This window comes from Spermophilus citellus (genome assembly GCF_964194105.1).
Source record: "Spermophilus citellus genome assembly, chromosome: 8".
Classification (NCBI taxonomy): Eukaryota; Metazoa; Chordata; class Mammalia; order Rodentia; family Sciuridae; genus Spermophilus; species Spermophilus citellus.
The window spans coordinates 118,160,809-118,449,166 of NC_138189.1; the positions used below are offsets into that span (position 1 = coordinate 118,160,809).

At 38.0% G+C, this 288,358-nt stretch overlaps 5 protein-coding genes across 8 annotated transcripts in view; all 5 read right to left on the reverse strand.

Moving 5' to 3' along the window:
• Nucleotides 1-10,982: 10,982 nt before the first annotated feature.
• LOC308654069 (broad substrate specificity ATP-binding cassette transporter ABCG2-like) lies at nucleotides 10,983-72,107 on the reverse strand. Of its 4 annotated transcripts, XM_081302990.1 has the most exons (18): nucleotides 71,929-72,107; nucleotides 58,762-58,891; nucleotides 54,874-54,995; nucleotides 47,562-47,782; nucleotides 41,792-41,851; nucleotides 40,755-40,869; nucleotides 40,047-40,196; nucleotides 37,475-37,611; nucleotides 31,891-32,042; nucleotides 30,519-30,614; nucleotides 29,554-29,801; nucleotides 26,901-26,983; nucleotides 18,731-18,820; nucleotides 17,999-18,123; nucleotides 16,350-16,495; nucleotides 14,135-14,224; nucleotides 12,974-13,059; nucleotides 10,983-11,185 (listed from the first exon to the last, which is right to left on the reverse strand). In XM_081302990.1, exons 4-18 carry the CDS (start codon nucleotides 47,762-47,764, stop codon nucleotides 11,002-11,004), a joined length of 1,965 nt encoding a protein of 654 aa, XP_081159116.1. In that variant the 5' UTR covers nucleotides 47,765-47,782; nucleotides 54,874-54,995; nucleotides 58,762-58,891; nucleotides 71,929-72,107; the 3' UTR covers nucleotides 10,983-11,001. The 4 variants fall into 4 exon arrangements, with proteins under 4 accessions (XP_081159116.1, XP_081159115.1, XP_081159117.1 ...); XM_081302989.1 differs by lacking the exon at nucleotides 58,762-58,891; XM_081302991.1 differs by lacking the exon at nucleotides 54,874-54,995.
• Nucleotides 66,574-137,688, reverse strand: LOC308654718 (broad substrate specificity ATP-binding cassette transporter ABCG2-like; the record flags this gene model as incomplete). Its single annotated transcript, XM_081304379.1, has 15 exons — nucleotides 66,574-66,634; nucleotides 71,929-72,102; nucleotides 92,411-92,496; nucleotides 93,504-93,593; nucleotides 95,770-95,924; nucleotides 97,906-98,030; nucleotides 103,391-103,473; nucleotides 106,976-107,220; nucleotides 107,813-107,917; nucleotides 109,219-109,370; nucleotides 112,180-112,328; nucleotides 114,384-114,536; nucleotides 115,102-115,216; nucleotides 129,019-129,078; nucleotides 137,486-137,688. 15 exons carry the CDS (start codon nucleotides 137,686-137,688, stop codon nucleotides 66,574-66,576), a joined length of 1,956 nt encoding a protein of 651 aa, XP_081160505.1.
• An 18,501-nt stretch (nucleotides 137,689-156,189) lies between these two features.
• On the reverse strand, nucleotides 156,190-164,249 carry LOC308654719 (broad substrate specificity ATP-binding cassette transporter ABCG2-like; the record flags this gene model as incomplete). The annotated part of the gene is made up of 6 exons (XM_081304380.1): nucleotides 164,205-164,249; nucleotides 162,864-162,988; nucleotides 160,991-161,145; nucleotides 158,755-158,844; nucleotides 157,732-157,817; nucleotides 156,190-156,337 (listed from the first exon to the last, which is right to left on the reverse strand). Exons 1-6 carry the CDS (start codon nucleotides 164,222-164,224, stop codon nucleotides 156,190-156,192), a joined length of 624 nt encoding a protein of 207 aa, XP_081160506.1. The 5' UTR covers nucleotides 164,225-164,249.
• A 13,359-nt stretch (nucleotides 164,250-177,608) lies between these two features.
• Nucleotides 177,609-202,016, reverse strand: LOC308654720 (broad substrate specificity ATP-binding cassette transporter ABCG2-like; the record flags this gene model as incomplete). Its single annotated transcript, XM_081304381.1, has 9 exons — nucleotides 177,609-177,724; nucleotides 178,270-178,473; nucleotides 179,078-179,182; nucleotides 180,611-180,762; nucleotides 188,655-188,791; nucleotides 191,218-191,370; nucleotides 191,925-192,039; nucleotides 193,321-193,380; nucleotides 201,880-202,016. 9 exons carry the CDS (start codon nucleotides 202,014-202,016, stop codon nucleotides 177,609-177,611), a joined length of 1,179 nt encoding a protein of 392 aa, XP_081160507.1.
• Nucleotides 202,017-288,294: 86,278 nt separating this feature from the next.
• Nucleotides 288,295-288,358, reverse strand: part of LOC308654949 (protein FAM98A-like) — a 1,817-nt gene continuing 1,753 nt past the window's right edge. The window contains 1 exon segment of the mRNA XM_081304690.1: nucleotides 288,295-288,358. This exon segment is cut by the window's right edge and continues 978 nt beyond it. The gene's annotated coding sequence lies outside the window, so the exon portion shown is untranslated.

Consider the following 288,358-nt stretch of genomic DNA (forward strand, 5'->3'; position numbering starts at 1 on the left):
CCACATTGTATCTATTTTGTAGAAATCCAGATTTTAAGTTAAAGTTCTTTCTTAAGCACACATCACATGGACTGATAGGCAGGGCAAGTGATTAAAAGGGTTAGTAGAGTTGAGCATTATAGCTCACGCCTGTAAACCCAGCAACTCAGGAGGCTGAGGCAAGTTCAAGACCAGCCTTGGCAACTTAGTGAGATCCTATCTCAAAATAAAATTTAGAAGGACTGGGAATGTAGCTCAGTGATAGAGTGCCCCTGAGGTCAATCCTCAGTACCACAAAAAATGTGCTATTTTTTTTAATAGAAAGGATTAGTGTAAGAACTAAACGTTTTTTTTTTTTTTTTTTTTTTTTTTTTAAAGATGAAAAGGACTTGGAACTGTTGCTGAAAGGGTAAAGTTTCTAAGCTGCAAAGCCTGAATTAAAATGTAAAAGACTAGGTATTGTTAAGTTCCTCTGCTACACCCAGAACCTGAAATTCCTGAGATCGTTAAGACAATGCCCTACTGGCCATTTAGCCTAGGGCCCTGTGCAGTTTGTCACAGGGCCTGAACCAATCAGTTTGAATGTGTACCCCCCCCAGGAGTGACCAATCACCCCCGCCCAGCCTGTTCCCGCCAATGAATGTGCTAATCATGTCTCAGAGTTGTTGTTCAATTTTCCCGCGCCTCATGATGATTTGTTCTGATGTATGCAAAGCCCCCCACCCTTCGCAAAAAGTGTACTTAAGCTCTGCTTGACCTCTGCTCGGGGCTCTGGGCTGCTCTCACTTCTTGAGTGAGCCTAGAGCCTCAGCGCGCTGGATTAGGATCCTCTTCAATAAACTCCCTCCTGCTCATTGCATGAAGCTGGTCTCTTGTGGTCTCTTCCTCCAACGTTTCGCGGGACCCTTACATTGCTAGCTAACCCTTACATTGCTAGCTAACACATAACTTCTAGAATGGAAGCAGTTACTATTTTTGCTACTATTATTGCTAAAACTATATGTATTGCTATACATAATTGTTTTATACCTATTTTATTCACTCATATATGAATAACATAATTTCTATCTATGTATCTCAACTAATACCAATTAGAAATGATTTGATACTGACTTGATATAAATGCTTCAGAAAGGCCAAAGAAGTTTTTGAAAGATGCAAGGAAAAAATAATTGTCACAAGGAATGCAAATAGAAAGGTGAATGCTAACAGGTAATGCATCATTTACTGAGATTTCAGAGGGTCATTTCTATGGTATAATAGTGGGAAGTGCTGACATTGAATATGGCCGAGCCATGCCAACAAAAGCTTTTAAGCAAGTAACAATTAGGCATATTATTATGTGCTTGGAAGTATAACAAGACTTAGCAAAAGGTCATCGTTTATTACTGAAAGAAGATACACTGGTGAAAGTTTATTTTTATACCAAGGCCACTGGAAGGTACTGGTTGTGATGATTAAAATTGATTCAGATGAAGGGAAAACAAATTGAACAAGTGCTAGAAGTTACAGTAGAGTCAAGGACAGGCATAGCAGGTAAAAGGTGCTGCTACCTTGACTGTAGAACACTGCCTTATGATTTCCTCTACCTTATACAGTGCTATGGTTTGGATGTGAAGTATCCCCCAAAGCTCATATGTGTGTCAATGCAAGAAGGTTTAGAAGAGAAATGATTGAGTTCTGAGAGCCTTAACCCAATCAGTGATTAATCCCCCCCCATGGGATTACTTTAGCAATAACTGAATACAGGTAGGTGTGGCTAGAGGAGGTGAGTCATTGGGTGCATGCCTTTGGGGGTATATATTTTGTATCTGGCGAGTAGAGTCTCTCTTTTTTTCTTTGTCTGCTTCCTGATCATCAAATAAGCTGTTTTCCTCCACCATGCTTTTCTGCCATGATTTTCTGCCTCACCTTGAATCCCAAGAAATGGAGCCTGCTGTCTATGGATTGAGACCTCTAAAACTGTGAGCCCCCAAATAAACTTTTCATCCTCTAAAATTGTTCTTGTCAGGTTTTTAGTCACAGCAATTAAAAAGCTGACTAAAATATGCAGAGAACTTTGTGGTATATAATTTAATTTTTTCTCTCTGAATTTTTCAAAGAAAATTTTAAATTGCTGGAAGTTTGCTCTATCAATCACAAAATTATCAGGATGTTTCTTCTTGCTGTAACTCAATACAGGTGCAGAAAAACATAAGTCTATTTTTATTAGCAATTGAAGAATATATCAGTGGCAAAAGTTATTTTCTTCCACCCATCTCACATGACTTGCCAAACCCAAATATGAATTAATGAGGTTACCTAATGATTGGTGTGGTTAATTGAGAGCTTAGTATAAATGCCTCTTCATTTTATAGTCAGAAAAAATTTTGACTTCCAAATTAGAAAATACTTATTAACTTTTTAACAGAAAGGAATTTTTAGATTCTTTTCTGGGAATATCAAGACCTACAGGACTGAAGAAATAAAGGGCTGGAATTAACATACTTTTTGAATAGAGTATGGACTTTGTTATTCTTCAACCTACCACAATGAAAACATCTAGACAATTCCAGAAATACACTATTTCTGAAATAGTGTAGCTTGTATATGCAAGGTTCTATTATTTATTCCATCACATAGTAAATGAAAAGAAACAAAAGATAAATCTCACAGGCTGCAAGAGAAAACAACAACAACAGAATTTGTGATGTCGTGGATCACCTTTATAGGCTGAAATTGCCAAGAGGGAACCACACTGCTTGTTGCTGGGAATTCAACCAATCATATGCATGGCAATAAGAACAATAACAACAAACAAACAAATAAAACAACATGGCTACATGCTGGAAAGGTTGTTTATCTCTTCTGTTCCTGCAGTAGAAGGGTAACAAAACCATTATCATAACTTTTCCCAAGAGTCACAAATCAGTTTTATCATGGCCATTGTGTTCATACTTGTAGAATCTTGCACTGTAAAAGGAACTAGACTTCCCAAGGGCTTCCATCCTAAAAGTTTCCTCTGTCTTCAGTGTTCCTTCTACTTTTGTGGTATTTATAGGGCTCCACACACTGTACAATTCTTTTAAATGGAAAGTTCACCAATAAGTTTCTAAGACTTTTTAAAATACAAGTCATTTTACTAGGCAACATGGAGGACATAAAGAAAAATAAGCCATACACTCAAACCCATATGATTTGGTTGGGAAGTAGAATATATATTTTGTAATGCATAAAGATAATGGGCTCATCAGATTTTCATTGTTGGGATCAAAATACCTGACCAGAAAAGCTATTTTGGCTCATAGTTTCAGAGAATTCAGTCTATGGTTTGTCAGCTCCAAGGCAGAAATATCATGGCAGAAGGTTATGGCAGAGGAAAGCTGCTCACTTCATGGGTAGAAGAAGAGAGAAAGAGAAAGAAATGGATTGGTGAGAAGACAGACCTTATAGGAAAAGCCTCTAGTGACCCACTTCCTTGAACTAGGTCCCACCTCCTAGTAGTCCCTTTAGCTATCAAAGGATGAATCCGTCAAATGGATTAATTCACAGAGATCAGAACAATCATGATCCAATCATTACTTATCACATGAATTTTCATCCCAGATCCAAATCATAACATTCTGCCCTTAGCCCCCAAAGTTCATGTCTATCTCACAATGCAAAATACATTCAGTCTTTCTCCAGAAGTCTTCATAGTTCTAGCATGACTCAAAAATTCAAGTCAAAAGTCTCCTCTGAGACACAAGCAAACTATTAGCTATGAACCTCCGTTAAAATAAAAAAACAAGTTACATGCTTCCTGTTTATAATGGCACAGAGTAAACATTCCCATTTCAAAGGAGAGAAATAGGTGTATAGGAAGAAGGAATGGGACCAAAGGAAGACGGAAGCCTAGAAGGGCACACAAGGCTTATGGATCCACATCTAGCATACAGGACTCACAGTAGTAAGATGCGGGCCCCAAAGGGCTTGGGCAAGCCTGTGCCTATCATTTCTGTAGTAGCCCACATGGCATCTCTCATGGACTGGCAGGCATTCCACATTCCTCGAATTTCTTAATTCCTGGGGTTTCCATTATAAATTTGGTTTAACTCACATGGTTTCATGTGTCACCCTTTCAAGGGCCACCTGAAGGGATTCCAACCTCAAAACACAATGCTTGACCTGCCAGATTTTCCTTTAGAATTCTGGAAGCCCACATCACCCCTAACTATAGCATTTACCATTCCTGCATACATAGAACCATGTGGAAAACACCAAGATCTGTCACCAGCTCAAGTACTAGCCACTTCCCTTTGTACCATAACTGCAGTAGTCTCTGGGTTCCTGGACAGTTGAGCATAGTGAAACAAATCACTATGAAACAAAACATTACTTAGTTATGCCTGTTGGAGCAGGGTACCTTATGGCCTCTTCTTAAAGCAAAGTCTTCCAAAGACATTTTCACTTTTATATCTTTTATTCTGTGATGGGTGTCCAATTATAGAGTGGACTGAGCAATCTTGGGATGCTTCAAATCATCTTTCATATCATCACTATGCAAAGTACTTAGTTTTTTTTTAGTGAAAGTAATCTCCTCAAGCAACCCCAGATTTCTTGGCTTCAATTTTACATGCATGTCTTTTCTGTTCAAACTATAAGTTTTTCACATCTTTCATCTCTACTTTTGCTCCTGATTCTCACAGTAAACCTGGTTAAAGCTGACAGTTATACCCATGCCACCCCCAGAATTCTGTGTGTTTTTTTTCCCACCAGATTAATTAGCTATCAACTTTAAATTCAGCCTCACAGAAAGTCTCAGACATGGACAAAATATAGATCAAGTCTCTTCCAGAATGTAACATGAATGTTCTCTACTCCTATTCCCAATGGAGTTCTCATTTCCATCTGAAACCTCATGAGAATGATCATTATCGTCTGCATTCATATGGGCATTCTGGTCTTTTGAACTCCTACCACAATTGTCCATTAAACTCTGCTTACAACATTTTTAAGACTTTTCTAGAAATCATCACCAGGATTTCTGAATTCCTCCCACAAACCAGTTCCAAAGGCTCCTGGAGGGCATGATCAGATATAGTTAGTAATGACTCTATTTCTTAGTACCAATTTTCTTTTATTCCACTTTCAATCACTGTGACAAAAATATCTGACAAGAACAACCTATAGGAGGAAAAAATTTATTTTTGGCTCATGGTTTAAGAGAGATTAAGTTCATGGTGTGCTGGCTCCAAAGCAGAAACCTCATGGTGGAAAGGCATAGAGAGGGAAGCTGCACATCTCTTGGCGGCAAGGAGGCAGAAGATGCAAGAGAGAGAGAGGTGCTGAGGAGAAGATAGACCCTTCTGAAGTATTTCTCCAGTGGCCTACTCAAACTAAGCCCACCTCCCAGTAGTCCCCTTATCTATCAATGGATTAATCCATCATTAATGCACTGAGGAGGTCAGAGCCCTCATTATCCAGTCTTCACATAACACATGACCTTTTGGGGATATTCCAGACTCAAAACTATAATAGATAGGACAGAATATCATTAATTAATTAATTCACTAGATAACCCCTAACTAGCACAGAACAGGGTTGCTTTTCCTTCCCTTTCCAGAGCTGTATGATTCATAGGTACTGAATAAATGCCTGTAGTCTGAAACAAAATACATATTTTATTTCCACAGAATGACTCGAATCTCAGGAAAGCAATGCTGGAACAAAGAGCCTCATTAACAGGCTCAATTGGAACTGACAAGGAAAGGAAGTGGCCTCTGTGTGTCAAGTCATCTCCTGGACCTTTCTGGCCCTTTACTTACTAACCACTTCCAGAAACTTCAAAAACATTGTAGAGAAATGAAATAATTGCCTTGATGGTCATCACCCTTACAATCTGGAGAAGAAGTGAAAGACATACTAAGACACTCTGTAAATAGATATTTACTTAAATATCATTTGCCTGCCTCTCATTACCCTCTTTTGACCTCACTGGAATAATCAGGAAAAGTTCAATAATAATTGCAAAAGATTTCCATTCACTTCTAGTAATAGCTACTACTTGATTTAATGTGATATTGTCTTATGCAAATGTTGTTATACATAACGACTGGAGAAATCCACCTTGTAATTAAAGCAGAGTTGTATTTGAGCTCAAAAATATGGGTATTATAAAAATATATCCTTTTAGTTTGTGGAAAATACATGTGGACATAATTCTTTTGATGATATTCGGTTGTTGCCAATATGATATCCAGATTAAACATAGGATCCCACTTATCTAGTTGTATTTTTCTTTTCTTTATTTAAAATAGCACTTATCATCTAAGTTGCTGTATGGTTTATTGATGAGTCAAGATTTAATAGCCAGAAGACATGGCGATGAATCATGTACCTCTCATCCTTTTTGGCTTTCAATGTCAGAATACTCATTGCTTTTACTGAGAAGGTCCCAGAATTGTGGTAAATTTAGACAGACATAGACAGACATTACCATACTAGAATAGTATGGTAAGCCAAACCATACTATTCTAGAATCCTAACTCCCTTTACCAAATATCCTTATCCCACTAGCCTTCACTTTTCACCTCTGCCTTGGTATCTGTTTGGACCTTTTATATCCTCATTAGCCAGTAGTAGACAAGGATTTCCTTGCCTATTTTCAGAGCAGGCTGTACAGGAAACTGCCCAGAATTGGGAGGAATGTGTATCTTCATTACCAAGGAGTGGGATAGCTGGGTCAAATGGGGGTTCCATTCCCAGTTTTCCAAGAAATCTCCATACTGCTTTCCATATTGGCTTCACCAATTCACAATCCCACCAGCAAGGTATAAGTGTGCCCTTTCCCCCACATCCTCACCAACACTTATTGCTGTTTGTATGCATAATAGCTGCCATTCTGACTGGAGTGAGATAAAATCTTAGAGTAGTTTTGATTTGCATTTCTCTATTTGCTAGAGAACATTTTTTCATATATTTGTTGATTAATTGTATATCATCTTCTGAGAAGTGTCCGTTCAGGTCCTTGGCCCATTTATTGATAGGATGATGATGATGATGATGATGATGATGATGATGATGATGATGATTTTGGTGTTTAGCTTTTTGAGTTCTTTATATATCCTAGAGATTAGTGCTCTATCTGATGTGTAAGGGGTAAAAATTTGCTCCCAAGGTGTAGGCTCTCTATTCACCTCATTGATTGTTTCTTTTGCTGAGAAGAAGCTTTTTAGTGTGAATCCATCCCATTTATTTATTCCTGACTTTAATTCTTGTGCTATAGGAGTCTTATTAAAGAAGTCGGGACCTAATCTGACATGATGAAGATTTGGGCCTACTTTTTCTTCTATTAGGAGCAGCGTCTCTGGTTTAATTCCTAGGTCCTTGATCCACTTTGAGTTGAGTTTTGTGCATGGTGAGAGATAGGGGTTTAATTTCATTTTGTTGCATATGGATTTCCAGTTTTCCCAGCACCATTTGTTGAAGAGGCTATCTTTTCTCCAATGTATATTTTTGGCACCTTTGTCTAATATAGGATAGCTATAGTTATGTGGGTTAGTCTCTGTCCTACATTCTGCACCATTGGTCTACAAGTCTATTTTAGTGCCAATACCAGGCCATTTTTGTTACTATTGCTCTGTAATATAGTTTAAGGTCTGGTATAGTGATGCCACCTGCTTCACTCTTTTGCTAAGAATTGCTTTAGCTATTCTGGGTCTTTTATTTTTCTAGATGAACTTCATGACTGCTTTCCATATTATATGAGTAATGTCATTGGAATTTTTATTGGAATTGCATTAAATATGTATAGTGCTTTTGATAGTATGGTCATTTTGACAATGTTAATTCTGCCTATCTAAGAACAAAGGAGATCTTTTCATCTTCTAAGATCTTCTTTAATTTCTTTCTTTAGTGTTCTGTAGTTTTCATTGTAGAGGACTTTCACCTCTTTCCTTAGGTTTAGTCCCAAGTATTTTTTTTGGTGGGGGGAGAGTAGTTTTTCTCATTTCCCTTTCAGAGGATTTGTCACTGATACACAGAAATGCCTTTGATTTATGGGTGTTGATTTTGATTACTGCTACTTTGCTGAATTCATTTACTAGTTCTAGAAATTTTCTCATGGAATTTTTTGGTCTTCTAGGTATAGAATCATATCATTGGCAAATAGTGCTAATTTGAGTTCCTCTTTTCCTATCTGTATCATTTTTATTTCTTTCACCTACTTAATTGCTCTGGCCGGTGTTTCAAGAACTATGTTAAATAAAAGTGGTGGAAAAGGGCATCTCTGTCTTGTTCCAGTTTTTAGAGGGAATGCTTTCAATTTTGTTTTTTACCTTATGAAAAATAAATCACATTTAAAAAATATTCCTTAATTTAAAAATGAAGTAGATGATTAATTTTTGTTATGATTTTTCTTTCCACAATAAAAATTACATAAAATGTTGACTATAATAAAAAGAGGATAAACATAACAGGATATACTTGAATTCTTATTAATTTAAAAAGTATAAAAAATTTTTGGTTGTTCTGGTGGCTATATTTTGTGAATAAGTATAGAAATGTGTTTCTCTTTGTGGACTGAGGAACTGTGAACATAGGGAACTATGAGGGAGGTATGATTACTAATGAAAAGGCTGATACCAAAACCAGGAATAGTTAATTTAGATTTATGTTCATATAATAACCAGAAAAAAACAGATACAATACTATCATTTGTATCATAAGAAACAAAATGTTCCTTAAAGTTCTATTATGGTTTGAATGTGAGGTGTCCCCAAAAAACTTATGTGTGAGACAATGCAAGAAGGTTCAGAGGAGAAATGATTAGGTTCTGAGAGTCTTAACCCAATCAATGAATTAATCCCCTGATATCAATTAACAGTGGTAACTGAAGTGGTAACTGAAGTGGTAGGGGGTGGCTGGTGGAGTTGGGGATGGGGCATGGCTTTGGGTATATATTTGTATCTGGCAAGTTGAGACTTTCCTCTCTGCTTCCTGATCATGGTGTGATCTCTGCCACACTCTCCCGCCATGATTTTCTGGTGAACCTCAAGCCCAGAGGAATGGAACCAGCCTTCTATGGACTAAGACCTCTGAAACCATGGCCCCTGAATAAACCTTTTCTCCTCTACAATTATGCTGGTCAGGTCCTTTAGTCATGGCAGTGAAAAAGCTGACTATGTTAAGTTCAAAGATAAAAATATAAAGCTATGTCTCCAGACTGATGTAGCAGGGTACCCACAGACTGGCTATGTGGTATTCCAAGGCAACCACAGTCGCATGGGGCTGTTCTCCAATGATCCACCAGCTCTCTTAATTCCTGCAAGTATTTGCTTTTACAAAGGGAGCTAGATGCAATGTGCACCCCTGAATCTGATCCAAGAACAATAAAAGAACATTAGCTGGAAAGTGGTGAGTTCTGAAGAGAGTGTCCCAATGTTAATTAATGTTCCAAAGTTAATTTCTTGGCTTGGAACAATGTAGCTTGGTATATAAAACATTAACTCTATGGGAATCCGGGCAAAGTGCACATGGGAACTTCTACTATATCCATGCAATTTTTCTATAAATCTAAAATTATTTAAGGGTTAAAAGTTTATTAAGAAGTGGGAGGGAGACTTAAGTATGTAACTGCACACTAGGACTCCCACCTGAACTCCAGTGATGTTCTGATAGCACCAGCAGAAATGAATACACACTGTAATCTCAAAAAGAAGCCTAGGAAGAGGTAGCAACTGGGAGAGGGGCATGTGGGGCTCCCACGTGCTGGTTGTGTTCTACTTCTTGACCTGGTCTGGGGGTGGCACATGTGTGTTCATTGTATGGTAATTGACTGAACTCTATTTTTTGTTTAATTATCCTTCAGTATAAGAGAGGTTTTAACATACTTCCATTTTACTGGTAAACATTCCCCTGTTACTGATGAAGATTCGAGTGAAGAGAGTATATGGAAACAGATGGGGTCTAGAGGTAGGTGGGGGATCCTGTGCAGGGACAGATGTGACAGTTAATAAAGCATAAGTTAACACTTTCAGAGCTGAGAAGGACCTTGGAAATGGCCAAACCCAGCCCTGGTGAGTTCTTCCTGGGGACAACTCTGTTGGTACTGCTGCAGTGGACAGGCAGGGCCAGACATCTGGGTCTTAGCAAAGATCTTCAGGATGTAACCAGATTATATACCACTGAGACATCCAGGGAAGTGAAGTGACTTCAGAGCAGAATGTCCCAGTAATGCCATAAAAGCTCTATTCCTGGACCCCTGGCCACTTGCGGACTCCTGAGCTCAGTAAGTACCATCAAACTTAATTCACTCATCAAAGATATGATTTTCTATCAGTATGGATTTTTTTTTACCTTAGAAATAGCACTGAACTTTCAACATATTTTATATTTCATGCTTCTAAGACTACATTCATTAATGGTATTTATGACACAATAGCAGATCATAGACTTATAGACTATTAAAACTACTAACCTACCTATTCATTTTGAATATGAGGAAACTAGTACCAGAGGTATTAGTAGCTTGCCACCTGTTTCAATTCTTTTTTTTCCTTTTTTTGTACTGGGGATTGAACCCAGGGGCACTTAACCACTGAACTACATCCCCAGCCCTTTTTATTTATTTATTTATTTTTTATTTTGAGACAGGTTCTCATTAAGTTGTTTAGGGCCTCTCTAAGTTGCTGAGGCTGGCTTTGAACTTGTGATCCTACTGCCTCAGCCTCCTAGACCACTGGGATTACAGACATGTGCCACAGCACTTGGCTTCAGTTCTCCTTTTTTTACGTAAATTAAATGGACTGGATTCCTTTTCTGTGGTTATTAACTCACCAGATAAACTAGTATATAATGCATCATGTCAGTAGTTTGGGGCTTGAGTTCATTTATGTATGATTTTTTTTGATATTTTATATTAAAAATAATTGTTACTAAATGACATTGTGAAGGCAACTGAACACAAGACCACACACACACATAAACACACACACACATACACAAACACAGACAAAACAAACAAAAAATACTTTATTGGATGATTAAGTCAAGATGCTTCTTTTAATGTGAGAGTAATATATAGCAAATAAAGGGAGATTTAAGAATGTTTTTTTTAAGAAATATCAATTTTAGGTAGGTAATTGTGAGGAAGCAAATTAGCATAACAGCCAAACCCAGAAGATTCTTCCACAAGCCCCAAGAGAGATCGATGCCCTGGAGTGTCAAGAATTCTTCTCCTGTACATCTGAAATTTAACAAACACACACACAAAAATAACTATATTCCTACCAAACATCAAATTATATTGACTATATTCACTATGACTTCTTAGAGAAACCTATAGGTTAATCAAATTATGAGGAGTTACCCCTTCACATATAATAGCTAACAGTTGTTGTGTGCTTACAATTTGGCTGATACTATGCTGAGCAACTTGTACCTAAGAGCTTAGTTAAATCCTACATAATCCAGCAGTATATACTTATTAAACACATTTAAAAGAGAGGTGGAATTAGGCTTAACTAACTTGGCCAATTTTACAGATTCACAATGGGAACCAAATTTCTAGCCTTCTCAAACACATTCATTTCCAAATCCATAATGCTACTCTCTTCAAAGGAAATATTGATCATGTAACTTTTTACTTACTCCCAATGGAGAACCCTCAGCTTTACCTGATGATAACTGTGCACCTTACCAAGCTAAGTAAAGATCCTTGAACTTCTGCTCACCCACAAGACAGCCATGCAAAAAATACAGGTTAAGAATTCAAAAACTAGGACCAGAGGGGAGCTCTACAAGAGCCATGTCTGGCAGCTCTGGCACCAAGACTGTAATGAACATCACAGATACTCAACAATGGGACATCACCAGCAAGGCCAGGAATCAGACTCCAATCCTAAGTACCAGTTAGAGCACAGCAGGATGGAGTCGTCCTGGCACAGGTTAGAAAAGCAGCTGACACTAAAACACCAGGTTCAGCTGCAGTTGTTGCCTGTTGCCATTCTTAGGCATCTTCTGGAATTTAGCAGTTTAAAAAACATCCCTGGCTTCTCTTTGCTGTAAGGGAAGATCCTCCTTCCTCTTGTGAACATGAACCTTAATGGTCATGAAGTCTGTGGTGGCTTCTCCCTGTCTGTCCCACTTTTCCCATCTACTCATCAGCAGTGTGGCACTGACTTTGTGTTACAAAGATGCCACAACCAGATCCCACAAAAGAGAGTGGACAGGGTAAAGAAAACCCCTTTCCACAGAAGTTTCCCTGTCAGTCTTCAAATATAAATTGATATGCAAATTTTCTCTTATTCATTTCTGGAACAAAATGAAATAATTAACATCCTAGAAAAGGAAAATATTTCTAAAATTTTAAACCAAGATCCTCTAATTTTGTTATAACCTGCATTTCTGTTTTGATGACATTTATGCAAAAATGGGACTTCCTTCTTAATTGTCGAAATGTGTTCTTTCTTTAAGAGAGTTCACATCCTTTGATAGGGGGTATTCCAGCTTACATGCATACAACTCACAGTCACACAAGTGTACACAAGTGTACAGCCTGTGATTTCATGATGTCTCCTAAGTGCAGGAGCTGAGGAAAGGATTAGCCTCTTGGGGCCAATGTTCACTCCATTTATGCTCCCATCCCCCACTTAGCTCTTCCTGCTGTGCACATGCTGGGGTCTCAGGCTCCATATAAACCATTCAGCTCAGAGAATATAAACCCTTGTTAAACAAGGAACAGCCCATTTCAAAATCAAATGTTCTGAAGAAATGAGAATTCACCCCTCAATCAAAACATCAAAACAATCCTTCAAAAGTTCCAAAATGAACATTTCTTCACATTAAATTGTAGAATACATGTACAACATGTGCACATGTACTAGTGCACCATGATTCACTTTATGGGTGAGAAAACAGGGTCAGAAAGGTTTGTTGACCCTGAAAGTTCTCATACCAGCTTTAAGCCCAGGGGACTTTCTTCTTCTGGTGGCAGTGTTAAGAAGTCTAATTATGACATTGAAGGGAAACTTACATCACATAGCTGGCACAGCCAGGGCTTTCTGTTGTACTAAGTCCTGGACAGAAGTTTCGTCCCAAAAATTCATTATGCAGCAAAGCCTATTGCACAAGGAGAACAAGGAAAGGTAAACAGTTCCAAATTTCAAAATGTTTCCAAAAGCAAGGTGCAGAGATGCACACCTGGAATCTCAGATAGTGGAAAGGCTGATGCAGGAGGATGACAAGTTCAAGGCCAAACTGGGCAAATCAACTCAGTTAAACCCTGTTTCACAATAAAAAATAAAAAAAAAATATTGGGAAACTCAGTGGTAAAGTGCTTGCCTAGCATATGTGAGGTGTGAGTTCAATCCCTACTACTGAAAAGAAAACAAAACAAAAACCCAGTGACCAAAGAATTGTCACATTTATGTCCTCAAGTTCAGTCTTTATTATTGCTTCTAAAAAAAAAAAAAAAACCGCCAAGTTTCAGTATCAAAATTTTGTCACATCAAGGCAACTAAAGAATTTTCCGAGGCAATTGATAAGCTTAACATTGAGATAAAGGGAGACCTCTGGTTCTATTATGTCGTACTTCATTCTTTCTTTTCTTCCAATTTTATAATCCCGTAAACATTCTAATTGGAATAATACAGTGGTGCTCAATGAACATTGTGTAGATATGGTAATGATCTATTCTTGCTTGTTTTTTATCAAGACCACTTATAATTCTGGGAGTTAGAAACTTGGTTACACTGTGTAACACCACAGATAACTTCCTTTGAATCTGACTAACTTGCTAAAACCAGTATGGCTCTGAGTATTCTATGGTCTTTATTTCTTTTCTAATTTCCCTTACAATGCAAGCTATGTCTTCTAGTCTCCCATCCTTCATTTATTTCCTTATTGAACTAAAACATAATGTTTTTTTGTGAATGAGACAATCTTTCTCCTTCAACCTTTCTCTCCAGCTTCATCTTCTGCCAACAATAGTGTAACTGAGGAAATCCCAGAAAACTCCCTGATCTTGTGTTAGCCAAGGCTAACAGGAAATACTCATGTATTGCTCCTGAAAGACAGTTCTGGGATGGGAGAGATTCACAGCTCATGGCTGAGGAAATGAAATGATTAGGCTTTATTTTGGTTGTTCCCAGCTTTCCCAAGATATTCCCCACAATAACAGATGAAGACAACTTACCATATAACCATAATAAGGAATACTGAAGTACTGAAGCCAGGAGAGCCACAGTTTTGTGGTTCCAAAATTCAGTGATATACCCAAGAAAACCTACAAAAAGCAAACCCCAAGAGTCAGAACTGGTTCAGCATTTTCAGGAGGAATGCTTGACAAGACCCTTTCCTAGAACCCTACAACCTTCTAAACATTCTGCAAGGATCAATTCGTTGTTGAAATTTCTTCCACTTACTTCTAAACACTAATCTTAATCCTTTATGTGTACCTCTGCATAGCTACAACAGCTTTTGATATTAAAGGAAGAACAATATAACTACAATCTATATTATGTATTTCACTTATTTGGAGGATCCTTAATTATCAAGAAGATATTCTCAACTTTCTCTATAACTGCATACAATTGAAGATTAGGAAGTTTAGTCAACCCCTTAGTATCAATCAGGGATTGGTTACAGGACCACTCCACCCCCACTCACAGCCTCAAAAATATACAGATGCTCATGTCACATATTCTTAAAACACTATGGCATTCATGTGTAATGTGAATATTCTTCATGATTTAAATATCACACCCTGTATATATTTAATCATTTTAATATTTTAATATTTTTGATGCCTAATACTACATGAAACTTGGAAAATATATTATAACAAAAAAGGAAAAATGTACATATATAATAGAGACATAATTTTTGTTTTGAAAAGTCTCTATTTCAAGTTGGTTGAATCTCTCAATGAAGATTAGTGGACTAGAAGGGCCAACTATACTGACTAATTGAATTATATCTCCACTCTCTGTTCTCATACTGAACCTAGAAATCTAGGAAAATGTACCAGAACAACCCTGAGCATCACACATCCCTCTCTACTTCCATATATTGAAATTTATTATTTACAGGGGTTTGTACTCTTTATGATTTTAGGAGTAAAATGAAGTTTTGAATTCAGGTTTAAAGTAACTCAAAGCCTAGAACAGATAAAGAGCATATTGTGATGATCACTTTATGACACAGAAAATTAATGACACAGGAAATGTCATTAATACAATTAAATTTATTAGAAAACAGTATCTCAATGGAGATGACAAGAAGGACGGTGGGAGACACACAAAAGACAAGTACAAGGTTTATATAACACTTGTACTAATGGGTGTGAGGTGCACTGGGATATGCAGAACAAGGACAAGGTTGTGGTGTATCTGCATATACTTAGACTTGACCTAACCAAGTGCTTAGCATATAACACAACATCACTCAATGAAATGTGCTTTTTTGAATGGTTTTAAAGTTCCATATAGAGACCTTTGCCTAATAATCTATAAAACATCAAATAAATCAAACAAACCATCTTTATTTATTGAAAAACATTTTATTTATTGGATGACAGCATAGGAACTATAAACAGCATTTACTGTTTTCTCAATGATATACATTGGTAGTTGCCAATTTCAGAAATGGAAGAATTATACTTTGCCAAGAGCTTATGCTAACTACCTATCATTGACTGACATCTCTCCTACTGTAGCAGAAAAAAAATGTGTGTATTAATAGTTTAAGATCTCCAGTTTAATTGATATCATAGTGGGGAAATGTGGTAACTAGTTCCATTCATCTGTTGATTCATCATTGTGAGTATAGATTTTAGGGGCATATAAGATTAGAACTAAGTAACCATTAAAAGCAAAAGTATATTGATATAAAGAGTTCCTCAGAAAGCCAAAAAGTAAGTGATCTTGTACTCTAGGTTTGGGAATTTTCCACGATTTTCAAAATCCTCCTTTTGAAAATATAAGTGGCACTCAAGTTAGCCTCCCCATGTTGCACACTATTAAATTTCTCAAGGATCTTCACTTTGAACTTGGAGAGAAGTGAATCCAACCAAACCACCTCTGCTGGTTGAACAGCTGTCAGTTCTCTAACACTAGCATAAAAGGAAGGCAGAGAACTGTTTTTATGAGGGAATCAGCCAATCACAACTCTGGTTTCCAATTTATCAAGGGTTCATAATATATCACCAAAAAGTATTTTTAAAAGCTCATTAGTGAGGATATGATTAAAAGTTATAGTAACTTCACTAAAAGAGTAAGAGGAAATCTGGCATCCTAAGAGCATCTAAGCCTCATGTACAAAATCCTCAAAGCAGGTTTTACAGTAAAGTTGAAGGAGCAAGAAGGAACAGGAGAAAAATTCCTTCTCAGAGAAGCACAGTTCATACTTACCAGCATAAACATAAAATAGACAATCACAAGAAGTATCTTTCTATCTGCCTTCTCGCCTGCTCCTAGGATTAGTGCCATGGAACTGGTGGTATAAGCCACCAGCAAAACAATAAACATCATCCTGAAGAAAGCTCCTAGTTTCCATCCTTAGAAGGAAAAGAAAGGGTCAGTCCAGTGGCCTAGGTCACCTAGTATTTGAACTTATTTATTAGTCAAATAACACTATAATATTCTGCTAAACTAATATCAGAATGAAGTTACCCACTATCCAACTATCATGAGTCACAATTTTATTATTTCCCTCTGTGAAATCATGTAAAATTATCGTACAGTTTTCTTCATTACATTTATTGCAAATAACTTTTCCATGTAACAACTATGTGTAATTGGGGATGATTTCTGAGTTGCTGAGATGGGGAGATATAGACAACAAAAATGGCCAAAATTCTACTATCTGAGAAAATTTCTCAAAGCATATTCATGTCCCCTGGTGCATTATTTGCTGCAACTGCATTAATGAAGAAACTGGGACTGGGTTCCACAATGTCACAGTAGTTTTAATACCTAGGGGAAGGGAGATATCTCAGCAACCTAAGACCCTCTAGACAAACCACCTATGACATGGTCATTGAGAATGGGGCTAAGTTGTGTTTCTTAATATGATCTGGATCATACAGTCTGAAGATTTTTGAACAGCTGCAAGAACAAAAATCAGGAGTCTGGGGATCTAGATTCCATGACTAATTGTTTATGACACCTCTTATTTGTAAAAGGAAAGGTTTAATTAGTCTCTATTAGTGGTTCTTACTTTGAAGTATGTTTCAAAAATAGATATTTCTGGTGTGTTTATGTGTGTGTGTGTGTGAGAGAGATATGGGAATACTCATGCAATGAAACTAGGGGGGAACCTGAACATGATGCACACACACATGTGTCTATACTCACCAAGAAAGTATTTTAATTAAATCAATAACCCCAAAAGCCACTATTCTCTCAACAAAGAAGGGAAGAGGGAGAGAATAATGTGTGTATGTAGATTATTTATCCCTCTCAATATATCTCTTTAGATATTACTATCTGTATTTTATCTCTATATAGAGATATATGGAGAGATATCAAGAGAAGATATGTAGATGGACAGGCAATAAATATCCCAGTTCCTCCAGCATAGTCTCATATAGTCTTATAATTCCTTCCATATTTGTGTATGACACACAGCATTTCTCAATACCATGTAGTTTTATAAACAGTATTAACATTTGGTTGGGTCAGTTTCAGGGGCACATACCTGAAAACACAGCTACTCCAGAGACTAAGGCAAGAGGCTTGCAAGTTCAAAGCTAGCTTGGACAACTAAGCAAAACTAATAGGTCTCAAATTAAAATAAACCAAAATGATAGCTTGTGATGTAGTGGAGTGTCAGATTACTTGGCCAGCACATTTATATCCTGGGTTCAAGCCCCAGGAAAATATATACACACATGTTTGACAGGAAAAGTCTGAAAAACAATGCCCACATTTAGCAGCTATATTCAACAGGGTACTTCCCTAGCTTTTGGCTTGTTTTGTAGTTTGGAGAAAGAGAAATTAGAAATTAGCATCACCTCATATCCAAGATTAAGGCACACTGTTTTTGCCTTGTTACTTACCTAACATCAAGGATAGTATAAAAGTAAATATAAAACTTGGACAAATCCTCCTGGGTATTAAATCAGATAACAGTTTTCCAAAGAAGTAAGATTTTTCACTGTAGTATCCACTGATATACTCATGTCTACAGAAAACAAAAGAAAAAACAAAACAAAACAAAAAACAAACACCACATATCCCAGATTAGTCCAAGAAGGCACAGCCCAGATGAGATGCTGCTGTGCAGACTCCTTCTGCCACCAGGTCTGACACTGCAGCTGCCCACAGGCTCTAGGCTGATCCCTGGTTAATGCCCTTCTCCACCTCAGGTGCAGCCTCCCTGGGACATCAGCCCCCAAGGCTCTTGCTGGGACCCTCTCATGACAGCACCCCTCCTGCCGCCGCCCACTCTAGTGCACATCACCCCTCCAGGGACACAGTGTGCTTCTCCTCACTCTCCTCAGAGACTCTGCTGCTCCTCTGAGGCTGGCTCTGCCTGAACAGCAGCACTTGAGGGGCTAATCTCAGTGTAACAGGGGCTTTTCTTCTCCCCATTTCTGAATGTGAAGAAGGTGACACTGTTATTCTCCAAGGCCCCAATGCAGCAGCAGATCCCTAAACTCTTTGTCAATTGAATAAATTTAAAAAAAAATTCTTGTATTTCCCAGGGTCACATCCTTGGACATATTTGTGAGATGACCAGTGTGACCAAAAGCTGTTAATGTACCCTCTAGAAACAGAGACATACTCACTTAAAGAGTTTCTTCTCGAGCTCAAACATCTCCCCAGCAGTCACACTGCTGAAACACTGGAAGACAATCAGTATATAGAGTCCCCAGGCTCTGCCAGGACAGAACAGGAACAAAAGTACCACAGTCAAGTCAATGCTGGTAGGTCTGATTTCCACCCACAGAACTGATTCCACAATGACATAACATTAATTATATCTTTCTTTAAAAAGTGTAGAACTGTTCTGGTTGAAACTGAAAGGGTACAACTCCATGAGGTCTCTCCTCTGGTACTCCTATAATTCCACATTTGTTGAAATTCATGGTCTTAGTTTACTCTGAACTAAAATTTTAGTGTTCACTAAAATTGATTTGAAACAACAACCCCCAATATGAAGGCATTTGGATATAAGTAACATGAGAAGTAATAAAATTAAAAGAGGTCATGAGAATAGAGAGCCCAAGATTACTGTACTGATAAGAGGAAGAAACATCCCAGCATGCTCTGTCAGGAGAAGGTACAGAGTGAAGACTGCCATCTGCAAGGAATGAAGCATTCTCACAGGAGCCTCATCCTGTTGGAATGACACTCTGAGCTCAGATTTCCAGATTATAGAACTGAGATACATTAAACTTCTGTTGTTTAAGCCACTGATTCTACAATATTTTTTTATGGCAGCCTAAGCTAATTTATAGATTATAACAGTACTATCACTTTCAATTTAACTACCCCAAATGTCAAATATCAATTGTAATGTATGATAGAAAGATAAATAGAGCTCACAATTGTTTAAATATTCAATAATCCATGTGTTTATGCAGGGATGTTCAACGTAATTAGTGGATTAATGCATTTGATAGATTATTAATTTGAAAGGAATATGGTTGGTAACTGTAGGCAAGTGAGTCATGGCTAGAGGAAGTAGGCTACTCAGATCTTATATTTGGGCATTATATTTTATATCTGGCTCTATCTATCTATCTATCTATCTATCTATCTATCTATCCATCCATCCATCCATCTATCTCTTTCTGCTACCTAGCTGCCATGAAATTTGCAGCTTTCCTCTGTCTTGCCATTCTGCTGTGATATTCTGCCTCATCCTTGGACCCAAAGCAATGAACTCAGTCAACCAAGGACTGAACCTCTAAAACTGTGAGCCAAAATAAATTTTTCCTTCTCTAAGTAATTCTTGTAGAGTATTATAGCCATAGCAATGAAGATTTCTAACTGTTTGTCTTGACTCATGGTTTCAGAGTTTGAGTCTGTCGTCAGTTGAGTCCATAGCTCTGGACACAAGGTGAGGCAACATCGTGGCAGAAGGAGTGTTGCTCACATCATGGCAGCCAAGAAGCAAAGAAAAAAGGAAAGGGGTAGAGGGAAGATGTACCCTTCTAGGGCATTCTCCCAGTGACCCAGCTCCTCCAGCAATTCCCCACCTGCCTACAGTTATCACCCAGTTAGCCCATTCAAACTAAAATGTGCTGGTTAGGCTACCACTCTCACAATGGCAATCATTTCACCACCAAATATTCCTACATTAACACAGGAACTTTGTGGGACACCTAATATTCCAACTATAAGACTCCTATCCCCCAAAAGCTCACGTCCACCTCATAATTTATAATGCACTTAGTTCATCTGCAAGAGTCCCCATAGTTTTAACAGTTATAGCAGTGCCTAAAATTCAAAGTCCAACATCTCATTTGAGACTCAAGGCAAACTCTTAGCTGCAAGCACCTGTAAAGATCAAAAGAAAATTACAGATATCCAATATGACATTGTAGGGAGTATATATCTCCATTCCAAAATGGAGGATTAGGAGCATAGAAAGAAAGCATAGAACCAGAAAAGACCCAAACCCAGCCAGGCAAGAAGCTCCCCAAACTCCACTTTTTGCATCCAAGACACATGATGGTGGGATGTGATCTCCAAAAGGCTAGAAGAGCAACCCTGACTGTTAGGTCTTGCAAGTTGTAGTGCACATGGCCTCTCTGTTAGCCTGGTTTCTCTGTAGTAAGGAGCTTTTATGAGCAGGCAGTCCACACTACTGGCATCTTTTCATTTCTGGGGTCTCCATTCCATTCATCTTTACAGCTTCATTCATTACCCTCTCAGGGCAGCCTTTAGGGATTCCAATCATCCTACACATCACCTGGTCTCACAGAACTTCCTCTGGAATCTCAGTTGAAAGCCTCTATGATCCATTGACTAATTTATCTTGCATTCTGGCAGAACCAGCAATACATGGATGACATCAAGGTCTGCTGCTAGCTTGTGCAGTAGTTGGTCCCCCTGGGATCATGGCTGTAGTAGCCTCTGAGTGCCTGGGCAGCTGATAAGTGTGAAAAAACTTCCTAGGCCCAACTATGTGAGCAATGTGCACCCACAATCTTTCCTCAGTGTGATTTTTCTTTCTACATCCTTGAGCCTGCAATGATGTAATCTTATGAATTCCTGAGATGCCTTCAAACTATCTTCCCTGCTGTCTCTGTCTAAAGTACTTAGTATCTCTTTAGTGGCTATAATATCTTCAACAATCACAGTTTTCTTGGCCTGACTACCACACACCCAACATTACCCATTTAACTTGCCAAACTGCAAGTTAAAAAAAAAAAAAAAACTTCCTTCTTTGTTTTTTACTCCTGATTCTTACAGTAAACCTGGCCAAAATCTGAGAGTAAGCCATGTCACTTCCTGAATGAATGCTGTACTGCCATAAAATTTCCTCCACTAGATTAATTCATCCTTCACCTTTAAATGCAGCCTCACAGAAAATCTGAGGACATGGGCAAAATATAGACAACTTGTTTGTCAGAATGTAACATAAATAGTCTCTACTCCAATTCCCAAGAGATTCCTCATTTCCCTCTGAAACCTCATGAGCACAGTCCTTAATGTCCATGCCCTGTTTGCATTTTGGTCTTCTAAATTTCTGCCATAGTAGCCCATTTAGCTCTGCTTACAATATTTTAAGCCTTCTCCAGCTTGCATCTCCAAACTTTTCTAAACTCCTACTACAAATAATTTCCAAAGGTTTCTCAACTACATGAGCAGATTAGCCACAGCAAAATCCCTATTCCTGGTACTGATTTTTATGTTATTCAGCTTAGCATTGGTGAGAACAAACTATCTGACAACTTAGAGGAGGAAAAGTTTATTTTGACTCATAGTTTCAGAGGTTTAGTCCACAGTTGGCAAGTCCATTGCTCTAGGCCCAATGGATTTTGAGGCAAAAGATCATGGTGTAATGGTGTGGTGTACAAGTGCTGCTTTCTTCATCATGGCCAGAAGCAGAGAGAGAAAAGGAAAAGATATTCAGGTATAATAAACTCTAAACTTGTCCAGGTCTCATCCTTCATTGACCTTCCCCATCTAGCCCCACCTGCCTACAGTTACTACCTATTTAGCCATTAAAACTAGGATGAACTGATTAGATTACAGTTTTCATAAGTCAATCATTTCATCTCCAAACATCCCTGCATTAACATAGAAGCTTTGGGGAGTATCACATATCTATACCATAACACTAACACAGTTTTAAAGTGCAGTAATGAAAGAAAGACATGTGTAAAGAAAATACAGACAATGGAGGGAATCCTTAGTCAGCTCATTACTAGAGACGTCAACCACACAACTATCCAAAAGCCTTTAATTATGCTTGACTAGGACAGCCACCTTCCTGTGAGATTTCAAAATACATAAAAATGAAAGTGGTCCTGATTAATAAGAGATTAATAAGCCAGAAATATAAAGATCTCCAACTCAACAACAGTAGCAACAACCAAGCCAATTTTAAAATGAACAAAGGACTGTACATTTTACCAAAGACCCAGTGGAACTCTAATATTTAGCAAAAGACAAAGTAAGAAGTTCTGATGGGGATGTGAAGAAACTAGAACCTTTGTGTGCTACAAAGAATGTAAAATGGTGCAGCTACAGTGCTTCCACTGCCTGGAAGTTCCTCAGAATATTACCAGAATTACCATATAATCCGGCCATTCCACTTCTGGGTGTCTACTCCACACAGAAAGCAGGACTCAAAGAGATATTTTCACACTTATAGCTGCATTACTTACAAGAGCTCAAACCTGGAGGTTCCCAGATTTTCATCAGTAAATGAAGAGTAAAGCCAAATATAATAAATGCATAACTATTTTATAGACTGAAAAGCCAAATTCCAATACTTACTACATTTTGAATGAACACTGAGGACATAATGTTAAGGAAAATAAGTCAGTCACCAAAAGAGAAATACTATGAGTTCATGTATATGAGATTCCTAGAGTGTCCAAATTCAGAAACACAAAATAGATAGGTGGTAGGCAGGACTTAGGAGAAGTAAGTATGGGAAATTACTGTTTTATGGGTATTTCATTCAGGAAGATGAAAAAATGGTCTGGAGTTGGATGGTGGTGGTACTTCCACAAGGTGAATGTACTCGATTCCACTAATGGTACTGAATAGAAGAGACAGATGAACCCACATACAGTTATCTCATGCTAGACAAAGGCACCAAAAACATTCATTGGAGAAAAGATACCCTATCCAAAAAATGGTGGCAGGTAAATTGGATATCCATATGTAACAAAATAAAATTAAGTCCCTGTCTCTCACCTTGCACAAAACTCAACTGAAAATGGATTAAAAACTTAGGCTGTTGAGAGAAAACTTTTTAGTTTGAGTAAGTCCCATTTGTTGATTCTGGTTGTTAACTCTTGCGCTATGGGTGTCCTATTGAGGAATTTGGAGCCTGACCCCACAGTATGTAGATCATAGCCGACTTTCTCTTCTATCAGACACCGTGTCTCTGATTTAATATCGAGCTCCTTAATCCATTTTGAGTTAACTTTTGTGCATGGCGAGAGAAAGGGATTCAGTTTCATTTTGATGCAAATGGATTTCCAGTTTTCCCAGCACCATTTGTTGAAGATGCTATCCTTCCTCCATTGCATGCTTTTAGCCCCTTTATCAAATATAAGATAGTTGTAGTTTTGTGGATTGGTTACTGTGTCTTCTATTCTGTACCATTGGTCCACTCGCCTGTTTTGGTACCAGTACCATGCTGTTTTTGTGACTATTGCTCTGTAGTATAGTTTGAAGTCTGGTATCGCTATACCGCCTGATTCACACTTCCTGCTTAGCATTGTTTTTGCTATTCTGGGTCTTTTATTATTCCATATGAATTTCCTGATTGTTTTATCTATTTCTACAAGAAATGCTGTTGGGATTCTGATTGGGATAGCATTGAACTTATAGAGAACTTTTGGTAATATCGCCATTTTGATGATGTTAGTTCTGCCTATCCATGAACAGGGTATATTTTTCCATCTTCTGAGGTCTTCTTCTATGTCTCTTTTTAGGGTTCTGTAGTTTTCATTGTATAGGTCTTTCACCTCTTTTGTTAGGTTGACTCCAGGAGCCTACATCCTGGGAACAAATCTTTACCCCACACACTTCAGATAGAGCCCTAATATCCAGAGTATACAAAGAACTCAAAAAATTAGATAATAAGATAACAAATAACCCAATCAACAAATGGGCCAAGGACCTGAACAGACACTTCTCAGAGGAGGACATACAATCAATCAACAAGTACATGAAAAAATGCTCAACATCGCTAGCAGTCAGAGAAATGCAAATCAAAACCACCCTAAGATACCATCTCACTCCAGTAAGATTGGCAGCCATTAAGAAGTCCAACAATAACAAGTGCTGGCGAGGATGCAGGGAAATGGGTACACTTGTTCATTGTTGGTGGGACTGCAAAATGGTGCAGCCAATTTGGAAAGCAGTGTGGAGATTTCTTGGAAAGCTGGGAATGGAACCACCATTTGACCCAGCTATTCCCCTTCTCGGTCTATTCCCTAAAGACCTAACAAGAGCATGCTACAGGGACACTGCTAATTCGATGTTCATAGCAGCACAATTCACGATAGCAAGATTGTGGAACCAACCTAGAAGCCCTTCAATAGATGAATGGATTAAAAAAATGTGGCATCTATACACAATGGAGTATTACTCTGCATTAAGAAATGACAAAATCATAGAATTTGGAGGGAAATGGATGGCATTAGAGCAGATTATGCTAAGTGAAGCTAGCCAATCCTTAAAAAACAAATGCCAAATGTCTTCTTTGATATAAGGGGAGTAACCAAGGACAGGGTAGAGACGAAGAGCTGGAGAAGAAGATTAACATTAAACAGAGATGATAGGTGGGAGGGAAAGGGAGAGTTAAGGGAAATTGCATGGAATTTGAAGGTGAGCCTCAGGGTTATACACAATTACATATAAGAGGAAAGGAGGAGTAGGTTAAAAATTATATAAGTGGAAGAAACGATTTATAGTAGAGGGGGTGGAGAGAGAGAAGGGGAGGGGAGGGGAGGGGAGGGGGGATAGTGGAGAATGGGATAGACAGCAGAATACATCAGTCACTAGAAAGGCAATTTATAAATCAATGGAAATGTAACTGATGTGACACAGCAATCTGTATACGGGGTAAAAATGGGAGTTCATAACCCACTTGAATCAATCTGTGAAATATGGTATATTAAGAACTATGTAATGTTTTGAACAACCAACAATAAAATATTATAAAAAAAAACTTAGGCTGTAGAACAGAGACCTTGTGCTTATAGTAGAAAAAGTAGGTCTAAATATTCACCATGTCAGTTTAGGATTTGGCTTCCTTAATGAGACTCCTAAAGTGCAAGAAGTAAAATCAAGAATCCATATATGAGATGAATTCAAAATAAAAAGGTTTTTCTCAGCAAAGGAAATAATCAAGAATGTGAAGAGAAAGCCTACAGAATGGAAGAAAATCTTTATCACATGCACCTCATATAGAGCATTAATCTCCAGGATATATATATAGAACTCAAAAACCTTGACACAAAAAAAAAAAGAAAAAAGAAATAACCCAATCAATAAATGGGCTAAGAAACTGAACAGACACTTCACAGAAGAGTTTTTCATTCAATTGGGCTGGGGTTGGGGTTCAGCGTAGAGCACTCGCCTAGCATGTGGGAGGCACTGGATTTCATTCTTAGCACCATATAAAAATAAATAAATAAAATAAAGTTATTTTGTCCAAATACAACTAAAAAATAAAAAATACAATCAATCAACAAATATATAAATAAATGTTCAACATCAATTAGAGAAATGCAAATCAAAACTACTCTAAGATTTCATCTCACTCCAGTAGTATGGCAATTATCAAGAATACAAGCAACAATAAATCTTGGCAAGGAGGTGAGGAAAAAGATACACTCATACATTTCTGGTGGGACTAAAAATTGGTGCAACCAATCTGGAAAGCAGTTTGGAGATTCCATAGAAAACTTGGAATAGAACCACCATTTGACTCAGCTATTCCACTCCTCAGTTTATACCCAAAGAACTTAAAATCAGCACATTATAGTGATATAGCCATTACAATGTTTATAGCAGCTCAACTTATGATAGCTAAACTATGGACACCTAATCTAGGTGTCCTTCAACAGATAAATGGATAAGGAGAATGTGGTGTATATATACACAATGGAATATTATTACTCAGCCTTAAAGAAGAATGAAATTATGGCATTTTCTGGTAAATGGATGGAGCTGGAGAATATCATGTTAAGTGAAATAAGCCAATCCCCCCCAAACCAAAAAGACCTAATGTTTTCTCTGATATGTAGACACTAATTCACAATAAAGGACGGGGCTGTTAGGGAAGAATAGAGTTACTTTGGATTAGGCAGAGGGGATTAAAGAGAGGGGAGAGGATATGGACTTAGGAAAGATAGTAGAATGAATCTGATATTATTACCCTATGTGCATAAATGACTACATAAAGGGTGTGATTCTACATCATGTGCAACCAGAAAAATGAGAAGTTATATTCCATTTATGTATGATGTGTCAAAGTGCATTATACTGTCATGTATAACTAATTAGAACAAATAAAAAATTTTAAAAAGAATGGTTAAAAGGCTAAATCAGAGTTTACTAGTACATTTGTATATACATGCATCTGATAAAAAGAAAGATTAGTCTTCCATTTGGTTTTTAATGTACCAACTAATTCTATCCAGAATTAAAGTAACATTTATTCTATACTTATCATAAATTCAAATTTTTAAAGGATATTTACAAGTTTGAAAAAAGTAATAGCATTTTCTCAAGTAAAGATACAAATTTACTTACCTAACCTGGATGTCAGTACAATCATTTTTGAACAAAAGGAAAATGCCACCTACAGCCAGTGCCAGAATGACTGTGTAATACAGCTTATCAAAAAGAAAAAGAAAAAGAGAAAAGAAAAAAATTTGATTAGAGGTAAAATTGTTGCATGCACATCATTGATTTTTTGTTGGGGGGGAGGGCAATTTGGGATTGAACTCAGGGCACTCAACCACTGACCCACATCCCCAGACATTTTTTGTGTTTTATTTAGAGACAGAGTCTCACCAAGTTGCTTAGTGCCTCCCTTTTGCTGAGGCTGGCTTTGAACTCTTGATTCTCCTGCCTCAGCCTCCTGAGCTGCTGGGATTACAGATGTGAGCCACTGCACCCTGCCACATCACTGATTATTACAAGATATTTGGCTGTATAATCAAATCTCTCCATTGAGATTGTCAACACTTTAAATGGCTTGGCCAGAGTCCCTAAGAGAATACAAAACACTGTATATTATTAGTGTGCTTTCTAAATGAAATTGAAAATTAAGGCATATGTTTTTTTGGGAGCTGATAGGACAACAGAGCAGACGACTCTGCAAGTTAACATTCCTTTCAGTGTCAACTGGACACTGCCACAAAGGGTATCAGAGTGCTAAAGACACTTGGGGAACAAATTTTCAGAGTTGAACTGAGCTCCCAAGTTTTGTGCCAGTGAACATGTAGTTTCATACTTTAAAAGCGTGAAAGATTTTTCAACTGGCCCTTTACTAAAAATTATACTTCTGTACTACATTATACCTATTACAAACCTGAACAAGAGTTGTTCCTTTAATCTCAGGGAGCTACAAGGTTCTACCCTTCTTCTAGAGACTACTGCTTTTCAGACAATTGCTGGAATTCCCTTTGGCGAACTGAATTCACTGATGAGACTAAGAGTTTGAACATGCAATCTCAAGACATGATCCTGGTTTATTGAAAGTTGCTCTGTTCTAATTATGCCCTGTGCACAACTACCATCTACATGTCTTATACAAAGCACTATAAACCACTTTGATGGGCAAGTAGGAAAAATTAAATGCATGAATCACCTCAAAGAATCAACTCATTGCAGCTCACTGTTCCATCATGGGAAATCCAGGTTGATGGATCTAAAGCACTAGATGTGTCGCCAAATGACATAACTTATTTTCCAAGAATAAAACTTTACCTTGGCTGACAGGACACCTAATTGCCTGTGTTCCAACAGAAATGCCAATGTCACAGGGATCAAAATATTTGGAGCAATGACAGTGTGATTCAAATGGGGATATAGGATCTCAGATATACTCAGAAAGTGATGACTTGTATATGAAAATTACAGTGTACATGTGAAGTACTTAGCAGTATTTCATTAGAGCCAATAATATTCTTTCAATACTCAGGAGAAACTTAATGACTAATAATAAAATAACTGGAAAACTACAAGTAAGATTGATTCCCTTATAAATAGCAGCCCAATGGACTGGGACAACTAGGGTTTCATGTGTTACAGGGGTTAAGTATAACAACAACAAAAAAACCCATAAGGAGTAATAATTAACAACCACTGCAGAACCAGTGGAAAGGGCAAAAGAATACTATCTCATCTCAGTTGAGAAAGATAATGGGACAATGAAGCGTTATTAATTCTAGTTACTACCTGTGTATAAATAGCACACTCTTTGAAATATCTATTTACAAATATCTATTTTCAAAGATTAGAATCTCTCAATGAGGAGGGTCAATTATAAGGAAGAACATTTGCCTACAGGTTCTTCTGTCAGAAAGTGTACATCCCAGACCTCCCTCAGGTGTACTAAGTGCCACCAGGTGTCCCTCATTGCCTGATTTCAACTTCAAACCAACCTTCTTCCACCAACTGCCTGCCCTCTCCCTCCCCTTCTCTATTGCTTCTCTGCTTAAATTTTCTGCATATTCCTGCTGCCATCTGAGATGCTGTATATTTTATTTGTCCAATTACCACCTCTATACCCTGATAAGAAAGTAAGTTCCATGAGGGCAGAGATTGTTATTTTTACTCACTTTGTTCACAACCATTTAGAGTCCCCAAAATGCAGCAAATGATCTGCGTGCAAGTTGTGGAATAAATCAATATATGAAGGACGCCAACTAATAGAACACCCCAAATGTGACTGACATTGCTTTCAGTTTAATTAAAAAATTCTTTTTCTAGCTGAGCATGGTGGCTCATGCCTAGAATCTCAGTGACTCTGGAGGCTGAAGCAGGAAGATTTCAAGTTCAAAGTCAGCCTCAGCAATTTAGTAAGGCCCTAAGCAACTTAGAGACCTTGTTTCAAAATAAAAAATAAAAAGGGTTGGGGATGTGGCTCAGTGGTTAAGCCTCCCTGGGTTCAATTCTTGATTGAACCCCCAAAATATTTTTCTACTAGATTATATATTACATCTTTTCTAAACAACAAAACTTCTGATAGTGTCCTAGAAACCACTAAAAATGTTTCCATAGTAAAAACTTAATTTTTACCTGTCCTATTGACTATCTCTATATCCTCAATGGCGTAGGGACAACAAATAGATGGAAGGGTGGGTAGAAGATACACATAATCCTGAGACAGACTACATCAGAACAAAACTGCTCTCACATCAGTATTTCACAGCACAGTCATGAGTCTGTAGGTTACCTGACGACGAGTGACCGAAGGGAAACCCAGCAAGTTTTTGAATGAACGCCAGAAAATCCACCTGAGTTGATGAAAGAAGGAGGTGACACAGGTGATCTCCCTGAAGGCCAAACTCCTGCTATTCCGACCCCGTGACAGATGCTCTAATTCAGCTTCTGTGTCTCTGTAGAAGGCCGAATTGGCATAAAACTCAGCTAATGCTTCTATTACTGGTTTCTCTCTCTGGAAAAGCTGTTCAGTCTCCTCGGCTTTGGAATAAAAGTGGATAAAGAAGGGAAGTATTATTAACAGATTTAACAACTGATTTAAAGTGTTTTTCTGCTTCCTGTTTCTTGGTTAACACCTTAATTCTAAAGGTTGAATATTGAAAAAGTACTAGCATTGTTAAACACATTGATAAACTTGTTAATTGCCCTGACTTCTGTCATTATCTTGTGGCAAACAGAAAATTCACTAACCTTTTCCTAACTGATTGGAACCTAATTCTTAAAATTACTTTTTACCATACAGAGTTCTATTTCTCAATATAAACATCTGTTCCTCGATTATCACTACATTAAAATAAGATTCTCATTTTTGAATATTATAAAAATGAGCATGTTTGTTTTTAATGGAAACTCCCTTTAAAACTGACAGTAACATATAAATATTCATTAATAAATAAAATTTAAAAACATGCACAGCACTCATGGTCAACAAAGTCTATCTGTTGATCGGTGTGACACCACCACATTAACATGAATTCACAAAGCCCTGTTTTAATGAGCCACCACATTTTTAATTTCTTTTAGTTGTTGATGAACTTTTATTTTATTTATTTTTATGTGGTGCTGAGGATCAAACCCAGTGCCTTACACATGCTAGGTAAGTGCTCTACCACTGTGCTACTACCCCAGCCAACCATATTGTTAAACATTAACCAAACCAATCAGGCAAATATCTGTGAATCGAACAGTTACACATACCTTCATTTTCTTCCTCTCTGTTTATAGGAGGGACGTTTCCATTGATGATGTCTAGGAAGAAGTCTGCAGGGTTTTGGTATTCCTCACCAGAGTAACCTGAGAACAAAAGCCACCTAAGAACACAACCCAATGGTCTTAGAAAATAAAGAGGACTCACTTCCAGAGAGTGAGGGAGGTGAGGCTAAGTCGAATCTAACAACTTCTCTCTCATTTTCTGGCTTTCTTTTCCCTAATTTATCCTTTCAGAACATCTTACATTAGTCTTCAACTATCATAAATCGTGAAACCCAAGGAGCTGTCAAAATGCTCAGATGCTCATCAGAACTTTATAAATCTAAAACTAAGTCCAAGAAAAAAAGCATTAAATACCCATGTCCAGTATGCTCTGAGTTTTTAAAAAAATTCCATAATGGAAGCATGTCAGCAACAATTGTTTCTCCACCATCTAAATACAAAGATCCACCTGCCATCATTCCAAATATTCAACCTATAGCAATAGGGATTGGTTGAATATTTGCTAAAACATGACCAGCAGAGCACACCTGAATTCACCTCAGCTTCTTATGCCACAATCATCTGATTTTAGCCTGATGTTTAAGTTCATCTACTCTGGATTCCCCAGACCCATATATGGTTGATCATTTTTAAATGACAGAGATTAAATAAAAATTAAGAAAAATAACTAGTGACTATTTAAACTGTATATGGGATCATGGAGAAACATCTATAATCACAACCAATGTCTCTAAAATGAAGCAGATTGAGTGAGCCATTTTCTAAAATCACATAATTCAACCTGAAATACAGAGAATGAGGTAGCCCCCAAATTTTGGCACATCAAAATCAGATATAAGATGGGTCATTCTATTGACTAATGGGTCACTCAAATCCATTCAGGGCCTAAATCTGCAACCTAATCTTACTAGAAAATAAAGTAGCATCTCCATGAGCCCTCATGAAGGCACAGCAAGATCACTGGTCAGGAGGAAAGCTAAAAAACCACAATCTCTTACAATGGTCAAGAAGATAATAATGTTGGGCCTTACCATAAATGTGAAACTGTCTGTTTGTCCAACCAGTTAATCATTGAATGTTCAGGGAAAGAACATCATAACTGTGAAGCAGAACAATGTCCTAGTAGAAACACTCACACACATGCATGCACACTCAAATACAAACAAGAAAAAGACCTAAAAAACAATCAGGTGCTGCAAAATGAAGAAAAGTTACCATGAAACTAACTGAAGATGTTTTACAGTGGGGGATCCCAAGGTGTGTCTGCACAGATATCAAGCAACACTCCTGTGGACCCCTGTACTCTACCAAGGAGTCTATGAATGAAGGATCTAGTGCGTGAAAAGGTCAACCACACCTGCTGATTGAAAGTACTCCAGAGCCCGCTGTGCAGGACCATGATACATTAGTTTTCCTGAAGCCAATAAGGTGAGGCTGTCAAACAGCTTGAAGATGGAATACCGAGGCTGTTGAATGGTGAAGATGATTGTTCGATCACGATTAGACATCCTATGCAGAAAGAAGAAAAATAATAAGCCGTTAAAATCTGATTCTTGTTAAAATACTTTATTTCTCTCATTAGAGCATTTGCCTATAGCTCAAATTAATTTTTTGAACAAACTTTTCATCTCATATTACCTGCATGATAGTAGGGGGACCTAAATTCCATGCTCTTATTAAGCTAGGGCTTCTAAAGGACCCAGCATCAGCATTCTAAAATCCAGTAAAATGTTCACTGACAATGCAGATTAGTGAAATGTCTTACCAGATATTGAACTGGAATTTCTAGGAGTCAGTACTGTGAGCCCATAGTTTTTAAAATTCTTCAAGTAATCTGTAACTACACTCATGTTTAAGAACTAATAATGAACTAAATATTCAAACAAAGGTCCTACACCCTATTCTTTGACCACTCTAATCTTCTATCTTTTTAGGATTGTTTTTCATTCTGCTCTGACAATACAATTAATAATCCTGGCAGCTTATAATTTTGTAATAAATACTTTAAAGGTAACCTAATTTCAATTTTTGTACTACTTTTTAAAGGCAGTTGCAATATTATTATTTCTTTCTTTTACAGATATGCATTAAAGGTCAAGTAACTGGCCAAGGAGTTGGTCACAGTTACTGAGGGGAAAGGCTAGTTCTATTCTATGGTTAAAAAAAAGTGCTAAGCTACCTTTGCATAGGAGTTATTACTAATGGTCACAGAAAACAAAAGTGAAAACCACTGCTCAAAGCTGTTATTAAAATATTTTATGAGAAGAATCACTTTAATTTATACATTTGATCACCACCCAGTGTACACTAGCAGAGTGTGTTCTGCTTCAAAGAGAATCAGGACATAAGACCAATAATCTGAATACAATGTGAAATAAATTTAACTAAGGTTTCTTGGGATCAAAACAGGAGACTTATAACCCAGTCTAAAGATGATTTAAGTAGAATATTTAAAGGCCCAACAGGAGTGGTGAGCTAAGAAGAGAAAATCACTCATGGTAGGAGAACAAGGTGAACAAAGTGTGAAATTAAAAGATTTCATTGGGAAAGTAGAGTAAGAAGCTCAGTGTTCAGGACTAAGTTTTTTTGTGTGTGTGTGAGTCAATGTGAATGTGAACTGGTGTTGGACGAGGAAGATAAAGTGAGTACAGAGAGAGCAGAACTAGCCCATGCTAAACCCTCACTCAGGAACTGGAACTTTGCTCATAGGTAATCGAGAGCTGGTAAAGGACTCAGGGCATGAAGTGGGATTACCCAGAGCCCTGATATCCAATGTGTGGTCTGAGGACCAGCAGCATCACTATGAAGACCTCCTCTTAGAATCTCCTGGGAAGAAACCAGGGCTCTACCTCAGTCCTAGAGAAACAGAATCTACATATTTAACCAGATTCGGGGCATGAGTACAGAGTGGTGCTTGAGAAGGACTGGATAGAGCTCTCTGTATAAACAAGGATGCCTGTGCTCTACACAGTGTAAAACAAAACAGTTAAAAGGTTGGGGAGTGACTCTGTAGTGAAGTGCTTGCCCAGTGCTTCCATGAATAGCAATCAGGAAGTGGCATGAATATTGCTAGCAGTTTGTAGCTAGGTTTACTGCTAGAATCAGGAGCAGAAAGTAGTGAAGGAGGAGGATTTTTAAAACTTACAAGTTGGCTAGAGAAGTGCATGTAAAATTGTGGCCAAAAAGGTATGGTACCATCATGAAAGAGAAGTTAAGTACTGGGCACTAAGACAACAGAAAGACACCTTGACTGCATCTCAGGAATCAGCAATGCCATACCAACTGCAGCTCAAGCATATAGAAGTGAAAACTCATTTAAATGACCTTGGGGGTGCACTTTACTTATACATGGCAGGAGGGCAAGGAAGTTATTTCACCATGCTTGGCGGCACAGGTACTTAGAAGCCACTTCAGGGGACCCAGCTATTACCTGAGCTGGTTGCAATCTTTGGCATCACCCATGCAGTGTTGTTTCTGTGTAAAGGCAAGATTCTAGAGTTAAGGGATTGGAAACTTCCACCAAGATTTCAAAGGAAGGCCTGGGAGGCTAGGCAAAGTGTGGCAGAGTCAGTATCCCTGTGGGAAGTCCCTGAAAGGGTGAGGTATGAAGCTGTGAGAAGGAAGTCAAAGTTACAGTGGAGACCCAGGAGATTAAGGGATGCCAGGAATGTGGAATGTCTGCCAAGGAAAGCTGCTAACTGTAGACAGAGCCAGAGGAAAAGAAAGGCCACATAGGCCACAACCAACAAGTCCATAGGGGTGGGGCTCTGCCCAAGACCTTTGGAGTTAACAATTCACCATCATCTGCCCAGATGTTGAATATGAACCTACAGGAAATGTTTGCCCACCTAGGTTAAGGTCTTATTTGGGTTCTGTTCCTTCTTTCTATGCCTCTATTCCTCCTGTTTAGAATGGGGATATTTAATCTGTGCCATCATATATTGGATGTATGTAACTTGCTTTTGATATTGTCACAGGGGCTCACAATCAAAAATTGGCCTTGAGTCTCACTGAAAACTTTGGACTCGGACTTTGGAGTAATTCTGGAACTATTAAGCCTATAGGGACTCTGGAGATGGATTGAATGCATTTTGCATTGTGACATAAACATGAGCAGTTATGGCTTCAATATAAGGTGTCTCAAAAGCTTCAATTTAACACAGAAATATTTAGAAGTGAAATAATTTGATTAGGAGAGCTATAATTTAACCAATCCATCCTAGTTTGGATGGGCTAACTGGGGTGTAAATGTAGGCAGGTGGGGGTGTGGCTGGAGGAGGTAGGTCATTAGTGGTGTGATCAGGAAGGATTTGTCTTCCCTGCAGCCCCTTCCATTTTCTTTCTGCTTCAAGCCACCATGAAAGAAGAAGCTTCTCCTTCCATGTCCTTCATCCTGGTGCTCTGCTTCATCTCCTATCCAAAGCAATGGCATCAATTGAATATTGACTGAACCTCTGAAATGGTGAGCCCCTAAACCTTTTTCTGCTCTAAGTTGATTTTGTTGGGTATTTAGGTCACACTTATGTAAACCTGACTAGCACAGAACTCATGTGGTTTTGAATATATATACTTAAACAGAAACAGCATTACTTACAGATCTATGTTTATATATAATTTTTGTTGGAAATATAAACATATGAGCTAGGGTGTAGCTCACTAGTAAAGCTGGTGCTTAGCATGTGCAAAACCATTGGTTTGGATTCCCAACACACACACACACACACACACACACACACACACACACACACACATCACACATATGTATTTCCTTGTTCTGTCTACTAAGGATATAGAAATAATGCCACTCTAGTAGCAGGGACCACACTAAGAAACCAGATATTAGCTTCTAACCAAAGTACCTGTAGGAAGACACAAATTGGTCTTTATATACAACCAGAGATATGAAAAATTGTGCTGTATACGTTTAATAAGAATTGTAATGCATTCTGTTGTCATTTATGTTTTTAAAAAAATCAATAAAAAATAAAATAAAATAAATAATTATACCAGATGGAACCAGGACTTCTGGAATAAACAGCTCTTGCAGGAAAAATGCATGATAAAACTTGAATATTATAGTGATCAATAAGTAAAAATTCCTAGAAGAAGATAAAGGGAACATTAAAAAAACAAATACAAAAACCCGAAAGCAGGGCTGGGGATGTGGCTCAAGCGGTAGCGCGCTCGCCTGTCATGCGTGCGGCCCAGGTTCGATCCCCAGCACCACATACAAAAAAAAAAAAAAACCCACAAAGATGTTGTGTCGACCGATAACTAAAAAATAAATATTAAAAATTCTCTCTCTCTCTCTCTCTCTCTCTCTCTCTCTCTCTCTCTCTCTCTCCCTCTCTCACTCTCTCTTAAAAAAAAAAAAAAACAAAAGCCACATTGAAGTGGATTCTACTGGCCAAATCTGAAATAATTTGATTATTAAAACAGTGAAGAACAGATTAACCCATTGTGTTAAACAGAAAATGAATAAGGAAGGAGAGAAATTTCTTCCTTCCACAGAATGTCAACTATTGCATGTTGGGTAACTGTCACAAGAGCAGGCATTATTGGTGTATGCTAAAACTGGTGGGAAGAGATTTGGTGATGAACATAACATATACATAATAGCCAAATATCTTCCCTAACAAAACAGTAATCAATTACAATGGAGATGAATAGTAATTTCCCAGCATAGAAGCCCAGCAGACCCCAAGATGATAGAGATTCATACCACCTGAGGTGTATGCATAACCCTGGCTGTATTGTTCCAAGAATAGCGGAATTTCATGGTTGAAATCAGCTCATGGAAGACAGGGATAGTCCCAGCCAAGGGTCACTCCATAGAATGGACTAAGAATTACAAGGACATGAATTACAAGGGAATGACTAGGAACTCTTTTAGATTAGGAAAACCAGAAAAAGCCTATTTCTGTAAAGGATCTTGAGGCACAAAGGAAACTGAGATGGCTCTTCTCACCACCTCACCATGAGCATCCTGGCCCAGGCCCTATCCTGCCTCCACAGCTCCTTCCCAATGTCCTTCACTCACTCTTGTCCAATACACAACCTTCCCCACAGTCTCTGCTCTGTTCTGACACTCTCCAGATGCTCTCATGTTCCCTAATTACAGTAAAAGCCATTTGTCTTACAATGCCCTTCAAAGACAAAGTAACCTGCCACAAACCCAACTCTCATATTATATGCTAACTGATGGGTTAAATTGTGGCCTCCTCAAAATTTATATGTGAAAGTCCTAACCCCCTGTATCCCAGAAGGTGGATACATTTAGAGATAGTGTCTTTAAAGAGTTATTTAATATTAAAGAATGTAATTGACTGGTGGCTTCTCAACTGACTGTGTACAGTTAAGAGAGATTAGGACAGAGACACACAGGGAAAAGGGGCGAAGATGGCCATCTTCAAGCCAAAGAGAGAGGCCTTGGAAGAAACAATCCTTTGGACCCCTTGATCTCAAATTCCAGACACCAGAGCTAGAAGAAAAGTGATTTTTGTTGCTCAGTCCACAGCCTGTGGCATTGTTATGACAGTATAGAAACCAACCTGCACTCCCCTCAGTCACTGGGTGCTGTCTCTGAGGCTTTTCTGATGTTCCATACACATCAGAAATACTCTACCTCAGGGCCACGGGGTACTCCTTCCAACCAGAATTCTCTTCTGCAGGACCTTCAGCTCCCATCCCCTCTCCTCCAGCTCCCATGTCCATGCTTGTGGTCTTCCCTGACCCTCATGCTGTTTAAAAGTGCTCCCCACACCCACCACAGCCTTCTTTCCCAAGCTCTTGATTAAGCTTTCTTGTTACTACTTTTTTTTTATTGACTGTTTTTCTCTAGCAAAGAAAACCCTGCAATTTACTTCAGAATCCCCTGCAATAAGAACACCTGTACATAGAAGTGATTGAAAATAGAAAAAAAATGTTCCCATAACACTTACCTTTTCAGAAGTGAAAAAACAGTATTTGCAGTGCTTGGGTCTAGACCATTTGTTGGCTCATCCAGGAACAAAATGGCAGGATCAGTGATCAGCTCCACAGCTATACTAGTCCTTTTTTTCAATTCTCTAGATTTAACCTAAAACACAGATTATTATCATTATCAACAGAAAACTACCAAAGTCACTCTCTTTTGTTGAACTGACCTGTGCCAGCCTTGCTTGGAAAACTTTATGTCATTATCCTCATGATTTTGAACATCAAGGAAATAGGCCCCTGAGAAAGAGGAGGTTCTCTTTTACCAGATAGGTAAACTGAGGCTTAGGACAGAGCTGCTAAGAAGCTAGACTTGATAGAAAGTCCAGACTCTTAATATTTTTGTCCTTATCAAGTCAAATATATAGTTTTAAGACAGTGCAGATTAGATTAGAACACTAATGCAGATGGCCCTGACATAGTGAAATTGCAGTATAAAACAGAGATAAAGACAGAAGAGGAAAAGGGGAAGCATCACTAGTAATTGATTAGTCTTCTGTCAACACTCTTAGCCCACTACATCCACCCAAATTCTCTAGTACACTTACAAGAAGAGGGTGAACTTGGAGCTAGAGAAATTCACTTTCTACTGTACCATATTTGTTTCATTTTAATCACCACAAGGCTTTCCCTAACTCATCATAGAATTCCTAATTCATTCTTTAGGATAAATCCATTTACTGGAATATTCCATCCAGCAACTGGTTCAATGTTTTCAACCAGTCAGGGTCATTGTTCATGGCTAGAGGACTAGAAAGGCTTGGGGGTGGCAGGAATTGGGAAACAATTGTGAAACTGAGAGTCTTCAAAAAGATAATATTCAGATGTTACTTGTGGCCCTTGATTGGATTCTATCAAAAACTGAACTTTAACATGTGGAGGTAACTTGGGAAATATGAATGAAGATGCTCTTGGTATTGCAGCTGCCATGGAGATATTGTTTGATTTGTTAGTTGATAATGGTATTGGGGAAGGTACACAAGTGTCCTTGCTTTTTTTCTAGATACCTAATAAATACTCAAGGATAAAATGTCACATAACTTTCTATTAAAACACTTCAGTAAGAAACAGCAGTTGTAATTATGAGATAATATGTTAACAACTGAGACACCTGTATGAATTTTTTTAGTAATCATACTACTATATGAATTGTTCAACAATTACATCATAGTAATCAGACTATCTTCTTAGCATTTTTGTAATGCTTAAAACATCATAAAAAGTAAAAAATCAAAATTATTTTAATCAAATTTATGAATTTTAATAATTCCAATAGTATCTGTATATTTTTCCTGGAAATTGAATTGAGAAACTTAAGGCAGTGAGTGCTTAATGATAAAGAATAGAATGAGGGCTGGGGCTGTAGCTTAGTGGCAGATTGCTTGCCTGGCATGTGGGAGGTGCTGGGTTCAATCCTCAGCACCACACAAAAATAAAATAAAGGCCTGCTGTCCATCTACAAGTACAAAAAAAAAAAACCCTTAAAAAATAGAATAGAGTGAAAGAAGCTACCAAAGTGGAAAGACAATAGTTCAATAAATAAAGCCAAAATAATGACAACTCAATAAGTCACAAAGCAAAAATATGTGGAAAATGGTGGTATCATAGGATTTTTCAAACAAAAATATATTTCACATAAAAACTATAAGTAAGTACAACAGGAAGCAGCTGCCAACAGAACACTCTTCTGCAGTTATCATTGCCTCCTGGAGGGGAGATCACAACAGATTAAACCAGAGCCACTACATTCTAAACAGCTCATTATCACCCAAAGGTCTGCTCAGCAAAACTTCTGTATGGAGTGTTCACCTGTCAAGTTCACTCTCTTCTCATCTTTCTCTGATCCTGCACAGTCCATAAACAGAAGAGTTACTTTGTTCAATCTTTGTCACTCTTGCCCACCACTCTACTTCTCAATCCTAAAAAAGTCTGACATGTAAGATTCTGGAAATACATTAGTAAGAGAAAGGGAAGAAGGCAGAGAAGAATAGAGGTGAGGACAGAGAAAACTGCTAAAGAGATACTATAGAAAAATAACTTGAACACTACAAAAATTAAAAGTAAATCTTACTGTTTATGGATAAATTTTGAAAGACAAATTACACCAAAGTGAAAGAGAGCAAGAATCCTTGGATTCTCATCATTAATCAATTCCAGAATTATACTTCAAAAAAAAAAAACCACACTAGATGAAAGTTCACTGGAGGAAAAGAGGGAAAAGAAAAGCTAAAAGGGGAAGAAGAAAAGTTAATGCAAAGACATCAAATGAGCCATAACTTGACAGTGTGGGTACATACAATGACAACTGTATGGAAAAATCTGTTCACACTTCATTCTTGGGATTTGACCGTCATTATGATTGTTTTCCCACTTAGTTTCCCCCTTCACAGTATGCAACTAGTTGCTTTTCTCATTGTTAAAGAAAGCGGCCACTTTTGACCATGCATATTATAGGACATTTATGATTAAGGGTCATATTATCTACACAGGGATCCTTTTTCTGGCTATGATTGATCAGGTTTTTTTCCCCCACATTACCTTGCAATTTGCCATGTCATCCAGATTTAACTCTTCCATAATATCATTAACCCTCTCATTTTTTTCATGATTTGTCATATTTGGTAGTCGAAGAGCTGCTGAGAACTGTAAGTTTTCTCTTACTGTCAGGGTGTGCACCACAACATCATCCTTAAGACAAATAGTATTTGAATGAGACAAAGAGTTTTTTCTAAGACCATCACTCTGATGTATGTAATTTAATCCTCAGAAGAAACATATGCAATGTAACATTCTAGGTGATGGGGAACTTTTAACTCTGTGAACTATAGTCATCCCCCATACAGACAGCTACAGAGCCCAAGGGAGTCATTTCATTCACAAATGCACAGCCACAGGAAGCACATGTAATTATGATGACTCACACTGTTTTGCATGATGGTTTACCAAAGGCATCTTCTAGAGGAATCAGAAATTTGAAGGAAAGGCAAAAAGTATAACAGCAGACACTTTTGAAAGTGATACAACAGCAAGAATATCACTATCCTAAAAGGGTCATACTGTGGATCCTCTCTACCTTTTCATTAATTCCACTATCAATCTTATGGAATTTTATGAAGACCTACAGTATTGAAAGATGGTTCCATGAGCATGTCAGGTATTCATCTGGGAGCACACAAAATGACAATCCAAGGTTCTTTCCCACATAGAAAAGGAAGAAACATAAAAATCAAACTCACTGATACTTACTTGTACCACATAACCTGAATTATATCTGAAATTGGCAGGCTGATGTACTCCATTTATCAAAACTTCTCCAGATAATCCACATGGATCTTTCCTTGCAGCTAAGATATCTAACAACCTATACAAAGACAGATATTTTCTGAGTTATTTTTTTTCTCTCCACTCAGGCCATATCACTTAGTTATCCTGAAACCAAATTTTGTGCATTAGAAAATGTACTAGTCAAGAAGTACATGGTATAACTAAAATTTTATCTATACCCATATAGGTACACAATTCTCACTTTCCTTTTCATTATATACAAAAAGCTCAAAAATAAAAATGCAAGAAAAATTTAGCTTGTCCAGCACAGACCCCTCAAGTGATTCTCCCAGCTGTCTGACCTTAGAAGATCCAACTAGGCGATGTGCTCTTTTTTCTAAGATTTATCTTCAACGAAAGATTGATAGTGGAATTAAATGGAAAGGTAGAGAGGAATGGCAGTATGCCCTTTTTAGGACAGTGATATCATTCTAGCTGTTGTATCAGTTCTTCTCCCCACTTTTAACATTATTCCCTACTTTTTCATCCACATTGCTTTATAATATGTCCAATAACTTTATGTCAATCACCTTTTATGCTGTGTGAGTGAAGGTGGCCTAATAGGACTTTCTGGTCCTTAGGATAAGCCAGTCTGACTGCATGTTATCTCCAGCACATAGGACCAGATTGGAAATGTACAGCAAAGGCTTAACCAACACCTGCTCTGTAAAGTGATTTTTTTTTTTTTTTTTTGGTACCAGAGATTCAGCTCAGAGACACTCAACCACTGAACCACATCCCCAGCCCTATTTTGTATTTTGTGTAGAGACAGGGTCTCACTGAGTTTCTTAGTGCATTGTTTTTGCTAAGGCTGGCTTTGAATTCGTGATCCTCCTGTCTCAGCCTCCTGAGCCGCTGGGATTATAGGTGTGCAGCAACATGCCCAGTTATAAGGTGATTTTTTAAAAAACATACCAAAATTGCACAGAAAAAGCTTACTTATATTTTGTTATACTCACAAAGATTTGTCTCCACCTGGGGATCCCATGATGGCATTGAGGCCAGGTTTCATGATCCCACTGGAAACACACACACACAAAAAAAATGACTCATTGTTTCATTTTAACACAAAAAAATGACTCATTGTTTCATTTCATTCTCTATTACTTTGCAGTCTGCACTGAATACAGTCAAGAAAGTCTGATGAAATAGCAAACAGTAAACAAGTACCAAATCAAAGAGAAAAAAATAGAATTGATGACTAATAGAAGTTCAGTATACAAAAGACGTCAGTCCTAGTCAATACCCACAAGAAAGATGGCTAAGTTCCTCTAAATTCCTTCCATTTATTTTCTAAATCACTTATCCCTTTTGGAAAATGACACATCCAAAAAATTCCTTGAAATTGTCCTGGGAATATAGATCAGTTGCAGAGACAGCAGTTAGCATGCAGGAGGCCATGGGCTCCATCCCCAGCAACAACATCAAAAGTTCCATGAAATAAGTAACAGATTCTCTCCAGTAAAGTCAGCGCCTCCCAGCACAGTGTAGAAGTACATGAGAGCTTCTGAGAATTGTTCAATGATTAGTACCTTCCACTGACCTCACTTGCTACCTAGCCAGCCCTAAACAATCCATCAACCACTGACTTGGAGGCTATGAGAAGTAGTGATGTCACCGCTAATATCTCATCAGACCAAAACCCAACATATCTTAAGTAGAAATGAAAAGCTAGAATGGAGCACTTCAGAGGATAAGGAAGCATCACAGGTGCTTAACACTAACAAAAAGTCTCAACAATTAGAAAAGGAAACACACTCTCACCATAGATCAGCTCCTTCTTTGTTAAGTGTCCAAGAGCTCATTTTAGAATTAGAAACATCACTTATTAGGCGATGTCATTTAAGAACATCCAGGCATAAGTAAATTTCCTACAGAGCCATGAGGGTAGTGAATCTTCAGATGGGGTAGGAAAAGGAAAAAAAAATTATAGCAGAGCCACTGTGGGTACACAGGCATGATGAAACAGAGGCCTCATTTATCTCATTCAGAATGCTGGTGTCTACATCTAGTCTCCCTTTAAAAATTGTACAGAGGTCAAGATGTATTCTACATAGAAAACAGTATTTATTCCACATGCAAGATCAAAGCTGACAGCTACTTCATTCTTAGATGATGACTCCCACAGAGGTTATAAATTTCCCAGCACAACTTCCACACAGTGCTCACATCCAAGAGGGTCTTAGCATTCACTTGCTTGTGGCACCTGATCTGTCACCATTATACTAGGACTTGCTGGAAACTAACGTGAAGTGCACGTTTCACTTTGCTCACTAACTGAGGAACCTCTCACTGAAACATCAGAGACAATGAGAATTCCATAACCCTGGAACAAACTGTAACAGGAATATCACTTATTCTTTAGTAGCCTTTCACCTCCCAATGGGAAGACATAGCAATGATTGGGAAACGTCAAGGTGGGTTCATCTGTAACAGTGCATCTTTTTTTTTTTTTTATTAATAGCTACCTAGTCTCTGATTCTAAAATGACCAAACAAGTTTGATATTTACTAAGGTTTCACTGTCAGAAGAGTTTTCCAGATTTTTAAAAATATTATTATAATTTTTAGTGATGAATACAATATCTTTATTTATTTATTTTTATGTGGAGCTAAGGATCAAACCCAGTGCTTCACACATGCAAGGCAAGCAAGCGTTCTACCGCTGAGCCACAACCCCAGCCCGAGTTTTCCAGATTTTTGTAATACCTAGTCAAATAAAGACCAAGTAATCCTGAATTATTCCTGAACTATACTGAACTTTGATGGGTTAAGACAAATAAATTTGCTTGCTTTGACACTAAACTCTAGCCTTAACAGAAAACAATGATGTACAATCACAAATGCAAGGATTCCAAAGTAGAACAGTGGCTAATTCTACCTCTGTGACACAACACAACATTAAGTGTATATGATGTACAGATGAAACACTCTTCCATGACATGGGATAGAGCTGAGAACAAAACAAACAAACAAACAAACAACAACAACAAAAGCAGAAAAACAAAAAGAAAAAGATTCTATCCCTCTCAGAGTCGATATTCTAGCCAAGGAAACAGCAACACTACAGCAGGTCACCTGTGTCTTCATAAACAGTGGTTTGAGACACAACCACACTTGTTGGGTTATATAGTATCTATAGTTGTTTCCATGCTACAAAAGCAGAATTTATTTTCAACCCAGTTGAATGCCCCAAAAAGTACAAAATAATTTATGATTTGGCCCTTCACAGAAAGTGTTTTGCTGGTCTCTGTTCTAGTGTAAGTTCCACGATTCCCTGGTCTCCCCACCCTACCCTCTGCCTCCAAACCTTCCCTGTACTGGAGATTGAGCCCAGGACCTTGCACATGCTAGGCATGTGCTCTACTACTGATCTATGTCCCCAACCCCTTCCATACTTCTTTCACACCTTAAAAGCCATTCTAGCTGGGTGCAGTGGCCCATGCCTCCCAAGTACTTGGGAAGACGAGGTAGGAGGATAGCATGTTTGAGGCCACCTGGGAAACTTAGCAATACACTGTCTCTAAATAAAAAGGGTTGAGTACATAGCTTGATAGTAAAGTGATTGCATAGCATGCACAAGGCCCTGGCTTTGATCCACAGGAAAAAAAGAGAAGTAAATAAAGGAAGAAGGGAAGGAAGGAGAAAGGAAGGAAGAGAGGGAGGGAAGAAGAGAGGGAGAGAGAGGAGAGAGGGAGGGAGGGAAGAAAGATAGTCATGGCTCACTGTTGTTTATTGCTTTATGGTGTTTGTATATATTGATTCTCCTTATTATACTGTGAAGAGATTGTGAACAAGAACTGTGTCATACTGTCACTATTTTATCCTTCATCCATCTCCCATAATAAGTAACATACTGAATTATAAATGTGTGAAATAAAACTCACCTTACGGATTCCTATCACATCTATTACATTTTAATGAACAGTGGTTAATTCTTTGGTTTTGTTTTGTTTGTGGAAAAGTGGTGTCAAGGATATTCTTGGAGCATGTCCCACCTCCCTATACACATGCTCAGTCAACATATCCATTTTCTCAAACTCCATGATCTTGGAACTTTCAATTTAGGGTTACAAGTTAACATTGAACCTTTTAATCCTTCTATCACACCACAATAACAAAGTAAAAATGCTCTAGTTTTGTGCAACCATTAGACTATAAAATTTCTGAGAACAGAATCTCATTCAATTGGAATTGGTGCATTAATGCAAACTCATAGTTTTTAATCTATACAGAGAATTATAGAAAAGTATAGATGGAAAACTCCCAAGGTGCTGTGGGAGCAGTCACTCCACCCACCACTCCTTTTACCCCTCTTGGCCAAATCCATGTGCATGTGCGCACACAGAGGCATTTGTTTAAACAATGTTATAAATGTATGTGTATACATGAGTGTGTGTGTGTGTGTGTACATGCATACATATATTCTCTAGGTCTATCCATTTAGAAGACCCTAGGAGCAATGACACACTAATAGCAGTGAGCATTCTAAACACCCAGATGTTGGTTTGTAAATACCATCCTCCACAGGAATGAACAGCAGCTGGCCCCAGGTCTGGCAAGGTAATTATATGGTGAATCTGGAACTTCTGTGGGGTCTCATTCATGCTAGGCAAGCTCTCTAATTTTGAACTACATCCACAGCCACTTTTAAATTTTCTTTTGAGTCATGCTATCTCTACGCTGCCAGGTTGTCCACAAACATGTGATCCCCCTGCCTCAGCCCACCAAGTAGGTGAAATTACAAGTCCTGCCATCATGCACATTAGTATCTGGAACTTCTAGCAGTGTTAAGGAAGTCCTCAAAGAATTAGGGGATAAGTCAAAATAAAAAAGGACAAAGGGAACTCACTTGGAAAGATTTTCCACTGACCAAACCAGGAATAATAATAGGTGTATCAAGATAAATAACCATAACCATGCATTGGTACTGAATGCTGTTGAATGAAATAGGAATTCATGAGTCAGTACAATGAATGAAAGAAAGGACCATGAATGAAACTATTTCCCTACAAGAATGCAAAACTATGAGATGATAAAATAAAAAATTACTACCACCGTGTTGCTGATCCACACAGCATCCACAAATGGGAACTGAAGCTGGTAAGTTGCAGCTCAATGAGGAGCAGGATTCTTAAACATTGTCAGAGCATCTGCCGCATAATATTAATAATGTCCATTATGGTGAAGTTTGCAGACAGCAACACAGCCAGGTGATCGATATTAACATCACCAGGAGGGGTTGGGACAAAAATACCAGATTGTATGAGCCTGCAGAGACATGATGTGGTAGCCAGTCAGCTATGTGAGGAGCAAGGTGATGGGCAGCCCTGAGGACCACTCCTTCCTTCATTCTGAGGCTATATTTCCCCTCAGCTGCTGCCAGAAAACAACTGGAGATTATACATAAAAGAGTCCTTTCTGCAAACTAAGAAGGAGTTAGGGGTGAAGGAGCATCACATGAACAGCCTGCTCTCAAATGATTGCCAAAAAAACTAATGGCAATGAGTAAGGAAAGAGACACAGGGAGGGGAGCAAATGCAGTGCAGTGGGACAGTAGGAAACACAGATGATGATCTCCTCCTTTACCAAGAAGTACACCATTCAGGCACACTCAATGTGAACCTTGATTAGAGGAGACGGTGCATGGAGGTGCTAGCTAGAACATATAAGCAAACAGTGTGCACTTTACAGCTATTCAAACCTTCCCGTATTCAATTCCTGTTACTTCCTGCCTCTTTCACCACAAAATCTGAAGTACCCACATTTTCTTGATTATGTTTCACAAAATGCTCTCAACTGTTCATTAGTCAAATCTATTGATTCATGCAGCTAAAAATGACAGTTTTGCATCCACTATTATTCTCCTACTCAGAATGTAACCAACATAAGAAAGAGACAAGAAGACATGACGTCAGGTGTAGAGCATGGAGAGAGTTCCAATCTGCACGGTGCTCCAGGCCTCAGCTCAGTCATCATTCAGATCCTGAACATTTTGCTCTCACCCACATGTAAACATAGATCATCCTCAACATTTCCTTGCCTCTAAGGAAGATGGCTGCTACTAACACAGAAGATCACAGTCACATACAAAATATCAAGGAAATAGGACAAACATCTGATTCCATATAGGTTTATAGCCACACCAGATTAAAGGCCTCTTGTAAACCCCTGCCCCTGTCTTGGAGACTCCCCACCCAAAAGTTTCTCACTTGCTCTAGAAATAACAATTTTATTTTTAAACAAATAAACATAAAAGACTTGTAGGTTGTGTTGTCTGAACAAATCAAAATTCATTTCCAGTCACTGTGGAAGGAAATTATAGCTTCTGTTCTCTAGAAATGAGAAAAACATTAATAACCGCAATATCTAGCATATGCAATTTAATTGAGATACCTGACAGTGAGAAAGTTTTATAGACATGCTCCATTCTCTCCACACTTTAGTTCCCACTTCAAAATTAAATGACACATTAATTGTTTGGTTTCTCAAACACAGGAAGCAATAATTTTTACAAAGAATTTGTCAGTTCCTTTCAAAGTTAAACATACTTAACAAGTGATCCAATCATTTCAGTCATAGTTTATCCAAAAGGAAAGAAAGCATGTGTCTACATGTCTCTACAAAGACTTTTATACAAATGTTCACAGCAGCTTATTGGTTATAGGCAAAGCCTATGAGGTTCATGGTAGGTCAATAAAGTGATTTTTTAAAAAGTTCATGCACATACCTGATATTCGATAGTATTTCTTTCTCAACTGTTCTTTGTCGGAGCAGAGAGCCTCTCTTCTCTTGTCCTCTATAGCAGATGTTATGAAAACTCAACACAGCTCCTTGGGTAATTGTTTCCCCGTCAGCAGAGATCATCTCAGGGAGGCCATTGGTGTGTCTTTGTAGCATTGGGATAACAACCTGGTCATTATTAGAAGACATCTTCAGAGATTTTGCCTTCTGTAGAGAAAAAATCGATAATAAGTTGATTGTCTACATAAATGAGATTGTAATGCCTAGATAACAATACAATTAAAGCAAGACTGTTTTAAACTGTGCTGCAGTGAGTAGATTCCTTACCAAAGAACAGCCCACATCACTGTGATAAGAACAACCTTAGAGCCTAAAATGGCAGGAAGACACTATGAACACCTGAATTCCAATCAGATGTCAAATAAGTTCCTAATAAGAGTTCAGAGTAGGAAAAGTACTCAAAACACAAAGTAGGAAAAAGAGGTAAAGGTTAGACTTGTCTGTCCTGAAAGGCATATGACAACACAACTTTCTTTCAGGGACAGCCTATGTAATCCTCATGTACCCCTGCATTTTTTCTTTAAAGTTTGTAACATTTTTATTACCAAACAGGACAGAACCAAGCTGTCAGTGACAGGAGGAATTTCTCTGAACATATGGTTCCACACTTTACATCTCTGAGTGTTATGGACCTTCAATCAACCAGGCAGATGTGATGGTGTGGATACAGATATCAAGTGTGTCTCAAAGGCCACGTACTTGAAAGTGTGACGGCCTGTGGTGCTAGTGGAGGTGGGGCCTGGCTGAAGGAGGAAGGTCACTAGAGGTGTATTATAGAGAGGTGTATCTTGTTCCTGGCTCCTTCTCTACTCTTTCATTCTGACTTACATGAAGTGATCAGTTTTCTTTCTCAAAGTCCTTCTGATATGATTTTTCTGTCCCACGGCAATGCTAAAAGTAATGGAGCTAGCTGACCATGGAATGAAACCTCTGAAACCATGAGCCAAAATAATCTTTCCTCCTCTAGGTTGAATTTCTCAGGTATTTTGTCACAGAGATGGAAATCTTAATAACACTGTAGGTATACTCCAAAATTATTTACGTTTACCTAATCATTTCCTTACGAGAAAACATTTAAATTCTAGAAAGATTTAAAATTAATTATGCAAATGACAAAGTCAAACCAAAACTTAAGCAGCTCCAAACTTTAAAGCAAAACCTGAATATTAAGTGTATCAATGAATTTTTAAATGCTTCATTAAACAACTTAAAAAGGGCCCCTGAGAGATTTAATTAGAGACATTATGCTGAATTAAGTTCATAGAACTAAGTTCTATTTTTAAGAGCCAAATTCATCCAATTGTGGAATAGGTGATCCAAACAAATCATCCTTGGGAACAAAACAAAAGTAGACAAAAACATGAGAAGTGGCAACGTAACAATAGTCCACTTCATGCTTTGAATACAAACCTCGCTGCTCTGCCACTGGTGGCTGATTTTAAAACTGATCTTTTTTTCCTTCTTCTTGTCCCTCTCACTCTCCCTAAGTTAGAAGAATCAAGATTAACCTGATTTCTGTCCTAGGCCAAGTTATGTGTCCTTTGGCTCACTAAGCACAGGAATATAAGAATCTAGACTTCTGGGTTAGCACCAGTAGATGTAAGAAATGGCTCTCTCAAGGCAAAGAATAAAGTGTACTCCTACTAGGACACATCTGGAGTTTAGCCTTTGCATTTGTTTCCACATTTTTTATTGGTGCATTATAGTTGTACACAATGGTGGGATTTGTTGTTACATATCCGTATATGCAAACAATATAAAAATAAAGTATAATTTGGCCACAATTACTCCCCAACACCTCCTCACTCCCTCACTGCCTCCCCTGCCTTCCCTTTCTTCGACTGACCTCCCTTTGATTTCATGAGATCCACCTCCTATCTTTTCCCTTTTCCTCTCTAGCTTCCTCATATGAGTTTAACTTATTTTGCTTATTATAATGGTTTTTAGTTTCATCCATGTTCTCGCAAAGGACATAATTTCATTTTTCCCTATGGTGAAATAAAACTCCATTGTATGTATATATATCACATTACACTTAGGCTGGTTCCACTTTGACTATTGTAATTACACTGTTATAAACATGGATATGAAAGTATCACAATTTTATGATGACTTTAATTCTTCAAGATAAATTTTGAGGACTCGAATTATTGGGTCATATGGTGGTTCCATGCCTAGTCTTTTGAGGAGACTTTATAATGATTTCCATAGTGGATATACTAATTTACCATACACCAACAGTATAAAAAAGTGTTCTTTTTTCTCTGCATCTTATCATTCATTATTATTTGTATTCATAGTGATTACCACTCTGTTGGTGTGAGATGAAATCTCAGTGTAGTTTTGATTGGAATTTCCCTAATTCCTAATGATGTTAAACATATTTTCACATATTTTTTAGCCATTCATATTTCTTCTTTTGAGTAGTGTCTGTTTAATTCACTTGCCCATTTATTAACTGGGTTATTTGTTTATTTGGTGTAAGGGTTTGAATTATTTGTATATTAATCCTCTGTCTGAAGAGTAGCTAACAAAGATTTTCTACTATTCTGTGGGTTCCCTCTTCACATTCCTAATTGTTTTCTTTGCTGTACAGAAACTTTTTAATTTGATAGCATCCCAATAAAGAACTCTTTACCTTCTTTTCTGAGCTTTAGGTGGGCTATTGAGAAAGTCATTGTAAGTCACTAAAAGCTGGAGTGTTGACTCCAGGATAGCACAGTTTTCTTTAGGAGTACCACAGTCTAATTCCTAGACCTTTGATCTATTTTGAGTTGATTTTTGTGCAGGGTGAGAAATAAGGTTCTAGTTTCATTCTTTTACATAAGGATAACTCGTTTTTCCAGCACCATTTGTTTAAAAGGCCGTCTTTTCTCCAATGTACATTTTTGGCACTTTTGTGGAGGATCAGATAACTATAGATATGGGGATTTGTCTCTGTGTATCCTGTTCTGTTCCATTGGTCTATGTATCTGTTTTTTTTTTTTTTAAGAGAGAGAGAGAGAGAGAGTTTTTTAATATTTATTTTTTAGTTATTGGTGGACATTACATCTTTGTTTGTATGTGGTGCTGAGGATCGAACCCAGGCTGCACGCATGCCAGGCGAGTGTGCTACCGCTTGAGCCACATCCCCAGCCCATGTATCTGTTTTTATACCAGGACCATGCAGTTTTTCTTACTATAGCTCTGTAGTATAATTTGAAGTCAGGTATTTTGATGCCACTAGTATTGCTTTTTGGCTTAAAATTGGTTTGGCTATTCCTGGGTCTTTTACTTTTTCAAATGAATTTTAGGACTGTTTTTCCTACTTGTGTGAAGAAAGTCATTGGTATTTGATGGAAATAGCATGAAATGTATATATTGCTTTTGGAAGGAAGGCCATTTTAACAATGTTAATTCTGCTTATCCGTGAACTTGGAAAGTCTTTATATCTTCTGAGGTTTTCTTTAATGTTCTGCATTTTTTATTGTGGAGGACTTGGTAACCTTTTTGATTAGATTTATTCCTACATGTTTTTTGTTTATTTGTTTTGAAGTTATTGTATTTGGAATGTTTTCCTGATTTCTTTCTCAGCAGATTTATTGTTGGAATAGAGGAAAACTATTGATTTATAAATTTGTTTTGTAACCTGCTACTTTGTCTAATTTTTATATTAACTCTAGCAGTCTTTTGGTGGAGCTTTTGGATCTTCTAGATATAGGATCATATCACCTGCAAACAGTGATATTTTGACTTCTTCTTTTCCCATTTTTATCCCTTTTTTTCCCTCTCTTGCCTAATTGCTCTATCTAGAATTTCTAGTACTATATTAAATAGGAGTGGTTAGAGTGAAGATCCTTGTCTTGTTCCAGATTTTAATAGAAATGCTTTAAGTTTTTCCCCATTTACAGTGAGGTGGGGTTTGGATTTTTTATATATAATTCTTATGATATTGAGATAGGTTCCTTCTATCCCTAGTTTCTTCAGTGTTTTTATCATGAATGGATGCCAAACTAATTTGTTTAAAGGCCTTCTCTGTACGTATTGAGATGATAAAGTGAATTCTGTCCTTAATTCTATTTATGTGATGAATTACTTTTGTTGATTAAACCATCCTTGCATTTCAAGTTGCAATAAAACTAACTTGGTCATGGTGTACAGTCTTCTTAATATGTTGTTGAACATAACTTGCTAATATTTTATTAAGTATTTTTGCATCTAAGTCATTAGAGATATGGTCTGTAGTTTTCTCTCCTTGATGTGTCCTTATCTGGTTTTGGTATGAGTGTGAGTCTGGCTTCATATAACAAATTTTGGAATTGTTCCATCCATTCTATGTGTCATGAAATAATTTCAGGAGTATTGGCATTAGTTCTTCTTTAAAGGTTTGCTGGAATTCAGCTGTGGATCCATCTGGTCCCGGGATTTTTTGGTTGTTGTTTTTCTTATTGGAAAGGTTTCTTAATTGGTGCTTCTATTTCATTACAAGTTATTGGTCTGTTAGGTTTTCTATGTCCTCTTGATTCAGTTTTGGCAGATTGTATTTGTTTAGAAATGTATCCATTTCTTCTAGGTTTTTCAATTTATTGGAGTATAAGTTTTCAAAATAGTTCTCATGATTCACTGGAATTCTGTGATGTCTATAATGATATCCTCTTTTTCATCTATAGTTTTATTAATTTGGATTTTCTCTCTTTTCCTTTTTGTTAGTTTGGTAAGGGCTTATAAATCTTGTTTATCTATTCAAAGAACCAACTCTTTGTTTCATTGATTCTTTGTATTGTTTTGTGTTCTCAGTTCTGATCTTAATTATTTCCTTTCTTCTACTGGTTTTATAATTGATATATTCTTTTTCAAGGGTTTTGAGATGCATCATTAGGTTATTTATTTGGGATGTTTCTGATTTTATTATGCAGGCACTCATATGTATAAACTTTCCTCCTAAAACTGCCTTCATAGTGTCCCAGAGGTTCTGGTATGTTGTATCACTATTGTCATTTGAGTCTAAGGATTTTGAAATTCTCCCTTGATTTCTACTATTACCTATTCATCATTCAGGAGAGTATTGTCCAAAATCCATGTATTTACAGGTTTTTTGTCATGTTGATTTACAATTTAATTCCATTATGATCTGATAAGTGTGAGGAATTATATCATTTTTATTTTTTTTGTATTTGCTAAGAGTTGCTTTGTGGCCTAAAATACAGTCTATTTTGAAGAAAGTTTCATGAGCCACTGAGAGAAAGTGTGTTAAGCTGTTGTTGGATGAGATATTCTACAGATGGTCTGTTAGATTCATTTGATTTATTTTTCAAGTTCATAGAGTCTTTACTGAGTTTATGTCTGGATGACCTATCTAATGGTGGGAGAGGTGTGTTGAAATCACCCAGTATTATTGTTCTAGGGTCTATCTGAGACTTCAATTTGAATAGTATTCCATTTATGTAATTGGGAGTGATTTTTTATGGGTTTGCCTCTACATATGGCCTGAAATTTTTCTCCTAAGGCTTTTAAAACTCTCTTCTTCTGTATGTTAGGAATTTTAATTATCATTTGTCATGGAGAGGTCCTTTTTTATCTTGTCTATTAGGTATTCTGAATGCCTCCTATAGGTGGATATTCATCTGTTCTTCAGGTTTGGAAAATTCTTCTTTATTATTTCCTCAAAGAGGTTATCCATTCCATTAGCTTGCATCTCACAACCCTCATCAATTGCCATAATTATTAAATTTGGTCTCTTAACATTGTCTTCCTGTTCTTAAAATGCTGATCATAGTTACTTATTTTATTTTCTATAATGCTATCTGAATATTCAAGGCTCACCACTTTGTCTTCCAGCTCTGTGATTATGTCTTTAGCATGGTCTACACTATTAGTGAGACTACTACACATTTTATTTGATTATTGTGTCTTTCATTTCTAATATTTCTGTTTGGTTCTTTTTCAATATTTCTATCTCCTTATTGAATTTCTCATTCATATTCTATACTGACTTCCTTAATTAATTCAGTTGTTTTTCTGTATTTCTCTTGGAATTCACTGATCATTTCAATAATGATTTTCCTGAATTCCTTATCTGATGTATTAGCCACTCCACTATCATTGGGATCAGTTGTGTGTAAATTATGGATTTTAGGAGGTGTTGTGTTAGCTTATTTTTTTTCAAATTTCTTGTATTCCTATGTTGGGTTTTATGCATTTGTTGGAAGGGATTTCTCTTCCACTCTTATCTGTGGGCCTTTTAGCTTTTACTTGTCCTAGAGTGTTCTAGATTGAATCCCCCCTCATAGGTATGATATATACAGTGTTTGTGTTAAATCAATATAATTTCTGGAAAGTGTAGGGGCTAGGTCCTGTGGATCTCTGTTAGGAGTTTGGATCTCAGGAACCTCCCATGTATTCTACTCATAGGCCATGAGACCCAATCCTCCACACTTTATGCTTCCCAGGAACACAGCCCTCCCAGGCTTAGTCCCTGAGTGTATTCACACCCCCTATTTAGATTCCCAGTTCCAGTTCAACTGCTCATATGAGATACCACACTCGAAGGAGAAGGGAGTTGACTCCCCTTCGCTTTTCTGACTTGAATCCCTCTGGATACAATCTTCTCTGTGCCTGTTTCACTCCTATTCTGCTAGGTACACTATAGGTCACACAGTAGGTGCTCGCTGGAATAGTGTGGCAGTGTTTGCTATGATCTCCTGCAGCAGCAGCTGCAGCGTGGTCACCTGAAGATGGCTCTGCCTCTGCTCTCTGCAGCCAGTTGAGAAACAGAGCACTTTTCAAGTACCAGTGCACAATGCAGGCTCTGTATCCACTGAGTTCAGGCTGTTTTCCTGATCTCAGGTTCTTCCATACTAATGTTTCCATTGTGTTTCTGTCTGTGTTCTCCCTCCTCTGTGCTGAACCAGCCCCATTACCACTGCTGCCACTGCTGCAGCAACCAGCTTGGCTCCAATGTACTCATTCTTCTTTGTTTAATGTACCCAAAATTTCTAAGCCTTAATGACAGTCTCACTGTCAAATGTTAAGTTTTAGTGAAATACACCTCCACTTCTCCCTGCTAAGAAGCAGTACTCCTGCTGCTTGGATCCTCAGCTGTGGAGCAACGAGGAATGCAACCTTTCTCTAGTCCACCATCTTAAATCTCCCTGCATTTTTTCTTTTAAAGACCACTGTTCCCCTGAGCATTTAGAATCACTGTCTCTGGGTCAGGATTCCAATATATATTCTCTTTTGCTAGCAAAGCAATAAAGCACCTTTTTCCTTCTTCTCAAAACCTTGTCCTCATTAATGGATCAGCATCAGCTTCTGGTATCTGCAATGTGAATAGTTTTCATGAAAGCAACCAAAGCATCCAGGACTTGAGGAACCAAAATACCTGAAAGGAGAGAATAGCACTAGATCAAACCCACTACCCTGTACTCTTTCCTTTCTGGGTCTTTGTACATGAAAATTGCACACACAGGGGGAAATATTCAGGAAAACCATGAAGAAAAAAGCTGCCATAGGGGTGTTCCCAGACCCCTTAATATTTCTAAGTAAATATCTCAGAAATCTCTCAGAAAAACAAAATTTGGACTTGCAGGTCAGAAAATAGCAGAAGCCCTAAACACAAATTTCTGAGATCCCAGAATATGGGAAAATATTAAAAATATGGGAATATGTGTAGACAAAAAATAGGCTAGCATTTGATAGATCAAGGTAAGCTGCTCAGACTTCGTAGAATGTTGAATCCCTGTTTATTCTCTTATTTTGTATTTCTCATTACTGAATCACTTAAAAGCAATTTTGTAACACCTTAAAAGATACATACATTTGCTCTATCTTAAAACAAATTAATTCCTGAGTTTCAAAACAACCCAAAACTATGATGTTAAATATATGCTTCAAAAATTTAAAAAAAACCACTAAAATAGAAAAGAGTAGGAAATGGTGTCATTTCAATCAGTTCTCAAGACTATGGGATCAACAGATATATCAGGAAAAATGCGATTGAAAAAAGCAAAGTTCTTAAGCTAATTACCAGTCAAACATAGGAACAAATATTAATATTTTACTTTCTTCTAATAAGATGTTCAAAGAGATTTTCCTAATTACAGAAGGCAAAGCCATGTGAAAACTAGTCACTGGAATACCCTATAACAACTTTTACTTTATTGGCATAGTAAAAATCATAGTAAAAGATAGAGGTTAAAGATGATAATGAAACATGCTACCCAAGAAGTTCCACAATGAAGAAAAGCACAGAAGCAACTAAGACCCCCCTCCACATGTGTTGACACGAGGAAGACCAAGGACCTGCCTGCCCCATAGATAGGATTTAAAAACATGCATTTCTCTCTCTTAGGGAGATAGCCTGGGAATTCCATTCTTACCTGCTGCCTCCCTTGTATGACAGCATAAGAATAAAAGCCTTCTTCCTACAACTGTGTTCCTACCTGATTGAACTTTTAGGAAACACAGCAACCTGAAGTGCTACATACTTCAGCTTGAAAATAACATATTTGTAAAATTAGCAAGTATGGCAATTGTCTAAAAGAAAATAATTTTGTTTTATTAGACCTGTTCTGTTAACTATATTCATTTACCTCAATCAAAACAAATGAAGTGAGTCTCAAAAATTAAACCTGATCACTGAATCTTTTCATTTTTCAAAAACCAAAACATATCCTTTTCATTCCTGAAACAAGTTTCACATTCTTTTGTACAAAATTTCCAATAGCACTGGGAGGCCAATGTAATAAAGACAAGAATAGTTTCAGTAACTATAACCCTTTCAGGAATACCCCAAGGCTCTCCTATAAAAGTTGCAGAGATCCCTAAGCATATGTGCCAGTATTTGCATTATAACTTCAGTAATTTAGCACTAAAATGTTCTTCAAGCCCAGGTCATAGAACAGAAATTTTTGCTCTTACCTCTCTCCTACATTGTCAGTAAATAAAAGAATATATTTATAAAAGTATCTTTCTTAGACTTCCCTGCAAAAATAAAATTTCTAAACATTATATTTACACTTGAAAATTGAATTTTCCAACAGATGATAGCTAACATAAAAGCAGTAATATTGTAATGTCCACTATTATTCAATCCTCTATATCTCTGCATACCTTATTCTCAATAATTCCTAGTAAAAGAAAAATTAAATTACAAGTCACATCTATTATAATCATAGCAAGAAGTCATTGGAAATCACGTTAAGTAAACTTACAGAATTAATCTAGGGATGCTCAATTCTGATAGTGTTCCTTAACTTAGCCTTGGAAGATAATCCCCCAAGAAACATATGTCCTACAGATAAGTGTTGGGCACAAAGAAAGACTTCATTTAGTGACCAAAGAATGGAGAAGAGGAAGCCTTGTTCACAAATCAGCTTCACAACTCTGGGGAGTTGAGTGGCTATAGATAAAGAATAAGAACAACAAGGGAAAGAGGTTGATAAAATTAAAAAAAGAGGAATAGTCATGTCTTTTCTGGGAATAAGCAGAAATCTTCTGCAACCTCTGGTGCTACCTCTTGTCACTCCTTTCATAGTCTGGAGTTTCTGTATTTGGTGGGTGGTAGGCACTCTCATCCCTGGAGTAGGGAAAAAGAAAGACTAGGCAAGCCTATGCCATGGTAACTCCATATTTTATTGTTGGGCAAGTCATTTCTTAAATGATAAACATATTTACATGCAGAGCTGAGTAGAACCTGTTGCAAAGGCCAAAGTAATAAAGAGGAGAGACACAGGAAGACAAAGATGCAAACATTTCATCTCACCCTAGGCACCCATCAGAGAGGTACAGGTCCAAGGGAAGAGTCAGTGTTTTCAGCAAAATGGCCTTAAGGTTCCTGAAGAGTAACCCAGGAAACCAGTCTCATTATAACCCAAATATCAGAGGAGTTATCTACAGCAAAGCTAGTGAAGACTAATAGATAATTATTGCCCACCTCCAAAATTAGTGATTTTTAAGTCAACTTAGAAGCAAGTGAAACTAAAAGATTCATTTTTTTGGGGGGGGGGCGGGTAGAGGGTGGATAACAGTGGAAGTACTAAAGTACATGCAAAATTTAGAAAGAGAATAACCACAAACGAAGAACATTTAGCTTTATTAGAGAATATTTAGAGTTGTAGATAATATTTATTGTTTAAAGATACAGACAAATTCTACATAATACTAAATAATACTACCTAAGAACTCAATATATTAAATGTTCAAGATCACAGAAAATATCACTCTTCTGTTTCAATGCAGGATATACATCTAGCTAGGAATATCCTTACATCTTAATTAATATGTTTATTACAAACATGACAATACTAAACATGATTTTAAATAGTATAATTCCCCCTCTTTAGTGAGCTTTTCAGACTCTCAAAAAAGTAGTCATGTGAGTCTCAATGTCAGGATATAGACAATTGCCATCACACCCCAAAAAGACCATCTCCTTGCCTTTGCTCAGTGGAGTAACTGTAGATAACAAATATGGACTGTATATTTCAAAATAATACAAGAAAGGATTTTAAATATTTTCTACAAAAGGAAATGATAAATATTTGAGGAAATATACATGCTTAATATAATTCAATATTAAGACCATATATGGTATCCATTAATGTGTATAATGTTTATTTTTATGTATCAGCTAAAGTACATTTATTTTAAATTTTTAAAACTTAAAAATTAAATGTCTACTAAAAAAAGAAGAAAAGGTTAAAAAAAAACCTCTCCCTACCACTGACCTCTTTCCTGTCCTTTAATTTTTCAACTTAATCAAAATCTTCTCATTAAAAAATAGATGTAAATGATCATAAAACTCCAAGACTATTATTTTTCAATTTCTATTCCCACAACATTTGCAAGAATTTTTCCTAAATTAATTTTAATCTATGGTAGAAAACCGAAACTTCAGAAAATATTTAGCCAGATTATACTTTAGAGAACTAAGACCAAGCACAAATTACATGCATGTTGCACCCTAAAAATATTTAATGTTATCTACAACTTGGCCAACAGATTTCCAGGGGATGCTCAGATGGTTCCTTTCCTAAAAATGCCCATAAAATGCTTCCTAGCTCATGAGACAATATATGGGATTTGTTTTAGTAAGCTTTGTTTTGCCGTGACCAAAACACCTGACAAGAAAGATTATTTTGGCTTACGGATTCAGATTCAGTCTGTGGTCAGCTAATAACATATCTCTGGGCCAAGATGAAGCAGAACATCATGGTGGAAGATTGTGACAGAGGAAAGCAGCTCAGTACATGGTAGCCAGGAAGTAGACAGACAGCTCTGTTCACGAGGGGACAAAATATAAACCATAAAGGAATACACCCAGTGATATACTTCTTCCAGTCACACCTTACCTGTCTACAGTTACCTTCCAGTTAATTCATAAAAGTGGATCAATCCATTGTTTAGATTAGAGCTTTTGTGATCTGATCATTTCACCTCTGACTATTCTTATATTGTCTCATACATAAACTTGTGGGGGACACCTCATATCTAAAGTATAATGGGGTTGAGATTCTTTTCCTTAAATTTACGAACCACAGAAGCTTTCAAGAAGATGACCTAGCTTACACTCTCCAAACCTGTTTCTCACCTCTAAAATCACTTCAGTATATACTAGGCTGATGTCACATGGAAGGCACTGAAGGTGCAGGTGGTAACAAAACAAAATATCCCAGAAATCACTGAGGCTACGTAACACTGTTAGTCACAGTCCATAAATATCGAAAAGGAAACTTGCAGGAAAATTGGTCCTTTTCAAAGCTAGCTCTAAAGGAACATATAGGAACTTTTTGTTTCACATTTCCATATATAGATCCTCTGGGGTGATGAGTGCTCTTCAAAGAGGAGAGACAGCAAAGTGAGGTAAAAGCAGGAAATATGCATGTTTAATTAGCCTGGGCTGGACAGACCTGGACAGGGGGACAATTTCCACTTTCAGCTCCCTTGGAATCCAATAGATAGGGGGAGCAGCTTCTCAGCCTTTACTCTCAGTCTGAAGAAATACAGCATGGAGAAAAGTTATCAGGAACTTTTCCTTGATATCGGTCTTTTTAAAGGTTACATGTGAAAAATGTAAAGTACCAGTGCAATGGAGAGGAAAGGAAGAAAAAAAGCAAGAGGACAGGTCATCAGGAAAGGGCTCTCCAATGAGGATGTTGAGCAGACATCGGAGGTGGTCACCTGGTGGAGCAATGCAAGTCCAAGTGCCAGTGTAAGGACCAGCAAAGAGGCCTTTGATTCATTCCCCATTTCAACATTGATTTAAGGTAAAGATGTGAATACAGGGTATGAGCAAGATGGGATATTTTTTAAAGGTTTTCTTTCAGTTGTACTATTACCATTGTGATTTAGTTTACAAAGTACCTCTAAATATGTGTTAAATTGTTGGAATAATATTAAGTATCATACACCATACTCAAAGTACTCTATAAAATGTACCTAAAGTCCAAAGATATTTTGGAATATGGGATGTTTTGGAATATAGGTTGAACTTTCTACCCAGATGGTGACCAAACTTGATTTGTATAAGAAGGACTAGTGCATGGGCAATCTCTAGTGCAGATCTGACAGTGATACAGAGCAAGGGCTCTAAGACACAGCTGAGTTGAGACAGCCTAGATTACCAGTTCTCCAAATCATGCTGGAAAGATTTCAGATATGTCACTCAGAGTACCAGGCAGGAGTTTATTAGAAGGGAAAGCAAAGGGAAAAGGGGTTACTTTCAAGGAGAGAGTGGGTCCACTCCGAGAGGAGAAGGATGGCAAACATCTCCTTTCTCCAGTTTTATTGGTGGTCCCAAAGAAGTTTCCAGAGAGTCCTGCCCAGGTCTACCATGACTCTGACTGATGGCAGGACTACACTAGACTTCCAAGTCCCTACTGTGCATGGAAGAGACCCAAGGTAACTCAGGCTCCTTCACCTGTGCTGACCATTCTAACTGGAATTTATTCTTACAGATTTTATGTATAGGGGCTTTGATGACGATGATGATGATGATGATGATGATGATGATGATGATGATGATGATGATTTCCCTGAATTCTCGAATCTGGTCTGTTTAAAGGTCATAAAATTCCCCTACAGGGTAACTTGTGTTCTCCTTATCAGCAGAAAGGAAACTTTGGGGCTTGAATATCTCAATACAGTTGTTCGCTGAGGAATATAACATAGCCTACTGAATTAGGTCAGGTAGAACTGTGGTAAATTGTTTTTAAAGAAAGCATGTAGGGGGTAGTGTACTGGGCCTACTTTGTAGAACTGTCCCCTTAACTTCATGTTCCTACCACTCATGTCTGTCTGTTACCTGTCAACAGGACTGGCTTTTACAGAAAAGTTGGTTTTCTGTGGATAAAGATAACAGAACTAATTAGATTGTATTTATTAGTTCAAATTATACAGAATTAATTGCTTTGCTCTTATTAATATTTTGTAGTTTTTTTCTGGCCTAAATGCTAATCTTCCCCCAAAATCTGTTGCTTAAAATATATGTGAGAATGGGTGGTAATTGTACTTTGTTCAAAATTCAAGCCACTTGAATTTTTCTCCTAGCCAGAACCAGAAATCAATGCAGGCACGTATGACCCTGGGAGACAACTACTCAGAGAGAGCCTCTGCTTCCTCAGTGAGGCACGTGGAGCACATCTCCCTGGAGGAAGGCAGATCTCTAGCTTCCTGAAATTAATACACAATGACTGTTGTGTAGCTCCAGATAAATAAAACAAACTTTCTCATCTACAAATATGGCATTTCTATACATACTTGTAAAATTTGGACCAGCTTTTGATTCATTTCATCCATCCATTCATTTATTTTTTGCAGTTTCTACTCTGCCTCAGCTTTGAATGATATTGGGAACTCTCAACTTCCTCATCTATACATGTGGCACTAATATGCCTTTCTGTAAACTTAGTGCAAGCTTGGGAATGCTTGTAGAGTATGTTTTTACACAGTAAAAATTATAAGGTCTCAAAGATCTTATTTTTAGTTTTTATCAATGAATGGGATGGTTGAGGTAAAGAGAGATGTTTTCTTCTTCCTTCTCAGTATTCTATTGTCCCCTCTGACTTTCCTATCTATTCTCTTCTCTACCTTAAGTTACCAGCAAGGTGTACCAGAGAGTGGGATCTTTGGGTGCATGAATTTTATCTCAATAAAGCATCATTGAAAAAGAATACATGCAGCCAAAACATCTAGATTATTAATTTTTGCTTCCCATCTTGAGGTGAGCTGATATGGATTTTTCCCCCTAAAGGACAAACTTCAGTTTCCTCAAGGCCTATGCCACCTATAGATATAGAAAGGGTGCTACATTCCTTTGGACTCTTTAATTTTCACCAAAATATTTTAATCACTTTACCTTAGAGAGAAATACAGTATAAATCAGCCCACTTGACACAGACTGCGGCTATGAACTGACGAACTCCTATCAAAAATGGAAGACAAAATGTCTGAGTTGCCAGATATGCAAGATACTCTGACCTTATCATTACACATTGCAAACTTGCATTGCAATGCCACACCAAACATAGGATAGATGTTCAATTAGTATGTGTCAATTAAAAATATGCATTAAAAATCTTGATGAAAACATTTACAAAATATTTAAAAGCATAAAGTCCATCTAGCCCTCTATAAAATCTAGGTTTATCCCAAATAAGACCCAGCCATCAAATAGAAGGACATGGGGTCACAGAGTCTTAGCATTCATGTGCATTCATAAGATGAATGCATAAGATTCACAAGGAAAACTACAACTACAACAGTCCTCCTTAGGAAGTGCACATAGAACACGTGCTATTGCAAGCATTGTGGATCACACTGAGGGTGCTCTCTATTGCCAATTCTCAGTCTCCTCTGCATCCTTGTGTGATATTTACAAAAGATATTTCCCTCAAAAGTAAATGCCAGGGGAAGCTGCTCTAACGAGTCAGCATGCTCCCCCCTTTATTGTAACTGAATAGTGTAACTGATCATTCCCTTTTATTATGACCTCCAGGATGAAACTTAAGTGCAAAAGGGCCTTGTCTCTGCCCATGTCCATTCCAATGTGCTCCCTCATGACATCTTTCCACTCTAGGTTGTATTTTATTTTGACATCATATTTCAGCTCACTTCAAATGTTTCATGGGTGCTTCATGAGATATAAATGCTAAAATAGATTTTGCATGTGTGTATATTATAATAAATCTTATGTAAAAGAATGTGTTTCCTAAAGGAACTCCTGCATAAAGTCCAGGGTCCTGACTTTGGATGCTCAATGAACATTTATAGTAAAATCTGTATGATTTTCTGAAAAAAGAAGTGAGCATTTACATTTCTGCAATCATATAAGAAAAGAAAATTGGGCAATGTTATAGATATAAATATTTTTAATTAATAACAAATGCAAATTAATTTGGGGTATATAATATCTTTCTGTATTATTTGAACATTCTCAGTATTGTTTTTAATCCATATTGGAACAAGCGGTTAATTTTTAAAGTTATTATTAAAGTTCACCCATTGACATTAAAATTACGAAAGGGAGCTACAGACCTTTTTAGCAAACCAACCAAGCTTGTGGACAAATATTACATCCTAGAAACAAGAAATAGAATATGTTTGTCTGTCGTGAGCCAGCCATGGGCTGTGTGTGTGAGCTATGTTCATTTAAGCATATGGGAGGACTAGCCTGGTGTTGCATGCTCTTTGGGCCATGCAACACATGGCCGTGCACTTTCGTCTTATTCTGCCTGTGTTCCCACACAGCACCTGAGATGAGTGTGACTTGCCAAGATGTCAATCAATCTACTGACCACAAGACATCATAGAGCTAGATTCAACTCCCTAAAACCTGAACCCTTTGGAATGAACACTCCATGGAACCTCCCTTTGTGTGCACCCCCCGCCCCCCGATAAAAATAAAGAATCCAGGTGTAAGCTTTCTTTTTCCCACAGACCCCTAAGATTTTGAAAAGGTATTTCTGTGTGCTTGCATGCTTTCTTTGCTGTTTTCTCGGTTATTGATGATGTAGTCAGATTTTGTGAACCCAGCATAGGTTGCCAGCCTGGCTAGCTGGTGATATTTGTCAATGCTTTTTAAATAGTAATATTAACAAGCTTATCCTGCACTTGCAGTAATTCCATATTTAGTAAGTTTTCACCCATCCCATATCAACTCTATGTTTATGTTCACATATTTGGAGACAGCACCAGGTTTACCTTAACAAGCCTGCCCATAACCACTATAAAACCTGGAATAAGATGCACCACCACTTCCTTTTCTGAAGAAGCTACTCTGAATTATCAGTTGGTGTTTCATACTCTTTTTCAAATGAAACTACCATGGCTGAAAAATGTAACGAGGACCTAGACTCTTCCCTTAGGCCCACAAATGTGCAACAGGCAACTAAAAGCAGGATTTTTAAAACAACAACAACAACAACTTGGAATCTCTGTCTATATTTGTAACCTGTGTATTTTGCTCTGGGACAGTCACCATGGGTTTAGGGAACAAGAGATCTGATCAATAAACCTCTTATGAGTGGAAACTAGCCCCTAGGCAAGGACAACTTTCTTATCTTAGACAAGGCCAGTCGACCAATCCTGAGATAATAATCAACCAGACCTCAGTTTAACTAAGATTACTAGATGATGCATATTTCTGGTTACCTTCTTCTATATAATCTAGAAACCCATGTCAGCAGACCCAAAGATATGGTTAAACACGTCTAGTGATACTAATTAGAGTTCCTTTCCTGCTTTGCACCATTATTCCTTCCCTTTGGTTTATGGGCCAAGTACCCAGACCTGATTTGTTAGGACCCACATAGTCAATTATCTGGACTAGGACTCCAATAACAAAAATTTAGTCATCTCACTTGAGGAGTGTGCTATTTTCTAATAAAATGTGCTCACAGTACCACACAACTTTCCTGCCACACAAATTTCCTCACTCACTTTATTCAAAGCTCAGTGACCAAGGGCTCCAGTCTTGGGTGCATGTGCTCTGAGACACAGTATTCATAGTTCTTGATATAAAGGTTGAGAGGAGCCAGGTGAATCGTCCAAATACTCCACAAAGCAGCAGTTTTCACTCAATAATGACCTCAAAGTTCTGGGCTGTGGAACACATAAGCACTTAACCCAAGTTTTCCTGGATTCTTTCCAGGTTGCCTCCTTCCCAAGGAAGGGTCCTTGAGGCAATTAGGGACCCTCATCAAAACATCACACTCCTTAAGATAAAGGGAGTAAAATCTCTGAAAAGAAAAGTTAAACAGTCAATCTTATCCACACACAAACACACACACATACGGAAATAAAAAGGCAAACACATTTCTAGGACCTTAACTTTAACCTGTCATCCATTAAGAATATGGTATGCGATATGTGTTCTTTGCTACTCTCTCACACTTTCAAACAATCATGATCTCAAAAATCTAGAGGCAGGGATGAGAATATAGATCAATATTAGAGTGCTTACCTAGCACACAGGAGGCTCTGGGTTCAATCCCCAGTATTACAACTACAACTACAACAAGCACCATATCTCCATGGATAAACTACATAATGAATGAAACTGTAATAATGTCTACTTTTGCTTTGAGTGCAAACCAGGTGGCTTATTTTAAAACTGACATTGTTTGTTTTTTTTTTCCCTTTTATTTTCTGTTTCTTTTTCTTCCCCTTCTCTCCGTTCTTAACAGCAGGAGGAAAATGACTAACATTATCTTCCCATCCCAGGTTATCATGTCCTTCACTGCTCCAAAAAATACAACTGCCCACATGAATAAGAAAACTCTAAACCTGGGAACTGGAGCAATGACTCCATCAAGGACCCCTTATAGGTACTAATTAATTATATCTACAGATAATATTTAGATCCCAGTTCTGAATCACAGACAGGGAGAATCACAGTAGTCTCCTATTTCCCCTTTGCTCGAAAATCAATGAAACATTTTACTAGCCAGGCACAGTGGCACATACCTATAATCTCAGTGGCTTGGGAGCCTGAGGCAGGAGGATTGCGAGTTCAAAGCCAGCCCCAGCAACTTAGCAAGGTCCTAAGCAATTCAGTGAGACACTGTTTCTAAATAAAATACAAAAAGGGGCAGGGAGTGATGGGGATATTGCTCAGTGGTTAAGTGCCTTGGGTTCACTCTCCAATACCAAAAAATTTTTAAATTAAAGAAAAAAAGAAAAGAAAAACCCTTTTTACTTTTTCCTCATAACTTTGTCCTCAATATTAGATTGGCAATGGAGAAAAAAAAACCCAAGATTTTGGTATCAAATTGGTCCCCAAAGTGGGCCCAAGAGTAGCCCCCACTCCAGCCTCCCTGGACAGGTCTGGCACTACAAGAAATCCCCTTTCCATGTTGAAGATATAGGGTGGCTGATGAACTTGTTGACAGCCAACCACTTGAGACTTTGGAGATGGGGTGAGTTTGCCCAAGTCAGACCATTTTGAGAGAGGTGCTATTGTGCAAAAATTAGAAATGACTTAGGTATATTTCTGCTGAGGCTCCTTTTGCTTAAGAAAACTCCTGCTTTTTCCTCCCTGAGTATGTATGACTCACTCCATTATTTAGTATACTTTGAGAAAAAGAAAACTAAATATAATAAAGTCAATAACTTGGCCAAGTTTCAAGTGTGCATGCTGAGACACTCGATTCCACACATCTAGTTCCCCTTCATGGGAACATATGGTTTCTCTTCATAGGAACATATGGTTCTTCCTTGTGGAAATATTTGTGGCACCACTGGTTTAGGAATCATGATTAAGTAGAATTACAGAACCTAGAGATTTTCCCCGACCCGGTCTCTGTATTCCCATATGTCAGTCAGTCTTGGTTTTGGGAATTCCCTCTAGTTTTGTGTGTGTGTGTGTCTGTGTGTGTGTGTGTGTGTGTGTGTGTGTGTGTGTGTGTGCGTGCGTGTGTTTTGCTTTGTTTTCATCTGTTGTTGGCCCTTCAACACATGAGCTATGCTGCATCAATCCCTGCCAGTAGATCTTGGGTGAATGGGTCCTGCATAGCTGTAAGCCTATAATTAAGAAAAAAAGATGGTGATTCACTGTAACACATTTTGGCCATTGGATGATATTCTGAATTATACAATCTCACAATTCAGGTTGGCATGTCAGAGAACAGATAAATGGAAGATTTTTTTTTATGGGTTGGCATTTATGCAGTTACATGATAAGAAGTTTGAACAGACAGAAACTAAGTAAATGTTGCCCAAAAAAGTCACCACTTCTGGTGTGTTAGGCTAGCAAAACACCTGAAGAAAAAGAAAAAGTTGAGAATTATTTAAACACTTTTTATCTTAATTTTAATCCTGTGCTGCCTGGTCTGGCACTGGTTCCAATTTTTGTGCCCTTCTTTGCACACAGGGAAGGCCCGCACTTTGAAAAGGACTCGACAACAGTAAGTCCCCTGATCTTGACACTGCTAGATTATAACCCAAGGACAAAAATGACCTTCCTTTTAAAATTGGACAAGACATCCCATTTGGCTATGCTGAGGCAAAGCAATTCTTGCAATGATGCACCCTTTGGCATAAGTGCACAGGGAGATCAGCAGTATGTGCATCTTTAATAACAGGAGAATAAAATGGAAGTTAGAGATCAAAAATTTCAGTGTTTTTCATTAGGCTTTGCAATTCCTGGTTAAGAAAAGTGATCAGGCAATCTTGGAAATGAGCCTGGGCACTGAGAAGGCTGGCACTAACCAGAGGGCAAAAGACAATGGCTGTGAGATGAGCCAGAGGGCCCCATAGAAGCCCTGATACAGTCAATAGTAAGGACTCAACTGAAGTATATATACTTCTTTATGGCCATGATAGGAGAGACAACTCAGACTCAACAGCATCCACTGCTCCAACCCTTTGAATAAAAGCTGGGAGAACAGAATTTGAGGCATAGATTTTTACACATGCTAGACTGTCCAATTCCTCTCCTGGAAGGTGATTTGTTGTGGAGATTAAATGCTCAAAAACATCACCCAAAAAGCAGTGACTCCATTTGCAAGTGCCACTGAATAACACACTCCAGTTCCAGCTTTTACTTGCCAACCAAACCAGGAAAAGAAACCGAGCTCACTTTGCTGAAGGTTTGTTTAAAAAAAATGAGTAAGGCCATATGGGCTAGCAGGACCCCAGGAAGGCAGATAAACACTATCCCAATCAAGATGGAGGGAGTAACCTGCCACAGTAAGAAACAATATTCATAATCTGCTTGAATCAAATGTATGAAATATGATATGTCAAGAGCTTTGTAATGTTTTGAACAACTAATAATAAAAAAAAGAAACAATATTCGTCCTAAGAGGATCCAGCCTCTTCTAAAACGAATTTTTTAAACAAAGAATCAGCTTTGCCAGATCCCCTATAATACTACAATCCTGGTTGTTAACAAACCTCACACTTCCAAGTATATAAGACTTGGAAGCTGTAAGTAATAATGCCCAGGACATTCACCCCACAGTGCCAAATTCCTACACCCTGCAGACAGAAATTCCAGGTGACTATGATTGGTTCAGTGCTGGACTTATAAGGAGGATTCTTCTCCATTCCACAGGAAAGCAAGTCCCAATTACCATTTGCTTTTGAGAGGTAGGACCCCAAAACCAAAGTAACCACACAGTGTTGCTGGACTATCCTACCTCCGAGATTTAAAAACTCTCACACTTTGTATAAGGAGAGTCCAGCAGAAGACCTGTGAGAGTTATGGCTAGATCAAGAAATCCTTTCACAAGTGGGTGACCTGTTTATAGCCAACCCTGACTGTGAACACTGCCTTTCTAACGCTATGGTTCTTTTACTAGACCACCTTGCCTTGTGTGAATATAAGAAGTCCACTGAAAAGAGTCATATTTTGGGGTGGGTACTGGGGATTTAACTCAGGGGTATTTGATCACTGAGCCACATTCCCAGCACTATTTTATGTAGAGACAGGGTCTCATTGAGTTGTTTAGTGCCTCGCTTTTTCTGAGGTTGGCGTTAAACTTGCAATCTTTCTGCCTCAGCCTCCTGATTCTCACCAAGTCCTGGTGACTAGCCTATCAAGAGCTGGATGGATTGGAACTTTTTCACTGACAGGATCAACTTCGTGGATAATAGCTAACAGATAACTGGATACAGGATGGTCACAAAACAATAGGTATAGGAATCCAAGACTGCCTCTGGAAATATCAACCCATATAGCCTAACTGCTCTGATAAGAGCTCTTGGATTGTACAAAGGGAAAAAGGTAAACATTTATGCTAACTCAAAATATTTTCAGGATAGTACATGCACATGAAGTTCTTTGGAAAGAAAGAGGGCTTGTCCCCTTTGAAAACAAGTACCTTAAAATATTGACATGGATATAGGTTGTGGCCAAACCAGGGGAGTTGACAATCATACACTGTCCTAGTCATAAGAAGACAGATACCTATGTGGCCAGGGAAAATTAGGCTGCTGATAGGGTAGCCAAAAAGACCATACCAAAAAAGAAAAAAATGTTTACAAGACCTTAATACTACAGCTTGAATTAGACCAATACAAACCTCATTATACTGACAAAGATGAGAAATGGGCCATAGAGTGGAGTTCTGACTTCTGGGATAACAGTACAAAGTGAAAACAGAATTCCCATGGGCTCATTCTCTTGCCTGAAGCACTGGTCTTGCTTTTGGTAAAACACCTACAAGAACTCTATGGGAGGGATGCCGTCAAACATGCAAAGGCCATGCTTCCAACAGACTATTCACAGATGACTCAAAACTATGTCCTATACACACAAAACAATGTGAAAGGTAGCCAACTGTAAAAGACACAGAATGTTGTAGAAATGCAGGCTTTTGATGATTGGCAGAGAGATATAACCCAAATGTCCCATGCCGTGGGAAACTTGAGCTATTTGCTGATACTGGTAGACATCTTCTCAGGGTGGGTTGAGGCTTATCCTACTAGAAAAAGAAAAGCTAAGGAAATTACAAAAGCCATCTTAAATGAGCCAACCCCAAGACATGGATTCCTCTGACTATCTTCCATTACAAAGTAACACAATAAGTGAGCAAAACATAGGATATCCAATAGAAGCTGCTTGTATCCTGGAGACCCCAATCTACAGGAAAAATGGAAAAGATGAATCAGACCTTAAAGAAATGGTGACTAAATTACATCAAGGATTCATTAGCAGTGGGATAAGGTATTACCAATTATTCCTTTCGACTAGAGTGGTCCCCTTAAGCAGACTTAAAATGAGCCCCTATCAAATACTGTATGGGAGACCCTTCCTAGAACCCCAAAGGGAGAAGGGCAAACATGGGTATTGAAGAAAAAAACTAGATTAGAACACTATGTATAACATATCAGACAAATATTAACTGTCCTTTGTGAGTATGCTTCCTTTAGGTCCCCACCAAGGGTGGAAACAGGGCTGCGTCCCTTCTTGTGAAAGCCCAGAAGGAAAAATGACAATAATAGGCAAAAGATTTCCATTGTAAGGATCCCCTTTATCATCTATTTTCAGCAGGAAATAGCTAGGAGATGTTGTCACCCATTTTCCATAGAAATGGAGGAAAAAAATTGACAATAGGGACATATAACAGGATTCCATTTTATGCTTTGAGAACAAACTTTGCTGCCCAACCTCAGGTGGGTTGTTTTAAAACAGACATGTATTTCTTTCCTTACTTCTTCTTCTCCATACCCCTTTCCTAAAAGTATAGAAAAGAAGACTAAGACTGTTCCAATACCCTAATAAACTATCGTGTCCTTCTCTGACTAAAGAAATATCACTTCTCATGTGAAAAAACAGTAAAAATGAGAAGTAAAAACATGAATAAACTGTAAAAATGGGAACTGGAGCAATAACTGTCTTGAGGACTGTACTGATCACTCATTTTAATATTTGTTAATATTTGGATCCCAGCCCTTGTTCTTCTTTTTTTTTAATATGCTTTCCTTTTCCATCACAACTTATGTCCAAGTTTGACTTATGTTCTTATATTTTCCTGTACTTTTAGCCCATCTTTCACTAGCAGATTCTAATACCTCTCATTATTATATATTTTTCTCTCTGTGTGTGTGTGTATGTGTGTGTGTGTGTGTGTGTGTGTGTGAAATAAGAGACTCAGAGTGTGTAAACACTGGTCGAGTGGTCATAAGTATATGTGACATAGTCTCTTCCAGTCCTGAGAATGTCCATCCTCAGAGGAGTCCTCTTTGGCAGGTAATAGCCTGCATACCCTCACTTGTGGATGTCGTAGAAGTTAAGTCATGGACTTTTTAGGGGTGATTTTTTCCTTACTGTAAAGTTCTACTAAAAAAAAAGTTTTTTAAGTTTTCTTTTTTAAATTTATATATGACAGAAGAATGCATTCCAATTTTATTACACATATAGAGCACAATTTTTCATATCTCTGGTTGTATACGTAGTATATTCACACCAATTCGTGTCTGCATACCTGTACTTTGGATAATAATGATCATCACATCCCACCATCATTAATAACCCCATGCCCCATCCCTTCCCCTCCCACCCCTCTGCCCTATCCTTGTTCCTCTTTTAAAAGCCTGGTTTTACCCCTGGCAGGGAGAATCCCAGCCTCTGGGACAGCAGTCCGGGTTTCTCCATTGCTAGCAGATCAATACAACTTTTACCTTTTTCTCAAAACTCTTTCCTCATTATTGGATTGGCAACAGAGACAAGAACTGAGCTTTCAGTATTAAAACTGTTGGGACATCCCACAAATTCCTGGCTAAAGGCAAATTCCTGGGATCTTTAAAGTGATACTCCAGAGATTCATGCTTTCTTCCACCCGCACCTATCTTGTTTTAGCAGAGACAGCAGCTCACTCTTACCAGGGGCAAGGATGTTTATACATGAGTGAGTCCAATAAAGAGGACTGCAAAAGCTCCCGCCCCAAGGCCACAGTGTGTGCAAATGAAAACACCTTTTGAAAATGTGCCCAAAATAAGGGAGAATTTTTAGACTCTATAAAGCCCACCCCTGCAACCCTGACACATGAATAAAAACTTTACCCTTTTTGTTGTTGCTGCTGATCCAAGAGCCAGCCTAGCACTGTTGGTCAGAGCTGTCTCTCCCTTTTGGCTCTAGCAGAGGCCTCAATACAGTTTCCCTAGGTTTGGGCGCTGGAAGCATTCACTTTCTGTTTCAGGTCTCATGCCTACCCGGGGGAGAGAGCTGAGAGTTTCCCCTTCCCTCCTGTGCTCTGGGGACAGTTTGCTGACCCAGGACACAGCTGCAGCTGCGGCAGAGCCTTCCTGGAAGCAGGACGAACACACACACACACACACACACACACGTCCCATCCACCCCCAGCACTCACCGCAGGCGGCTCCTACACAGGGAGACTGCGCTTAGGACTGGGGACTGTGAGCTGGGTCCAGCGGACCAGGCTTCCCTGAGCGGGGCTGGAATCTGCGAATTTGCAGAATTTGCATGGTCAGGGCGCTGGTAGCGTCTCCCGACGATGGGTCTGCTCCCCAAGCTTTTACCCAGTCTGGGCGGGCGGAAGGAAGAAGACAAATGCAGCCAAGGACGATCACAATACACACCAGGAACTGAGAACCCAGTCACAGAGAGCATGCAGGGAAAAATCAAAAACACTGTTTTTTTTTTTTTTTTTTTTTTTTACAGATAAGAAAAGTTTACAGGAGGTGGACCTATTGATCTGTGATTCACACAGAAGCAGCCGTGTGTGTGTGTGTGTGTGTGTGTGTGTGTGTGTGTGTTGTGAACTGAATGAAGAAGAGACATAACTCTGTCACATTTCCATGGCATTTTACAGTGTGCAAACGTCTTAACATACATTTCTATTATCGGGCTTCGCAAAAGCTGTCGTTATTATTATGCTCATTTTCTAGAAAACAGAATTCAATCTTAGGAGAGTTAATAGCTGTCCAGTATCCCAAGACACCACGAACCACAATCATGAACTCCAGAGGCAGATACTCAGGTTAGGGTAAACAGACTCTGAGCCAAATCATCTGATTCCAAATCCAGGGGTCATTGAGGGGCAGTTGAATTGCCATCCCCTCAAACTAAGGATGTAACTGACTCCTAGAGTGTACAAAACTGTCACTCAAAGCCATCTGGGAGACCCAGACATGGTACAAGAGAGCACTGAGCTCCTGTTTGCTGGTAAAAGGTCTGTTACAACAATCATTCTTCAAAGCTGGAAGAATGCTGGAGAACCTGCCTCACACCAAGGAAGTCTGTTGCTTCCCTTTCACTGAAGCAACAAAAGCCAGATTCTGAGAATTTCAAAACCAAAAGTCAGTATATTGGTTCTTAAGCACAATAGGAAAATAAGAAAGATCCATTTTTAAATCAGTGCCCAAAGCACTTTGATTTACATATTTACCTGTAACTATACCATATTTACAAGTCCAAATTTTTAAATAATTTAAAATTTTAAAAATTCCCCTTAAAAACAACAAACCAACAGGCTAAAACCCCAGAATGGTGTATAGTAATAAATCCACCCAAAGTATATTCTAATTTCATGTTAATTGAAAGTAATCAACTGAATTGTTTAGTTGGCTTTGGAGCCTCAACCTTACACTTTCATGTCAACTTTGTTTACTTAAATGGCTCCAGATCCACAGAAGGACTCTGCATTCTATCTGTGTCCACCCCTTGGTGGGAGCTGGGCAGGCAGCATTCTCCCTGGGAATACTGTGAGTTTCTCTTTTGGAAGGAGAGGTCACATCTTTTTCAGCTTCATGTCTAGTACTTGTTCCATAAATGTGAATGGGTTAGAATTTTAAATCTTAAACTCAGGTCAAATATAGTTTGAGATGTGGCAGGTCATGTAACACTTGGTACTTTGGTTCAAGGACAACTGGCTAGGAAGCCATTCCTACTTCTCTGATGCAGTATACGTGCAGTGAGTATTGTGGATGTTAATTGTTGTCTTAAGATGAACTGCTAAACACAACAAGTGTACATGACTACTGCCAACTCATTTGTTTTAGAAATTTTAATTATTCATATATTTTAAGGGGGAAAGAAGGCTAAATGATAGAGAATTTATTACATTGTATAATTTAATTGTATAATTTAATATAGGGTTTAGTATGTATTTTATGATTCCTGAATATTATTATGGATTCAGGTAAGTATTAAATTGCTGGGTTTTTACAGTATAGTCCCCCCCAAAAAAATATAAGATACATTTCTTCCACTTGAAGCTTTTAAATTTTTTTTTTGATTAGTCATACATTACAGTAGAATGCATTTTGGCACATCATGCATAAATGGAGTATAACATCTCATTCTTCTGGTTTTACATTATGTAGAGTTACACAGGACCTGAAATCATATATGCACAAAGGGTTTTAATGTCGTATTCATTGATATATCCTCCCTAGCCCCATACCCCCTCCCCTCCCTTCACTTTCTTCTGCCTAATCAAAGTATCTCTATTAGTCCCTAACCTCCACCTTCTTACTGTGAATTAGCATCTGCATGTCAGAAAACATTTGGCCTTTGGTTTTTGGGAATTGTATTATTTCACTTAGCATGATATTCTCCAACTCCATCCATTTACCTGCAAATGCCATAATTTTGTCCTTCTTTAAGGCTGGGTAATATTCCATTGTGTATAGATACCAAATTTTCTTTACTCATTCATCTGCTAAAGGACATCTAGGTTGGTTCCTCAGTTTAGCTGTTGTGAATTGAGCTGTATATAAACATTGACCACATCACTATACTATGCTGATTTTAAGTCCTTCAGGTATAAACTGAGGAGTGGGATAGCTGGGTCAAATGATGGTTCCATTCAAGTTTTCTGAGCAATCTCCTTACCACTTTCCATAAGGTTTGTACCAATTTGCAGTCCCACCAAAAATGTATGAATGTATCTTTTTCCCCCACATCTTTGCCAACGTTTATTGTTGCTTTTATTCTTGATAATTGCCATTCTGACTGGATTGAGATAAAATCTTAGTTTGGGTTTGCATTCCTCTATTTTCTTGATATGTTAAACATTTTTTCATATATTTGCTGATTGATTTTATATCTTCTTCTGTGAAGTGTTTGTTCATTTCCTTAGCCCATTTATTGATTAAATTATTTCGTGGGGTTCATTTATTTATTTTGTGTGTGTGGTGTTAAGTTTTTTTGAGTTTTTTATGTATTCTGTATATTAATGCTCTATGTGAGATGCAGGCGGTAAATAATTTTTCCCATTCTGCGATCTTTCTCTTCATGTGATGAATTGTTTCCTTTGCTCAAAAGAAGGTTTTAAGTTTGAATCTGTCTCATTTATTGATTCTTTTTTTTAATTGGTTGTTCACAACATTACAAAGCTCTTGACATATAATATTTCATACATTAGATTGAAGTGGGTTATGAACTCCCAATTTTACCCCAAATGCAGATTGCAGAATCACGTCGGTTACACATCCACAATTTTACATAATGCCCTATTAGTAATTATTGTATTCTGCTACCTTTCCTATCCCCTACTATCCCCCCGCCCCTTCCCTCACATCTTCTCTCTCTACCCCATCTACTGTAATTCATTTCTCTCCTTGTTTATTTTCCCATTCCCCTCACAACCTCTTATGTAATTTTGTATAGCAATGAGGGTCTCCCTTCATTTCCATGCAATTTCCCTTTCCTCTCCCTTTCCCTCCCATCTCATGTCTCTGTTTAAAGTTAATCTTTTCTTCCTGCTCTTCCTCCCTGCTCTGTTCTTAGTTGCTCTCATTATATCAAAGAAGACATTTGGTATTTGTTTTTTAGGGCTTGGCTAGCTTCACTAAGCATAATTTGCTCTAGTGCCATCCATTTCCCTGCAAATTCCGTGATTTTGTATTTCTTGCGTTTTAGGAGTCTTGTTAACGAAGTCAGTTCCTAAGCCAACACAGTGGAGATTTGGGCCTATTTTTTCATGTATTAGTTGCAGGGTCTCTGTTCTAGTGCGTAAGTCTTTGATCCACTGTGAGTTGAGTTTCATGTAGGGTGAGATGGATTTAATTTCATTTTGCTACATATGGATTTCTAGTTTCTCCAACATCATTTGTTGAATTCCGCAAAGTAGCAAGATACAAACTCAATACCCATAAAGCAAATGTGTTCCTATACATCAGTGATGATTCCACTGAAAGAGAAATTAGGAAAACTACCCCATTCACAAAAGCCTCAAAAAATAAAAGTACTTGGGAATCAATCTAACAAAAGAGGTGAATGATCTTTACAATGAAAACTACAGAACACTAAAAAAAAAAAGAATTGAAGAAGACCTTAGAAGATGGAAAGATCTCCCATGCTCTTGGATAGGCAGAATTAATACAGTAAAAGTGGTCATACTACCAAAAGTATTATACAGATTTAATGCAGTTTCTATTAAAACCCCAGTGACATTCTTCACAGAACTAGAAAAAGCAATCATGAAATTCATTTGGATAAATACAAGGCTCAGAATAGCCAAGGCAATCCTTAGCACAAAGAGTGAAGCAGGAGGCATCACAACACCAGACGGTAAACTTACTACAGAGCCAGAATTAAAAAAAAAAAAAAAAGCATGATATTGACACCCAAACAGAACAATGGTACAGAATAGAAGAAACAGAGACAAACTCACATAAATACAGTTATCTCATTCTAGACAAAGGTGCCATGAATATTCATTGGAGAAAATACAGCCCTTGAAGCTTTTTAATCAGTTAATTATGGGAATGATAGCACATAGAATCTATGATCATTCGATTCCAGCATAAGACGGTACATGTTAAAGTGCTGATGTTTCTAATAAATGTGCTGTAGCAGACCAGTTAGGAAAGAAGAAGCACTGCTATTAGATATTTGTTAAATGTCCACTTTGTACTATATGAATTTTAGTTATTACTATTTACACACCAAAAAATACTGTGGTGAAGTTAAGTATTCCATCTTACAGAGAAGAAAACTGAGGATCATATTGTTTAAGCCACGTAGGCAATAAGGAACTTCAGTTGATGGACACTAGTCGATTCCATATCTTAGCCACTGTGAATAGTGCTGCAGTATCCACAGGCGTGCAGAGATCTCTTTAGTGTTCTGATTTTCATTTTCTTTGTATATATTCCTAGTAGTGAGAATGCTAGCCCATTTAGGAGTTCTATTTTTGTTTTTTAAGAGAAACGCCATGTAATTATTCATAATTTTCTGTCTGGTTTAAAGTTCATCCTTCTCAAATGCATGTTTATGATTTTTAAGTTTATATTAATACATGTGTTTATTTGCAGGGATTTTTTTGTGCCCTTTGGAATCCATACCTTCAATAATTTTGATATGAAGGAAGAACTTTCTGAGGCCTCCTATCACAAAGGAGTTCTTGTCCCTTATGTTTCCCTCTATCCTTCTGGTATTATACCCCCTTAAATTATGTGTAATATTTTAAATGGAATGTTAATCAACCAACAAGCCTAAGACTTTTATTAGATGCACATAATTTTACTAGGCAACATGAAGAGCATAAAGAATTACAAACCATGCACTGAAAACACATATAATCTGGTTGAGAAGAATACATAGAGACCTTTTGGGGGTGGGTGGGTATTGGCGATTGTGCTGAGGGGCATTTGACCACTGAGCCATATCCCCAGCCTCTTTTGTATTTTAAGTAGAGACAGGGTCTCACTGAGTTGCTTAATGCCTCGCTTTTGCTGAGGCTGGCTTTGAACTCCTGATCCTCCTGCCTCAGCCTCCCGAGTGGCTGGGATTACAGGTGTGCACCACCATGCCCTGCAGGAATGTGTATTTTGCAATACATAAAGATACAGTCTCTCATTCGTTAATTAATTCATTCAGTAGGTAAAACCTGATTATCTCTGAATAATTTGCCTCTAAGTGTTTTTCCTCCCTTTTCCAGTATCTATGTTTTACAGGTACTCAATAAAGGCCTATTATCTGAAGCAATAACATACATATTATCTTTCCCTGGCCCCTTCCTCTCCACCCTCCCAACTCTCTCTCTGCTCTCCAGCTGCCATGAGCTGAGTGGCTTTCCTCTGCCAGGCACTTGCATGACATTTCTGCAATAGTCAGCTGGCCATGAACTAGGACATCTGAAACCATGAAGCACAATAAATCTTTTCGCCTGTATGTTGTTCTTGTCAGGTATTATTTTGGTCACAGTGATGAAAAACTAACCAACACAGCATTTGCAAAGCATTTATATCTAGTCACTATCAAACCACTGTTATTAGTTAATAAAATATAGTGGGCGTGAAAGAACATTAGGCATAAAAAAGAACTACATGGGACATGTTTTGAATGACACAGCAACAGCACTCATAATAATTCTAATGATAATGGCTTATGCTTTAGAAGCTACTATGTGTTAGATTAAACTTATTTAATCTTTACACTAACCCTCTAATCCACTCTGCCCCTGCCTCTCAAGTCACAAACATGTATGCTTCAGAAAGAGTTTTCATGTAAAATAAAAATCCTACAGAATACATATGGCATGGAACCAATGGACCCTGTTACTGTTAGAACTGCGTCCCACATCTATGACAGCTATGTGACATCACACGGTTCATATAAATCAAGGTAACTCCTGGACCCCCACATTCCTAGAGTATTAATCATAAGCAAAGTTACAAAGGAATTGCAGTATTTAAGGAAGTAGGAGGCAACAAATCTGGAAATAATTTTTCAAAACATTTCTGTACTAAGTAATGTTAAAGGGCAGACTTTATGCAATACAATTTCTAAAGCATTTAATTGTTTGAGTGTAAGGAATAATAATAAAAAGGAGACAGAGTCAAGGAAGATGTAGAGGCAGGGAAGGTGGCAGAGTGGCTCTTTGTCCAAGTGGCCACATTTATTTATACCAGTAGGTTACATTTGGTCATTAGTACCATAACCACATTATTGTTTAGAGTATCAGTAAGGTTGCTTATTCTGCAGTTACATTTCACAGTTACAATATGTAATGTTAGGAGCTTTCTCAAGAAAGTCCATTGCCTGAAGTTACTTGTTAGGTGGGCAGATCCAGGAGCACTGGAGCTTGGTGAATCATTGTAGTTATCAAGAAAGCAAGTTCCTTTATTCCCGGGAGTTATGTGCCTAAGATTAAGGTGGAAACTGATAAGATTCTAGCATGGAGGGCATTACCATAGCAACCAGGCATCCTATGCCTTTGCACAGAAACTAAGCATGCCACAGCCATGAAGTCATCAGGGACTCCAATCCCAAACATAGAACCCCTACATTTGAGTTGTCAGAAGTAATTTTTAACACTGATAGTTGTTTCATCAGAGAGAGAATCTACAGAGCTCTTGTGTTACCATTTCAGAAATGGTTGCTGTTTCACATTTTAAAGTACTTATACTCTTTTATTTTTATTTTTCAAAATAGTGGATAATAACACAGTACAGTGTTTTATAGCTGCTTCATTTACTTAATACATTATGAACAAAATTCTATTTTATTAAATATTCTGTCACAAAATACTTTCTATCTTATCTTAGAACTCCATTGCATAGATAAACAATAACTTACTTAAACAATCTTCTATGGACTGTTTAATGTAGCCATTTGTCAAGGATACACTATTAATAAGCAACATTCTAGTGAATATCTGTGCAGACAGTATTTATACATCAAAAGTTTCCTTTAGAAAAATTTCTAAAATTGGCAAGGTGTGGTGGCACATGCTTGTAATCCTGGAGGTGGAAGCAGGAGGATCACAAGTTCAAGGCCAGCCTCAGCAACTTAACGAGGCCCTGTCTTAGAGAGACTCTGTCTCAAAATTAAAAACGAATAGGACTGGAGATGTGACTCAGTGATAAAGCATCTCTAGGTTCAATCCCTAGTATCAAAACCAAACTAGCAAAAGTTCTAAATCGAGAATGTATTGTTTCGAGGTGGGAAATAGCTCAATGGCAGAGTGCTTGCTCAATATGTCTGAGGCTCTGGGTGTCCTTCCAGCACAGCAAAAGGGGAAACAAATGTGACAGTTCAGGTCATCATAATGTGCCACAGTCTGACTGGGCACAAAATCACAAGCCACTCAAGCAGGAACAAACTTTATTTTTGAAACTGCGGCGCCAACGCCCCATACGCCCCCGGGAAGATTGCTGATCCACACACGCGGCGTTCTCCCGGAACCCCAGAGGAAGTTCCTCCCCCGGAATTCCCTCCTACCGCACTTCCCCAACCAATGGGAACTCTCCAGGAGTCCTGTAGCAGGCTGAGGTGAACAGCAGGAGTCCAATATCCATATGAATGCAAATCTTAACATAATCATATCATCTCAATGGCTAGCTGGCGTCACCTTTCAACCAAAAATGCCATGCATCATATTACTTGGCTGTGGCTCTTAGCAATAATGTTTAAGGAAAAACTCAGCTTTTCCATTTTGAAAGCTAACTAGGCTGAAATGATAATCACACCGTGGCTTTGGCCCTCTTGACTGAGGTTTCCTGCAGTGAGAGAGATGTGTGGTCTGCATGGAGCACTCCACTGGCAGAATGGTGTCCAAGTTCAACAATAGGCCTGGGAGACTGCTAGATGGGGAGGCCAAGGTCAGTGTTCATGCGCTGGAAAATACCTGATGGGTGAACAACATTTTATTGAATAAAATATACATTGGTTATACAGTGTTCTAGTTGAAGTATTGAAGAAGAGAAAAATAAATTGTACTTTGTTCATACCATTGTTTATATTCACCATCATTTTCAACATTTTCTCTTTGAAACACGTTCACTCTTTGATTCTATAAAACATCAGGGTAGACATATTTTAAAATCCTTCCCCTGAGATGCTTATCTGCCTCTATAACTGCAGATCAAATGAGAATCTGGAGGTGTCACTCAGTACCCCACACACTGGCCCTGCCTATAGTGAAGGGTACAATTAAGTGAACAATTATTCCAGTCACCCAGAATTACTATTATTTGCTCTAACAGATTATTTGGCCCCTGAATGTCCTAAAAATATTACTATGTGCCAGAGTATGCATAACCCTACCAACAACACCTTGGTTTCTTTTCCCTTATTAGGATGAAAGACTGAGTCATGACAGTGAAATCCACAGGGAACAGATGGAACAGCTGGTGAAGGAAGAGCTGGAGCGCTGGGAATCTCATGATGCAGCTTCCTAGACAAGTCACCGTCTAGGCACACGTGTGGGACTCAATGTCAGCCTCGCCCCAGAGTATCCTGCCCTTCCTCCTCCCAGTCCACAGAGGGCACACAAGGTGGAGGTGGAAACAATACATTCTTCTATCACAATGCACTAATATCCATGCATTGTGGTAGAAGAGAATGGAAAATTTAGCAGTTTAAGAGCTGACAGGCTGTGGTTTTGCAAGCTGACACATAGCAGCTCCACTTACTGACATTTAAACATAGAGGTTTGTGGCAGCTAAAAAGTACCTGTAACCACAGTAGGAAAAGCAGGAAACAAAATACTGGGGACAAAACAACCCCCCTTTAGGCTTAGTGTTGTAAAAATCCCTATATTGTCTGAGCTGAGTCTCTAGGCTACTGACAAGCAGAGTGTTTGTATCCATATCAGTAATATAGAATACACCCTCCAACAGAATTGCACCAACTCCCTTGCCTTGATATACACCAAACTTGCTTATGTATAAAAGTAAAAGCCTGCTGTACTTGGGGCTCAGACTTTGGGAATTATCCCTCAGGGCTATGGCTACTAATAAAGTGTTGCTTCCAGGTCTTGGTGTCCTGTCCTTCATTTTTCCATACAATATAATGGTGTGTTGGTGTTTGTGTTCCTGAGGGACAAGAAGGCAGCTGTCCCAATCACCACAACAATTATACTATTTATACACCCTGATTAACATATGATGCTCCTCTTTATGGCTCATTGTTATCTTCTGAACATTATTTATTTTATATAAACTTTATATAAATTTTACTGGTGGATCAAAGTTTTTTTTTTCTTTTTCTCATATGGAAATCTAGATATGAATATTGAGTTCAGGGAAAAAACAACAAACAAAACAAAAAACCTTGAAAAGTTGTACTGAGTGGTATGCCCAATTGCCATTTTTCCTGCATCTTCTCAGTTGATGATGAAGTCGCCTTTTAAAGCTAGATGAGACCTGTCAGAGGGCTTCTGAGTTTCACTTCCAACCACAAAAACTGTATTGCCATTTTCCAATGTGTGCAGGGAACTAGAGCCTGCCTTTCCCTTCAGGAGTAACTCATGAGCACAATATGTTTTATGTTTTAAGAAAGGACTGTTTTTATTTCAACTACTTTCTTTGAGTGAATGTTTCTCAAAAATCAAGTAGAGAAGAGCCCCAAACCACAAAATGTGTATGTAGTCATTATTCCATAATTTGTATATTGTTCAGATTAGTGTTAGGTATTATATTTACTTGTTAGTCTTGCAGGACTAACTGTATATCTTAATTTTATATTATATTAATACTTGTTTGAAGTGAGCTCAAAAAGCAAACAAAGATGAAGTATAAAATGGTGCTTCTAACCGTAGATGAGAAAATCAGAAGGATTCTTACGTTGTCATTAAGTTTTCCTTTTTCAGTAGTTTGCTTAGAAGTAAAACTTCTGCATTTTCTCTTTCCCATGTAACTCAATTTATTCGCATCTGTTACAACTTATCTAGTAGGACCCATTGACTACTTTTTTTCAATATGCACTCAAAAATTTTATTTCAGCAAATACATTTATGTTAACCAAGATTTTAAGAAAGTTTGAAATTAATAAAGTATTATAAAACTAAAAAAAAGTTTTGGTTTGTAACATTTGAAGAATATAGTTCTCAAAAATTCTCATCAGGTACTTCAAAACTACACTTTATAATTCAAATGAACTTCAATTTAATGAAAAGGAGACTTTTGCGTTGGAATTTTGTGCTGGAAGTTCACCCATCTTCAGGAAATATTATCCAAATTTGAGTTAGTAGCAGTTGTTATCATTAGTGGAGAGACTCCCTAAATTTCTGAGGGAAATATATTTCTCAATACAAATAAGAATGTTATTTTTTTTTAAAAAAACTGTTCACTAAAGTGACAGAGTGGGAGCTAATGGGACAAGCAAGAGAACACACAGAGTTGTTGAATAACCAATAGAAGAAAGCTTCCCTCTTCAAATGCTGTGCTTAAACATTGACAAGTTGTTCATTTAATTGGTAACATATGTCAACCAGGATCTCTACTGAAAAGGGGAGCACAGGGGTCTTTCCAGCTTAGCTTATATTAGAAGTGAAATATACTAAGTTTCTTTAACATCTCTCCCCATGGCTTCATCTCTATCTTTAATTTCGTATAAAGGCATTTCATAAAGTTCTTGATTCCTTGGCACTGACGTTTGCATTCCAGTGGTATAGAGTGAACATATTTAGTATGTGTACCACATCGGTAAAAATGTAAACAAACTTCAATTTAAAGTGTAGCCTTTTCGTGGCATCTCTATGTATTGACCATGTGCCATATGATGATTATGGCCACTAGAAAGTCTTCATGATACTTACTATACTGTTTTTTTTTTTTTATTTCACTTGCAAAATTTTGCCAGATTCTTTCTCTTTACCTTTAAGTTCAATACACTTTTCCTCTTTAGTCATGGAGAATCCAGTCTTCATCTTTTCCCTATCATCTTCTCGTCTATATGACTGTATAAATTAAGATGCTACATTTATGAATCTCCATCAACAACCAAGAATTTCACAGTTATGTAGAACTGAGCACTTTACTTCTTAATAAAGATGATAGAGTAGTAGATGTAAGAATTTCTGTTTTCCAAGTAGAAACTGTTGAGTCATTTGTCTTTTTTTCAGGAGACTTTTACTAAAGGTTTAGAGTGTGAAAAAGACACCTTCTCTTTCTATGTCCACAAACAACACAATTGACACATTTCCATGTTTGTTAGAAACATACAAACATCCTGAGTAGCCATTTAACCTTTATACACAGGGCTGCCATGCATACAGTCTTATTTTTTAGGTCCTGCAGAAGTACAGCCCCAGACAAAGATTCCAGGCAGGGCAGGTGGCTAATTTGGGAGGTGGAGACAATGGGAACAGTAGAGTGGGATGGACAGGAGCATTTAAGTGTCAGTAAAGGACATGTATCAAGCTGGCTGAAGTATAGGCTGCTGGAGCCATAGATTTTGGTGAGACTGGGAAACAGTGCAGAACATACCATCAGACTTCACCCACCTAAGGAACAGGACTTTGTGTGGAAAGCTACTCTGGGTGAATGATAATAATTCCCTATCCCTTCTAGTAGATAGGACAACTCTTGCTGGTTTCTGATCAAGGAAAGAGCTGCAGGCACAGGTTGCTGGGACTTAGTAGACACACACTGAAGTGCTGTGGCACAGAGGGTTAGGGCAAGGTGCCTTCAATGTCCACTAGGGGTAATCACACAAATTTTAACTATAGATATTCCATTCCCATATAATACAAGGAACATTTTGGGGAGGCTACCAGTGCCTCGCCAGGAGTCCTTCTTCCAGACCAGGAGATTGTAAGCCACTGGACAAAATAAGTCAGAAATAATCAGTGAAGAACAAAAGACACAGAGTCAGAAATATAGTTTTAAAGCAGGGTCCCTGATAGATTCAGTCCACACAGGATCTGGGGATGGGCAATTAAAATATGGCTTCCGTGGTTTATTTAAGAGGGTACATCAAAGGCAGGATAAGGTTTCAGGGGTGAAGTATTGCAGTCCACAGGTTGGTTGGCATCTTGGCAGGTCACACCCATCTCTGAGAGGCTGTGTGGTTGCAGCAGGTCACCCCATCTCTGGTGTTGTGTAGGACCAGGCAGAGCTTGAATAGGGCTCACAATGTATCTGGGCAGCCTTGGCCAGAGGAAATTTCCAATGGAAGATCCCAGCACCAGATTCTCCTATTCACTGGGCTGCAATGCCAGTATAATCCACACATAGCCCACAGACGGCTCTCAACAGAACATGATACCATATGGAGATGTTCCAAATGACCTTCTTTAGGGATCACCCATAACACAAAGAGAAGCTGAAAGTAGAGAGATAATAGTACGCTACTATTCTCTGGTCTTCTGGTTGAGATTCCAATCTTCACTCTCCACTCTAGTCATGTGACCACAACCAGACACCTAGTGCATGAGCCTACTTTTCTGAAGACTTTCTTTTCTCATTTGTATATTGAGAAAATGAATATTTACCTTATCTACCTCAGAAGATTCTGTGGACAAAACAAGAAGATGTATGTACAAAAACATATTAAAGTTGAAATTTCTTACAAATAAAAAAAGATGGTATGGTACCTAGCACAGGGACTTGCTTAACAAATAAGTCTGGTGAATGAACACAAGGAATGTGTTTCTGATTTCAAATTTGAAAGGCCAATAAAAGGTACTGATATTGTCAAATTAAAACTAAATAGTTACTTAAAAGTCTTACTTATATATATTATATATAACAAACACATGTATATTTTTTACTTCATATTATAAAGCTGCCATGAGATCTTAATTTTGCTAATTACTACAGAGTATATTAATATGATAGTATTTTATATTATTAGAACATGTGATGTCTATATATAAAATTAGTTAGAAATTTATAATTCATATTAAATGACAAAAACATATTTTCCCCAAATCGTCAAAAGTGATTGTTCACAGATTTTAAAGGGTTAAAAAATTCTAAGAAGAAACAAATGTTCCTTCCACACATATTAAAGTACAGTTGAACTCCCAAAATAAAGAAGTTTTAAAAAAAGTCAGAAAAGATATTTATGTTATATAAAAAGCAGAGACAGCAAAACAGAGTGATAGAGTAGCCCAATCTCAATGAACAGCAAAGTTCAGTGATATAATGAAACAAAACTTTTTGCAGAGCTGAACAGTAAGTTTGGGCTTTAAGTTAATGTTTTTACAAGAGTCAAGTAACCAACATTTTTGAAAGTTTATAAAGTAAAAATGCTACAATAAGCTATTAATTTATTATTGAAGGAAGAAAAATCTGTCTCTTTATAGATTCTGTGTAGCCTAAGTGCACTGTGTTTACAAAACCTACAGCAGTGCTCACTGATGTCCTGGGGCTCCTTCACATCTGCTCATCACTCATTGACTTGCCCAGAGCAACTCCTGGCCCTGTGAGCTCCATTGATGGGAAGTGCCCTGTACAGATGGACCATTTTTATCCCCTATGCCCTATTTTCCCTGTATCTTTTCTGAGTCTATATATGTTTAGATACAAAAATATCATTGTGCTACAAATGCCTACAATATTCAGTAGCATGCTGTAAAGTGTGTGACCTAGGGATAGCCACACAGCCTAGGTGTGTGATAGGCTGTAGCATCTCGGGCTGAGAAAGTGCACACTATGATGTTCACACCACCGTGAATGCACCCAATGATGTGTTTCTCAGACAGTACCCTTTTGTTAAGCAACAAATGACTGTGCTTTGAAAAATGTGATTGGTTGTCTTCTCACTTGCATTATTTTTGACAGGAAATTTGACAGGAAGTTTGCAGTAAACAGTTGTCTCTAATGCCTCCATTTAAAAATCTTTGTGCATACATCATTCGCTTGTTGACTTTTCAGGGCTTCCTCTGTGGGCATATAATAGGTGTTGAGTGCTGGAACCCCAGTGTATAAAGACTTTTTCCCAGAACTCTCAGGCTGCCCTCCAGAGTGACTGCCCTGTCACAATCCCAGCACACACACAAGGACTACAGGGTTAGCCACACCCTCAGCAGCACTAGTGCCTTGCAGCTTCTTCATCTGTTAGAGGAATGGTGCCAATGAGAGACTCATTTTATTTTGCATTTCTGATTGCTAAAAGGGTTGAACAGCCCCTTATGTGATTGTTAAGCACCTGAGTTTGCCATTTTGAAAACTGCCTACTCAAACCGTTAAAATCATCTGTTTTGAGCTAATGGGAAATAAGCATGTTTTTGTTCACTGCCTTTTTGTCAACTGGATCAAAGTCACCTGTGTGTCTAAGTTTCCTGCATCATATTAGCACTAATTCCATGTAAGTTTTGGACATTGTTAATATTTATCATCCATTTGCTAAATTGCCAATGTTTCCTTCATTGCCACATAGTAAAAGTTCACTAATGTTTTGCCATATTAGATTTGGGGAGTTGAAAAGAGACATCCACAAGATCCCCAAATTCTCATTCATTAATTAAACTTCTGGTTTTTATTGTTCACTTTTAATTCAGGTTAAGAGTGACTCTGTGGGATACAATGAGCCAGTGTCAAAATTCTCTGTTAAGTCGTTTTTCTTTATTAGGTCATGGTATCATTGATATAGTTCAGAGTCACACATATGTATGTGTAGTTTTGAATTCTTTGGACTTTTATATACATCTATGATTCATTCTGCATGACAATTTTTAGTACTAGGTCTAAAGCAATATATGTTCATTTGTAGGAAGGCAATGCTTCTCTTCATTTTTGTTTTTGTTTGCTAAATCAACCAAGGTATGCTTGTGAACCTTTGCTTATCTATATACATGTTAGAAAAAGGCATATGGGCTTCTGGGAGACAAACTCCACTGAAATTCAATTTGAATTATGTTGGATTTATTGGATTGGGAAAAACTGACATCTTAACATCAAAAACAGAGTCTCCATTTATTCATATCTTCATTTAGATTCTTTTACTGTTTCTTAAAACTTCTTAATAATTTCATGTACTCATTAATATCTGTTTTTTAAAAATACTTTTCAGTTGTAGATGGACAAAATATCTTTATCTATCTATCTATCTATCTATCTATCATCCATCTATCTGATGTGGTGCTGAGGATCAAACCCAGTGCCTCATGCATGTGAGGCAAGCATTCTACCACTGAGCCACAACCCCAGCACTCAATTTTTTTTATTTTTAATTTTATACCACAATGATTTCAGTACTATTTAATGGTTTGTTACTATGATGAACATAATCTTGTCTTCCACTGTATTTCCAGTTTTATATTTTTATTACATAGGAAAATCATTCATTCTTTAATAACTTAATCTTACATCCAGCACATTTGTTGAACCTATTTACTAGCTCTGAATTTGTGTGGATTCTTCAGATTATCTGTAGAATATTTCCTCTGTAAAAAAGGACAGCATTGTATGAGTGAACAGTAGTCACAGAAGAAATACTTGTTTCTGCCTTACTGGGAGAGTACTTTGGTTTGCATTCCCCAGAAAGAGGAGCTGAGACAAAAAGACTTGGTTTGTGTAGTTTATTTAGGAGGAAATATTGGATAACTGGAGCAGGAAACATAGGGAGCTGGAAAAGAAGAATGCTGATACAGAGGTGCACTGTTGAAGTTTTCTCTGTAGGCAAAAGGGACTGGATTCCTTCTCTCTGAGCAGGAAGGAATGCCTCCCATAATTTTGTCTGCAAAACAGGAGGTTGGGGCATTTCTTCTTGGGCTGATCCCTGTTGGTTAAAGGTGCTCATGGGGTGTTAATGCCTGCAATTCCAGCTATACTTACACAAGATCTGAAATTCTTTCAGATTTAGAGAAGGCCTAAGAGCAGAAATGTGGAGAGAGGTGTGGCGCAGGCTTAAGGAAGAATGCTGTCAGCATGAGGTCAGCCCACATGGAACTGCCCACCACAGCCGCAACCCAAAGTGCAGGAACACAAAGGAGATATGACAGCACCCACTTTAGTCTACCTCTTGCACCATGCAGACCCACATATGATCATCTTAAGTCCTTCCTGTACTATTTGAGAGAGTAGAAAACAATAAAGAGGGTTCATGGAACACAGCTGGTTTCCGTTGCTGCTGCTAGTTACAGGCTCTGGTCGCAACTCTTTACTTCTCTCCTATATCATCCTTTCCAGAAGGTCCTCACTCTTTGTCAGTACTTCAGCTCTACTAAGCTGTTTGCCTGACACAGTGATCCACATCTTCAAACCTAAGGGCTGAGTGTCTTGGCTCTCATGCCCCTACCAGCATGTGGAACATGGAAACTCCAAGTTCCTCTATGAATTCTCTGCCCATTATGTAGTAACAACCAGAGACTTCCAGGTGACAGGGATGAACAAAATTATAACTTCATTCTTTGCTGCTATTCTAGTAGTGTGAAAAACTCAAAAGTGACTAAGTGACATTGTTAAATTCCATAGAATGTTTCTTTTATTTCCAGTGTTAGGTATTCCTTTATTCCCCGACTCTTTAGGATTCAGGACCTCTAATCCAGCAGGACCTAAAGCTTCAGAGATACAAAGCATAATTGTAAAAATTAGTTAATTGAAATAATATTGTGAGAGGGCAATATTGCTTGATTCATGGACCTAAGTATTCCAACTCTTGAGAACAAACTCTATTAGTTTAATGTAGAGGTCTGCAAGCTTATATAAACAAAAAGATTGTAAACATTTTAGGTTTTGTAAGTTATAATGGTCTTTATGAAAATATTTTGCCATCAAAGGGCCAAAGTAGCCACAGACAATACAAAAACATTTCTGTAAAGGTAATACCTCCATAAGGATCTAATGCCCGAGATAGTAGTCCACACATAGGTCAGGAAAAATCATTCAGTTACCCCATGTAATCATCTTGCCAGCAAGTTGCCACATAGTCTTTAAAGAAGTAACATTTTGTTCTTCACCTAAGGAAAATAAACTCACACTTTCAAATACACCTGTAATGAATTTATACCATGTGTTTATTAGTACAATAAAACATATAAAAACATAATATCACAATAAAAAGGGAGGACCTATATAAAAGGTTAGATTTACATTTTTATGAACTGAAAAAGTAGGCATTAATTATTTTGGTTGCTTTGGTTGGCATATTTTGTGAATAAATAGAGACACATAAGTTTCTCTCTGTGGACTGAAAATGTGGGAACATACGAAATCCTCAGTGAGGCCTGGTTGTATATTCCTTATAAAAACACTTTCACAGCACTGGTAGATACTTCATTCCTGGTAAAGGCAGCTTGTGGAAATAAATGTGTACAAGTTTGGGCGGGGGGACCTTGTGCATGCAGAGATACAGAAGTTATTAAACCACAAGTGTAATATGTTCAAAACTGAGAGGATCTTGGAAATGGCAAAATCCAGCTCTGGTGAGTTCTTCAAGGAGATGTCTCTTCAGGTGCTACTATGGTGGGCCAGGCAGGGCCGGGTGTGTAGCATAACAAGACTCTGCAGGAGCTTTGGGTGCAACCAGGTTTTATACCACTGAACCATGCCAGGAAGTGAAGTGACTTCAGAGCAGAATGTCCTAGAAATGACATAAGAGCCATATCTGCAGACTCCTAGCCCTTTACCCACCTGTAGCCCAAAGCAACTAGTCAAGACACCTAAGCTCTAACAAGTCCACTAGGTAAGTATAAGTAAATTCCATCAACCTCAATAAGCTTATCAAAGACATGTTTTTCAGTCATTGTGACTTTTCTTATTCTAGAAATAATCCTGGTTTTTCTAATATATTTTAGATTTAATACTTTCCACACTGCATTCATATATGTATTACTTATTTAACAATGGCAGATCAGAGACTCATAGCTATTAAAACTGGAGGACTATCAACTGGCTTATTAAATTTGAAGATGAGAACACTGATACTAGAGATATTAGTAGCTTGACGAGCATTTCTAGAATTCAATTTTCCTTTTTGATATCAATAAAGTAGCCTATATTTTCTTCTTCTTGGTTACTGTCTGTAGAGATGAGCTAATATGTAATGCATATCATTAGCTTTCAGCTTGGGTTCTCTCTTGTATGAGACAGTTTGCTGTGGTTTTTCTGAATGTTTCTATGGAAAATTGTTGCTATACAACATTGTGATGGCAGCTGATCAAAAACTACAGAAAGTCTTCATCGGATATTTAAAATAAATCCAGGTGCTCCTTTTGAATATAATGGTAATTCATGATAAATTAAAGGGGAATTTAAGAATATTTTTTGAGAAATACCAGTTTTAGGTAGGTAATTATGAGGAAAATAAAAATCAGACAAGTCAAACTCAGGAGTTTGTTCCACAAGCCCCAAGGTGAGAGATCGATGCCTTGTAGTGTCAAGAATTCTTCACCGGTACATCTGAAATTCAATTAAAAAATATATATCTAAATTTCTAGTATCTGTCAAATTTATTCACTCTTCTTTTGCTAAAGAAACTGATAGGTTATCCAAATCATTAGGAGTTAGTCTTTCTTATATAATAGCTAAAAGTCATTGAGTGCTTACAATTTTGCTAGATACTGTGCTAAGCAGCTTGGATCTAATAGTTTAGTTATATCTTAAAACAATCCAAGGGAATATAGATATACACATTTGAAAGAGGAAGGGAGTAGACTTAACAAACTTGGCCAAGCCTACAGAGACATGCTGTGAAGCAAGTTTCTAGCCTTTTGATTCTTTCATTAACAAATTTATAATGCTGCTCTCTTCAAAGGATATATTCTGTAGGGTAAACTTTCACTGAGAGTTTCCCCATTAGAGCTAACTTCTATGGGTCACCATCAGCTTTAACTGATGACACCTATGGCCATTGCTAAGATGATCAAAGCTCCCCACAGTTCTGCTTACCCACAAGACAGTAAACTACACAGACTAAGAATTCTAAAACAAGGACCAAAGTAGAGCAGAGCTTCCAGCAAGTCATGTCTGTCAGCTGTTGCATCAAGACCTTGGAGCACATCACAGATATTCAGCTCCAGGATGTCACCTGCAGGCCCAGGAATCAGAACTGAACTCCAGCTGGAGCAGAGCAGGATGCAGCATTTCTGCCACAGGTAGAAAAGCACCTGACACTAAAAACACCTGCTGTAGCCACAATAATTGCCTGCTGCCATTCTTGTGCCTATTGTTCCATCTCTTAGAATTTAGCAGTTACAAAAATATCTATGGCTTCTCTTTGTTGTAAGAGGAGCTCTGTCTTTCCTCTTGTGAGGATGAGCCCATGTGAGCATGAAGCCTGTGGTGGCTCCTCCTAATCTGATCCCATTTTCCCCCATCCACTTTGTTCTATCAGCAGCTTGGCACTGATTTTGTGCCACACCCTGATCAAACACAAGAGAGCAGGCAAGTAAAGAAAACACCTCTTCACAGATTTTCTGGTTGGTATACAATTATTTCTATACTATTTGAGAAATACAGGAGAGTATTAGTATTCCAGCATTCTCTTTTTCTTATTAACTTAAGCATCAAAGTCAAGCCATTAACAAACAACTATCATTGAACAGGTAGGCATCATCAAAATTTTAAAGTAAGATCCTTAAATTTTATTAAAATCTGCATTTCTGTTTTAATGACAATGTATGAAAATAAGACTTTCTTCTCAATTTACTGAAATATTTCTTTTTTTTTCCTTTAAAGGATACATCCTATGAGAGGAAGTATTCCAAGACAGTTTCTACACACACATACATAACTGAGCAGCCTTTGGTTTCTTGATGTCTCCCACATGTGTGAGCAAAGGGAAGAGCCTGGACTTGGGGCCATTGTTCCCTCCCTTGATGCCATTACTGCCTCGTTAATTCCTACTACTGTCCATGGGCTGGGCTCACAGACAACATATAATCTGTTCAGTTCAGAGACTACAAACCCTTGATAAACTATTGAAACACCCATTTCAAATTCAAATGTTCTGAAAAATAGGAACTCAAACTCACAATCAAAATAAATTTTCCATAGGGAGAAATCAAACAATTCTCCACATTTAATACAACACTGACTGTAGTGGAATACAAGTATAGCATGTTCACATGCACTAGTGTACAAGGTCTCACTTTGTGAGTGAGAAGACTTACGTTTAGAAAGACTTACGTTTGAGCTCTAAACCCAGGGGACTTTCTATATCTCATCACAGTGGTAAGAAATCTCATATGACATTGAATGGAAACTTACATCACATAGCTGATACAGCCACTGCTTTCGGTTGTACTGAGTCCTGGACAGAAGTTTTGTCCCAAAAATTCATTATGTTGCAAAGCCTATGTCATAAGGGGCAGAGGAAAGGCAAGATAAATAGTTTTACATTTCAAGAAGTTTCCAGATGCCAAGTACAGAACTGCACACTGTAATCCCTCCTGGTGGGGAGACTAATGCAGGAGGATAACAAGTTCAAGGTCAGCCTGGGCAACTCAACGTAAGGAGACCCTGTCTCAAAAAATAAAAGGGGCTGAGAAAATAGCTCAATGACAGAGTGCTTGCTTAGCATGCACAGGTCCCTAGGTTAAATCCCTATTATTGCAAAAATTAAAAGTTGCCAAAGAATTATCACAATTAGGCCCTCAAGTTTAATCTTCATTATTGTTTCCAAAAATAAACCAAGTCTTATATTCACAGCCTTTGTCACAGCACAGCAGCTGACGTATTTTCCCTGGTCACCAAGAGGTGTAAGTTTGGGATGTTGGTTCTCATTGGCAAAAAAGGGATACCTATGGCTAGATAGCCCAAACTTCTTTTTTCTCTCTCAATTTTACAACCCTAATAAAAACTATAATTAAAATGATATAATAGTGGTTAGTGAACGTTGTCAACTTATAATAACAAGGTTTTCTTGTTTGTTTTCATCAAAACAAGTTGAAATTATGGGAGTTAGAAATTTGGCTATACTGTGTTAAGACACAGCTTCCTTTGGAGTTGATTAACTTGCCAGTATGGCTCTGGGTATTAGATGGTCTTCTGATTCTCTTTTAATTTCACTTTCAATATAAACAATGTGTTTCAGTCTCCCTTCTTATTGATTCCCTTATTGAACTAACACAAAATATGTTTTTCATTAAGTAGTTAACCTTTTCTATTAACTAGATTTTCCCCCATATTTCTTCTTCCTCAAACAATAATGTGATTGGGAAAATCCAGATACCTCCATAAAAGACAATTACTTGATGAAAGAGGTTCACAGTTCATGCCCATGGAAATTAGATGATTAGGATTTATTTTGATTGTTCCCACTTTGGAAACTCTGCCACAATGGCAGACGTGGACATCTTACCATATAGCCATAATGAGGAATACTCAGGTACTCAATCCATGAGAGCCAAGGTGTTGTGGTGCCAAAATTCAGAGTCATACCCAAGATGACCTAAAAAAAGCAAAATCAAGTGTCATGAAGACTCTAGACAAGACCCTATATAAGAACTTTGCAACCTTCTAAACATTTCTACTAGGACCTACTCTTTCTTGAAATTTCTTCCACTTACTTCTAAATACTAATTTTAGTCCTTTGCATGTATATACCTCTGCATGCTTAAGGCAGTTTATGGTGTTAAAGTAAGAACAATGTACCTGTAATCTATATAGTATACTCCATTATTTTGGGAGATTCTTTATTATCAAGACTCTGTCCTTAAATTGCTCTGCAACTGTATACAATAAAGATTAAGAACTAAGGTCATCTCTTAGTATCTGACAAGGATTAGTTACAGGAGCCTCCAGCAACTCCCACCCACAGATACCAATATCTGACAATCTTATATCTGTAATTTTGAAAATGGCATAATATTTGATACAATTATGTATATCCTTTATGCTTTAAATATGCAAATTCTGTATTTTTAATAAAATCATTTCCATATTTCTTTTGAAACACAATACAAGTCAACCACCAAGTAAAAATTTATACTGTATGGTTTGGGGACAAATGACAAGAAAAGAAAAAGTGTACATTTTCAGTAGAGATGCAAATTTTGTTTTAATACCCATGCCCCACCCTCCCACCCCCCGCCCCCGCAACATGGTTGGTTGAATCTTTGGATGTGGAACCCATGGACATGAAGGGCTGATGGTACTGACTACTCAAATTATACCTCCACTATCTGTCCCACTCATAAACTTAGACATCTAAAATATACACCAGAAAAATCCTGAGCATCACATGCTCCTCTCTACTTCTACACAATAATAAGAGTTGTCATTACAAGGGTTTGCTTTTTGTACCCATGCCTGTAGAAAAAATTTGGGATTCAGAATGTCAGCTTAAATACCCTAAGCCTAAAACTAAAAATAATAATAATAATAACATGGTTAATTCAGCAGAACACAGTCAATATCTCTATTTTAAGCTATCAGAAAGCAGTATAGTGGAGATGCCAGGAAGGACTGCTAGAGACTAACAAGAGACAGCTACGAGGTTCACATAATACTTGTCCTAACTGATGTGAGGTGCACTGGGACATGCAGAACAATGACAATGTTGGGAAGTGTGTGCATATGTTTAGACTGGACCTAACTAAGTGCTTGGTATACAATAGCAACTCTGAGTGAAATATGGTTTTATGATTGTTTTTTTAAATTCCATATGAAATTCTTTATATAATAATTAATCAAAGCATCCCATCAAAGAAAAGCTCATTTATTGAAAGATATTTTGTTTGTTGTACAACAGCATAGGAACTATAACAAGATCCCTTTCTCAATGATATACATTGTAGTTGCCAAATTCACAAATTAAACTTTAGTAAGAGCTTATGCTAAATATGTATCATCGAAAAACAACTCCTACTGAAGCAGAACAGACATGTGTATTAATAGGATGAGCACTCCTGTTTAGTTCATGTCACAGGGAGAAGGTTGGTAGCAATTATCTGCTGATTCATCATTTTGAGTGCAAAATTTAAAGCATATAAGATTAGAACTAAGTAAACATTAAAAAATCCCAAAAGATGTAGAAATATTTTGATATAAGAGAACCTCAGGATCCCACAAGGGAGGGAACCCAGCACTGTGGACTTTGGAATTTCTAGTGCTTTCAACACTTCTTTTCAAAATATAAGAGGCGCTCCAGTTAGACTTCCCATGCCACACACTGTCAAACTCCTCATGGATCTTCAATTTTGCCTTGAAGCCTACATAATCCAAAAACCAAACCATCTCTGCTGATTACAGACCTGGCAATTCTCTAACACCAGCATGAAGGTCAGGCACAGAATCTGTTTTTCATGAGGGAATTGGCTAATCATAATTCTTCTGGGATTTGAGTTTCCAATTTATCAAGGTTTCATGATACACCACCCAGAAGTATTTTTGAAAGCTCATTAGTGAGGATTGGTTAAAAGTTAGAATAACAAAATTAGGACTCAAGCAAAGAGATTGCATAAGGACCAGGAGGAAAGTGGTACATTCTCTAATAGCCACTGTGTGGCCTCTGAAAACATTGGAGTCCCACACAGGATCCTAAAAGCAAGTTTTAAGGACAAGTGAAGAAGCAGGAAAGAACAAGGGAAGAGATTCCCTCTCAAAGCAGTACAATTCACACTCACCATCATAAACACAAAATAGACAGTCACAAGAAATGTCTTTATTTCCATCGCCTTCTCCCCTGCTCCCAGGATCATTGCCATGGTACCGGTGGCATAAGCCACCAGCAAAACAATAATCATGAACATGAAGAAAGCCCCCACATCTGGTTTCAAGCCTTAGAAGGAAAAGAAAGAGTTAGTCCAGCTTCCTAGGTCACCTTGTATTTGAAATTATTTATTTTGCCAATAACACTACAACATTCTTTCTGATAAACTAATATCAGAATAAAAAAGTCACCCACTATCCAACTATCATTATTGTTTCCTTCCATGTAACCACATAAAGTTATCATATAGTTTTCTTTTTTACATTTACTGCAAGAGCACTTTTCCATGTAACATTCATGTTCCTCTATGTGTAATGATGAACAACTTCTAAGTGGCTGAGATGGAGGGATATGGGCAACAAAAATGGCCAAAATTCTACTGTCACAGGAAACTCCTCAACAGCCCATTCATGTACCCAGACATCTCCACTTTGTTCATTGTTTTCTGTAAATGATTAGTGAAGAAACAGGGATCAGGATTTTAAGATCCCATAGTGGGAGGAAAAGGGGACTACTCGGACTGAACTGTAGCAAATTTAATTCCGTGGTTGCATAATCATGTCTGCACTAACCCCAATATTATGTATAACTATAATACACTAATAAAACATTTTCAAAATACCTGGGGGAAGGAAAGTTATCCTCATAACCTAAGACCCTCTAAACAAACCACCACATAGTTCTGATTGAAAGGGGCTAATTAAGTTTCCTAAAGTATTCTATACACTACAATGAGCTAATGTTCTGTGTCATATCACCTGAGGGTTTGGGAAGAGTTGTAAGAACACTTATCAGAAGTCTAGAGGTTACGATTCCATGATTAATTCTGACAAACCTGATTTGTAAAATGGAATGCTTAAGATCTATCAGTGGTTGTTATCCTGCAGTATGTTGTCAAAAACAGATATTTTCTGTGTGTGTGTGTGTGTGTGTGTGTGTGTGTGTGTGTGAGAGAGAGAGAGAGAGAGAGAGAGACATGGAGACAGAGACAGAGACAGACAGAAATTCTGATGCAGTATCTGAAGTGAAAACTGAGTCTAATGCACAAAGGAATCCATCTACAGCCATCAAATAATATTTTTTTGAGAGATAATTTTTTAATATTTATTTTTTAGTTTTCAGTGGACACAACATCTTTATTTTATTTTTATGTGGTGCTGAGGATCAAACCCAGCCCCCTGCACATGCCAGGCGAACCTGCTACCACTTGAGCCACATCCCCAGCCCAAATAAGTATTTTTATTACATAAATGAACACCAAAGTTATCATCTTCCTTTCTCTGATTAGAGAGGAGAAGGAGAGAATATAAGTGTATATTGATATTTTTATCCCTCTCAATACATCCCTATAGACAGTAGAGATATTACCTCTCTGTATTTTATCTCTACATGGAGACCTATAGATAGAGAGAATAGATAAGGCAAAAACATCAACTAGTTTATAATTTCTTTCATGTTTGTGTGTGACACCCAGCAACTCTGTGTGTCAGGGATCAGGATATTAAGACACACAGCATCTCGGTGTGTCACACACAAACATGGAAGGAATTATAAACTAGTTGGTATTCTTGGCTTATCTATTCTCTCTATACTGAGAGCAGTAAATTGAAGTCTTATAAACAGTTTTGAAGTTTGGTTGGCCCAGTCACAGGGTGCATGCTGGCAATCCCTGGTCTCTGGGAAGCTGCTTCAGGAGGATCCCAAGTTCAAAGTAGGCCTGGGCGATTTATCAAGACTCATCTCAAAACAAAACAAAAATAAAACTTCTGGTGATATAGCAGAGTGGTTATAGCACTTGCCTACCATGCTCACACTCTGGTTTCAATTCCTAGTTTTTGTTAAAAAAAAAAAAAAAATTGGTGGGAAAAATCTTGACAACAATGCCATCAGTGAACACTTATTTTACAGAGTGCATGGAGGGTATATGTACTTCCATAGCTTAAATACAGCTTGGTTTGTAGTTTTAATAACCATGAACATGCTCCAGAGAGAAATGAGCATCACCTCATATTGAAGACTAAAGACACATCTTCTTCATCTTGCTACTTACCTAACATGAAGTATAGTATAGAAGTAAATATAATAGTTGGAAACAACCTCTGGGGTATTAATTCAGATAACAGTTCCCCAAGGAAATAAGGCAACACTCTGTAGTATCCACTGAGGTACTCGTGTCTGCAGAACAAAAACACACACCACACAGCCCAAATGAGATGCTGCTGTGCAGACTCCTGCTGCCACCAGGTCTGACACTGCAGCTGCCCACAGGCTCCAGACTGACCCCCATGCCCTTCTGTATCTCAGGGCAGCCTCCCCAGGGTATCAGCTCCAGGAGGCTCTTACTGTGACCCTCTCTCATGTTAGCACTTCTCCTGCTGCTGCGCACTCTGGCCCACATCACCCCTCCAAGGAGAGAGTCTGTGTCTCCTCACTCTCCTCAGAGACCCTCCTTCTCCTCTGAGGCTGGCTTTGCCTGAACAGCAGTACTTGAGAGGCTAAACTCAATAGAAAGAGGCTTTTCTTCTCTCCACTTCCGATTGTGAAAAAGGTGACTTTATTATTTTCCTAGGCCCCCAAATGCAGGTGCAATTTCCCAAATTCTTTTTACTTCTGCTGCTCTTGTTTCAAAAATAATTTTAAAAAGACTTCCTTCAATAATCATGTCTTTCAACATACACCCTTTCAGATACCAAATCCTCATCTTTCCTCTGCCTGATGTCTCTCTCCCATAATTTCAAATTCTTCCACCAGTGTCCTCATTCCTTTGTTCTCTGAAGATTCCTGTCCTTGGCATGTATATATGGGCTAACTCTTGCATCTTCGAAAAGCAGAAGCGACAAGACCAACCTGCCTTTTACTGTAAAGCTGCCCTCTGGCTCTTTCCACTCCTCCAGCCACAGAGGGCTAAACTAAGTCACATTCTTTGCCAATTTTATTTCCCATCTCCAATTTGCTGCTGACGCCGCCACCACTTACTCTCTACCAAACTTTTCTTGCAAGGGTCACAATGAGCTGTTATTTCCTGAAAACATAAAGATACTTTCCACCTCGATTATTGCTTGCTTTCTTGCAGCACTGGGATTGGCTGGTCATAGCTAACCACAAAACACTCTTTCCTTTAGTGGAACACTCTACATACCCTTGATTTTTTACCCTCCCACGACTGCATTTTCTCAGTCAATATTGGTAATCCCTAGCTATATCTCAAAAGTTCACACTGTGAATGGTAAGTCTATACATTTTATGGCAAATCTCCAAGATCACATCCTTGTCCCAATCCTAGAAGTGACGTGTATGACCAATAGATACTGATGCCCCTTTCTGAAACAGAGACCAACTCACTTGAACACTTTCTTCTGGAGCTCAAAGATCTCCCCAGCTGTCACACTGCTTAAACACTGGACGACAACCAGCACGTAGAGTGCCCAGGCTCTGCCAGGACAGAACAGGAACAAAAGTATTGCAGTCAAGTCCATGCCATTAGCTCAGTTTTCTACCCACAAACTGTTTCCATAAAAGACATAACATTAAATAGAGTTTTTTTTCCTTTCAAGTTGCAGAACTATTCTGGTTAAAACTAAAAGGGAAGCATGAACCCTTAAGGTTTCTCCGCATCTCTATCTCCACAATAGTGCCCCTGTAATTCCATATTATAGCCCTATTTGAAACCCATAGTCTTACTTGACTGTAAACTGAATCTTTGAAAAGCAGAAGAGACAAAACCAACCTGCCTTTTGGTATAAGGCTGCCCTTTGGCTCTTTCCACTCCTCTATCTACTGAGGACTAAACTATGTCACATTCTTTGCCCATTTTATTTCCCACCTCCAACTTGCTGCTGACGCCACCACAAAACTCTCTTTCCTTTTGTGGCACACTTCTTATACCCCTGATTTTTTACCTTCCTATGACTGCATTTTGAAAGTGATATATGGAGGCAATAATCTCCAATATGTGGGTATTTAGAAGTAGGTGACTTAGGAAATATTAACGTTAGATGAGGTCATCAGAGTACAGATCCCAAGATGTGATTAGACTCTTTATAAGAAGAAGAATGATCCTGCAATATGTACACATGGAAAAATGAGAATTCATACCCTATTTGAATCAAATGTATGATATGTCAAGATCATTGTATTGTCTTGAACAATAAAAAAAGATAATAATTTTAAAAAAGAAAATAAAAAAAGAAGAAACATCATAGCATACTCTACTGTGAGGGTACAGAGTGAGGCTGCTCCCTGAAAGCCAGGAAGAGACTGACCCTCCTGGAATGGAACCCTGAGCTCAGATTTCCACACTCTAGAATTAAGGGAAAATAAACTGCTATTGTTTAAGCCACCATATCTATAGCATTTAGTCATGGCAACCTGAGCTAATTCATAGGTCACAGAAATAGTATCACCTTCAATTAAAAAAGAAAATGACCACTATCATTCTAATGTATATTTGGAAGATCAATAAAGAACTTTTGAAATTAATTCTTAGAAGTTTTGAGATATATATTAGTATTTACTATATTCATCACATTGTGTAATAAAATCTCAAAGGAAAAAAAAAAAACCCTTATTCCTCCTTAGACTTTGCACACTTGACCACCTTCTCCCTTTTTCCTTCCCCTCAGCCTCTGGCAACCACCATTCTTTCTACTTTCTGCTTCTAAGAGTTCAATTTATTTACCATAATGTTGTCCACTTCCATCCATATTGTCAAATATGACAGAATTTCTTTCTTAGAGCTGAACGGTACTCTACTGTGTATCCACATCTCACTTTCCCTATTCATTTATCCTAGGATAGACACTTAGATGGAATCAACAACTTGGCTATTGTGAAGTGTACTTCAGTGAACATAGAAGGGCAGATATCTCTTCAACAAACTGATTTTAAATATTTCATGTTAATACCCAGAAGTGAGACAACTGGATCCAATTATTTTAAAATACCTTAACTTTTTTTTCTGATTCGTTTATCTGTTATCATAAGCCTATAAGGCTATAGAGTTAAAGGAGTTCACACTCCATAAAGGATTGAAACCCATTTCCTCAGCTACACAGGTGAGAGAAAATTCAAAGACAGTGCTTGATCCCAAAGAAGAATTAAAGGGTTGGCCTCCCCAGCAATTTCAAAAGATGAGGCACTGATATTCACCTCTGAAGGAAGCTTTAAAAACTTGATTCCAGAAATGAAATTGAAACATCGTTTTCTAATCAAAAGAAGCAATGAATGATCACCCCAGGACAGATTAGAAAAGCTACACACAGAGGCCATTTTCACATAATTCAACTTTTTATTTAAAATATGGTAGTTAATATAGGCAAAAATACAAATTAAAACAAGGAAAATGTCCAATTTCTCCAGAAAACATCTGAAGAAATTACTAAAGCTCTCTTATATTCTCTGGAGTTTTTAACTAAGACCTTTAATGCTTGGCTTTTTAGTTTGTCTTTATTTTCAGTTAAGGATAGCTTTCTTAATATTTTACTCAAATGCTTCCAGACACATAATATGGACACAGTCTCTAGGTCCTGTTGGATTAAGAAGTGGAATCTACACACCAAATATTAGCATGTTTGGAAATAACCCAGAGATCTAAGCCTCTAGGGATGGTAGAAGTATGGCATAACTCAGGAAAATCTCTTTATAATCATATTATAGTATAACATTATCTGATTCTACACAGATGAAAAATGTTACCTGAGGAATCCATGTTTAGCCAGGTGCAGTGATATACTTCTGTAATCCCAGCTACTGCGGAGGCCAAGGCTGGAGGATCACAAGTTTGAGGCCAGCCTGACCAACATAGTGAAACTTTCTCAAAATAAAAATAAATAAATAAAAATAAAAAGTGCTTGGGATGTAGCTCAATAGTAGAGTGCCTGAGGACTTAGGCCCTAGTGCTAGTGCCAGGGAGGAGGGGGGAGGGAGGGAGAGGGAGGAAGAAGAAGAGGAGGAGGAGGAGGAGGAGGAGGAGGAGGAGGAGGAGGAGGAGGAGGAGGAAAAAGAAGAAAGGAGAGGAGAGGAGAAGGGAGGAGAGGGGAGGGGAGAAGTAAAGAGAGGAGAAGAGGTGAGAGAGGAAAGAGAGAAAAGAAAAAAGAGAATTGACTTTGACACTTATTCTTTCTTTTAAAAATAATCAGCCTTTAATAGACATCAAAACAGATTTTCTATAACCCTCCTCAACTGTCCTCAATATTAAAGTGGGGATAGGACCATGTACCCCTCTGGATGTTGGGAGGTACCTGAGGCTGTGGATGTCAAGCATGGGATCCAATGTCTAGCAAGCAGTGGTTCTCATACATGAATTATGATGAGAAACTTGAGGTCTGTGGTGTTGCTAAGCACCTATGCTATGAACATAAATTGTCTCATCCTAAACTGAGATTTTTAAGGACATATTATGATTAAACTAGGTAATGATCACAACACTAAGATAAATGTTATCCATAAAACAGGAAACACTGACTCTTATCAGCCAACCCTATTTATACCCCGAAATCAAATGAATCAAAAACCATAAAGGAAATTGGCTCACAGGTAACAGAAAAATAAACACTGGACCAAATGCACTATCAAGAAAGTAAAAGACAGCCTACACAATGGGAGAAAATATTTACAAATCCCATATCCCAAAAGGAATTAATTCAATTTTAAAATGGATATAGGACATTATAACAGAGATCCGGTAGATGCCTATTATTCAGCAAAGGAAAAAGTAACAACTTTTGGTAAGGACATGGAGAAACTGCAACCCCTATTAACTATTGGTTAGAATGTAAAATGGTGCAGCTCTAGTGGAAGACAGGATGCAGATCCTCAAAAGATTAACAGAATTACTATATGGCCCAGTCATTCTACTTCTGAATATTTACCCCCAAAGAACTAAAAGTAAGGACTCAGAGAGATATTTATAAACCTATAGCAACATTACTCATTATAGCTAAGAGGTAGAAGTAACCCAAATTTACATGAACCAATGAATAGATAAACAAAATGGAATATACAGATATAATAGATGATCATTTAGACTTAAAAAGGAAAGAAATTTCAACACATGGTACAACTTGGAGATATTATGCTAAGGGAATAGGCTAATCATCACCAAAAGACAAATACTGCAAGAGTCCATGTATGAAGGATTCCTATAGTAGTCAAATTCAGAAATGTAGAGTGGTGTTAGACAGTCCGCAGAGAAGTGAGTTTTGGTAGTAGCTGATTCATGGGGATTCCATTTGGGAGGATGAAAACAATGGTCTGGAGTCAGGTGGTCATGGTAGTCACACAATGTAAACATATTTGATACCACCCAACTGTCCACTTAAGAATGGTGAAAAGGATAAATTTGAGTTGTACAGTTTACTATTACATATATATATCTGTAAAAATGAACTTTTCCATTCATTCTTCAATGCACCAACTCCTTCTACCCACAATAAAACAATGACATTTATTTACCATAAATTCAAATATTTAAAGCGTGTTCATAAGCTTGAAAAAAGTAACAGCATTTTTTCAAATTGAGATTCAAATTTACTTACCTATTCTGGATTTCAGTACAATCATTTTTTAGCACAAGGAATGTGGCACCTACAATCAATCCCAGAATGGCTATGCCAAACATCTTACCAAAAAGAAAAAATGAAAATAAAAAGGAAAGAAATTCAATTAAAGGTAAAACTTTTGTACATAATTTATTATTACAAGATTGTGGTTACATAATCAAATCTCTCTATTGTGAGCAACACTTTAAATGGCATGGACAAAATCCCTGGGAGAAACACTGTACTTATTAGACTGCTTTCTAACTTAAATTGAAAATTAAGGTATTTGTTGTTTTGGGAGGACTGACAAGAGAAGATGATTGGACAAACTAAGATTGGGTCCAAAAGGCTCTCCTGGTTTAGGGCCAGTTGAGGTTCTATACCCACAATGCCATACAGGGTAAAGTCAAGCATGTGCTAGGGAAGTCATTTTTAGGCAAAAAATAAAGTCCAAGTGGCTAAAATTTTAGACTTAACTGAACTATCAACTTTTGTGTCCATGAACATGCGTAGTTTCATCCTTTAAGAGGGTTCACATCTGGGAATGTAGCTCAGGAGTACAGTACTTGCCCAGCCTGCATAAGACAATGGATTTCATCCCCAGCACCACAAAATTAACAAGTAATAAAATTTTAAAACTATACACAGGATTTCTAACATTTTGTATAAAAAAGGAAGAAGGGTGAGCAGGATCATTTCACTTTACCTCTGGTAAGACCCCATTTGTATGAGAAAGTGTATTGTCACTGTCACCAAAGCACTCAGTCAGCTCTCTCTGGGGACACCCAAGTGCTTCCATTACTACCTCCTTCACCTCCTCCATCACTGTTTGTCCTTCAACCTCAGCCACTGAGGCCTACAATGTCCCACCTGAGCCTCCCCCTGACCCCAAGCCCCCCACCCAGCCTCACCTACCTTCACCTACTCAGTCAGTGTGAATGGCTCCCAAGGAGACTTGACATCCCCTTTGTTTTTAGTATAGAAAGTTTCAAAAGGATGCCTCACTTAGCAAAGGCTTAAGGGTAACTGTTATAATTTGGATATGTGCTGTTTTCTCAAAGGTTCATATATCACTCAATGTAGGAATAGTGATAGGTAAAATGATTAGTTTTAAGAGCTGGAACTTCATTGGTGGCTTGATCAAATTGATGGATTAATAATTTATAGGCAGGTAAGAGTGACTGGAGGAAGTAGGACACTAGAGGCATGCCCTTGGGATTATATCTTGTCCCTGGCTCCACCCCTGCCCCCCACTTCCTGACCACCAACAGCTGAGTAGCTTTCCTCATTACGATGCCCTCCTGCTACGATAGCTGCCTCATCTTGGGCCCAAAGTAATGGAATTGGCTGAAAATATACTGAACCTCTGAAACTGTAAGCCCACAATAACTTTTCCTTCTCTAAGTTGTTCTTGTCAGGTATTTTGGCCACAGGGATGAAAAGTTACATTATAATATAATTTATTCAAGTAATTTCAATTATAATTATTCCTGGGGAAATTATAAAAATATAAGTTTGAAGATAACAAAATATCCTACTGTGTATCTTCAAAACTTCAGAGCTAAAAAGAATACCTCAAGAAGAGTCAGAAAACATTTTCACAACTCCATGTTCAAAATTTAGAGAAGGAAAAAACCATAGAAGGTTTTAAACATCAGGCCAAGTGTCAGTAAACTGAAGCATCGGGGCTATAATAGAGCCAGCCACCTATTATTGCTCTAACTCAAAAGTTAGAATGGTATTTATGTTTTTAAAGAGTTGACAAAAAAAGGTAAAGAATAATGTTTTTCTGATAATGAAATTTACTAGATATTCAGTGTTCATGAATATATTTTTATCAGAACACAGCCATGTTTATTTGCTATGGCTGCTCTCACATTAAAATGATAAGGTGGACTATCTGAGACAAAGACCATGTTGGCCTGAAAAGTCTAAAATATCTACCATCTGGCTCTTGAACAAAAAGCGTTTGCCTATTCCTACACTAACACTCCAGTATTTAATAACCATAACAATAGTTGTCCTGTAGAGCTCAGGGAGCTACAAGCTTCTACCTTTATTATTCTCTGAATATTACTAGAATTGCTTTTGTGGAACTAAGTTCACTGATGAGGCAAATAAGCTAACATGCAACCTGGAAGCTCTGTGCCTGCTGTTTGCACCCAGGACCAGGGCATGGTGGTGCATGCCTGTAATCCCAGTGACTCAGGAGGCAGAGGAAGGAGGATCACAAGTTCAAGGCCAGACTTAGCAACTTAATGAGGCCCTAAGCAACTTAGTGAGACCCTTTCTCAAAATTTTAAAAATAAAAAGGCCTGGGGATGTGGCTCGGCATCAACAGAAACAACAAAAAAAGCCTAGAACCAAAACAAAGCACAATTCACACAATTCAGGTACATTGCAAATAGCTATGATCTGATCAGGCCTGCCCACAACTAACTACCATATATGAATATGTGTTTTGGATAAGACATTTATAAACCAATTTATAGGCAAATAATTCAAAGTAAAGCCAAAATCATAAAGAAGAGTCAACTCACTATATTGCATAACTGTTTGGAAATGGTTAACTCAGGTTGATCGATCTAACACACCTAACATGCTCCAAATGACATCAAATCTATTCTCAAAGAAGAAAACTTGACCCTTGACTGACAGGACACAAAAGTGTTCATGTTTGGACAGAAATGCCAAATCCCAAGGATCAAAATATTTGGGAAAATTCATAGTATAATTCAAAAGGCATGTAGATGCTCAAATATATTTGGAAGGTGACAATACTTATGCATGAAAATTACAGTACACAAGTAGCCAGCAGTCTTTCATTAGAACAAACCACATAACATCTTTCAGCACTCAGCAGAGACTCAGTGACTAATAATAAAAATAGTAACCCCAAAACAATGAGTAAAATTGATTTCCTTATATAAATGATGGACCAAGGAGACAGAGGCAGGAGGATCACAAGTTCAAGGCCAGAAAAAGAGAATCTAACAAATTCTCTCTTATCCTCTTGTTCTTTTTTACCCTAATTTCTCTCTTCACTGGAAGAACTAGTGTTTTATGTGACATAGGGATTAAGAATAACAACAACAAAAACAAAACCTTAAAGAATGATAATTAACAACCACCCAGAGCCAAACAAAAGAAGTTTAGAGAAGTAATGAGACAGTAAATAGCCTTGTTAGGTCTGGTGGTGCACACCTGTTATCCCAGCAACTAGAGAAGTTGAGCCTGGAAGATCACAAGTTCAACGCCAGACCTGGTATCTTAGTGAGATTCTGTTTTGAAATAAAAAGTTTTTAAAAAGGGCTGGAAAGGAAGCTCAGTGGTGGAGCACCCACAGGTCCAATCCTCAGTTGTGCAAAAACAAAAACAAACAAAACAACAAAAAACAGCTTTCCATATGTAAAAACTAATGTTTTGCTTTTTTCTATTGACTGTTTCTATATCCAAAGTGGAGTGCAGATGATAAGTAAATAGAATGGTTCGTAGAAGATACACATAATCCTGATGGAGACTACATCAGAACCAAATTGTTCCCACATTACTATAAAAGAGCACAAATATCTGGTAGGTTACCTGACGAATAGTGACCGAGGGGAAACCTAGAAAGTTTCTGAATGCTCGCCAGAGAATCCATCTGAACTGATGGCAGAAGGAGGTGACATGAGTGATCTTCTTAAAGCCTGAGCTCCTCTTCTGACCATCTGAGAGCTCCTGTAATCTAGCTTTTGTGTTTCTGTAGAAGGAGGAGTTGGCATAAAATTCAGCTAATGTGTCTACGACTGGCTTTTTTCTCTTGGAAAACTGTGTGGCCCCATTAGCTTTGGAATAAAAGGAATAAAGAAGGAAAGCATTATTAATGGATAACAGCTGATATAACCTGTTTTTCTGTGACTCATTTCTTGGATAACACCTTAATTTTAAAGCTTGAATATACAAAAGTCTCAAGGGTGGTCATTGCTTTACACATTAGTAAGCACAGCTAATTGATCTGAGTTCTGCCATAATCTTATGGATACAGAAAACTGACATTGTCAAACCATTGACTCTTGTTCTTAAAACAGACATCTTACTGCAGTTACAATTCTTAATATAAAATCTTAATATAAAATCCTTGCTTTCTTCTATGTTTAAATGCATAAAGTGCCAAGTTTCTTATTTTGAAAGTAATACAATCCACAAACATATTTATTTTTAATGGAAACTCATTTTATACCTCACAGTACCACATAAATATACATTAATAAGTTTAATAAAAAATACAGCACTCATGGACAACAAAGTCTATCTGTTGGTTGGCGTCAGAACACAACATTAATGTAAATTCAAAAGCAATGTTTTAATGAAACAGCACATATCTAAACTTTAGCCAAATAATTCAGGCAAAAACATGTGAATCTGAGACTCACATACCATCACAGTCCTCTTCCTTTCTATTTAACACTATAGCAGAGGAGTCTCTATTAATGACATCCAGAAAGAAGTATGCAGGATTGCTGTAGGGCTCACACTGGTAACCTATGAAAGAAAACCAAAGAACTCAACCTTGATGGTCTCAGAAAGAAAAGTAGATCACCTCCAGAGGGTGATGGAGGTGAGGCTAAGGAAAAGAGAATCTCACAAATTCTCCCTCATCCTCTTGTTCTTTTTTTACCCTAGTTTCTCTCTTCAAAATATTTTATATTAGTCCTTACTCATCATAAATCAAGAAATGCAAAGAATTATTAAAATACTCTGGTGCTAATTAGGACCTCTTCATAAATCTAAAGCTAGGTCCAAGGAAAAAAGTGTTAAATGCCTGGGTGCACTGGGCTTAAGTTCACCTGGAAAATTCTGTAATGGCAATACACATGTCGGCAATGACTGCTTCTCTGCCATTTAAATACAGAGGTCCAAATGATCACCTCTCAATCTGCCATAATTCCACATAGATGACAAATCTCCAAAGCACCATTATCAAGAGAAGGTGACCAGCATAGCCACCTGGGCTCTGACTCAACTTCTTGTGGCACAATCATCTGAACTTGGCCTGAGCTCTGACTCTTAAAGTTCTTCTACTCTGGATTCCACAGACTCATGAGTGCTTGAACACTTTTAAATGACAGACATTAAATAAAAATCAAGAAAGATAGCTAGTGAATATTTAAATTGCATTTGGGATCATAGAGAAGCATCTATAATCATATTCAAATCTCTAAAATAAAGTAGATCACATAAGCCATTAAAAAAATCACATAATTCAACCTGAAATACAAAGATCCAGGTAGCCCAGAAATTTTGGTGCATCAAAGTCAGATTTAGAACCAGCCATTCTAATGATTAACAGGTCACTCAAATATATTCAGGGCCTAAATCTGCAATCTAATCTTACTAGAAAATAAAGTAGCATGTCCCTGAGCCTCATGAAGGCAGAGCACAATCACATGTCAGAGGGAAAGCTGAAAAACCAGAATCTGCTATATGGTCAAGAAGAAGATAATGTTGGGCCTTTCCATAATATTCAATTGATGGAATAACTACTGTCAGTCCAACCAGTTAATCATAGACCTTTCAGGAAAAGATCATCATAACTGTGAAGCAGAACAAAGGCCCAGTAGAAACACACACACACACTCACTCAAATATGAAAAAGAAAAAGGCCTAAAGAACAAGCAAGTGCTGCACAATGAAGCAAAATTTATCACCAAACTGAAGATGCTTCACAGTGGTGGAACCCAAGCTATATCTGCACAGAGATCAAGTAACACTCCTGTCAACACCTCTACTCTCCCCAGGAGTCAATGAATGAAAGATTTAGTGCATGAAAATGTCAACCACACCTGCTGATTGGAAATACTCCAGAGCCTTCTGGGCAGGACCATGGTACATGAGTTTTCCTGAGGCCAATAAGGTGAGGCTGTCAAACAGCTTGAAGATGGAGTAGCGAGGCTGATGAATGGTGAAGATGATTGTTCTTCCCTGCTCAGAAATGCTAAGTTAAAAAAGGAAAACTATAAATCATTAAATATCTGATTCTTGCACTTAGTAAAATATTTTATTTCTGCTGTTATGCAGTTTTTCTTAATTTTCACTTATGAACTTCCCCTTTCATTTCCTATTTTCTACTTGATACTTAGGGAACATAAATAACATAAATTCGGTGCATTTACTGAGAACACTAAGGTTTCTTTTTAATTTTTTTTTTTTTTTTAGGTAGTAGGGATTGAACTAAGGGGCACTCAGCCACAGTCAGAGCAACTTCAAGATTTCAGACCAAATGAGATACTTGTATTTCAGTCAATATATTCCAATGCTTGATGTTTTTGTTTCCCTTTAATTCTGAAGTAAACACTTATTGTGAAAAATGTTTACAAAGTGGGTGGAGGACAAAGTAATCAGCAGAGAAATTGGAGGTATGGTTGTTAAATTACTTGTTTGAGTAAATAAAGGAATATATTGAGAAAATGGGAGTCACTCTCTCCTATCTGATATCACCTATAAATATGAAGATGTCAAAGACTCAAAATGACGAGGAGATTTTAATCTGGAATTCAAATATTATTGTGAACTTTTTAATATGTACACACTAACAGAAACAGCAACAGTGATAGATGTAGTTTTACAGGGTACTTTCTATTCAAATATAGATGTGTATGTGTGTATACACATATAGGCACATGCACATAAAATATTTATATTCCACATATTTCTAAGTAAAATATAGAAGTACTTTTCTACATGGTATACAAATATAAACATACACACTTATACATGTTTATGACGTTTACCTATAAGAGTCTGTTGGCAATGCCAGTAGCAGTAACAGTAAAGAAACAGACCTTGGTTTCTAAAAACAGACCTTGGTTTTTTAAATACACAAAAAGGAACCATTATCCTTGCAGAAATGGCAGACACAAGAAAAGTACAAGACAAGACAGAAACATCACAATGACCTCAAAGAATAGGAATGCTTAGCTGAGCATGGTGGTCCATGCCTATAACCCCAACAACTCAGGAAGCTGAGGCAGAAGGATTTTAAGTTCAAGGAAGGCCTCAGCAATTTAGTGAGATCCTAACCATTTTAGCAAGACTGTCTCAACACGAAAAAAATAAAAATAAAAAGGACTGGGGATGTGGCTCAGTAATAAAATACCTCTAGGTTCAATCCCCATTAAAAGAAGAAGGAAGAAGACGAAGAAGGGGAGAAGAAGAAGAGGAAGAGAAAAAAAAGAAAAAGAAGGAGGAGGAAGAGGAGAAGGGGAGAAGAAAAAGAGGAAGAGAAGAATAAAAGAAGAAGTGGAAGGAGGAGGAGGAAGAGGAGAAAAAGGAAAGGAGGAGGAGGAAGAAGGAGGAGGAGGAGGAAGGAAGAAGAAAGAAGAGAAAGAGAAGAATAGAAATGCTTGAAGAATGATTAGGGAGATAGTAAAAGAACACATAAGCCACATTGAAGAGACTTCCACTGTTCAAATTTGGGTTAATTTCAACATTAAAATAGTGTAAAACATTAGGTTTTACCCATTTCAAAAAAAAAAAAAGGGAAGGAGAGAAACCTCTTCCTTCTGTAGAATGTCAACGACGGCTGTTTGGCTGCTACCACAAGAACAGGAGTCGTGGTGCGTGGGGAGACGTTGGAGAAACTGGATATTGGCATGAAACACTGTTCAATTCCATTGTTCTCTTCCTTGATAAAGTAAAAGCATCGCTTTAACTTCTTCCATTTGTTCAGGTCCCAAATCTTAGGAGTTATTGTCTCAATCCTCACACTCCATGTCCAGTTTCTGAGCGGACCCTGTTGGTTCCATTTTCAGAACAGATCCAGAAACCAGGCTCTTCCCATTGTCAGCTTCCTAGTCAAAGCTGTCCTACTTTAGCAGCTCCTTCCTAGTGTCCTCACACTTACCCTTGCCCAAGTATTCTCCAAATGCCAAATGTTCTCCACAGCAGTCACTGCTCTTCTCTGAAACTCTCACAAAGCTTGCCATCTCCTCTAAGGACAGGAAAAGCCACGCTTCTTACAATGGCCCAGGAGACCTATGCAACCTGCCACCAGCCCAACTCCAACTCTCATGGATTCTAACTGGGATGAGTTGAGCTGTGGTCTCCCCAAAATTCATATGTTGACGTCCTAACCCTCCAGTACCTCAGAATGTGGCTACATCTGGAGACACAGTCATCAAAGAGGTCACTAATCTTACATGAGGTCATTAAGGGGATCCTCATCTGACTGGGACAATTTAAGGGATAAGTTCACAGACACAGAGGGAGAAAATGGCCATCTGCAAACCAATGAGAAAGGCCTCTGAGCAGACAACCCTGTGGACAGCTTGATCTCAACTGCCAGCCCCCAGAACTGAAAAAAAGAATTTCTCTTAAGTCCCCAGCCTGTGATACTGTTATGACAGTACCTCAGCCAGCCTCCACTCCCTTTGTGTCCCTCTGAAATCTCTAATGCTCCACATTCATTAGACATGCTCTGCCTCAGGGCCACTGGCTGCTCCTTCCAGCTACAGCTCTCCTCTGCAGCCGCCCCAGGTCTCACTCACTCACTCCCAGCTCATGCGTCACATGCTGTGGTCTTCCCTGCCCTTTAAAAGGGCTCCCCACCCCACAACTGGTGTCCCTCCCTCTTCTATTGCTTTATTATTCTTGATAACACTACTTTGTTCATTGGGTATTTCCCTCTAACAAGGAAGGAAGAAATTCTGCTGTTCACTTCCAAATACCCTGCTCTAGGAATATGTGGTACACAGAAATTATCAAATATAAAATAAATGAAAGAACAATATTCCCATAGTATTTACCTTTTCAGGAACAAAAGGACAGCACTTGCTGTGCTCCAGTCTAAACCAGCTGTGGGCTCATCCAGGAACAAGATGGGAGGATCAGTGATCAGCTCCATTGCTATGCTGGTCCTTTTTCTTTCTCCTCTAGATACAAACTGGGTTCCAACCTAAAACAAAAAGTTATTGTTGTTATGTACAGAAACAACAATATTCACTATCATTTGGTAGATTAACCTGTGCCAGTCCTATTAGAGACATTTTATTTTGTTGTCTTCATTATTCTGAATAGCAAATAAATAGACATCTGAAATAAGGGGGTTTATCTTTTACCAAATGAGTAAAATGAGGCTCAGAGCATAGCTTCTAGATGACTGCACCAGATATGAAGGTGTGCTTTTAACAGCTAAGTCCCCAGCATATGGTAAGAAACATACATATTTTTATTATCAAGTCAAATATTTAAGTTTAGCATAAATAAGTTGGAACACTAACCAATGTGTCCCATATAGTGGAATCACACAATAAAACAAGAAATAAAGATAGGAGAGGAACATAGAAAGTCTCTCTAGTGACTTATTAGTCTTCTAACAACATCCCAAACACTGCAGACTTTTGGAGACCACCAAAAGCCTCCAAGTGAACTTACAAAGAATAGACTTGCAATCAAGAAAGTGTGCTTTCTACCACAGCACATCAGCACATCAATCATTGCAAGTCTTTCCAAATTGACAGTGTCCACCCCAACTCATTGAACAATTCCTCATTTATTCTTTGAGACAAATCTAGAAGGTGGTATATTCCACAGGGCCACTGAGTCAGTCTTTTCAGCCAGTCAATATAATTATGTGTGTCGAGGGGAGTAGGAAGGTTTTGGGGAGATAGGAAGAAGAAAACAATTCTAAAATTCAGAGTCTCCAAAGGGATAATAATCAAATGCTACCCAAGGCCATGACTGGGTCCTGTTAACAGAACTATGAAAGATATTTGTAGACAATGTGGAGAATGTGAATGAATATGGGCTTGACACAGGTGATGATATGAACATACAGTCCATTTTGTTAATTAGTAATGGTATCGTGATAAAGTAAGGAAATGTCATTTTACAGATGTAAAATAAGTATTCAGGGAAGAAACACTGTATAACTTTCTTTAAAATATTCAGAATAAAATTGTTGAAGTAATTATGGCAGGTGATATTTATAACTGATAAAGCAAGGTGAATAGTATGAGTAATTATACTACCATATGATCTGACAATCATATCATTATCATATTGACTATTTTCTCTACATTTCTGTTATTTTAAAAAAATTCATAACAACTTAAAATTATTTCAATTAAATTACATAAACTATAAAAAGTCAATAACTGCCTTCACATATTTTCCTTTAAAAATCCAAATAAGTGACTTTGAGCAGTGCCTGCTTAAAGTTAAAGAATATAGCAAAAGACTACCTTACTGGGAAGGCAAAATCAAATAAATAAAGAGCCAAAGGAAAGAAAACTCAATGACTCATAAAACAAAAATAAGTGCTAAATGGTAGCATCCCAGGATTATTCTTCCAAACAAAGTATACTTCATATAAAATACTGTCAACAGGTACCAGGGGAAGTAGCAGCAAGAACAGCCTCTCAATTCTTCATTGCCTCTAAGGAGAGGTGATAACAGGGGGTGCCAAAGAGAAAAAGGGCTATAGAAACATAACTTGGTCACTACACAAATTATAACTAAATCCTAATGTGACCAAATATAATTTTCAAAGCCCAATTATCCCAAAATGAACCACACAGAACTAGAATCCTTGGATTCCTGACATTTATCAATTCCAGAAATATACCATAAAAAAAGCTTTGGGACAAAGTCACCCCAGAGCAAGAGGGAGAAGAACTACTAAAGGGTAGTAGAAAAAGGGAAGAAGAAAAGTTAGAGGAAAGACATCAAATGAGCCCATCAATGAGGGTGAGAAGATCACATGGAAAAGGCCTTTTGAGAGGCACTCTTCAAACTAGACCACACGTCTAATCCTGGGATTCAGCCATCATTAAGATTGCTTCTCCAGCTTCATTTCCACCTTCATATTATGTAACTTGACTTTTCTCATCATTATGGAAAGCAGCCACTTTTGACCTCACACACCTTAGGAAACTTCTGATTAAGGTCACATTGTCCACATAGGGAGGTCCTCTTTGCTGGCTGATTCTATCAGGCTTTGTCACATTACCTTAACATCAGCCACTTTACTCAGACCTAAATCTTGAATGAGTTTGTTGATCCTCTCGTTTTTTTCATGATTTGTCATAGTTGTTGGAAGCCGAAGAGCCGCTGCGAACCGTAAATTTTCTCTCGCTGTCAGGGTGCCCATCCCAACACCATCCTGAAGGCAAACAGTATTTTAATGAGACAAACTGAGTCTTTTCTAAGACTATCTCTCCAGTGAATGTAATTTAATCTATAAAAATAACAAACTAAACGTAAAGTTCCAGCTCCACAGATTTCAGTGATTCCACATACAGAGAGCTACAGAGTCCAAGGGAGGCAGTTCATCCACCAGCGCACATCCAGATGGAGCACAGGTAATCATGATGACTCCAACAGGCACTTCCAGACTGCTTTGTATAAGGATTCACCAAAGGCATCATGTAGAGAAAGTAGGAAAGTAAAGGAAGGGCAAAAAAGGATAGGAATTGGCTTTTATGTAAATGATACAACAGCTAGAATCAACAGCACTGCCTGACAGGGGTCATAGTCCAGATCCTCCTTTCCTTTCTATTTAACTCTAACCTCATTCTTATGGGAAATTATGAAAAGTGGGTGTAGATAAGCTTTGTTTCATGAGCATGTGAAATAATCAACTGGAACCATGCTAAACTATAAGCCAAGGTTTTTCCCCAGAGAGAACAGAAAAAAAAAATTTACGGGGAAAATTCACTAATACTTACTTGTGCCACATAACCAGACTCACATGGGAAATTGGCATTCTGAGGTGCTCCATTTACTAAAACTTCTCCAGATAATCCACGTGGATCCTTCCTTGCAGCTAAGATATCTAACAAACTATAAAAGGGTACATATGTTATAGGGTTATTTCCCTCCTACACAGACCATGTCTCTCAGCTACTCTGAACAGAAATTTTTCTCAAGTCAGAAAATTAACTAGTTAGAAAGTTTTTAAAATGTGTGTGTGTATGTGTGTGTGTGTGTGTGTGTGTGTGTGTGTGTTTATACTTAAATCCTCACCTTTCTTTTCATCATAGGCTACAGGAAATGCAAGGTATCATTGGCTTACCCAGCACAGGTGTCCCAAATGACCCACATGGCTGTCTTACCTTGGTGGATCCAACACAGGAAATGTTCCCCTTTATCTATGCCCTCACAAAGACCTTCTGCTCTACCTACACATTTTTAATAGTATCACCTTATTTCCCACCCCAATGCTCATAGCATGCTCCCTACCCTGTGTATGCCAATCACCTTATCAAGTTCTATTAGTAAAGCTGACCTATAAGACTTCCTGGTTCCTGGGGGAAAAAAAACAAGCTAGCCCAACTGCCTATCCACAGCTCCTAGGAACAGATAGAACATGCACAGCAAATGCTCAGCCAATATCTACTCACATTAAAAATGATTGTTAAGAACACACTAAAGACTCTGGAAAAGATGGGGTAGAGTAGAAGATGGGTGCAAATTTTACTTGCTGCATGAGCTTCAGGTTCAAGCAGAAGGATACTGCTGCAATACTGCTTCCTTGTAAAGTGGGTGACAGGGAACACACTGAATCCTAATATTGGAATCATAAAGACAGAAATCCAGGAACTCTGAACATAGGACAGGAAAGAATACCTTAGAAATCCAACCTATAATGCTGCAGAGTCAGTCCACTGTAGAGGGGAGGGGAGACCCAGGCAGAAAGAAGAGATTGAATCTGAAGGAAATTTGGCACAGGAGAACTGGTGAAACAGAGATGAGGTCTAAACTCAGGTGACTCTGAGGCAGTGCCATGGCAAGCTGCTGTGTGAGGGGTATTCTGTGCTTCCTGGCTGGAGGGTGGAGAGCTGATCTGGAATGTCATCTTAGAGTGACTATGCGGTGAATTTCTGCTGCAGGAGCCAAGGAGTTCATAACAGCATTGGCCAACTCTCCCTGCATAGTTCTGCTGTGAGATCTAGAGACCTCCTGGTGGGGGCATGACTAAGGAAGGCACAAAGAGGATTGTGCTTTTTGGTGTCTTGCAGGGTTAGTCAAAGTGAACTCAGAAACTGGACAGATGGGTACATTTACACTTGGGGTCTGTTCCTGGGACAACCACATTCATGGACAGTGAAGTGTGCTAGAAAAACAGTGACTTCATCACTTTACCCCAACAATGGAGTTCTCAGGAGCCCCCTCCACATACCCAGACACCCAGTGAAGATTGGCTTCTGCCTGGCAATAGGGTGGATGGAGCCATTTTCCCTAGAGTAGAAAACTCATGGAAAAGCTCACAAGTGTGTTCAGAGCTAAGTTTGCCAGTTGCCTGAACTTAACATTTATAAGTCTACATCAGCCCCGCCCGGGGAGTGCACTCACGGAGTTTGCATGGACAAAACTCCAATTGTCACTACTTCCTATTCTGTCCTTAAACTGGCAAGAAGGGAAACTGTGAGTCATACAGGCAGCTTCAGTTCCAGGCTACTCTAGCTGACAGCTGAGTGAGGAACTCAAAGAAGATGGACTTCACAACTCCCAGCCCTTGCTCTAAGGGGTACACAGCCCAAGAAGAAACTGAAAGGACAGTAAGGCATAGGCAGTGGACATCCATACTTGCCAACAGTGTTGCCCACCTCAGCAGAGCAGCCCTTCATGTGTAATTAAATTTTTTTCTTTCCCTTCATTTTTATTTTTTTCCCCTTATTTCTCTATTTTTCATCAAGTGTGTGTGAATGTGTGTATGTGTGGGGCGTGTGTATTCTGTTTCTGTTGCCTTGTGGATCTTCATTTTTATCACTTTTTTCCCTCTGTTTTACTTTAAACTTTTTGCTTTCCTTAGCCACTTGTCATTTCACCTTCTTGTGACTTTAGAGGGGTAAGGTTTTGTGCTTATGTGTTTGGTTTGACTTTTCTTCTCATTGTTTCTTTTGGCTCTTTTTAAAAATTTGTTTATTTTTTCTCTTATTACTCCTCTCCTCTCTTCCTCCTTCAATAGCTTAATTCACTTATTCTCTCTCTTTTTTATTACTTATTTTATTGGGGATGGGTGGGTATTTTTTACTCCTTTTTCTTTATAGCCATCACTTGTGACCTCTCCCCTGCTGTGCTTCAGTTCACCTTTTGAACATTTTAAACTTCCTTTTACTTTGCTACCCCATTTTCTTTTCTCTTAATGAACTGCAGGTTTACTCTCTTTAAGAACAATTCAGGACTCTGTTGCTGTGTGCCAGATCCTGCCTGTGCCTGTGTGGATCCCGCAGTGTGCCGGCTCTCCATCAACCAACATGGGGCTCCCCATCAATCAACACAGGACTTCCCTGGCTGCCTCCATCTTGGGACACTGCTACTAATGTCATAGTCTCCTCCACTTGGTAGCCTGCACTTGGAGACACTGGACAAGGTCTGGAGATAATTGCCCACTGCAGCACCCCACATCACAGTTCTGCATCTCCATACATGTTACACAATATCATCAAATGGCCTGCCTTCACCACCCCATCTCTGAAAGTGGTCGCCTCCATCTTGGGACACCTTTGTCGCCATCTTGGATTACCTCTGTTACCGCCATTGTCATCTTTAGTGGGGCAACTCCCATCTTGGGATACTGCCTGGGGCCTAGAAGCAATATCAAGGTACTTATAGTCCCCTAACTGTTCCCCCTCGAGAGCCACTAATCTGGTACACCAAATGCAGATACATGGCTGACCCATAGCTCTCAAATCCCGGTTCTGATCTGCCCCACATAGAACAGCTCTCCACACAGGCACATAGACCTCAGAGCTCAACCCACTTATTATTTCATCTTCTTTTGACTTTAGAGGGGCAAGGTTTTGTGTTTATGTGTTTGGTTTGACTTCTTCTCGTTGTTTGTTTTGGCTTTTTTTAAACCTCTTTCCGGGGATAGAGATTCCTTATTGAGAAGAAGAAAGGGAGGAGGACATGAGAGATACATTTTAGAGAGTAAATTAGAGATCAGAAATTGTGGGGTCTAAGGGGCTAAGACCTAGTGCTCACATCACATGAGTGGGCCCAGAATATCCTTAGGGTGCAGTCTTCCAATGTGGTCTTCAAGACCAGTCCTACCACACTAATAGCCTTCACCAGCCTGTGGGTGGAGATACCAGCAAACACCTGAAAACCCTGAATATTTGATGAGAAAGAAAGCATGGAAGACATTGAACTCAAGAAGAAAGAATTGTACAATTTCTCTTTGAGATATTTTTCCTTTCTTTTCTTTTTTTTTTCCTCTCTCTTTTCCCACCTTCATATCCCCAACATTTAGGAAACCAAGTACTTTCCATGCATTAGACTATTGAGGACTGGAATATCTGGATAGTATATTATAATTTTCTTGTATGTTCTTTTATCTTTTATTGTTATATTTTTTCTTTTTCTTATTTTTGGTTTGTATGCTTTTTTTTGTACAAAAAAACTCTGTATTCTCTTCCCATTATCTGTCTCCCCAGAATCTCTTTCTCTCTTTTCTCCTGCTACCAGCCAACTTCTTTTGATTCCTCATACACACTTCCTAAGATCTAATACCTTAATATCCACACCTCCTATCTCCTTAACATCTCATTCTATACCACCCCTGTTCTCTCTTTGTCCACTATTAGAGACTGTAGAACCTTCTATAAACCTACTGTTAATATTGATAATAATTGAACACATCATTTCTGTCTATTCTGACAAAACTGTAAACATCTTAATAGGAACTATTTGGTTTAAGGCTGCATATTGTTTGCATTAAGACTTCTTAATATTGATCTGCCCCTTAAAGCAAAGGTATTGGAAACTTGCAGGGACACTATAAGTCTATACGGTAGAAGCTGTAAAATCTCAGGTGCACATTGTTAGAAGGAAAGACACAAGAACAACATTAAAAAATAAGGGAAGGAAGTACACCAAACAAGCCAAGATAACACATTATTAGAATCCATGGCAAGCATGTCAGAGAAGGAGTTTAGGATGTACATGATTAAAATGTTTTGTGAACTAAAAGATGATAAAAAGAAAGCAAACACAGGAAACAAAAGATCACTTTGAAAAAGAGCTACATCAACAAATACAGGAAGCAAAAGATTACTTCAAAAAAGAGATAGAGATTCTGAAAAACAAAACAAAACAAAGAAATCCTTGAAATGAAGGAAACAATGAACTAAATTAAAATAGAAAGCATTTAAATAGAAAGCATCTCCAAAGGCTAGATCACTTGAAGACAAAACCTTAGACAATGAAGATAAAATATATAATCTTGAAAATAAAGTTGATCAAACAGTAAAGATAGTAAGAAACGATGAGGAGAACATCCAGAAAATTATGGGATAACTCCAAAAGACCAAATTTTAAAATTACTGAGATAGAGGAAAGCCTAGAGATAAAAACCAAAGGAATGACAATCTATTCAATGAAATAATATCAGAAAATTTACCAAACCTGAAGAATGAATTGGAAAATCAAACACAAGAGGCTTACAGGACAACAAATGTACAAAACAAAACAGAGCCACACCAAGGCACATTATAATGAAAATGCCTAGCATACAGAATAAGGAGAGAATTTTAAAGGCTGCAAGAGAAAGGAATAAGAATCCACATAAAGGGAGACCAATTCAGATCTCAGTAGATTTTTCAATTCAGACCATTAAAGCTAGGAGATTCTGGAACCACATATACCAAGCTCTGAAAGAAAATAGATGCCAACCAAAAATCTTATGTACAGCAAAAATTAAGCTTTAGATTTGATGACAAAATAAAAATCTTCCATGTTGAACAAAAGTTTAAAGAATTTCCAACTAGAAAGCCTGCATTACAAAACAACCTCAGCAAAATATTCCAGGAGGAGGAAATGAAAAATAACAATGAAAATCAGCAAAGGGAGCAACTACACTAAAGGAAAAAACAATTAAAGTATGAACCACATCAAGTTAAAAACCAAAAATAAACCAAAATGACCAGAAGTACATGTCTCAATAATAACTCTGAATGTTAATGGCCTAAATTCATCAATGAAAATATACAGACTGGCAGATTGGGTTTTACAAAAGACCCAACAATATACTGCCTTCAAGAGACTCATCTCATAGGAAAAGACATCCATGGACTGAAGGTGAAAGGTTGGGGAAAAACACAACACTCACAAGCACTGTGGAAACAAATAGGGGTTTCCATCCTCATATCAGCTAAAGGAGACTTTAGGCCAAAGTTAGTCTGAAGGAATAAAGGACATTTCATACAGCTTAAGGGAACCATACATCAATAAGAACTAACAATTGTTAACATATATGCCCCAAACAATGAAGCATCTACATTCATCAAACAAACCCCTCTCAATTTCAAGAATCAAATAGAAAACAATACAATAATACTGAGTGACTTTACACTACCTCTTTCACCACTGGATAGATCTTCTAAACAAAAACTAAACAAAGAAACTATAGAACTCAATAATACAATCAATAATTTAGACTTAACAGAAATATATAGAATATTTCATCCATCAATGAGTGAATACATTTTCTTCTCAGCAGCACATGGATCCTTCTCTAAAATAGAGCACATATTCCACAAAGTGACTCTCAGCAAATACAAAAAATAGAGGTACAACCCTGCATTCTATCACATCATAATGGAATGAAATTGGAAGTCAATGCTAAAATAAATAATAGAAGCTACTCCAACACTTGGAGATTAAATAAAATGCTATTGAATGAACAATGGATAGCAGAAGACATCAGAGTGGAGATTTAAAAATTCTTAGAGGTAAATGAGAACACTGATATGACATATCAAAATCTCTGGGACACCATGAGAGCAGTTCTAAGAGGAAAATTCATTGCATTGAGTTCATTCCTTCAAAGAAGAAAAAGTCAACAAACAAATGACCTAACATTACATCTAAAAGTCCTAGGAAAAGAAGAATAATCAACATCAAAAGTAGCAGAAGACAGGGAATAATAAAAATCAGAGCTGAAATGAATGAAATTAAAACAAAAGAAACAATTAAAAAATTTGACAAAATGAAAAGTTTGTTCTTTGAAAAAGTAAATAAAATCGATAAATCCTTAGCCATGCTAATGAAGAGAAGGAGAGAGAAAAATTACTAATATCTGTGATGAAAAAGGAAATATCACACTGGAAACTATAGAAATACAGAAGAAAATCAGAAATTATTTTGAAAATTTGTAATCTAATAAAATAGAAAATATTGAAAACATTGGCAAATTTCTAGCATCATATGATCTATGCAAACTGAATCAGGATGATATGCACAAGCTAATCAGATAAATTCTAAGAAGATACCATTAAAAGTCTATCAACAAAGAAAAGCCCAGGATCAGGATTCACAGCTGAGTTCTACAAGATTTTCAAAGAAGAATTAATACCAATACTCCTCAAATTACTCCATAAACTAGAAAAAGAGGGATCCCTTCCAAACTAATTCTGTGAGGCCAATATCACCCTAACACTAAAACCAGACAAAGAAACATCAAGGAAAGAAAACTTTAGACCAATAACTCTAATGAACATAGATGCAAAAATTATCAATAAAATTCTAGCAAATTGAATATAATAACATATTTGAAAGATAGGACACCACAATCAAGAGGGGCTCAACCCAGGGATGCAAGATTGGTTCAACATTCAGAAATCAATAAATGCAATTCACCATATCAATATACTTAAAGATAAAATCACATGATCATCTCAATAGATCCAGAAAAAGCATTCAACAAAATACAGCACCCCTTTATGTTCAAAACACTAGAAGAACTAGGGATAATAGGAACATATCTCAATATTGTAAAAGCTATTAATGCTAAGCCCAATGCCAACTTCATTCTAAATGGAGAAAACCAGAATGCATTTTTTTTTTCTAAAAACTGGAACAAGACAGGGATGCCCTCTTTCACCACTTCTATTTAACATAATCCTTGAAACTCTAGCGAGGGTAATTAGACAGATGAAAAAAAATTAAAGGAATATGAAAGCAAAAAGAAGAACTAAAACTATCACAATTTTATGTTGATGACATGATTCTATACTTAGTAGATTCAAAAATTCCACCAGTAAAGTTCTAGAACTTATAAATAAATTCAGCAAAGTAGCAGGATATAAAATCAACACCCATAAATCAAATGCATTTCTGTCCATCAGTGACAAATCCTCTGAAAGAGATATTAGAAAAACTACCCCATACAATAGCCTCAAAAAATAGAAGTGAATCAATCTAACAATGAGGTGAAAAATCTCTATAATAAAAACTACAGAACACTAAAGAAAGAAAGAAGACCTTAGAAGATGGAAAGATCTGTTATGTTCTTGGATAAGCAGAATTAATATTGTCAAAGTGACCATTGTACCAAAAGCATTATACAGATTTAATGTAATTCCAATCAAAATCCCAATGACATTCCTCCTAAAAATAGAAAAAGCAATCATAAAATTCATTTGGAAAAATTAGAGACTCAGAATAGCCAAAGCAATCCTTAGCAAAAAAAAGTGAAGTGGGGGGCATAACAATATCAAACTATAATACAGAACTATAGTAACAAAAATGGCATGGTATTGGCACCAAAACAGGAATGTAGACTAATGATACAGAATAGAGGACATGGAGACAAGCCCACATAAATCAGTTATCTCATACTAGACAAAGGTGCCAAAAACATATATTGGAGAAATGATAGCCTCTTCAACAAATGGTGCTTTGGAAATTGGAAATCCATATGCAGCACAATGAAGTTAAACCTCTATATCTCACCCTGCTCAAAACTCAACTCAATGTGTATCAATGACCTAGGAATTAGACCAGAGACTCTGCACCCAACAGAAGAAAAAGCAGTCACAAATTTTCATCATGGTGGCTTAGAACGTGATTTCCTTAATAAGACTCTTAAAGCACAAGAAATAAAATTAAGAATCAATAAATGGGATGGACTCAAACTAAAAAGCTTCTTCTCAGCAATGTAAACAATAAAGTGAAGAGAGAGCCTGCAGAGTGGGAGCAAATTTTACTACACACACATCCAGATAAAGCACTAATCTTCAGGATATATAAAGAACTCAAAAAACTTAACACCAGAATCACAAGTAACCCAATTAATAAATGGGCTAAGAAAATGAGTAGACACTTCACAGAAGATGTACAATTTATCAACAAATGTATGAAAAATGTTCAACATCTCTAGCAATTTGAGAAATGCAAATCAAAACCACTCTAAGATTTCTCACTTCAGTCAGAATGGCAGTTATCAATAATTCAAGCAATATAAGTGACAAGGATGTGGGGAAAAAAGTACACTGATTCATTGCTGGTGGGATTGCAAAATTGTACAACCACTTTGGAAAGCAGTATGGAGAATCTTTAGAAAATTTGGAATGGAACCACAATTTGACCCAGCTATCTCACTCCTGGGTCTATACTCAAAGGACTTAAAATCAGCATATTATAGTAATACAGCCACCTCAATGCTTGTAGCAGGTCAATTCACAATAGCTAAACTGTGGAAACAACCTAGATACCCTTCAGTAGATGAATGGATAAAAAATGGTGGTATATATATATACAAGGGAATACTATTCAGCATTAAAAGAGAATAAAATAGCATTTGCTGGTAAATAGATAGCGTTAGAGAATATCATGGGACATGAAATAAGCCAGTCCCCCAAAACCAAAAGGCCAAATGTTTTCTGATAAGTGGATGTTGCTCCATCATGATGAGGCAAGGGAAGAATGGAGGAACTTTGGATTGAGTAGAGAGGAGAGGAAGCAGAGGGGAAAGAGTGTGTGTGGGGGAGATGGTGAGATGAGATAGACATTATTACTCCTATGTCTTGGTATGATTGCACAAGTGGTGTGACTCTACATCATGTAAACCAGAGAAATGAAAAGTTGTGCTCCATTTGTGTAAAAAATAAAATTAATAAAAATGAATGATTAATTTACATAATTACTGCCCCCATCATTCATATTTTTGCAGTTTTCATCACTGGGAGGGGCACAGCTGGCACCTGTTGTATACTCATATACTAGTTGTAATACATGACTGCTTATTGTTATTGGTGTTATTAAATGCTGACTCTGTCATTCCTCTTTTTGTGGGAATTAATGGTATATTAATACCATGGCAGGCAACAGGAATTTATTCTAATGCTGTATATTGATCACTATGATTGCTGCTGCTTGTTTTCCATTTTTTCAGAGAGGGGCTGGGAAGTGACGAGTATACTACAAGTTGAAAGGTAGACACTCTGCAGTTGAATAACACCCACACCTCAGCAAAGTGACAGTGTACCTTCCCTCATGCACAAATCAACACCACTCAAGCTTCAAAAATAGTTTGACACATAGAATAGAGGAGACAGAAACATCAAACAAATGACTAAGTAAGAATGACTAGAAGGAGACATCAGATTCCACACTTGGACATTTTTCCTACAGAAAAAAAAAAGAAAAAAATTCCAAAAAGAAGACTCAAAAAACTTCACTCACTTCAACCTTCTCCACAGCCTACTCCTGGATTGGTTGCTGCAAGGACAGGCAAGAAATTGTATTGGTGGCTGCCTGTACTCTGCTTAGCTACTGCCTGAGTATATGTACATGGTAACTGTGCAATAAAATAAGACCTGCTTCCTTCTAGGTCTCCAGAGGTCTTGAAGAGCAACTCTGCAGCCACTCTCCTGTACCCTGTTTCATGGACCTCCTTGCTGGATGAGAGTGAAGCTACGCAGAAATTCACTGTATATAACTGAAGAGAACAATCCAACAAGAAGATATGATAGTAATATTCATGCCCCAAATGTTGGTGTACTTAATTACATAAAAAAGAAACACTTCTTGACTTTAAATACCAGATAGACACCAGTGTAATAATACTTGGTATTTCGGGGCTGGGGTTGTGGCTCAGCAGTAAAGTGCTCCTCTAGCATGTGTGAGGCCCTGGGTTTGAGCTCAGCACCACATATAAATAAATAAAATAAAGATATTGTGTCCAACTACAACTAAAAAATAAATATTTTTTAAAAATAATACTTGGTATTTCAACACATACCTCTCAACATGCAACAGGTCATGCAGATATAAAATCAATAAAGACAATTCTGTCCTAAATGATTGTATAAACCAATTGGACCTAATAGTCATCTATAGAATATTTCACTCAACAAGACTGAATACAATTTCTTTTCAATATCTCATGGAATATTTTCCAAAATAGAATGTATTTTAGAAGCTAAAGCAAGTCTTAGCAAACACAAACAACAACAACAAAAACATACAAACTACCCTATGCATCTTATCAGATCATAATGAATTGATATTAGAAATCAACAATAAGAAAATTTATGAAAACAACATAAACACATGAAAATTGACCGATATTCTTTTTAACAAGGAATGGACAAAAAAATGAAAGGAAACATTTATAAATTCCTAGAATCAAATGAAAACATCAATATAATACTGAAAATCAGACACCATGAAGGTGATACTAAGAGGAAAGTTTATAGCTATACGTGACCACATTTTTTTTAAAAAGAAAGATTCCAAATAAACAGCCAATGCTGCATCTCAAGACCATAGAAAAGCAGAAACAAACTAATCCCAATAAGAGAAGAAGACAGAAAAATAATTATCATCAGCGCTGAAATTAAAATGGCAGATAAAAAACTACAAAGGATCAAAGCAACATAGAGTTGGTGCCTTGAAAATATAAATAATATCAATAAACCCCTAGTCAAACTAACCAAAAAAAAAAAATGAGAGAGAAGACAGAAAACAACAAAATTTGACACGAAAAGGAGATTCATCACAGAAATTGATGAAATCCAGAAAATCATTAGGGACAATTGAAAACACATATAACAATAAATTATAAAATCTAAAAGATATTGACAACTTTCTAGACCCAGATGACCTACTCAAATTGAACCAAGAGGATATAGAAAACCTCAAAAGAACAATATAGCAATGAGATTGCAAACAGCAATGAGGTTAAAGCCATAATAAAAAGCCCTCCAAAAAGAAAAGCCCAGGACCAGATGGATTCTCAGCTCAGTTTCACCAGATCTTTAAAGAAGAACTAACACTAATACCCCTTAAATTATTCCATGAAATAAAAAGGAAGGGAACACTGCTAAATTTATTCTATAAAGACAGTATCACCTTGATGTCAAAACAGATAAAGACTCATCAAGGAAAGAAAACTAGAAACCAATACCACAGATGCAAAAACCATTAATAAAATGTTAACAAACCACATTCAAAAACAGATTAAGAAGATTGTACACCATGATCAAGTTGGTTTCATCCTAGGAATTCAAGGTTGATTGAATATACATAAGCCAAAAATGTAATTCAGCACATAAATAGAATCAAATACAAAAATAAGTGCAGAAAAAAAAAATCAGACAAAATCCATTGCCTATCATCCATTTATATTAAAAACACAGAGAAACTAGGAACAGAAGGAACTTATCTAAACATCATAAAGGCTTTCTATGACAAACCCAAAGCCAATATCATACTAAACAGAAGAAAACAAAGCATTTCCTCTAAAATCAGGAACAAGACAAGGATGTCCATTCTCACCATTCCTATTCAACAAAGTTCTTGAAACTGACCAGAGCAATCAGGCAAGAGAATATAATTCAAGGGCTACAAATAGGAAAAGAACTCAAACTTTCTCCATTTGCTGATGACATGATTCTAACCCTATAGGATCCAAAAAATACTACCAGAAGATTTCTAGATCTGATAAATTAATTCAGCAAAGTAGTGGGATACAAGATCAACCTTAAAAGATAGCTTTTTTATACTCAATAATGAATTTTCAGATAAATAAATCAAGAAAACCACTCCATTCAAAATAACCCCAAAACAAACAAACAAATAAAAACTTAAGAAAAAAATCAAACTAAACTGGTGAAAGACTTCTATAATGAAAATTATAAAATATTGGAGAAAGAGAATGAAGAAGATACTAGAAGATGAAACGACCTACCATATTCATGGGTAGGTAGAATCAATATCCTCAAAATGGCCATATTATAGGAATGATAGTAGAAATGAATTGGAAATTATTACCCTACGTGCATATATGATTACACAACCAGTATAACTCTATATTATACAACCAAAAGAATGAGAAGTTATACCTCATTTATGTATGATGGGTCAAAATGCATTCTACTGTCATGTATAACTAATTAGAACAAATTTTAAAACAGGAAAAAATGGCTATATTACCCAAAGTAATCTACAGATTCAGTGCAATCTTCATCAGAATACCAATAACATTCTTCACTAAACTGGGAAAAAACTGTCCTAAATTTTATATGAAAGAACAAAAGACCCCACATAGCTGAAGAAATCCTAAACAACAAGAGCAAGAAGAAAATATGGTGGCCACACTCCAACCCATTGACTCAGACACTGACTTCCTTAACAAGTCTTCCAAAGCTCAAGAAATGAGACCAAGAATCAGTAAGTGGGATAGTGTTAAATTAAAAAGCTCTGCACAGTAAACAAAATGATCTAGAGTGTAAAGAGAGATCCTACTGAGTGGGAGAAAATCATTGCCAACCACTCTTTGATAGAAAATTAATAATACAAAAAAACTATAAAAATCTTGCCACACAAAAAACTAATCAACCTCTCAATAAATGGGTGAAAGATCTAAAGAGACATCTCTCAGAAGAAAAAAATACAAATGACCAACAAACAAACACACATAAAAACATTCAACACCCTGAACAATCAGGGAGATACAAATCAAAACACTGAGATTTCATCTCATCCCAGTTAATATGGCAATCATGAAGAATACAAATGATGATAATTGCTGGAAAGGTTGTGGAGAAAGAGGACTTACACATTATTTGTGGGACTAAAAACTATTACAAACACTTTGAAAAGCTGTATGAAAATTCCTCAAAGACTGAAAAGGATCTACCATATGACCTAGCTATCCCACTCAGTGGTATTTATTCAAAAGAACTAAAACCAGCATACTACAGTGATACAAGCAAACACAGGTATATGATAGCCATATACAATTCACATTAACCAGTTATGAAACCAGCCTAGGTGCTCATCAATAGATAAATGGAGGGAGTTCTACTCAACTCTGGTAAATGAACCAGACCTCATGCTAAGTGAACTAAGCCAAATTCAGAAAGTCAAGGGTCAAATGTTTTCTCTCATATGCAAAGCCTAGAAAGGTAAAAAAAAAAATTTAAAAAGAGATCTCATGAAAATAGAAGGGAGATTAGTAGAGTAGAATTAGGAGACCAATGAAGATGGAGGAGGGAAAGGAAAGTGGAAGAACTGGGAAATGAAGTTTAATAAATTATGCCATGTGTATGTATGAATACATCAAAATGCATTCCAATTTCATATACAGCTATACTCCATTTAGTTAAAATAATTAAATAAATAGAAGGAAGAAGGAAGATCAATAGTGTAGAGGAAGAAGATGGGGAGAAAGGAGGTGAGGGAAGGGGAAAGTACTAAGAGATTGAAATGGAGAAGACTATGGTATACACCTGTATGAATATGTCAAAATGAATCCCACTATTATGTACAACTATAAGGCACTAAACATAAAATTTAAAAAGCACACTGAACCTGCATAAAAATGGCTGACTTTTATTTTCTGTTATACTCACGAAGATTTGCCTCCACCTGTAGGTCCCATGATAGCATTGAGGCCAGGTTTCATGATCCCACTGTAAAAAAAATTACAAATTTATTGTTCTACTTTAAAAGAAGTTATATTCAATTAGACTCTGCATTGAATATTTTCAATGAAAGTTAATGAAACTGTGGACAGAAAAGAAGCACAACTCTTTCTTTTCTTTCTTTCTTTTTTTTTTTTTTGGTGGGGGGATACGGGGAATTGAACTCGGGCATTCGACCATTGGGTTATACCCCCAGGTCCCGCCTCTTTTTCATTTTATTTAGATACAGGGTCTCACTGAGTTGGTTAGTGCCTCACTATTACTGAGGCTGGCTTTGAACTCGCAATCCTCCTGCCTTAAACTCCTGAGTCCCTGGGATTATAGGCATGCATCACCACACCCGGCCACCAACTCTTAAAGAGAAAAAAATAATTGAGTAATATAAGTCTAGTATACATAGGATATGAACCACTAGTCAGAACCCAGGAGAATGGCTCAGGCCCCTCTAACTTCCTTTCATTTATTCCTTTTTGAAAATTATATCTATAATGTCCAGATTCCTTGAAATAAGTAAGATTCTTTTAAAAATTTTTAAAAAATATTTTTTAGATGTTGATGGACTTTATTTTATTCATTTATTTATATGTGGTGCTGAGAATCGAACCCAGGGCCTTACACATGCTAGGCAATCACTCCAATCACTCTACCACTGAGTCACAACCCCAGCTCAAGTAAGATTCTTTTGACCCATCTCTTACTCTTGTTACTGTTAACACAGGGTCAGGTACGTAACAGCCTGAGAAATGCTTCACTGTATCTTCCAATCACCCTCTTGCTACCTAGTCACTGTAGAAACGGTTAACTAACCATGGATTCAGTTAACTTACCACCACCAGTAGAAGTGGTCTTGCTAACAAAATCAAATAGACATCTGAAGTAGAAATACAAAGGGTAGAATGAAGCACTCCAGAGGATAAGAAGCCATCACCTGTTCATACACTCAAGGAAAAATGTAGTTCAAACTAGGAAAGGAAACACATCCTCAAGACCGATCACTTCCTTCCTTGTTATGGGTCCAGAAGTGGACTGGAAAATGCTCAGTTTAGAATTAGGAGACATCCCTCCAGTAGGGAACATTTTTAAGGATGTACAAGTTGGACGAGACACCAGTTGTTTCACAAATAAGAGCATGTGTGAGGGTAGAACATTTGGCTAGAGTAGGAAGGTGGAAAAGGTATGACCAGGCTGAGAGCCCAGAAGGCAAATAGCTTGAATTTTATCTTAAAAGTAAGATGTACAGTGCTAAACAGAATGAACTGCAGAAAGGAAGTTTAAGGGCTGAGCTTCCACAGGATACAGAGATGATGAAACAGAGTCCTTTCAGAACCTCAATGTCTACACAGTCTTTCTATAACATTGGTAAGGAGGTCAAGATGTATTCCCAGAGAAAATGGTATCTATTCCAAGTGTATGGTCACAGCTGACTGCAATTGTTCTCACATAATGATTCTCACAGAGATCAATCTTACAATTACACAATTGTAACATTGAAGAACTTCCCAGCACAACTGTCTCAGAGTGCTTACACCCAAGAGGACCTCAACATTCACTGCCTGTGCTGCCTAACCTGTCACAATTATACTATGGCTGCCAGGGGTTAATTAAGGCAAAATGTACTTTTCACTTTGCTCATTAACTGATGTATCTCTCACTGAAACATGAGGAAAAGTGTGAATTGGGTTAACCCAGAGCCAGCCTTAACATAGAAAATTGTTATTATTTTGTTGACATTTTCATCTACTATAAAGATACACTAATAATTGGGTAGATCTGTGGGTTTAGATCAGTGAAAGAGTGAGTGCTCAGCATGCATGAGGTCTGGGATTAAATTTCTACCACCCCCCTCAAAAAATTCCAATAATTATATAACCTCTCCAAGTGCATTTACCTATATCTCTTAATGCATCTTCTTTAATAATAGCTATCTACTAATTGCTTATAAAATAACAATAAAAATGTTATTCACTAAGTCTTCACTGTCAGAAAATCTTTCCAGGTTTTTAAGATACTTAGATAAAGACCAAGAAATTCTGAATGACTTAACCAGAAATTGAACATGAATATGTTAAAAAAAAATGAACTTACAAGCTCCTAAGTTTGGTTGATTTGATAATAAATGCTAGGATTTTATAGGTGAAAAAATTTACAATCCTCAATGAATTGCAATATGGAGCAGGGTCTAATTCAACCCCCATTCATTCAACATAATATTTATATTCTACTATGTACAGACAATACACACTTAGGACATTGGAGAAGAGAACAAAAAACAAACAAACAACAACACAACAAAAATCCAAACAAACCAGATAAACAAATGCAAAACCAAAGCCTTAGCTGTCCTGAATTTCACATCCTTGTCTAGGGATCAGCACACTATAGCTGACCACCACTTCTGTAATTTCACAAAGAGTAGGTTGGAACAGAGCCATCCTCATTGCTTTGAGTACTGTCTAAAGCTAGTTTCATGCTACCAACACAGTTTATTTTCATTGCTGTTGTGTGACCATAAAAATGAAAGTATTTACCATGTGGCCCTTTACAGGAGGAGAGTGTTGGCCCATGTTCTGGTCTATGGTCCACTATTACCTAGTCTCTCTTTCCCCACTGCCTTTCCATCACCCCTACAAGCCATCCTGCTCTCTAATTTGTTGCTTTACAGCATTTGTGTGCTGTGATCCTCCTTCTCCTTACACCATAAAACCTTGCCAATGAGAACTGTGCCATTCTGTTACCAGTTCCATTTTCTTCCCTCCCACATTATGTGCTGCACACTGAATATATGAAATGAAACTTTATTGAGGGATTCCTATCACATCTATTAAGTTTTAGTGGATAATGGTCAATTCTTTGCTTATGGACAAAAGTTGTCAATGCCATTCTTGGAGTATGGCCAGTCTCCCTACATACACATGAACGTCTTTACTCTCTTAAGCTCCATGTGCCCAGCCCTCTAATTCGGGTTTAGGGATTCCGTTGTGTCTTTCAATCCTTCCATCACAGCCAAACAACAAATTTAGAATAATCCAACATTCTGAATCCGCCTTTAGAAAACAAGGTGTCTGAGAATAGAAGATCTACTTGGAGCATTGACCATTTTGCCCCATGTCAGACAAATAGTAGGCAAATTTTGTCAAATAAAGAAACCTACATTTTTATAAAGAGACTACTTTAAAGAAACAAAAAAATATATTGTCAATAGAAAACAAAAATCAATGAGTAGATTGAAATAGAAATATTCTGAGCTGGGTGTTGTGCACACCTATAATCCCAGTGACTCAGGAAGCTGAGGCAGGAGGATCCCAGCTGCACCAACTTAGCAAGACTCTGTCTCAAAATAAAATATAAAAAGAACTGAGTATGTAGTTTAATAATACAGTGACTCTGGATTTTATCCACTGTGAAAGAAGAGGAGGAGGAGAAGGAGATGAGGAAGAGAAGGAGAAAGAGAGGAGAAGGAAAGGAGGACGAGGAGGAGGAGGAGAAGGAAGAGGAGAAGAAGGGGCAGGGAGAGAAAAATATAGGCATATTATGCCTGAAAAGAAAACTTAGTTACATTCCTCTTTGTTATTTCATGTTTAAATAATATGTCAATATTTTCTATTGGACTTCCCTTTTTCTTTCCTTCCTTGGTAGAAAGAAGATAGATGTTCTGGATAGAGGTGCAACAACTGCCAGGACCCAGGAGCACAGCAAAGGTGGGAGGAAGTGATGAGACCATTGGAGGCTGGGCAGATGCTTATATTAGGGATTAAGAAAATTGAACAATGGGGCTGGGGTTGTGGCTCAGAGTGCTTGCCTAGCACTTGTGAGGCCCTAGGTTCAATCCTCTGCACCACATAAAAATAAATTAATAATAAAAGGGAATTGTGTCCAACTACATCAAAAATAATATTTAAAAAAAGAAAATTGAACATATCAGTAAACATATTAAAAATAAAGAGAGCAAATTTTCACTTTGTTTTTACCAACATGAAAATGTGAAAGAATTTGAGTGTTAGAATAGAATTAGTGTATTAAGAAAAAGTTATGGGTTTTCATTTACACTGATAGCTAGAGAAAAATATAGATCAATAAACCACCAGGGTACAGTGGAAGTGACTGTCCCCCACACATTGCTCCTCTTGCCCCTCCTGTCCAGAACTATGTGCATGTCTACACAGGAGGCATTTTTGAACAAAGTAACAGATGTATGTGTACAAAGTAACAGATGTATGTGTACATGTACTCCTTTCTGTGCCAAGAAATACTGAAGAGTGTCAGAACAACTGAAAATAATGAGGAAGTTAGGAATCCACCGTCAAAAGTCTCCCACAGACCTTTCCTTAAAAAAATCTGGAACAATATGGCATCAAAATAAGTAACAATCATGAAGTACTACACTGAATGTTTTTGAATGAAATACAAACCCATGAGTCAATACAGGAAATGAAAGAAGAGATGATTAATGAAGTTTTTCCCACTGGAAAAATCCAAACTATGAAATGATTAAAATTTTAAAAAATCATGCTTTAGCAACAATAATTATTGCTGATTTAGACAGGAGTTATCAATGGGGGCTGAAGCTGGTGAGTAGAATTTTAAAAAAACAACAATATTCTGGAATAATGTCAGAGCATCTCCCTTCATAATAATTAAGAACGAAGAAGAAAGTAGTGACATTATTGTGAAGTTTGGCAGATGGTAACATGATCTGGAGACCAATTTGGACATCACCTGTAGTCGGTTAGGACAAGAAAATACTACATTGGACAAGACAGAAGAGAAATGATGTGGTGGTCAGTCACCTATGTGAGAATCAGGGTGATAAGAGGCCCTTAGAACCATTCCTGCCTTCATTCTGAGGCTACATATGTCCTCTGTTGCGGCCAGACCACAACTGGGTGATTATTCAGGAAAGGATCCTTTCTGGAAAGTAATGCTGAAGGAGTTGAGGATAACAAAGTGTCACATTAGGGAGATAAGTACACTAAAAGAGTTTCAAAGATCAGTAATAACGATAGATAGAAATTAGTGATTGGAGTGCAACGTGCAAAGCAAATCTGTGTAAAAGGTTTATTCTTATGCAGGTTTATGTTCAAAATTGTATCTATTTTTAATTATTAATTTGAAAATATTTCAAAGAACATAATGAATTTCCCTCAAAATTATAGGATACGTACATATCTACTAAAACGGATAACTATTTCATACATCTTGGTGAGGGAAAGCTCAAGTGGTGGGTTAGAGACAAACTGAGCATAAGGGAAAAATTTTTCATAAGATAGTAAAATTACTTATCATTTCTCCTGGTCAAATTTTGTTTATCTTCTTTTTTTTCAAGAGGTTAGGAAAAACAAAAATACAAAGGAACATCAAGATGCTCAACAACCTTTTTGGAACCACTTTGTATGCTAATGGGACTATCAAACATTATCAAAAATACAATATAAGAGCAGCATTTCCCACAACCTTTCTATTTATCTGAAGCCAGCACAGAGGAGAAAGATTTAAAACATAGCAGCCCCAAACTGGATATCCCATCTCATAGATACCTTAATGAGAAATGTGAGCAAGCATGAACGCCAATCCTAGATGTTATTTAAACTATGAAAATTGAAAGAATCCCAAAAGTTGAGGGGCTGGGGTTGTGGCTCAGGGGAAGAGTGCTTGCCTCACATGTGTGAGGCACTGGGTTCAATTCTCAGCACCATATATAAATGAATGAATAAAATAAAGGTCTATCAACACTAAAAAATATATTTTAAAAAGTTGAGTGCACTTATATGAGGCTAGTAAAACATAAAACCTTTGCTGAGAGGCACACCATTCAGCCATAAATATGTGAAGCTTTGAGCAGAAGAGACATTAGCCAGAAATAACAAGCCAGAGGGACAGGGAGTATGGTTCAGTGGTACAGCTCTTGCCTTGAGTTCAATCCCTAGCCCCCCCCCCCAAAAAAAAAAAAAACGAAAAGAAAGGAAAAGAAACAGAAAATATAAAGAAATAAGCAAAAAGAGCACAGTTTACATTTTACATCTATTTAACCTGCACATATTAAAATCATATTACCTTCTACCTATTTCAGTACAAAATATGAAAGAACCAACATTTTCATTTTCTTGATTGTTATGTTTCACAAAAAGCTCACCAGCTTTCCCTAAGTCAATTCTATCTAATCATGTAGCAAAGGATTAAAGCCTGCCATCCACCATTCCTCTCGTTATTCTCCTATTCAGGACTGTTTAACCAACACAAGAAAGAAATGCCAAGAAAGAAGCAAGATAGCAGATGTACTGCATAGAGAAAGAATTAAAATTATTCCAAATTTTGAGCATAGAACCCCTGGCTTCAATCCATTCAACTCTTATCACTCTCACAAAAATTCTACCTTATTTTGTTACTCCCTTATACTCTGAAGGAAGTTGGCTACTATTAACAGAAAAGACCTGTTACACAAAATATCCAAGAAAACAAGATAAACATCTGATTTCACATATGTCTGCAGCCACACCAGGTCAAAGAATTCCTTTATAAGCACTCGCCAGCCTTGGAAAGTCAGGAAAATTCAAAAAGATGCTTGCTTTTACTAGGAGCAATTATTTTCCCCACTAAACAATAAATGAGCAAACAAACAAAAACACATGGTCTATACTGTCTAAACAAACCCAAATTCACTTCCTGTCACCAGAGAAAGAAAACACAGGTTCAGTCTTAAAAACAGCATACTATAGGGACACAGCTACATCAATGTTTGTAGCAGCACAATTCATAATAGCTCAACTGTGGAACCAACCTAGATACCCTTCAGTAGATTAATGGATAAAGAAACTGTGGTATATATACACAATGAAATATTAGTCAGCATTAAAAGAGAATAAAATCATGGCATTTGCAGGTAAATGGATGGAGTTGGAGAATATAATGGTAGGTGAAGTTAGCCAATTCCAAAAAACCAAATGCCGAATGTTTTCTGTGATATAAGGATGCTGATTCACAATGGGGTTGGGGTAGGGGGGAGCGTGGGAGAATTAGATGAACTCTAGATAGAGCAAAGGGGTGGGAGGAGAAGGGAGGGAGCATGGGGGTAGAAAAGATGGTGGAATGAGATAGACATCATTACCCTAACTACATGTATGAAGACACGAATGGTGTGACTCTACTTTGTGTTCAACCAGAGATAAATTGTGTTTTATATGTGTAATATGAATTATAATGCATTATGCTGTCATATATAACAAATTAGAATAAAAATAAATAAATAAGTAAAAAGAAAGAAAGAAAGAAAGAAAAAAAGAAATCAGAAAAATGTTGACACTCCTAATAGGCAGCATCTGTGAAGTCACAGAGGTACCTGGTAGTGAGTAGATTCTACAGAAACACTCATTTCCCTCCCACTCTAGCTCACACTTCAATACCATGTTCTAAATTCTAAATTTGTTGCTGGATAAAAAGAATGAAAACTGTAATTACTGGGTGACTTTAAAATAGAATTAACTGCATTTTTGTATCCCAGAGTATCATCACTTTACACTTCAACTGCATAACAACTGCATAATAGTTCTTTTATGTTTAAATATTTTCTACCAGATACTCTTATGGAGAGAAAGCATTAATTAAATTGCTATAGCCTGTGAAGTTGTATAAATAAGTTATTCATTTAAAGCAAGTCTATTTGTCATTGGGGTGACCACACACACCTGTGTTGCAGGAGTCTGAGGCAGCAGGATTGTCAGTTTGAGCCCAGCCTTAGCAACTTAGTGAGACCCTTTCTCAAAAATCAAAAAGAACTGGGGATGTAATTGAGTGGTAAACTGCCTCTGGATTCAATCCTCAGTAACTCCCCCCATCAAAAAAGTTAAAAAGACAGTTCTATTTGCAAAGCAAAATACTATCACAACATATGTAATTTCAACCTCCTTACTACTAGAATATAAAGGGCATAAAATGCACAAGTACCTAAAAAGTGTCTGACTCAAAAGGTACACCAACAAATCCTCTGTTTAATAGTTAGAAAACTAAAGCTCAAAGCTTACAATTATATCGTTACAATCAAAAAGCAATAAATCACACAGCCACATCCACTTAATCCAATACACAGGGAAAACTAAATGATATATTATGTGGGGAAAAATAAATAACACATTAATTATCCAACTCTCAAAGAAAACTCAATGCACATGGCAAAATAATTTTTAAAAATAGCATGTAAAGTCTTTTCAAAGCTAAACATATACATAAACAAGTGATCTAATCATTTATGTCCTAGGTTAGTCAAAAGAAATAAAGGCATATGTCAACATATCTACAAAATGTATACACAAAAGTTCATAACAGTTTATATGTAACAGGAAAAAAAACCTGGAAGTTCATTGTAGATCAATAAAGGGGCCATTTAAAAAGTCCATGAACTTACTTGATATCTGATAGAATTTCTAACTCTTCTTTACTCTGACCAGGTAGAAAGCCATGCTTCACTTTTACTCGATAGCAGATGTCATGAAAACTCAACACAGTCTCCTCAGTAGATGTCTTCAGGGCACTAGAAGTCATCCAAGGCAGGTCATCAGTGTTTCTTTGTAACATGGGGATACAAATCTGATCATCACTGGAAGCCATATGGAGAGTTTATGCCTTTCTGTGGAGGGAAAAGCAATGGTAGGTTGAAAGGGAAAAAAATTGTGAATCCTAGACAAAAATACTATTGAACCATGCCACAAAGAAAAGACCACCAACTCCAATTTAAACCAAATTAAAGCAAGCTTGTGTACACAAGAGCTGGCCTGGAAAAACAGGGTCAGAGAACAAAGGCTGGTCTGATTACAGGGAAGTTTTTATAGCTCAAAAAGTTAGAAGAGTGGGGTGGGTCTTGGGAACTTACAGTTAACAGGGTTATGGCAAGCATAATACAAGGGCAGAGAGCAGGTTTATGATCTACATTGTTTAACATCTAAAGATAGGGAGCAGACTCAGAAGTAACTCCCTAAAGTACCAGCTGCTCCTCATTAATTTTTCAACATCAAAATTAACGAGGAGCAGCTGGTATTTCAGGGAGGGTTGTTATCTGGTCAAGGAGAGCAGAGCACTGGTAAGTTCAAAATTTGGGCAAGAATCCCAAGCAAGTACTTAAAACATCAAATTATGGTCAGGCCAAATAGAAATTTTAGTATTTTACAGTAAAACACAAATGTACTTTTCATGACTTTGTGACCAGATGACTCCCAATCTTAAAATGGAATTAGACTGGGTTCATTATTCCCCCTTGTCTTATGTGTCCCTTTCAAATCTTAGATAGGGTGGAGGAAGGACACTGTCCTCTCTCAGAGGACAGTCTCCAACTTTCTGGACTAAATCAAAATTGGCCTCCTTGATCTGACCTGACTCAATTTACCTATCTATACTGACTGCCTATCTAATACTGGCTTTATTTCCCCCTCCTAATCTTCCTGTAAGAAAAAGGGTCGATGACAACTCTGGCTTCTTCAAGCTAAGAGGGGGTGATGTGAGGTGAGCAAGCAGCTTTGGAGTTCCCCTGCCTTTTTTTATATTTAAAAAATTCATTCACTTTAATATGACTTGGAAGACCATTTGTTTGCCCAATGTAAAATTTTACTTTTTAATTAATTTATTTTTTATTTAAATATGACAGCAGAATGCATTACAATCCTTATTACACATATAGAACACTATTTTTCATATCTCTGGTTGTATACATAGTATATTCACACCAATTTGTGTCTTCATACATGTACTTTGGATCATAATAATCATCACATTCAACCATCATGAATTACCCCATGCCCCTTCCCTTCCCCTCCAACCTCTCTGCCATATCTAGAGTTCGTCTATTCCTCCCATGCTCCCTCTCCCTGACCCACAATGAATCAGCCTCCTTATATCACAGAAAACATTCAGCCTTTGTTTTTTGGGGGATTGGCTAACTTCACTTAGCATTATCTTCTCTAACTCTATCCATTTACCTGCAAATGCCATGATATTATTCTCTGTTATTGCTGAGTAATGTTCCACTGTATATATATGCCACATTTCTTTGTATCCATTCATCTATTGAAGGGCATCTAGGTTGGTTCCACAACTTAGCTATTGTGAATTGTGCTGCTATAGACATTGATGTGGCTGTGTCCCTGTAGTATGCTGTTTTTAAGTCCTTTGGGTATAGATCGAGGAGAGGAATAGCTGGGTCAAATGGTGACTTCCATTCCCAATTTTCCAAGAAATCTCCATACTGATTTCCATATTGGCTGCACCAGTTTGCAATCCCACAGCAGTGTATGAATGTACCTTTTTCCCCACATCCTCGCCAACACTTATTGTTGTTTGTATGCATAATAGCTGCCATTCTGACAGGAGTGAGATGAAATCTTATAGTGCTTTTGATTTGCATTTCTCTAATTGCTAATGATGATGAACATTTTTTCATATATTTGTTGATTGATTGTATATCATCATCTGAGAATTGTCTGTTCAGGTCCTTGGCCCATTTATTGATTGGGTTATTTGGGGTTTTTTTTGGTGTTTAACTTTTTGAGTTCTTTATATACCCTAGAGATTAGTCCTCTATCTGATGTGTGAGGGATAAAAATTTGCTCCCAAGATGTAGGCTCTCTATTCACCTCACAGATTGTTTCTTTTAGAAGTCAGGTCAGATTGAAATCTGGTCGGGGAAGAATAGGTTGTAAAATTCTCTGGGGATGGATGCTTCTTCTATGAGAGAGAAACAAAAAAAAAAACACGAGTACTGAACAAATATTGCAGTCTCTGGAACATGTCAATGAATATCATGAAGATGACAGAAGTCATTATTTTCTCACCAGGAGGTGTGAGTGCTGAGAAATTGACCTCATAATAAAGCCAGAGTAGGCAAGACCTTTATTTGGGAATGTAAATCTTTAATATATTCCATATGTCCATCCCTGTAAAATGAAGTTAATTAATGTCATCTGATCTTGTAAAATTTTTCTACTGGTATAACCTCTGTGTCTAGTAGAGATCCTTTTATTTCTGTTACTTAGGGCTAGATAATCATGCTAGCAGATATTAATCTTACTTGTGTAGGAGGTTAGGAAGATCTATAGATCTTAAACTAACTAAAATTATTGACTTGGCAGTTTCACTTGATAGTTAGTAGGCATTCCTTCCTAAGAATTTGGGGGGCTAACACATGTGTATATCTTAAGTTCCATTTAACTATTAGATATATTTTTTTAATGCCTAGGAATAGCTGTGTTTTGATTTTAACTGTTTTTGCTAGGTGTTTAAGATCAAGCTGCTCAATATTGGCTTTGTGCCCATCTGCTCTTAAGAATCAGCTGAGTTCCCATGGGAGTCACTCTTGAGAGCACCTTCTTCGTTCTGCTAGTGCCATTTGTGCTAGGAGTGTCCAGAACTTTCTGACCATGTGGCTCCCTTTGGAGCATCAGGAATGTCTCTCTTTTCTAATGATCCTACTCTTCATAGCAAGTGCACATTTGGCTTTCTGTTCTCCAGTGGTCACATTAATCTTCCTGATAGAGAGGTTATGTGGCCCAGAGTTGCAAAGCTCTTTAGAGAAGTTCCCTGTTCCCTAGATTCAGACTGATTCAGAAGGCAAGAGCCAAATATTGATTTTCTTGGTCCTTTTTAATTTAACTTTAATTTTTAAGTTTTGATCTTAACCTTACAGCAAATCAGTCTTACCAGTCTTAAATTAAGAGTACAGGGCTTTAACCTTAATATCTATAACCTTACAGTCATTTAACCTTTTTTTTTTAATTTACCAATTTATGAAAACATCAACAATGTTACCCAATGGAATTCAAGGAGTTAAGAGTACTTGATGGTATATTTAATGGTTATCATTTTAACCTTGTAAATTAATCAAATGTCTAACAAACACATTTGTAAGTAATTTCATGTCAAATCTATTTTTTTATCAAGATACCAGATAAGTGTATTAAACAGTATTGGCCATTTCTTCCTGTTGAAGAAAAGTCTTAGAAACAATGGATATTAGACATTTTATAGACACCAATATTTTATTAGTTTTTTTTGACCACCTAGAGAGACTTATAAGTTAAGTTTAATTTTAAAGATATCTTTATTTTTATCTGTTTACTCAGTTTCAATTGAACCTTTTAGAATCACATGAATTAAAGGTATTGAACGCATTTTTGAGTGTTCATTTTCCATCTGTAAATCTTGATATCATGTACATGACAAATCTGTTTTAAACTATGCAACAGTGAGTAGATTTCCTTTCCATCGAACAGTCTACATTAATGTGATAAGAATAACTCAAGAACCTATAATAGGAGGTGTTGTAGGGGTCAGACAAGGCAGGGCACCAAAGACAGCAGGAAACAGTTCTATTTGGTTGTAGCCAGGTTCAGAGGGTACAGATTTTGCTGTAATCAATTATTCCTCTGAACCCCAATTTCAGGTAGAACTTTATGCCCAGCATGTAAGGGGAGGGATTCAGATGTTCACAGTCTGCAGCAGTTTACATAAAAGCAGCTTTTATTTCAATGTTCTGGGTAAGTTAACCCTTCAAGGACAACACCTGAGAAGGGGAGATCTTCTTTTCCCCTTCCTTTCCTCCCTCTGCCAGCTGTTATCATAGAGCTCAATTAGTAACTTCTCTTACCTTAGAGAAATGTTACCATGTCTGTGAAGCTCCAGCTCAAGGCCAGAGGACTTGCTAAACAATTTGTCTTCTTATTGTCACATTTTGCATTTTTAAACACATTTTACAAACTACTATACTGGATAAGTGTTTGTGAAGAACAAGTAAAGGCGCTTTCAGCACGTGGAGTGCTAATTTCTTCCAGGCCAGTGGCCAAGTAAAATAGAGCAACAGGAAAATAAGAAGTTTACCTACATAGATGAACTGTTTTGTAGAGACTCTTTTGCTGAGTCCTAAAATCAATTATGGTGAAGATTTCTGGAGAAGCTTAGTTAAGATTTTCTGTGGAGCAAGGGGATGCTACTACAGGAGGCAGACAGAACTTTAAATCCCTGCACTCCAAATAGATGTCAAATAAATTCCTCATAAGTAAATAGGTAAGAGTATGAAAATTACTCAAAGCTGACGAGGGTTATGGTTGACCAGCTTGAAAAACATATTATGATACAACTTCAGTTCAGGGATAGCGTACGTGATCATCATCATATCACCTATATTTCTTTGTAATTTTTGAGTTTATGACATTGTTATCACCAAAAGGGACATGACCTAGCAGTCAGGGACAGAAGAGCTTCCTCAGACTTTGTAGCTCTAAACTCTATATCTCTGGTAGTTGTGCACCTTCAATCACCTAAAAAGGTACACCCCAACACACTTTGCAAAGATATACTCATTTACTTAAGGAGCAAACATATTTAAATTCTAGGATGATTTAAAATTAAGTCTGATTAAATAAATCAGCAACAGTTAAAAAGCTCAAGACTTTAGAAGAAAAACTGAATATTAAATGTATAAATAAAATTTAAGTATTTCATGGAATAAATTTCAAAAGTCCCCTTAGAAAGATTTAGGCTAAGAAATTAAGGTGAACAGAAATTGTGAAAGAAGTTTGACAATATCAACTGCAATAAACCTAATTTTCACTTTTAAAAGCCAAAGTCATCCATGAAGAACTTTCTCTTTGCCTATAGAGGACAGCTGCTTCAAACTAATCATCCTCTTGAGAACAGCCATACAAGCAGTCAGAACATGAGAAGGATGTGTGAAGAGTCCCTTGTTGAGAGCAAGAAAGCCACAGAGACCAGAAGAACCAAAATCCCAGCAAGGAGAAAAGAGCTCTGGGCAAACCCAGCACCCTATGCATTTTCCTCTTGAGTATTTGCACACACAGATTGCATAGTCACGGGGTAACATTCAGGAAATCCTTGCAGAAATAAACTGTTAGAGGCATCATTGTGAAGCCCCTAATGATCTAAGCACATATTTTATCAGTCTCTCAGCAAGGGAGACAAAATTTTTACTTCTGGGTCAGCAAACATAAGAAACCCTGGAAACCCCAAGCTTTCAAGATCTCAGAATCATTATAACCTAGGAATACAGACAAACCAAAACAAGAACAGATTTAGCTTGATCAAGATAATCTTCTTAGACTTTGCTAGGAGAAAGTTCAACCTACTCTCAAAGAAACAATCATCAGCAAAATTTTCAATCCAAAATTACCAGCCATGACAGAAAACAAGAGCTCAAGTTCCAAAAATGAAAACACAGAAGTAGAACCAAAGGAAATCCAGGCTGTAGTTATCAAATATTGACATTAAAGCCACTGATTAATATGTTCAAGAAAATAATTGAAAAGTTAGAGTAATACTAAAGAAGAAGAATCTATTTTTTAAATACTTAATTTTTTAAAAATGTGTATTTTTTTAGTTATAGGTGGACACAATACCTTTACTTTATTTTTGTGTGGTGCTGAGTTTCAATCCCAGTGCCTCACAAGTTACAGGCAAGCACTCTACCACTGAGCCACAGTCCCAGCCTAGGAATCTATTTTTAAAAGTCAAAATTGAAAATTCAAGTGAATGTACTGGTACATAACAGTACTCCCAGCTATACCAGAGGCTGAGGCATAATGAGTGCAAGTTTCCAGCCTAGTAAACATAGTGAGACCCTCCCTTTCTCTTATAAGAAAATTAAGGGGACTAGGAATGTAGCTCAGTTGTAGAGCACATACAAAGCTGTGGGTTACATCACCAGCACCAGAAGGGGAAAGAAATGCAAGAATCCAATGCATAAATTCAACAGCATTTTAAACACAGATCAGGAATAATAATTAGTGAACCAGAGCACTGGTATCTAGAAAATATTCAAGATGAAAATTGTAAATAATGAAATTCACTACCATAAAAAAGCGTTTGATTGGAAAAAAAAGAAAGAACCCATAAAAGAGTCTAAGAACAATAAAATATGATGATAAAGTTCTCACAGGCTTTTTTTTAAAGAGAGAGTGAGAGAGGGAGGGAGAGAGAGAATTTTTAATATTAATTTTTTAGTTATCAGCGGACACAACATCTTTGCTTGTATGTGGTGCTGAGAATCGAACCCGGGCCGCACGCATGCCAGGCGAGCGTGCTACCGCTTGAGCCACATCCCCAGCCCCTCTCACAGGCTTTTAAGTTCATAAACTTAGAAGCCTGGGAGAATCAATATTTAAAGAAATACTGGCCAACTATTTTCCAAAACACAAATGTTTTAAGTCAGAGACTGAAGAAGCTCTAGTTGTACCAAAAGGATAAACACAAGAAAACCACACACAATCCTGATATAGAAAAACTGATCAAAAAGAAAGCAGTGTTCAAATAATTGTTTCTACACCCTAAAACATAGCATTTACAACACTCATTCATTCTGGAAACTAAAAAGCAGAAAACTATTTAAAGACTGGCACCCAAGATATTAAAAGTAAACAGCTGGTTTGTATGTGAACACAGTTAATGGTAATAATCAGACATAATTCTATTCTCCTGAAGTACTAAGAAAAAAGAAACAAGTAATGTAGGAAATTCTGCACTTTTACTTTCAAAATGCATAAGCCATCTCCCCAGGTCTTCAGAAACCAACATATGCCAATTCCAACACCAGGGATCTCTTCCCCTACTGCCACCCCACGTGATGTTCAGCCACTGAGGACATTTCTAACCTCCAAAGATGTATTAAAAGAACCAGATAACATATTGCTTGACTTTAAATAGCTCATTGACTCAAGATGGAAATGAGACTTTTGTGAGTTTTCCACTAATATGAGGCAACAACTGGAACTAAAGTACCCAAGAAAGATCACCCATACCCATAAAATCAATAGGCTAAAATTTATAACTAATGTTAGGCATGTATATAGACTTTCAATCCCTGTGAATGGATTAGTTCCACTATTCATATTGCTGAGCAGCTTCTTAGTTCCTCACTAGGGTTGTAAAAATCCTACTCAGAGAGAAGCAGCCCCCAGGTCACAAGCCCAGTGGTCAGACAGGTCTGACCCAAGCCATTCAACTGAAATACATTGTAGCAAAAAGAAAAGGAGAGGGAAATAAAGAGAAGGAAAACAAATTGTATTTCTAAAACTGATATGGAACAGTGCATTTTCCTAAGATGAAATGAAAAATGCAGTAAGGATTTAGAAAACAAAGGAAATATATCTGGGTAAGTGGTACACTTCTGTAACTTGGGAGGCTGAAGCAGGAGTATCACAATTTTGTGCCCAGTCTTTACAATTTAACAAGACACTGTCTCAAAATAAAATTAAAAATGTTTGGAATCTAGCTCAGTGCTGGAGTCTTCTTTAGCATGCATGAGGCCCTGGGCTCAATTCTCAGTACTGCAAAACAAAACAGTTTTCTCTGATTTTTATTTATTACCATGCTCTAAAAACAAAGTGTAAAATTAGTTTTTACACAATGAAAACTGCACATAGGAAAGAAAAGGACGCAGGTAGAGTCTACATCTTCTGCCAGACATCCACCCAGTTATAACTACTGAACATGTTGGTAGAAGGGAAGGCAGCCTCAGACCAAGAACTCAGAGCCTTTCCGTACATTTTTTTTTCTAGAAATAATACTTGTAAATGGAGAGTAGCTTTCAGCCTTATAGCTATATATCAGGCAGCTGCTTAAGCATATACCTTCTTAAACTGCTGCCTCAGATTACTGCCAAGAGATCAGACACCTTACAGGGAGTTAGGAGCCTCAAGTCACTTTCTGGTGGTTGCTCAAATTGGAACAAGAACATAAAACATAAATTTTAATTTCCACAAATTAGCCCTTGCATTTAAAACGTTTTTTTCATCAGTGGTTGTCATCTATCCCTCATTTGGCAAGTTCACCCTAATATTTTCATCAGAGGAGTTCCCCAAAAGGGTGATCTCTATGCAGGCCAAGTAGGGTCCTTGTCATATGTGATAGAAAAGAATTTCAGGTCAGGCACAGTGGCATACACCTGTAATCCCAGTGGCTAGAGGCTGAGACAGGAGGATTGTGAGTTCAAAGCCAGCCTCAGCAATGTAGAGGCACTAAGCGACTCAGTGAGACCCTGTCTCTAAATAAAATAGGGCTGGGTATGTGGCTAGTGGTCAAGTGTCTCAGAGCGCAATACCTGCTACCAAAAAAAAAAAAAAAAGAATTTCAGCACATACCAAAGACACAAACAGCTTTATTAGATTTAGGAAAGCAATACATGTTCAAGGGAGAATGCAGACTATCTCAAGACACAGACATCTTTGTGAGTAAAGTAAGAAATATCCATTCAAGGGAGAATAAAGGCCACCTCCAGAATGAGAGAAACTAACTGCCTTGGTCTGAGGTGTTAACATTTATAGAGATAAAATAGCTGGGGGGTGTACTAGAGATGGAGTCAGGGTGGAGTTACACAATTTCATGCCAGTTTTTCTGGTGCTTGCACAATGCTCTTTTTCTAGAGCTTGCAAAATGCTCTTGCATCATTGCTTTTTGAAGGCAAGGATGGCCAAGGGTATAGGCTGAGGACTTGGATTGGTTGTGCACAAATTGCTTAATTTGCATTTCAAATGTTCATGGGCATTTCTTGTTGTTGTTTTGCCTTATAGCATATGTTAATAATATTTATTGAAAGATGGTCACTAGGTGCTGAACTAGAGATGGAATCATGGGAGAGTTATACAAAATGGAACCAGATTTTCTAGCTCTTGTTCTTTATCCTCATATCATATTACTTTTTGAAGGCAAGAACATGGGTTAAGGATATTGGCTAGATTTGTCAAGAGTTGCTTATATGGCACTGCAAAGGTTCATGAATGTTTCTTGCATTCCAAAAAAACTCAAGTGGGCTTCTGTTTTAAGACTGAGTACATCTTTTTTTTTTTTTTTTGCATCCTCAAATTTCTATCTCAAAATGCCTTGAGTTGGCTCTGTATTCAAGGTTCCTCAATAAAGTAGTTTTGAAGTCAGTCCACTTGGGTGCTCTAGGACCCCAAAATTGCAGCAGTGATTTGTAGGACATGGCATGATAAGATATGGGAAGAGACCCTATTATGAAAGATATTTAAACTTATTTAAAAGCTTGAGTCTTTTTAATAAGGAAAGGCTCATGATACTAATTATGTTTTTAGCTATTCAGGCTTAGCTCTTCAGAGGACAGAAAAAGTTAAAACTACAGAGGTCAATTTTACACAAATTGACAGTAAGGATGTGCTGTCATGGCATTTGAAACTTACTGACTACTGACTACAGGCCATAAACTGCTATTATGCTAAATTGAGCTAACATTGTGAGCCCAAGCCCATATTAGGGCATTGGTGACTAATGAAAAAAGGGCCTCTATGGAAGCACTACAGAACTCTTTATAAGAACTAGCAATAAAACATGCTATTTATGTGAAGCCTTTCCCAGGACCAGACAGTGTGACTTTTTCTGCTTGGATAAGGACTGCAATGTTATCAGTGCCCACAACCATTTATTGTGCCCTAGTATCAATATTATCCCTATTGGTAGGGCAGTTCCTCCAGAAAGCAGCATGACTGATAGCAGACCTAGGGGAAACAGAAAAATTGCAGTAGAAAATAGGAGTTCATAAAACCCAGCCCAAAGTGGAAGGACCTCTAAGTCTCCTATAATTAGATGTGAGTGGAGTTAATAGCAGCAGGAATGAATGAAAGAAAAATAGATATACAACCTAATGCCACCCTGGTACATGTATGGAAACAATTGTTTATATACACTGTTTTATAAGAATGAATAGGTCATCATTTGAGAAAAACTGAGAACCTTGAAAAACTAATAAGCCCTGACAATTTCAACTTTTTTTCTCATAAAAGATTGAATCAAAATTGGCTACACTTCAGTCACATTCTCTTTAGTACATGAAATTAAAGGCCAGACCAGTCTTTGCAGAGATGTACTTCCTTGATCACAAACCCTATTAAATAAAAACTTCTAGGGCTGGGTGGTAGGCATCTCTATGGTAGAGTGCTTGTTTAGCATTCATGAGATCCTATGTTCTATCCTCAATGCCAAAAAATAAACAAAAACCTCAAAAATAACTTCAAGTTTCATAATGCCCATATCTATCTTGGTTTTTAATACCATTCTAAGTAACCTGAATGCCTTGAAGAAATGGATCATTCCAGAGTCAGGGCATGGGGAATACAAAATGAACTGGGAGTACTTTGTGGCACGAGAAGGTAAGGAAATGCTTTTAAAGTTAACAACAACAAAAAGCAAGATGGTATGTCAAAATGGCACTGGTGGTAAAAGCTTGAACAATTTGAGGAGCAAATTAAGTAAAAATAATATTGGAATATAACCTACATAATAAAATAGACATTCATAAGTTGGTATTGATACAAAATATTTGAATAAACAAGAGAAAATGGACAGATTTTCCTTACAGAAAAAATTAAAACATATTTATTGTGCTCAAGTATCAATATTATCCCTATTAAATGAAAGCCTTTTTCAAAACCCATCATTAGGTTGATAACTACAACATGTTCCACAAGAGGATGCCAAAATTAGTGAATAGAAGTTCAAAGAGAAACAATATTTGCATAGTCCAAATTTTTCTACCAAGATGTTTCTTAATTATAAAGGTTAAAAAAAGGTAATACTATGTTGAGATCCTGGCAAACTTCAAACCTTAACTTTCACTAAGGTTAACATCATCAGTAATAAAACACATTGACACACATACCCCTGATACAATGCACTGAGCAGAGTCCTTCTGTGGTATTTTTTCTTAAAGTCAGAAACTCAATATGATCATTGGAAAACATCAAACAAATACAAATGAGGTGCATTCTACAAATTAACTGACTAGTATCTTTGCTCATGTCAAGATCATGAGATCTTGGTTAAAGAATCAAGGTTAGAGAATCATCATAGATTGAAGGAAACTGAATGTGTTAGAGTTAATTGCAATGTGGATCCTGGACAGGAAAAAATAGGGGAAAGACAAGAGAAATTGAAATGAGCTATATAATTAAGAGTATTATAATTAATTTAATCAATTGGATTGTAGTCTTATTCCAGTATTAATTTATTGACAATTCTACTATAGTTAATAGAGATTTTTTTGTTGTGTTTTTTTTCTGAGTTTGGTGTGTGTGTGTGTGTGTGTGTGTGTGTGTGTGTGTGTGTGAAAAACATTAAAAAAAAACTTTAATGGGTATAGCTACACTGGGAAAAAAAGGAGACATGTCTTTAGCCCTTTCTTCAAGGGACTGACAATGACTTTGAGGTTTACAGAATAGGAAAGAGGGCAAGGATTGGAGGTGTGCGTGGCTGGAGACTTTTTACAGCTGCCCTCGAAAGTGATCTTGACCAAGTATGGGTTGTCATTATCTCAATATTGGTCAGGTATTGCCTTATACAGATAACAGAGTTGTTGTTACCTGGGGCCTAGCTCCCACTGATCACATGTTCAGAATTACCTTGTCCCTGGAATCAAAGGTTACTCAGAGAGAAAGAGATAGATGTCCAATGAAGGCAGGGGTGCCAGGTATTTAATCTTGCTTTTGGCCACCCACCAAACAGACAATTGCAGGCAAAAGTGAAGAGTCTATGTCCTTGTTAAAATTTCCCCATTTTTTGCTCATTCCTCAGATTCTTGAGGTAATTGGATGCCAGCCAATCTAATTTAGCAGGCTTCTTGTCCCAGTGATAATTAGTCTTTAAATAATGGCTGAAGCAAGTAAGCAAAAGAGGTCAGATGTTAAAGCCTAAAAGTAGAAGTATCATCATAAATTATAAACCAGAATTCAAAAGAGAGTCAAAGTCTAAAGACATGAACTAAATAAAATGTGTAGGGTGTTCTCTTTCCTCTTACAAAGCTCCATGAGTATGGGATATGGGGAGCAAAAACTTGGGATCAGAAATTGTGTACTTATAACTATTTATGTCTCTTTCTCCTCCTTGCTCATTTTCCCCTTAAGTTTAAACTTTGAAACAATTATGTCATATTTTTGAATTTAGACAAATTACTTCTTGTTTCCCAATAAGATGAAATACTTTATGCTTTTCTATAGTATTCTAATCAGAACACAGCTGAAATTCTTCATATTTTTGTATATGGACTTAAAACACCTGTTAATTAGAATTTAAGTCTTAGTAACCTTGATTTTTAGTGGAGACCCAGAAACAAAGTAATCTTAAAACTTTTTTCTCCATATACCAAAATTTATAAAAACAGATTTAATAAATGCAAGCACATATATTTTTATTATAGAATTTATGAATTCAAGCACACTTGTGTTTACGTTTATCAATTGATTTTTCAGTATTTTAACTTATGACTTAGATTTTTATTAACAAACATAGCTTGGGGAGAGAAGACTGTGCCCTGCTCAAAGTTACTCTATAATGTATAGTACAGCAATTTTCAGATTATCTCTAAACTCAAGAAGAGTTGGCATGATCTACTGCATTTTGTATACAAGTGCTAAGGTATAATGTCTCTACCTTGTCTGTACAAATAAACGACCATGCCATCTGCTTACCATAACCATAAGATAGAAACTGATAAATAAATTAATCATGCTAATAAAAATTACCACCTATGTTAAGCAGAAGTACATGGATGCATTGGTCATATCAAATTCACATCAGAAAATCCAGGCCCATGAGCTTATTGAATATACCAGACAAAGAAAGAAAGCAACCCTCTCACTCAGGGTGGAGGAGCACCCTGAGATTAGACACTGTGGCACCCTGACCCAGTTACCTGGTTACAAGCCTTGCCTAAGAAAATCACCACTGTGATGAACTTCCATATATTTGTCCTCAAGTTTCAGCAGAGTGCATTTTTTTTTCTGCCTGTGATGATTGTGAACAGCCTACTCCAAGCTCACATCTGAAACTGACAATCTGAAACTGTTGTCTTTCTGGACCTATGCCTAGAATAAGTTCCTGAACTTTGACAGCTCTGTGCCCTTAACAAGTTCTTCAACTGGTTCATAATCTTATCTTATCACCTCCAATGGTTGTTTGCTCTCTGCCTGTAACAGGGGTCCAGGAGATGCTGCGAATGTAACCCTTGCTATTCTTCACTGTGGCTTATTTTAAAACTGTTTTTTTTTCTTTTCTGTCTCTACCCCTCCCCAGCCATGGAAGAATCAAGATTAACCTTCTTCCTGTCTTAGGGCAACTTATCTTTCCTTCATCTCATGCACTACAGAAATGAAGAAAGCCAGACTTCAGAGCTGACACTGCAAGATTGAAGAAATGACTATGTCTCAAGGTTACAAGTGAATTATTACTTCTGACAGAGAAAAGCTAGAGTGTAGCCTTTGAATCACCTCTTTAAAATCCCTCTGTTCCACCTGACAAAATCACAGCTTCTGGGACAGGAGTCCCTCTGTGTTTCTCTTAATAAAGCAATAAAACTTTTTTTTTCTCTCTCTCTCTCTTTTCAAAACTTTGTCCTCATTATCAGATTTCTATCAGGGACAAGGACCAAGATTTCATTATAAAATTTGGTGACCATGAAGGGACTTGAGAGGACTCTCTGGTCTTCTTGAGCAGGTCTGGCACTTTGAACAACTTCTCCCTTCCTTGATACGGAGGTTGCAAGATGGCTAGTGCACTTGTTCAGAGTCAAACACAGGAGAATTAGGAGACAGGGTGAGGGCCTTAGGCTGAACCAGAGGAACTATTCCTGTAAGTAAAGGGAGGGACTGAGGGACCATCCCAGCACCTTCTGAGAATTCTTTTGCTTCAAGAAACTTCCACCTTCTCCCCTTGAATGGTATGGGTTGGTACAACAATTGATCTACTTTGAGAAAATGGAAACTGAATGCAGAAAGTCATGGCAACTTGGCCATCTGGTAAGTTCCCAGTGCATGCTGAGATCCTTGATTCTACACATCTGGTCTCTCTTCATGGGGATATCTGTGGTACCATTGGAGTAGGAATCACAGTTAAGTGAGAATAAGGAACCTAGCGGATTCCCCCCCACACACACTTTGTCTATTTTAAAGGTTCCCATCTGTCAGCCCCAGTTTTGGGGTATCCCCTCTAGTTGCCTACCTCTGTGGTGGGTTTTGCATCTATCTATTACTGGCACTTTAAGACATGATTAATGAAAGGCAAGTGACTCACCCAAGACAGAAATTCAACCAAGAGATTTTATTGGGGAAGGGGGGCTCCCCGGAGGGAAAGAAAGGAGAGGAAGAGAGTGAGCAGCAGTAGCATGAGCCTGCAAGCTTCAGCTTAAGAAGGGTGGCTTTGGCAATGTGGTGGGTGCTGATTGGCAGGGTGACTCAGGAATGGGTGAGCAGACACTGCATTTCATGGGGATTGGTCGAGAAAACTAGACAAGCACATTTAAACTGTAACCTGCTATCAGATCATCTATCACTTTGCAGAAATCCTATCTCTTTTCTTCTCACTTAAATAAATCTGACTCCCTTCACACTTGCCTTCTGTTGTTGTCCTTGGATTTCATTCTTTACATTTATAAGAACCAGGAAAGAAATTAGGAGAGAGCTGCTAGGGTCTGCCACTGAAAGCCACAACACGCCGCCCAGTCATAGTGGAGAAGAATCTGACTTTGCCAGATAGACCATCAGAACTGATGCCAGTAGGCATTCCCTTGCTATGATTAGCTGCTAACATTGAAATGGGTTTCTCTGCTGCAAAGACCTCAGACTTACACAGACCCTACCCACCATAAGTGGAAAATCTAGTTTCATCTCAAATTTTGGTTTCTAAATCTATCATCATCATCATCAACACAGACTAGGAACCACCAGACTAACAAGCAAAATATGTAGAACAATTACAATTGAGCAGAGTGTATTTTCAGATATGAGTTTTCTTCATCTTGTTCATAGATTTATAGCTATTAATAGAACAAACAGCTGAATTTCTCCTAGGGGACATCAAGACAGAATTGACACCCATAACCAGTGGTACCAGCTGCACCAAGAAGACGGTGTAGCCTTGTCTTAACCTTGTCTTTAAGGAGATGATAATGACTTTAAGGTTTTATAGAAAGGAAATTAGGGTAGTGTTGGGATTTTGCATAGGTGGAGGTTTTTTGTAGCTGCAAAAAAAAAAAAAAGGTAATCTTGGTCAGACATAGTCTGGTCGATCCTTCTCTCAGAAATAGACAAGTTCTGGGCTGAGGATGTGGCTCAAGCGGTAGCGTGCTTGCCTGGCATGTGTGCGGCCCGGGTTTGATCCTCAGCACCACATACAAACAAAGATGTTGTGTCCACCAAATACTAAAAAAATAAATATTAAATTTCTCTCTCTCTCTCTCTCTCTCTCTCTCTCTCTCTTTAAAAAAAATAGGCAAGTTCTTGTGGGCAATAAAAAAAAGCATTGTTGTCTAGTGAGTACATTTTTCTCATCACAAAATGTTTATCCATCATTCTTGGAATCCAAGATAACTCATAGCAAAGAAGACAGATGCAAATTGGAGGTAGTCACTCATCCTGTTTTTTACCACCCAGGAGATATTTGCAGGCAAAAGCAAAGAGTTTACCTCCTCATTGCAAAATGAGAATTACTTCAGTCAAACCTCCAAACCAATATGCATCTACTAAATTGTTTAAAAATGAAGTTTAGTTTGCCATATTTTAGGAATAACTTAAATGATTGCTACTTTGGAGGCTTAATAGAAATGCTGCTAATTTGAAATTAATTTCTGGGATTTCTTTTGTGCCCTGAATTCAATTCTCAAATAATCCTTTTGACTCTTATCAAGTTGGTGCTCTTATTTGTTTAGGCATTTTCTCTAGTGGGTTTCACTTTGAGTTTCAGAGTTCAGACAGCAACTGAAAGGGAAGATAATATAAAGATGTTTCCAGGTTTTCTATTTCAATTACCATTTTAAATGGAAAAATATTTAGTTGTCGGGTCGATGAAGGTGACTTAGGAACAAAGCACCAAGCAACCTGCCCGGCGAAAGAACCATCAATCAGGCACCAAGGGAACTGCCTGTCAATCAGCGTGGTATCCAGGCCAATCCTGATTCTCAGCCAGTTTCCCTGACCAACTCCAGTGGGAAAAAGGACTCTAAAAACCCCTTTTCCTGTCCCAAATCCTCTCTTTCTGACCTAACCCCCATAAAAATTCCAGTCTGGACGAGCCCCTGTGCAGTTTCTCCTCAGACCCTCTTCTTGCTCTGCCGGTCTGGTATGAGTTCCACCTGGGAGTGAGATCTCAATAAAGCCTCATTCAGCAGCCTTTTTAAATCTGCCTCCTTTTCATCTCCGATGTCTGACCTTACATTAGTTATTTGCCATTTATCTTTGACCTTCCAAGGTAGCTGTAAATGGAAAAAAGTCCCTGGATTTAGGCCACAGCCTGGAGCCTGAGAACATTTCCAAACCTCAGCAAGTCCTTGATTGCTGATGAAGAAGATAGGACCTCAAAGGGTGCAGCTGTGGTCTTCTCAGTGTGGCTTCTTTTTATTGAGTAAAGAATAAACATTTAACAAAACAAATAAAGACTTTTAACATACTCAGATTATCCCCAACATCATGTTGGCCCACAGGATGGACCCTTAACTCTTTCTATTGATTTAAGCCCCCAACCATGTTGCATGGGAATCATGATGTAAGTGAAAACTTCAGCTTCTTGCATGGAACACAAGATTCCTGTTTTCCTGAATTCTGTCTCATAGTTGCCTATATTTAAGAATTTTTTGTTATGGGCATTGAACCCAGGGATACTTTACCACTGAGCTATATCCCCAGCCATTTTTACTTTTTATTTCAAGATAGGGTCTTTCTAAGTTGCTTAGGGCCTAGACAAATTGTTGAGGCTGGCCTTGAACTTGTGATCATCTTGTTTCAACCTTCCAAATCAGTGGGATTATAAGTGAGTGCTACCATGCCTGGCTCAGTTGCCTATATTTTAGCAAATCTTCATTGTGTATATAAGCATGCCACACTGTGCACAAAGTTAATAAATAAAGTACAATTACCACAGTTTTATCATATAACACCAGAGCTTTGAAAACCTAATTCAAATTTAAGTTACCATAGTGTATTAAGCACAAATTCCACTGCTAGCTCTTCAATCTATAAGTTATTACCTATGCAACAGGTGTCATCACTCTCAGTAACTAGTCATGACACTAATTTCAATACTGAATTTCAGTAAATTTCCTCTTTTCACCTACCTTGCTGAGAGGCAGTGTTGCTGTTTGTATCCAAGCCAAGAAGCAACTGGAAATTCAGTCATTCTCTATGCCATCATGAGACTCTCTCCAGATGTTAACATATACGTTATCAATTAAGAAAATCACAGATTCATGGACTTTTAAAACTGGAGTAATACTAAACTCCTTATTTATTTAAAAGGTGAGTAAACTGATATCAAAGATGTTGGCAACTTGTCAAGAATTTCTAGAATTCAATTCTCATTTTTCAGGTCAATAAATTAGACTGGATTTCTTCTGCATTCTTGTCTGATGATACAAACTGTTATACAATGCATAATATCATCAGTATTTTGCTTGGTTTCTGTCACATAAAATATGGTTTGTTGTGATTTTTGCGAAAGTTTTCTAATGAAAATAATTTTTGATGATAACTGAACAGAAAATAATATAAAATCTTTTTGGATACTTAACATAAATCAAGGTGATCTTTTTTAATGTGAGGGTGTTGAATCTCGACGCAAAGAAAAGACCATCAACTCCAATTTTAAATCAAATTAAAGCAAGCTTGTATTTTTGTACGTAAAGAGAGCTGATCAGCAGCTGTCTCTCCTAACACAGGCTAGAGATCAGCAACCGAGCTCTCCAGGAACAAGGTTTTATAGCACAAAAAGTTGCAAAGGGGGGGTCTATTGATAACTTACAGATAACAGGATTTTGACAAGCATAATACAAAAGCAGTTAGTAGGTTATTGATCTACATGGCTTAACATTTCAAGGTAGGGAATAAATTTAGATCCCAATATCAGAATTTATGAGGCATTGCTGATATTTCAGAGAGGGGGGAGCCAGGCCTGCGTGAGTTCAAGGCATGGGCAGGAATTCCAAACAAGTTTAGAAATTACAGTAATTTATAATAAAAGAGAAATTAACTTTTCATAATTTTGTGATGAGATGGCTCCCTATCATAAAATGGAATTAGGCTGGGTTCATCAAGGGTAATTCATAGTAAATTACAGAGGAATTTAACAATGTTTTTTAAGAAATAACAGTTTTAGATAGACAATTGTGAGGAAGATAATCATCATACAAGCTAAACTCAGAATGTTCTTCCATATGCTCCAAGGTGACAGATCAAGGCCCTGGATTATCAAGAATTCTTCGCCAGTACATCTGAAATTCAACACAAATAAAGTTACAATTTCATTCCTAGTATCTGTCAAATTTTACTCAATATATTTACTGTTTCTTTTTCCAAGAAGCCTACAGTTAACCAGGTGTTATTCCTTCATATCTAATAATTAACAATCATTAAATGGTTGGATATTAACAATTTTGCTAGATACTATGCCAAGCAATTTGCACCCAAATGCTTAGTTAAACCCTAAAACAATCTAGAGGGGTATTGATATTATACATATTTTAAAGAGGAGAATTAGGATTCACAACCTTGGCCAAATTTGCAGTCACACTATGAACCAAGTTTCCAGCTTCCACAGATATACTCATTTCCAAATGTGTAATGCTGCTCTCTTCAAAGGAAATATTGTTCAGGTAACTTTTCACTTACTCCTGATAGAGAACCCTCATCTTTAACTGATGACATCTGTGTACCTTGCTAAGATGATCAAAGATTCCCATAGTTCTACTCACCCACAAGACAGCCATTCAAAGAAAACAGGCTAAGAATTATAAAACAAGGACCACGGAGGAGCAAGGGCTTCCAGTTAGAGTTATTCTCTAGAGGCTCTTGCACCAAGACTGTTATGAGCATTGCAGATACTGAGCTACAGAAAGATACAACAGGACCAGTAATCAGCCAAATCTTAAGTAGCAGCTGGAGCAGAGACGGATGCAGTATTTTGCCACAGGTTAAAAAGTGGCTATTCTTAAAAAGAAACCCGATGGAGCCACAATTATTGCCTGCTGCCATTCTTGTGCATCTCTTCAAATTTAGAAAAAAAAAATCTATGGCCTCTCTTTCCTGGAAGAAAACCTTCCTCCTTTGCCTTGTGAGGATGAGCCTTATATAAGTGTGAAGCCCAAGGTGGCTCCTTATCTAGTCCTTCTTTTCCCATACACTTCATCCTGACCAGCAATGTGCCACTGACTTTGTGTTACAAAGATTTCACACCCAGATCAAACCAGGATTAAGGGGGAAAGAAAGAAAATTTTCACAGAATTTTTCCTGTCAGTAATTAATAATAGAGATTTGTTATTACTAAGAATTATTTTAATACTATTTGGAAAATCTATGAGTTTAACATACTGGCATTCTCTTTTCTCTTGTTAATTCAAAACCACAACTAAAACATCAATCTTTCAAAAGCTCAAAACAGATAATTCTCCGCATTAAATACAATTTTGACTGCAGTCAAATACATGCACAGCATGTTCCCATGCATTACTAGTGCACAATGGCTTACTTTAAGAGTAAGGAAACATAGATTCAGAAACTCTTGTTGACCCTGGAAGGACTCCGATTTTTTTCTAAGCCCAGGAGACATTCAATGTCACACCACAGTAGAAAGTAAGCAAATCCTTTAGGACACTGTACACAAACTTACATCAAAAAGCTGGGACGGCAGTTGCTCATTGTTGTATTGGGTCCTGAACAGAACTTTTGTTCCAAAAATTCATTATGCTGCAAAGCCTGTAATACAAGGGGGAACAGGACAAGGTAAACACTTTCAAATTTCAAAGGCTGAGGTAGGAGAATTGCAAGTTCAAGGTCAGCTTGGGCAACTCAACTCAGTCAGATCCTGTGTCAAGATAAAAGAAAAAGGGCTGGAGATATACAAAGTGTAGGAGCACATGCTGAGCATGGGCAAGGGCCTGGGTTCACTCCCTAGTACTGAAAAGAGAAAAACAAAAGTGCCAAAGAAGTATCTCAGTTACATCCTCCAGATTAATCCTCAAAAGGCCTAGTGTTGTGATGTTTTAAATTGGCCAAGAAGAAAGACTTCTGGTTGTTATTGCCCCATATTTATTTTCTTCTTTTCCAATATTTTAACCCCACAAACAATGTAATCCAAATAATACATTGGTGCTTAATGAATATTGTTGATTTAAGGTAATAATATTTTCTTGTTTGCTTCAGCCAAAATCAATTATAAGTCTGGTAGTTAAAATTTGATTGTACTGTGTTAAGACACAGTTTTCTTTGGAGCCAATTAACTTGCTAAAGCCAGTATGGCTCTGAGTATTACAATGTCTTTCTTTCTCTTCTAATTTCCTTTTTAGTATATGCTATTTATTCTAGTCTCCCATCCTTCATTTATTGCCTTATTAAACTGAATATGATTTTCATTCGTTAGTGAATCTTTCCCCTTTACTGAGAGATTTCTTCCCACTCTTCATCTCCCTCAAACAATGAGATGACTTCCTCAGATGACTGAGGAAAACCCCAGATGAATCCCTGACCTTGTGGTTACCAAGGCTAACAGGAAATACTCATGCATTTCTCCTGAAAGACAGTTCCTAGATGGGAGAGACTCACAGTTCATGGATGGGAAATTAGAGGGTTGGGCTTGATTTTGTTTGTTCCCAGCTTGGGAACCCAGTCACAATGGCAGATGAAGACAACTTACCATATAGCCATAATGAGGAATACTGAAGTATTGAAGCCAGGAGAGCTGAGGTGCCATGGTTTCAAAATTCAATGACATACCCAAGAAAACCTATGAAAAGAAAAACCAAATATCAGAACCAGTTCAGCGTTTTCATGAGGAACTCTGGGCAAGGCCCTCGACAAGAACTTCACAACCTTAACATTTCTGCTAGGATCTACTCTTTCTTGAAATTCTTTCAACTTACTCTAAACAATAATCTTTGTTCTTTGCATGTCTATTACCTGTGCATAACTGAGGCAGTTTATGGTATTAAATGAAGGATAATATAAACTATATTATACATTTCAATTATTTCAAAGATTTTTGGAAATATACCTATAATTTGTATAGTATGTTTCGCATAGTTGGAAAATTCTTAATTATCAGGATTATGTCATCATCTTTCTCTGTAATTGCACACAATTGAAGATTAAGGAATACAGTTATCTCTTGGTATCTGAGGAATTATTTCCAGAACTCGCCTATCCATCACTCCCCAAATTTGCAGATGCTTAAGTCCCTTATTTTAAAAATGGCATAGTTTTTTTATGTAACCCATGTACATTCTTTATGCTGTAAATATACATATCCTATCTATCTTAAATCATTTCCATGTCTTATGATACCTAACACAATGTAAATGCTATGTGGGTTATACAGGATGGCTTAGATAATAAAAGAATAACTATACATATTCAGTCCAGACACAATTTTTGTTCTGTTATAGTTTCAATCTGTGGTAGGCTGAATCTTTGGATGCTGAACCCATAGACACGAAAGGCTGACTACATTGACTATCTAAATTGCACCACCAATATCTTTTCCCCTAATAAACCTGACCATCTAGGAACATATGCCAGACAATATGCATCACACACCCCTCTCTACTTCCACATGATATGATTTGTTATTTACAAGGGTCTGTGCAGAGTATCTGTGACTTTTGGAGTAATCTGGGATACATAATTCAGGCTTACAGTAACCCAAAGCATAGAATTAATAAAGAAGAAAATATAGTGAAGTATAGCAGAAAATATGGTCAATACATTCCCCTAAAGCTAACAGAAAGCAGTATCACAATAAAGACAACAAGAGGGAATGCTTAAGATGAAAAAAGAGACACCTCTGAGGTCTACATAACACTTGACTCAACTGGTGCAAGGTGCCTTGTGATATGCAAAACAATGACCGGTGCTGTACTGTGCCTACACATATTTACTCTTGAAGACTCCATGTGTTTAGTATCACCATCTTTCTTGGTGATAACACGGCTTCCCTAAATAAAATGTGGTTTTGTGATCGGCTTCTACATTTCCACACAGAAATGCTTATATGTCAATCGGTCTGAGCACCAAATAAAGCAAACAAAACACCTTAATTTATTGACAAACACTTCATTTACTGAAGGACAGTATAGGAAATATAAATAAGACATTAGTTTCTCAATGTATAGGAAATATAAATAAGACATTACTTTTTCAATGATATACATTGGTAGTTGCCAAATTTAGATATGGAAAATTAAACTTTGGCAAGTACTTATACTAATTATGCATCATTGAAAGGCATCTGCTCCAACTGTAGCAGAAAGGACGTATTAATGGTTAGGCAGTCCTGTTAGGTTCATGTCATAGTGGTAAGTAGTTCCATTCACCTGTTGATTCATCACTGTGAGTGCAAACTTTAGGGGCATGTAAGATTAGAACTAAGTAACCATTGGAAACAAAATAAGAACAGAGAAGTGATCATCAGGAGGTGACCTATAGATTTAAGCTCTATCAGTGGTTCCTACTCTGGTGTGTTGTCAAAATAAATATTTCTCATGTTTTTATGTGTGCATGTGAGAGAGAGAGAGAGATGGAAATATCCATGCAATGAAACTAGGGGGAAATCAAACATAATATATAGGTCTGGACATTTTCCACTATTTTCACAACTCAGACTCCCTATGCTGCACACTCATGAAGCAGTGAATATCACAGTATTCACTCTGACCTTGGAGAGTAGTGAGTCCAACCAAACCATCTATGCTGTGGGTAAACAGCTGGCAAATCTCTAATATCAGTGTCAAAGGCAGGCAAGTAACCTGTCTTTTTTATGAGGAAATGGGACAATGATAGTTCCTCTGGATTATCAAGTTCCAATTTATCAAGGTGAATGTGCATGAAGAAACAAGGTGAAAATTCTCTCTCACAGAAGCACAGTTCCCACTCACCAGCATAAACACAAAATAGACGATCACCAGAAGTGTTTTTCCTGATGCTGCATTCTCATGTATTCCTATAGCCAGGATCATGGCAGTGGTGGAATAAGCCACCATCAAAGTGGTAATCATTGTGATGAGGAAAGCTGTTATCCCCCGTTTCAGCCCTCAGAAAGAAAAGAAGGGGTCAGTGCAGCTGTCTAGGTCACTTTGTCTTTCATACTGTTCAACATGCAAAGAACAGTATAATTTCCCAATCAACTAATATCAAAATGAAAAAAAAATACACATGACCCAACTCTCATGATTCATGCTTTCATTTTTCCCTCACTATAACTACACAAAGTTATCACAGTATTCTTTCATACATTTACTGATGAAGGACCTTTCCATGTAACACCTACTCTTCTTTACATGTAATTATGATCAATATCTGAGTTCCTGAGGTGGAGAGATACAGGCAACACAAATGTCTAAAATTCTACATTCTAAGGAGACTCAAAAGCATATTCATGTACCCAGACATCTCCACATTGTTCACTGTTTGCTGCAACTGCATTAGTGAAGAAACTGGGATTGGGATTCCACAAGTGGATTTAGTGCCTTGGGAAATGGAGAGTTTCTCCATAATGGAAGACTTCCCTAGACAAACATCACATGGCTCTGTGATGGAGAATGGGTTAGATTAAGTACCTACTTTATAAACAATAATGCACTAATGCTCTGGGTCATATAGTGTGCAGATTTTGAAACAGCTTCAAGAACACCAAACAAGAGTCTGAGGGTCTAGATTTCATGACAAATTCATTATGACAACTTTTTTTTAAAGTTGTAATTAGACACAATACCTTTATTTTATTTATTTTTATGTGGTGCTGAGGATTGAGCCCAGGACCTCACAAGTGCTAGGCAAGCGCTCTACTGCTGAGTCACAACCCTAGTCCTATGATCATTCTTTTTTTGTAAAATGGGAGATTTAAGCTCTATCCGTAGTTCTTACTCTGGTGTGTTGTCAATAATAGATACTTCTGGTGTGTTTATGTGTGTGTGTGTGTGTGTGTGTGTGTGTGATATGGAAATACTCATGTAATGAAACTGGGAGGAAATCTGAGCATAATGCACAAATGCATCTTTCTATATCCACCAAACAAGTAGTTTTATTAAATCAATCTATTTTAAAAATCACCATCTTTCTTTCACCATACAAGGAGACAGGGAGAGGATGTATGTGTGTGTTGATTATTTATGGCTCACAATGTATCTCTATAGATACTCGAGATACTACCTATCTATGTATATTTTATCTCCATATAGAGATATACGTAGAGATACAGAGAAGAAATGTAGATATACAGGCAATAAATACCAGTTCCTCTAGCATAGCTTCAAATCGTTTTACAAATTCCCTTGATATTTGAGTATGACACACAGCATTTCTCAAAAAAAAGTAGTTTTAAAAAAGAGTTTTAAAGTTTGTTGGACTGCTTACAGGTATGCTTGACTGAAAACGTGGCTACTTGGAAGACTGAGGCAGCAGGCTCACAAGTTCAAGGCTAGCCTGGACAACTTATCAAGATTAAAATGTCTCATATTAAAGTAAAAATAAAATGGAATGGTTCAGCACTTGCCTAGTGAGCTTATACCTTAGGTTCAATCCTCAGTACACCTCTGCCTACCTCCGACCACTGCACAAATGTTTGTTTTTTTAAAAAAGTCTGAACAATGCCCACATTTAGCAGCTATATTAGAGATGATACAATGTTTCAATAGCTTTTGGCTTGGTTTGTAATTTGGAGAAACATGAACTTGTTTACAGATAATTTAGAAATTAGCATCACCTCATATTTTAGGACTAAAGAAACATCCTTTTTGTCTTGTTACTTACCTAACATCAAGTATAGCACAAGAGTAAATATAAAACTTGGAAAAAACCTCCCAAATAGTAAATCAAATAACAGTTTTCCAAGGAAATAAGATGACACCCTATAGTATCCATTGAGGTATTCGTGTCTGCAGAACAAAAACACACACCACACATCCCAGATTAGTCCAAGAGGCACAGTTCAGATGAGATGCTGTTGTGCAGACTCCTGCTGCCACCAGGTCTGACACTGTAGCTGCTGACAGGCTCCAGACTGAACCCCTATACCCTTCTCTACCTCAGGTGCAGCCTCTCTGGGGCATTAGCTCCACAAGGCTCTTGCTGTGACCCTCTCATGACAGCACCCCTCCTGCTGCCACCCATTCTGGCCTACATCACCCCTCCAGAGACATAGTCTTCATCTCCTCACTCTCCTCAAAAGACCTGCTTCTACTCTGAGGACAGCTCTGCTTGAAAAGCAGCACTCAAGGGGCTAATCCCAGTGGTAGCACAGACTTTTCTTCTCCTCAATTCTGAGTGTGAAGAATTTGACACTAATATTTTCCAAAGCCTCAATGTAAGTGCACATCCCTAAACTCCTTTTTACTTCTGCTATTCTTATGGGACAAAAGAAAAAAAAAATCTTCTTCCTTCAATGATCACACCTCAACCTGCAACCCTGTCAGCTACCAAATCCTCATCTTCTTCCTAAGTTCTCCTGTAATCTCAAACTCTTCCACCAGTATCTTTATTCCTTCCCTCTGATGATTCCTGCCCTTGGCATGTAAGTATGGGAAAATCTCTTCCATCTTTGAAAACAGAAGAGACAAAACCAGCCAGCTCTTTACTGGAAGGCTGCCCTCTGGCCACTTCTACTCCTTCATCCACCAAGGACAACACTTCCTTAAACTCTTTGTCACTTTTACTTCCCACCTCTGATTTGCATTAAATCTCTACCAAGCTTCTTAAACTTTTCCCGTGACTGCTACCATGACCTGTTATTTGCTAAAAACAAAAAAAGGTAATTTTAGCCCCTTTATTGCTTATTTTCCCTGTAACACTGGAATTCACTGACCACATCTAACACTGAAACTCTGTTTTCCCTCAGTAGCAGGCCCAACTTCCTCTTGATTTTCCAGTCCATCCCTGAGTGCTTCTTCTCCATTAATATTAGCAATCCCTATACAGACTTCAAAAGCTCATGTTGCACTTGACATGTCTATACAATTTGCATTTGTCAATTAAATGAACTAAGAAATAAAACAATACTAGTAATCTCCCAGATTATATTCTTGGCTCAATTCTGAATATTATCAGTTTGACCAGAGAGTCTGATGCTACTTCCCAGAGTGGAAACCTACTCACATAAAAAGATTCCTCTCCATCAGGAAGATCTCCCTGGCTGAGACACTCGTGACACATTGGAAGACAGTTAGCACATAGAGTGACCAGGCTCTGCAGAAGAGGAACAAAAGCCCTACTGTCAACTCAATACAATTAGGGAAGTTTGGTACTCAGAGAACTTTTTATATCTGTAATGATATAACATTAAATCGATTTTTTTAAAAAAAATAAAGGTTATAATAGACAGGGATGTCTATTTAAAAAATGTTAAATTAGAGACCCAGGAGTCTCTGCCCACCTCTGTGTCTCCATAGTGGTGACTTTGTGACTATATATTGTAGTACAGTTTTTGAGGTATGTGACATTTTGCTGAGCAATTATGTTTGGAGACAGCCATTAAAAAGTCTCAACAAGAAATGAGATTTCTAAGGGCACATTAGAAAACACTTCATAGGTAACAATCACTGCAGTAACCTAAGTGCTAATCAAGTAAAAGGAAATCCCAAATCCTATCCACCTATCCTACACTCTTATATTATCCTTAAAGAAAAAAAGAGAGCAGTAAAATGCTATATCCTTAATGCTCCTTTTTGTTCTAAAATCCTAGACAAGTTGGGGAACAATGAGAACTGCCTGTGCCAAAACTTCCATATATCTATATCTAGATAGATAGATAGATAGATAGATAGATAGAAATATATAATATTTTGAGGTGCCCTGGCTCTCTCTCACTCATGCTGGGAACTAGGGCAAGTTAGTGTTACCTGTTGAAAGTTACTTTCTTACACTTGTTCCTGGACAGCTATTCCTTTGGATGCTGGTCTTGCAAGTGATAGATGGTAGATAGACATGGGGGGTAGGGATAAGCAGCTAAGAGGTTAATTCCCATGTTGAGCCTAAGTGCTGGCTCCTCACACATTTTCTTTAAGAAGAAATGTATCCAAGCCAGAATTATTCCCAGGACTAAGGAATGGGTATGCAAAGACTCCTCTATAAATAAGAGACACACAAATTACCCTGATCCGGGTCTGGTTGGGAGGAAATGAGACCTTTACACAGACCAGAGATACCAAATTATAGAAAAGCAGGATGATTAAGACAAGATTCCTCCAACCAAAAGTTTTGTAAAACAAATTCCATTTAAAACCTGTCATCTAGGCCAGTATGACAGAGTTGTACTTCTGTTGTTATCATTATAATATCATTGTAATTATAGCCTCCCTCTCCCCTCAGGTTTCACTTAAATGCCTGTAGATAAAAGCATGCCCTGTAGACGTTTAGGAATCTAATATAGTCTGTAAATCAGAGCTGAGGAGTAATATGTGGGTGGGACTTTATAACAACTTCCCCACTTAGTCCCCCAAAACTGAGCTCAATAAATAAACAAATAAAAATCAAGTGGTCAAGAAAAGTCATCATCTTGGAAGAAACTTATCATCTTCCTTGGGGGTGCTTTCTTTCTTAGTAATGGTTTGTACCTTGCATGAAATCTCCTCTCATGAGAACACCTGAGCTCAGTACACAAAATAACTCCAAGTAACAATAGTAACACAAGGAGAAAAGTAAGTTAATGCTGGTACTGTACTTGCTTCTATAACTTCACCTATCGAACTTGCCTCCCTGCAGTCATGGATGCAGACCAGAGCACAGGGGGGAGTGAGGTGCTCATCAGGCAGCCACCACTGAACAGTGTGGAGACAGATAAAAGATATTACTTTCTGGTGAAGTCCCAGCAGCACTGAGTGCAGCAGAGGAACACCAGCCCACTGCCACTGGACCTCCCCCACAAGTATTTCTCAATAAACTCTATAACTTCTTTGCTCTCTAAACATTCTACCCCTTTTCCCTAGCACAGCTGGGCAGAAATGAGTACAATTCTCAAGTCAAACTAATTAAAACATATCAATGAAACTGGCTCACAAACAAACAAAAAAGATAGGCTAACTGGACTACATCAAAATTAAAAACATTTTATACATCAAAGGCACTAACAATAGAGTGAAGACAGCCTATAGAATGAAAGAAAATATCTGCAAATCATGTATCTGATTAGGGATTCATAATCCAGGAATATAAAAAAACTACAACTCAACTATAGCAACAATAAACTCTCCAAATAATCCAATTTAATTAGCAAAAAATTTAAATAGACATTTCTCCAAAGATCCAGTGGAAATATATTATTTAAAGAAAGAAAAAAAATTACATGTTCTGGTGGGGAGGTGGAGAAATTGGAACCCTATGTACTGTTGGTAAAAATGTAGATGGGAGGATCCAAAATGGCGGGCTAGAGGGAGGCTGCATTCCTTGTTACTCCATGACTTGGGATTTAAGCAGTGGGAATAATATTTCTCTGCAAGTTATTAGAGGACTCTTGACAGCTTCTCCCATGCAGGAATCCTGGCGGATGGCCCATGCAAGACTCCCATCTGATGGCCCAGGCAGGACAACAGGCATCAGCGCCCACACAGGTCTCCCAGGTGCTACTCCTGTGCAGGACACCTGGCCACCACTCCTGTGTGGACCCCTATCTACCAGCACAGGGCTTTCCTGGTTGCCTTCATCTTGGGACACTGCAACTGCTATCATCTGAGGACATCAGACAGGATCTAGAGATAGCTACCCGCCACAACACTGCATGCCACAGAGCTCCATATCTGAACTCGCTTCACAACACCACCGCCCATCCCAACCTGACACCCCATCTCTGAAAGCATCTGCTTCCATCTTGGGACAATTATTCTCCATCCTTAGTTGGGACAACTCCCACCTGGAGACATTGGCTGAGGCCTAGAAGCAATATCAAGGAGAGGTATTGACACCTTGCAGGAACACTATAAGCCTATAGACTAAAACTATAACACCTTGAATTCTCAGTGCTAGAAGGGAAGACACATGAACAATAAAAAAAAAAAAAAAAACAAGGGGAGAAAGTGCCCCAACAGACCAAGATACTACATTATTAGAATCCATGGCCAGAATAGCAGAAGAAATAACAGAAGGAGTTTAGGATGTAAATAATTAAAATACTTTGAGAATTAAAGGATGATATAAGAGAGCAAATACAGGCAGCAAAAGATCATTTCAATAAAGAGCTACATGAGCAAATACTGGAAGCAAAAGATTACTTCAATAAGGAGATAAAGATTCTGAAAATCAATAAACAAACAGAAATCCTTGAAATGAAGGCAATAATAAACCAAATTAAAAACTCAATAGAAAGCATTACCAACAGACTAGAACACTTGGCAGACAGAACCTCAGACAATGAAGACAAAATATACAATCTTGAAAATAAAGTTGACCACACAGTGAAAATGGTAAGAATCCATGAGCTCCACATCTAAGAATTATGGGATAACATGAAAAGACCAAATTTAAGAATTAAGAATTAGTTAGATAGAGAAAGGCATAGAGTTACAAACCAAATGAATAAAGAATCTATTCAATGAAATAATAGCAGAAAAATTTCCAAACCTGAAGAGTGAATTGGAAAATCAAATATAAGAGGCTTACAGGACACAAAATATAAAACATCACAACAAATCTACACCAAGGCATATTATAATGGAAATGCCTAGCATACAAAATTAGGAGAGAATTCTAAAAGCCACAAGAAAAAGGAATCACATTATATATAGGGGAATTAGGGTCTCTTCAGATTTTTCAGCCCAGACTTTCATAGTTAGACGACCCTGGAATAACATATACCAAGCTCTGAAAGAAAATGGATGTCAATCAAGAACCTTATATCCAGAAAAATTAAGCCATAGATTTGATGATGATATAAAAACCTTCCATAATAAATAAAAGTTAAAAGAATTTACAATTAGAAAACCTGCACTATAGAACATCCTTGGCAAAATCTCTCATGAGGAGGAAATGAAAACAACAATGAAAATCAGCAAAGGTAGGTATTACACTAAAAGAAAAACCAATCAAAGGTGAAATCAAGTCAAGTTAAATACCAAAAATAAACAAAAATGACCAGGAATACAAATCATGTCTCAATAATAACCCTGAATGTTAATGGCCTAAACACATTAATCAAAAGACACAGACTGACAGATTGGATTACAAAAAAAAAGGACCCAATAATTTGTGGCCTTCAAGAGATTAATCTCATAGAAAAAGACATCCACAGACTGAAGGTGAAGGGTTAGAAAAAAATATACCATTCACATGTACTGCGGAAATAAGAGGGGGTTTCTATCCTCATAGCAAATAAAGTAGACTTCAAGCCAAAGTTAACCAAAAGGGATAAAGAAAGATGTTACATATTGCTTAAGGGAACCATACAACCAAAAGACATAACAATTATAAATATATATGCACCAAACAATGGAGCATCTATGTTCATCAAATGAACTCTTCTCAACCTTGAGAGTCAAATAGACCACATCACAATAATACTGGATGACTTTAACACACCTCTTTCACCACTGGATAGATCTTCTAAACAAAAGATAAACAAAAGAACTCAATAATACAATCAATGATATAATGAGAGCAACTATGAACAGAGCAGGGAGGAAGAGTAGGAAGAAAAGATTAACATTAAACAGAGACTTGAGATGGGAAGGAAAGGGAGAGAAAAGGGAAATTGCATGGAAATGAAGGGAGACCCTCATTGCTAAACAAAATTACATATAAGAGGTTGTGAGGGGAATGGGAAAATAAACAAAGAGAGAAATGAATTACAGTAGATGGGGTAGAGAGAGAAGTTGGGAGGGGAGGGGAGGGGGGATAGTAGGGGATAGGAAAGGTAGCAGAATACAACAATTACTATTAGGGCATTATGTAAAATTGTGGATGTGTAACTGACGTGATTCTGCAATCTGCATTTGGGGTAAAATTGGGAGTTCATAACCCACTTCAATCTAATGTATGAAATATAATATGTCAAGAGCTTTGTAATGTTGTGAACAACCAATAAAAAAAAATACAATCAATGACTTAGACTTAACAGGCATATATAGATTATTTCGTCCATCAACTAGTGAATACACTTTCTTCTCAGCAGCACATGTTTCCTTCTCTAAAATAAACCATATATTATGCCACAAAGCATCTCTTAGCAAATAAAAAAAGTAGAGATATTAATCTGTATTCTATTGGATCATAAGGGAATAAAATTAGAAATCAATGATAAAATAAAAAATAGAAGCTACTCCAACACCTGGAGACTAAATAATATGCTTTTGAATGATTAATGGATAGCAGAAGACATTAAAGAGGAGATTAGAAAATTCTTAGAGGTAATGAAAACACAGATACAACATATCAAAATCTCTGGGACACTAAGAAGGCAATACTAAGAGGAAAGTTCATTGCAGGGAGTTCATTCATTAAAAGAAGAAAAAGTCAAGAAATAAATGACCTAACATTACATCACAAAGCTCTATAAAAAGAAGAACATATGAACACCAAAAGTATTAGAAGCCAGAATAATTAAAATCAGATTTGAAATAATGAAACCGAAACAAAAGTATCAATTAAAAAATTGATGAAAAAAGATGGTTCTTTGAAAAAATAAATAAAATTGATAAACCCTTAGCCATGCTAATGAAAAAAAGAAGAAAATTCAAATTACTAAAATTTGTGATGATAAAGGAAATATCACAACAAACACTACAGAAATACAGAAGAAAATTAGAAGTTATTTTAAAACTTTGTACTCCAATAAAGTAGAAAATATTGAAGACATCAACAAATTTCTAGAGTCATATTATTTACCCAAACTGAATCAGGACAATATACACAAGTTAATCAGATGAATTCCAAGCAATGAAATAGAAGATGTTATCAAAAACCTGTCAACAAAGTAAAGCTCAGGACCAGAAGTATTCCTAGCTGAGTTCTACAGAATTTTCAAAGAAGAATTAATACCAATACTCCTCAAATTATTCCACAAAATTGAAAAAGAGGAAGCCCTTCCAAACTCATTCTATGGGGCCAATATCCCCTAACATCAAAACCAGACAAAGACACATCAAGGAAAGAAAACTTCAGACCAGTAGCTCTAATGAACATAGATGCAAAAATTCTCAATAAAATTCTGGCAAATTGAATACAAAAACATATTTGAAAGATAGTGCACCACAACCAAGAGAGGTTCAACCCAGGTTGGTTCAACATTTGTAAATCAATAAATGCAATTCACCACATCAATGGACTTAAAGATAGGAATCACATGATCATCTCAATAGATCCAGAAAAAGCATTCAACAAAAAGCAGCACCCCTTTGTGTTCAAAACACTAGAAGAACTAGGGATAATAGGAACATATCTCAATATTGTAAAAGATGTTTATGCTATGCCCAATGCCAACTTCATTCTAAATGGAGAAAAATACAATGCATTTCTTCTAAAAATCTGGAACAAGACAGGGATGCCCTCTTTCACCACTTCTATTTAACATAGTCCTTGAAACTCTAGCCAGAGCAATTAGAGAGATGAAAGAAATTAAAGGAATATGAATGAGAAAAGAAGAACTAAAAATATCACTATATGTTGACAACATGATTCTATACTTAATGGATCCAAAAAATTCCACCAAAAAACTTCTAGAACTAATAAATGAATTTAGCAAAATTGTAGGATGTAAAATCAACATCCATAAATCAAATGCATTTCTGTCCATCAGTGATGAATCCTCTGAAAGTGAAACTAGGAAAACAACCCCATTACAATAACCTCAAATAAAATAATTTATTTGGGAATCCATCTAACAAAAGAGGTTAAATATGTTTACAGTGAAACCTGCAGAATGCTAAAGAAAGAAAGTAAAGCAGACCTTAGAAGATGGAAAGCTCTCCCTTGTTCTTGGATAGGCAGAATTAATATTGTCAAAATGGAAAAGCACTATACAGATTTAATGCTATTCCAATCAAAATCCAAATGATATTCCTCATAGAAATAGAAAAAGCAACCATGAAATTCATCTGGAAAATTAAGAAACCCAGAATAGCCAAAGAAATTCTTAGCAAGAAGAGTAAAGCAGGTGGCTTCACTGTAACAGACCTTAAACTTTACTGCAGAGAAATAATAACAAAAACAACATGGTATTGGCACCAAAATAGACTTGTAGATTGATATAGCATAGAGGACACAGAGACAAACCCACATAAATATAGTTATCTCATATTAGACAAAGGTGCCAAAAACATATATTGGAGAAAAGATAGCCTCTTCAGTAAATGGTTCTGGGAAACTGAAAATCCATATGCAGCAAAATGAAATTAAGCCTCTATCTCTCACCCGGCATAATTCTCAACTCAAATTAGATTAAAGACCTAGGAATTAGATCAGAGTCCCTGCACCTAATAGAAAAAAAAAGTAGAACCAAAATCTTCATCATGTCAGATCAGACCCCAACTCCCTTAACAAGACTCCCATAGCTCAAGAAATAAAATAAAGAATCAATAAATGGGATGTATTCAAACTGAAAAGCTTCTTCTTGACAAAAGAAACAATCAGTGAGGTGAGGAGAGAGCTTACAGAAAGGGCACAATTTTTAATGCACACATTTCAGATAGAGCACTAATCTGCAAAATATATAAAAACTTAATATCAAAAAAACAAGTAACCCAATCAATAAATGGACTTAGGAACTGAACTAGTTCTTCTCAGAAGATGATATACAATTGATCAACAAATACATGAAAAATGTTCAATATTTATAGCAATTAGAGAAATGAAAATCAAAACTACTTTAAAATTTCATCTCACTCCAGTCAGAATGGCAGTTATTAAGAACACAAGCAACAATAAATGTTGGTGAGGATGTGGGGAAAAGGCACACTTATACATTGCTGGTTGCAAATTGGTGCAACCACTCTGGAAAGCAATATGAAGATTCCTTGGAAAATTTGGAATGGAACCACCATTTAAACCAGCTATCCCACTCCAGGGTCTATAGCCAAAGAAATGAAAAACAGCATACTACAGTGATGCAGCCACATCAATGTTTATAGCAGCACAATTCACAATAGCTAAATTTTGGAACCAACCTAGATGCCCTTCAGTAGATGAATGAATAAAGAAACTGTGGTATGTATACACAATTAAATATTACTCAGCATTAAAAGATAATAAAATCATGGCATTTGCAGGTAAATGAATGGAGTTGTAGAATATCATGTTAAGTGAAATAAGCCAATCCCCCCAATCAGGAGGCCAAATATTTTCTCTGATAAGTGGATGCTGATCCATAATGGTGGTGGTGGGGGCATGAGATGAATAGAGGAAATTTAGATAGGGCAAAGGGGAGAGAGGGGTGGGGTGGGGAATAGGAAAGATGATGGAATGAGATCATTACTGTAGGTACAATTATGAAGACATAAATGTTGTGACTCTTGCTTTGTGTACAACCAGAGAAATGAAAAATTGTGCTCCATAATGTTTACTATGAATTGAAGTGGATTCTGCTATCATGTATAAAAATTTAGAATAAAAAATAAACTTTTAAAAACATATAAAATGATGTAGCTGCAGTGAAAGATAGTATAGGAGTTCCTGAAACAATTAAAATTATCATTTGTTCCAACAAGGGTAGGTACCTACATCAAAGTGCTGCAATCAGGAATTCAGACAAATATTTGTATACCCATAGCAACATTATTAACAACTTAAAGGTGGAAACAACACACATTTTCAGAAACAGAGGAATGATAAAGAAAATGTAGTATATATTCAATAGACTATCATTCAGCCTTAAAATGGACAGAAATTCCAACATATGCTTCAGCTTGGATGATTATTAAGGACATAATGCTAAAGAAAATAAGGCACTAAAGGACTAATACTGTATCAGTCCATGTTTATGAGGATCTAGAGTGGCCAGATTCAGAGGTAGAATTATAAGGTGGTAGCAAGGGGTTGGGATTGATGGATATGGAGGGTTATTCTTTAATGGGTATGAAGATTCCATTTGAGAAGATGAAAACATCTTCTTGAGCTGGATGGTAGTGATAGTTGCACAATGTGAATGCAACTGATACGACTGAACTGTACACTTAAAAATGGTTAAAAGGACAAAATTTATGTTGTATATTATTTACCACTCAGACATACATTTGAGAAAAAGAAAACTAACTCTTCCATTCAGTTTGCAATGTGCTCATTCCACCCCCAATAAAACAGTGACATTTATCACATACTCATTATAAATTCAAATTCTTACTGGGTCTTTATAAGCTTGAACAAAGTAACAGTATTTAGATTTACTTACCTATTCTGGATTTCAGTACAATCATTTTTTAGTTGAAGGAAGGTGCCACCTACTAACAGCCCCAGTGTCAATATGATGGTTATCTTTTCAAAAAAAAAATGAAAATAGAGTCGTAATGTTAGGTAAATTTTTTCCAATTTATTTATTTATTTATTTATTTATTTACCAGGGATTCAACTCAAGGTTACTTGACCACTGAGCCAATCCCCAGGCCTATTTTGTATTTTATTTAGAGACAGGGACTCTCTGAGTTGCTTAATGCCTTACTGTTGCTCAGGCTGGCTTTGAACTTGTGATCTTCCTGCCTCAGCCTCCAGAGTCTTTGGGATTATAGGCTTGTGTTACCACATCTGGCTTTCACATCATTTATTATGATATTATATATGACTATATAACCAGATACCTCTCTGGAGATAAACACTTTAAATGACTTGGTCAGACCCTGGGAGAATATAAAATCATGTGTGTTATTAGACTACTTTCCAAACCAACTTAAAAATGTTTGGGGAACTGACAAGAAAATTGAGCAGTCTACTGGACAGGCTAAAATCCCTCCCAGTGTTCACCAGGAATGGCCAGTCCAAGCCCCAGCTCTGATACTGGACATGCAAATGATACACAGTATGGCAGAGTGATGCAGAAAATTACTTGGGGAACAAACTAACATCCAAGTGGGGAAGAGTTCAGACTTACATGGAACTCTCAACTTTTGCACCAGTGCACATGCATAGTTTCATCCTTCAAGAGGTTCAAATGAAAACAGGATGACTTTACACTCTTATTAAAAATAAATATGGGTTGGGGATATATCTCAGTTGGTAAAGTGCTTATCTCACATGCACAAGGCCCTAGGTTTAAGCTGTAGCACTGCAAAAATATAAATAAGTAAATAAATAATGTGTACAAAATTTCAGAGCTGGGTGTGTAGATTAGCAGGAGAATGCTAGCCTAGCATGTGCAAGACACTGGGTTTGACCCCAGCACCACAAAATGAATAAACAACATTTTAAAAGCATACACACACAAATTTTGACAACGGTATTTTTCATGATAAAGACTAACTGTAAGTTGGCTCCCACCTATTCAACCTCTTTTGAGTCCTGGCTTGCATGGGAAATTACATTGTAACTGTCACCAAAGCACTTAACTAGTTTTCTCTGAGGATACCCAAGTGCATCCATTACCATCTCCTTTGTCTGCTTCTCCTTCAACCTCAGCCAGTGAAGCCTACAGTCAATGTCCCACCTGAGCTAACAGTTCCTCATCATCCTCACCTACTTAGTCTGTGTACAACTCCCAAGTTTACTGGGCCAGTACCACTTTTTGTTTTTGAAATTATTTTTTATATATTTTCTGGTTGTTGATAGACCTTTATTTTATTTATTTAGATGTGGTACTGAGAATCAAACCCAGTGCCTTACACATGCCATGCAAGTATGCTACCACTGAGCCACAGCCCCAGTCTACCACTTTTATTTTAAGGATAAAATTCTCACAGGGATGCTTCAATCAACAAAAGATTTAGGGGTAATTATCATGTTTTATTTGAGGGATTCCACATATAATGATTCATGAGTTAAATATAAAAGTATAGGAAATGGAAGTCTAGAGAAAACAAAATGCCTTACCATTTATCTTGAAATCTTCAAACTTTAAAAGAAATACTCAATATTATAATTGTATCCACACATGAAGTGATTTGTGAAGAACAGTTTAGACAGGCAACAAGCCAAAATAGAAAAACTAAATCATAATCTGAAAAGACTGGTTTGTAAAGACCACAGGCTGGAAACAATATTATTTAAATGTTTTATTCATAAGATGTCTTTCAACAGAGGATAGAAATTTAGGGTAAAATTCATTCTGTTCCATGCCTTCACTACCCTCAGAATACATTCACTTCACGTCATTAGAAAAAGATGGATCTGCCAATGTGCAGGACGCACAGGTCTATGGCAATCTATACTTCACTTAGGATAACTTATATTCAGTCTTGCTATCCAGAGGCTCTGCATTCTTTGTTTCTTTAGCATTCACACCTGATATCTTATACTAACACAACACCTGTTCCTTATTTTCAGTCGGTTCTCTACCATACTGGCAAATCAGTGAATCCTATGATCATGTCATGGTTTTCAAAGTATATCTGTGCTATTCTTTCTTATATGAAGGAAGAAAAGACACCAGGCAAAATGAAATTGCATAATGGATCAAATGACTGAGCTTTGAGCAAGTGGCCGCCAGTCTCAGTTTTGAAGAGAAGGATTAGAAAAAGAAATCGTCCAAATATTTTAATCTGCTTTTGTTCAAATGGATTGAATGAGTATTTCTCAAGACATGTTCTTAGAGAAGTTTGTGTAGTTACTAACAAAATAAATCCATAGTCAAATGTTTAATATGCTCATAGAAAACAATGACTTTCTAAGAGATTAACCACAGGTCTTCTAAATTGGTTTGATCAGGAAATAATTGAACAATAAATCTTATTCAGATCATCCATTCTTTTCAATATCTCCCAAATACAGCCTCTGGTTAGAAATAAAGTCTGAGTCATGTATGTATATATCTAGTTCAAACCAAAGTACAGCTATACGTCAAGAGATACAAGATTTATCAGTAGGAAGTCATAAGTATTTTAACAATTCTATGATCAAAACTTAGAGAAATAAAAATCAGACAAGATTTCAAACCCTATGCCAAGTAAACTATGGCTGCCAGGCCAAATGAGGCCAAATAGGTAAGATTATCTTGTACTATGTAATTTATATGAAATTCAAACTTCAGTGTCATGAATATCCTTTCATGAGAACCCAGCCATGTTCATTTGCTTATGCATGAGCTACAGCTATTTTCATGCTAAAATGGGTTGACCACCTGAGACAAAGACTAGATGTGGCCTACAAAGCCTAAGACATTTACCATCTGGCCCTTTACGGAAAAGGGTTTGCCTACTCTTACACTAACACTTCAGAGTTCACAAACTTTAACATGAGTTGTTCTGCTAAACTCCAGGAGCTTCAAGGTTCTACCCTTATTCTAGAGATGGCTACTTCTCTGAACATTGTGGGAATTCCTTTTGTGGGATTGAGTTTGCTGATGAGGCTGAACAGGTGACCTGGAGACTCTGGGCCTGGTGTTTGTGCCTTAATGAAGCCAAGATCCCAAATAGGCACAATCCTGGTGTATACCAAGTAGCCATGTTCTATTCATGCCCTGCCCATAACTATCATACATGGGTCCTGGATGAGACATAAACCATGTTTAGAGGCAGTACAAAAACAAAACAAAACAAAACAAAACAAAACAAAACAACAACAACAAAAAAAAACCTAACACAGAAAACACACTAAAGAATCAACTCCTTATATCACCCCACTGTTGAACAATGGGTGACCCACTGAACCTGACATGATTCTACAAGACATCAAATCTATTCTCGGAGAATAAAATGTTAGCCTTGATTAATAGAACACAAAAGTGGCCATGTTCTATAGAATGATAAATGAAAAGTTCAGAAACATGTGGTATAACAAACGTGACAGCATGACTGAAACAGGAACAGGCTCTCAGATACACCTGGAAGGTGACAATACTTAAAAATAAAAACAGTGGCTCTCATGTTAAGAAGTCAGTTCAGTAGAACTTACAACAGGCCATTTTTCAGTTCTCAATTTAAACTCAATAATAATAAAAGTGACAACTCCCAAATAACTAGCTAAATTGATTTCCTTATAAATGATGGACTGATGGGAACTTTTTATTGTGACACAGAAGTTAGGAATAGCAAAAAAGAAGAAAAAAAAACTTTAAGGAGTAATAATCAACAATGACCAATTGCCAGTTAAAAGGAGAAAAAGAACGTTATCATCACATCTTAGTAAAGAGAGTTAATGTGACAGTGTTAATTATTAATTGCTGGGATAGGAAGGGCAGCAGAATACAACAGACACTAGACACTAGTATGGCAGTATGTATAAACATGGCTGTATAATTAATGTGATCCTGCAATTTGTACATGTGGGAAAAATAAGAATTCATACCCCATTTGAATCAAATGATATATGATATGTCAAGATCATTGTAATGTTTTGAGCAACTAATAAAAAAATTGTTAATTGCTAAGTGTGGTTACTATCTGTGTTTAAACTGAAAACTTTTCAAGATATCTAGTGCTTTCCAAACATTAGAATCTCTTAAGGAGGAGGGTCAATTACGCGGAACACATTCTGCATATAGGCTCTTTCCTCAGAGAGGGGACAGTCCAAGGTACTTTCGGATGTATTCAAAGCCATTAGCTTTCCCTCACCACCTAATTTCAAAAGCAAATCAACCCTCTTTTCCCTATCTCTTGCCCTCTCTCTTTCTCTTCTCTATCCCTATTTTGCCTGAACTTTTTGTGTAGTCCCTCCTGCAATCTAACATGCTGTATGTTGTATTACTTCACTCATCATCACTCTGCCTTTATAAGAAAATAAGTTCCATGAGATCAGAGGTTGTTATTTTTACTCACTTTGTCTACTACCATATTAGAGTTCCCAAAATACAACTCAAGACCTTGTATTCAAGTTGTGGAATGAATCAATGAATGAAAGTGGACAGATACTAAAAACCCCAAATATGGATTATGTTGTTAGCTTCCATTTATTGAAAAATATAAGTTTCTTATTAAGATGATCCCTTACAACTTGTCTAGTTCAAACAATTCTGAGTTATATATTCCAAGAATCACTGAAAATAAACCTTTGCAGAACCAAATTGCATCCACATGAATATTCTACAGCAAACTTAAAAGAATCTGTAAGATTACCTGAACTATCCAGGGCTTGGGATGACCCATCAAGTTTCTGAACGAACGCCACAAAATCCATCTGAACTGATGGCAGAAGGTGGTGACATAGGTGATCTCCTTGAAGGCCAAGTTGCTGCTGCTATGTTGGCCACCTGAAAGTCTCTCTAATTCAGTTTCTGTTTCTCTATAGAAAGGGGATTTGCTATAAAACTGAGCTAATCTTTCGATCACTGGCAGTTTTCCCATTAATAGCTGTTCAGTCTCATTGGCTTTGGAATAAAAGCACAAATAGAAGAGAAACATTATTAATAGGTGACAAACAATTAAAGCATTTTTTTTCTGTGATTTTTTTCATGGATAACACCTAAATTTTAAAGCTAAGCATAGAAAAATCACTAGCACTGTCATTGCTCTACACATCAGAAAAACACACGGAATTAACATGACTTCTGCCTGGATCTTATGGCTAGAGCAAACTCACAGACCTTTTCCTAAATATGTGGACCTTAAACGTTAAAATAGACTCCTTATCATACAGAATTATAAGTCTTAATTAAAAAGTTTTGTCCTAGTTTTCTACTATGTGCAAAAGTATGAAGTGCCAATTTCTTTTTCTAAAAAAATGACAAAAATTATCATATTTACTTTTTAATGAAAACTCCTTTACAACTGAGAATAGAACAGAAGTGGTCATTCATAAACTCAATAAAGAATATCCATAGCTCTTATGGAGAAGAAAGTCTATCTGTTAACTGGTATCACAACACCATATGAGTAGGAATTCAGAAAGCCAAGTTTTAATGAGCCACCACATTGCTAAATTTCAGCCAATTCAACCAGGCAAAGACCTGTGAATCTAAGCTATTCACATACCTTCACCCTCTTCCTCTTGCATTGCTGTCACCGCAGCAGGGGAGTCTCCATTGATGACATCCACGAAGAAGTCTGAAGGGTTATTGAGGAGCTCACAATGGTAACCTATGAAACAAAGCAACCAAAGAACTCAACCTGATGGGCTTGAAAAGTAAAAACTACTCACTTCCAGAGAATGAGGGAAGTGAGGCTAGGGAAGACAAATCTAACATTTTCTCTGCCATGTTCTTGCTTTCTTCTCACCTCACTGGTTTATACTTTCCTTATTCATTCACAAAATATTTCAACAATGCTTTGTCTCCCAACCCTATGTGTGTTTGTTTGTAAACACACACATATATTATACATATAAATATGTGTGTATGTGGTTTTATTTTATTGTTTTTGTGTGTTTGTGTGTGTGTGTTAACCAATCTTGGACTTTTTAGAACATAATATACTGATCCCTTTTGATCAAGATCAACTGATGATTATCAGTACTTCTTAAATCTAGATACAAGAAAAAAAAATGCCTGGGTTCATTGTGTTTTCTGAGTTCATGAAGCAAATGCTGGAATGGCACTATGCATGTCAACAAGATTGCTTCTCCACCTATTAAATTCAGAGATCCAAATTATTATTATCATATCATGCTGCCATAATTCAAAATAGCCAACAAATTCCCAGAACTGAATTCTTGAGAGAACATGACCAGCACACCTAAACTCTCACCTCAACTTCTTCTGGCACAATCATCTGAACTTGGCCTGAGACCTGACTCTTTAAGTTCATCTCCTCTGAACTCCCTAAACCCATGCATGCTTAATTTTAAGTGGCTGAGAATAAATTAAAATATTAAGATAGCTAGGGAATATTTAAAAAAACTGTATTTGGGGTCATAAAGAAATATCTATAATAATTTCTAAATGTCTCTAAAATGAAGCAGATTGCATGAGCCTTAAAAAGATCACACAATTCAATCTGAAAGAGAACCTGGGAACCCAGAAATGTTTGCCTACCCAGGTCAAACTTAAGACCAGCCATTCCGGTGCTTAATAATAACTCACACCCACTCAAGCCAATTTAGTATTACTAGAAAACAAAGAGCATCTCCATGAGCCCTCATAAAAGTAGAACAACATCACTATCTGTTACATGATCTAGAAGAAAATGAATGACACTAGGTCTTTCTAGAAATGTTCAGCTGAGTAGCTGGCTGTGAGTCCAGCCAGTTAATTATTGAACTCTCAGGGAAAGGTTACCATAACTAGGTAGTAAGCCCATGAGAAACACACACACACACACACACACACATACACACACACACACACACACACACACATTCAAAGAGGGGAGAAGAAGGAAAGAGACCTAAACAACATGCAAACACTGAAAAATGAAGAAAACTCCTGACACTAAACTGACCAAAAATGTTTTGGAGTGGTAGCACCCCAGTTAGTCTATGCAGAGACCAAACAGTGCTCCTGTCCATCCCACTGTCCTCCCCCAGGAGTCTATGATGGAAGGATCTAGTGCCGAAAAGGTCAACCACACCTGCTGATTCAAAGTACTCCAAAGCCTTCTGGGCAGGACCATGGTACATTAGCTTTCCTGAGGCCAATAAGGTGAGGCTGTCAAACAGCTTGAAGATGGAATTCTGAGGCTGACGAAAGGAGAAGATGATTGTTCGTCCTTGCTCAGAAATGCTAAGTTGAAAGAAGGAAAATAATGAGTCATTAGATATCTGAACGTTGCACTTCTTAATAAAATACTTTATTGTATGGTGAGAGCATTTATCCAAAGTTTAATTTGATTTTTCAAGTATGAACTTCTCATCTCATGTTATCTACATGACACTTGGGGAACCTAAACTAAATGTTTTCATTAAAGTAGGTGTGAGTTATTATTAGGGCTGGGACTGGGAATATAGCTCAATTGGCAGAGTGCTTGCTTCACATGCACAAGGCCCTAGGTTCAATCCCCAGCACCACAAAAACAAACAAACAACCCCCCCCCAAAAAAAACACTAGAGCCTCTTTTTTTTATTTTATTTTATTTATTTATTTTTTTTTTGTCATGGAAGAGTAGCTTTATTTATTTCCAGGGTGTTGCTGAATCTCAATGTTAAAAACTTATTTATTTACATTTAAAACAATGCCTAAGAACTAACACAATTTATACCAATTTGCATCTTGATTTCATGCATACATACCTACATAAGTATATAATGTACATTTCTTTGAAGTTAACAATGATTAAAAACATGCATATATAATTCATGTTTCTTTCCAATTTGGTAGTCAGTGGTTCTTCAAAATTGTGCATTTTAAAATTTAATGTTAAAACAAATTCATAGTTGTTTTTTTTTCTTTAGTTCGTTTAAGTACAAAATGGTAATTTTTCTTAGTACATTAGAGTTTCCCCAGAAGAACTAATTGCTATGGAAAATGTACTCTTCAAGGGAAAAATAAATTTGTTTTCTGCACTGACACTGTCAGGACTTACCTCTCTATGCTCAGACCAAACTAAGAAATCGCAAAAGTATCCTTCTGGTAAGCAAGTTAGCTGTTAAATAAGGCTCCAGGGCTAAAGGTTAACAGGCATGGCTTCCACCACAACTTTTTATAATAGACATACGTCACACCAATTAACCTAAACACCTTATTGTATTTATCATATTGATTGTGTTTTATTTTAAATTTCACCATTCCCACCTAACAAAATTGTTGTTCCCCTTATATTCTTGGGGGAAAAAATCACTATTGTAACGTTGAAACTCTTTTTCTTTATTGGTCATATTCATATTAGTCACTTAAATTATTATTTAATTAAGACCAATCAGAAAAAAGTTCTCAAGGGAGTTTTACTTAAATAAACTGAAATAATACTGCTGATCTTCCTTTTTATTGGTTTTCATGAATGATTTTAATTGGTGGAAATGAAACGGTAACTGCCAAAAGACAATTGTATGAGAAGATATGTAGCAACCCATTAATTTCAAACAGCTTGGTGATTAATGAATCTAGGTTAGTTAATTAACCTTGAGTGTTTCTTTCAAATTGTGTCTTTTATTTTTCAATTTGCCCAAGTAAATGTTTAGAGAAACTTGGAAGTTTAGAAAGAATTAAATTGAAAGAAAAGAAAAAGATGGAAACTACTAACTATACATGTAAATATAATATTTTTTCTTAAAATCTTTATAACTTTGTGTTTTAAAACAATAAATGTTCCTATAAATAAAATGGAAATCATGGAAATATTCCTAGAATAAGGAAAATTGAGCTATTGTGAAGAAAATGCGACTATATCCCTATTTTAAGCACCAGATTTTGAGAATTATAAAATTATTCTTTCAGTGATTCACTAAAGGGAACTGTAAGATCTCCTTCATACAGGAAAGAAATTTTAATTTGGGAATCAAGGACCACTAAATAAAAATAATCATTTCTAACTAATAGAATGTTGCTACTCAAACTCACATAACATCCATTTCATCAGAGATACCCTGAATAACATTAACATTTAGTTCCATTCCTGACATATACTGAAATTTATGAAAATCTTCTGAGTTTGAATACCCTTATGTTTATGTTGCACATATGGGATAAATTTGTGGATTTTTTTAGGTTGCAAGGTGAGTAGAGTAAGGGAAAGAGGGAAATGGTTCCCTTTCAAGGACCAGGCATACTTAAACTAAGACCAGATAAGCTTTCAGTAGTGTCCTGGGAAAGTGATAGAGAACACTCTCTCCCTCTGTGAGTCTCTTTTATACTGATGTTTTGTGGGGGAGGGGTTCTGTTTTGTTCTGCAGTGCTGAGGATAGAACCCAGGACCTCCCGCATGCTAGGCAAGAGTTCTACCACCAAGCTACACTCCCAGCCCTTCTCCTTCTTTTGAACTGAAAATGATGACCTATTCAAATAGTAAAATGAATATTTTTTCCTATACAGTATGAAAATATGACTATGGAAAACTCTGAACCCTCCAATTCCCCAGTGTAGATAGATGACCATGACCAACCCTCACAGGATATCTTTTTTTTTTTTTTTAAAGAGAGAGTGAGAGAGGAGAGAGAGAGAGAATTTTTAATATTTATTTATTTTTTTTAGTTCTCGGCGGACACAACATCTTTGTTGGTATGTGGTGCTGAGGATCAAACCTGGGCCGCACGCATGCCAGGCGAGCGCGCTACCGCTTGAGCCACATCCCCAGCCCCACTAGAGCCTCTTAACGATGATGCACAACAGTCTAGAATTCATTAAAATGTTCATTGACAATGCAGATTCTCAGACAGTCTTCCCAGAGGTTGAATTAGAATCTCTTAGGGTGAATTCAGAGCATCCATATTTTTAACAAGCATTCCAGGTATGTCATAAGTATTTATTACATGTTAAAACAATGGTCATTTGCCTACTTCTCGTTGATCATTTAAATCTTCTGGCTCTTTAGGATTGTTTGATCTTTATGTCCTAGTAATATAGTTGAAATTAATAAGTACATCCTACCTTATTTTCACAATATTGTTATAACAGTTCCCATATTATTGTCTCCTTCTATTTACAGATATCATTTAAATAAGATCAAGCAACTGACCAAGGAGAGAATGTTACTAAAGGACAATGCTGAGATTTAAACTCTGTTCTAATTCCATGGGAGAAATTGTACTAAACTACCGTTTCACAGGAGTTATTATTTATGGTTAAAAGAAATGGCCAAAATCACTGTTCAATATTGTTATTAAAAGTATATGTATATGTATACATACATGTTGTTTTTGTCACCTTTTATTTGGTTTTACATTTATTTTCCTTGTTAAGAACCTTTTATACCCAAAGGAAATAAAATCAGACAACTACAGTGACACAATCACATCAATGTTTATAACAGCTCAATTCACAATAGTAAGCTACGGAACCAACTTAGGTGCCCTTCAACAGATGAATGGATAAAGAACATGTGGCATATACACAAAATAAAATATCACTCACCCATAAAGAAGAATGAAATATAGCATTTGCTGGTAAATGGATGGAACTGAGACTATCACACTAAGCCAATTCCCAAAAAACAAAGACCAAAATGTTCTATCTAATATGTGGATGGGGATTATAGCTCAGTTGGCATAGTGATGGCCTTGCATGCATAAGGCCCTGGGTTCAATCCTCAGCACCACCGAAAGAAAAAAAAAGGGCCAATTAATTTGTGGATGCTAACACACAATAAGGGGAGGTGAGGAGGGAAGAATAGAATTTCATCTGGTTAGACAAAAGGGAATAAAGGAAAGAGAGGGGGATGAGAATAGAAAAGACAGTAGAATGAGACATAACTTTCCCATGTTCACATATAAATACACAACCAGTATAACTCCACATCATGTACAACCACAAGAATGGGATGGGATTTTAAGTTAAACTCTATATAAGTATAATATGTCAAAATACACTCTACTGTCAAGTTTATCTAAACAGAACAAATAAAAAAAATTAAAATTTTTAAAATAGAAAAAAGAAAACGCTTGGTAATTTGAACTTAATGATTAATGGGGGCAGGGATATGACTAAGTGAAAAGCCAGTTGGAAAGGTCAGAGTATATGAATGGTTCTGTCAACTCTGAACTTTAGGGTGATAAGGGCAAGTTGTTTGTGGGGAGACCCTTAATTTAGAAATTTCTACTTCAGCCAATCTGATTCCCAAGGATCCTGTCTGTAAGTCTAGTTGATAGTGTATGGGGGGAAATGGCAATCTTGTTATTAAAAATATTTTATGACAAAAATCACTTCAATTTACATATTTGATTAAATAACTAGTGTACGCTATCAGGATATGGCAGAATGCCCTAAGGTATTCTGCCTCCAAGAGAATCAGACCATAAGATTAATGATTTCAATACACTGTATAAAAGAAGTAGCTAAGGGTTCCTTATTCATAAGCAAGGACAATTGTAACATCCTTCAATCTTCCTGCATCTTCTCTCCTAGAATAGAGATTTGCTTACCTGGATATGAGCTTCAGAGGAAGCAAGATAGTGATAGAGAGGATAGGCCATGAAAGTGGTATGTCTGATTACTTAAAATACAAAGCAGGGCAGTTTGCAGAGGTGGTGCACAAAGAGAGTGGCTGGAGTGACTGGACTGGATGGCATTAAACAAGTGATTTGTCTGAGCAAGTGAGTGAGTGTATTGACAAGATGGGAACCAAACCTCTCACTCTCTGAAGTCACTTACATATAAGAAAGTGGCAAAGACTCAAAATATCACAGAGAGGTTAAACTGGAATTAGAAATATTATTATGAACTCATGAGCTTTTGAATATATAAACACCAATATTTACATGTGCCTTTTTATTGAAAAAAAAATATATGTATATATTGTGGCTGGGACTGCAGTTTAGTGAGAGAACAGATAATTAGTGTTTGAGAACTATGGATCTCCAGCAGAAAAATAAACTGTATATGTATATACATATATACCATATTAGTAAAATGTATTTGTGATCAATATATTTCCAAATAAAACATATAAATGTATTTCTAAATTTTATTTATATATACACATAAAATTTGTATATTTATGTCTCCTAGGTCTGTCTACTAAGGGTCTAGAAGCAATGCTACGCCAATAACAGTGAGAACACTGTGCAACCAGCTCTTGATTTCTAAATATCAACTACACCCCAAGGAACCAGGGTTCTTGAAAGAAATAGCTCATACAGGAACTGTAGTAGAAGGGCCTAGAACATCATAGAAACCATGAAGTAAATAATTGTTAGAAGATTGACTAGGGGAATATGAAAAGAAAACAAAACTCGAATTGACATGGCTTCCAGTGATCAAATCAGGGCTAATTTGATTATTAAAACAGTCAATAACAGATTATAACCAATTGCACAAAATGAAAAGTGAATAGGGAAGGAGAGAAAGGGAAGGAGAGAAATCTCCTCCTTCCATAGATACCAACTAGTGTAAGTTAGGCAGCTACCAAAAGAGCAGGAGTTATTGGTGTATGCTAATGCTGGTGAGGGAAGATTTGATGAGGATGAAGATATAAGCATAATAGTCAAACTTCTTTTTTTTTAAAGAGAGAGAGAGAGAGAGAGAGAGAGAGAGAGAGAGAGAGAGAGAGAATCTTCTTCATATTTATTTTTTAGTTTTCAGCGGACACAACATCTTTGTTTGTATGTGGTGCTGAGGATCCAACCTGGACCGCACGCATGCCAGGTGAGCATGCTACCGCTTGAGCCACATCCCCAGCCCAGTCAAACTTCTTAACCAACAAAATACTAATCAACTATTAAAGGCATAAATAGTAATTTCCCAGCAAAGAAGTTTGGCAGACACAAATAGGATCAGATGATTGGTCTCAGTATCACCTATGGTGCATGCAGTCCCAGAAGTGTAGTGCAGAGAAATACACAGCAGCATTTCATGATCTGAGTTTGCTCATGAAACACAGGGATGGGCCCAGCCCAGGGTCACCCCATGAAATGTACGAAGAATGTCCAGGCATGACAGGGAATGACTGAGGAACTTTTCCAGAAAAGGAAAAATATATATATATATATATATAACAGCTAGAAAGTACATGTTTTTGCTAAGGATCCTGAGGCAGAATGAAAACAGAGATAGCAGGAGAGCTGGTGACATTTGATAGGAGTCCTCAGATTGGACAGTGATGAAAATGTGATTGTTGGGTTCCTCGCTGGGAGGTGCTGATTCTTGGAGTTCACACGGGTGTTTAAGAATTGAATACATGTCAGAAAATAATTATGTAATTAGATTAGAAACAGAAGGGGGTAGGAAATTGTTAGGTCGGTGGAGGTGACTTAGAACAAAGCAGCTCGCACCCAGGAAAGGAACATCCATCAATTAGATGCTGGCAGAAATGCCTGTCAATCACCGAGATCTCCTGACTAATGCCTGTCAATCAGCAGGACCCTCTGGCCATCCTGGAGCTCAGCCAGCTCCCCTGACCAACTCCAGCAGGACAAGGGACCCTAAAAATTCCCTTTCCTGTCCCAAGCCCTTCCCTTCCTGCCGTGAGCCCCTTAAAATCCCAGTCCATCAAGCTCCCACGGGGTTTCTCCTCAGACTCTTCTCCTGTCCACTCCGTGGGTCTGATGGAGTTCCACCCGGGAGCAATATCTCAATAAAGCCTCCTTCAGCGGCCTTTTAAAATCTGCCTCCTTTGGTCGCTGCCTGCCTCTCCTGATCTGACAGAAATGAAGTAAAATGCAGGGAGTCTAGGTGCAGGGAGTGGGACTTATTTGCATTGTACTTGGAGTTTTTCTGTTGGTTTTCAACTATTTTTGTTCATCTTATAGAAAATGTACAAAGCTCAACTTTTGAATATTTTCTATAAATGTTTTACATAGCTCTTCTTTTTTCATATTTTTCTAATTAGTTCTACATGACAGCAGAATGCACTTGAATTCATTCTATACAAATGGAATCCAACTTTTCATTTCTCTGGTTGTACACAATGTAGGGTCACACCATTCATGCAATCATACATGTATCTAGGGTAATGATAATCATCTCATTCCATCATCCTTCCTACCCCATGCCCCCTACCCTCCCTTCAGTCCCCTTTGCCCAATCCAAAGTTCCTCCATTCTTCCCCTGTTTCCCCCACCCATCCATTATGGATCAGCATCTACATATCAGAGAAAACATTTGGCCTTTGGGTTTGGAGGATTGGCTTATTTCGCTTAGCATGGTACTCCATCCATTTACCTGCAAATGCTATAATTTTATTGTCTTTTAATACAACTGCTTTCTGGATAAAAGGAAATATAATTTCATTTGCTTCATTTTTTTTCCATTTGTTCAAGTCCAAATCTTAGAAGTCATTATCTCAATCCTTATAACCCATATCTAATTCCTGAGTTGATCCTGTTGATCTGCCTTGAAAACAAATCCAGAACCCAAGGTCTTCTTTCCACCTCCCCATGAGCAACCTGGTCCAATCCCTGTCCTGGTCCAGGCCCTTTTCTCCTCACCATGATCAGCTCTGCCCTGGTGACCTTCACTCACCCTGGACTGACTGCACAGCCATTTCTGTGCTCTGACATACTCAAAATGCTCTCATGTCCCTTAGTGACAGGAAATGCCATAATTTTTACAGTGGCCTGTGACCTTTTGGCCTCCAGAGCTATAAGAAAAGTAATTTCTGTTGCTCATCCCCCAGGCTGTAGTATTGTTATGATACTGCAGAAACCAACCTCTACTCCCCATAGTCACTGGGTTCTGTCCCTCTGGCTTCCATGATGCTCCACACACATCAGGCATACTCCACCTCAGGGCCATTGGGGCTGCTCCTTCCAATTAGATCTCTCTTGTGCTGATACAGCTGGTCTCATTCACTTACTCCCAGCTCATCTGTCACATGATGGTCTTCCCTGACCCTCCCCACTGCCACCATGGCCATCCTTCTATATATTCTTGTTTTAACTTTTTTTTTTAAACTACTTACTGTTAATTGTTTCCAAGAAAGAAGAAAAAAGTTATATTGTTCATTTTTAATCCCCTTCACAAAGAATATATGGTACACAGAATAAATAAATTAACTAAGGAAAGACCAATATTCCCATAGCACTTACTTTTTTAGAAGCAAAAAGATAGCATTTGCTGTGCTCCAGTCTAAGCCAGTTGTGGGCTCATCTAGGAACAAGATGGAAGGATCAGTGATCAGCCCCATTGCTATACTGGTCTTTTTCCTTTCTTCTCCAGATCCAACCTAAAACACAAATTATTGCATTATCAATAAGAATGACAATGATCATTATCATTTGGTGATCTAAGCTCTGCTAGTCTTGCTAGAGAACTTTATCTCACTATCCTCATTATGAAAGAGGAAGTAAATGAACCTGGGAGAAGGAGGAATTTTCTCTTTTACCAGATAAGCAAACTGAGGCTCAGGGTAGAGCTGCCCACTGGCTGGACCCGATATAAAATCCATGCTTTTAACATTTCTGTATATTCCTCACCAAGTCAAATATTTAGTTTTAAGATAGTAAGTTAGAATACTAAAATGACATGGCCCTAACTGTAAAATTATAGTCTAAAATAGGAGAAAAGATAGGAGGAGAAAAGGAAATGGATCTGTAGTAAATTATTAGTCTTCTATCAACACTCCTGTTTCCACTCAAAGTCCCCAGGTAGACTTACAAGAACAGGATTCACTCAGACAGGAAAGTTCACTTTGTAACATACCATATCAGTATTTTTTCCATTCACCATAATGCTTTGACAATGGTACATTCTACACCTTAATTCACGGCAGAATTCCAAATTCACTCTTTCAGACATATCCAGAAGATGGGATATTTCACAGGATAAATGGCTCAATCTTTGCAAGCATTAAATGCTCATGTGTCTAGTGAAGGGACTAGGCAGGTTTGGGGAGGCAAAAAGTAGGAAATTATATTGAAATTAAGAGTCTTCAAAGAGATAGTATTCAAATGCTACTCACAGACCTTGCTTGAGTCTATTGATAACTAAACTCTAAAATGCCTTTGGAGAGGATTTGGGAAATGTGAATGAATAAGGGCTTGACATAGCTGATGATATGAAATATTGTTCACTTTGTTAGTTATTAATTATATTGTGGTAAGGTAGGCAAATATCCTTATTTTTTTCTAGATGCCTTGTAAGTACTCAAGGATAAAATAGCACATGATGTTATATAAAAAATTTCAGTAAAAAGTAGCTGTACTAATTATGGAAGAAGATATTAACAACTGAGAAATCTAGGTGAACAGTATTTTTTATTATAGTATTATAGTAATTATCCAAAAATTACATCATTATAGTTATCAGACTATCTTGTTTACAGTTCTTTAATGTTTAAAATGAAATATAATGTTAATAAGTTAAAAACTATTTCAATCAGATTGCATAAATTATAAGCCAATAGTGCCTCTGTATATTTTTCCTAGAAATCCAAGGAAGCACCTTAGAGCCATGAATGCTTAAAAGAGGGTAAAAAAGAAAGTACCCACCCAAAAAGAAAAAAAAATCAAGTAAAAAAATAAACGGCCAAAGTAATGACAACTCAATCACTCGTAAAAAAAAAAAAAAAAATGGAAAATAGTGGCATCACCGAATTCTAAACAAAATACAATTCACATTTTAAAAAATATCAGCAAATATAACAGGAAGCAGCAGCCAGTGGTACCCCCATTCTTTATCGCCTCTAGGAGGCAGGTCACAGGGGCTTAATCCAAAGTCATCACTTTTACATGGCTCATTATCACCCCAACCTACAAACGTCTAATCAGCAAAACTTCCATATGGAGTGGTCAACTATAAGACTGACTCTTTCACCTCATTTTTCTTGCCTTATCCTGCACAATCTGCAAAAGGAGGAGTTCATTTCTTTACACTTTGTTACTCTTGCTGACAACTGCATTCCTCAAACCTGAAAGAGCCTGGCCTATGAGAGTCTGGAAATAAATATTGGCAGAGAAAAGGGAAGAAGGGAGAGAGTGAGGGACGGGATGAGCAACAAAAGTGCCAAAGAAACCATGGAAAAATATCCTGGTCACTGCAAAAATTCAATGTAAATCTTTTTTTTTTTTTTTTTTTTTTTTTTTTTGGTGGTGCTGGGGATTGAACCCAGGGCCTTGTGCATGCAAGGCAAGCACTCTACCAACTGAGCTATGTCCCCAGTCCCTCAATGTAAATCTTAATGAAAATAAAGATAGATTTTGAGACAAATTTTACACCAGTATGAAACAGCAAGAATCCTTGGATTCTAGTCATTTATGAATTCCAGAAATATAAAAAAATCAACTGAACAAAATCCTCCAGAGGAAGAGAGGAGAAGAGCAGCCAAAAGGAGGAAGAGAAAGAAGAAAAGTCAGTGCAAAGACATCAAAAGAGCTGTGACTTGAACAGTGAAGGTGGAGGAGCATGAAAAAGGCCTGAGCAGCACTCTCCACAGGGATCACACTCCATTCACACCAGGATCACACCATGGTTAAGATTGCTTTTCCAGCTTCATTTCCACCTTCATAGTATGTAACCAGTCACTTTTCTCATCATTACAGAAAGCAGACCCTTTTGACCTTACATGTTCCAGGAAACTTCTGATTAAGGTCACATGGTCCACACAGGGAGGCCCTTGTTCCTGTCTGATTCTATCAGGTTTTTTCAGGTTACCTTGGAATCAGCCACTTCATCCAGACCTAACTCCTCAATGACCACTTGAATCCGTTCATCTTTTTCATGTTTTGTCATAGTTGTTGGAAGCCGAAGAGCTGCTGAGAATGCTAAGTTTTCTCTCACCGTCAGGGTGCCCAGTACGAGATCATCCTGAAGGGGAAGATGGGATTTCAAAGGGACACACTGAGTCTTTTCTAAAAGCATCTCTTTAGTGTAGTTATCTTAATCCATAAAAACAATATAATCAAGGTAAAGTTCCAGCTAATGTTGAACTTTCAACTCTATAAACTTCAGTGATCTAAAGACAGCTACAGACTGGAGGGAGGCATTTTATCCCCCATCTGCAACCCAGGCAAAGCACAGGTAATTATGATGACTTCTAGACACATCCAGATTGCTTTATATGAAGATTTGACAAAGGCATCTTCAAAGGGAAGGAAAGAGATGAAAGAAGGGCAAATAGGGCCACAGCAGACCCTTATGGAAATGATACCAAAAGTAGAATTGACACCACTGCCTACAAGTCCTCTCCACCTTTCCATTTTATTCCACCTTCAATCTAAGCAGATACTGTGAAAAGCCAATGTAAATAAATTCAGTTCCCTGAACATGTAAATCCAACTGGTAGCACACAAAACCATAAGCTAAAGCACTTCCCCTATTGAAACAGGGGAAATCTAGAAGGCAGACTCGCCAATACTTACTTGAACCACAAAACCTGAATTACATTTGAAATTGGCAGGTCGAGGGGCTCCATTGATTAAAACATCTCCAGATAATCCATTTGGATCTTTCCTTGCAGCTAAGATATCCAGCAATCTATAAAAAGAAATATATGTTGTGTATTCCCCCTAACACAGGCCATATCTCTCAGCTATTCTGAATCCAAATATTGCTCCAGGTAGAAAGTGAACTAGTTAAAAAAGTCTATGGTTTAACTAAAATTGTACAAATTATATGTGTACATATACATAAATCATATTAAAAAATTTTAGTGCATTATAGGTATATATAATAGTAGGATTCATTTTGACATAACTGTATGTTTGTTTCATTTCAATCCTGAGTACTTCCCTTCTCCCTCCTACCCTGATCTCCTTCCTCTACTGTATTCATTTTCCTATTTATTTATTTATTTATTTATTTATTTGTGGTGCTAGGGATTGAACCCAGGGCCTTGTGCATACTAGGCAAGCACTCCACCAACTGAGCTATATCCCAAGCCCCTATTTATTTATTTTTAGTTGGTGCATCATAGTTCATACATACTCATAACATCATTTGGTCAGCTCCATTCCCCAGTTCTTCCCCATTCTTTTCCTTCCTCTCTACCTCTGTACCCCCATCTCTACTGATCTCCCTTTTATTTTTGTGATATCCTTTTTTAAATTTCTTTTTTCCTCTCTAGCTTATGCATATGAGAGGATATATTCAACCCTTGCTATTTGGAGTTTGGTTTAGTTCACTTAGCATGATGTTCTCCAGACCCATCCATTTACTTGCAAATTACATAATTTCATTATTCTATATGACTGAGTAGAAATCTCAATATCTCTCTCTGTATATGTATACATATGTATATATACATATATTAAATATACATATGTATATACATTTATGTATATTTAAATTTTCACCTTCTTTTACATTTTATGCTAAAAGAAAGCTCCAAAATGTGCAAGCAAGGTAACATCAGCTTATCCATCAAAGACCTTCCAAATGAACTTCCTGGCTGTCTGACCTTGATGGATCCAACCCACATTCCTTTCTCTAAACTCATGTCTTCAATTATTCCTTCTGCTTCATCCCCATTTTTAATATCATTCCCCTCTTCTTCCTCCTCATTAGCTCACCATATAGTAACAGATGCATGTCAATCACACTATCATGCTTAGCAAGGCTGACCTAATAAGACTTCTTGGTCCTTAGAATAAAGCCACAAGCTAGCCCAACTGCATGTTATCCCCAGCACCTAGGTACAGATTGGAGACACACAGCAAAGTTTCAATCAATCAACACCTGCTTCCATCAAAGTGATTTTTTTTTAAGAAAAACACACTGAAACGACAAAGACTGACTTATACTTTCCATCATACTCACAAAGATTTGCCTCCACCTGTGCATTCCATGATACCATTAAGGCCAGGTTTCATGGTCCCACTGCAAAAACAGAAGGATAATGACTTATTGTTCCATTTGAAATAAAATTCTATTAATATGGGGTCTGCACTGAATACATTCAAGGAAGGCTGATGAAATTGCAGACAGAAAACAGACACCAACTTTTAAAGATAAAAAATGAACTGTTGATTAATACAAACCTAATATAAAAGTGATCATTAGTTAGAATTTATATGAAAGAAGGCTCATGTTCCTCTAAATTCTCTTCATTTATTCTTTAAACTGCTTACTGTTTTTGAAAAATGACACATCCAAGATTCAAAGTTGCTAGAACCTGTGGTAGAGCTTAGTGGAAAAATCAGCACTTACCATGCTAGAGGCCCTGGGTTCCATTACCAGCAACAATAACAAAAATTCCTTGATATAATTAAAAATTTCTCATTAAACTTCTCCTTTTCACTGTTTTCTCTTAACACAGTGGAAAGTTCATAACAGTTTCTAAGAAAGGTTTGATTATTTTTATCATTTAGATGTGATTATCCCCCAAAAGTTCATATGTGAGACAATGTAAGGAGGTTTGGTGGAGAAATAATTGGGTTATAGCCTTAGCATAATCAGTGAATTAATCCCTGGTGGGATTAACTAAGTGGTAACTGGAGACAGGTGGGTGTGGCTGCAGAAAGTGATTCATTGGGGGCATGGCTATGGGGTATATATTTGGTATCTGGAGAGTGGATTCTTCTTCTCCTTTCTGAGCCTGGTGTGAGCTTCTTCCCTCCTCCACACTCTCCTGGCATGATGTTCAGCCTGAGGAATGGAGCCAGCCCTCTATGAACTAAGTCCTCTGAAACCGTGAGCCCTCAAATAAACTTTTCCTCCTCTACAATTGTTCTGATCAGATCTTTTAGTCACAGCAGTGATATCAATATCTTGAAGTCATCTCACTTGGTACCTAGTCAAGTTCTACACAATTAGTCACTAATTTGTACAGTATCAGTTGAAGTGTTCTCTCTGCTAAAATCTCCTCAGAGCAAACATCAACTTCTTTAAGTAAAAATGAAAGGCTACAATGAAGCACTCCATAGATAAAGAAAGCATTACCATTTCTTAACCTGAAGACATGTCTTACCAATTAGAAAAGAAAAAACAGAAGAAGGAAAGAAAGAAAGAAAGAAAGAAAATATGCACACCTTTAAGATAGATCATTTCCTTCCTGTTTAGTGCCCAGTAAGAGGACTAGAAAATGGTCAGTTTAAAACAGGGAGCCATCAGAATAGACACCAATATTTTCCAAAAGAGTTAAAGAGTTAAGTGGGTGTGTGAGAGTGCTGAATATTCAGATAAAGTAGGAAGGAGGAAAAGAAATTACAGCAGGGCCACCACAGGTACCCGGACAGGTAAAACAGAGGCCTCACTTAGCCTGTTCAGAACCCTGGGGTGTATGCCCAGTTCCTCTTAAGAATTTGGAAGCAGGTCAACATGTATTTCACAGAGCAAACAGTATCTATTCCAAGTTCAAGATCAAAGAAACAGCTATTATTTCTCAGATAATGAATCCACAGAGGTCCATCCTCTGTCACAGCTGTCATGAGGGATGAACGTCTCAGCACAACTGCCCCACAGTGCCCACATTCACAAGGAACTTGGCATTCACTGCCTGTGACACCTGATCTGTCACAATTATAGTGGGGTTGCTGGGGATAGAGATGAAAGACACTTTTCCTTTTGCTCATTTAAGTGAGGAACCTCTCCCTGAATCATCAAAGGAAAGAAATGAGAATTCCATAAGGCTGGAGCAAGCTGTAATACAAAAATCCCTTGTTGTTTTTGTGAAATTTCCCCTCCCAAAGTAAAACATATTAATGACTAGATAAACTTTCAAGGTGCATTTCTATATAGCGCTCGATGTATCTTCTTTATTAATAGATACCTACTATCTTCTTCTGAAATGACCATCAAAAAGCTTAACATTTACTAAGGCTTCACTACCAGAGAACTTTTCCATGTTTTTCAATACCAACTCAGATAAGGACCATCAATTCTGAATTGTTCAACCACAATTGGATCATGAATGTGTTAAGACAAAGAATGTTACAGGTCCCCAAGTTTGGCTTCCTTTGACAGTAAACTTTAGCATTACAGAAGACAGAAGTAATGTATGATCACAAGTGCAAGAGTTCCAATGTGGGCCAGTGGCTAACTCAACATCCATCCATTCAACACAATTATTAAGAATTTACTTTGTACATATAAGACGCTATTCTAGGATATTGGATAGAAGTAGGAACAAAGAAACAGATAAACAAATGGAAAAATGAAGTCCTAGCCCTCCTGGAGTTTGCATTGTAGTCCAGGGTCAGCACACCACAGTGGCCACCAGATCTGTCTTCATAAACTGTGTGACTGGGACAGAGTCATGATCATTGGGCTACATAGTGCCTATAACTGCTTTCATTCTACAGACTTTAGTTCCAACAGAGATATATGGCACAAAGTGTTGACAATATTTACTATCTGACCCTTCAAGGGAAGAGTTTGCTCCTCTGTTCTAATCTATTTTCAACAATTTCCTGGTCTCCCCACTCTTTGCCCACCTATCATCACTCAAAAAGCCATTTCCAACTAGATGCAGTGGTGCTGTCTTGTAATCCCAGGTACTAGGGAGGCTGAGGTAAGCAGATCCAAAATTTGAGGGCAGCTGGGAAACTTAGAAAGACCCTGTCCCAAACAACAATGACACAAATTAATATGGTGGGGATGTAGCTTGGTGGTAGAGCAATGGCCTAGCATCTGCAAGGCACTGGGTTTGACCCTCAGTACCAAATTAGAAAAACAAACAACAATTACCCACTCCTATTTATTGCTTTACTACATTTGTGTCCACTAGTTTTCCTTGTTATAGTGTAGAACCTTGCCAAGAAGAAGTGTGACATACTGGTACCACTTCCCTCTTCTTCTCTTCCCCAACACACTGAATACTGAATACTTAAAGTGTGAAATGAAACTTACCCAGAGAATTTCCATCTTATCTCTTACATGTTAGTGTATAGGTGAATTTTTGGTCTTGTTTAAGGAAAAGTCATGTCAATACCATTCCTGGAGCAGGCATGCCTCCTTACACACATGCACACACAACACACTCATTTTCTCAAATTCCATGAGCCCAGAACCTTCAATTTAGGGTTGGGCACTGACTTTGCATCTTTTAATACTTCTATCACAACCAGAAAGATATAGGGAAAATGCTCTACTTTTATAAATTCATTAAACTATAAAATTGCAGAGAACTGAGAATGAATCTGTATAACTAGCCATTTTGCACAATGCTAGGCACCTAGTAGGCATTCACAATTTGTTGAATAAATGAACTATTACATTTTGTATGTAGGGATTACTTTAAACAAGAATAATTATTTGATAAAAAATAAAACTCAAGGAGTAGGAAACAAACCAATTGAGATATACATTTTTTCCATTTTTATATGATAGTTTAAAAATAAATTCAAGGAGAGGGAAAGGAAAATCCAACTACTATGTACAACTATAAAGCTCTAATTTTAAAAAAATATTAAAATAATAAAAATAAAATAAATTTAAGCCATGTGTGGTGGCCCAAATCTATAATCCCAGTTTCTTGAAGGCTGAGACAGCAGGATCGAAATTTTGAGGCTAGCCTGGGCAACATAGGAAGAAAGTTCCAGAAACAAAACAAAAAAAAAAATACACACACACACACACACACACACATGGACTAGGGATGTAGCCCAGTTGCAGAGCACTTGGCATCTTCAAGGCATTGGGTTTGACCCACAGTATCAATAATAATAATAATAATAATAATAATAATAATAATAATAATTCAATTAATAAAGAAGTGGGATATACCTTACTGAATATATGTATATTCTGACTGGAGAGAAAACTTAGTTATATTCTTACTTGTGATTTTATGTTTAAATAATGTGTTGGTTATTTCTATTACACTTGACTTCCCCTTCCTTTCTTAGTAGAAAGAACTTGGAAGTTCTGAGTAGAGGGCAGCAACAACCAGCACCCTCAAACACAGGCTAGGATGGGGTTGGGAGCAAGAGAGGAGGCGGAGGTTGGGAGGATGCTCATATTAGGGAATAAGAAAACTGACTGGGCAAATCCACAAGTATATTAAGAATAACTAGACCAAGTTTTTCACTTTTTGACAAGATTTTACAAACATGGAAATGTGGAAAGAATGCAAGGTTTAAGATTGAAACTCATGCAAGGTTTAAGATTGAAACTCGTCTACTAATGAGAAGGGTTTTTGTTTGTTTGTTTGTTTATTTGTTTGGTATCAGGGATTTAACCCAGGGCACTTAACCACTGAACCACATCCCAGCCTTTTTTATTTTTTAAATTTTGAAACAATGTCCACTTAGTTGTTTAGTGCCTTGCTAAGCTGCTGAGGCTGGTTTTGAAATTGAGATCCTTCTGCCTCAGCTTCCTGAGCTGCTGGAATTACAGGAGTGTGTAACTGTGCTCCACTGAGAAATCATAGATTTTTATCAATCCAAGTAGCTACAGAAAAGTATAGATGGAAAGCTCAGCATGCTGTGGGAGTAACTGCCTGCCACCCACCATTCCTCTTATTCCTCCTTCCAGATCCATGTGCACCTGCGAGACAATTTTTCAACAAAGATATAGAAGAATGAGTATTCCCACATATATATGAACATGCATACATATATTCCTTAGGTATGTGCATTGACAAGTTATAGAATCAATGTTGCACCAATAGCAATTAGCATCCAAAACTCCCAGATGTTGGCTTGTAAATATCATCCTCCACCAGAATGAATGTCAACTGATTTCAGATCTGGCAGGAAAAGAGCACAGTGAGCCGGAAATTTTTTTTCTTCTGTAGGTGAGGGTTGGGGGAGGAGAGAAACTGGGGATGGAACCCAAGGCCTTGTAAGACAATCATTCTTTCATGGAGCTACATCAGCCCTTTAAAAAAAAAAATTGGAGACAGGATATCCCTACGTTGCCAAACTAAGTTGCCAACTACTTAGTGATTACACAGGAGAGAGTCCTGCATAAGCCTCCTTAGCAGATGTAATTACTGTGTCACTGTGCCCAATAAACTTTGGAACTTCTGGCGGTGGAAGGAAGTCCTTAGAGAATGAGGGGATAAGTCAAAATAAGAGACAAAGGGAACTACTTTGAAAGGTCTCCCACTAAGCAAATAAGAGACAACAGGACTATCAAGATAAATAACAATAATCATGCATTACTATGGAATATTATTGAATGAAATAAGAAACCATGAGCTAATACAGTAAATGAATGACAAGACTATCGATGAAGCTATCTTCTCTACTAAAATGCAAACTATGAGATGATGTAAATCGAAAATCACCAGTTAGCCACTATGATAGTAGTTGCTGATTCAGGCAAGAATCATAAATAGCATCTGAAGCTGGTGAGTTACAACTTAATGAGGAAAGATTCTGAAATAATGTCAGAGAATCTCCTGTCATAATAATAATAAAGCACAAAGAGGAAAATGGTGACATTATGGTGAAGTTTGGCAGACAGAAACATGACCAGGTGATCAATTTTAACATCACCTGGAATGGGATGGAATTAGAAAGTACCAGGTTAGATAAGACTGAAGAGATATGATGTGGTGGTCAGAAACCTATATGAGGAGCACAGTGATGGGCAGCCCTCGGGACTTCTGCCTTCATTCTGAGGCTACTTTTTCCCACAGCTGCAGCAAGATAACTACTTAGTGATTACACAGGAGAGAGTCCTGTGTGTATGAGCATTTTTGTTTGCTTGCTTGCTGTTTGTTTTTTTAGTACTGGATATTGAACCCATGGTGCTTTCCCACTCAGCTACATCCTCAACCTTTTTATTTTATTTTGAGATGGGGTCTCACTAAGTTGCCCAGGCTGGCCTTGAACTTGTGATCCTTCTTCCTCAGCTTCCTGAGTAACTGGGATTACAGGCATGTGCCACATACCCAGCGTGTGGATAGAGTTGTAATCCACAGACTAACCATTTCTTTCACACCCACACTCAAAACATTTTATCCTATCTCACCATTTCTTGATCCTCTGAAGGAAGTTGGCTGCTCCCAACACAAAAGATCCTAATAACATACAAAACACCAAAAAAAAAACAAAAACAAAAACAAAAACAAAAACAAAACTAGACAAACATCTGATTTTATATAGGTCTTCAGCCCCAGTGGGTCTAAGAACTCTTTTATAATCACTTCCCAGATTCAGGAAGTTATTTGCTTTGTATAGGAGTAATTATTTTTCCTCTAAAACAAACAAACAAACAACAACAGCAAAAAAAAAAAAAAAAAAACACAAGACATGTGAGCCACAGGTTTTTCACTGCTATGACCAAAAAGACTTGACAAGAGCAATTAGATTAGAGAAGGAAAAGTTTGTTTAGGGGCTGCCAATTTCAGAGGACTGAGACTTCTATTCCTTGGGGCCTGAGTTGAGGCAGTACATCATGGTGGAAGTATGTAGCACAGGAAAGCAGTTGGGAATATGGCACCAGGAAGCAAAAAGAGAGACTCCACTCTTCAGGGACAAAATATATATTAAAGTCATGCTCCCAATGACTCACCTCCTCAGAGCCTATATAACTGGAAGTGCATGCTGGTTTAGTACAACTGTTTCATGTGTTTAAACTTCACGATTGGCTTCAATAGACCATGTACTTATCTGGCTTCTGTACCAGATTTATTCCACTTGTGTAGGTAATTCCATTTCAGAAGAACACACTCTGTTCCTGGGTTGCAAGAACTTTGGGAAGCTTTTTCAGAAGGTAAATTATAAGGGTTTGTTCAATACATACCTTAAAGTAACTTTATTCACCCCTTGATGTGTAGGGCTTTTTTGGTAGCACATAAGATAAAATCTCTGGCCCACTGCTGAAAAGGGGGAAGGAATTCCTGAAAGCAGCATAGTTTGATCATCTAAAACATTTGCCAAGGATAGTCCGTGCTTCAGTCATCAGATAAGTCTCTTTTGAAAAGATGGACTAAATTTATCCATAATCAATTTGAGCTCATGTTCCCCCTCCACCATTGAATTTACTTTCTTTTTGATTCTTTGTGCTTAAATTATATGCATAATATATAATATATATTATATATATTTTTTTCTAGCTAAAGTTGTTTTTGTTTGGATTTTTTGTTTGTTTGTTTGTTTTTCTTGTCTCTTAAAAGGAAATTCACAATTCAAGTTTTGCTAGCCTTAGTCTTTAGATATAAATTCTCTACTTGGCCTCAAATCTGGAAATACAAATTTAAGACTTAACAGACTTCTTTCAATATCAGGTCTAAAATATGGATTTTCAAACTAAAACTCTAAGTTTTAAATTTTCTTGTATGCTCCTATATGTTAATATGCTTATACACAGTCCGTTTGCATAATACTAAATTGACTTATAATTGGACCAAATGCCTTTCATATGAATTTAGTAAATCTGTAATAAATAATTTGAACTTGTTCATAAGAATATCTTTAAAATCTAGTAACTTGTGTTTATGGCCTGCTAACCAATTAGGATATTTGTCTTGATATCTGAGGAGCATGTTCATTGTTTTGTATATACAACAATCTCTTATGAGATTGGCAAAAAAATTAAAATATTAACTATGCTTGCAATCCATGAGTAATCTAAACATAGCTGTTGAAATTAATATAATAAATGAGAGTTTTTTTGAATTATTAAAAATGTATCTTTTAAAATAATTTTGGTTTTTTATAAGGAAACTTAAATCCAGAGCTAAAAATCTTAGGCTTTTCACATCTCAGAAATGTTTTGTTGTCTTTTAATAATTGTGTACTGCTTTATATCTATATATGATATTCATGGTTTGTCTAAAATATTAGTTGTTTTGTAGGTTTGGAAATTCATGAGGGAACCTATACTTTTCCTTGTTCAACACTTAAGTCAATAACTATGAATCCAGCAGTCTGGTAATGACTTAACCACTCTTAACAAAGTTCACAAAAGAACTGACTTAAAAAACAAAGATTTTATATTTTATCAAAATAATGTCTTATTTTTTCTGCAGATTTTATTACATTTTTAATTGCTTAAAATTAGGCCCTACAAGAAGTTAATATTTATTAAAATCTTGATTTGTTATAAAGTATAATGGTATTAATTATGATTGTTGTCTTATATTGTTGAAGTAAGGTGTTTTACTAAGTTACAAAGTTCTCTAAATGATAATGGTAGTAAGTAGCTTCTACAGGAATTCTTTTCTCCTCATTTATTTTGTACTTCAGAAACTAATTGATACAACAATTGCTCAATCCCATGGTAAAATTTGCCATTTTCAAAGATAAACATAAACTTAAGTGATCCAATCATTTCAGTCTAAGTTTAGCAGAAAGAAATGAAAGAATAGGTTAATACATCTTTACAAGGAATTGAACACAAATGTTCACAGAAGCTCATTGGTGATAGGTAAAATCTGTGAAGTTCAGTCAATAAAGTAGGATTTTGAAAAGTTCATGCACATACTTGATATTTGTTAATACTTCTCTCTCAAATGTTCTCCGGCAAAGTAGAAAGCCACTCTTCTCTTTTACTCGATAGCAGATGTTATGAATACTCAACACAGTCCCTTGGGTAAATGACTTTGGGTCAATGGATGCCATCTTAGGGAAATATTAGGTCTTCGTGACTCTGGGATAAAATCCTGGTAATGACTGGAAGACATCTGAGTTTCTACCTTTCTGTAGAGGGAAAAGCAACAGTAAGTTGTATTGTTTTGTTTTGTTTTTGTTATTGAGGATTGAACTCAGAGGTGCTTTACAACTTGGCTACATGCCCAGCACATTTAAATTTCTTTCTTTTTTTATTTTGAGGCAAATCTTGCTAAATTGTTGAAGCCAACCTTGAACATGTAATGGCACCGTACCCCAAGTTGATGAAATTATAGACATGTATCACTCAGCCCAGTTAGATAACAGAAGTCTGTTTTAAACTTCACTGTAGTGAGTAGATTCCTTTCCAATGAACATCCCACATGACCATGATAAGAAAATAACCTTAGAACCTATAATGGGAGGAAAGACAACTTTGAATACTTACACTTCAGCCAGAACTTGAGGAACCAAAATCCTGGAAAGAAGGGAAAAGCACTGGAGCAAACCCAGCACCCACTCTTTCCTCACCAGGTATTTGAACACACAAACTGTACATGTGTGGGGCAACATAGGATTCTCAGGTAGAAGGAAAATGCTAGAGGGGTCTTCCTGAAATCACTATTAGTTCAGATGTTTCATCAGACTTTCAGATAGGGAGACAAAAGTAAAAGTTATGAGCCAGCAAAGATAAGGAGCCCTGAAAACTACTAGGTTTTGAGATCCCAGATGTCCTGGGAATATAGGGAAACCAAAACAGACCAGCCTCTGCTCTAAGAAGGTGATCCGTCCAGACTTTGCAAAAAGAATGTTAAATATTCCCTCAAAGGTGATATCATCAACCATATTATCAATAAAAAAAAATTATCAGGCATGCCAGAAAACAAGACCTAAAATTCCAAAAATGAGAACATAGAAGTAGACCCATAGGTAATCCAGGCTGGAATTATCAAACCTTGACTCTAAAACATCTGATGAATATTTTTAATAAAATAATTTAAAAATAGACAATTTCTGAAGAATAACATCTTTAAAAATCAAATTTAAGAATTAGAGCTGGATATGGTGGTGTACATCTATAGTCCCAGATACACAAAATGCTGAAGCACAATGGTAATGAGTTTGAGGCCAGCCTGGGAAAAATAGCAAGACCCTATTTCTTATAAGACAAATAAGGAGGCTGGAGGTGTAGACCTGTAGTAAAACGCATGCTCAAAACCATGGGTTTGATGGGGGTAGCAAGTGTGAGTTTAACAGCTAAACACATTAGGTTAGGAAAGACAATTCAAGAAAACATCCAGGAGGAAAATTAGAAATGATAAAAACAGTCACTATTTAAAATAGGGGGAGCTTCTGATTGAAAGAGTATTACATAGAAGAGCAAAAGAAAAATGGAACATGAAGCCAGGCATGATGATCCACACCTGTAATCCCAGTGGCTCAGGAGGCTGAAGCAGGAGGATTGCAAGTTCAAGGTTAGCCTCAGCAATTTAGTGAGGACCTACACAACTAAGCAAGACCTTGTTTCAAAACAAAAAATAATAAAGGGCTGGGATGTGGCTCAGTGGTTAAGTGGTCCTGCCCTGGTATCAAAACAATATACAAACAAAAATGGAACATGCTGAAAAAGCTTTGGCATAGATGGAAGTGGAAATCTGGGAGAGGAGGATACATGAATTAGAATATATATTTAAAGATATATACCAGTGAAATATTTTCTAAAACTGATGAAGGAATTAAGCCACAGATTGGACAACCTGCAGAGCCATGAAGCAGAAGTAAAAAAAAAAAAAAAAAAGAAAAGAAAACCACATGCAGGCAAAACTGACAAAAACAAAAGTCGTGGATGAATAATTGTTTTTACAACCCAAACTTCATACTTACCACACCCTATTCATCTTGGAAACTGGGAAAGAAAGAAACCATTTAAGGATTAATGTCTAAGATATTACAGGTGAATAGCTGGGTTTTATATTAGAATTCAACAAATGGTAATGATTAGCCAAAATTCTATTCTTCTGAAACAGTGAAAGAGAAGGAAACTGTAATATACGAACTTTACACCTTTACTTTAAAAACGCTGCAAGCCATCTCCCCAGTTCTTTAGAAACCAAAATATGCAAATTCCAACAACAGCAGTCACTTCTACTGTCACCACTCTGTAATGTTCAACTACCTAGGACATTTCTCACCTTGTCCCAAGACGTATTAGGAGAATCACGTAACAACACAATACGTGACTTTAAATAGGTCTTAAAGATTTTCCACTAATAAAAGGCAACAAGTAGACTAAAGTTCGCAAATAAGTTCACCCATCCCTACAGGACAGTGGCTAAAACATATGAGTGTAGTAACAATGTGTAAAGAGTTTCCCTCCCTGTGACTGGATTAAATTTGTGACTCATGTTGCTGAGCAGGTACTTATTTCCTTGCTCAGGTTCTACCTATCTTCCTTAGAGAGATTCAGTTTCAAACTGGGAAGACAGTTAATCTGCCCCTCCCATCCTCCAGGAGCATTACAATTTACAGGGACAAAAAGCCAGGAAGCAGCAAACACCAAGTTCTAAGCTTCTCCCAGAGACAATGAGTTCTGGGCTTTTTAGGACTTCTTTCCTGACTGTCTAAACCAACACATCTTGCCTCAGTCTCCAATGATTAATTTGCCCTCATTGTAAGCTATAAAACTCAGACTCCTTCTGTAACCAAGGGTCATTGTCATACCCAGAAAATGAGCCCTTCCAGTGCCTGAATGATTGACTCTGCTGCGGAACAAAGAAAGCCTTTGAGGTCTGCTTCCATCCTGGTTATTTGGATATCATAATGGTGCCCATCCGTGTTCATTATTTTTGCTTACAATTATGTTAACTAAAATTAAAAATAGTATAATTATATTTTATCATCATTGTTTGACTGTATTATATAATTATATGTTACATGTTCCCATACACAGAGGCCACTTCCTTCCCTTGGGAGTTCACTGTGAGGCCAATACCAGACTCTGCTATCAGTTTTGCTCTCCTGAAATCTTACTTCTCACAGCTACTCTCCAGCATATCAAATAGGAAGGAAAGAACAGGAAATTTGACAAGGAATCCTCATTGCCGTGATCCCACCTTGACTTGGTCATTGCTGAAGCTCACATGGGTCCTAGAAGCTCAGGTTTTAGGTGTGGCCTCCCCTCGTGTACCAGAAGAGAAATTATGCATAATAGCTGATTGAGGCATTTAAAACTCAAAAAAAATGTGATATCTCTACACAATGGAGTACTAAGCAGCAATAAAAAATGACAAAATCATAGAATTTGCAGGGAAATGGATGGCATTAGAGCAGATTATGCTAAGTGAAGCTAGCCAATCCTTAAAAAACAAATGCCAAATGTCTTCTTTGATATAAAGAGAGCAACTAAGAACAGAACAGGGAGGAAGAGCATGAGGAAAAGATTAACATTAAACAAAGACGAGTGGGGGAAGAGAAAGGGAGAGAGAAGGGAAAGCATATGGAAATGGTAGGAGACCCTCAATGTTACACAAAATTACATAGAAGAGGATGTGAGGGGAAAGGGGGGGAAACAAGGGAGAGAATTGAACAACAGCAGATGAGGTAGAGAGGGATGATGGGTGGGGAGGGGAGGGGGGATAGTAGGGGATAGGAAAGGTAGCAGAATACAACAGTCACTAATATGCCATTATGTAAAAATGTGAGTGTGTAACCGATGTGATTCTGCAATTTGTATTTGGGGTAAAAATGGGAGTTCATAACGCAATTGAGTCAAATGTATGAAAGATGATATATCATGAGCTTTGTAATGTTTTGAACAACCAATAAAAAAAAATTACATTAGAGAAAAAAAACTCTAATTATGAAGCTAGAGATGCTATTTCTAGTTTGATTGGAAGATGGTACACTGTAAGTGAATCATTTAAATTTATCAATGTGATACCTGTATAATGTTTTATATTTTCTGTTGCCTAGTAAGTAAAATAATTCACATCTAATAGAGGTCTTCAACTTGTATGTTGACTAAAATTACATATGTAAAAGCTATATGGCATTTTGAGTAATATAAATAATAGAAGAGTGGAGGAAATGCTGAGGAGGAAGAAATTTTGGGGGATGAAGGCCTTGGGAAATCTGGATCTTTTTACAGTGCAAGATTCTATAGTGAAGTCATTGCCCAGGATAAAAATGATTAGCCACTGCTAGCAGTTAGCTGTGAAAGCAGTTTTACTATATGTACACTGTAAGGATCTAAAAGATACCTGTCCTGGCTACATTCATGTGTAGTTGTTGTTTTAATTGTTCTTATTGCAATTCAGGTGATTGACTGAATTTCCAGCAATAGGCAGTGTTTCCCTCCTGACACATTCCAGTCTGATCTTTGCAGTAGGTTGAAGAACATCACCAAATTCCCTACTCTATTCTAAAAGAATATTAATTACAGTCTGCTGTTCTGATCAGTGTGGATCGTGATATTCCCAAAAAGAGAATCCAGCAGTTTCTGTGACATCTACTTGTATTACAACTTTTTTCTAATTTGAAAGATGGAAGCTTTCTGATATAGATTGAAGAGGTATTTATAGTAGGCCCTCAATTAACCACACTAATCATGAAAATAACTCAGTAATTCTTATTGGGCTTTGACATGTCACATGATATATGGGGAAGTAAGGTATTTAATTAGAATTTTGCTGGTGATAATTATCTTCTAGTAAGAGTCATGTTTTCCTGCACACATGAAGTTGTGGCAAGAAGTAATAGCTTAAAAATATGTTCAGTGATAGAGCAACCTAATGCAGTTCAGAATTTCTTATTAAGTATAAGGGGCAATGGATTAGACAAAGGGGAAAGAAGGGCAGGGAAGGGGACTGAGGTGTGAGAATAGGAAAGACAGTAGAATGAATCAGACATAATTTTCCTATCTTCACATATGAATACATGACCAGTGTAACTCCACATCATGTATAACCACAAGAATGGGAAATTAAACTCCATGCATGTACAATATGTCAAAATACATTCTATTGTCATGTACAACTAAAAAGAACAAATTTAAAAATAGAAAACAAAACTATAAACCAATATCCCTAATGAAATAGATGTAAAAATCCTTAATAAAATATTAACAAAATACATTCAGAAATAGTATCACAATTCACAATACACCAGAAGATACTATATTATGATCAAGTAGCTTTCATACCAGGGATACAAGGCTGGTTCAACATATACAAATTATTAAATGTAATTTCACCGCTTACATAAAATTAAGGACAAGAATCATATGGTCATCTTAATAGATGAGAAAAGGCTTCTGATAAAATTCAGCAGACATTCATGTTAAAAATAGTAGGGAACCTAGGTATAGAAGGTACCTACCATGGCATTTTATATAGGTGTAGGCACCAACTTTCTTTTTTTTTCAATACCTTTATTTTATTTATTTATTTTTATGTGGTGCTGAGGCTCGAACCCAGGGCCTCACAACATGCTAGGTGAGTGATCTACAGCTGAGTCACAATGCCAGCCCACCAACTTTCTTAACAAGACACCTAAGCTCAAGAAATAAAACCAAGAATCAATAAATGGAATGCTATTAAACTAAAAAGGTCTGCACAACAAAGGAAATGATTATAAGTATGAAGAGAAAGCCGACAGAATGGGATAAATATTTGTCAGCTATTCATCTGATAGGGAATTACTATCTAAAATATATATAAAAAAACTCAAAACACTTAACACCAAAACCCCCAAGTAACCCAATCAGTAAATCTGCAAAAGAACTAAATAGACTTTTTCCAAAAAGAAACACAAATACCCAACAAATATTTTTTTAAAATGTTCAATTTTTATCTAGCAATCAGGAAAATGAAGATCAAAACCACACTAAGATTTAATTTACTCCAGTCAAATAGTAATTAGCAAAAATTCAAATAATAGTAAATGCTGGCAAGGATTGCAGGGGTAAGTACAGTCACACATTTTTGGTGGACTGAAAATTAATACAACCACTCTGGAAAGCAGTATAAATATTCCTCAAAAAACTAGGAATGAAGTCACCACATGACCCAGCTATCCCACTCATTGGTATTTATTCAAAAGAACTAAAATCATAATACTATAGTAATACAGTCATGTCAATGTTTATCGTATCACAATTCACAATATTCAAGTTACGGAAACAGCCCAGATGCCCATCAATAGATGAATAGATTTTGAAAATATGGTGTATATATACAATGGAATACTACTCAGATTACTCATGCATAAAGGAGAATGAAATTATGGAATTTTCTGGTAAATGGATGGAACTGGAGAACATCATGCTAAGTTATTAAATAAGACAAATTTAGAAAGTCAAAGATCAAATGTTTTCTTCCACTTGGGGAAACTAGAACAAAATAAGGGGGAAAAAGGAAGGGATTGAATGCCATGAAAATATATGGAAGATTCATGTAAGGAGATTGAGAGGAAGGGAGGATAGATAGGAAAGGGGAAGAAATGCAGAATGAATCTGACAAAATCCTGCCGTGGGCATGTATAAACATAGCATAGTGAATTCTACCTTTATATATTTCCACCTCTGATGTACCAATCAAAAAATGACTAAATAAATGGGTGAAAGGAAGACCAGTGGAGTAAAGAGGATAGGAGGAGGGTGGAGTTCAGGAAATGGGGAGGGCACCAGGGACAGAAGTAGAGTAAATCAAACTTTATGCATGTATGATTTTGTCAACATGAACCCAATTATTATGTACTAATAAAAAAGAACACAAGTAAATGCCAGGGAAAGCTTCTTTGAAGAGCCACAGTGTTTATCCCTTTATGGTCATTGAACTATGTAACTAATCATTTCCTTTTATTATGATCACCAGGATGCACTTTTATAAAGTACAAAGGGACCTTGTTTCTGCTTATGTCCATTCCAATGTGCTCCATTATGGCAGCTTTCCAGTCTAAGTTGTCGTCCATTTTCTGCTTATCATACTTCAGCTTACTTCAAAGGCTTCATGGATGCTTAGTGACAATAAATACAGAAAAAATAATATATGTGTGTGTTTATATATACCTTACATAAAAGAATATTTCCTAAGGGAACTTGTACATAATGCTCAGGGACTGGAACAAGATGCCCAATAAACATTTGTTATTATGAATCTGTATTTTTATTCTGAAAAAGGAGTAAGCTGTTACATTTCTATTATTAAGAAAGCAAATGAAATGAGGCAACATTATAGATATATAGGTATATATATTTTTTTTCTTAACTGATAAGACACTGTTGTTTTAATTTTTAATTTATTTTTTAAAAATAAATGACAGTGGAATGCATTACAGTTCTTATTACATATATACAGCACAATATTTCGTATCTCTGGTTATGTATAAAGTATGTTCACACCAATTCATGTCTTCATACATGTACTTTGGATCAAGATGTCCATCACATTCCACCATCCTCACTAACCTCCTGCCCCCCTCCCTTCCTCTACCACCCCCCTGCCCTATCTAGAGTTCATCTATTCCTCCAATGCTCCCCCTCTCTACCTCACTATGCATCAGCCTCCTTATATCAAAGAAAACATTTGGCATTTGGTTTTTGGGGATTGGATAAACTTCACTTAGGATTATCTTCTCCAATGCCATCCATTTACCTGTAAATGTCATGATTTTATTCTCTTTTATTGCTGAGTAATATTCCATTGTGTATATATGCCACATATTTTTATCCATTAATCTGCTGAAGAGCATCTAGGTTGGTTCCACAGTTTAGCTATTGTGAACTGTGCTACTATAAACATTGATGTGGCTGTGTCCCTGTAGTATTCTGTTTTTAGGTTCTTTGGGTATAGTCCGAGAAGAGGAATAATTGGGTCAAATGGTAGTTCCATACCCAGTTTTCCAAGGAACCTCCATACCGCTTTCCAAATTGATTGCACCAATTTGCAGCCCTACCAGCAGTGTATGAGTGTACCTTTTCCCTACACTCTCGCCAGCACTTGTTGTTGTTTGTCTTCATAATGGCTGCCACTCTTACTGGAGTGAGATGGTATCTTAGAGTAGTTCCAATTTGCATTTGTCTGATTGCTAGAGATGATGAGCATTTTTTCATATATTTGTTGATTGATTGTAAATTCTCTTCTGAGAAGTGTTTGTTCAGGTCCTTGGCCCATTTATTGATTGGATTATTGTTTTTTTGGTGCATATCTTGTTCAGCTCTTTATATACCCTAGAGATTAGAGCTCTCTCTGATGTGTGGGGGATAAAAATTTGTTCCCAGGATGTAGGCTCCCTATTCACCTCACATATTATTTCTTTTGCTGAGCAAAAACACTTTAGTTTGAATCCGTCCCATGTGTTGATTCTTGGTTTTAATTCTTGTGCTATAGGCATCTTATTAAGGAAGTTGGGGCCTAGCCCCACGTGATGGAGATAAGGGCCTACTTTTTCTTCTATTAGATGCAGAGTCTCTGGTTTAATCCCTAGATCCTTGATCCATTTTGAGTTAACTTTTGTGCATGGTGAGAGATAGGGATTCAATTTCATTTTATTGCATATGGATTTCCAGTTTTCCCAGCCCCATTTGTTGAAGATGCTATCCTTTCTCCAGTGCATGCTTTTGGCACCTTAGTCTAATATAAGGTAGTTGTAATTTTGTGGGTTAGTCTCTATGTCCTCTATTCTGTACCATTGGTTTACTCGCCTGTTTTGGTGCCAGTGCCATGCTGTATTTGTTACTATTGCTCTGTAGTATAGTTTAAGGTCTGGTATGGCGATACCACCTGTTTCACTTTTCCTGCTTAGAATTGCTTTAGCTATTCTGGGTCTCTTATTTTTCCAGATGAATTTCATGATTTCTTTTTCTATTTCTATGAGGAATGTCATTGGGATTTAGATCAGAATTGCATTGAACCTGTATAGTGCTTTTGGTAGTATGGTCATTTTAATAATATTAATTCTGCCTATCCATGAGCAAGGTAGATCTTTCCATCTTCTAAGGTATTCTTCTATTTCTCTCTTAGGGTTCTATAGTTTTCATTGTAAAGATCTTTCACCTCTTTTGTTAGATTGATTCCCAAGTATTTTATTTTTGGGGGGGATATTGTGAATGGGATAGTTTTCCTCATTTCCTTTTCAGAGGATTTGTCATTGCTATACAGAAATGCCTTTGATTTATGGGTGTTGATTTTATATCCTGCCATTTTGCTGAATTCATTTACTAGTTCTAGAAGTTTCTTGGTAGAGTTTTTTGGGGTCTTCTGGGTATAGAATCATATCATCATCAAATAGTGCTAGTTTAAGTTCTTCTTTTCCTATAGTTATTCCTTTAATTGTTATTTCATCTGTCTAATTGCTCTGGCCAGGGTTTCAAGAACTATGTTGAATAGAAGTGGTGAGAGAGGGCATCCTTGTCTTGTTCCAGATTTTAGAGGGAATTCCTTCAGTTTGTTTCTGTTTAGAATGATGCTGGCCTGAGGCTTAGCATAGATAGCTTTTACAATGTTGAGGTAAGTTCCTGTTATCACTAGTTTTTCTAGAGTTTTAAACATAAAGGGGTGCTGTATTTTTGTCAAATGCTTTTTCTGCATCTATCAAAATGATCATATGATTCTTATCTTTAAGTTTATTGATGTGATAAATTACATTTATTGATTTCCATATGTTGAACCAACCTTGCATCCTGGGGATAAATCCCACTTGATCATGGTGCACAATCTTTTTGATATGTTTTTGTATTCGATTTGCCAGAATTTTATTGAGGATTTTTGCATCTATATTCATTAGAGATATTGGTCTGAAGTTTTCTTTCTTTGAGGAGTCTTTGTCTGGTATTGGAATCAGGGTGATATTGGCCTCGTAGAATGAATTTGGAAGTACTCCCTCTTTTTCTATTTCCTGAAATAGATTGTAGAGTATTGGAATTAATTCTTCTTTAAAGGTCTTGTAAAACTCAGCTGTATATCCGTCCAGTCCTGGGCTTTTCTTGGTTGGTAATCTTTTGATGGCTTCTTCTATTTCCTTGCTTGATATTGATCTGTTTAAGTTGTGTATATCTTCCTGACTCAATCTGGGCAGATCATATGATTTAAGGAATTTATTGATGCCTTCATTATCTTCTATTTTATTAGAGTATAAGGTTTCAAAATAATTTCTAATTATCTTCTGTATTTCTGTATTGTCTGTTGTGATATTGCCTTTTTCATCCCGTATCTTAGTAATTTGGATTCTCTCTCTTCTTCTCTTCATTAGCATGACTAAGGGTCTGTCAATCTTATTTATTTTTTCAAAGAACCAACTTTTAGTTTTGTCAATTTTTTCAATTAATTATTTTGTTTCGATTTCATTGATTTCAGCTCTGATTTTAATTATTTCTTGCCTTCTACTGCTTCTGCTATTAATTTGTTCTTCGCTTTCTAGGGCTTTGAGATGTAATGTGAGGTCATTTATTTGTTGACTTTTTCTTCTTTTAAGGAATGAACTCCATGCATTGAACTTTCCTCTTAGTACTGCTTTCATAGTGTCCCAGAGATTTTGATATGTTGTATCTATGTTCTCATTTACTTCCAAAATTTTTTTAATCTCCTCCTTGATGTCTTCTGCAACCCATTGTTCATTCAGTAGTATATTGTTTAGTCTCCAGGTGTTCGAGTAATTTTTATTTTGTCATTGATTTCCAATTTCATTCCATTATAATCTGATAAAATGCATGGTAGTATCTATCTATCTTTCTATCATCTGTCTATTTTGTATTTGCTAAGGGTTGCTTTGTTACATATTGTATGGTCTATTTTAGAAAAGAATTCATGTGCTGCTGAGAAGAAAGTTTATCTGCTTGATGCAGGTTGAAATATTCTATATATGTCAGTTAAGTCTAAGTTATTGATTGTATTATTGAGTTCTATAGTTTCTTGATTCAACTTTTGTTTGGAGGATCTATCCAGTGGTGAGAGAGGTGTGAACTGATAAGACTTATAATGTAAATTTTTGGTCTTATATTTTTTTTTGTATTTGAGCTTTCTCAATGTTATTTTTAATATACATTGTAATACACAGTTAATTATGAAAATTCAATTACTTACAGAAAATTTACAAAAGGGTGCTCAATATCTCTTTAACAAAACACCCAGGCTTGTAGACAAATGCTATGTCCTGGGAATAAGAAATAGAATATATTTCTTATTTTAAAAGTCAATAACTTTAAAATATTATTGTTAACAAACTTCTCCTTTTAGTGACTCCATGCACAGTATGTTTTTATCCATACCATATCAATTGTTTATCTTCACACATTGGAGATAATCACCAGGTTTACCTTAAGGAACCTGCCCATAACACACTACAAGAACTGGAATCATTTGCACCACCAAATTGTTTTCTAAAAAATATTCTAAATTGTCAGTTTGTATTTCATACTCACTTTCAAATGCAACTGCCAGTGGCTACAAATGTAATAAGAACTTAGACTCTTCACTTGTGCCTGCAAATGATCAATGGGGCAACTAAAAGCAGGATAAAAAGTTTGCTTCTCTGCCTCCATTTTGCATCTGTGTTCTTTGCTCTGAGTCAGTCACCTTGGATTCCAGTAACAACAAATCTGATCAATAAAATTCTCGTGATAAGTGGAAATTACCCCGGGCAACAGCAACTTTCTTATTTCAGACAAGGCCATCTTACCAATCCTGAGTTAATGATTGATCTGACCACGGTTTGACCAAGACAGTTTGATTATGCTTCCCTATGTCTACATAATCCACAAGCTCATGCATTAGCCCCAATGAAAGTGTTGGAAATATTAGTCCCCTGTGTCTTCCAAGTATAACTCTACCTTTACTGCTTTATACCTTTACTCTTTGCACATGGTGGAGAAGATTATGCTTTGTTGAGACCCCCAAAGTATGGCCTCTGGCCTAGGACTTTAGAAATACAAAATCAAGTCATTGAATTTAGTACTGTGCTCTTTTCTAACAAAAATGTACGCATAATACACACCCACCTTTTCTGCCACACAAATTTACTCACTGGCCTTAATTGCAATTTAGGTGACCAAGAGCTGTGGTCTCAAGACACATGCGCTCAAAGGCAAATCATTAACAATACACTCCTTAACCAATGTGTTGAAAGGAGTCACCTGGACCGTCCACACAGCTCAAACAAGCAGGTTTCTTCTGACCATGATGTCAATTATCTGTGCTGTGTCATTCCTGAAGAGCTTTTCCCAAACACCCCTGACTCTTTTCCAGGCTGCCTCCTTCCTGAGTGTCTCTGACACCATCAGGGACCCCCATGAAAAACAGCACCCTTAAGAGTATGGGAATGGAAGGTCTGAAGGGGACAATGAGATATTCAGCACCCATCCAGATAGATAGATAGATAGATAGATAGATAGATAGATAGATAGATAAAGGAGATGTACTCCAAGAATCTTCACAGAGCCTGTCAGCTACTAAAAATATCACATAGGTTCTTGGCTACCTCCTAACTTTTTCAAACCATCTGTGGACAGCAAAACCCAGAGGCAGGGCTGGGAGTGTAGGTTAGAGATAGAGCACTTGCTTAGCATGTAGGGGGTCCTTGGTTCAATCCCCAGTACTGCAATAACACCACCATCACCAAAAAAAAAAAAAAAGGAAAAGAAAAAAAAAGCATTAAGGCCAGATGCCTTCAAGCCTTCTCCATAATAACTCTCTTCATTACATAAAATAATGAAGAATGAAACTGTCAGGGGTTTCCCGCAAAAGACTAAAGGCAAACTCGCAGATCCTTTAACTTGATCAGTATGATTTGTGCTTTCCTCTACCCCATCTATGTTCTCTCTCTCTCTCTCTCTCTCTCTTTTGTTAAGTTGTTGAAGGACCTTTATTTTATTTATTTGTAAGTGGTGCTGAGAATTAAACCCATGCTAGGCAAGCGCTTATTAGCTGCAGCAGCTCATTTTAACCACAAGCAAGATTGGTTGTACTGGACCTGGGTCTATAAAATCGCAAATGCTCTTCACTCAGGGCCTGTTTGCACAGGACAAGAAAACATCCTTTGAAAATGTGCCCTAAGCCAGTGTAAATTCCTAGACTCCACAGAGCCCATTCCTGCAACCCCTACAGGTGATAAAAACTGGCCTCTTTCCCTGTTCCAAGAGCCAGTCTGACCAGCACTCTAGGTCAGAGCTGTTTCTCCTTTCTGCCTCCAGCAGAGGCCCAAATACAGCCTCCTGTGCATCAGCGCTCACTTGATTCGCTTTCGGTTTTATTGACAAAAGTTTCCGGCATCATGCCTACCTTCTCCCTTCCCTCCTGCGCTCTGGGGACCGGTCTGTGCGCAACCAAGACACTCCTGCAGCTGTGGCAGAGCCCTTCACGGGAAGACCCCTCCAGGTCGCGGCCCTGGGGCCAGGCACTCGCCGCGGGCGGCGCCTGGACAAGCTCCTGGCTGCTGGCTCAGGGCTGCGAACTGAGAGTAAGGTGGCGCGGGACAGCTTCACCACAGTCTGCGGGGCCAGGGCAAGGAGGGAGGGATGGAGGCCACTCCCTAGAGGGTTGGCTTCCTTTGATAAGCGAGGTAGGGGAATCTGAAGGGGTTGCATCGCCTGCCAGGTTGCGATAAGGGGGCCTGAGAGCCTGGGTCTTGGAGAAGAATGTCGCAGAGCACACAGGGACAACGCAAAAACTCCCTGTTTTTACAGAGGAAAATGAAAAAAAAAAAAGTGGATACATGATTGCAACAGGGAGGAACAGCACAGCATGTAAAACTGATTTAACAGTCACATTTCCATTACATTTTACAGTGCACATGTCTTCACTTACATTTCTTTACTTGGGCTTCATAAAAGCCATAAATTATGTTCATTTTCTTAAAAAAAAATAATAGAATTCAAGCTCAGGCACGTTAATAGCCAAGATCCCAAGACACCAAGACCCACAGTCATGAACCACAGAGGCCATAATTCAGCATGCAGCAAACACTGATGCAAATCATCTGACTCCAAATCTAGGAGACCTGAGCTACCGCCTACATGGATTCATGGACTAACTACTTGAAAAAATATAGAGCTGAGCTAGGGATTTAGGATAAAGAGAAGAAAATATTGAATCTTATAGGAAATGCCCACAAGCCATTGAGATGCACACAACAAAGGTGTAGATCTTGAGCAACATTCCCTTGGCCCATGCCCTTGTAAAATGAGGAAAATACCCCAGGGCATGGAAAACTGTCAAATTGTAGAGTTCCACCCTGGATCCTCCTCCAGTCTGACCCTGGATATAGCACTTTTATAAATATTTGATCCCTAGCCCAAGTTGGGGCTTATCACTCTTGAAATAGCCCATATTCCCCTTTACATGGGTGTCTACCTTCCTAAGTAAATCTCTGTCTGTGCCTTTGTGTGGTTCATGCTGAAATTCTTTTGTGACACACATGCCAAGAACTCCGCTGGCCCTGAGTTGAGGTCTATCTCTCCTCTGGGAACCCCTCAGATCCCTGTCCAGGGATATCTCCTGTCTGTGACAGAACTGTCACTTAAAGACATCTGGGACAGCGCAGGCCCTGGCAAAGGAGATGACAGAGTTCTTGTTTGCTGATTAAAAGTTGGTATTGTTTCTGATTGGGCAGCAGCTGGTGACGCATACCCCAAGAAGCTGTTGCTTCACTTTGAGTGAAGCCAGGGAAGCCAACACAGATCCTGAGAATTTCAAAACCAAAAGTCAATATTGAGTCTTAAGCACGATGGGAAAATGTATTTTTTAAAACATCAGTGGCTAGAGTTCTTGTATTTATGTATAGCTATGCCATATTTAGAAGTCCAAAAATTTTAAATCCAAAGTGCATTCTTTTCTTGTTTGTTTGTTTGTTTGCTTGCTTGCTTGTTTGTGGTGCTGGGGATTAAACCAAGGGCCTTGTGCATGCAAGGCAAGCACTCTACCAAGTGAGCTATATCTCCAGCCCTCCAAAGTTTATTCTAGTTCAGAATAATTAGAAGCATTCAACTTAATCGCTCAGTTGGGTTTGGGAGCCTTTTCTCTTTAACCTTTCCTGTCAGCTGTGCCTCAACAATTGACTCAGGAAACACAGCACTCTGCAGAAGGCATCATACTTTTGAATACTGTTCCTGCATGTAGGGCAGGCAGGACACTCCTTCACATCTTAGGACTTCACTTTATGTTCTGAATGTAAACCTTCCTGCTGGGATACTGACAGCTTATTTGTTAACAGACTCCTTTTTTCTTTCTTCTTCTCTCTCTTTCCTTCCCAAACTGCATGCAAAACAAGATTTACATTCTTCCCATCCTAAGCTTCCCATCCTAAGCTTCCCATCCTTTTACTGCCCACCTGAACAACAAAGAAAAATCCAGACCCGAAACTGGGGAAACAGTTCTCTGAAGGATAAAGCTTAACATTAATTACATCTACTGATAATATCTGTAAAACAGTCCTATATTCCCCCTTATAAAGCCTTCTGTTCCCCTTAGCATTTGGAATGGCAGCCTGTGTGACATGACTCCTTTGCCAGCAAAGCAATAAAATTTGTTTTTTCCTTTTTCTCTAAACCTTTTCTCATTATTGAATCAGGACCAAGATTTCAGTATCACTTGGGGACACTATGAATTTCTCTCTTGAAGGAAGAGGTGACCCCTTGCTCATCTTCCTGGTCAGTACAAGGTCAATGAATGTGAATGAGTTAGAATTCAAAACCTTGAACTCAAGTACTATATAGTTTGAGAGGCCAATTAACTGTTGAAGAAGACTGTTCTTGTCCTAACTTCATTAGGTCATAGGATGATAGGTGAGGAAAGCTAACTAGAGGAAAAGAAAATTGTTCTTACATCTCCTGATGCATTTTACATATTGAGTATATTGTATATATGTATTGATTAATTATTTGCTTGTGATGAAACTGCTAAACACATAAGTTGAGATGACTGTTACCTGCTCATATGCTTTGAAAATTATCCATGTATTTGAAACAGGAAGAGGACTATAATAAAGAAAGATTTAATAATTAGCATTTAATCCCAAAATAATTTTTATTGGTTTTATTTTAGTTATACATGACTATAGAATCCACTTTGATGTAATTATGCAATCATAGAATATATCTTATTCTAATTATGACCCTATTTTTGTGGACGTACATGCTGGTGAGATTCACTGTGGTATATTCATGTATGTACCTAGAAAAATTATGTCAGATTCATTTCATTGTTTTTCCTTTTCCTATCTCCCTTACCTTCCCTAGTTTTTTGAGGAATCTTCATACTGCTTTCCAGAGTAATTGCACCAATTTGCAATCGCACCAACCATGTTTGAGTGTACACTTTTCCCCACATCCTTGCCAACATTTGTTATTACTTATATTCTTGATAACTGTCATTTTTATTGGAGTTAGTTGTTCGACTGAAGTGTTTTTTTTTAATTTGCACTTCTCTAATTGCTAGAGTTGTTGAACACCAAAAATAATTCAATACATGATGCTTGAATATTTTTATAGAATCAGGTAAATATTTAAAATCTGCTAAGTTTTCAGCATTGTGGTAAAAAGAAATGTAAAATATATTTTGTCTCCTTGAAGCTTTTTTCAGCTAATTATAGGAATTACACCATATTACACCTGTGATCATTAGATTGCAGCAAAATAAGACCATACTTGATAAAGTGCTGAAATTTGTAGTAGATGTGTTGTAGCAGCCCAGTTATGGAAGAAGAAGCACCATTAGTGGACATTAATTAGTGTTTGGTGGTGCCTTGCACTATATGAATTTTAGTTCTTTTTGTTTATGCACCAACAAATCCTATGGTGTAGCTAATTTTCCCATCTTACAGGGAGAAAACTGAAGATCAGAATGTTTAAGCCACCTGCCAGATGATGTGGGCAATAAGGAACATGACCAAGAGTCAAAACCTGACTTCCTTTTACCTTCTGTTATGGTTTGGATCTTAAATGTCCTCAGAAACTCATGTGTTAAAAGGTTGGTTCCTAACAGATGGAACTTGTCAACTATAATATACAGTTTTCTTTATCCATGCATCAGTTGATGGGCACTGGTTGGTTCCATATCTTGGCTACTGTAAATAATGCTACAATAGGCATAAGAAGTAGAGGTCTCTTTAATATTCTGATTTCATTTTCTTTGTATATATGCCTAGTAGTAAGATGAGTACTGGTTCATCCAGGTATTCTATTTTTAGTATTTTAGAGAACCTCCCTATAAAGTGTAAGTATGAGCTGGAGAGGCAGATTTCTGACTGGTTTAAAGCCCATTCTTCTCAAAGACATGTTTATAATTTTTAGGTTTATATTAATACATGTGTATATTTACAGATTTTTCTGCACATGGGTACCCATTCCTTCAATAACTTGTATATTTAGAAAAAATACTTTTAGAATTATTGTGATTACTATAGAGACATGGACCACCCTCTCAGGCTGTCTCAGGATGGGTCTGTTGGGACCACTGCTTTTGGGAAGTCACTGTGGCAGAGCTGCCTTCTAAGCTCTGCAGAGCGCATTCTGTCAGGTCATCTAGATCCTTTCCTGGAGAACTGAGTCACCCAGAACACACATTTGTTAATGTACAAGGGAGGAAATGAGATCCTGTCTGATCCATTCTCTTACTGAGCTGCAGCCCAACTTCATTTTTTAAAATATTTTTTAGTTGTAGATGGACATGATACCTTTATTTTATTTAATTATTATTATGTGGTGCTGAGGATCAAGCCTAGTGCTTCGTGCATGCTAGGCAAGCACTCTTCCACTGAACCACCACCCCAGCCACATCCCACTTCATTTTATTTTGAATTTTCAGACAGGGAGGAAATAGATTTTCAGTGACCAAATTATTTTCTACCTTTAGTGTACACTCTATTTATTTTTCTTTTTTATTATTTATTTTTTAGTTGTAGTTAGACATAATACATTTTGTTTATTTATTTATTTATTTATATGTAGTGCTAAAGATCAAAGCCAGGGCCTCGCATATGCTAGGCAAGTGCTCTACTGCTGAACCACAACCCCAGCCCCAAGTGTACACTTTATTTAATGTGAGGCCATATAAGATATAAAATTAGTAAAAATCAGGAAATTATGAGGAAAGGAACTGAATATCATGAATGATATTTGTTGCAGATTGAGAATGATTATCCTTTCTTGTGCTGCTTTTTCTAGTTCCTGCACAGCATCAGCATGCCTTTCATTTGGTTATCATTTCCAATATTTTACTTCATCTGATGTCATTAATAGAGATATTTACTTATTCAGTTCTCATCTCTCCCTCACAGAACACCTCTAAGATAGGTATTGTTCTCCTTTTATATGGAAGAAAGAGGCTAAACAGTGAGGTACCCGAGGAGGACTTGTTCACTTTCAGCTGCAATTTTCCCTGTGGCTCTGAAATCATGCAGTCCCTGAGTTCAGACAGTTACCAGGAAAGGTAGCCAGGGATGCTTGTTTAAACTGGGGACTAAAAATGGATGAGAACTAGATAAGGAAATAGTTATGAAATGTGATGCAAAGCATTTTTCTCATCTTGATAAGAATGATCTATTATGTATTTTATCTTAACAAGAATGGATTGTGTTTGTAATTGCCACAGGTATTCCACTGAGTTTATCTGTTCTTTTTTTTGTTTGTTTGTTTTGTTTTTGTTTTTTAATTAGTTGCTTCTATAAAAGCGAAAAGGACTCTAATGGGAGTAGCCACTGGGGAGTAATTAAAACTGAGAGTTGATCTGACTATCACCTAGATTGTCAAGAATCAGAGAGGAAAAAGGCTCCCAGATTGCTGGGCACAGGAAAAATATCTGACTGGAACTAGAAACCAGGGCAACTTTTAATGTGTTTTCAGAGTTCAGTTACTAGATTTCTAGTAAGTACGGACAGGTGGGTATGAGAGCAGACCAACCACCCATTTCTGGCAAGTGTCTGTACATCCTATTCTGGAGATAGATCAAGAAACCCTTGACTGCAGCTGGATGAATTATTTTTATTTATTTGGCATTTCTAGGGATTAAACCCAGGGCCAGACCTAGGAAAATGCTCTATTACTGAGGAACAGACCCACTTTATTTTATTTTGAATTTTCAGACAGGATCTCCTAACTTGACCTAGATGGCCTTAACTTTGAGCTTCTCCTACCTTGGCCTCCTCAGTAGCTGGGATTACTGGCCCTCACCACCACAATAAGCTCAAATGAATTATTTCTTAATTGTTCACTTTCTGCTGTATATGAACCAAGGTGTTCCTATCCTAGCATCTGGGCACTTAACCCACACCCCAATTCCAAAACAGACACACTCTGTGCTGTCTCTCTCTATTTTAATCATACACCCACTTTCTGTTTACTCTATTTGTACAAAAGAAAAGAAAAGAAAAAGGAAAAGTAGTTTTGTGTGAACCACTCTTTGAATTTGGCTCTTAGGTCTCAGGATGCTTATTCTGCCTGAGCCTTCCACCTTCCACCCTTGTCCATCACCAGGCGATGGGGTCAGACAGGGAGAAGCAACTTATGCCCTAGCCCAGCAGGCAGCCCTATCTCTGGGTGCAGTGGGGAGCCCTCCAAGACACCCAGGGAAGAGGGGTCTCCCTTCTAGAGGAGAGAGCGCCCTGTACCCTGAGTGAGATGGTGTATGGAGCTCCCCCCCCAACACACCCAGGTTAGAGGGGTCTACCCCCCGGACTGGGGGACGCCCTGTACCTTGGGTGCAATGGTGTGGGGAGCTCCCCTGACACCCAGGTTAGAGGGGTTTCCCCTCTGGAGGGTGGAGCGTGCTGTACCCTGGGTGCCATGGTATACAGAGCTTCCCCGGCACCCCAGTTAGAGAGATCTCCTCCCTGGTGTAGGGTGAAGTGCCCTCTACCCTGGGAGCGATGGTGTACAGAGCTACCCCCAACATCCTGGTTAAGGGGGTATCCCTCCTGAAGGTGGAGTCCCCTCTACCCTGGGAGCCATGGTGTACAGAGCTCCCCAAGACACCCCGGTAAGAGGGGTCTCTCCCCGGGTGTACAGAGCTCCCCACTTTCCCACACCCAGGTTAGAGGAGTCTCCCCCGGGGAGAGGGGAGCGCCCAGTACCCTGGGTGCAAAGGAGTATGGAGCTCCCCATACACCCAGGTTAGAGGGGTCTCTCCCCTGTAGGGGGAGTTACCTCTACTCTGGGTAGATGATGAACAGAGCTCCCCGCAACACCCCGGTGAGAGGGGTCTCCACCCAGGGGAGTGCCCATTACCCTGGATGCAATGGTGTACAGAGCACCCCCCAACACCCCAGTGAGAGGGGTCTCACCCTTGGGGGGGAGTCACCTCTACCTGTGTGATGGTGTACAGAGCTCCCCTGACACCCCAGTTAGAGGTGTGCCAGTTGGGTGCCAGTTGGGACTCCCCCCTGACACTGGATTGAGGAGGTCACCCCTGGAGGGGGGAGTTCCTTTTACACTGGATGCGGTGGGGAGGTCCCACCAACAACCAGGTTAAGGGAGTCCCCTCTACCCTGGGTGCGATGGTGTACAGAGCTCCGCCCGACACCCACGTTAGATGGGTCTTACCCCTGGAGGGGGGAGTGCCCTGTACCCTGGGTGCGATGGTGTAAGGAGCTCCCCCAAAACCCAGGTTAGAGAGGTTTCCCCTATGGAGGGATGAGTACCCTGAACCTTGGGTTCGAAGTTGTATGGAGCCCCCCCCAACACCCAGGTGGGAGGGGTCTCCCCCCGGGGAAGGAGTCCCTTCTACCCTGGATCAAAGGGGGAGAGCTCCTATCCCACATTCAGATGCGAGGGGTCTTCCCCCTGGAGGGGTAGTTCCCTCTACCCTGGGTGCGGTGAGAGGGAGCTCCCCCCCCCACACACACACACCCAGGTGGGAGGGTTCTTACCTCTGGCCGGGAGAGTCCCCTATAACCTGGGTGCAGTAGAAGGGAGCTCCACCCCACCCAGGTGAGAGGGGTTTCTCCCCTGGAGGGGGGAGTCCCCTCTAGGCTGGATGCGATGGTGTGGGGAGCTCCCCCCCATGCCCAGATTAGAGGGGGCTCCCCCTTGGAGGAGGGAGTCCCCTTCACCCTCCGCCACACAGGTTAGAGGGGGCTCTACCATGGAGGGGGGTGTCCCCTCCACCCTGGGTGTAATTCGGAGCACCCCCACCACCCAGGTTAGAGGGGTCTCCCCACTGGAGAGCTCCTTCCTGCACCCAGGGTGGAGGTGTCACGCCCCTGGAGAAGGGAGTCCCCTGGAGTCTGGCTGCAGCAGCATGCAGAGTTCCCCCCTGCAACTAGGGAGGAGGGGTCCTGCCCCAGGACAGGGGAGTGCCCTCCACCCTGGCTGCAGCATGGTGAGCTCCCCTGGCTCCCAAGTTAGAGGGGTCTGGCCCCTGGAGGGGGAGTCCACTGGACCCTGGCTGCAGCACCATGCAGAGCTCCCCCATAACCCACGGTGGAGGGGTCTCCCACCTACAGATGAAACTCCCCTCAACCCTGACTGCAGCTGTGTGCAGAGCTCCCTCAGACATCAAGGGTGGAGGGGTCTCACCTCTGGAGAGGGGAGTCTTCTAGACCCTGCATACAGCGGCTTGCGGAGCTCCCCAGGCAACCAGGTTGGAGGGGTCTCCCGCCTGGAGGGGAATGTGCCCTCAATCCTGGCTGCAGAAGCAGGTGCAGCTCTGCAGGCTCCCAGGGTGGAGGGGTGTCGCCCCTGGAGAGGGGAGTGTCAAGGCATCTGACTGCAGCATGCAGAGCTCTTCTGGCTCCCAAGGTCAACCAGTCTCGCCCCTGGAGGGATAGCCTGGGGGCCAAGGACTGAGGAGCCTTGCCGCTGGTGAAGGGAGTACCCTAGACCTTGGCTGCAGCAGCCTGCTGAGCTCCACCTGGAACCCAGGGTGGAGGAGTCCCTGCCCTGGAGAAGGGCATCACATGGAGTCTAGCTGCAGCAGTATGCAGAGGTCCCCACAGCCAGCTGTTCCACAGCTTGTGTGCCACAGACTGCTGAGCTCCCCCAGCACCCAGAGTAAAGATGTTTCGCCCAAGGAGGGGAGAATCTGCTCAAGCCTGTGTATAAAGGCATGCAGAGCTCCCCCTATCACTCAGGGTTAAGGGGTCTTTCCCCTGGGGCGGGGAGTGCCCTGGACCCTGGCTGCAGTGGCGTGCATGGCTCCCCCACCAACAAGGGTGAAGGGTTCTGGCCCCTGGAGTGCGGAGTCCCCTAGAACCTGGCTGCAGTGGTTTCTGGAGCGACCCCAGGCACCAGGGGTGGAGGGTTCTCCCTCCTGGAGGGTGGAGTCCCCTGGACCCTGGCTGCAGCTGGATGCGCAGCTCCCCCTGACACCCAGGGTGGTGGTGTCCCCCCTGAAGAAGAAAGTGCCCTCAACTCTGCCTGCAGTGGCATGCGGAGCTCCCCCTGGCACCCAAAGCTGGAGAGGTCTCCTCTCTGGACAGGGGAATGCTCTAGATCCTGGTTGCAGGAGCATGGTGCGGAGCTCCTTCTGGCCCCCAAGGTGGACGGGTCCCTCCCTTGGAGAAGGATTCCCATGGAGTCTAGCTGCAGCAGCATACACAGAGCCCCCCTGAACCTAGGGTGGAGGGCTCCCACCCTAGGACGGAGGAGTCCCACAGACCCTGGCTGCAGCAGCTTGCAGATCTCCTCCAGGCACCCTGGGTGGATGGTTGTCCACACTGGTGCTGGCTGCAGCACAGGGAGTTTCACCCTTCCCCTGAAACCCAGGGTGAAGGGATCTCGCCCCTTGAGGGAGGAGTCTCCACAAGCCTGGGTGCCACAGCATGCTGAGCTCCCCCAGCACCCAGTGTGGAGGGATCCCGGCGCGGCCCTGGACAAGGGAGTCTCCTTGAGTCTGGCTGCTGCAGCATGCGGAGGGCACCTGGGCAACTAGAGTGAACCCTTACCTACCCTGGAAGGGGAAGTCCCTTCAATCCTGGCTGTGACAGCATGCTGAGCTCCCCCTGGCACCCCAGTAGAGGGGAATCGCCACTGGAGAGGAGAGTGCCCTTGACCCTGGGTGCAGCAGCCTGCAGCCCTCCCCGGGAATTCAGGGTGGAGTGGTCTCCCAAATGGAGGGGGAAGTGTCATGGACCCTGGCTGCAGCATGCAGAGTTCCCCTGGCTCCCAGGGTGAAGCTTTCTCTCTCTCCTGCAGTGGGGAGTGCACTCCACCCTGGCTGGGCTGGCCTAAGAAGCTCCCTGGGGCACCCAAGGTGGAGGGGTCTGGCTTCTGGAAGACAGAGTCCCCTGGAGCCTGGGTGCCTCTGCATGCGGACCTCTCCCTGGCACCGAGCTTGGAGGGTTATCTCACCTGGAGGTGAAAGTCCCCTTGACCCTGGCTACTGCAGATTGTGGAGCTCCTTTTTACAGGAGCTGTGGAGGGGGCCCGCCCCTGGAGGAGGAGTTCCCTGGACCCTGCCTTCTGCAGCTTGTGGACCTCCCACTGGGACCAAGGTGAAAGGGATCTGGCCTCTGGAGAAGGGAGTGCCCTGGACCCTGGCTTGAGCATCTTGCTGAGCTCCACCTGGAAGCCAGGGTGCAGGAGTCCTGGACCTGGAGAAGGGCGTCCCCTGGAGTCTGGCTGCAGCAGTATGCAGAACTGCCCACATCCTGCTGTTCCACAGCCTGTGTGCCACAGGCTGCTGAGCTCCCCCAGCACCCAGCATCAAGATGTTTCGCCCATGGAGGGAAGAATCTGCTCAAGCCTGTGTACAAAGGCATGCAGAGCTCCCCCTGGAACTCTGGGTGAAGAGGTTTCCACCTTGGGGCGGGGAGTGCCCTGGACCCTGGCTGCAGTGGCTTGCAGGGCTCCCGCACCAACCAGGGTGGAGGGTTCTTGCCTCTGGAGTGGGAAGTCCCCTCGACCTTGGCTGCACTGGCTTCAGGAGGGAACCCAGGCAACCTGGGTTGGGGGGCCTCCCTCCTGCAGGCTGGAGTCCACTGGACAGAGGCTGCAGCCAGATGTGGAGCTCACCCTCCACCCAAGGTGGGGGTGACTGCCCCTGGAGGGGAAAGTGCCCTCAACCCTACCTGCAGTGGCATGCGTTACTCGCACTGGCACCCAGGCTGGAGAGCTCTCCCTCCTGCACATGGTAATGCCCTAGATCCTGGCTGCAGCAGTGTGGTGTGGAGCTCCTGTTGCACCAAGGGTGGAGGGGTCGCGCCCCTGGTGAAGGATTCTCAGGGAGTCTAGCTCCAGCAGCCTATGTAGATCCCCCTGCACCTAGGGTGGAGGGTTCCTGCCCCTGGACGGAGAAGTCCCCCAGACCAGGGATGTGGCAGCATGCAGATCTCTTCAGGCACACAGGGTAGAGAGGTCTCGCCCCTGGAGGCGAAGTGTCCTCAACCCTGGCTGCAGTGGAGGGAGATTTGCGATTCCCCTGACACCCAGTGTGAAGGGATATGTGACTTTGAGAGAGGAGTCTCCACAAGCCTGTGTACCACAGCCTGCTGAGCTCCCCCAGCACCAGGGTGGAGGGATCCCGCCCCTGGAGAAGGGAGTTTCCTGGAGTCTGGCTGGCTGCTGCAGCATGCAGAGCTCCCCAGGACACCTAGGGTGAAAGGGTCCCTACCCTGGAAGGGGAAGTCCCTTCAATCCTGGCTGTGGTAGCATTCTGAGCTCCCCCTGGCACCCCAGGTAGAGGGGTATGGCCCCTGATGGGGAGAGTGCCCTCGACCCTGGGTGCAGCAGCCTGCAGCCCTCCAGGGGAATTCAGGTTTGAGGGGTCTCGCCACTGGAGGAGAAGTGTCATGGACCCTGACTGCAGCATGCAGAGCTCCCCTGGCTCCCAGTGTGAAGGGGTCTCAGCCCTGGAGTGGGGAGTGCACTCTACCCTGGCCGGGGCTGCCTAAGGAACTCCCCCAAGGCATCCAGATGGAGGGGTCTCGCCCCTGGCAGAGGGAGGCCCCTGGAGCCTGAGTGCAGTGGCATGCGGAGCTCTCCCTGGCACCCAGGTTGGAGGGTTATTTCACCTGGAGGGGGGAGTCCCCTTGAACCTGGGCAGGGCAGTTTATGTAGCTTTTCCCAACATCCAGGGTGGAGAGGGCTGCTGCAGTCTGGCTGGGCACAAATCAGGAGCCACTCAAGCAGGAACAAACTTTATTTCTGAACTCCACCAGCACACTCCACACATGCTCCCCAGGAACTCTCCTGAATGGCATTGGCTCCTCCAGGAACCACCAACCGGAAATCCCTCCTCTGGCACTTCCCCAAGCAAAGCGAACTCTTCAGGAATCCTTGGGAGAGCTCAACTGGAACTCAAGGGGAACTCCGTGAGAACTCAAAAGTCATCATCTTAAAGGCTCCATAGCATCACCTCTCAACCACTACTTCTGGCAAAAATGCCATGCGTCATTCCGACTCAGCTGTGGCTCTCAGCATCTCCCCCCTTCTGTTTGATTAAACAATAAGCAATGTGGCTTAGGGACTGTGCCTGTTAGGTTGTCCAATACTACATATGCTTCTTACCCGTCATGGGATGAACTGACCTTAAGGTGTCAGCCTCCTGTCTTAGGTTGGTACCACTGCAATTGGATCTTACCCATCACTGACTACCAGTCCAACATACAGCCATACTTGTGGATTGGCCTTTGCACCAGTGTGGGGGGGTGAGGTTCTTTGCCTCACCTCTGTTGGCCCCCAAATTTTAGACCATCACTAGTAGAAGGGAGGAGGATGCAAAATGCCACGATACCAAGCCAAATGACGGCTCTTTTTGGAAAAATTGTACCACTGATGACACCATCAGCAAAGATGCGCCAGCGCTACCACAATTCGCTGCACCAACAGATAGTTCACAATGCATACAAGTGTTACATAGTCCAGGCAAGTTCTGCAAGCAGTTCAAAGCAGAGGAATCCATCAATATGTCCATTTCCTCCCAAAGTAAATCGACTACTTGATTGAGCATCACTTGTTGAGTTATTATTCATTGATGCATCAGTTTATGCAGTTAACCGTGATAGCTATCGAAGAAGCTATAGTTTGTTTTATCTTTGTCCTCACCAGCACTAGGATGAAGATAGGAATTCTGGCAATGATGGCTAAAAAAAAATTATGTAACATTCCAACAGGTACTACGAAAACAATTTTCTGAACAATTTACATTATCCTGAACAGAATTATTAAATATAATGAAAAGGAAAGGTGAAAGTAAACAAACAGATCTGTTAACCTCCTTTTATATTTACATATTAAAACAATCTTCAACAGCTGTTTACCCAATTTAAATTAAACCATTTAAAACATGTGAATAAAAAAAATATTTGGATCCATTTTTTCATGAGTGCTCCTCATATATGATATATGACATTCGCACATACAGACATACTACACAAAACACAAGTGTGCACACATAACATACAACACATAAGACAATAGTAAAGGCCTTGTAGCTTTACACAGGTGAAATCTCCATTGCAATGTTTAAAAACTCCACAGTCAAAAAATAGAACTGATCAGAAAAACATTAACCTAGATCTGTATGAGCTCAAAAAATAAAATAGAACTTTATGATGTGGGAAAAGGCAATAATAAAATAGATATTGAAAAAAGCATCCTGGTTACCACTTGGGTTTGACTCTTATTTGGATATCCCATCCTTTTTTCTGTAACTTGCATATGGGTCTGAAGGTATCCCCAAAAGCAAGCCTCAAGGTTTTTTACATTTGAAATAGGCCTTAATGGTGTTCATTATTCATTAGCCTCCAGGTGTGGGAGAATCACTGTTGCAGATGTAAGCCAAGCTGGAGCTCTAGATATCAGCTGTTATGGATTTGAGTCAAATCATCTTCTTTTTGGTCTGTAGAAATCGCTTTGGTTAGTCTCTCTGGAATCCAAATTGGCTGCTGTTCTCCTTGTGGAAACACACAAATAGAACCCTGACTCCAGACAATCACTGGGTCAGGACCTTTCCACTGTCCTGTTAGAATATCCTTCCAAAGTACCTTAGGCTTATGTACATTTTTTGGATACATATGTCTTTCTGCAGCAATAAGCCCTGATGAATCCAAATTTTAAAAGTTTAGAGTAAAAAGGGTTATTTTAAGTTTATCTTTGGGGGATATATACCCCTTTTCAATTCCCTCTTTTTGCTTTAATAAGTACATTTTAATAGTTTGATGAGCTCTTTCAACTATGCCTTGTCCCTGTGGATTGCATGGGATTCCTGTTATATGAGTAATGCCAAATGATGAGCAAAATTGTTTAAAAGAGGTAGAAGTATAACTAGGACCATTATCTGTTTTTAACTGTTTTGGAACGCCCACAGTGGCAAAATTTTGTAAGCAATGAGCTATATTATCTTTAGTTTTTTTCTCCGGCATGAAAGAAGCCCATCAAAAATCCGGAAGAAGTTTCAACTGTAACATGCAAATATTTTAATTTTCCAAATTCTGGCAAGTGTGTGACGTCCATCTGCCAAATATGGTTAGGTATCATCAATCCTCTAGGATTGACTCCAAGATTAACTTGTGGTAAAAAGGTCACACAATTTTGACATTATTTTATTATTTGTCTAGCTTGTTCCTTAGTTATTTTAAAATGCTTTTGTAAAGTATTAGCATTGACATGGAACCTTTCATGAAAATTTATAGCTTCTTCTAATGTAGAGAAAATATGTATGTCATGTGTAGTTTTATCTGCTAATTCATTGCCCATACTAAGGGCTCCAGGCAATCCTGTATGTGCTCTGATATGTCCTATAAAGAATGGATCTTTTCTGTCCCAGATTAGACTTTGTATAGTGGAAAACAAAGAGAAAACAGTAGAGGAAGGAGAAATCCTACCAGCATCTTCAAGGGATACTATAGCATTAACTATATACTGACTATCAGAAAATAAATTAAATACAGAATTCCACGATGCGGATAGCGCAATGGTTTCATTAATGAGGTTCTTGGCATAAAAGTTAGTTAGTTAGCGAGATTGAAATAAAACACACAGACTCAGTTACCTTATTTCTATTGCCAGGTCCGAGACAGCTCCCCTCTCTGGTTCCCACCTCTAACCGCCCGGCAGGGCAGCAAGGATTACTCAGGGCTAGCAGGAGAGAGAGAGAGAGTGGGCACGCCAGGGTGTAGCCTTTTATTGGGGAACAAAAGATTCAGGGGAGAATTCCATCCAATGAAGGTTGGGGGGGGCCGCACTCCAAGGTCAGGGTCAGTGATTGGGCCTCTGGGGTCAGTGGTCAGTCACACCCCCACACGGATGGGTTCTCTCATCAGGAGAGGGCTGGGAAAGCTCTGACACAGCCAGAGTGCCCTAGACCCTAACCGGGAGCCGCCCATTCATGTGTCAGAATGGCTTCCCACACAGAATCTTTAAACATCACAAAAGCTTATAATACTGCATTAAGCTCTACCTTTTGAGCTGATTGTTTGGGTACTAAAAATGTAAAAGTTTGATCAGAGGTAACTACTGCTGCTATACCTTATTTGACCCATCAGTGAATATATTTGGAGCATTCATGATAGGTGTTTTTCTTGTCATTTTTGGAAAAACTGCAGGATGCAAAGACCAAAAAGACAACAAAGGATTAGATGGTAAGTGATTATCAAATGAAACATTAGATTTACACATGATTATTGCCCAAGTATTTAACTCATTAGCTAACTCATCAATTTGATCCATAGTATATGGAGTAATAATTTTATTGGGAGAAATTCCAAAGACTCCCTTTGCTGCTTTTATTCCTTTGAGTATTAATTGTCCTACAGCCTCAGGATACCTAGTAAGAATAGTGTTAGGAGAATAAGATAAATGTATCCACAATAATGGACCTTCTTGCCAAAATACTCCTGTAGGAATATTTTTTGTTGGTAGTACAATAAATAACAAAGGCAAACTTATATCAATTCTATCCAAATGCATATTTTCCATATATGTTTCAATGATTTTTAATGCCTTTCTTGCTTCAGGCGTTAACATGTGGGGTGAATTTGGATCTGATGGACCTTTTAGGATATCAAATAAAGGTCCCAACTCTCCTGTTGGTATGCCTAGATAAGGCCTTATCCAATTTATGTCTCCTAATAACTTTTGAAAGTCGTTAAGTGATTTGAGTTGATCTACTCGTATTTAAATTTTTGGTGGATGGACCATGGTTGAGGATAATAGAACTCGTAAATAATTAATTGGAAAATTTAATTGTACTTTATCTATTGCTATCTCTAGATTATAATTTTTTAATAAATTTGTAAGTGTGGCATAACATTCTAGCAATGTGTTTTTAACTTTGTGTGCTAACAATATATCATCCATATAGTGAAATATTTGTAGTTCAGGATTTTGATTTCTAAGTGGCTGAATTGCTTTGTTAGCATAAATTTGACACATAATTGGGCTGTTAGCCATCCCTTGAGGGAGTACTTTCCATTCATATCTCTAATCGGGACCTTCATGATTCAGTGCAGGGATAGTAAATGCAAAACGTTGACTATCCTCAGGATGAATTGGAATTGAAAAAAAAAAAATCTTTAATATCTATAGCTAAAACATACCAGGTTTTTGGCAAAGCAGACAATTGAGGAATCCCCGATTGAGCAGGTCCCATAATAAATCTTAAATCTTGCAATAATCTCCATTTACCAGATTTCTTTTTAATGACAAAAATGGGTGTATTATGGGGAGATACGGAAGGTTGTATATGTCCCTCCGCTAATTGTTGTTTGACCAGGTCATGGGCTACTTGTATCTTTTCTTTAGTCAGGGACCACTGAGGAACCCATACTGGTCTTTCTGATTTCTAAGTAATTTTTATTGTCTCAGTGGCCCTTTCTGAAAACCCACTCCATGTCTATCTATTTCTTGATCTACTTGTATTGGTGCTGCTATACCTTGTTCTTCTAAACTTTTTTCTTTCCTAAAACCTTGTCTAGCCCTAATAGTGGGCACATTTGGATTGATGTTATTTGTTAATGTCAAACCTAATTTGTCTAGGACATCTCGTCCCCATAAATTTATAGGAAGATGATCCAATACATATGTCGGCTGTACAGTTCCTTCACATCCTTCAGGATCCTTCCAATCTAATACCATTGCACTTCTATGGGGATTAGTTGCCACTCCTAGGCCTCAAAGTGTTTGAGTGGCCTGTTGTAATGGCCAATGTTTCGGCCATTCTTTATGAGATATGATGCTAAGGTCTGCACCTGTATCCAGTAGTCCATTAAATTCATGTCCTTGAATATTTAGTTTTAGCATTGGGCGAGAATCTAAAGACAGCATAGCCCAATCTACACCTGTGGAGCCTAATCCCCTGGAACCTCTTTCTATAGTACTACTAAAAAATTTATCATGTAGGCTGGGTATTAATAATAACTGTGCTATTCTATCTCCTAGTGAAATTACTGATATACCCTTTGGAGAACTGGCTATAATTTTTATTTCACCTTCATAATCGGGATCAATTACCCCAGGACTTATCATAAGCTCTTTTAGAGTAGAAGAACTGTGTCCTAACAATAAACCTACTGTTCCTTGGGGAAGAGGTCCTTTTACTCCTGTGGGAATGATTTGAACTCCCATCTCTGGAGTTAGTACTGCTCTGGCGGAGGCGCAGATGTCCAACCCTGGGCTCCTTTGGGTTCATCTGATGAGAGATCTGATGGATAATGTGTCCTGGGCACTACCCTGATGGTGTTTCTGGTTTCCTCCAGTGCCCCGTATATTTGTGCTCGTGGGCCCCGGAGCATTGGGCCCCCCTGTCCGTTTTTTGACAATGGAGTCTGATGCCTTTCTCCATGATATCGTGAGTAAACACCTGGTCCTTGTCCATTTTTTGATAATGGAGTACCCTCTATGGTGGTTTGAGAATGGCATTTATTAGCCCAATGTCTCCCTCTACGGCATCGTGGGCAAATACCCGGTATTCTACTTCTTTGATACTGAGTTTTGTTAAGCCCTCCTCCTATGGGGCATTTCCTTTTAAAATGTCCTGTTTGTTCACAATTATAGCATGTTTTTGGCCTGGCATCTAAAGCCTGTTGTACTGCAGCTGCCAAGACTTGCCCTTGTTCTTTAATGTGTCTACATAATTTAATATATGTATTTAAATCTTCATGTTTCCATGGTCTAATAACCTCTGTGCACCAACGATTTGCTTGCTCATAAGCCAGTTGTTTCATTAATGGCATTGCTTTTTCTGTATTCCCAAAAACTCTGGTAGCTGTTTGAATAAGCATATCTACAAATTCAGCGTAAGGTTCATTAGCTCCCTGTATTACCTTAGATAATTGACTTTGTAAATCTCCATGTCCTTATAAAGTCTTCCTTGCCCTAACTGCATCTGCAGCAATTTGTGAGTATATAGCAGGATCATATCTAATTTGTTGCTGCTGATCCTCATAAGGTCTTTTTCCTAACAACATATCTAGATTTCTCTGAGGATAACTGGCTGCTGCATATTGCCTAGCCGTCTCCATGCAAAATTCCTCATTGGCTACCTTCCACCCAGGGTGGAGGGTTCTCGCCTCTGGAAGACAGAGTCCCCTGGAGCCTGGGTGCCGAAGCATGCAGAGCTCTCCCTGGCACCGAGCTTGGAGGGTTATCTCACCTGGAGGTGAAAGTCCCCTTGACCCTGGCTGCTGCAGATTGTGGAGCTCCTTTTTACAGGAGCTGTGGAGGGGGCCCACCCCTGGAGGAGGAGTTCCCTGGACCCTGCCTTCTGCAGCTTGTAGACCTCCCACTGGGACCAAGGTGAAAGGGATCTGGCCTCTGGAGAAAGGAGTGCCCTGAACTCTGGCTTGAGAATCTTGCTGAGCTCCACCTGGAAGCCAGGGTGCAGGAGTCCTGGACCTGGAGAAGGGCATCCCCTGGAGTCTGGCTGCAGCAGTATGCAGAGCTGCCCACATCCTGCTGTTCCACAGCTGTGTGCCACAGGCTGCTGAGCTCCCCCAGCACCCAGCATCAAGATGTTTCGCCCATGGAGGGAAGAATCTGCTCAAGCCTGTGTACAAAGGCATGCAGAGCTCCCCCTGGAACTCTGGGTGAAGAGGTTTCCACCTTGGGGCGGGGAGTGCCCTGGACCCTGGCTGCAGTGGCTTGCAGGGCTCCCCCACCAACCAGGGTGGAGGGTTCTCCCCTCTGAAGAGGGGAGTCCCGTTGACCTTGGCTGCACTGGCTTCAGGAGGGAACCCAGGCAACCTGGGTTGAGGGGCCTCCCTCCTGCAGGCTGGAGTCCACTGGACAGAGGCTGCAGCCAGATGTGGAGCTCACCCCCCACCCAAGGTGGGGGTGACTGCCCCTGGAGGGGAAAGTGCCCTCAACCCTACCTGCAGTGGCTTGGCGTACGGAGTTTGCCCTGGCACCCAGGCTGGAAAGCTCTCCCTCCTGGACAGGGGAATGCATCCTAGATCCTGGCTGAGGCAGCCTGGTGAGGAGCTCCTTCTGGTCCCCAGGGTGGAGGGTTTGCACCCCTGGTGAAGGATTCCCAGGGAGTCTAGCTCCAGCAGGTTATTTAGATCCTCCAGCAAATAAGGTGGAGGGTTCCCGGCCCTGGACAGAGGAGTCCCCCAGACCAGGGATATAGCAGCATGCAGATCTCTTCTGGCACCCAGGGTAGAGAGGTCTCGCCCCTGGAGGGCGGATTGTCTTCAACCCTGGCTGCAGTGGAGGGAGATTTGGGATACCCTGACACCCAGGGTGAAGGGATCTCTGCCTTTGAGACAGGAGTCTCCACAAGCCTGTGTGCCACAGCCTGCTGAGCTCCCCCAGCACCCAGGGTGGAGGGATCCCGGCCCTGGAGAAGGGAGTCTCCTTGAGTCTGGCTGCTGCAGCATGCATAGCTCCCCCCCCCACCCGACACCTAAGGTGAAGGGGTCCCTACCCTGCAAGGGGAAGTCCCTTCAATCCTGGCTGTGGCAGCATGCTGAGCTCCCCCTGGCACCCCAGTAGAGGGGAAACACCACTGGAGAGGAGAGTGCCCTTGACCCTGGTTGCAGCAGCCTGCAGCCCTCCCCGGGAATTCAGGGTGGAGTGGTCTCCCAAATGGAGGGGGAAGTGTCATGGGCCTTGGCTGCAGCATGCAGAGTTCCCCTGGCTCCCAGGGTGAAACTTTCTCTCTCCTGCAGTGGGGAGTGCACTCCACCCTGGCTGGGCTGGCCTAAGAAGCTCCCTGGGGCACCCAAGGTGGAGGGGTCTGGCTTCTGGAAGACAGAGTCCCCTGGAGTCTGGGTGCCTGGACATGCAGCATGAGGAGCTCTCCCTGGCACCAAGCTTGGAGGATTATCTCACCTGGAGTTGAAAGCCCCCTTGACCCTGGCTGCTGCAGATTGTGGAGCTCCTTTCTACACCCCTGGTGGAGGGGGCCCGCCCCTGGAGGAGGAGTTCCCTGGACCCTGCCTTCTGCAGCTTGTGGACCTCCCATCTGGGACCCAGGTGAAAGCCATCTGGCCTCTGGAGAAAGGAGTGCCCTGAACTCTGGCTTGAGCATCTTGCTGAGCTCCACCTGGAAGCCAGGGTGCAGGAGTCCTGGACCTGGAGAAGGGCGTCCCCTGGAGTCTGGCTGCAGCAGTATGCAGAGCTGCCCACATCTTGCTGTTCCACAGCTGTGTGCCACAGGCTGCTGAGCTCCCCCAGCACCCAGCATCAAGATGTTTCGCCCATGGAGGGAAGAATCTGCTCAAGCCTGTGTACAAAGGCGTGCAGAGCTCCCAGTGGAACTCAGGGTGAAGAGGTTTCCACCCTGGGGCGGGGAGTGCCCTGGACCTGGCTGCAGTGGCTTGCAGGGCTCCCCCACCAACCAGGGTGGAGGGTTCTCGCCTCTGGAGTGGGGAGTCCCCTCGACCTTGGCTGCACTGGCTTCAGGAGGGAACCCAGGCAACCTGGGTTGAGGGGCCTCCCTACTGCAGGCTGGAGTCCACTGGACACAGGCTGCAGCTAGATGTGGAGCTCACCCTACACCCAAGGTGGGGGTGACTGCCCCTGGAGGGGAAAGTGCCCTCAACCCTACCTGCAGTGGCTTGGCGTGCGGAGCTCTCCCTGGCACCCAGGCTGGAGAGCTCTCACTCCTGGACAGGGGAATGCATCCTAGATCCTGGCTGAGGCAGCCTGGTGAGGAGCTCCTTCTGGACCCCAGGGTAGAGGGTTCCTGCCCCTGGTGAAGGATTCCCAGGGAGTCTAGCTCCAGCAGCTTATTCCCCCAGCAACTATGGTGGAGGGTTCCCGCCCCTGGACAGAGGAGTCCCCCAGACCAGGGATGTAGCAGCATGCAGATCTCTTCAGGCACCCAGGGTAGAGTGGTCTTGCCCCTGGAGGGCGGATTGTCTTCAACCCTGGCTGCAGTGGAGGGATCATATACTTTAATGGTATAATCAGAACCAGTTACCCCCAAAATAAAATTTTTTCCTTCTTTAGCACTATAAGAATAAGGCAAAATTAATCTACACGTATTTGGGGTAAAAGTTCCTGAATTTGAGTGGCAATTTTACGCACCTCTCAGGAAGCTGTACTTGGGCGTCTTCACTAGTAATTAAATCTATCCCTGTACTACCTCTATTGGCATGGAATGATTTCTGGAAGGATGTTCTGTTTAAACTGGAAGGACTGGGAATAGTCCTGACTGGACACATTTATGACATGACATCTTAAGAGGGTTGGAAAAATGGATTCCATCTCCTTCCCAGAGCCAGTGGCCAGGCAGCATTGGACTTTTATCTGTGGACCAGTGGAATTTAGCCTAATTTAGGACAAACAGCTAAGGTATGATTTTTCTCTTTCCTCTGTCACTTGCCATAAATAGTCAGCCAAATGAGATCTAACTGGCAGTGGTGGTGATGGTGGAGGAAACACCTCCATATAGGACATTACTGGAGGACACACATGCTGAGAAATAGAGAACTTTGAAATAGCATTGTGACAGAGATACCAAGCGTATAACACAGGTACGGGAGCTTATGGCTCCTCATGAAGCTTCATACCTGTATCTTCCCAATCCTTTGAATATAAGGAACCACTTTCTGGGTACCAGGAGTAGCAAGAATCTTTTTTCACCAACATAGCAGCATTACTTATGGTATATCCAGCCTTGCAAAGTACATAGGACAGCTCAGCCCAATGACATCTATGAGCATCAAGATAGAGAATTTCCCATAGCTCACTAATACAGATTGGTACCAGCTCATGTGATATGTGTATTACAGCCTGATGTACTTTTATAAACTAATTTATTAAATGGTTGTTATGGGCCAGGCCATATGGGCAATGACCACACAGACTCTATCTTACCCTGAGACTTTACATCATTTGAAAAATGCTTCTACCATTGGAAAATCCTACCTCTATACCCATCAACAGTTTCTTAGTATGTATGGCAACACAAAATGGCAATTCTTATACAATGTAAAATTGTTTTGTCTTTGGTTTTCATTTTTCTTGGACAATGTATCCTGTCAGAGATTGTCTAGATGTTAGTAATAATTCTTTAACTTGTATTCAACTAGGGATGTCTTGACCCACTCCTGCTTCTGCTTATGATTTTAGATCTTGTGATGTTAGTTTATGGTTTTTAATCCTAGCAACAGCCACTTATGATTAATATGGTTTGGGACTATAAAAGGTGTACTTAAACCCCAGGAGGAGGTTGAAGAATGTAGACTTGCAGCCTGCCTCTTTGTCCACAAACTTGAGCACCCAGATCTCTAACTGGTGAATAAAGTTTCTGTCTCCTGCTCTAAGAATGACTTGGTGATTTACTGCAATCTTGCCATAAATATACTGAGAACAGGGCTGGGGATGTGGCTCAAGCGGTAGCGTGCTCGCCTCGCATGCGTGCGGCCCGGGTTCGATCCTCAGCACCACATACAAACAGGGATGTTGTGTCCGCCGAGAACTAAAAAATAAATATTAAAAATTCTCTCTCTCTCTCTCTCACTCTCTCTCCTCTCTCACTCTCTCTTAAAAAAAAAAAGAATACTGAGAACATATAAACGTATGTGTATATGTCTATATGTATGCATGCACAATATCATATATATGTATATATTACAATATCAATATCATATATATATATATATATATAAACTTCATCTTACCATTGCTACCTAGTATTCAGTCTTAAGTCTACTAAAAAATTATACCAGTGTAGGTAGGTCTTTGTGATCAAAACATTAACCAGAATTAATGGCATAACTTTGATGTGATTAGGGGATAAAGATTGTAGGAGAAAATGATTTTGTTTGCACCCTCTTGATTGCTTATGCACTGTGTCTCTTTCTTTAATCACTCACTGTGTGAAAAGCCAACATCCATTTCCAGTATTCAGTGCTATTAAGAGGTCCACTTATCAAGAAAATGATGCCTCTTGCCACCAGCTATTGGAGTTAATTTGTACTTACGTTGTCCAAGCTTTTTATGGATGACTGTATGCCACAATGACAACTTGAGTGTATTCTCATGTAAGTCACTGAGCCAGAGCTGAACACCAATGAATGCTTATATTCCTGACTTGAAAAAGGTGTAAAATGCTATTATTTATTTATTTATTTATTTATTTATTATTTTTATTTCTTGTGCTTCTAGGTCTTGAACCTGAGGCCTTCTGCATACTAGGTAAGCAGTCTACCGCTGAATGATATTCCCCAGCCATGAAATAATCATTTAATTTTTTTTCTTTAAGCTTCTAAGTTTTGAGGTAATTTATTTTACAACAGATAGCGAACACATGTCAATATGCCTATTACACATAAATAGGTATATTGACATGTATATGGGTATGTCTACACACATACTCAATATATTTAACTTTGATGAATGATGTTGATAAAACTTAAATACAATTGTTTCAAGTTAACATTGATTTTATTGCATTATTGGACTAGATTGCCAAATTTCTTAAAGTAACTTAAAATGTAAGTCTTTACTGCCATCTACTGTTCATTTTAATTCAGGTTTACTTAGTAATGTTTTCTGTTTAAAGTTACCTATAATAGAATATATACATATATACTCAAGGCTTTTGAAAACTAGGTGCTTAATTAATATCAGCAATAAAGTCTATTGTTTGTATTAAATAATAAGTATATATATAATACATATATAATATATAATATAATATGTATTCTGGGGAATGTATGTATTACAATACCAAATGTTTTTAAAAACCTCTTATTTTCTGGCTCCACTATTTGAAGTTCAAAATTTCCTTACGTAAAATATTTAATATTATGTCTAATTTTATGAAAAAGCTACTTTATAGATCATTATTAATAATAATAATATTTTCATCTATTTTGCTTTTATTGGTATATTATGGTTGTATATAATATTTGGACTTATTTTGACATAATCATACATGCATAAAATTTAATTTATTCCATTTTAATTCCATATGTTCACCCTTTCTTCCCCTCTTCTCTCCCAATTCTTTTTTTCTACTATTCTACATAGGATTCATTTTTATATTTTAAATTGGTGTTTTATTGACATACACAAAGTTTGAATTCACTTTGGTATATTTATACAAGCACATATTGCAATATATCAAATTCATTCTATATTAGTACCATATATCGGCTTTTTGTAAGTTGCACTGATGTAAACATTGATGTGATTGTATCAATAGTATCTTCTTTTCAGTTCATTTGGATAAATACCAAGGAGTTTGATACCTGGGTAATATGGTGGCTGTCATTCTGTTTTTTTTTTTTTTTTTTTTTAAGAAAGAGAGAGATTGAGAGAGAATTTTTAGTATTTATTTTTTTAATTTTATCAGCAGACACAACATCTTTGTTTGTATGTGGTGCTGAGGATCCAACCTGGCGGCACACATGCCAGGTGAGCACACTACCACTTGAGCCACATCCCCAGCCCTCATTCTGGTGTTTTGATGAACCTCCATAATGATTTCCAGAGCGATTGTCCTAATTTGCAGTCATAACAACAATATATGAGTGTACATTTCCCCTCAAATCCTTACCAGTATTTATTTTTATTTGTGTTTTTGAAAATTTCCATTCTGATTTCAGTGAGAAAATAATTTCAAAGTAGTTTTGCTTTGCAATTACCTGATTGTTGGAGATGTTGAACTTTTTTCTTGTATTTACTGACCTTTTTTTTCCCCCCCAGAAATGCCTGTTTGGTTCTTTTGTCTACTTACTGAATAGGTTATTTGCTTTTTTGCAGTTTTTTTGTTTTTGTTTGGTGTTCTGGATATTAATACCCTGTCAGAGGAGCAGAAGGCAACATTCTTCTCCCTTTCTTTCAACTATCACTTCACACTCTTTATTATTCCTTTTGCTGTGAAAAAGCTTTATTCTTTGATGCCATCTGACTCATTGATTATTGGTTTTCTTTATTGTGCTTTGGGGATCTTGTTAAGGAAGTTGGTACCTGTATCAATATGTCGAGTGTTGACCCTAAGTTTTCTTCTAGCTATTGCAAAGTTTTTCATCTAATTCCTAGGTATCTGACCACTTTAATTCAACTTTTGTGCAGGTAAGACTTAGGAATATAGTTTCAAATTTTAATTAATGGATATCCAGTTTTACCAGTACCATTTATTTAAAGGGCTATATTTTCTTTAAAGTATGTTTTGACATCTTTGTTAAGTATCAGATGACTATAATATGCAGGTTTGTATCTGTCCTCTATTTACTGATATTAATATGTATTTTAGTGCCAATAGTATGCTGTTTTTGCTACTGTATCTCTGCAGTATAATTTTAGATCAGATATTGTGATGCCTCTAGCATCACCCCTTTTTCTCAGGATTGATTTGGTTATTCTGTGTCTTTTATTTTTCCCAATGAATTTAAAAATTTTTTTTTCTAGTTCTGTGAAGAATGCTATTTTTATTTTTATGGAAATTGCATTGAATCTGTGTAACACTGTTGGTAGTAGAACACTTTTGCCAATATTCATTATTTTTATACAAAAACATAGGAGGCCTTTTTATCTTCTAAGGTCTTCAATTTCTTTATTTTTTTGTTCTATAGTTTTTATTGTAGAGATCTTAAAGTTCCTTAGATTAATCCCCAAGTATTTTTTTTTTTTTTAGGTTTCTGTGTATGGGATAGTTTTCCTGATTTTTTTCAGCAGTATCACTCTTGACATTTAGGAAACTGTTGATATGTGAATATAGATATTGCCTTCTGCTACTTTGCTGAATTTACTTATCAATTCCAGAAGTCTTCTGGTAGATTTTTTTGTGTCTTCTAGATATAGAATTATGTCATCAGCAAATAAAGAAATATTGATTTCTTCTTTTCCTATTTGCACCCCTTTAATTTTCTTATGTTTGTTAGTTTCACTGGCTAGAGTCTCAAGAACAATATTTTATAGGAGTGGTGAGAGTTGGTTCCTGATTTTAGATAAGATACATTTAGTTTTTTTTTCCATTCAGCATGATTTGGCCTTGGATTTGTCATATGTAGTCTTTGTAATGCTGTGGTAAGTTCCTTTTATCCCTAGATTCTCTTTTTTTTAATATTTAGTTTTTTAGTTTTTGGCAGACACAACATCTTTGTTTGTATGTGGAGTTGAGGATCGAACCGGGGCCGCACGCATGCCAGGTGAGCGAGCTACCACTTGAGCCACATCCCCAGCCCTATCCCTAGATTCTCATATTTTAAAAATATTTTTTAGTTGTCAGTGGACCTTTATTTTATTTATTTATACATGGTGCTGAGAATAGAACCCAGTGCCTCACGCTTGCTAGGTAAGCATTCTACCACTGAGCCACAACCCCAGCCCCACTCATGTGTTTTTAACATGAATGGGTGATGAATTTTATCAAAAGTCTTTTGTGCAGCTATTGAGATGATCACATAATTCCATTCATTAATTTTATTAATGTGGTGAATTACATTTATGAATGTGTGTATGTTGAACCAAACTTGCATCCCTTGGGTAGAAGTTACTGAACCATTGTGTACTATGTTCTTGATGAGTTTTTGAATGCTGATTTCTAACATTTTATTACAGGTTTCTGTATGTATGTTCATTAGGTATTTTAGTCTTTTGTGTTTTTTTTTTTTTTTCTTAGTGTGTCTTTGCCCAATTTTGGTATGAGGATGATACTGGCTTCCTAGAATGTATTTGGGGATGTTTCCTCTCTTGAACTTTACTTAGCCACACAGAAAATGACTTTATGGCATTTTCTAGTAAATGGATGGGTGCACAGACTATCATCCTAAGTGAAAGAAGCCAACGGTCAAATATTTTTTCTGATATGCGGAAGCTAATCCACAATAAGTGAGAGTAGGGCAAAAAAAAGAATGGAAGTTTAGTGGAGTGGACAAAGGGGAATAAAAGAGAAATGGGAAAATGAAAGACAGTGGGCCAGGTACAGGAACTACTTTCTGTAATCCCAGGAACTTGGAAGGCTGAGAGGGAGAATTGTATGTTTAAAGGCAGCCTCAGCAATGGCAAGGTGCTAAACAACTCAGTGAAATCCTGTCTGTAAATAAAATACAAAATAGGGCTGGGGATGTGGCTTAGTAGCCAAGTGCCCCTGAGTTTAAACCCTGGTACTGAAAACAACAACAAGAGAAGCAGTCAAATATATATTACATAATTTTTCTATGTACATATATAAATATACCACAGTGGCTCTCATTAGTGTGCACATACACAAGAATTAATTTTAAAAAATAATCATTGGTAAATGGCAGGAAGATTAGTAGAGAAGAGGGAAAGAAGGAGGGATATGGGGAGGGGACTGAATTAGAACAAAATATATTCCATGATTTTATAATTATGTCAAAATGGATTCTACTATTAGGTATAACTGAAAAAAACAAATAAAAAATTCATGAAATAATTTGAGGAATACTGTTGTCATTTTTTTAAAGGAACTTGTAGAACTTAACTAAGAATCCATATGGTTCTGGGCTGTTCTTTGCTGGAAGACTTTGCTGTTTCAATTCCATTGATATTGGTCTGGTGAGGTTTACTCTATATCCTGTTTTGGTTTGGTCAGATCATATGTGTCTAGAAATTTTTCAGTGTCTTCTAGATTGTAAATTTTATTTGAGCATGAATTTCAAATAATTTTTAATAATCATTTGAATTTCAGAGGTATCTAATTATATTTTATTTTTCATCTTTTATTTTATTCATTCTCTTTCTTTTATTTAATATTCTAATATTCTAGGTGTTTATCAGTCTCACTTATCTTTGTAATAAGCCAATTCTTTTTTATTTACCTTCTGTATTACCTTTTATATTATCAATTTCATTAATTTTTACTACTATCTTAGTTGTTTCCTGTCTTCTACTGATTTTTTAATTAGTTTGTTTTTCCATTTCTAAGGCTGTGAAGTATAGCATTAGATATTTTATTGAGGGTTTTTATTTTATTATTTTAAATGTAGGCATTTGATGCTATAAACTTTTTATCTTATAATTATCTTCATACTATCCCCTAGTTTTGGCATGCTATATCTTCTCATTTGTTTCTAAGAATTTTTTTTCTCATTTCTTTCTTGGTCCATTCCTCATCTAAAAGAGTATGGTTCAATCTCTATGTACTTGTTTCATCTTATTATGTTCTGATAGGATGCACAGGATTATATCAGTTTTCTGGTATCTGTTAAGATTTGCATTGTGATCTAGAATATGATTATTTTGAAAACATTCCATTAGCTGCCAAGAAAAACTAAATTCAGTTGTTCAAAGGGTAAAATATTCTTTAGATTTGCGTTGGTCCATTTGATTCATAGTAATATTTAGAATCACAAATACTTTTATTTTGTGTTTAGATGAAGAATCAATTATCTGAGATTTAATGTTAAAACATACTTTTTTTTTTTTCTATGTATTTGGTGCACTAACATTTGGGACTTAAATATCCACTGTTGTTATATGCTCATCTTGGGTTTTTCCCTTTAGTCTTTATAGTGGCCTTCTTTTTCTCTTGCTTGAAATCTATTTGTCATATATAAGAACAGATATTTCTGCTTGGCTTTGAACTCTATTTCCATGCAATATTTTTTCCATTCTTTAACTTTTGGCTTATGAATGCCTTTGCCTATGAAATTAACTTCTTACAAAAAACACATAGTTGGATTTGTTTTAAAACCCATTTTGCCAATATGTGTCTTTTTTTAAGAGAGAGAGAGAGAGAGAGAGAGAGAGAGAGAGAGAGAGAGAGAATTTCAATATTTATTTTTCAGTTTTCTGTAGACTCAACATCTTTGTTTGTATGTGGTGCTGAGGATCGAATCCGGGCTGCATGCATGCCAGGCGAGTGCACTACCGCTTGAGCCACATCCCCAGCCCCGATCTATGTCTTTTAATTGAGCTGTCAATATCAATTATGTTCAGTGTTATTATGAAAAAATAGTTGTTATTTGCTGCAATTTAGTTTAGTTTGCTATATTTCATTTTGCCTTGATTTTCACTTAGTTTGTTGCTCTTTTAGTAATCTTCATCTATTTGGGGGATTTGGTGTTTGCTTTGGTGTTCCTCTTTGTGCAGTATATCTTTATGTATTCTTTTTAGTGCTAGTTTAGTAGTAATGAATTCTTTTAGTTTATTATTGCCATCAAAATGTTTCATTTTCTTACAATTCTGAAAGATCACTCTGTTGGATTTAGTAAACTCAGCAGGTAATTGTTTACTTTTAGAGCTTGAAATATCTCATTTCAGGTCCTTATTGATTTTAGGACCTGAATTAAAAAAAAATCAGAAGTGAATCTCTTTGGCTTTCTTCTAAGTATGACCTAATATTTAATTATTTTTTATGTTTGGCTTTTTGCTTCAGATGTGTCTTGGAGAAGCTCTATTTTTATCACTTCTCTTTTAGTCCTCTATTCCTCCTATGTGTGTGTATGTGTAACTTATAAAATGGGAAAATGTTCTGTTTGCTCTTTTTTTATTCCTTATACCCCCTTTTAGTTAATTGAACATTTTAATAATCATTTTTTAATTCTTCAAAATCTTATTTACTTTTATATCTGTGGGTTTCATATTGGGGGGGTTCCTTTATATCTGTGGGTTCCTTTGTTGGGGATATTCTTTGTATCTGTGGGTTCCTTTGTCAGCGGTGTTCCTTTGTAGGGAGATTTCTTTGACTGTTTCCTCATGTTTTCAGAGGTCTTGTAGTAGTATATCTATTGCATTGAATTCTCTTTATCTTCTACATATGTGTTTTTGGGTGTGTAGTTATTATTTTTTTGTTCTGGGGATCTCTGTGCTTTTTTGTTTATTTGCTTGTTTGTTTTCTGTAAGAATAGATATATAGAAGTGGAAACTGAGGTTCCCTTTTTATTATTATTATTTTTTACTTGAAAACTGGTTGTTAGTTTGGTGTTTATTTCTGTCCTGAATATTGAAGTGTTATTGTGAGTCAAGTGAGTCTAGTTCATTTATGAAATTATGTTCCCTGTTCCTTGGCTAAATTTTGAGTGTTGTTCATCAGCACAATTCCTTCTCTTTGAACTTGAAGTATCTCAATTACTTTCCAACTCCTCTTAGAGAAAGGGGAAGCAAGGAGTAGCAATAATGTTAACAACCAATGTGTAGTCGTAAAACAAATGTCTGATGACTACTTTCACATCTGTAACACTAATTATTAAATGTAGAAAAATGCTTCGGTCAAAATTTAACATTGATATCAAAAATGAATAATCATAAACTAGATCAGATATTAACCTACAGGTTATATTATTTTTATTTAATAAATATAATATTAATAAATATATACTTATAATATTAGTATTATCTTATATTAATAAATATGTAATAAATGTTTTATTTAATAAATATATTATTAGTAAGTATTATATTTATTAAATAATCACAATAGCAGAATAGTGTAAGAATTTCATAAACTATATATTAGATAGTGAAATTACATTTCATCACATGAAGAGAAAAAATAGTAAGAAGACAAGAAAATACTTAGAAATACTTGAAAAGTGAACAGAAGGGAAGGAAGGGATAATAGCAGATAAAGGTGTTACTTATTAGATGAAGGAGTAAAATTATTTTTTAAAAAATAATAAAATACAGAGAGGAAGAGGAAACAGGAAGATCTGGTTAGTAGTGGAGGAAAGATTGAGGAAAGGGTGATAAGAACAATAAAATGCAACAAAGAAACAACTAATGGATCAAATTAAAACAAACCATGTAAAATTTTATCCCAGCAAAGTCAAAGTCCACATAATAAATGGGCAAAAAGAGAGTAATTAAAGTAAAAAGCATGAATATATATGTGTGTGTATATATATATTTTTTTTTCATATACATACTCACATGTAATTGTGCAAAGTAGAAAAAGGTATAAAAATTAAAGTTAAAAAATAAAATAAATAATAAAACTGGAAATGTAAACATAAAAAGCAAAAGAAGGAAGAAAAAATAGAAAAAAAAACTTAATGAGAAAAAATGAGCTTGTTTCCACTGAGATTCTCAGAACTGTTGGCAAGGATGGATGTTCATTTCTTATCTTGATGTACAATTCTTTGTTATTTATTTTTGGAAGCTCTTTACCCTTGTAACAAAGGCTGAGTATTGTTAAATGCCACATCTTTGTTTTTCTCACCCAATTGCCAGCTATTTTGCTTAGGAGTCAAAGCTTGTTACAGTTCTCAACTTCCCATCTTCCAGTTATGATGGAATAGACTGGAAATTGTTGACAACTGTCATCTTTCCATAGTGGGACTGATGCAGAGTTTCAAGTTGAAAGTTCCAATATTTGAACTTTAATCTTAAATGACACTTGAAACTCAGTTGGCATTTGAAATTTGGTATGCATCCCTTGTTGATAGTGAGATGCCAAACTCTGATGGATGTCTGGGGACTTAGAGGTGACTCCAGATTTTCCCTTTTAGGGTTAAGAGTATAAACTTTAACAATTTCTCCATATTCCGTCTTCATGGTTGTGAATTACTAAGGATCAGACTTTCAGTAGAGATGTACCCATTTCTTCCCTGATGCTTGTATGGAATAACAAAGGGATCTCTCCTCTGTAATCTTAACACAATCCTTTCTGCACATGTTTCAAACACACTGATCCAAATATACCCTTAAACCCACAATAGGCTGCAGCTGGATCAGGTTGCTAGCTTTCTTTATAAATTCCCAGTCTCCAGACTCTGATTGCTGGTATAAAGGCTTGAAAATATTTTCTGCCACCAGTGTTGATTCCAGTTGGAATCTCTGCCTCTTGACTTGTTTATTTTAATTATTTTTACTCAAAAACTTCTCCCACTATCTCTGGGCTCATTGAGATCAGCCTCCCTTTCTATTTCACAAGTTCTGCAGACTCAATTTTTGCACAGAGTGTTCCTTTCTCTCTGCCTGTACTCCACCTCCCCTCTGCAGTGTGCTGGTGTATCTTAAGTGTATTAGTTGTATTATTTCTTTTATTATGTTTAGAGTTTCTAATTTTCTGTGTTTCTTTGATTATTTTTCTGCCCAGTGCCAAGAATTCCCTTAGTCAACTACTTCTCTGAGCAATCTTTTTGTTTCTAAAATTTTTAGCCAAGACACTGCTGAAAAGGTCACCTTTAATCTCTCATCTTCATTTTGTATTTTCAATTTATTAGTGTAAAATACATTGCACTTCCCCCCTAAACTTATAGAAGTTTTGATAAGCAGATAATGGCTACTCAAAATGAAGAAATTTATCATTAACCAATTACATTGTTATATACAACTAATTCATATAACTTTCTATTGAGCAAATTTGATATTCTACATATAGCTTCTAAAATTTATAACTGCAAAAAGGACATTGATTATAAAATTGTGAAGGTCACACTAAAAGAAAAAAAATTAGACATTTCTTTCCTAAACCTTACTGAGAATAGTAAAATTCTGAAGAAGAACCTCATTATGGACACCATATTTCCTGCTACAACTCTCTTTTTTTAAAGAGAGAGGGAGAGAGAGAATTTTAATATTTTTTTTTAGTTCTCGGTGGACACAACATCTTTGTTGGTATGTGGTGCTGAGGATCGAACCCAACCCGGGCCGCACGCATGCCAGGCGAGCGCGCTACCACTTGAGCCACATCCCCAGCCCAGACAATCCTCTTAACTGACCCAAAGAAAGAGCAGACAGTTAGCAATGCTCATTCAATATTTCATGTGAAACTATTTGGTGGGGGGGGGAGGTGAGGGGGAAACAATGACTCTGTAGAAACCTAACATTATAAAATTACTGTCTTTTTCCCCCATAATATTTTATTTCCTGTAGATATTTTATGCTTTAAATTGCGTGTCATAGTATATGTAATTGCTAAGTGTCAAATAATGGTGATAATGAGTATAAAAGAAAGATATATACATAATAAAATATAGTATAGATAAATATATAGATAGATGCAGAGATAGAGATCTCATTTTCAAAGATTAGAATAAAGTTTCTAAAAGCAGTAATAAGTCTAACTCAGACAAACTGAACTTATTCTTTTGTTAGACTGGTTTCTCCTTGGTATGGTTATGCATAGTCATAACAACCTTCAAATTTTCTATCACATTGGGCTATTCACTATAGAAAATTGGTTAGTGTTTTATTTCCATGCTGAGTAAAGTAATAATGTTAATGAAAGCATTTTATAAGCAATATATTGACAGTCACATAATTTAAGAAAAAATGAATCTTATACAATATCTGGTATTTGCTAGCATTTTTTGTAAATTTCTCATTGAATATTTTGATCAATTATCTAATTTTATGTAGCTGACACAAAAAATCTCTCAAAACTGAGAATTTGTCTTTATAAACCAAGCCTACAGTGCAACACAGCTTACATTTAGTTTTCTTTTACTCCCTTTAAATGATAATAATGAGACAGAGTGAAAGTATTTTTAACAAGGTTGATGAGAGGAAACATAAAAACTCAGTTGTCATTATCTACTGTTTTACTCATATTTTTTGTGATCTTATGAGATTGTGATTAAAAATGTCAAAAAGAAATTAAATTTGAGAGATTATTGTTTATTGCACAATTAATGAGTTGTTTTCTTTGGTAACTATTTTATAAGTATAGATTAATATAGAAAATCATCCACAAAGGAAACTTAATTATCTTGCTTGTAGTTAATTTTGATGTTGTTAATAAATAATTTCTTGCAACAATGCTGACATTACACATTTGAATTTGTTAACTGTGAAGAAAATATTTAACAAGGTTTTTTCCCTAAAGTCATTAATATCTGCATGAAACAAATAAAATTTTGACATATTAGCATTATTTTCCCTAAGATTTCATATGTGAAAATAGAATTGAAGATATACAAATAAAGTATGTATACTTATAAACTATAAAAATGTATGTAAATTTATATAAACAGAAATCAATATTGTTATCTTTATATAATAATTATCTATTTGATATCTCTGATATATATATATATATATATATATATATATATATGAGATAAATGCTTACAAACAAACTTTTATTTTAAATTATTAGTAGTTATTAAGTCCTATCAACCTATGCAATTGTAGAATAAAAATATTGTTCATTTTATTAAAGTAGTAGCTTTATTCAACTTAGGATTATTTATTTATGGACCAGACAGTATGATCAAGAAAAATGTGCAGTGACTTCATCAGTGTTTTTAATACTAGGTTATTCTAGTAATTACTTCTTACATGGTGAACACTTTAACCTTAATATATTGCTCCATAAAATGGAATACGATATTGTATAGAAAAAGACTAATAACAGAGAAAGAAATTGAATTTCTTTTTGGGGCTATGACATTACCTGAGGGTATAGAATTCATGGGCTCTCTCTTGTTCAGTGAGAAGGTCCATGAGACAGGGTAGAGGAGAGTGTGGCTGCAGAGTTGCTAATCAAAACCTCCAGAGATGAGGCAGGAAGCAGGTCTGATTTTATTGCACAGTTACCATGTATATTTACTCAACCTGTAGCTAAGCAGTTTACAGGCAACCACCAATGCAATGTCTGCTAACTATCCTTGCAGTGACCAATTGAGGGGTGGACTTTGGAGCAAGCACACGAATCACAACACAAGGCCTCACATCCAGGGCTGTGCCTACTGGGTAAATGGCCTGCCACTCCCACACCTAGCACGAGGGGAGTGGCCTGCCACTCAGATGTCCTTAAAGTATGCCATGTATGCAGAACTCCAAGCACTTATCCCCACAATAGAAGACTGCCTGTGACTATAGATTTCCAGAGAAGATGAAGAAACTTATGAAATTGAAGGGTAAAACAGGAATAAAAAAATCAATATTTTGAAAGAGAGACTAAAAATGATATATTTCTAAATACATTTTGTGACGTATAAAATAAAAATCTGTTTATTGAATGAAAATCTAAAAAAAATTATTAGAATTGGTTTATAAATGTTATTACTTGAGACAGACTTGTCCTTGACATCTACTTGTTCATTCTATTCTTCTTTCTTTCAATAATTATGTATTCAGCATTCTTCTGTATTTTAAACCTTTTCTAGGTATCAAGTATTCTTCAGTGAATAAAGAAAAAAACCCACACTTCTTGAATTTGAATTTTTGTGTGGTATCTTTCATTTTGCAAATTTTACTTAGAAAACATGAAGAAATGCTTGTATGAAAGTTATGTAGATTCAGTATAGATTTAAGATGATATATTAAAATACTTAGTATTCATCTTTTTTTCCATGTGACAGAACAAATAAACTGGAGATCAGATACCTATGAAAGTAAGTAGCTATGGGGGAATACTAGAGTTCAAGAGTAGGCAAGCAGATACTTGGAGAAATACAAAAACTTCAGACAATGGATTAGAGGGTTAAACAGAGTTTTCATGTACAGATCAGGCAGGATTGCAGCAGAGTTCAGGGGTGGAGTTGAGAGGGAGAGAGGCCCAGTGATAATCACGAGTGCAGGATTTGGCATTGTTAACAAGCATGATCTTAACAGGCAGTGGAAATGGGATCTGCAGTGCAAACTGGCTTTGGATAAATTCTGTGGGCACTTGCCAACATATGTTCATAACTATAATAGGTCATTTAAGAGCTTACTGCTCTGGAATTCAAAGGCCTCTGCATCCTGCTATCTGCAATCCTACACAAGTACCACTATACTGATTTAGCGGGAGTCTGTTTTGAGAGCTTAACCAAAGGTGAGAGCCTCTGAAACAATTCTGTGGAGAATTGAAGTGATTGGAAACTGGTCTGTGATACAGGGATGTGAGAAGGCTTTCTATTTGAGACAAGCACTTGAGAAATGTAGGGAATAAACTGTCACATGTGATTTCATGTGGTAACTATGTCTTGTAACAATATTGCTACAGATGGTAAATTGGATGATGTCTGCTTCTATCTATTCTCAGTAAAAATAATTTTGGTCCCATAACCTACTTTGTCCCTCCAGGTGGACAGCACAAATGGTTTCAGTGTCCTTGACAGGTTTTAGTACATGTCATTAGCCCTACCCTTGGAGTATAAAGAACAAATAGTTATGGAATAAATTTTTCACTGGGGAAGAACTGTGTTCTGTTCTAAATTAAATCATACTGGTATAATTTAATTTAGAACAGAAAGGAAGTTGAAAATTATTCCAGCTACAAATCACTCTTGCTGGTCACCTGATTAGCAATAAAAAACAACAACAACAAAGAAAGGATGACTAACACCTAGTTGTTACTCTCTCCAAGTTGCCTAAGATGACATGGGAAGAAGCTCTGATCAGTACAAGTGGTTATGGACATGTATTTCTTCTCACATAATTGGCCATCTGAGTGGAAATTAAAGTTCACTTTTTAAAAGATAATTTAAATATTACTCTTTTTAAAAATATATGAATATCTATTTAGCTATCATTCTCTCTTTATACACCCACACATTGGCCAAATATTGTGTCTCTCTTTATTTTTTACTTTCATTATTTTTTTATTTTTAATTTTTCTTTTTTTTTACTGGGGATTGTATTCAGGGACATTCCACCACTGAGCCACATCCCCAGTCCTATTTTGTATTTTATTTAGAGGTAAGGTTTCACCAAGATGTTAAGCACCTAGCTTTTGCTGAATCTGGCTTTGAACTGGCGATCCTCCTGCCTCAGCCTCCCAATGTACTGGAATTATGGGCATGGACTGCCACATGCAGGTGTTATTGTTTTTAAAATATTGAATGTTTACTAATTCTTTTCTGTTTCACTCTTTTTTCCTTTTGTTTTTATTTTTAATTTTATATTTTCACTTTTTTATTAGTGCATTATAGTTCTAGATTATATTGGGTTTCAATTTGATAAAACCATGGAATATAATTTGCTTCAATTTGGTCCTTGGTGTTTCCCCCTTCTATCCCCTCCTTCTCCCTTTTTTCTTTCCTCCACTATATTGGTCTTTCTTCTATTAATTTATACATTATTTTAGGTTAGGACTTATAGATATACATAAAAATGAAACTCACTGTGGAATTTTATATATATATATATATATATATATATATATATATATATATATATATATATATAGAGAGAGAGAGAGAGAGAGAGAGAGCCTAATTTTGTCTGCTTCTGGTTAGAACTACCTCAACAAGAAACCAGGCAGAGTGTGCTCACTAATAACTAATTGAGTTTGTGAAATTTTAAGCAGCTATCACAAACCATTATGGATTTCCAAGTCCAATTGCATTCACTCATCCATATAGTGCAAAATGCAGTGAAACCTAAAAACTGAAAGTATTCTTACAAACGAACCTTTGAACCTTGAAGAACCACATATGGTTAGCAAAGTGGGCCTAACAAAAGGATTAATTCAGTTAAGTATCAATGAAATATGTTTGAAAATCTTGGAAAGGAATTTTAATAAATTGGTAATTAACTGCTAGCAACTAAAGTGCTTCCAAAAGAAGGTGTTCCTCTGTGTGCTGAAAACTCCTTCTGGTTATAGCTACTTCAACCAGAAACAAAGCAGAGTATTTTCACAAATAACTAATTGAGTTTGTAAACCTTTAAGCATCTAGAGCAAACCATTTTTTATTCCCAGGTCCAATTCCATTTATTCAACCATATAGGGCAAAACATAGTGAAACCTAAAAATTAAAAGTATCCTTGCAAGCAAACCCTTGAACCAAGAAAAAACAAATATGTGGAGAAATGTGGGCCTGGTGAAAGGATCAATTCTGCTAAGTTTCTGTGAAATTCACCTGAGAATACTGGTGAGGATTTTCAGTAAATGCTGTAATTTCCCGCTAGCAGCTAAAGCACTTACAAAAGTAGGTGTTCTTCCGTGTGCTAAGAAATTATTCTGCTCAGGGCTTCATGAATCAGAAACAAAGGATAGTGTGCACACTAAGAACTAATTGAGTTTGTGAAATTTCAAGCTGCTAGCACAAATGATTTTTTATTTCCTAGACAAATTCCATTCATTCATCCATATAGGGCAAAGTATAATGAAATCAATTATAGATTCCTTGCAAGTCCACCCTTGCACATAGAAGAATGAAATTGGTGAGAAATGTGAGACTAGTGAAAGGATCAATTTTAAAAAGTTTCAGTGAAATCCATCTGAAAATCTTGTGAAGAAATTTAAGTAAATTTATAAATTTTTGCCAGCAGGTAAAGTGTTTCTCAAAGATGTTCCTACATGTGCCTAGAACTGCTTCTGTTTAGGGCTACTTTGAACAGAAACAAAGCAGAGTACGCACACTGAGAAATAATTAAATTTATAAAATTTCAAGCAGCTATCACAAAAGTTTTTGATTTTCAAGTCCAATACCATTGATTCAGCCTTGTAGGGCAAAATTCAGAGAAACCTAATAATTGAGAGTGTCCCAGCCAGCAAACTCTTCAACCTAGGAGGACAAAATGTGGGAAAGATTGTAGGACTGTTGAAAGAATCAATTCTGCCAAGATTCAATAAAATTCATCTGAAATTCTTGGAAAGAAATTTTAGTAAGTTTGTATTTTCCTGTTAGCAGCTAAAGTACTTCCAAAAAAGGTATGTCTTCATGTACTGAGAAATGCTTCTGGTTAAAGCTGTTACAACTAGAAACAAAGCAGAGTGTGCTCACTGAAAATTAATTGAGTTTGTAAAATTTCAAGAAACTTGCAAAAAACTATTTGTATTTCTAGGTTCAAATCCATCCATTCATTTATGCAGGTCATACCTCAGTGCAAGCTTAAAATTAAAAGTGCTCTTCAAAGCTAACCCTTTAATATATAAGCACCAAATTTGAGGAGCAATATGGTATGGGTGTAAGGAGCAATTCCGCAAAGTTTCAATGCAATCCACCTGAAAATATCTGGGAGATATTTCTGTAAATTGGTAATTTCCTGCTAGCAGTGAAGTGCTTCCAAAACAAGTTGTTCCTGCATATACTGAGAACTGTTTCTAATTAGGGCTACTTCAACCACAAACAAAGCAGTGTGTGCTCACATAGAACTAATAGAGCTTGTGAAAGTTCAAGCTGCTACCAAAACACTTTGGATTTCCAGATCTAATTCCATTAATTCATGCACATAGTGTAAAACACAGTTAAACCAAAATATTGATGGTGTCCTGTCAAGAGAACAATGAAAATAGGAGAAACAAATATGGGGAGCAATGTGGGACTGGGGAATAGATCAATTCTTTCAATTTTAATGAAATTCATCTGAAATGTTTGGGAAGGAATTTCAGTATATTTGTATGTTCCTGCTTCCAGCTAAAGTGCTTGTAAAAGATGATGATCCTGCATGTGCTGAGAACTGCTTTTGCTTATGGCTACTTCAACAACAGAAAAAGCAGAGTATGCTCACTAGGAACTAATTGAGTTTGTGAAATTTCAAGCAGTTAGCACAAACTATTTTTGATTTTCAGGTCCAACACCATTCATTCATTCATGTACAGAAAAATGAAGTAAAAATATAAAGTGTCCTTGCAAGTGAGCTCTTGAATTATGAGAACCACATTTGGGGAGTAAGGTGAGAATGGTGAAAGTATAAATTGTGCCAACTGAATAAAACCTGTCTGAAATTCTTGGGGAAAAATTTCAGTATGCTGGCAATTTTCTGTTAGAAGCTAATGCACTTAAAAATGAATATGTTCCTGCATGTGAAGAGAACTGCTTGTGGTGTGGGCTATTACAATCAGAAGGAAAGGAGTGTGTGCTCAGTAGGAACTAATTGCATTTGTGAAATTTCAAGCAGATGTTAGGAAACATATTTTTTAATTTCCAGCAGCATCCATATAGGGCAAAACACAGTAAAACCTAAAAATTTAGTGTCTTTTCAAGTGACCCTTGGACCTAGGAGAAACAAATATGGATAGAAATGTGGGACTGGAGGAAGTATCAAATTTGCAAAGTTTCAATGAAACCTTTCTGTAAATGCTTGGGAGAAATTTCAGTAAACTGGTAATTTCATGTTAGCAGCTAGAGCAATTCAAAAGAAGGTGTTCCTGCATCTTCAGAGTACTCCTTCTGCTTATGGATATTACAAACCCAAACAAAACACAGAATGCTCACTGAGAACTAATTGAGTTTGTAAAATTTCAAGCAGGTAGCACAAAACATTTTTGCTTTCCAGGTACAACTCCAATCATTCATCCATACAGGGCAAAACAATGTGAAACCTAAAAGTTAAAGTGTCCTTGTAAGTGAAGTGTTGAACTAGGAGAACCAAATTTGTGAGCACTGTGGGACTGGTCAATGTGTCCATTCTGCCAAGTTTTAATGATATCCATCTGAAAATCTTGGTGACAAATTTCATTATGCTAGTAATTTTCTGCTAGCAGCTAAAGTATTTCCAAAAGAAGGTGTTATTTCATGTGCAGAGAACTGCTTCTACTTAGAGATACTACAACCAGAATCAAAGAAGAGTGTGCTCACTAAGAATTAATTGTGTTTGTGAAATTTTAAGCACTAGCAAAAAACATTTTTGCTTTCCTGTTAAAATTCCATTCATTCATGAATTTAGGCTAAATTGCAGTGAAACATAAAAATTGAATATGTCTATGAAAGTGAATTCTTGAAACTAGATGACTCAAATTTGGGGATCAAAATGGCACAAATATGAAAAGTTTTGATGAAATCCCTTTGAAAATCTTGGAGAAAAATTCAGTAAATTTTAATTTTCCTGCTATCCACTAAAATTCTTCCAAAATAACATGTTCTTTCATGTGCTGAGAAGTGCTTCTGGTTAGGTCTACTCCAACCAGAAAGAAAGCAGAGTGTGCTGATTAAGAACTAATTAGTTTTTGAAATTTCTAGCATCTATCAGGAACCATTTTTGATTTCCATTTCTAATACCTTTCATTCAAGCTTATAGGGCAAAATGTAGTGAAACCTAAAAATTAAAAGAGCCCTTTCAAGCAAACCATTGAACTTATGTGAACCAAATTTGGGGAGCAATGTGGGAATGGTGAATTGATCAATTCTACCAAGTTTTAATGAAATCCATCTGATAATCTAGGGAAGAAATTACAAATTTCAAGCAGCTGGAAAGCACCATTTTTGGTTTCCAGGCCCAAATTCATACATTCATTGACATTGGGAAAAATAAAGTAAAACCTAAAAATTGAAATTGACCTTGAAAGTGAACCCTTGCTAGAGAACCAAATTTGAGGAGGAATGTGGGACAAGAGAAGGGATAGATTCTGCCAAATTTTAACAAAATCTGTCTGAAAATCTCAGGGAGAAATTTCAGTAAATTTGCATTTTCCTCTTGGCAGCTGAAGTGATTCAAATGGAAGGTGTCCCCGCATGTACTGAGTACTGCTTCTGATTAGAGCTACCTCAACCACAAAGAAAGCAGAGTGTGTTCACTAGAAACTAATTGAGTTTATGAAATTTCAAGCAGCTCAAACAAACTGTTTTTGATTTCCATGTCCAAATTCATTCATGCATGCATATAGGTGGAAATGCAGTGAAACTTAAAAATTAAAAGTGTCCTTGCAAGTGAACCTTTGAACCCAGGATAGCAAACTTGGGGAGCCAACTGAGAATGGTGATTGGATCAATTCTGCCAAGTAATAATGAAATTCCTTTGAAAATCTTGGGGAGGAGTTTCAACTTAGTAGTCCTGCCCACTATCAAAAAAAGCTGACAAATTTATGCCTAAACCTAACTCTAAAAATTACCATAACCCTAACCCTAACCCTTAACTTAACCCTAACCAGATATTGAACCTTTGTACCTAGAAGGCCCAAACTTAGGAAGCCTTCTGGAACTAGGTCAACAATAAATCAAGTCCAGTATGAAAAATATCTGACCCCCAAATTTTTGGAGCTATTTCAGTACATGGGCATTTCCCAGTTTTCTTCCAATGCACTTCCAGACAAATTGTTCCTGCATCTGTCTGCTTACAGCTACTCAGAAAATGAACCAACCAGAGAATGAGCACTGAGAACTGATTGAGTGTGTAAGTTTCAAGCAACTAGCACAAACCCTGTTTGATTTCCAGGTCCATTTCCTTTCATCCCTAAAGGGCAATATGACGTGAAACATGAAAATCCAAACTGCTCCTGCCAGGGAAACTTTGCACCTAGAAGAATCTAATGTGGGGAACCTAGTAAGCTAGGCCAAGGATAAATCCTGTTATGTTTCATAGTAAGTTGATAAAATACAACCTTACCTTTAATGCTAACCCTAAACCTAACCTTTAACCTAACTGTAACTTGTTAGTGAAACTTTGAAGCCATAAGGCCCAAACTTAAGGGGGCTAGTGAGACTTGGGAAAAGATGACTCCTCCCGAGTATCAAAGAAATCTGGCCAAAGTATTTAGAAGCTATTTTAGTACATGGGTGTGGTGAGCCGCTTCGGCGGACTGTGGTCGCCATTACAAGATGGCGCTGGCCTCGTTGTGGTCTGTGACAAACAACTCCTTATTTGGGAGAGTTGGCGCATGGTTCTTTAACACCCTATGAGAAAGCTCCACGTGGCAGCTTTGCATTGGGCCTTGGGATACTTTATTAAGGCTGGGAGGGGCTTCCGGGGAGGAGTAGAAGAAAGTTCGAGGATCCGAATAAACGGCTGAAAGAAGATTCCTGGTGTTGCGTCTTCCTTGCGGGCAAGGGGGTCGCGACAAGTGGTGCCGAAACCCGGGAAAACCAGGACTCTCAGTCGTCAGGGGTGGTGCGCCAGATCGTCCCGGTGAGTGGGACCCCATCGTCCCGGAGAGCGGGACCCCATCGTCCCGGAGAGCGGGACCCCATCGTCCCGGAGAGCGGGACCCCATAGTCCCGGTGAGCGGGACCCGCAACCAAAGCGGAATCAGCTCCTCTACAAAGAAAGAGAGAGCCTCATATTTTATTGCAGCTGCACTGTGTACTTTCATTGTTGTTTTCTGTGTGCTTTCATTTTTGTTTTCTGTGTCTGTTTTGTTGTTGTGTCATGGGTGTCACATCTTCAAGTCCACTTCTTCTGGCCCTAGACGGCCTGTTACGCTCCAAGGGCCTGAAAGTGAAACATAGCACTTTACAGAGATTTTTACAGAAGGTGGATATTGCTGCACCGTGGTTTGCATATTCGGGCAGTCTTACTATACCTAGTTGGGATAAATTAGGCAAAGATATCGATTTTGCTTCTGAGCAGGGCATATTAGAGGGTGGGGTGATACCCCTTTGGAAAATAGTCCGTAGTTGTCTCACAGATGACAGATGTCATGACGCACTTACTAAAGGACAGGAAGTTCTAGAACAATTACATGAGGAGAGATCAGAGACGGCAGGAAGTGAGGTATCTCAGGGGGACGGGAGCGTGCGGAGCGTGAAACAGGGGAGGAGACAATTGTCTCCGGCAAAAGGTGAAGTATCTCGGGAGGATGGAAGTGTGCGGAGCGAGAAGCAGGGGAAGAAACGCTTGTATCCAGATCTCAGTGCGCTGCGCACACCCCCATGTGAATGTGGGTCAGAGGAAGAGGAGGATGAGGAGGAGGAGCTTGGGAGGCTGTCTCGCCAGCTAGGGAGTTTAGCTGTAGGAGAAGGAAACAAAGATAGACAGGGGCTCAAGAAATGTGATCCTCCGGATCCACCACCGTATGGTGGGGGTGTTTCGGGGAGAGCTTTCCATGCTCAAACATGGAAGGCTGTTAACGCTGAAATGGGTCTTGCTTATCCAGTTTTTCAGGATGAAAATAGGGGAAGATTTCAGGAGCCTTTAGATTTCAAAATTGTAAAGACCCTGGCGGAGTCTGTGCGCACTTATGGGGTGGATGCCGCCTTCACACTAACTCAGGTGGAGAGTCTGTCTAGATACTGTATGACTCCCTCTGATTGGGCTAGCCTTGTTCGGGCTTGTGTTTCTCCAGGTAAATATTTGGACTGGAGAGCATTTGTGCTAGAGGGCGCTATAGAGCAAGCCGCCCAAAACCATGCGGCAGGACATCCTCATTGGGATAAGGACATGCTTTTGGGGCAAGGTAGATTTGCTAATCAACAGACAGGATTCCCTCTTGAGGTATATGATCAAATTAATAACATTTGCATTCGGGCATGGAAGTCACTTCCAAACAGAGGAGAGGTATCTGGTAATTTGACCAAGATTATACAAGGCCCTACAGAACCCTTTTCAGACTTTGTAGCAAGGATGGTGGATGCCGCTGGAAAGATTTTTGGGGATCCTGATAGAGCCATGCCCCTTGTTAAGCAATTGGTCTTTGAGCAATGCACCAAGGAATGTAAAGCAGCAATCGCTCCTTATAAGAACAAAGGCATAGAAGCATGGATGAAGGTGTGTAGAGAGATTGGAGGACCTTTAACTAATGCAGGTCTTGCAGCTGCTGTCCTTCGGATTGCAAAAGGGGGCGGTCCTGCCGCCGGAACATGCTTCCATTGTGGTCAACCCGGTCATTTTAGACGTGAATGTCCCAAAAAAGACACTTCCAACAAAGACAATTTTACTGGACCTCCTCACGGTGGCCCTTCCAATGGCCTTCGTCCACCGGGATTGTGTCCAAAATGCAAAAGGGGGAGGCATTGGGCAAGAGAGTGTAGATCAGTGAGGGACATCCATGGACAGCCTATTTCAGCTGGGCCAAAAAACGGCCGACGGGGCCCCCGACCCCAGGGCCCGCAAATATATGGGGCAGTGGAGAATGTCACACCCGAACCCGAGACATGGCCATCTCTACGCCATCCCATGAAACGCGGAGAGCCACTACAGGTGCCGCGGGATTGGACCTCTGTTCCACCTCCAGACTCGTATTAACACCTAAGATGGGAGTCCAACTGGTGGAAACTGAGTTTACAGGGCCTCTACCACCTGGCACTGTAGGTTTGCTAATTGGACGTGCATCCTCTATTTTACAAGGTCTTCATGTTTTCCCCGGAGTCATAAGTCCTGATACTGTTGGGATAGTAAAGGTTATGGTGGAAGCTCCAAGGGGCATTGTGTCCATCTCCCCAGGGGATCGGATTGCTCAATTACTAATTTTGCCTAGTTTACATGATCATTTCCCTGCAGACTTAAGGTCACGGACAGGGAATGAGATTGGTACCACCGGAGGGAATTGTGCTTATTTGTCACTAGATATGAGCAATTGCCCTACTTTGGAATTAAGTATAGAGGGTAAATCTATTGTGGGCTTGCTTGATACAGGGGCAGACCGTAGCATTATTGCACTTAAGGACTGGTCTAAGGGATGGCCAGTGCAGACTTCTGATCAGTCTCTGAGAGGACTTGGATATGCCCAAGCTCCTCAGATCAGCTGCAGGCATCTATTCTGGAAAGACCCGGAAGGACATAATGGTACTTTTCAGCCTTATGTGCTTGATTTACCTATCTCTTTATGGGGCCGTGACCTGATGAAAGACATGGGGTTCACTCTTAGTAATGACTATTCCCCAGTGTCTCAACAGATTATGCAAAATATGGGGTATAGGCCAGGTCTAGGACTAGGAAAACATTTACAGGGACGTAAGCATCCTGTACAAGGTCATCAAAAGCTTGACAGATTTGGTCTGGGTTTTTCCTAGGGGCCGCTGAGGCTCAAATACCCATAACATGGCTCACCGAGGAGCCTGTTTGGGTGCCTCAGTGGCCTCTTCCCTCGGTTAAATTGGCAGCAGCCCATGCTCTAGTTAAAGAGCAACTTGACTTGGGTCATATCCAACCCTCTACTTCTCCATGGAATACTCCCATATTTGTCATTAAGAAAAAATCAGGGAAGTGGCGCCTGCTGCATGATCTACGAGCAGTTAATGCTCAAATGCAACTTATGGGGCCCATTCAAAGAGGGCTGCCTCTGCTCTCCTCTGTTCCTCAAGGCTGGCACATTATTGTTATTGACATTAAAGACTGTTTCTTTTCTATTCCTTTGCATCCTAAAGACTCGCAGCGTTTTGCCTTCACCCTTCCCTCGTGTAACCACGAGGAGCCAGATCAAAGGTACGAGTGGGTAGTGTTGCCGCAGGGAATGGCTAATAGTCCCACGATGTGTCAGATGTATGTGGGGAAGACACCCGCACCTCTCAGGCACAAGTATCCCTCCATCAAGATCATTCATTATATGGATGATGTATTATTGGCTGCTAAATCAGAGCAGACAGTTCATGAGGCCTATGAAGACCTAGTGAAGTTGTTAGCTCAATTTGGACTGCACATCGCACCTGAAAAGGTTCAAACAGGGGACTCTATTAAATATTTGGGAGCAACAATTGGGTGTGACAAATTACGACCACAAAAAATCACCATACGAACTCAGGATCTCCAAACTCTAAATGATTTTCAGAAACTGCTGGGAGATATTAATTGGATACGAGGATATTTACATATTTCTAATGTTATGCTACAGCCTTTGTACGCTACCCTTAGGGGTGATCCAGATCTTACTTCCCCTCGTAGCCTCACCACAGAAGCTAGAGCGGCCCTTATGTCAGTAGAAGAAGCTATACAACATGCAACTTTATGCAGGCTCCAGAGTGATAAACCTTTCCAGCTATGTGTGCTTGCCACTATGCGGCAACCTACTGGAGTACTATGGCAAGAGGGACCTTTGCTATGGATACACCCACATGTATCCCCAGGAAAATCCTTAGAATATTATCCTGATGCTGTTGCAGCATTAGCACTTAAAGGGATTCAACAAAGCATTCAATTTTTCGGACAATCACCTTCTTCTCTTATTATACCCTATACTAAAGCTCAACTTAGTGTTTTGTGTGCTACTCTAGATAACTGGGCTATTTTATGTTGCTCGTTTCAAGGGGACATTGATAATCATTACCCTTCTCATCCGTTACTCCATTTTGTTAAAGAACATCCTATCATTTTCCCCAAAGTAACTTCATCCAGTCCGATTCCGGGGGCTGTTAACATTTTTACTGATGGTTCCAAGTCTGGAATGGGAGCTTATGTAATTAATGATTCTCCCCCTGTTCAGCATCAATTTGCTCCTGGAAATCCACAGTGGGTAGAACTGCAAATTGTTATTGAGGTTTTTAAGCAGTGTTCTTTTCCCTTTAATCTCATTTCGGATTCCATCTATGTAGTACAAGCATTAAAAATCTTGGAGGTTGTGGGAGATATTAGTGATGCCCGTAATGTATCTGCTTACTTTAATCAGCTTCAACAGCTTATCTGTAGCCGCACTGCTCCTTTTTATCCAATGCACATCCGGGCTCACACCTCTCTCCCTGGTCCGTTATCGCAGGGTAATGCCTGTGCAGACTTAGCCACTAGAGGTCAGTTGATCTGTTTGGCTTCCTCCTTAGAGGAGGCTAAATTATTTCACCAAAATTTCCATGTTAACGCTTTAACACTGCGCAGGCGTTTTTCCATTTCGAGAGCAGATGTTCGGCAGATAGTATTACACTGTCCCCATTGTGTCACGTTTCTCCATCCCCCTACTTATGGAGTGAACCCACGGGGATTGAAACCATTGGTTGTCTGGCAAATGGATGTGACACACATACCTGACTTTGGTAACCTCAAGTATGTCCATGTTTCTGTTGACACGTTCTCCGGAATTATTCATGCTTCTGCTTTATCAGGAGAAAAGGCACGTAATGTCATTACTCATTGCCTGGAGGCCTGGGCGGCGTGGGGTGCGCCCACGTCCCTTAAGACTGATAATGGACCTGCTTATACTGGCAGACAATTTACGTCCTTTTGTTCTACTATGGGAGTACAACTTACTCATGGTTTGCCTTACAATCCTCAAGGGCAAGGCATTGTTGAACGTGCTCATCGCACCTTAAAGGAAACTTTACAAAAACAAAAAGGGGGAATAGGAGCTGAACATACTCCTAAAGAACGCCTGTCCTTAGCTCTCTTTACCATTAATTTTTTGAATTTGGATATTCATGGTCGCTCTGCGGCCGATAGACATGTGTCCCCTCAGCCCTCTGTGATTGGCTATGTTAAGTGGAAAGATGTTCTTACGGGCCAATGGAACGGCCCTGACCCCGTGCTGACATGGGCACGAGGATCTGTATGTGTTTTTCCTCAGGATCGCACGGAACCATTGTGGGTCCCTGAACGCCTGACAAGAAGAGTCTTGGCGCCAGCTACTCAGCAACAAGAATTACCACGGCAATCCCGCGATGAGGATCTTCATTCTGCTGAGTGCTCTGGCTCTGGTGCTGATGCCGATGACGCAGACGACACCAATGCAGTGGTGGGCAGTGGCACGGGCTTGGCCAATGCCGATGCCGGTTCATGGTAATTCTAGTGTCCTTCCCACTCTTTTTTCTACCTCATGTGAGATGTCTGCTCCCTGTGCCTCTCCTAGAGGGGACGTGGAAAGCATTTTCAATCAGTCTCAAGTTAATCTCACAGGAGTTTTTTGTTTTAGCCTTGGGAACGCTCATTGTATCAGTCTTAAGACCAAGAATTTGACTAACTGGGAGGATCCATTGTGGTCCAGTCAGGTCTCAGGGAGCATTCTCAGTGCTGTATTGAGCCAAGTAGTCTCGGGGGAACAATCTGGCTCAGGAACCCCTGCAAGTAGCTCTGCTTTAAACATAACTACCTTGGCTATTATCTCTGAGGTACTAATCCCAGTGCCTCCTTCTAATAATCTTTATAATGCCACTCATTTTAAGGCCTCTCCTTACTGTACCCCTAATCTCGGTTTCCCCCCAACATTCACGCCTTGTCAGGATCATTCTTGGGAGAAACGTCAAGTTGCTAAAGGTTTCTCCTTTTCCCCCTCTCTTAAGAGGCATGTTTACAACTTTAACAACAGTGCCAACTCCTCTACAGGAGCGGGTTGGTCCTGGTTTCAATGGCTGATTTCCAACAACAAGGGGGCTTCAGCTGATATTTCTGCATTGGCTCGATTGCTGGGGGCCAAAAGTTGGCTGGCTAATGTTTCTGGCACTGTTTACGAGAGTGAGCGAGGTAATAGACTCACATCTGTTTCGTTCAACTCTCTGTTAGATAATGCCACATTGCCCCCTGCAGCGGTTTGTGTTCAATCCCCGTTCTTACTCCTTTTGGCTAATGACACCTCGTCAGAGATGCTGGATTGTTCTAATGTTACCTGTCTCTTAGCTGAATGTTGGGATGGTTCCTCGACTGTGGCAGTGGTTATGAAAATTCCAACTTTTGTCCCAATCCCAGTCACTGCGGACCCTGACAAATTCCCCATTGTTGAGCTACTTAGAGTCCGCAGGGATTTTGGAATCACGGCTGCTATAGTGACAGCCGTGGCGGTATCTGCTGCTGCAGCGGTCGCGGCCGGAGTGGCCATGGCCAATCAAGTGCAGACTGCTGCCACTGTTAATCAAGTTGTTCAACAAACTTCCACCATACTTGAATCCCAAAATGCAATTAATCAACATATTTTGTCAGGGATTTTAGCTGCCAACCAAAGAATAGATTTACTCCAAGCTCAGGTAGAAGAATTGGCTGACCTAGTGCTTTTGGGCTGTGTTGACCAACGTGCACATTTATGTATAACCTCTGTCAGATTTAATGATTCCAGGAATGCTTCCCGTATCATTGGCGAATACTTGGCCGGAAATTGGTCCATGGCAGCGGAAGACCTGATCCAGTCTCAACTAACCCAGATAGCTGTCTTGAATAGTACCCATGTCGATCCCATAACTTTGGGTCAATTCACTGATTGGATATCTTCTGCCTTTTCCTTTTTTAAAGAGTGGGTGGGGGTAGGCATTTTTGGTGCAATGTTTTGCTTCGGTATGGTTCTCTGCTTGTGGTTTCTCTGTCGCCTCAAGGCCCGCAATGCTCATGATAAGGCTATGATCATACAAGCTCTTGCAGCTTTAGAAAATGGCAACTCACCTCAAGTTTGGCTTGCGCAAATTAAACAGTAAATCTTTGACATGGTCGTTGCACCCCAAGTTTTACGGACATTGCACTGGGAACGACATGTCTCTTCTTGCTATTCTCTTAGTGTTGGAAAGCCCTTGCACTCTGCCGGCTTTACTGCCATTGCACACAGATGGGTTTCCACACTAGTGCTTTTCTATCGCTTTAGGACCCGTGCCTTTCTTTTAGGGTGTTACCAACTTGTTTGTCGTTGTATTTCTAAACAGCCACAGTTCAGCCTCGGCTATCCCCCTTCGTCCACCATCGTCACGATACAGGATGCGAGGCAAGGCACTGCACTTGAGTGATCCTTGGAGTGGACCTCAAGGAGAGCACGTCCTATTGCATGCGGGTTAGACGCGTCCACGCCCCGTCCCACGGAAAAAGCGTCGGCTGATATGGCCTCAGATCTGGGGAAGGCGCCTCCTTGGGGCTGAGCCATACTATGCAGCCCTTTCTGCACAGTGGGATAGGACCTCTACTCTCGCCTGTATTGTTTTTAGAAAACAAAAGGGGAAACTGTGGTGAGCCGCTTCGGCGGACTGTGGTCGCCATTACAAGATGGCGCTGGCCTCGTTGTGGTCTGTGACAAACAACTCCTTATTTGGGAGAGTTGGCGCATGGTTCTTTAACACCCTATGAGAAAGCTCCACGTGGCAGCTTTGCATTGGGCTTTGGGATACTTTATTAAGGCTGGGAGGGGCTTCCGGGGAGGAGTAGAAGAAAGTTCGAGGATCCGAATAAACGGCTGAAAGAAGATTCCTGGTGTTGCGTCTTCCTTGCGGGCAAGGGGGTCGCGACACATGGGCATTTCCCTCTGTTCTCCTAAAGCTCTTTCAGATAAGTAATTCCTGCATATTTCCCACAAAGCTACTTGCACAATGAACCAACCATATAGTGCATGCTGAAAACTGTTTGAGTGCATGAAGTTTCAAGCAGCTTGCACAAACCGTGTTTGGTTTCCAGCTCCATTTCCTTATATTCCTATAGGGCAATATGAAGTGAAATATGAGAATTCAAACTTCTCATGAAATCAAACTGTTGCACCTGGAAAACTCAAACTTGAGGAACCTACAAGGCTAGGAGAAGAATGAATCCTGCCCAGTATCAAAGTAACCTGACTAAATTTAACCCTAACCCTGACGCTATTACCCTAACACTAATCCTAACCCTTAGCCTAACTCTAACCTTTTAGCGAACATTTGAACCTAAAATCCTCAAACTTGGAGAGCCTAGTGGGGCTAGGAAATATATGAATCCTGCCTAGTATCAATGAAATTCCACCAAAAAATTTTTGCAGATAGTTCAGTTTATGGGCATTTCACTGTTTTCTCCAAAAGCGCTCTTATATAAGTTCTTCCTGCATGTTTCAGCTTAAAGCTACTTCAAAAGGAATAATCTGTTGGGTGTTAGCACTGTGCATAAAAGCAGAAAGAAGACCTGCTCAAGAGGATTAGGACCATGACCCTGGCTTTCTCCAATATCTTTGGCCTGGTGTATTAGCCCTTTTACATCACCCCATGTGACCCTGTGATGGGGCCTCCTGTAGAGTCCTCTTGCTCTCTTGCATTTTTGCTTCCTCTCATCTTGGAGCATGCGGTGGGCCATCATTGTGGGTAGGATTCCAGGGTCAGACATAGCAGGATGGAATCCAGATGGATTGAGAATTGTTTTCTGGGAAGACACAATCAAAACTCCTACCTAACATCAGGAGTGGAAAAGGTTCCGACCACTGATTGTTTAAGGGGTCTTTATATTACACTAAGGGTAAGTGGGATGGGCCCGTGAAGGGGGCCCATACCGAAAAGCAAGTGTACAATCATATAATCCTTAGGCACTGCTAAAAAGATTAAAAGAGGACAGTATTAAGAATATCATGGAGAGACCACAGGGAGGCGCTGTCTCTCTCCTTTTGTTTTAAAATGGTGGCCTTCAGCTCTTTGTGGGTTCCTTCCACTATTCCTTGTCCCTGGGAGTTGTAAGGAATACCAGTGGTATGTGTGACGTTCCACTTGGAGCAGAATTCCTTAAAGCCTGTACTATTGTATGTGGGGCCATTGTCTGTTTTTATTAGATATGGTACTCCCACAGTTGCAAAACAGCACAAGAGGTGAGAATAGACATGTGTGGGATTTTTCTCCTGGGGCTGCTGTGGCCAGGAGGAGCCAGGAGTAGGGGAGTAGGTATCTATGCATATATTAACATATGTTAAACACCCAAAGAATGGCACATGAGTGATATCCATTTGCCAGAGGACATTGGACTTTAGACCTCTAGGATTAACACCTTGTGATCCCAAAGGTCCTATGGGCAAGAAAGGCATGCATTTGGTGCACTGCTTAGTATCTGCTTGCAATTTTCCTTTGTTAATTAAAGGGAAAGTTTGGGCAAACTATAGGCTGATTGATGGAACTTGCTGTGCAGCCTGATTGCCTGATCAGGCAAGAAGATCTCATAAGTTTCACAGGTCAAGTTATCAGCCTCTTCATTCAGTTGTGACAAGGACCCAGGCAACCCAGAATGGGCTTGGATATGTTGAATATAAAGGGGATTAGTCCTTCCTTCTAGGAAGGTTTGAATATATTCTAGGAGCAAAGTAACCATATTGGTATCATTATTTATGGAAGCAAAAGGCAATCTAGGAATAGCCATGCCATCATATTGGCTGTCCGTCACAACATTAATAGGTTCAGGGAATTGTGCCAAGACCAAGTTTATAGCTGACAATTCTATTGCTTGGGCAGACCCAGGGAAGTAATTATGGTGGAATTTTCTTTTTTAACCCAATATCAGGGTGGAAATAGATTATACCAATTTTCCCTGTGGAGATGTCATCCATGAACACCAAGGACACACCAGGATTAGGCTGGTTCCTTATTGTCTTTGGTTGTTTTATAGGCACAAGGGAAATGGTTTGCAGGATTCTTGGTGGAGGCATATGACAGTCAAGGCCCCCTGTGAAATTAGCCATGGCCACTTGGAAAGTAGGGCTAAGCATCATAGGATTATTCACCTCTGAGGTTGTGAGAGTAGTTATGAGCCTATCTGGTTTCTTCAAGCCCAGCTCTCTCAGTAGGAACCTTCTCAAGGAGGAGATAATCTGTGAGATGCTTTCCATTTGACTTTGGACTTTTCTTTGTGCACTGGTGGAAGTGTGTACCCATGATATGGTTTTGTCTGGTTCTTGCCAGATGACTCCAGTAGGAAGCCCAGGAGTTAGTCATTATTGCCCTGACATCCTTCTTAGGGTCATAAAATTTTACCTCCATGTTGTTTAGAGATGTATTAACCAATTCCAAAGCTTCAAGAGCTTCAGGAGTAACCTTTCCTGGGGAAGTCTAAACATGGGTCTCCCTTTAGCAAATCAAATAAGGACCTCATTTGTTGAGTAGTGATCTTTAAAAACAGCCTTACTCAATTTAAGTGCCCCAGGATAGTCTGCAATTTGTTCAAGGTAGGCTTTTCAGGGAGAGCAACACGAGGAGCTGCTTGCATAACAGCTCCTGGAAGGATGCAATGTCCTAAAAATTTTAAAGGGGGTTCCTTTTGGATCTTTTCTGGGGCAATAGTCAATTCCAATTTATTGAAGTTGTCAAAGCTGTGAAAGCCTGTTGCAGTATAGCCTCTTTCTCATATGCCAAGAGTAAGTCATCCATGTATGTACCACAACAAGGTCTCTATATTGCTCAAGGCATTTTAGGGCTTGAACAACAAACAACTGACAAATAGTGGTGCTGTTTTTCATGCCTTGTGGTAACACTTTCCACTGAAAACGTTGTGCAGGCACTGAATTGTTAATGACAGGTACTGTAAATGCAAAAAGTAGTCTATCAGCTGGATACAGTGGAATGGAGAAGAAACAATCCTTTATGTCTGCTATGCGAATTTTATAGCCTTTTGGAACACATTGAGTCAATGCAAGCCCGGGATGAGTGGTGCCCATCTTTTGCATAGTCTCATTTATGGCTCGCAAGTCCTGAAGTAATCTCCACTTGCCTTATGCCTTTTTCTGGATAAAAAGATTAGGGTATTCCATGGACTATTAGAGGGCTCGATATGGACCAAAGCCAATTGCTCTTTTACCAATTCCTGGATATGCTGTAACGTTTCTTGGGAAAGTGGCCACTGTTCCACTCATACTGGTTCATCAGAGAGCCATTGCAACTGTATAGGGAAAGGAGCTGTAATACGAAGAGTGGACCTTAATATTGGGGGGGGGCATCTGAAATCCCCCTCTTAAGGTTGGGTCTTTCAAACCTGTGTCTACTATGTCATCATAAAAGGCCTGATCATCAGTAGTGAGCACTGCTCCCATGGAGACCAAGATATCTCTGTCAAGTAGGTTGTTAGGTATTTCTTCCACCACTAGGGGGTGGAGGGTTCCTTGGTTGCAGTCCATGTCCTCCCATGTCCAGCCCTGTTCTGCCTCCCTAGAGGGGGTTAACCTTCCAACCTATGTGACATTGGGCCCTGGTTTAGTGACCCATGACTTGGGTACCTCCTCCAACCTCAGCAATGTTAAGTCAGCCCCTGTGTCCATCAACCTTTTTAAAATTCTCCTATTTATCTTTAGCATTACCCTGGGTTTGTTGTCCTCACTAATAGGGATTGTCCACCATATTTCAGTGCCCCTTATATCCTTCTGATTGGTTGTTTGGCTTTGTTTTTGTCTCTCTCTGTTCTAACCCTCCCTTGGTCATCGGGGTTGGGGGGGGTACCCTGAGAGTAGATTAAAGGCTTCCTTGCACAGTTTTGGCTTGACCAACAGTCTCTATCCCAGTGCTGTTTCTTCTTACTCCATGGGCAGAGGCCCTGTTTGTCCCTTCCTCTCTGAGAAGTGCTGTCTCAACAAAAGTGCCCTTTTCCTCCACAGCTCCAGCACATATCTGCCCTATTTTTGTGATTCATGGACAGAGCTGAGAATACAGAGGCCATCAACATGGCCTACTGCTCTGGTTTTCTCATATCTTGAGCAGGCAAAATCCAGTTATCCAGTGGCCATTGCGTACTGGTGCCACTGGTATCCTATGTTCCTTATTTAGTCCACCCCAGATTAATTCCTTGGCTAAGACTGCACTGGCCCCTTCATGAGATACCTTTCCTTCTACTGCATTGTTGTTTACTCTGTGAATGAACTGTAGTAATTCCTTGGTGGGGTGGCTTTCTTCCTTAAGCCCTGCATAGAAACTGTACCTTCCCCAGCTGGTAACTTCCTCCAGGCTCTTAGAGCATAGAGCCACACCTGTAGCCTTTACCACATGGAAACTGTAGATTACCTCTCCCTGCAGGCATTAAACTGGGAAGTTAACATTCGTAGTGTGGTTAGGATCCCCCTGCTGTTCACATTCTTCATAAAAATGCTTTCCACTTAAAAAATGTTGCAGGCTCAAGAGCTGCTCTGGCCAGGTCTTTCCAGTCTTTAGGGCAATTAAGTTCAAGACTGAGTGATTCAAGAATTTGTTCTTCAAATGGTCACCAGTGCCCATCCTCTTTTACTGCCTTCTTTCTCTTCCAGGGTACTGAATGCATGTAGATACCAAGTGGCAGGGCACTGGTGTGGGGGCCATGTTGACTGGGAAGGCTTGTATTCCCTTACCTCATTTATCATCTCTTATCTTACATAGATCTTCAAAAGGATCTCTGGCCTCCTTTGGAGGAGTCTTTCTGGGAGACAATGGCTTGGGCCTGTCTGGTGGTCTGGTCATTTCCAAACTGTCATAGTCTTTTGCTGGCTTTGGCACTGCCTCATATAGAGGCAGTTGCTATTGACTCAGTGAAGGATATAATCTTTGCCTGTCAGTAGAAGGTGCACCTGCACAATTTGTGGTGACCTCTTCCTGCACCATGAAGGCTAGAGGCACTGCTTTCTGACTGTCTCCCTCCTGCAGCTATTGTGGTTGCTTGCTTTGAAGTATAATCTTGTTCCCGCTTTCCTGTACCCGCTACAGTTGCTTGCTTTGAGGTAGATTGTTTAGCTCTCCCCTCCCCCCATCTGTCTTTCACAGCCTCATCTTCCCTCAGGGCCATCATTATATGACAAGTGTCTATAGCAGGGTGCCCTAAACTTTGCTGAATGGTTGTCACAATAGGAAAAAATGTAGTGCTAAAGTATATCACTTCAGCTTGTTGCAAATTTGCCATTATCTTGTCCCATATCCTAGGATCAAAACCATAAGCAGCACTTATCCATAGGCTGGTATCAATTACCACATCTCAGAACTTCTGGATTCCATCTTTTTCAGGGTTAAACCTCTAGTATCTAAGATAGTGCACAGCAATTGCAGCTGCAAGTCTTTGGTGGAACTTGGTAGATTCCCTATTTCCCCTTCCTCACTGCTCTGTGAGGGGCCACACCTTGTTTTACAGACTTACATCAGGTCCCTGTTCAGGCACCAGCTGTTTCAGCTCTCTCTCTCATCAATCAAGGAGGTCCACAGTACAGAGTAGAAGAGAGTGTGGCTGTGGAGTCGCTAATCAAGACCTCTGGAGACCAAGCAGGAAGCAGGTCTGATTTTATTGCACAGTTACCATGTATATATACACAGGCAGTAGCTAAGCAGATTACATGCAGCCCAAAATGCAATTTCTGTTAACTGTCCTTGCAGCAACCATTTGGCAAGTAGGCCGTGGAGCAAGCACAGGGACTGCAACACATGACCTCACCCCCAGGGCTGTGCCTATGGGGTAAGTGGCCTGCAATCACATGCCTACCATGAGGGGAATGGCCTTCCACTCAGACATCCTTAACATATGCCATGTGTGCAGTACTCCATGCACTTATCCCCATAATCCCTAGTGGCAATAACTGCCCAACACAAAAACAGTTCTCAGTTGTGCAGGTGTACAGTGCAACCAGGATGCCACCCACCTAGTGTGAGCCCTGGTATGAGCCCTGGTGTGAGAGGTGCCTCAGTTAGGAACTGCTAAGTGAGATGGAGATGGGGCTAAAGTTTGGAGCCTAACAGAGAGACCAGGAATTGGTAAATCTCCAGGGAAAATAGGGAGGTAGAACCGGGCACTCAAGTCAGATGAGTGGTCCCCAAAAGAGACCCATGAGATGCAATCTCCATGTAGGTACTGACCAATGGAACTCCCCTCTTCCAGGTGCCCTATACCAGGACCAGTCTTCCCACCCCCACTACCTCCACCATCCTGAGGGCAGAGACACCAGCTTATAACAGACAACCCCACTTATTGGATGAGAATAAAAGCAGGAAAGAAATGATGTCTAAAACTAGCAACAACCCTGGTTTCTTCCTTTGAGTATTTTTTTTCTCTCTCTCTTTCTCTTCTACCCCTCTATTCCCTGGCCCTCACATCCTTAACATATGTGAAACCAAGAACTTTTCATGAAATAGGATTTTGAGAACTGAGTCATTTGAATAATATAATACAGAGGTGTTGTATATACTTTTTTCCTTTCTTTTTTCTTCTTTCATTTTTCTTTCTCCCTCCAAATTTTACTATTTTAACATCCTATTTTTTTCTAAATACATATGTCTTTTTGTTTTATGTACTCTACTATCTTCCCCTGTACTTGTCTACTGTGTTTCTATTCTCTTGTTACCAACTCTCTTCATTAGATTTCTCCTTCACACTTCCTAAGATATATTAACTCTGTATCCTCTCATCCCCTCATCAGCATGTTGTCCTATGCCCCATCTCCAGTTCATTGCCCACCCTCATAAAGTGTACACATTTTTACACAACTACTGTTATATTTTAGATAATAATTGAATGCAACATTTCAGTACATTGAAACTAAACTGTAAATTTCTTAATAACAACAAATTGTTCATAGGTGGCATATTGTTGGTATTGTGATCTGTTAACATTTCCCTTCCCCACAAAGGAGATATGTTGGAACCCTACAAGAGCACTTAAAACCTATAGGGTAAAAACAACAACACCCCCAAATCATAGAGCTGGAAAGAAAGATACACAAGCAATGTGAAAAGACAAAGGAAGAAAGTGTCCCAAGCAAATCAAGACACCACATCATTATAATCATTGGCAGCCACAACAAAAGAAAATACAGACAAGGAGTTCAGGATGTACATGGTTAAAATGTTCTGTGAACTCAAGGAAGATATAAGAGAGTAAATAAATGCAGTGTAAGATCACTTTGACAAAGAGCTACATAAACAAATATTGGAAGCAAAAGATTACCTCAACAGGGAGATAGAGGTTCTAAAACACACACACACACACACACACACACACACAAAAGAAAGATAAAGAAAAAGAAAAGAAAAGAAAAAAGAAAGAAAGAAATCCTTGAAATGAAACAATAAACCAAATTAAAAGCTCAAATGAAAGCATCATCAACAGAGTAGACCACTTGAAAGACAGGACATCAGACTATGAAGATAAAATATATAATCTTGAAAAGAACATAGAACATACAGTGAATGGTAAAAAACCATGAGCAGAAACTTAAATAAATATGGGATAGCATAAAAAGGCCAAATTTAAGCATTATTGTAATAAAGGAAGGCACAGAGTTTCAAAACAAAAGAATGAACAGTCTATTCAATGAAATAATATCAGAAAATATTTCGAACATAAATAATGAACTGGAAATCCAAATTCAAGAGGTCTGCAGGATGCCAAATGTATCAAATCACTATGGTTTCACACCAAAGCATATTATAATAAAAATGCCCAGCATAGAAAATAAAGAGAGAATATTAAAAGCCACCAGAGAAAGGAATCAGATTACATATAGGGGAAAACCAATTAGGATAATGGCAGACTTTTCAACACAGACCTTGAAAGCTAGAAGATCCTGGAACAACATATATCAAGCTCTGAAAGAAAATTGGTGCCAACCAAGAATCTTGTATCCAGCAAAATTAAGCTTTAGATTAGAAGGTGAAATAAAAACCTTCCATGATAAACAAAAGTTAAAAGAATTTACAGGTAGAAAACCAACACTACAAAACATCCTTGGCAAAATATTTTGTGAAGAGGAAATGAAAAACAACAATGAAAATCAGCAGAGGGAGGTAGTACCCTAAAGGAAAATCTAATCAAAGAAGAAAATCAAGTCAAGTTAAATAACAAAAATAAACAAATATGGCTGGAAATACAAACCATGTCTCAATAATTACCCTGAATATTAATGGCTTAAACTCACCAATTAAAAGACACAGGATAGCAGACTGGATTTAAAAAAAAAAAAAAAAAGACCCAACAATATGCTGTGTACAGGGGACTCATCTAATACGAAAAGACATACACAGACTGAAGGTGAAAGGTTGGGAAAAATCATACCACTCACATGATCTGTGGAAGCAAGGAAGGATCTCCATACTCATATCAAATAAAGTAGACTTCAAGCCAAAGTTAATCAAAAGGTATAAAGATAGACATTACATACTACTCAAGTGAACTGTACATCAAGAAGAGTTAATAATCATAAATATATTTGCCCCAAACAATGGTGCAGCTCTGTTTATCAAACAAAATCTTCTAAACTTTAAGAGTCAAATTGACCACAACAGAATCATCTTGGGTGACTTTAACCTATCTCTATCACCACTGGATAGATCTTCCAAACAAAAGTTGAATTAAGAAAGTATAGAACTCAATAATACAGTCAATAACTTAGACTTAACTGACATACATAGAATATTTCAACCTGCATCAAGTGGATACATTTTCATCTCAGCAGCACATGGCTCCTTCTTTAAAATAGACCATACAATATGCCACAAAGCAACTCTTAGCCATACAAAAAAGTAGAGATACTATCATGCATTTTATCAGATCATAATGGAATAAAATTGGAAATCAATGACAAAATAAAATAAAAAAAATTACTCCAATACCAGGGGACTAAACAGTATGCTACTGAATAAACAGTGGGTTCCAGAAGACATCAGGAAAATTTTTTAAAAAATTCTTAGAGGTAAATGACAACATAGACACAACATATCAAAATTTCTGGAACACTATGAAAGCAGTACTATAGGAAAGTTCATTGCATGGAGTTCATTCCTTAAAAGAAGAAAAAGTCAACAAATAAATGACCTCACATAACATCTCAAAGCCCTAGAAAAAGAATATCAAATCAACAGCAAAAGCAGTAGAAGGCAAGAAGTAATTAAAATTAGAGCTGAAATAAATGAAATTAAAAGAAAAGAAACAATTGAAAAAAATTGACAAAACAAAAAGTTGGTTCTTTGAAAAAAATAAATAAAATTGACAGACCCTAAGCTACACTAACAAAGAGAAGGAAAGAGAATACCTAAATAACCAGCGTACATGGCGAAAAATGAAATATCACAACAGACACTTCAGAAATACAGAGGATAATTAGAAACTATTTTGAAAACTTATACTCCAATAAAATAGAAGACATTGAAGGCATCAACAAATTTCTTAAGTTGTACAATTTGCCCAGGTTGAATCAGAAAGATATGCACAATTTAAACAGACCAATATCAAGTGATGAAATAGAAGATACCATCAGAAGCCTACCAACCAAGAAAAGCCCAGGACCAGTTGAATATACAGCCAAGTTCTATAAGACCTTTAAAGAAGAGCAAATACCAATACTCTTCAATTTATTTCAGGAAATAGAAAAAGAGGCAACACTTTCAAATTCACTCTATGATGCCAATATCACCCTGATTCCAAAACCAGGCAAAGACACATCAAAGAAAGAAAACTTCAGACCAATATCTCCAATGAACAGAGATACAAAAATTCTCAATAAAATTCTGGCAAATCAAATACAAAAACATATCAAAAAGATTGTGCACCATGATCAAGTGGGATTCATCCCAGGGATGAAAGGTTAGTTCAACATAAGGAAATCAATAAATGTAATTCATCACATCAATAGACTCAAAGACAAGAATCATGATCATCTGAATAGATGCACAAAAATCATTTGTAAACATAGCACCCCTTCATGTTCAAACCTTGGAAAAACTAGGGATAACAGGAACATATCTCAACATCCTTATGGCTATCTATGCAAAGCCCCAGGTCAACATCATTCTAAATGGAGAAAAATTGAAGGTGTTCCCTCTAAAAACTTAAACAAGACAGGGATGCTCTCTTTAACCACTTCTATTTAAAATAGTTGTTGAAACACTGTCCAGAGCAATTAGACAGATGAAAGAAATTAAAGGGATACATACAGAAAAAGAAAAACTTAAATTAGCACTATTTGCTGATGATATAATTCTATACCTATAAGACCCAAAAATTCCACCAGAAAACTTCTAGAACTAGTAAATGGCTTCAGCAAAGTAGAAGGATATAAAATCAACACCCCTAAATCAAAGGCATTTCTGTATATCAGTGACAAATCCTCTGAGAGGAAAATGAGGAAAACTACCCCATTTGCAATAGCCTTAAAAAAAACAATTGGGGGGGGCTGGGATTGTGGCTCAGCAGTAGAGTACTCATCTAGCACAGGTGTGACCTGGGTTTGATTCTCAGCACCACATAAAAATAAAAAGGCATTGTGTTGTGTCCATCTACAAAAAAAAAAAAAGATATTCTCTCTCTCTCTCTCTCTCTCTCTCTCTCTCTCTCTCTCTCTCTCTCTCTCTCCCTCTCTCTCTCTCTCTCAAAAAAAAAAAAGTTGGGAATCAATTTAATGAAATAGGTGAAAGATCTATACAATGAAAACCACAGAATTCTAAGGAAAGAAATCAAAGAAGACCTTAGAAGATGGAAAGATCTACCTTGCTCTTGGATAGGCAGAATTAATATTATCAAAAGGATCAAAATACCAAAAGTACTGTACAAATTTAATGCAATTCTTATCAAAATCCTAATGGTATTCCTCACAGAAATACAAAAATAAAGCATAAAATTCATCTGGAAGAGAAGAGCCAGAATAGCTAAAGCAATCCTTAGCAGGAAGAGTGAAGCAGGTGGCATCACTATACCAGACCTTAAACTATACTACAGAGAAATAGTAACAAAAACAATATGGTATTGGCACCAAAACAGACTGGTAGACAAATGGTACAGAATAGAGGACACAGAGACTAACCTACAAAATTATAAGTATCTTACATTAGACAAAGGTGCCCAAAAGCATGCACTGGAGAAAATATAGTCTCTTCAACAAATGGTGCTGGGAAAACTGGAAATCCATAGGCAAAAATATAAGATTAAACCCCTATCTCTCACCATGCACAAAACTCAACTCAAAATGGATCAAGGACCTAGAAATTAAACCAGAGAACCTGCACCTAATAGAAAAAAAAAGCCCTAATCTTCATCATGTGGAATTATGCCCCACCTTTCTTAATAAAACTTCTGTAGCACAAGAATTAAAACCAAGAAACAATAAATGAGATGGATTCAAACTAAAAAGTTTCTTCTCAGCAAAGGAAACAATCTGGGAGGTTAATAGAGAGCCTACATTTTGGGAGCAAATCTTTATCCCTCACACACCAGATAGAGAACTAATCTCTAGGGTATGTAAAGAACTCAAGAAGCTAAGCACCAAAAAGACAAATAACCCAATCTATAAATGGGCCAAGGAACTGAACAGACACTTCTCAGAAGATGTACAATCAATCAACAAATATATGAAAAACTGTTCATCATCTCTAGCAATTAGAGAAAGGCAAATCAAAAGTAAGATTTCATCTCACTCCAGCTATTATGAAGAGAAACAACAATAAGTGTTGGCAAGGATGTGGGGAAAAGGTACAGTGATACATTGCTGGTGGGACTGCAAATTGGTGCAACCAATATGAAAAGCTATATGGAGATTTTTTGGAAAACTAGAAATGGAACCACCATTTGACCTAGCTATCCCTCTCTTTGGCCTATACTCAAAGGACTTAAAAACGGCATATTACAGGGACATCAATGTTTATAGCAGCACAATTCACAATAGGTAAACTGTGAACCAACCTAGATGCCTTATAGTAGATGAATGGATAAAAAAAATGTGGCATATATACTCAATGGAATATTACTCAACAATAAAAGAGAATAAAATCATGGCATTTGCAGCTAAATGGATGGAGTTGTAGAAGATAATGCTATGTGAATTTAGCCAATCCCCCCCCCAAAAAAAATGTGAAATGTTTTCTCTGATATAAGAAGGCTGATTCATAGTGGGTAGGGAGCGGGAGCATGGGAGAATTCTAGATAGAGCAGAAGAGTGAGAGGGGTAGGGAGGGGGCCTGGGGTTAGCAAGGATGGTAGAATGTAAGTTCATCATAATCCAAAGTACATGTATGAAGACACAAATTGGTGTGAAACATACTTTACATACACCCAGCAATATGACAAATTATGCTGTATATGTGTATAAGTATGTAATGCATTCCACTGTCATTTATTTCTAAAAAAATAATTAAAAATTTTTAAAAAATAATAAAAAGATATTCTGAGACACCTCATTTACATAATTTTAAATAAACCATGTTGTTAAAACAGTTCTATTTCCTTAGTTGCTATTATGCAAGCATAGGAAAAAATATAGTTTATATAACATTGAGTACTATTTGAAATTTCTGGCTTGCACCAGGAGTCTGAGATGCATCTCCAATGGAAAATGTGGGACTACCATAGATGAATTAATTTAGAATGTATATCTCTAGCAAAGGATTTTTATTTGTGTTTTATGCTCATAAAGCTAACGGATTCATCCACTTTATCTCTACAGTTTCTCAAGAGCACGTTAATTTGTTTGTGACCAAAATTACCCCAAGTGGAATAGGAACCATGAGAAAGTGTTTCTCATCTTAGTGAAAGTATCTTTAATCAAATACTGTTTAAGCCAGAAATCTTACAATGTTGATGGCAGTCTACTTTCAATCTGCTTAGCAAGTGTTTACTAAACATTTCTCAAATAAATCAACTTTTATTTAGGGCACAAATAAACTAGTCCAAAGTTTCAACAATGCAAAATGTCTAATGTTAATAATATCCCAATTAATTTCTCCCATATCTTTATCTGTTTTATCCAATATGGTCACTACAGTTATGCAACATACATCACATAAGGAATGCAAATCTGAGTTCTGAATTTATTCTTTTAATTTTCAAATCTTTCTCATTATCTGTATTAAGATTCAAACCTTAATATGGCTTTAAAACTCTGTATTTGTCCAATTTGGGTTTATTTTCCATTTCCTCTTTTTTTTTTTTTTTGGCACTGAACCTCTTAGAAATTTCTCAAAATCATTCTAGCCAGCAGTACCAGAAGTTCTTGCAAAACTTCTGTATACTTTTCTTGGAAAACTATACATTTTGTTTCATTCTTATAGTTAATTACCACTTGGTCTTCAGTTAATAGCTTTAGTGTGCTTCTTCAAACTACCTTCATTAAGCCTAGCACTAAAGGAGAAGGTCTTATAACATGGCCACATAGTTTCCTGTGCTTTTCTTTTATAGCATTTGCTAACATTTACAATTTACAACTTGGCAATATTTAATTGCCATCTGATTACTACAAGTGTCTCTAAGTTTCATGTGGCCTAGATTCTTATCTGTTATTTTCCAAAATTAAATTCTTGACACCAATTAATTGTCTGAATATCAACAAATACATGTTTTTTTGATAAACACTATGCCTGGAAAAAAAATTAAACTCCTATGGGTTTGGCTCTTGTTCACAACTACCTGCAAAATTATGGCACTTGTTCTAAAATTGGGTTTATGAACTCCAAAATAACCTACAGAATGATCATTATTAGATTGCTCATTGGTATTATACCAGGTTTGATACAATCAAATGATTTTCTTTTCTCTCACATCACCTCTTCTAAAACCCACTGCTTATCATATATATATATATATATATATATATATATATATATATATATATATATATATATATACACACACACACACACACACACAGGACCTCTGGGTACCTGTAAAAAGTTATTATTTGGCATATGATGTATTCCTTTATTTAACTTTCAACGTGGAAATTATATATATATATATCTTACATAAGTGAAAAGAGGATGGGGACTTGAGAAATATTTTTAAAGACACAAATTTTGTGTGCTATTACTTTATTAATATTCTTGTGAGAGAGTCTCCTAAATAATCATGTCCCCCAGCAATTTTCTACATGAAATACACAATGAAGGTCATAGGAAATGTCCTTAAAGCTCTCCTGGTATCTGGTAAAATGAGGGTAGTGCATTGTGATGCAGATTTGCTGCAATGTTCAACCTAGTTCTCTAGCAGGCAGTTTCCAATGAATATCATTATCTTGCTCATAAAAAAAAAAGTATACCTAGTAATAGCAGAACACTATCCACAATAAGAAGAAAAGCTCTCCCATCTAGCAAATCCAACCATCTGATATTTGAATGTTTGGAAATTACCAAACTGTGCAAGGAAACAAGACAATAAAAATATTAGTTCACAGTTTAAGGAATTATAAAGACAGTTTAGTATTATTACTGAGAAATGTTAAACTGAGCTTGGTTATTGAAAAAGGTTATATAGTTGACACCTTCAGTAAAATATTTAAAGCTATGTAAGTGATTGTACCATTTAGATGCATTATCAAGAGTAAGTTGTGAAAATAGACTTGTGTACTGATTTCACTGGGATTGAGAAAGGTTCCTTTTTGTAACAATAAGTCCATTCAGGAAACAGAAATGACACCATAATTTGAAAAAAGAATTAATATAAGGGATATTTCTTAATAGAAGACTGGATTATTTTTAATTAGTACCATGACCTGATTCAAGGAAAAATAAACTGTAAGGAATACAGCAATAGCAGTTTTAGTGACAGGTAGTTTCAGTGTCTTATAGAAAAGCAATCTGATGGCAAGCACATCTTACTTGAAATGACAGATAAAGACCAATTAGTATTATGCCAATTTTGAATAAGCACAGTTCAATTTGACTTTATGTGGGATCTTTATCTTCACTGATAGACTGCTAATCTATTTTTTTTAAATTTATCATACTTCCATTAAAAAAACTGATAGGCACTTAACAGCATAATGTGATTTACACATATATGCACACATCCCTTGTTTTGGGGTTTCCCTTGCTACTCTTCACTCAAAGAAAACATATTATTCCTTATACACACTTTTATATACTCAAGCAGAGCAGGTATGTGCTCTTCTTCAGTGACAAAATAACTACTGTCCTCAAGAAATCACCTACTGTCATCTCATACCTTTGTATCCTATACCTGATTCTATAACATTTGTTAAGTATAACTCTAATCTTATGCTATGATAGTCAGGTCTCTTAAGTGGACTTTCTATTTCCATCACTCTCACTGATCTAAAATCTATTCTCTCATATTCCAGGTTACCTATAGACTATCACCTCTTCTTTGATATTCTTCTCTACAACCCCTCTTCCTCCTTTAAAACACTTGAGTACAGATATAAAAAAATGATATGGAAAAGGTGTAATAGTAAAATTCACAAATAAGTCATAATTTTATTTGTACATAAAAGCACTTTTATATTTGCATCAGTTTTTATGAAGTTAACTTAATTATGTTTACTTTAAAATTATTTCTTCAACAAAATCCTCAGGAATAAAAAATGTTAGTAAGGAAGGAAATACATTCCTAGTACTTGCTTGAGTATTATACCATGAAATTTAGCCAGGAATTTCATTTGGATGGTTTATTTGATCCAGGTGATAAGTTTTAAGGTCAAAGTTTGGAAATTTTAATGTGGATACCAGCCCATTCCCTGCTCTGAGTATAGCACAGTAGTTTTCAGGCTGTGCTTAACCCTGAGTTATTTCATTTTATAAAGCCACAGTTTGTCGTGAGTTACCCCATTTTAAGTACAAATGCTAAGATACAATGACTTTACACATTTTTTGTACAAGTAAATAACCACCACCTGAAAAACACAACCATAGGGACAAACAGAAATTAAACTTGCAAAACAAACAAACAAAAAAGCCACCTCTGAGCTTATCCAATTAAATTTTAAGCATATGAAGGTACAAGTGTACCAAGACCATATCAGAGAAACAAGGCCCATGTGCTTATCAAACACTCCAGACTACCAAATGCAAAAATACATCACCTGAGGCTCATAAAAGAAGAAGCACCACAAGATTGGTTATAATGGCACACATCACCCTGTTATCAGACCATTTGGTGAGAGTTATCAGAGTTGTTCACAGGCAACAAACTCCTGGCTCTTTGTCCCTGGACTTCAGCTTAGCCTAGTTTCCCTGATTAACATGTCCCATTTCAAAACTGCTTATAGACCCAGAACCTTTCCTAGAATAAGTTTAGGGTTCTGACAGCTCTATACCCTAAGCGAGTCCTATAACTGATTCTTAATTTATCTAACCACCTGCAGTGACTCTATTACATTTGTATCTACTCTAAGCCTTTGGTTTCAGTGGAACCACTTGAAGCTCCATGGCTGCTTTAACCCTTTTATAGAGTAAATGCTGTGCCCTTCTCTGAGTTATACTCCATAATGTATAGACCAGTAGTTACAGTAGTTTTCAGGCTGTGTCTAACTCTAAGTTACTCCATTTCATAAAGCAGCAGTTTGCCATCAGTTAGTCCAGTTGGAGTACAAGTGCTGGTGTGGAATACCTTGTTTGTACAAGTAAACAACAACCAACTCCATAGCTCAAACATAAGTCACAAACCAACAAATGAATAAATTAACCTTGCTAATAAAAATTACCACCTGTAAACTTATTGAATTAAATAAAAAACATATGGATCAAGGGTGTATCAATCCCATATCAGAAAAAAAGATCCATAATCTTATCAAAAACACCGGGTCTCTGAATGAAGAAACCTCCTTACCTGAGACCCATAGAAAGAAGAACCCCAAGACTGGATACAGTGTCACACAGGCCCTGTCACCTGGTTACCTGTCATGAGTTTTACTCAGGAAAATTGCTACAGCAATGAACCTTTGTTTCTTTCATCAGGCTCCAGCTCACTGTAGTTTTTCTGGTCAATTATGATCATACAAGTCCCACTCCAAGCAGACACCTCAAGTTGACACTTCAATATGACACTCTAAAACTGTCATCTCTCCAAATCCTGGCCTAGAGTAAGGTCAGACTTTTGACACCTCTATGCCCTTAGTATTTTCTGACCATGTACAGTGGCTCTGCATTTGTATCTGCTTTCTTATGCTCTAAGGTTCAATCTATTGAACCCTTATGTCTGACATTTTTGTTTAAAATGTGATGTGTGACTTCTGTGTTGTAGATATTAGTCAATAAGATTGGCATAATTGTTATTATGTGATTGTTAGATTTATGACTATCAGGTGATCCACAATTATTCAATGTATCATTACCACTGAAAGTGATGTTATCTTGTAAATATACTGTTGTTCAATAAGTTCTGACATTATGGAAAGACATTTGGCTTCTTTTAATGGCAAAACTCTCTTATATTATTTTCTTAATATGTATGTATATATATATATATATGTATATATACATATATTTATATATACACATACATGCATTATTTTGTAAAGTATAATGCTGTGTATATAAATTGGATGTTATAGATTTTAGTAATTAAATTAGAATAAAAGTACCTGCGATTGCTTTGCTTACAACTACCAAGTAACCCACAAATATTTGGTGAATTGTAACAAATGAAAGTAATGTAGTTTGTGAATTTTTGCTATTTGATAAATTATGACATTGGGAAAGACACAAACATGTCTGATCTATTCTGATGGAATCACTTGTTCATGATTTTTGTTTCGTTCATACCTTTGAAATTCATGCTCACTATTTAGAAAATTTTTTTTTCTACTAAGTACATAACAAATGACATGGGGATAATAAGTTGGTCAAATTGAGTACAATTGAGGTAGACATTCTTGGGTAAAGTTTGCATATTTTGTACATCTATTTAAGCATTGACAGTTCAAGAAAAAATATTAATTCTGTTAAACTTGAGAAAACCTGAATTTCCACAAAGGGTCTTGAGTGGCCTACTGGGCCTAAATTTAGAATGGGACCTGATAGCCATTTGCTGACTGTGTGGTCACACACTTACTTTGTGTTCCTGGAAGAAATACAAACTAAACTTTGTGACCCTTTCCATCCATGTTCCATTTCAATATGCCAAGATGAACAGTCCAGAAAAAGTCTAGTTTTGCTACCTGGACCTGACCAACAAGCAGTGACCTGCAATGAATCAATCCTGGCTGAATACTTCTTCATATACATGTATGCCTCATTTTCATTGTTAGACTGAATTTGGATGGTAACTTTTTAAAATATGAGCCAGCTCCTTCTTTTGTTATTCCTTCTATCAAATTTTGTATTGAAGTCTGCATCTCCCCATTTGCAAACTGTTTTCTTATTTTTAAGAAAGCTTCCCTTTTTACTTGAATTGTTTCCTAGAAAATTGTTATTGATAGTACATTTATTTGTTAACTATTCATAAGCAGTTTTCCCTCCCAGTGCCAGGCATTTTCTAGATGTTGGGAAAATACAAAAAAATTGCATGAATTTATGCTCTGTAAATGCTCCAAAAACATTTTCATTTCACTGTTTATGAATCTAGGTTAAGAAGATAACATGGAATTAGGAGATTAGGGATAGAAAATATGCTTGACTTTTAGGAAATTTAGACCAATTTTATGGAACAAGGATTTAGGTGATGTGGAAAAGAGAAATCCAACAAAACAAATACTACTAAGTCAGCATCCACAAAGTAGGCTAAAAGGAAAAGTGAGTTCTGCATTAATAAGCAGAATGGTGAACTGGTGGAACGTAAGAAACACTCAATGGCTTGTGCTTTAAGTTTTATTCTTTAAGGCAGATAAAAATTCAGAACAAAGCAAGTTTACCACTAACTAACCTAGGTGATTGAAGTGGCTGTTTGACAAAAGAATAAAATCAACTTAGCATGCTTAAAAATGTAATACAACAAATACTATATTTTTATTCTTTTAATCCCACATTAAATCCCAAAGTATCCTATTCTGGATACTTTAATTCAGTATTTAACAGAAGATTTTTAATTACCATTACACCAAATAGCAACATATGCCAACTTTACTAATATAAATGACATGACACTAGCATTTATTTCTGCCTTAACCCAGTGAGTCCCAGGTTTTCACTTTGGCAAATATTTAAATAAAACGGACAGAGTTGCATTAAAATAAGTTGGAAATCAGAATTTAGAATATATACATATATGCTTATATATATATATATATATACACACATACACACACATAAAAATGTGTTTTCATGTGCACTCATAATCCATCTTTCAATTTTCTTAAAATAATAGACCTGTAAATCATAATAATTATTTCAAAGTCATTTTAAATTGTGTGTTTGTGGCTCAATTTAACTTTTTCCAGATGTTGCACATCTGGGACAATGGGACAAAATGGGTTAAATCAGAAAAGGCTAAAACTGTGATGAAAGCTGATTCAACCTTGAAGCAATACAGTTAAAATATCATGAAACTCTGCCTTGGAGATTCTAAGGTAAAGCTAGATTCACTTTGTCCTTCAGATTGTTGCTTTTGTACAAACATGACATTTTGATTGGAATTTGTGTTTGACAGCTCTATAATGTAATTTTCTAGAATGTGTTGGAGTGGAACCAAATGTCGGCAGCTTCATTCAGTAGATTTTCCACCTGATGGAACATACTATTACTGTTCTATTTATTTTTACAACAGATGAAAAAATTGATTATTTTGATTTGTGGGGTTTTTAACACATAATTTTCCAGAAGAAAAAGATCATATATAGCCCCTATATATGTCCCTGATTGAGCATTAATTGACTTTGACCTGTAAGAAATTGCCTATGTTTAGTTGCACTTTAATATTACTTGTGCTTCTAGAAAATAGGTAGTATATCGAACCAGAGTATGTGCTTGGTGGGAGAATTCTGTGGGATATTTTAAAGTTTGCTCAAGTAAAACTCATCCAGAAGTATTAAGAATGAAAAATTTATTTTATAGTATAAAACCAGTTCTTTGAGAGTAGAAATGAAGCTGAGTCAACTTCAAGTGCTCAGTCAAAAATACTAGTTAAAAAACACTTCTGTTGAGGAAGGGAAGAAAAGAAAAATAGTATTAGAATTAAGGTAGAGAGCTGCTAGATGTTTCTGGCCAGGATGTTAGCCCAGGAAAGAAAATGCACATAGTATTTTATATATTAAATTAACAAAGCCCAACCAGAGATAAGGTTTATTTGTTGTTCTTCTTCTTGCTGCATTTCTAGTCAATTTGAAATTAAAATCATAAAGTAAAATATTATTTGTTTATATCGGATTACTCTAAATAGCCCTTGTGCCTTGAGGGAAGTTTTGACTCCTTGAAAATATCAGTAAACATTTTTGTAACTTTAAAATGTTTTAAAAATATTTTTGTTTTGCTGCTTATCTTTTGCCTGATAATAATATAAGGAAAATCTACCTCTTAATATTCAAATTTTAATTTTAATCTATACAGAATTTGGGAATAAATAATAATAATAATAATTATTATTATTATCATTATTTTACTGTAAAAGAAACCTAAAATTGTGAATTTCATTGTATGCAGTTAATTTTCTCCTTGGTTTTGTTTTCTACCAGTACATATCAGCAGGAAAATATTGTATGTAGATAAGAAATCTGGATGGCAGTTGGATTATACAACAAAAGGAAATCTTAGAATGTCAATGCAAAAGGCCATGATATGAGATGTGAGTCAATATTTTCTATAGTAAGAACATAGACAAATGGAGTCAGGAGAAAAGGTACTGTGAATCAGTATCTGGGAAATGTCCTGTGGTCTCAATTTTTTTTTTTTCATTTAATTTATTTAATTATTTATTTAGTTTTAGGCAGACACAACATCTTTGTTTGTATGTGGTGTTGAGGATCGAACCTGGGCCGCACGCATGCCAGGCAAGCATGCTACCACTTGAGCCACATCCCCAGCCCTCAAATTTTTAATGATAATTTTTTCTTCACAATTTTGCTATTATTTCCCAGGAAGATTAAAATAATATGAGTAATTCAGGTAAAGTTTTTATTTTATTTATTTATTTATTTTTGAACATACAGATACTTTATTGCTCACCTTTCACACAAAGCACACCTCCAGACATTTTCTTTCACAGCTTGACAATGTTTACGTATACAAAAACCCAGCAAGAAGCATCATGGCATGTAGATTTCAGTAAAGGAGAATGTAAAACATCAACTCAGCCAGGCTTTTGTTTTCTGCAGCAATAATAAAGGGCCTCCTGCACTAAGCAAAATCTACCTTACTTTGTAGTGCATTTCTTCCATTACAAAAAAAGTCTCCTGCCCCAAGCAAACTAACTTGTATTTGCTGAGCCAGTGGTATTAACTCGTGCATAAAACAAATTTCGGTTTGCTATTTCTTCTAGCAAACTTCAAGTAAAAACAAGGTTGAACGAGGAACTTGTTTTGGATGGATGCAGGTCAGTTTGAGTTGCTATACTTAACTAAATGCCTAAATGTACTATAGGTTCACAACTTAGTTTGCTTTTATAGTCTTTATGGAATTTGGCCATGTTCAAGGTTTTCAGAGTTGAGCATATGGTACAGTATTCCATCAACTGAATAAGGCTACTGAATGTGCTATCTGCAGAAGAGCTCATTTAATAGGAACTGACCTAATGGGTCTATCATGAAGCAAATGTGGCACAACCTCTCTGAATAAAATGCCAAGCGGGGCAGAATTGTGCTTGGAAAATAGGCATTACAATATTTTACACAAAACACATATAAATGGATTGTTAATATGCGGACGATTTCCTAGTAGTAAATCTAAAAAAGTCTAGGTGAATCCTCATTTTCAAAACTGCATATTGAAAACTACTTTATTCAAGTAATTTCTTCAAAAAAAAAGTATGCATGTTCTGACTGTGGAATTAGTCTACTGGTCAATTAAAGTCAACTTTAATTACCTTTTAAAAACTTTTTTTCATGGGATAACAAACATGGAGGGAAATGAATTACAGAAGATGGGGTAGAGAGAGAAGATGGGAGGGGAGGGGAGGGGGGATAGTAGAGGACAGGAAAGGTAGCAGAATACAACAGTCACTAATATGGCAGTATGTAAAAATGTGATGTGTAACCGATGTGATTCTGCAATCTGTATTTGGGGTAAAAATGGGAGTTCATAACCCACTTGATTCTAATGTATGAAATATGATATGTCAAGAGCTTTGTAATGTTGTGAACAACCAATTAAAAAAAAACCACTTTTTTCATAGAAAGGAGAGATGTTGTATGTGTTTCTCAAATAAACAGCATTATGTAAGTCCATTAAAAACAACAACAACAACAAAAAACAAACAA

What these genes read in the sequence shown, in the direction of transcription:
- LOC308654069 (XM_081302988.1), bottom strand. Translation starts at nt 47,764, where the DNA reads ATGTCTTCTAATAATGACCAGGTTGTTATCCCAATGCTACAAAGACAC. An exon ending in GAAATACTATCGAATATCAG is followed by an intron (nt 41,852 to 47,561) that starts GTATGTGCATGA and finishes GTGTGTTTCCAG; the next exon opens with TGGGATCATGAAACCTGGCC. An exon ending in GTTTTTTCACTTCTGAAAAG is followed by an intron (nt 32,043 to 37,474) that starts GTAAGTGTTATG and finishes CTTTCTGCATAG; the next exon opens with GATGTCTAATCGTGATCGAA.